The 279,494-nt window shown below is 43.3% G+C and overlaps 7 protein-coding genes and 2 long non-coding RNA genes across 16 annotated transcripts in view; 5 read left to right on the top strand and 4 right to left on the bottom strand.

The window, feature by feature from the left end:
- Positions 1-43,708: 43,708 nt before the first annotated feature.
- LOC138768966 (myelin protein zero-like protein 2) lies at positions 43,709-62,977 on the top strand. Its single transcript, XM_069947073.1, has 6 exons — positions 43,709-43,905; positions 45,747-45,901; positions 54,465-54,675; positions 56,466-56,607; positions 59,032-59,111; positions 62,072-62,977. The coding sequence occupies exons 1-5, from the start codon at positions 43,851-43,853 to the stop codon at positions 59,078-59,080; spliced, it is 612 nt and encodes a 203-aa protein (XP_069803174.1). The 5' UTR covers positions 43,709-43,850; the 3' UTR covers positions 59,081-59,111; positions 62,072-62,977.
- Positions 62,978-71,562: 8,585 nt separating this feature from the next.
- LOC138768962 (myelin protein zero-like protein 3) lies at positions 71,563-82,193 on the top strand. 3 transcript variants are annotated; one of them, XM_069947063.1, is made up of 6 exons: positions 71,563-71,639; positions 73,501-73,667; positions 76,642-76,852; positions 78,462-78,624; positions 79,296-79,353; positions 80,144-82,193. In XM_069947063.1, the coding sequence occupies exons 1-6, from the start codon at positions 71,588-71,590 to the stop codon at positions 80,186-80,188; spliced, it is 696 nt and encodes a 231-aa protein (XP_069803164.1). In that variant the 5' UTR covers positions 71,563-71,587; the 3' UTR covers positions 80,189-82,193. The 3 variants fall into 3 exon arrangements, with proteins under 3 accessions (XP_069803164.1, XP_069803163.1, XP_069803165.1); XM_069947062.1 differs by having other exon boundaries at positions 79,254-79,353; XM_069947064.1 differs by lacking the exon at positions 79,296-79,353.
- Positions 82,194-94,460: 12,267 nt separating this feature from the next.
- Positions 94,461-103,941, bottom strand: LOC138768970 (uncharacterized). The gene is made up of 2 exons (XR_011359192.1): positions 103,833-103,941; positions 94,461-96,406 (listed from the first exon to the last, which is right to left on the bottom strand). It is a non-coding gene; the product is annotated as an uncharacterized lncRNA (long non-coding RNA).
- Positions 103,942-104,110: 169 nt separating this feature from the next.
- Positions 104,111-136,066, top strand: SCN2B (sodium voltage-gated channel beta subunit 2). Of its 2 annotated transcripts, none has more exons than XM_069947071.1 (5): positions 104,111-104,299; positions 112,876-113,039; positions 130,698-130,908; positions 131,095-131,291; positions 134,498-136,066. In XM_069947071.1, exons 1-5 carry the CDS (start codon positions 104,233-104,235, stop codon positions 134,519-134,521), a joined length of 663 nt encoding a protein of 220 aa, XP_069803172.1. In that variant the 5' UTR covers positions 104,111-104,232; the 3' UTR covers positions 134,522-136,066. The 2 variants fall into 2 exon arrangements, with proteins under 2 accessions (XP_069803172.1, XP_069803173.1); XM_069947072.1 differs by having other exon boundaries at positions 131,095-131,331.
- Positions 107,473-144,356, bottom strand: LOC138768969 (uncharacterized). Of its 3 annotated transcripts, none has more exons than XR_011359190.1 (3): positions 144,201-144,356; positions 131,074-131,183; positions 107,473-107,714 (listed from the first exon to the last, which is right to left on the bottom strand). It is a non-coding gene; the product is annotated as an uncharacterized lncRNA (long non-coding RNA). The 3 variants fall into 3 exon arrangements; XR_011359191.1 differs by lacking the exon at positions 107,473-107,714 and adding an exon at positions 114,833-114,914; XR_011359189.1 differs by lacking the exon at positions 107,473-107,714 and adding an exon at positions 117,328-117,437.
- An 866-nt stretch (positions 144,357-145,222) lies between these two features.
- SCN4B (sodium voltage-gated channel beta subunit 4) lies at positions 145,223-195,429 on the top strand. Of its 2 annotated transcripts, none has more exons than XM_069947065.1 (6): positions 145,223-145,348; positions 145,647-145,784; positions 185,374-185,555; positions 191,793-192,036; positions 192,370-192,499; positions 193,494-195,429. In XM_069947065.1, the coding sequence occupies exons 2-6, from the start codon at positions 145,712-145,714 to the stop codon at positions 193,576-193,578; spliced, it is 714 nt and encodes a 237-aa protein (XP_069803166.1). In that variant the 5' UTR covers positions 145,223-145,348; positions 145,647-145,711; the 3' UTR covers positions 193,579-195,429. The 2 variants fall into 2 exon arrangements, with proteins under 2 accessions (XP_069803166.1, XP_069803167.1); XM_069947066.1 differs by lacking the exon at positions 145,223-145,348 and adding an exon at positions 145,371-145,445.
- A 1,331-nt stretch (positions 195,430-196,760) lies between these two features.
- LOC138768702 (transmembrane protease serine 4-like) lies at positions 196,761-239,341 on the bottom strand. The gene is made up of 13 exons (XM_069946655.1): positions 239,201-239,341; positions 210,990-211,032; positions 209,342-209,782; positions 208,785-208,937; positions 207,041-207,164; positions 204,935-205,033; positions 203,979-204,019; positions 203,009-203,171; positions 202,737-202,903; positions 202,028-202,126; positions 200,281-200,417; positions 200,040-200,192; positions 196,761-197,585 (listed from the first exon to the last, which is right to left on the bottom strand). Exons 1-13 carry the CDS (start codon positions 239,339-239,341, stop codon positions 197,574-197,576), a joined length of 1,773 nt encoding a protein of 590 aa, XP_069802756.1. The 3' UTR covers positions 196,761-197,573.
- SMIM35 (small integral membrane protein 35) lies at positions 213,924-258,672 on the top strand. Its single transcript, XM_069947077.1, has 4 exons — positions 213,924-214,083; positions 255,038-255,148; positions 256,746-256,779; positions 257,881-258,672. The coding sequence occupies exons 2-4, from the start codon at positions 255,040-255,042 to the stop codon at positions 257,996-257,998; spliced, it is 261 nt and encodes an 86-aa protein (XP_069803178.1). The 5' UTR covers positions 213,924-214,083; positions 255,038-255,039; the 3' UTR covers positions 257,999-258,672.
- A 17,468-nt stretch (positions 258,673-276,140) lies between these two features.
- Positions 276,141-279,494, bottom strand: part of IL10RA (interleukin 10 receptor subunit alpha) — a 10,700-nt gene continuing 7,346 nt past the window's right edge. Inside the window, exons 5-7 of one of the 2 annotated variants that reach the window (XM_069947058.1) lie at positions 278,405-278,552; positions 277,868-277,992; positions 276,141-277,622 (exon numbers count right to left, since the gene is read on the bottom strand). In XM_069947058.1, coding sequence (XP_069803159.1) covers positions 276,891-277,622; positions 277,868-277,992; positions 278,405-278,552 — 1,005 coding nt within the window. In that variant the 3' untranslated portion in view covers positions 276,141-276,890. The remainder of the gene's footprint in view (positions 277,623-277,867; positions 277,993-278,404; positions 278,553-279,494) is intronic. The other variant, XM_069947059.1, reaches the window with a different exon arrangement.

Raw genomic sequence — 279,494 nt, 5'->3', positions numbered from 1 at the left:
CCTCCAAAATCCAAATGGCGCTCCTTCCCTTCGGAGGCTTGCCCTGCGCCCACATGGCGCTTTATGTCCACATGTGGGGTATTCACGCCACATTGTTCCACATTGGGGGCCGTCACCAGTGGGGTCCATATGCTCACTACACCCCTTGTTACATTCCCTGAGGGGTGTAGTTTCCATAATGGGGTCACTTGTGGGGGGTTCAACTGTCTTGGCAACACAGAGGACTTTTAAATGCAACAAGGCCCTTGAAATTCATTCCAGCCAAATCCAGCCCCCAAAAGCCAAATGGCGCTCCTTCCCTTTGGAGCCTTACCCTGCACCCGCATGGCGCTTTATGTCCACATGTGGGGTATTTCCGTACTCAGGGGAAATTGCTCTACACATTTTTTTTTTTTTATCTTTTAACCCCTTGTGAAAATGAAAAAATCAAGACAAGATCAATGATCTATTTTAACTCTTATTTTATTATGATCTTGTGTAAAAATGAAACATTTTTAACACTAAATGTTGGTCTAGCCTTGATTTTTCCACAAGGGGTTAAAAAATAAAATGGAAGCAAAACGTCTAGGGTAATTTCCCCTGAGTACGAAAATACCCCACATGTGGACATAATGTGCCATATGGGCACAGGGCAAGCCACCAAAGGGACAGAGCGCCATTTAGAGGCTGGAATGAAGGATGGAGGCCATGTCGCATTTAGAAAGCTCCTGTGCTGCCAGGACAGTAGAAACCCCCCACAAGTGACCTCATTATGGAAACTACACCCCATAAGGAATCTAACAAGGGGTACAGTGAGCATATGGACCCCACTGGTGACTGGCACATATGTAGAACATGTGGTGTAAAAATAAAAGATGCAATTTTTTTCATTTTCACAGCACAAATGTGGCCGTCACCAGGGGGCCATATCCCGGCTGCCCCCCTTGTTAGATTCCTTATAGGGTGTAGTTTCCAGAATGGGGTCACTTGTGGGGGGTTTCTACTGTCCTGGTAGCACAAGGGCTTTGTAATTGCATCATGGCAAGTCCCCATACCTATTTAGCTGGGGAAAAGGGACAATTCTGATTTATTTGGGGGTATTAGGCCAATTATTAGTTTATAAGGTTGAAAGTGACAGGTGTCCATCAAATTCAACCTGTGTTGATCCAGAGGAAGGCAAAAAAACCCTCATCAGGCAGACGACAGTAGCCTCATCACAGGGAAAAAATTCCTTCCCGACTCCATAATGGCGATCAGAATAATCCTCGGATCAACGTGACCCCTGAAATAGGAATAAGGGGAAGAATTTAGAAAATGTAGAACCCCAATGACATTAAGGCCTTAAGGCGATCCTGTATGCAGAGGCCGGGGGGATCAGGACAGGTGTCACACTGGAAAATGGTGTCCTTTCTGATCCCCCTGTTATGCCACACTCTGCACTTCTTCTGGGGTCTCCTGTTTTGCAGTGTGGGGGACGGTTTCCCTGGTGCGATACGGGGTCCTTTATATCCAAAAGCGCTGGGTCCGCTCCATGGCTGCTAAATATTAGGGCCCTAATTACTGCTTCTGATATTTTCGGATCGTGTCGCAAGCTACAGTAGCTCGGGCAGTGAGGGACCAGAAGAGGGGGTGCTGGTATAAAAGTTATCCCCGTACAGGTGGTAACCTTTATCCAGCAGTGGGAAGATCAGTTCCCGAACAATCTTCCCACTAACTCTAAGGATTGGGGGGGCATCTGGGGGCTGGATTCGGGTGTCCCTTCCTTCATACACTCTAAGGGTACCTGCACACTGCGGAATGGCGTAGGATAACCCTTTGTGCATTCCGCAGCTGGCACCCGCCAGCGGACTGATGCGGGCGTGTGTCTCCACTCGTGTCACACTCCATTCTATGCACGGGCGGATTCCACCCTCTGTCCAAAGAATGAACGTGTTCGGGTGCCAGCTGCGTAATGCACAAAGGGTTATCCTTCGCCATTCCACACTGTGCACGTACCCTAGATCTGTAAGTGTACCCTGAGGTACTCTCACAGAGTTTGGAGAATTTCACGCCATACCGTCATCTCTTATTGGGACGGTACTGGCAGAAAAGACGTGTCTGGGGGGCAGCGTGCGCTATGCTACCCCCAGACACGTCACTGGATGATGAGGATGAGGATAAATGGAGGAAAAAAGGATCCCCCCATTCATCCTCACTGGCTGTTTCGGTGTGGGAGGCAATAATAACGTACGTCTCCGCCACCGAAAACACCCTGGGGGCCATCTTTACATAGGGATAGGTATATGGGATATGTAAATGTGTAGTGGTGTAGTGTAAAACTTCATTTCATGTAGTGTGGTGTAATGTAGTGTTTTTTACGTTTTTTTGACAGTAAGAAAAAATATACCTACGCCAAGAAAGGAGTTGCTGATAAATGCCGCACTTATGTGCGGAACTTATCAGCAGACAGTGGCGGTAGGATATAGGTGAAAAAACGCCCCTACGCCAAAAAGGAGGAGTTGCTGATCAGCTGCGCACTTACGTGCGATGCTGATCAGCACTCAGCAGCAATAGGGCGCATAAAAAGTAAAAAAAAAAAAAAATTTAACCTAAAGGAACTGATCAGTGAATGATATTCACTGATCAGCCGCTAGGGGGCAGTATAGCGAAGCTGACGAAGACTGTCCAAGATAGGGGCGATGGGAAAGCCCGGAGAGCCAGAAATTGCCGACGGGACCCGACCAAAAACGACCGAACCCGGAAGTCAACTGAAGAGGACGTGCGGACCGCGGATCTTCGCTCCGGATGCCCAGATCAGGTGAGTATAGTGCACCTACGCTATACACACCTGTTCTGCACCCCTCAGCTACCTAGCGATCGTGGGGGTGGCATCGGCGCCATCTTTTCCCCGGACACTAATGGCGATTGGTGCTGTCTCGAACAGCACCGATCGCCATTGCTTTTCGGGTCACCGATGACCCGGAAAGCTGTATTCAGCTGCTATCGGCTGATCTGTATTGATCAGCCTATAGCAGCGATCGTCAGCATGGGGGGGGGGGGGGTTTAATCACCCCCCGTGCCGACGAGCAGAGATGGCCTGCTATACATTATACACACAGCGATCGGGGAAACATCAGGTGTAAGTGTACGCCCGTTTGCGTTAAAGCCCACTCTGCGGGGGCGTACACTTACACCCAATGTCGTTAAGGGGTTAAAAAAAAGAAAACATTTTATCTATATTTTGAATTTGTTTTATTATGTATTCGTTTACTTTTACAAAACTACACACACACAAACACACACATTCATATATTTATTATTGATTTATTTTTCTTTTTAACTAAAAAATCAAATAAAGGTTAGTGTTTTAAACAAATATCCCAACAATCAGTGAGACTATGAAAAAATCTGGGATTAATACAGCAGTGTACACCTATATTGCTGGTCATTGTATATGTATGCAGCTAGTAGAAAACAAGTTGCTCCTTGCAGCATAAAATAACATATAAAATTATGAAAGCTCAGACAATAAGCCGATTGGGCAGTACCAGACCTGGTGTCTGACGTCTGACTTTAAGCTTTACATGAGTGTACAGAAGGGGTGTGAAACATTTCTAATGGAATTTTACAGAATAATGTGTGTTTTATGGTTGTACAAGTCCAATAGCATGGTAGCATTGGACTTGTATCATGTTGTCCCTATATGACACAGGGACAGGTAACTATTGCATCTAACCTTTTGTTTTTTGCATATTTTGTTGCATACTACTTTTAAAGACCGGAGGGTCTTTGTGGGGAATTGCTATAGTTTCTTCCTTTTTGCACATTTTTTATGGTTGTACGTGAATAAAATGTACTCAATATATAAATGACAAGCTATATAGCAGAGTTTTTCATGGGTCACATGTCACACTATAAGCGTTCCACTAGACTACCACCATACTGTACAAGATATATACCAGATTGTATTATCATACTGCCGGCCTCTGCGTAAGGTAAGATAAAGCTAAAATATAGCTGTGAGCAAAGCAGCAAAGCAACACCTAAAGTTATCACAATTATAGTCAGCCAGTGAAGGGTCTTTACTTTCCATCATATTGAATCTGGCAGATGCTCTGATACACATGCTATGTACCACACAACAATACACTAGACCAGTGATTCTCAATCTGAGTTATATGCTCCCTAAGGGGTAAATGCATCATCACACATGTAGTGATAAGCAGACTCGGGGGTATTTGGGCTTTTAATCCCTATACCCACGGGACCTGAATCCAGTCCCCATTTAAATTAATGGGTACCCAAATTCTTGGGCCTCAAATGTTAACACCCCTGGGGCCAGACTGTGCTTTCCTGTGTGTGTTTGTGTGGGGGGAAGGGTTAAACTTCCTGTCTTGTGGGCTCTTCTATCTTCTTCCTTCTGCAATCAGTCAGCCAATAAGAGGCTAAGGTGAAACACCGCTGCAGCCGCTGTTTGGCTGAGCAGAGACTCCTGATTGGCTCAGCGGACATAGCAGGAGCCAGAGCCCAGCACTCATCAAACTCAATATGCTGGGTCTGGTGAAAACTTTGGATGGTGAGTATAAAGACAACCCCCCTGCACTGCACCTATGCCAGCAAGGAAAGAGGTCACTGAACCCCTTTCCTTGTTGGCACGTGTGTAGTGCAAGATCAGTATGGTACCCAAGGGGTTAAATGGGGATAACATGCATCCTCACTTAACCCCCTGCAGGCCAGGTTGTAAGCAGCTATCTGTACAGATGCTGCATACGGTAAGGAGAAGAACACTTGTCAAAATGAGAGGTGTTCTGCTCCTGCCTTTTTTTTGTTGTGTCTCTCTTTTTTGTTTTTCAGATCTCTGTATTCTGAGGATCATGTCAAAATTGGTGGACTGTGTCGATAACCAGGATATAAATTTTTTTTAATACAAGCAATGGTCAAAGAAGGGTGTTGGGTATTTTTATTTCAATAGAAATATTTTTCAACTGTGTATTGTCTTCTTTTCTTTATTTTACAGACAAAGTAGTGGAAGCGTCTGATAGACAGCATCCATTACTAAGCCGGGCTTAGTGTTAGCAGGTAAAATAGCTAACAGTAACCCCCATATTATTACCCCAGTAGCCACTGCTGCAGGGTACTAGAAGTCCTGAAGCATCAAAAATGGGGCTGGAAGGTGGCAGGCTGGTATTATTAGGCTGAGGAGGACCAAAATAAATGGCTCTTTCCACCCTGGTACTACTAGGCTGCTGCTGTTTTTATTTTTATTTTTTTTAGCTCAGTGGAAATGAGGGGAACACTACATTTTTTAAATAAATAAATAAATAAATAATAATTAAAAAACAAAGTGTGTAGGGTTCCCCACTTTTCCATAACCAGCCAGCAGAAGCTCAGTAGTACTAGGGTGGGAAGAACCATTTATCTAGGCCCTCCCCAGCCTAATAATACCAGCCTGCCATTGTCCATTCCAGGAGCGCCATTTATTGACGTTTCTGGACTATGGGTACGCGGTTCTCATGGGCCCTGGTGCAAGAGGTCAATTTGGGCCTTCCCCCACACAATGTCCCGCCACTCCAACAGTGCAACCCCACCCCCCACATAGAAATGTGATCATTTAGTATGGACAATTCTGTACATAAACAATTAAAAAAAAATATTAGGAAAATTGAAGGTTGTGTGCTAGAAGTTGTCGTGTAGAGAGGTCGGACTGCATGAGAAGAAATAGAGAGAGCCCCCACTCCCTTGCCCCTCCTGATGCTGTAGTCTGGTATTTCTATACAGACAGCAAGACTGATTTGTTTCAGTTTATTTCAGTGGCAGTCCCATCTGTATGACATGCTGAGCCTTGTAGTCCTCTGTAAAGGACATACTGAGCCTTGTAGTCTGTATAACAAACTGAGCCTTGTAGTCCCCTGTATATGACATGCTTAGCCTTGTAGTCCCCTGTATATGACATGCTTAGCCTTGTAGTCCCCACTATCCCTCCATCCTGTAGCACAGATCTTGTGGTTTTCCAGCCACACGTAGGTGCCAAGCCCACCCTCAGCCCCTTGCACAGGTGGATCACAGAGCCCTTCAGGCCACACACATAGGTCCAGAGGGATCGATGGAGGCGGCAGAGATCTAGTACCAGGTAACACACCAGCTGTTCTGGGCACCTGCTGCTGACATCGGCCGGCAGGGCCGTACTGGCAATTCTGGCAAATGCCAGAGGGGCCGGTCCCGACTACTTTGTTCCCCAAGGTAAGGGTTGCATGGCCGCTCAATTGGCTGTGCAGCACCATGAATAAATAACTCAGCAGGCGTTTACTTATCTGGAACGTTCCGCTCTGTCTATAGGCCGCCTGCTGTCAGGGTGACGTGCAGCTGCTCTTTTTAGTCTCTGATGTCACCACCCACACCTCTGCTCTCCCTCCCTCTCTCCCCCATCACTATGTAGCAGCACAGGGAGGTGAGGTCTCTTCTCCCCCGTCACTATGAGGCAGCACAGTGAGGAGATGTCTCTGCTTCTGCCGCTAGAGGCTGCTCTGTTATCTGGCCTCACTGGGGATGGATGACCTCTGACCCCCCTTACCCTCTCCTACAGGTGCTATGCCCTGGCCCCTAGGGGCCACTCCGCAGTATAGATGGTGCTAACAGGCAGGAACCGGGGCAGCTGTAGGATAATGTGGTCACGGTGTAGGCACGAGGGTGATACAGCTGGAAACCGGGCTCCTGACCATGCGGGAATACTGGGCAAGCGATTCTTCGTTGTCCTTAGTCAGGGCACCAATTATCACACCAATTCCAAGGTTCAGAAACAACGGTAGTTGTATATTTATTGTAACGGTGGTAACTAGTAGCAACAGTCTCTCCGGAGGCAACCGGGAATAAGGCAATCTTGAATAAAGCAGAGTAATGGGTGATGCTGCAATAGGCTGTGATAGTAGCGTACTGAATGATGGGAGTAGTAGTGAAACTGAAGTTGAGATGCTGGGTGGAGTGAGACTTGAAAGAAATACTTGCTGTTGATGATTAGAGAAGATGATGATGAGAGGAACTGAAGAATGACTGAAGAATCGACACCCAGATGAGAATCTTGAGACTTGAGACAGGAACACAGCCAGTGGACTGGAGCAGCAGAGCACACGCAGGCCTCTCTCTTAGCAGGGAGAGAGGACAAACACACAACCTATTCCCTATGGGATAGGAGATAGAGTGAGGTAGAACAGGAAGTCACATGGTAACCCCAGCCAAAACTCGATGACCATTGGTGTTACCATGGAAGCAGGGCACAGTCACGTGCATCATCACAGCCATTGCATCATCACACCATTAGGCATTTACAGAGAAATATACATGAGAAGTACCATACTTGAACACTAGGAGGCGACATAATACCATTAGGCACTGATACCTGAATATACATGCAATAAATGAATGAAATAGCAGACCTGAATACTGCAGGGGTGACACAATACACTCAGTTTGCAGTGGACCATAGCTTTCCAGAACAGAACTGGTTATAATAAAAGTATGAGCATAAGAAGGGCTGTTCTGGGACACTGCACAGGGACCTAAGTGACGGCTCCTGAGTAAGGGTACTATTACACGGGCTGATGGGGGCTCAATAATAACTGTAAACGAGCGCCGATCTGCTAGATCGGCGCTCGTTTACTGGGCCTATTACACGGCCCGATAATCGTTTAACAAGGGCTGCATGGACATCGTTACCGTTGTCCTTTTAGCCCTTGCTTAAACTCTATACATTACCTATCCATGCTGCAGGGCTCCTCTTGCGGTCTGCTTCTCATCAGGTCCCACACACTGCAGCTCCAGAGGCAGCCAGTGATTGGCTGAGCGGCCTGTCAGCTCAGACAGGCCGCTCTGAAGCTGCAGCAGGCGGGACTCGGGGAGAAGCAGAGCGCAAGAGGAGCCCTGCAGCATGGATAGGTAATGTATAGAGTTTTGAAATCGTCACCCGCCGGCCGTGCATCCCTTTTACACATAGCGATGTGGTCAGCGACCGACAATTATAGGTCCAAACCTATGTCAACGATCAACCAATGATTGTTGTCACTGGCTGATCGTTGTGTTTATTACATGGAGCGATAAACGGCTGGATGGGGCCAATTATCTTTCCTATTACAATAGGGCCCTAAGTCTATGCGGCACACTATCACAGACACAACTACTTCCATCAGCAAAAGGAAGTGGTTTAGTCCTACAGGAGATGTGATAATATAGGACTACAACTCCCAATGTGGTCTGGCTGCTGTCTGTGCCCCCCTCCTCCCAAGAATCAGAGTTGAAGGGGACAAAGGCTGCAAAGACAGACCCAGGGCCGCGATCAGGGCAGTACTGGCGGTACAGGTGTCAGGGGCCCAGGCCCATACTAGAATCAGGGGGGCCCGACCTCCCTGCATAGAAGCTGGTAACTGCTATACCAAACACACTGCACCAGATACAAGCAGGGCCCCCTCCTCACTACCCTCCGCCCCTGCCCCACCCATTCATTACTTTCTCTGCCATCTTCCTGCTCTCTCTGATGTCGGGACAGGAGGGGCCCGGAGCGGCTGTGAGGAGAAGAGCTGAAGCTGCGACCTGCACAACATGGATCCCCTGTAGCTTCCCTGCCTTCGGAGTAACTATACTGTGGAGTGCATATGTTAGTACAGGGGTAGGGTACCTTTGCTCTCCAGCTGTTGCAAAACTACAACACCCATCATGCCTTGGCAGCATTTGGCTCTCCAGACATGAAGGGAGTTGTAGTTTTGCAACAGCTGGAGAGCAAAGGTTCCCTACCCCTGCGTTAGTATTAGGGATCATGGATAATAATATTTAATGTGCATCAGTGCATATCTGTATGTAAAGTGTGACTGTATGTAATGTATACAGTATGTGTGTGTGTGTATGATGGATGTGTAGTATACATGTATATGTGTGTTGTGTGTGTATGATGGATGTATAGTATACATGTGTATGTGTGTGTATGATGGATGTATAGTATACATGTGTATGTCTGTTGTGTGTATGATGGATGTATAGAATACGTGTGTGTGTGTATGATGGATGTATAGTATACATGTTTATGTTTGTGTGTATGATGGATGTATAGTATACATGTGTATGTGTGTTGTGTGTGTATGATGGATGTATAGTATACATGTGTATGTCTGTTGTGTGTATGATGGATGTATAGAATACGTGTGTGTGTGTATGATGGATGTATAGTATACATGTTTATGTTTGTGTGTGTGTGTATGATGGATGTATAGTATACATGTGTATGTGTGTTGTGTGTATGATGGATGTATAGTATACATGTGTATGTGTGTTGTGTGTGTATGATGGATGTATGATATACAGTATGTGTGTATGATGGATGTATAGTATACATGTGTATGTGTGTTGTGTGTGTATGATGGATGTATGGTATACATGTGTTTGTGTGTGTATGATGGATGTATAGCATACATGTGTATGTGTGTTGTGTGTGTATGATGGATGTATAGTATACATGTGTATGTGTGTTGTGTGTATGATGGATGTATGATATACAGTATGTGTGTATGATGGATGTATAGTATACATGTGTATGTGTGTTGTGTGTGTATGATGGATGTATGGTATACATGTGTTTATGTGTGTATGATGGATGTATAGCATACATGTGTATGTGTGTTGTGTGTGTATGATGGATGTATAGTATACATGTGTATGTGTGCTCTGTGTGTATGAGGGATGTATAGTATACATGTGTATGTGTGTTGTGTGTGTATGATGGATGTATAGTATACATGTGTATGTGTGTTGTGTGTATGATGGATGTATGATATACAGTATGTGTGTATGATGGATGTATAGTATACATGTGTATGTGTGTTGTGTGTGTATGATGGATGTGTAGTATACATGTAGCGGTCCTTGGCACCAAGCACCCCAAGCAATCGCTTGGGGCCCCCACCATCCAGGGGGGCCCCCACGCCCCGCTCTTCTCTTGTGCTCAAGACCGCTAGACAGCGCCGCTGCCCTGCTCGCTGCTGTGATCTGAACTGTAACTATGAGCACTCGTAATGAGCGCTCACAGTTACATGCAGCAGCAGCACTGACAGGGCGGGAGCCATTGGCTCCCTTCCTGTCAGTCACTCTTGTTGCCGCAGGAAGGGTTTTCACTGCGGTCACAAGTGGCCGCTCTGTCCTTGTGGTGCCGGTGCTCCAGTGACATCATTGGAGCATCGACGTCAGGACAAGGGGAGCGCGGCCTCTTGTGACCGCAGGGAAAACCCTTGCGGCCACAAGAGTGAAGAGAAGAGGAGACGGGGAGCACACAGGGGGTCTATATATAACTGGGGGAGCACACAGACGGTCTATATATAACTGGGGGCAGCACACAGTGGGTCTATATACTACTGGGGGAGCACACAGGGATCTATATAATACTGGTGGAGCACACAGGGGGTCTATATACTACTGGGGGAACCACACAAGGGGTTTATATACTACTGGAGGAGCACACAGGGGTCTATATCCAAGTGGGGGAGCACACAGGGGTCTATATCCAAGTGGGGGAGCACACAGGAGATCTATATCCAAGTGGGGGAGCAAACAGGGGGGCTATATACCACTGAGGGAGCACACAGGGGAGCTATATACATGTGGGGGAGCACACAGGGGGTCTATATACTAGTGGGGGAGCACACAGAGGGTATATGTAACTAGGGGCAGCACACGGTATATATGACTGGGGGCAGCACACAGGGGGTCTATATACTTTTGGGGGAGCACATGGGGGGCTATATATAACTAGGGGAACATACAGGCGTCTATACACTACTGGGAGAAGCACACAAGGGGTATATACTACTGAGGGGAAGCACACAAGGGATATATACTACTGGTGGCTGCTCACAAGTGGTATATACTACTGGTGGCAGCACACAGCGGTCTATTGTTTGAAGTGCGTGTCGAGGGGGCGGGCCAGACATAACTTTGCTTGGGGCCCCAGAAATGCCAAGACCGCCCCTGCATGTATATGTGTGTTGTGTGTGTATGATGGATGTATAGTATACATGTGTATGTGTTTTGTCTGTGTATGATGGATGTATGATATACAGTATGTGTATACACAAACAGGAGCAAAGTGGTGTGTTATACAAAGAATACACATCCAAGCAGTGTAAAAATGTATTTATTATACCTACAAAAAGACACCAGCAAAAGCATGATACATGGTCCCATCATGAGAAAATGAAATGTACTGTGTCCTACTAAAACATTTAAAACCAAATGAAATGAACCCAATGGCCTAATCCTGCATCCAGAAAAACACTCGCACTCACTGAGCAAAATGTCCCTTAGCCCCGCACTGACCCAAGGTACCTGTCACAATGTTGCTGTCTTTGGAGTGGTGTGCAGATGCATATGCGGCTACCGCTCCGGAGACATCGGTCTAACAGATTTCCAGCATAGTAGTCAGCCCTCCCCAATAGTCTCATAGTAGTCAGTCCTCCCCTGTAGTCTCATATAGTAGTCAGCCCTCCCAAATAGTCTCATATAGTAGTCAGCCCTCCCCAATAGTCTCATAGTAGCCAGTCCTCCCCTGTAGTCTCATATAGTAGTCAGCCCTCCCCAATAGTCTCATAGTAGTCAACCCTCCCCTTTAGTCTCATATAGTAGTCAGCCCTCCCCAATAGTCTCATAGTAGTCAGCCCTCCCCTGTAGTCTCATATAGCAGCCAGCCCTCCCCTGTAGTCTCATATAGTAGCCAGCCCTCCCAAATAGTCAAATATAGTAGCCAGTCCTTCCCATATTCTCTTATAAAGTAGCCAGCCCTCCCCAATAGTCTAATATAGCAGTCAGCCCTCCCCAATAGTCTCATATAGTAGTTAGCCATCCCTAATAATCTCATATAGTAGCCAGCCCTCCCCAATAGTCTCATATAGCAGTCAGCCCTCCCCAATAGTCTCATATAGTAGCCAGCCCTCCCCAATAGTCTCATATAGTAGCCAGCCCTCCCCAATAGTCTCATATAGTAGTCTCTTATATAGTATCCAGCCCTCCCCAATAGTCTCATATAGTAGCTAGCCCTCTGCAGTAGTCTCTTATATAGTATCCAGCCCTCCCTCTGGACAAAAGTTCCAGCGCTACCCCTATAACCAACCAAGTATTTGTGTAGCAAACAAAATAGCACTTTATTTTAAAAAGTTTTAGCACGAAGTTGACATGTTTCGGGAGAAACTCTCCCTTCCTCAGAACAAATGTGCAGAGCTGGTGACCACATACCGCCGCTCCGATCCCCAGGTATCCTCAAGAGTCAAGATCCAGGTCTCCGCTCAGACCAGGAAGCGGCTGGGGACACGGAGACTGGAGCGGCAGTATGCGACCACCGGCACCGGAGCAAGGGAGGTCAGAGCATGTTATTTCTTTTATCCTGCCTCCCCCATCTTTTAGTGTAGGAGATATGGGTCATGAGCTGCCTGAGCTTTCTGCTGCACAATTCACATGGCATACTCCCACTACATGATTGTACTTCTGATTTTTATTGTACTGTTTTTCTAAATCAACCAACAAAACACAGTAATCACTGAACTCAAGGAGAACAGCGAATAAAATTCCAATGAAGTACTCAATCAAGAGTCTCCACTGATGCCCCCAAAAATTTAAATATGCAAAACAAGAGTCCGTGGAGCCTCAGTTACGAGTCTCAAAACACGGGATAGCCAGATATCTCTAGCCTGTTGCCAACGGGGTGCCTCCATGATGGGGAGAGCACCACACCACCCTGATAAATAACCCCTTAAGTCCCACTCGGTTGCGAGTATTGGAACATAGACAGGGAAACAACAGGGTGGCCCCTTTTGTCAATGTCTAACTCAAGGTGCGAGTATAGCGATCATGACAAGGGCTTGCAAAGGCAGGCTTCCACCCACAGACAGCCGTTTCGGACTCCTGTTTTTCTAAATGTAATTTTTTTTTTACTAAATCCAAAACAAACAAATAACCCCATCTTATACTGTTGAGGATGGCACTCAATCCGTACCTGACAGTTGTCTGTCTGCTCCAAATTAGGTATGCTTTTATATATATATATATATATATATATATTGTAAGGGATTAGGTAGCGGGGTAGTCGTCTCCTGAGTAGACGGGGCACACTCTGGCAGGCACAGATAGAACACTGGAGTTCGTACAACTGACCTCAGCCAGTTTTATTTAGAGATAGTGGTACAGAAATAAATCAACACAAACAAAATCCTATGCCTGTCCGGCACTAACTAAACAGCAGGATACCTCACTAACAAGGTGCCAGCCTAATACCAGTCACCACACATAACAGAAGTTGTACGTACCACTTGTATGGCTCTCACAGGTTCTTAGCAGATGACCTGTTCCCAGGCTGAGAGCCAAGGTGTGTCTGCACTCCTGGCCTTTTATAAGACTTGCACACCTGAGGACTGACTGATTAACCAGACAGCCCAAGAGCCGGACTGTCTGTATGGAGTGGGGCCCACCCTCACTCCCCACTCCAGCAACACAGGCCCTGATAATTAGTTTTGTTCAAACCTGATCTGCAGAAGCCACAGATCACTGGACACTATTTTCCTGGTTGCTTTTTTTTTATATCACAGACATGATAAATCTTGGGCATATATACACCCCATCTACAATTTCTCCAGACACTCTGTCACATATCCTCCCCCCCTGTTTCAGACCCGGGGCTGGAACACATCTGGACACAAGACAATGTACACGGGACAAGGCGTCAGCATTTCCCATTTGTGTTCCTGGCCTATGCTTTACAGTAAATCTGTACTCCTGTAAAGCCAAGAACCACCTTGTGACCCTCCTATTCTTTTCCTTATTCTCACACATCCATTTGAGGGGAGCATGATCAGTAATTAATACAAAGTGCCGCCCAAGCAGGTAGTAGCGGAGCGCTTCCAGGGCCCATTTAATAGCGAGGCACTCTTTTTCCACAATCGCATACTTTTTCTCGTGGTCATTAAGTTTTCTACTTAAATACAGTACAGGGTGTTCTTCCCCATCCCGCACCTGTGACAGTACAGCCCCTAGTCCCACATCAGATGCATCAGTTTGAAGTACAAACTCTTTTTCAAAGTCTGGGGTTATCAGCACTGGCTGAGCACACAGAAGGTTTTTAAGGGTCTGAAAGGCTTTCTCGGCCTCTGGTGTCCATCTAACCATGACCGAGTCTTTACCTTTTGTCAGGTCAGTCAAAGGGGCTGCAAGAGAAGCAAAGTTTGGAATAAACCTTCTGTAGTAGCCGGTAATCCCCAAGAAAGCACGAACTTGCTTCTTATTTATGGGCTGAGGCCAACTTTGTATGGCTTGAATTTTATTTAATTGGGGCTTTACAAGACCACGGCCTATAGTGTAACCTAGGTATCTGGCCTCCTCCAGACCAATGGCACACTTTTTTGGATTGGCTGTGAATCCTGCCTCACACAGAGAATCTATAACAGCTTGCACCCTAGGTAGATGGGATTCCCAATCCAGACTTTGGATGATAATGTCATCTAGATAGGCTGCTGCGTACCGTTTATGAGGTCTTAAAATCTTATCCATCACCCTCTGAAAAGTTGCGGGGGCTCCATGCAAACCAAAAGGCAAAACAACATAATGGAATAGCCCATCAGGGGTGGCAAAGGCAGTTTTCTCTTTGGCCTCATCTGTTAGTGGTATCTGCCAATACCCTTTGGTCAGATCTAGGGTGGTGATGTAACGTGCCTTTCCTAGCCTGTCAATGAGCTCATCCACACGGGGCATCGGGTAAGCATCAAACTTAGATATGGAATTTAGTTTACGAAAGTCATTGCAGAACCTCCAGCTGCCGTCTGGCTTGGGGATCAGAACTATGGGGCTAGACCATTGGCTATGGGACTCTTCAATTACCCCTAGTTCCAGCATTTTCCTCACCTCTTTGGATATAACCCCTCTCCTGGCCTCTGGTATTCTGTAGGGCCTAAGCTTAACCTTTTCCCCTGGTTCAGTAATTATATCATGTTTGATAAGAGAGGTGCGACCTGGGATATCAGAGAAAAAATGTCTGTTCCTAAAGAGGAAATCATGTACCTCGACCTTCTGTGCATTTGCCAGAGAGTCAGGTACTGTTACCTCTGGTATCAATGGCTTCTCGGAGCAAAGCTGCCCTGGTGGTAATGAGGTGTCTGCGGCAAGTGATAGTCTATCTTTCCACGGTTTAATAAGATTGACGTGGTACACTTGCTCAGGCTTCCTCTTACCTGGCTGGCGGATTTTGTAGTTCACCTCATTTACTTTTTCTAATACCTCAAAAGGGCCTTGCCACTTAGCTAGAAATTTACTTTCTACGGTAGGGATCAACACTAGAACCCTGTCACCTGGGGAAAAAGTACGTATTCTGGCACTGCGGTTATACACTCTCTGTTGTGCCTCCTGGGCCTGGGCCATATGTTCACGTACAATAGGCATTACTGCTGAGATCCTGTCTTGCATTTGTGCAATGTGTTCAATTACACTTCTATAGGGTGTAGCTTCCTCTTCCCAAGTTTCTTTTGCTATGTCTAGAAGACCCCTTGGGTGACGGCCATAAAGCAACTCAAAGGGAGAATACCCTGTGGATGACTGTGGGACCTCACGGATGGCAAACATGAGATAGGAAAGAAGGAAAATCCCAATTTTTCCCATCTTTGTCCACCACTTTCTTTAGCATGGCTTTTAGGGTCTTATTAAATCTCTCTACCAGTCCATCAGTCTGCGGGTGGTAGACAGAGGTACGCAGCTGTTTAACCTGGAACAATTTACACAACTCTTTCATGACTCGTGACATAAATGGGGTACCCTGATCTGTAAGGATTTCTTTTGGTATTCCCACACGACTAAACACCTGCACCAACTCTTTGGCTATGGCCCTGGATGATGTGTTACGCAAGGGTATAGCTTCAGGGTAGCGAGTAGCATAATCCATAATAACAAGAATATGCTGGTGACCTCGAGCAGATTTTACAACAGGCCCCACCAGATCCATCGCTATTCTCTCAAATGGCTCCTCAATGATAGGTAGGGGTACCAGGGGACTACGATAGTGGGGTCTGGGAGCTGAAACCTGGCACTCTGGACAGGAGTCACAATAATCTCTCACATCTTTGTGAACTCCTGGCCAGAAGAACCTTTGGAGGACTCTATCTGTAGTTTTCTCAACTCCCAAATGTCCCCCCATAATGTGACTGTGGGCCAGATCTAGCACAGTTCTGCGATATGCTTTAGGGACCACTAACTGCTCCACCAAATCATCTCCCCTTTTCACCACTTGGTACAGTAAGTCATGTTTTACAGCCATGTATGGAAAGGCAAGTCTGGTGTCCGGTTCCACCAGGTTATCATCAATCATTTTCACATTTTCCCTGGCTCTGATAAGGGTGGGGTCTTTTAACTGCTCTGCACCAAACTTATCTTTCCTCACTTCAAGATCAGGCATATTGTCACTAGGGAGGTCTGGACTGCTCTCACCCTCTGGGGACACAACATCACGGGGTTCAGCTTCCTCACTATCCCCAGCCATAACAGTGAAGGGGAAAGTTTCCTCCTCACCTAGAGCCCCCCTCTCAGGCAGTGTATTGGAGACTCTCTGTTCCCATAACCTCCAGAAATGTGGGAAATCCCGCCCCATGATGACATCATGCATTAATGATGGAACTATCCCCACCATAAATTTTACAGCACCAAACTGAGTATGTATGTCCACTAGGGCAGTGTTGTAATGGCAGGTGTCCCCATGTATGCATGTCACCCCAATGGTTTTCACCCTGCGTTTTCTGGGATCTACCCAATCAGCTTTTACCAGGGTGACTAGACTGCCTGAGTCTAACAATGCATTTACATCTTTACCTTCTACAGTAATAGCGCACATTTGTTTCTCGCCCCCAGCATTTGGTAATGCAGCACACACAATCTGAGCATACAGGGATAAACGACGGTTTATACAAGAAGCATCACATTGCATGGGTTCATCATACATTGGGCAATTGGCAACAACATGACCTGGCATATGACATCTGAAACATTTTACTAAGTCTTTATTTAGTCTCTTATAAGCCACAGACCTCTCTGGCATGGCTTGCCAGCTTCTAGAGCCTGGGCCTTCAGTCTCTCCCCTTGCACGCACAACCATATTAGATCTGCCAGCCCCCTCTTCCCTTGGAACAGTCTTACCAGAATGTCCTGGCGTTCTCCGCTGTGGGGCTAGGGGGCGCTGCGGCAGACTCATCAGCTCCTCCGCTGCTGTGTACCTCTCCACCATCTCCACCATCTGGTCAGCATTTTTGGGATCTCCATGACTCACCCACTTGCGCAAGGTAACAGGGAGGGATCTTAAGTACTGATCCATTACCACCCGTTCAACCATCTGTGGCCCTGACAGGATCTCTGGCTGCAACCACTTCTTGGTCAGGTGAATGAGGTCGTGCATCTGAGAGCGTGGAGGTTTGTCTGTGCTGTAGGTCCAGTTGTGCACTCGCTGTGCGCGGACAGAAACCGTGACTCCAAGGCGTGTTAGAATCTCCTTTTTCAGCTTGTCATAGTCTATAGCATCATGATTTTCCAGGTCAAAATATGCCTTTTGGGGTTCCCCAGAAAGGAAAGGTGCCAAAAGTCCCGCCCACTGCTCCTTTGGCCAACTTTCTCGCTCCGCAGTTCTTTCAAAAGTTGACAGGTAGGCTTCCACGTCATCAGCTGATGTCATCTTTTGTAGAAAATGGCTAGCCCTTATGGAGGTGGGGGCAGCATCTGCAACACCTGGGACCTGTCCAGCGACAGTGGTTAGTTGCTGCACCACAGTTTTTAAGGTCTCCCGGTCATTTCTTTGCTCCTCCTGGGCAGCTTCTAGTTGGGCTGTCAACCTGCGGGTTGTTTCTTCGAGCACCCTTTGCTGCACCCTGGTAGCCTCTTGTTGCACTCGGGTAGCCTCCTGCTGAGATGCAACAGCACTCAAAATAGCTTTTACTACATCCTCCATTTTGTCAGATGTAGAGACACAGTCTTTAAACCAGTGCAATAGGAGTGACACTGGCCCTTTAAATTTTTCTTGTGCCAAGATTTGTGCCTAAAGCCTCCTCCACCAATTGTAAGGGATTAGGTAGCGGGGTAGTCGTCTCCTGAGTAGACGGGGCACACTCTGGCAGGCACAGATAGAACACTGGAGTTCGTACAACTGACCTCAGCCAGTTTTATTTAGAGATAGTGGTACAGAAATAAATCAACACAAACAAAATCCTATGCCTGTCCGGCACTAACTAAACAGCAGGATACCTCACTAACAAGGTGCCAGCCTAATACCAGTCACCACACATAACAGAAGTTGTACGTACCACTTGTATGGCTCTCACAGGTTCTTAGCAGATGACCTGTTCCCAGGCTGAGAGCCAAGGTGTGTCTGCACTCCTGGCCTTTTATAAGACTTGCACACCTGAGGACTGACTGATTAACCAGACAGCCCAAGAGCCGGACTGTCTGTATGGAGTGGGGCCCACCCTCACTCCCCACTCCAGCAACACAGGCCCTGATAATTAGTTTTGTTCAAACCTGATCTGCAGAAGCCACAGATCACTGGACACTATTTTCCTGGTTGCTTTTTTTTTATATCACAGACATGATAAATCTTGGGCATATATACACCCCATCTACAATTTCTCCAGACACTCTGTCACAATATATATATATATATATATATATATATATATACACTCACCGGCCACTTTATTAGGTACACCTGTCCAACTGCACGTTACCACTTAATTTCTAATCAGCCAATCACATGGCGGCAACTCAGTGCATTTAGGCATGTAGACATGGTCAAGACAATCTCCTGCAGTTCACACCGAGCATCAGTATGGGGAAGAAAGGGGATTTGAGTGCCTTTGAACGTGGCATGGTTGTTGGTGCCAGAAGGGCTGGTCTGAGTATTTCAGAAACTGCTGATCTACTGGGATTTTCACGCACAACCATCTCTAGGGTTTACAGAGAATGGTCCGAAAAAGAAAAAACATCCAGTGAGCGGCAGTTCTGTGGGCGGAAATGCCTTGTTGATGCCAGAGGTCAGAGGAGAATGGGCTGACTGGTTCGAGCAACAGTGACTCAAATAACCAACCGTTACAACCAAGGTAGGCAGAAGAGCATCTCTGAACGCACAGTACGTCCAACTTTGAGGCAGATGGGCTACAGCAGCAGAAGACCACACCGGGTGCCACTCCTTTCAGCTAAGAACAGGAAACTGAGGCTACAATTTGCACAAGCTCATCGAAATTGGACAGTAGAAGATTGGAAAAACGTTGCCTGGTCTGATGAGTCTCGATTTATGCTGCGACATTCGGATGGCAGGGTCAGAATTTGGCGTCAATAACATGAAAGCATGGATCTATCCTGCCTTGTATCAACGGTTTAGGCTGGTGGTGGTGGTGTCATGGTGTGGGGAATATTTTCTTGGCACTCTTTGGGCCTCTTGGTACCAATTGAGCATCGTTGCAACGCCACAGCCTACCTGAGTATATTTGCTGACCATGTCCATCCCTTTATGACCACAATGTACCCAACATCTGATGGCTACTTTCAGCAGGATAATGCGCCATGTCATAAAGCTAGAATCATCTCAGACTGGTTTCTTGAACATGACAATAAGTTCACTGTACTCAAATGGCCTCCACAGTCACCAGATCTCAATCCAATAGAGCATCTTTGGGATGTGGTGGAACGGAGATTCGCATCATGGATGTGCAGCCGACAAATCTGCGGCAACTGTGTGATGCCATCATGTCAATATGGACCAAAATCTCTGAGGAATGCTTCCAGCACCTTGTTGAATCTATGCCACGAAGAATTGAGGCAGTTTTGAAGGCAAAAGGGGGTACAACCCGTTACTAGCATGGTGTACCTAATAAAGTGGCCGGTGAGTGTATATATACAGTGGGGAAAAAAAGTATTTAGTCACCAATAGTGCAAGTTCCACCACTTGCAAATTATGGTGGAAAATAAGTATTTGGTCAGTAACGAAATTTCATCTCAATACTTTGTTATATATGCTTTGTTGGCAATGACAGAGGTCAAACTTTTTCTGTAAGTCTTCACAAGGTTGGCACACACTGTTGTTGGTATGTTGGCCCATTCCTCCATGCAGATCTCCTCTAGAGCAGTGATGTTTTGGGGCTGTCGCTTGGCAACACGGACTTTAAACTCCCTCCAAAGGTTTTCTATAGGGCTGAGATCTGGAGACCGGCTAGGCCACTCCAGGACCTTGAAATGCTTCTTACGAAGCCACTCCTTCGTTGCCCTGGCGGTGTGCTTTGGATCATTGCCATGTTGAAAGACCCAGCCACTTTTCATCTTCAATGCCCTTGCTGATGGAAGGAGGTTTGCACTCAAAATCTCACAATACATGGCCCCATTCATTCTTTCATCTACCCGGATCAGTCGTCCTGGCCCCTTTGCAGAGAAACAGCCCCAAAGCATGATGTTTCCACCCCAATGCTTTACAGTAGGTATGGTGTTTGATGGATGCAACTCAGTATTCTTTCTCCTCCAAAGATGACAAGTTGTGTTTCTACCAAACAGTTCCACTTTGGTTTCATCAGACCATAGGACATTCTCCCAATACTCTTCTGGATCATCCAAATGCTCTCTAGCAAACTTCAGACGGGCCCGGACATGTACTGGCTTAAGCAGTGGGACATGTCTGGCACTGCAGGATCTGGCGGCATAGTGTGTTACTGATGGTAGGCTTTGTTACATTGGTCCCAGCTCTCTGCAGTTCATTCACTAGGTCCCCCCGCGTGGTTCTGGGATTTTTGCTCACCGCTCTTGTGATCATTTTGACCCCACGGGGTGAGATTTTGCGTGGAGCCCCAGACCGAGGGAGATTATCAGTGGTCTTGTATGTCTTCCATTTTCTAATTTTTTCTCCCACAGTTGATTTCTTCACTCCAAGCTGGTTGCCTATTGCAGATTCAGTCTTCCCAGCCTGGTGCAGGGCTACAATTTTGTTTCTGGTGTCCTTTGACAGCTCTTTGGTCTTCACCATAGTGGAGTTTGGAGTCTGACTGAGGGTGTGCACAGGTGTCTTTTTATACTGATAACAAGTTTAAACAGGTGCCATTACTACAGGTAATGAGTGGAGGAAAGAGGAGACTCTCAAAGAAGAAGTTACAGGTCTTTGAGAGCCAGAAATCTTGATTGCTCGTAGGTGACCAAATACTTATTTTCCACCATAATTTGCAAATAAATTCTTCCAAAATCAGACAATGTGATTTTCGGGATTTGTTCTCTCATTTTGTCTCTCATAGTTGAGGTCTACCTATGATGTAAATTACAGACGCTTCTCATCTTTTTAAGTGGGAGAACTTGCATTATTGGTGACTGACTAAATACTTTTTTTCCCCACTGTATATATATATATATATATATACTGTATATATGTGTATATATATATATATATATATATATATATATATATTTATATATTTGTTTATATATATATATTTGTTTGTTTATATTTATTTATTTGTTTTAGGGTATATTCACACAGGCGGGCTCGCAGCGAGATTCTCGCTGCGAGCCCGGCAGGTCCTGGCAGTTCCCATAAACTACATACTTGCTGCGGTCTAAACGACCGCAGCGAGTATGTAATTATACCGCGCTTAACCCCTTCTACTCCCGCCGGCTCCCCCGCTGTAAGCAGCATACATTACCTGTCCTTGCTGCACGGGTCCGGCGTCCTGCTCTCCCGCCCGGCCAATCAGTGGCTGCAGCTGGGCAACACACTAATTGGCCGGACGGGAGAGCAGGACGCCGGACCCGTGCAGCAAGGACAGGTAATGTATGCTGCTTACAGCGGAGGAGCCGGCGGGAGTAGAAGGGGTTAAGCGCGGTATAATTACATACTCGCTGCGGTCGTTTAGACCGCAGCAAGTATGTAGTTTATGGGAACTGCCAGGACCTGCCGGGCTCGCAGCGAGAATCTCGCTGCGAGCCCGCCCATGTGAATATACCCTTAATCACTTTTGGAATTAATTTTCCCATACATGAATAACCAATAGTATTGCTTTGTTCACTTGATCACTCCCATTTTGTACACGTCACTTATTGGCTCATTAATGAATGTATAAAACACTTGTGTTACATGTGTGTATTCACTGGCTTGAGAAAGCTCCTATCGGAGGAGCGAAACGTCGCTGTTTTTCCTTGTGTATCGTTTATGGAATAAATTTTTACTATTTTCACTTTCAAGTCTGGATGTGCTGCAAGTCGATTTTTTTGTTTGTCTATATATTTATATATATATATATATATATATATATATATATATATATGCGTATGAATAAGCACTCTGACGCCATGTCAAGGTAGACCTTGTTTATTATAAGCGTTACAGAAGGTTATATAGCAGCAAAAAGTGCGAACAAAGAGGTGAGTTAGGCTGGGTTTACACTACGTTTTTGCTATTAGTTTTTTTCATTCGTTTTTTTTTTTTTTTTTGCAAAAAACGGATGAAGAAAATGGACGCATTTGTGAGCATCCGTTTTGATCCATTTTTTGATGGACTTCCATTGTAAAAAAAAAAACGGTCCGTTTTTTTTAACCCCTTGAGGACCAAGCCCAAAATGACCCAGTGGACCAGGCCAAATTTTGTGAATTTAACCTGTTTCAATTTATCCATTAATAATTTCTAGATGCTTTTACATATCCTAATGATTCTGAGATTGTTTTCTGACGACATATTCTACTTTATATTACTGGTAAATTTGAGTGGATATTTATAGCGAATCCTTATGAAAAATCACAAAATAATGTGAAAAATTGTGAAAATTTTCATTTTTCTAACTTTGAAATATTCTGCCTGTAAGGAAAATAGTTATACCACATAAATTAGACACTAAATAACATAAGCAATATGTCTACTTTATGTTGGTAGCATTTTTTAAACTTGCTTTCAATTTTTTAAGACACTAGAAAGCTTAAAATTTAGCAACAATTTCCCAAATTTTCGAGAAAATTTCAAAATCAGATTTTGTTAGGGACCAGTTGAGGTTTGAAGTGAATTTAGGGGGATTGTATGTAATAACCCCCCACAAATCACCCCATTTCAGAAACTGCGCCCCCTAAACTGTTCAAAATCACTCCCAAAAAGTTTTTTAAACTCTTTAGTTGAGTCACAGAAACAAAAGCTAAATGTGTAAGAAAATTGAAAATTTCAATTTTCTGTGCACAAATTATATTGTAATCCAATTTCTCTCATAATAGAAAACCTATTACTAGAGAAATGCACCACAAAATTTATTGCCCTGTTTCTGCAGTTTAGAAAAATACCCCATATGTGGACATAAAGTGCCAAGCGGGCGCTAGAAGAGCCTCCAAAGGGAAGGAGCGCCGTTTGGATTTTGGAAGCTGGGTGTAGTGAGCATATTGACCCCACTGGTGGCAGGCACAATGTGCTAAGAAAATGAAAAATTACTTTTTTTTTACCAAAAAGTTAGGGTAGCCTCGATTTTTTTCATTTTCACAAGGGGTTAAAAAAGAAAAAAACCTGCTAGACATGTAGAGCAATTCCCCACGAGTACGGAAATACCCCACATGTGGACGTTAATTGCCAAGTGGGCGCTAGGAGAGCCTCCAAAGGGAAGAAGCGCTGTTTGGATTTTGGAAGCTGGATTTGGCCAGATTAGAGGACGGAGGCCATGTCGGGTTCGCAGAGCCCCCGTGCTGCCAAAACATTGTAAACCCCCCCACAAGTGACCCCATTATGGAAACTACACCCCTCAAGGAATGTAACAAGGGGTATAGTGAGCACATGGACCCCACTAGTGGCAGGCATAATGTGGAAAAATTTGTTGTGAAAAAGAAAAAAAATTATTTTTCATTTTCACAGCACATTGTTCCACCTATGTGCCTTCCACCAGTGGGGTCCATATGCTTACTATACCCCTTGTTAGATTCCTTGAGGGGTGTACTTTCCATAATGGGGTCACTTGTGGGTAGTTTCCACTGTTTTGGCAGCACGGGCCCCTTGTAAAATCAACATGGCCTCCATCCTCTATTCTAGCCAAATCCAGCTTTCAAAACGGTGCTCCTTCCCTTTGGAGGCTTTCCTTGTGCCTGCTTGGCACTTTAAGTCCACATGTGGGGTATTTCCATACTCAGGGGCAAATCCTCTACATGTTTAGTGGGTATTTTTTTCTTCTAACCCCTTGTGAAAATGAAAGATTTCATACTAGACCAACATTTTCGTCTAAAAAAAAGTGGACATACATTACTACGTGGACACAGGAGAAGCCTCCAAAAGGACAGAGTGACCTCTTGAGGCCGGAATGGATGATGGAAGCCATGTTAAATTAACAAAGCCCCCAGGCTACCAGGACAGTAGATAAGCCCCACAAGTGACCCCATTATGGAAACTACACCCCTCAAGGAATTTAACAAGGGAATGCCCTTTTGAGCCCTCATGCTACACGGACCTCACTGGTGACAGGCACATAGGTAGGGTTAAAAGAGAAAAATAAATTAGACATGCACGGAGTTGGCTGACAGTTGCAGACATTCTCAGGAAAATAAATAGAAAAATGCCCAAGAAATTACAAAAACTACACCACCCAAGAAATGTATTTAGGAGGTGTAGGGTGCATGAGCATTTCAAAAATTTATTTTCCTGGACTGAATGTGCTGCAGTGGTTGAAAATTAGAAATGCCAATTTTCACACTGCTCAACTGTTAGGCCAGTATGACTCTCCACGTCGGTATTTGATGCCGTCATGGAAAGTCTGCCCTCCACTAAAGGGCCAGTTCACACTGAGTAAACACGGTGTAATCCCGCCGTGCTCAGTGTGCTGTTGTAAGTGAATGAGAGGGCGCGCGTTCGTCAGCTTCCTCTCCTCTCCTTTCCGCTCAAAAAAGTAACATGTTACTCCTTTGAGCGTAGAGCGGCGGCAGCGGACTAGCGTGCGCCCTCTCATTCACTTACTGCAGCACACTGAGCACGGCGGGATTCCGCAGCGGAATTACGGTGTGTTTACTCAGTGTGAACTGGCCCTAAGGGTGCGTTCACACCGAGCAAAATCCGTGGAATTCCGCTGCGTAGTCTCCACCATGGAATTCCACCTGCCCCAGTGTAAACCAGTGTGTCTATGGGAGGGCTTGCAGGCCTCCGCTCAAAGAACTGACATGTAAATTCTTTGAGCGGCGGCCTCCCATACACACACTGTTTGACATTGAGGCAGGTGGAGCTCCGCTTTGGAATTTCCCTGATTTTACTCAGTGTGAACATGCCCTAATTGTAAGCCTGCAAATATAATGGGCCTTGGGAGCCAGAGTAAGCGCCATGTGTATTTGAGGTCTAAATTAGGAGATAGGCACGGCATTGGCTGACAGTTGAAAAATAGAAGCTCAACTGTCAGGCCAGTATGACTTTCCACATCGGCATGTGATGCCGACATGGAAAGTCTGCCCTCCACTAATTATGCCGTGTATGGGTTCATTTACACAGAAAGATTATCTACCAAAGATTTGGAGCCAAAACCAGTAATGGATTTAAAAAGAGGAGAAATCTCCGGCTCTCCTTTATGACCTGATCTCCTCTTTTCAAATCTCATTCCTGGCTTTGGCTTCAAATCTTTGGTAGATAATCTTTCTGTGTAAATGGACCCTATGTCCCCTATATAAAAAAATAAAATAAAAAATAAACCCTACAGTGACCAGAAGCGGAAAGGACCATGTGCACTGCTAACTTCTTGTACCAGATGTTTGTTTTCTGCAGAGCACAATATGGCTTGAGGACCTGATCTGAAAGATCAACTCCCATATACCGATTGTAGTCCAAAATACAATCGGGTTTGAGTGCTAATGCAGTGGTCCGCGGACAGGGACAGGGGTCGTGCCAGCACCATGGATAGTAGTCAAAATAAGGACATCGCGTTTGTCCCTATATTTGACTAATACCAGGTTGTCGCTACAATGGGCCTTAAAGACGCCCCGTCGCAGGACTTCTGCCACAGGAGAACTCGGGAGGCCTCTCTGGTTTTTCCTTACAGAGTTTCCCCTTCATAAACTCTAAATCTGTGAGTGTACCCTGAGGTACTCTCACAGAGTTTGTAGAGTTTGATGCCGTACCTTGCCCTCTTACTTGGCAGGTACTGGCGAAATTGGACACTCCCCTTGAAGCTGACAAGGGATTCGTCAATGGAGATATATTTCCCTGGGATATATGCCTCCGAAAATTTGGCCGCGAGATGATCAATGACCGGCCTAACTTTGTATAGGCAGTCGTAAGGGATCATCTCGGGGGGGGGGGGGGGCACCTTGCATTATCGTTGTAATGCAGGAATTTAAGGATGGCCTCAAAGCGATGCCTTGTCATGGCCATCCGGTGTATTGGAGTGTTATATAAAATATCCACACTCCAATACTGCCTAATTTGGCGTTTTTAAACTAGCCCCATGTGCAGCAGAAGACCCCAAAACGTGGTAATTTCTGCTGCATCAACTGGGGTCAGCTGTGGGATCCCGAAAAGAAAGAGGAGATGGGGTTCTGAGCCAGAAACTGCTGGGCGTACAGATTAGTTTGCACGACCATCAGACTTATCAGTTCTTCACTGAAAAAAAACTTTAAAAAGTCTATTTCAGTGAAGCCTGCAGGGTCAAATTGGATTCACGATTGTCCCACAAAATCGGGAATCTGTGGCTCAAAATTGGGGGGGACTGGGGTCCAGATGGGCTCACTTGTATGGGGGGCTGGGGTGGAGATGGGGTCACTGGGGTGGAGATCGTGGGAGGCTGCCCGAGGCGTTTTCCCTTGGACGCCTTCGGCGCCTTGGGGGTTCATCATTGCTAAATGATGAAGAGGAGGAGGAAGAGGTCGAAAAGAGGAAAGTAGGATCTTCCTTTTCTCCCTCACTAGCTGTATCGGTGTCAGAGGCAATAAGAGCATATGCCTCTTCAGCTGAATACAGACGATGGGCCATTTTTTTAAGATTTAGATATGGGGGGTTATGTAAATCAGTAAACTTTATTTATGTGTAGTGTGTGTTTTTTACACTTACACTTTTCAGGGGGAAAAAAACTGGGCCCACTTGTTGCTGATCAGTGAATAGTCACTGATCAGAACAAGAGATACAGGGGGGATGAGTCACTGTCTGAGTGGGCAAAGCGAGTCAGGGGGAGAGGCTGGCACAGTGGTGGGCAGGTGAGGTGGGCAGGTGAGGGGGACGGTGGCAGAGGAACGGTCTGCGTGGGCAAAGAGACTCAGGGGGGAGAGGCTGGCACAGGGGTGGGTAGGTGAGCTGGGCAGGTGAGGTCTGTGGGGGCAAAGAGAGGCAGAGGGACTGGACAGCACGGACGCAAAAAAAGGGAAAAACGTATTTGTTAGAGAAAAAAAGGGGCACACTTATTGCTGATCAGTGATTAGTCACTGATCAGAACAAGAGAAACAGGGGGGGGGGGGGGGTGGAGGAACAAAGAGGCAAGGGTGGAGGATGGCACAGGGGTGGGCAGGTGAGGTGGGGGAAACTGTCTGAGGGGGCAAAGAGGGGCGGGGAGAGAGGATGGCACAGGGGTGGGCAGGTGGAGGAACGGTCTGAGGGGTCAAAAAGAGGCAGGGGAGGATGGCACAGGGGTGGGCAGGTGAGGCTGGTGGAGGAACGGTCTGAGGGGTCAAAAAGAGGCAGGGGGAGGATGGCACAGGGGTGGAAAAGTGAGGTGGGCAGGTGAGGGGGTGGCGCGGAGGAACGGTCTGAGAGGGGCAAAGAGAGGCAGGGGGACCGCTAGCAGCACAGAGGATGCTGCTAGCAGGATCTCCCTGCACACGCTAGGCCACCGACGGACGCGACAGCACGGAGCGGCGCAGGGGGAATCAAAACAAGGAAAAAAAACTATTTTTATTTTTTACAAAAAAAAAACTAAAACTTGTGCCCACTTGTTGCCGATCAGTGATGAGTCACTGATCAGAACAAGAGAGACAGGAGCAGCAGCAGCAGCAGTAGAACTACTGCTGCTGCTGCTGCTGCTGCACAGTCACAAATTTCAGGGGATCAGCCAGGCAGCACACAGAGGGCACTGCTGGCTGATCACCCTGCACTATGCCACCAACGAGGCTGGCACAGATGGGGGGGGGAGCACAAAAACAGTGGGAGGGCACAGGGGAGAAAGAGAGGATGACAGGGGGGAGAAGAGGAGGAAGACAGGGGGGGAGAAGAGGAGGAAGACAGGGGAGGAAGGGGGGGCAGAGGCTGATGGAGGATGAAGGAGGGAAGATGGCACAAGGGGCGGATGGCACAGGTGGGCGGATGGCACAGGGGGCGATGGCACAGGGGTGAAGGGCGGATGGCACAGGGGAGGAGGTGGGGGCAGATGACACAAGGGAGTGGGCGGGGGCGGAGGCGGATTACAAGCAGGGGGACGGCTAGCAGCACAGAGTGTGCTGCTAACACGATCTCCCTGCTAAGGACAACAGGGTAGCAGTGGGGCACAACGGGGCAGCAGCGGGGCACAACTGGGCAGCAGGGGGCAACTCACATACACCCTCTCTGCTCGCCGATCCTGATGAAAAGGAGGGCGAGCAGGGAGTGATCAATATTTTGAAACGCCCGCCTCGCCCGTGATTGGCCAGTTACTGGCAAACGGCCAATCCAGGCGATCGGGGGCGGGGGTCACGTGGCACACAGCCCCAGGCATAACCGTGATTGGTGCTGTCTCTGACATCACCAATCACGGTTTATAAACGTCATACCGCCCCACAATGCACCGGTATCGCTGTGATTGGCTGCCCTTAATTGAGAGGATCAGCAGCCATCTTTACTTTATATGTTATTATTAACCCCCTGCAGCCGCGGAATGCCCTGGACGTAGAGTTACGTCCAAGCTCGTCTGGGTACAGACTTCCATGACGTAACTCTACGTCCAGGGTCGTCTAGGGGTTAAGGTTACTATCTGGCCAGTAGACCACAGTCCCAGTCGGTGGTCACATTATGAAACCAATCCTGGTAGTTTTTCATTGCCATGAGTATTTGCCGATGCTTCATGCCCCAGGATCTTCGGTTCTGGAGACACTTGATCAATTGTTAATAGTTTGAGATAATAAAGAAAAGAAGACTGCAGTATCCTATCCCTGTCTTTTGCTACGGCTACTGGAGTAATAGGTCCCCCCAGAGAACTGGGTCAGTAACTGAATATATTGGTGTTTTTATTTTCAGTGTTTGTGTTCATGGGATGTAAATTAGCTGGTTAAAGGGATATACAGGTTTAACTGTATTAGTTGTAATGGGACTATCCCTTTAAAGAGCTAGAAAACCCCTATATAGTAATTATGTATTAATCCAGCCTTCAAACTCCCTACTGAATTACTGGTGGAGCAGGTGACAGTGCTGGCTGACATTATTCATGTATCTCTATTATTGTCGCTTTCGAGTCTGCAGGAATGTTGAAGGTATTTTAGCCTATGTAGAGTATGAATATTATCTTAATCCCTGAAAGTGTTTAAAGGGGGCATTGATACTCCCAACAATTTCATCTATATATTGATTTGCCAATTATGTTAAAAGTTGTAAACCCACATAAACAGGATCAGTTATTACAGTTTGAGAGACCGGAATTTCCATATTAACCAGAGGTACCCTTTAAGGAGCTCGCTGTGTACCAAATCATATTCATATGGTATAGGCACATAATGCATGCACTAAGAAACTCAGTGACACATTAGTGTTATAAAGATTAATATGATGCAATTTGGCTCTTTAGACAACAAGGAATCCTGCACATAACAGAAAGAGGTCCTGCAGACAACATGCGGGGCATGCTGCTGGGAGCACTGAGAATTCTGCAGCTGTAGAGCTGTGCATGCTGCTTATAACAGAAAGGGCATGCTGTACATAACAGGCTGGGTGTACTGCAGAGAATAGACTGTGCATGCTGCATTTAACAGGCTGGGTGTACTGCAGAGAATAGACTGTGCATGCTGCATATAACAGGCTGGATGTACTGCAGAGAATAGACTGTGCATGCTGCATATAACAGGCTGGGTGTACTGCAGAGAATAGACTGTGCATGCTGCATATAACAGGCTGGGTGTACTGCAGGGAATAGACTGTGCATGCTGCATATAACAGGCTGGATGTACTGCAGAGAATAGACTGTGCATGCTACATTAAACAGAGGACATACCCTAGAGAATAGACTGCGTATGCTGCAGCTAACAGACTGAGCATGCTGTATAGAATAGACTATGTGCTGCATATAGCTGAAAGGGCATACTGTATAGAATAGACTGCATGCTGCATTTAACAGGCTGGGTATGCTGCAGAGAATAGGCTGCAGGCTGCATATAACAGGCTGGGTATGCTGAACAGAATAGACTGCATGTTGCATATAACAGGCTGGGTATGCCACAGTGAATAGACTGCATATAACAGGCTGGGTGTGCTGTAGAGAATAGACTGCGTGCTGCATATAACAGGTTGGGTGTGTAGCAGAGAATAGACTGCATGCTGCATATAACAGGCTGGGTGTGCTGCAGTGAATAGACTGCATATAACAGGCTGGGTGTGCTGTAGAGAATAGACTGCATGCTGCATATTACAGGTTGGGTGTGTAGCAGAGAAAAGACTGCATGCTGCATATAACAGGCTGGGTATGCTGCAGAGAATAGACTGCATGCTGCATATAACAGGCTGGGTATGCCACAGTGAATAGACTGCATATAACAGGCTGGGTGTGCTGTAGAGAATAGACTGCATGCTGCATATAACAGGTTGGGTGTGTAGCAGAGAATAGACTGCATGCTGCATATAACAGGCTGGGTCTGCTGCAGTGAATAGACTGCATATAACAGGCTGGGTGTGTAGCAGAGAAAATACTGCATGCTGCATATAACAGGCTGGGTGTGCTGCAGTGAATAGACTGCATGCTGCATATAACAGGCTGGGTGTGCTGCAGTAAATAGACTGCATGCTGCAGATAACAGGCTGAGTGTGCTGCAGAGAATAGACTGCATGCTGCATATAACAGGCTGGGTGTGCTGCAGTGAATAGACTGCATGCTGCATATAACAGGCTGGGTGTGCTGCAGTGAATAGACTGCATGCTGCAGATAACAGGCTGGGTGTGCTGCAGTGAATAGACTGCATGCTGCAGATAACAGGCTGGGTTTGCTACAGTAAATAGACTGCATGCTGCAGATAACAGGCAGGGTGTGCTGCAGAGAATAGACTGCATGCTGCATATAACAGGCTGGGTGTGCTGCAGAGAATAGACTGCATGCTGCATATAACAGGCTGAGTGTGCTGCAGTGAATAGACTGCATGCTGCAGATAACAGGCTGAGTGTGCTGCAGAGAATAGACTGCATGCTGCATATAACAGGCTGGGTGTGCTGCAGAGAATAGACTGCATGCTGCGTATAACAGGCTGGGTGGGCTGCAGTGAATAGACTGGATGCTGCATATAACAGGCTGGGTGTGCTGCAGAGAATAGACTGCATGCTGCATATAACAGGCTGGGTGTGCTGCAGTGAATAGACTGCATGCTGCATATAACAGGCTGGGTGTGCTGCAGAGAATAGACTGCATGCTGCATATAACAGGCTGGGTGTGCTGCAGTAAATAGACTGCATGCTGCAGATAACAGGCTGGGTGTGCTGCAGATACCATAAAAATGCATGCTACAAAGCACTCTGTTATAAGACCAGATCGAGATGCTGCACATTTGATGTGGATCTGCAGTACCACAATTTTTTACAGTACAGGATGGAGTAGATTGTTTTTTTTAAATCCTATTTACATTCATTAGATTTTAACCTAAATTAAAATCTTCAAAAAGTGATTTTGCCATAGAGGCATTACGGATGTGCTGCTTTTATACATTTTTCATGCCTTTTTTTCCATGTAATTTTATTTTTTCTATATTATGGCCCAGATTTATCAAACTGACAGAAACTCACACTGTCTGATTTTTCCCTTAGCAACCAATCACAACTCAGGTTTCATTTAACAAAAGATTTGTAATGCTTTGTCTCTTGTTTTCTGGAAAAACTGCAGTTTTTGTGCCAAAACCAGAAGTGGATTCAAATGGAATAGAAAATATGGAAAATATGGGATGGAAAAAAAGGAAGGACTTTTATGTTATTTTTACAGCATGGTAAAAGGAGTGTGAAAAAAATGCACCCACCTCCCCCAAACTGCATTTTTAACCCCTTTGTGACAGAGTTTGTATGTTTTCCTTCTTGTTTTCTAAGAGCCTAACTTTTTTTCTATACTGTATACAGAGCCATGTTAGGGCTTGCTTATTACGGAAGTATTTACTCATTATTCCTTTCATTTTTCTGTAAAATGTATAGCAAAACTGAAAAACAATTACTTGTAGGGTGAAAAGAGAAAACTAATGTAATTTAGCAAATTTAGAGGGGATTTTGTTTTTATACCATGCAAGTGTTCTTTGTATTCTGTGGGTCAGTGTGATTACAGCGATATATAATTTAATTTTGTAGAAAAAAGAGAAGCACGCTTCATAGTGTATTACTGTGGATCGCAGGATTGGTGAGGGGTCTATATTGGGACCACTCACCTGGTCAGGTTGTGCTAGGAATAGGCACAATTCTATGGTAGACTTTAAAGAGGATGTACCACCGACGGATCGAACGCATAGAACGCGCCGTTCTATGCACCAGAAGCAGCCGGTGCTCAAGCACTGGAGGCCGGCCGAGCCGCCCCCAGTGGGAGGGAATTCCCTCCCCTCTATGACGCAGCTCCAATTATTCTAATGAAGCCACTTCATACAGGGGAGGGAATTCCCTCCCACTGGGGGCGGCCCGGCCTACCTCCAGTGCTTGAGCATCGGGCGGTTCCGGTGCATAGAACGGCGCCGTGCACAGGAACTGGGCCGCGGTCCGAAAAACGGACCGTGGCAGCGGCTTCCCCATGACGGCGCCGTTCGATCCGTTGGTTCAGATTAAAGAGGATGTTCCTGGTGGGACATCCTCTTTAAGGTATCTACACCGCAGCCAGCACGGGAACACCAACAGAGAGGTGTATGGAAATGTAGCAGAACGATTTGACAGGACCGATGGACCCAGGAATTCCTTCAGAAGTCGGTGCAGATGTGGAGTAAGGATCGGGTGTTAGCATGTATACGTCCTCTTTCTGTTAAGGTTTCACACTAAAAACATTGCATTTCAGCCTGCCCATTAAACAAGCAGGCCTTTCTCAAGCAACAATTTAATTTTAGTACTTCGTGCTTTTGTTTAAAAAATGAATATGCTTAAAATTGCTCTGTTCTACACCCTATAACTTTTTTATTTTTCTATCTATGGGGCTATATTAGGGCTTATTTTTTTGCCCTGTGATCCATAGTTTTTATCAGTACCATTTTGCACTCTTATTTTTTCTAATGTATGATATTACCATATAACCATATAATGTATGATATTTGCAGAACAAGCATTTGTAAATAAATGTATGCACAGGTGGGCTCTCTGCACCAGAAAATGGCAGATGCAACACATAATGAATGTCCCCCTTTAAGTTTAATGTTTTTTCAGTGCATTTTAGCATGTTTTTGCTCTTTGACAAAATCGCAGCATGCCCTGTGTTCTGCATTTTTTTAAAGAATTTTTTTCCTGCTTAGAGCGGAAATGTCTACATGCACATTAACGTTTTTTTTTATCATCACTTATATATATAAAAAAAAAAGCAGGGGATAAAACACCAGAAAAAAACCAATACTAATATACACACGATTGTAAGAAATACCAGAAAAACTGTCATAAAGCAGTAAAATGTACTGGAGTTTTTTGTGGTGTTTTGTTCAGCCTTAAAAACACACTATACAAAATTACGTGTAAGGAAGCCTCAATGAGATTTATGAGATTTATAGTTTGTGTTTAAAAACAATGCCTATTATAGGGTTTGTATTATTTCTGCACCACAGTAATTGTGCCTTTACACTGACAGATTTATCTGACAGATTTTGGAAGCCAAAGCCAGGAACAGACTATTAACAGAGAACTGGTAATAAAGGAAAGACTGAGATTTCTCCTGTTATCAAATCCATTCCTGGCTTTGGCTTAAAAAATCTGTCAGATAAATCTCTCTGTCTAAAGGTACCCTAAGAGTTAAAGAGGGTTATCCAGTTAGGTAAAATATATGTTGACGCATCCTCCACTCCTAAAGACTAACAATTCATTTTATACACTGACTTCATTGACTTTTCTGTCTCCTTCCCCCAGTTCTGAGCTGCTTCTTTCTGCTTAAGACACAAAAACCTGTCTGTGAGCTGTTCTCTCCCTTCCGAGATGGCTGATGTAAACAAGTCTCTATCTGCAACTTTGTAGCAACTTTGAGTATGACATGGACAGTGAGTTCATCAGCAACTTAACCTCAGATTAACCCTCCCGACATAAGGGCCCTATTACACCAAAAGATGTCTGACAGATTTTCTCAGCCAAAGTCAGGAACGGACTATAAACAGAGATTAGGTCATAAAGGAAAGACTGAGATTTTTCCCCTTTTTAAATCCATTCCTGGTTTTGGCTAAAAAAAAAAGTAAGATAATCTGTCACACATCTTTTGGTGTAATAGGGCCTTAAAGGGGTAGTGCGGCGGTAAACAATTATTCACAGAATAACACACATTACAAAGTTATACAACTTTGTAATGTATTTTATGTCTGTGAATCGCCCCCCTTCCCGTGTCCCACCACCCCCGCACGTGTATCTGGAAGTGTGGTGCATTATACATACCTGATCCGTGTCGCGCATGTCCGCCATCTTGTGCCAAGACGTCATCTTCGGACAGACGGCGGAACCGTTCCGACCATCCCTAGTGCCGGCCGCCTTCTGCAGCGTCATCAGATGCTCAGCCGCGATTGGCTGAGCATAACGGTGCTTAGCCAATCGCAGCTGAGCACAGTTATGACGCGGCAGAGGGGGTCCGGCATCAGGGACGCCGGCAGCGATTCGGCCAGCCTCCCGAAGATGACATCTTGGCACAAGGTGGCGGACATGCGCAGCGGATCAGGTATGTATAATGCACCACACTTCCGGGTACACGTGCGGGGGTGGTGGGACACGGGAAGGGGGCGATTCACAGACATAACATACATTACAAAGTTGTATAAATTTGTAATGTGTGTTATTCTGTGAATAAATGTTTACCGACGCACTACCCCTTTAACAAAGAAGCTACAATGTGTAAAAAGTGTATTGGGACCTTTAATCCAAGTGAACAAAACTGAAGATCTCAGGATCATTATATAATATAGAAGGTGACGTGGGAAATTTAGAGATCACCAAAAATTCTGCCATGTTCATAAGCTCCCAGGTTACATTCAATAAAACAAATTACACAAATGAGGCATTCAGTATTTTTAATTTACAATAATCCTGCATCTTTCTGGATGGTAGGATTGCATCTCCGAGCTTGGGATCTTCTTCCATCACACTTGGCCAAACAACCACGTCTGACAGGACGGTCATGGGTGCGTGGTAATCCAAGCTCCAGATACTGCTCAACCATCCTCCGCTTTAAATTTACTGTAAGAAACATAGAAGATTGTCAGCTAAAGAAGACCACCTAGTCGATCTAGTCTACCCTTCTATTATTTCCTTCATTATTATCCAGGGATAGCTACATTTGTATCCCCGGCAGGTTTACATGCAGTACATTTACTAACCACATCTGCTCGGAGCATCTACTAACCTTTCAAGTAATATTTTTGTAATTGCTTCTGATCTTTCCCCAACTGATCTCAGATTGTCACCCCTTGTTCTTGTCTTCAATTTGTTATTAAGTGCCACAGTCTCGGGAACGGCACAGAATCTTTTAGTAGTCCTCTGTATCCTCCGGAGCGCAGTTTCTTTCTTCAGCTCACCATGAAAGAGAATCATTAAAAGATAATTCGATCTTTCAATAGCACACACAACAAAGGTTACACAGATAGCCAAATCTACACTGTACTGCCTGATATATGACATCACCTTGTATAAAACACCCCGCACTCATACATACAGTATGTATAAAAGGCAGGCACTGGTAAGAAAAGATAGGCACGGTAACAGCCTTCACCTCTAGCTGATATTTTGCCCATAGAGGACATTCACTTACCCCAGATATTTTGTGTTAACATATTTTTTATTCTTTAAATACATCATTACAAAAAAGAATACCAAAGCTACCTCTATAACATGACCCCACACATCAGCCACACAATGGCTGATGGCAACAGTCTTCATCTTTAGTTCTTTAGTCGGTTTCTTGCCCAATGTCACGGCCGCGGCGGCTTCCCGCGTTCCGGGTCGCCGCCGCGACCGCCTCCTGTCCCATGCAGCCGCGGGGGTCCTTGTGTAGGGACCCGGCGCTGCTGCTAGTTCGGCCCCTGGGGCGCCTCACCTCTCCTCCGTTCCTGTCTCGGTCTGTGCCGGCCGGCGCGCGCGTCCCCGCCTCCTAGGGCGCGTGCGCGCCGGCTGTCTCAGATTTAAAGGGCCAGTCCGCCCTTAATTGGTTAGTTGCACCAATCACTCCCCTATAAATCCCAGCATGCCCTGTCCCTTGTGTTGGAGCCTCTACATGCTTCCCATAGCGTTTGGCCCAGCTCCCTGTTGTTCCTGACCTTAGTCCTTGTCCCTGGTTCCTGTCCTTAGTCCTTGTCCCAATCCTTGCCCGCTGCCTTCCCATTGTTCCTGAGTCCTGTCCGCCACCTGCGAGCACGCCTTCTGTCCTCTGCCTGCACGATCTCCTGCCTACTGCTCCTGCCACGCCTCGCCTGCCGTCACCAGCAACCAAGCCAGGGGTAGCGACCTGGGGGTCGCCTGCCGCAGCAAGTCCATCCCGCCTTGCGGCGGGCTCTGGTGAAAACCAGCGGCCCCTTAGACTCCGCTCCCTGGTGAGGTTAGTGCCATCGCTGGTGACGGTCCAGCGGATCCACTACTCCAGGCGTTACACCCAATGAGGGAAGTAATCTGTTTCAGGTTTTCTTTTTTTCTTTAATCTTCTCTCTGATCACGGCATCGTCTTGCAGAAGGAAATGCACAGTTTCTTCTAGCACACGATCACAACTATCATACAGCGTACAACATTCACGTGCGCAATATTTGAAAGATAGCCTGTGGTGAGAAATAATGGGTATGATAACATAACCTTCTTCATCTTTAGCTGGTGTCTTGCACAAGGAGGGTACTCATCTGTCCTAGGTCTTCTTTGTTGGTCAAATTTCTTTCTGGCCATTGTATCTTCTTGCGGAAAGGAAACCACAGCTACCTTTAGCACATGATGACAGACATACACCACAACTATCATACAGCATACAACATTCGCATGCGCAATCTTTGGAAGATAGCCTGTGGTGGGAGATGATGGGTACAAAAACATACCCATCTTTCTCTTTGGCTGGCTTCTTGCCCATTAAGGGTAGTCCTCTGTCCCAGGTCTCCTTGTTCTATCTTCATACTGGCCACAGCATCTTCTTGCAGAACAGAATCCACAGCTACTTCTAGCACATGATCACAGACATAAGCCACGACTATCATACAGCATACAACATTCACATGCGCAATATCTGGAAGATAGCCTGTGGTGGGAAATGATGGGTATGATAACATACCCATCTTTCCTGTTCAATACCATCTTTCATCTTTAGTTGGCTTCTTGGCTGTGGAGGGTTGTTCTCTTTCTTAGGTCTCCTTGTTAAATCTTCTTTCTGGCCACAGTCTTCTTATAAAATGGAATCCACAGCTAGTTCTAGCACATGATCACAGACATAGGCCACAACTATCATACAACATACAACACTCACATGTGCATTATTTGGAACATAGCCGGTGGTGAGAAATGAGGAGTATGAAAACATACTCATCTTCATCTTTAGCTGGCTTTTTGGCCATGGAGGGTAGTCATCTGTCCCAGATCATCTTGGTCTATCTTCTTTTTGGTCAATGCTTTTTCTTGCAGAACAGAATCCACAGTTACTTCTAGCACATGATCACAGACATAGATCACAACTATCATACAGCATAAAACATTCACATGCACAATATCTGGAAGATAGTCTGTGGTGACAAATGATGGGTATGATCACCTACCCATCTTCATCTTTAGCTGGCTTCTTGCCCGTGAAGGGTAGTCCTCTGTCCCAGGTCTTCTTGTTCAATCTTCTTTCTGGTCACTGCATTTTCTTGCAGAAAGGAAACCACAGCTACTTCTAGCACATGATCACAGACATAGGCCACACCTATCATACATCGACCAACATTCATATGCGCAATATTTGGAAGCCTGTGGTGAGAATTGATGGGTATGATAACATACCCATCTTTCTCTGTAGCTGGCTTCTTTACCATGGAGGGTAGTCATCTATCCAAGGTCTTCTTTTTTGGTCAGTTTTCTATCTTGCCACTGTATCTTCTTGCAGATTGGAATCCGTGGCTTCTTCTAGCACATGATCACAGACATAAGCCACAACTATCATACATCATGCAACATTCACATGCACAATATTTGGAAGATAGCCTATGGTGAGAGATGAAGAGTATGATAACATAACCATCTTCATCTTTAGCTGGCTTCTTGCCCATGGAGGGTAGTCATCTGTCCAAGATCTTCTTGTTCCATCTTCCTTCTGGCCACTGCATCTTCTTATAGAGCAGGATCCACAGCTACTTCTAGCACATGGTCACAGACATAGGCCACAACTATCATACAGCGTACAACATTCACATGCGCAATATTTGGAAGATAGCCTGTGGTGGAAAATGATGGGTATGATAACATAACCATTTTAATTTTTAACTGGCTCTTGGAAAAGTAGGGTAGTCCTCTGTCCCAGGTCTTCTTTGTTGGTTAATTTTCTTGCCACTGTATCTTCTTGCAGAACGGAATCCACAGCTACTTCTAGCACATGATCACAGACATAAGCCACGACTATCATACATCATGCAACATTCAAATGTGCAGTATTTGGAAGCCTGTGGTGGAAAATGATGGGTCCGGGCTTCATGCCCATGGAGGATTGTCATCTGTCCCAGGTCTTCTTTGGGGCCACCTTATCTTCTTGCAGAATTAAATCTACAGCTACTTCTAACACATGATCACAGACATAGACCACAGCTATCATACAGCATACAACATTCACATGCACAGTACTTGGAAGATAGCCTGTGGTGAGAAATTACAGGTATGAAAACAGTCTTTATCTATCTTCTTCTCCCATGAATGTAGTCTTCTCTTCCAAGTCTTCTTCCTTTTTCAATGATGAGTACTGTAACAGTAAGAGCCTGTATCCCTAGCTGGCATATTGCCCTTTTTGGATAATCCCTTGTCCCAGGACACTTATTAGATTTTCATTCCCACCAATACAGTGTTTTACATATAGAAATCCTAGATCGTGTCCTATGTTTCGTTATGGTTTTCTTTTTCCAAATGATGTACTGATTGGAATTTTTTTTCTCTTGCCCAACACATTTTAAAAAAATAATAGTATGGCTTCCCCAGTACATGACCACAGCTAGTATTTTATCTATCCTTCATGAATAATATTGATAATACATTAGGCTATGTTCACACACACTGTTTATTATTGTTGATTGGCTTTGTTTTGCAGCAAATTGCGAAATGTACGTCAAATTAATGCAGAATTTCCCAGTCCCCCCTCTAGTAGTGTTAGATAGACATCACCTGTAGTCTTTGCCCAAGGATCGTTCTCTCTCTCTAGTGTTCGGCATCTATAAAAGAAAGAAAAAAAACATTTGTATCAAAACTGTTTAACTTTTTTAATTTTAATTTTTAATTTTCATTCCCATAGCGACCAATCAGAGCCCAGCCTTCATTTTATAACATTGTTATTTCCAGCAACCATTATCATTGAAAGTCTAGTTTATTTCAGTGACTACTACATGTGTGTAACATGGATACAAGAATAAGGGTTATAATGGATGTGCCCATAACTATACCTGGTGGGGTCCCAGTACAGCCATATCCAGCCACTGTGCAGAGCCATAGCATTTCATCCCTTTAGGGTAAATTCACATGGTCGGATCCGCCAGGGGTCTCATGCACGAAATCCGCAGCTAATCCACAATACACGTATTATTTTTATTATTATTAATCCGTGTATTGCGGATTAGCTGCGGATTTCATGCGTGAGACACCCGGCGGATCCGCTCCTTGTGAATTTGTTGTAATATTACACATGCCCCTCCCCCATTGTCTTTATCACTCATCCCCACCACATATTGCACACAGTCGGACCCACTTGTATTGTAGTTCAGCGGGCCTCTATCCTGTGGCGCTTACAGAGCATACACATGGAGGACGTTGTTCCAGTCATGTCCCAGGAGGAGATGACTTTGTGTCAGAAGTATCTCCATGTATCTGATCCTTGATTCTTTGTTCCTTGAGATGTTGTTATGTCAACCAGAGGCATGGTGACATCACTTTGTTTGTACTACTACCGTGGCAGCCAATCAGATTAGTGCTTATAGATAGGTTTAACAGTTGAAGCAATTATCTGATTGGTTGCTAGGGTCAATGACTGTGGCAGCCAATCAGATTAGTGCTTATAGGTTTAACAATTATAGTAATGATCTGATTGGTTGATATGGTCAATTATGATACTTTTCTGTCCTAGTCCCTATAACAAGAGCTGTCATCATATGATGTCCTATGGGGGGAAGGGTTCCTTGGCAATGCAATGTAAATAGAAACAATGATGAAGTAATGGTATATTAGTGACAGTGTATCTTTCTGTGTACGGCCTCAGGTATCCAATGTGGCTACTGACAGCACATGATGGAGCAGGGGAGACTTCTCACTAATGGGGAGACCTTTAATAACTGTCTACTAGTAAATCTGTGTTTTTTTTCTCCCATAGAAACCAACTAGAGCCGAGCTTTCATCTTAACTAGCTCTGACTGGTTTCTATGGGTAATGGTGCGTTTACACAAAGAGATTTATCTGACAGAGTTTTGAAGCCGAAACCAGATCCAGACTATATACAGAGAACAGGTCATTTTTTCACATCCATTCCTTGCTTTGGCTTAAAAAATCTGTCAGGTAAATCTCTCTGTGTAAACGCACTATTACAAACACAGATGTGCTACTAGATAGAGTATGATCCCATCTCATAATGTGTTAAAATATCTGTCACCTGTTATAACCACATTGCAATAACCACACAAAGTCGCAGCAATTTAAGGTAAAGACGCATCAGGCTGTGTGGTGTGGTTTTGTACTTGACTTTCAGTTTACGATAAAAACAAAGAAAAGAAATATCACGGTGTGTTCCCAGTCTGATGCCCCATTTATCTTTAATGGGATCCAAAGAGGGGAAAAAATGATGGTAAAATAAATCGTGCCTGTACAGTCTAAGGCTATGTTCACACAATGTATTTGTTCAATTAATAATTGCAACACCGGCCGTTATTAATTGAACAAATACATTGCATTAACTTTTATAGAATCCCGGCGGAGTATATACACTGTATATACAAGTGAATGCGCTCGCATCTCAATTAAAAAGAAATAAAGTTCATCTGGCCGATACTGCAGTACCGGGATGAACTTTACTGACATCGACCGTTCTGTGACACGGCCATGCCACAGAATGTCTGGTGTCATACATAGTGTGAACCCGGCCTAAAAGTTTGTTTCATGTGCAGCGGTGGTTTTACATCTGTGCCCTATACACGTCAATTCTTTGAATGGAGGCGTGCAAGAGATCACATTGAGACAATGAGTCAGATAGAATTCCAAGCAGAGACAGGTTCCGTTCGGAATTTCCGCCTGTTTTGCTCAGTGTGAACGGGCCCTTATACTGAATCTTTTACCATAATGATATATATCAATTAGCTCCTTCTGCTCTATAAGGGTATGTGCACATTGAGGAAAAGGCGAGGAATTAGGTGAGGAATTTTAGCTTGAAATTCTTCCCATAAAATATGTACAGAGCAAAGTCCCATTGTGTTCAATGGGTTTTCTGCTCTGTTGTTCACACAGCAGAATTTCCGAGCAGAATTTTCTGCTGTAGATCTGCTAGAGGAATCCTATAGAAGTCAACGGGGGGCTTAAATTCTGCTTGAATTCTGCCTGAAAACTTTCTGCTTTAATTCCTCGAGAATTGCTCAGTGTGCATATACCCAAAGGGCCTGTGCACACAAAGCAAAAGAGATGGAAACGCTCCACAGACGCTGCCTGAAAATCTGCCTGTCCCATTGGTTCAATGGGATTTCTCGTGCGCCTTTGCTCTCCCCTCAAAGAAGTGACATGCAGAGGCGCACAAGCAATCCACTTTAATCAATGTAACAGGCAAAATTTGGAATAGCGTTTGCAGTGCGTGCTCTGCTTAAAAATTCTGCCTCTTTTGCTATGTGTGCACGAGCCCAAACATGATGCCGATAGCTTTTTCATGGTGACGGTTCCCTTTAAGCTACTTACAGAATGGCATTGCATCTAGCCCCGATTTTTAATTGACAACTGACACATCATACTACAATTCCACCCACATCTAGTTTCATCTAGCCCCAGGACAATAGAAAGGATCGCTTTACCTGTTCAGTATCTGCTTTGTTATGTCCAGTCTCTGATTGTCCAGCAGCACTATTGTTCTGTGAAGATTTGCACCATTCAGAACAGGGGTCTTCACCAGAGCCCTACATGAATCCACGCTGCTTGACTCAGGCTGTATGTCCACATTCAGGGCCCTTGCACACTACAAAAATCACGTGGATAACTTGCTGCTGATTCCGTGTGCGCTCCGCTTGACTCTCCTCCCATCCCACAGACTCTATCCCTAGGCGGATTCAGCCGTCTGCCCAAAGAATTGACATATCAATTCTTTGGGTGGACGGCGGAATCCGCCTAACCATAGAATGGAGCCTATGGGACTGGCAGAACTTCAAGTGAAAGTGCGGGGAAGGTATCTGCGTGATTTCTGTTGTGCCCAAGGGTGCTCATGTTCGGAATGCGTTCCAAACGCAGTCAAAGCCGTGTCTCCGTTTAGTCCCCAAAAGCTGTGCAATGATACTGGGATTAGCAGCCATGTTTTTTTTTTTTTTTTGACGGTGTTCACAACGCATTCCGAATGTACATGTGGAAACATAAGTCAAAATTAGAGATGACCAACCTACAGTATGTAAATTCCCAGTGGCTGGAGAAGATGGATGCAGCCCTAGGACTGCCTGGAAAACATGGATACAGCCATCTGTAAGTTCAATCTGTTGTCAAAACACATATGGTTGCGTTTCCACATGTGTGTCCCTAATACGTTCTGAAATCAGCCAAACCCCCCCCCCCCCACTTAACCAATAGCCATGCAATGTTGCCAGGATTATTGGCGCAGAAATTGCAGCACTTATATTCAGGTCTGTTAATAGGATTCGTATCTACGACACAGCATTCACAAGCAATAGAGCTAAGATGGATTTCATGTAACTGACTGTGGCGGTTGAAGTCTGCCTTTAGCTGTAGTGCGATACGGTGATTTTTGGTCACACGTCCTCTGTCACGGCTTAAATTGCTGTGTAGCCCTATATAACCTCATGAATGAGGATATACACCAAAATTTAGTTAGTGTAAGCCATATTTACATATATTCACTCTAAATACAAATACATAACCAATGACACTTTATATGAGCAGTCAGCCTATAAGTGCAAGGAGACATAGTAGTGACCCAATAGAGAACTATGTGGTCAGGATTAGGTCACATCCTCGTGACAATCTATTTCCCTCATTCTATTCAGTCTTGAATGTGACCGTCACTCCTCTGTTTGACTGTAAGAGATTCCATGTAAGTAGTAACTCCTCCCAATGTAACTGGAGCCACCACTACAGGTGGGAACACCACTCCCCTGAACCTGTACAGGCATTCCTCTGGAGGGACAGGCTTCCAAACTCACAGCTACAACCATGACTGCTCTCAGCTCCTTTGGTCTAGCCGTCCGGATAGTCCTATTTGCTGCAGGTAAGTCTATTCATGTTACTTATTCTGCACGATGGGATCTATGAAAAGCAATGAAATATTCCAACCTACATTTGGGGTTATTAACCCTATCATTACACTGTAACACAGTACTCTACAATGTGACTCATTGCAGGAAGGGGTTGAACTCTGACCACTGAGTGTACAGATAATGGCTATCTGACCAGTCAGCCAGGGCACTGCTGCTGCAACCTCTCCTAATGTTTATTCTCTGTAAAGTCTATCTGCAGATTTGTCTTGTCTAGTCTATAGACTATACAAGCCTAACAGCTGCTACGTCAAAGTTGCTGTGCATCATAGACTATGAAGTAATCCTGTTATACAACGCTGTGGCTTTAAAGGGGAGCTCCAGTTTGTTTCTCTTTATTACATGCAGAGGCTACACTGTGTTCAATGTTACAGTGCTGGGGCTATAACAGGAGGCTATAGGTAGAGGGGCTGGTCTAAGGTCTCTTTTCACTAGTCACAATATATATATATCCTAGGAAAATTGATTTCACATGCATTTCCATGGAAATTGTTCCGACTCATGGTCTGATATATGCTGTATTAGAAGTTCCCAGATAATACAACTCCCTAATATAATATGTAAAGTGACTGCAAAGTTGTACCTCACTATAAACCCACACTGGAAAGTGTGAACTCTGACCAGCGGATGGGTCAGCGCTGATGTTGGTTAATTTGTGACTCAGCCTTTTCATTGAATATTGCAGATATAACGCTATGACCAGTCACACATTATCAAGATGTGTATCTGTTTCGCGCTACACCTAGTTTCTCCACCATATTTAGAATAACATGCAATTTTTGTAGTCTAAGCCAGGAGTGGGTGTTAAGGAAAAGTAAAGTATAAGATGGGTTCACACGTAAGAGATCCGCAGCAGATTTCACGCTTAAAGTTCACTGCGAAATCCACTGCGGATCCCTTTACTGTCACTTTCAATACGATTACATACTCGCAGCGGAATTGTCATCCCGCTGCAAGTAAGTAAAAGGCAGACCCCTTAACCCCCGTGGCCTGTTGCATAAGTTACCGGGTCAGCGCTCCGACTAGCTTTGTGGGCTCCCGGTGTCTGGATATCCCGCTCAGCCAACCAGTGCACTGCCCTATATCGTATTGAATTTAAAGTGAGAGTGAAGGGATCCACAGTGGATTTCGCTGTGAACTCACAGCGTTAAATCCGCTGCGGATCTGTTGTGCGTGAACCCTTCCTTAAGATAGCTTCACACATACTGGATTCACAGCGGATTTCACGCAGCGAGTTTGCAGCAAAATCCGCTGTGAATCCTGGTACAGTGAAGTTGAATGGGATTACATACCCGCAGCAGAATTTTTATTCTGATACCAGTATGTGACCCGGCCCCTTTAACCCTCCGCCGCCCTGATTACTGCCCCCTCAATCTCATCTTTACAGATGACCCATGTCCCTCCAGGCTCATAGTCACATCCTCCAAGGCTGATTTACACTTTTTAAAGTAATGTTTCCACCCATGTGACAATTCCAGGACAAGTGCACATAGTCAGCCAAATAAAACAATCCCTCTACCTCAGAAACAAGGGCATAACAACCACATAAAAACAGTGTTGGGCACCCAAGGCTACAAACTTTATTATTTTTCTACACTCACCACAGGTCCACTTTAAGAAGATAAGTTCAACTTAAATATTGTGAATGTGAGAACTGTTGCTCACAGATATGCTACTAGCATGGACATTGTGGAGCGCGACCTTATAGCGCCTCTTTGAGGCATCATATTCTTCCATAAGGTGCTATAGTTTATCATCATTGTGGATTCTCATGTATCATTTCTTTCTCGCTCAGTCTCCTCAATGGAAGTATATACCTCACGGGAGATCCAGGCTAAGAATGGAACAGATACCCGCCTAAAGTGTACTTTCAGCTCCTCTGAACCAGTGGGTGATGAAGTGACCGTGTCCTGGACTTTCCGGCCTCTATCGGGGGGCAGTGATGAGTCTGTAAGTGCACAAGCATTTTTCTACTGGCTTATTTGTGTATTATAATGATGCATTGCAGAAGGTTAGATGTAAACCAGTCCAGCTTGTCGTGATTAGATTTATTTTTCCCTTCCCTGCATGTGAGTACATGTGTCACTCAGCTCTGTTGCAATAAACACTTACTTATTCTGCAAAGGGAGACGCCACAACAGATTGCCAATTAAAATAAGGTTTGTGCCGATTCCCTGCAGAAACTAATATAAAATCCAAGACACAAATCTGTATTTGCCAAGTGCTAGAAAAACATGACAAGTACAAATCCTTTCCTCTCCTTTAGTTATTTAAAAATGCGCTCTTTTAGCCTTAAAAAAACAGGGCTGTTTTCTTCCTGAAACAGCACAACTCTTGTCCTCAGTTTGGATGGGGTTTACTTGCATTGAAGTGAATGGGGCTTAATTGCAATACCACACACAACCTGGGGAGAGGGTTGGTGCTGTTTTTGCAAGAAAACTAGCTGTGCTTTTTCAAATCTTGGATAATCCCTTTAAGAGGTAAACCTGCCCATAAATGTGTGATTCATGGCTTAAAAACTGAACTCAATAGAAAAATGGCTGTATATTCCCATCCGGTTAAATTTTACAGCCATAGAATTAGAAAAAAAAATTTTTTGTGGCCATTTAGGACACATTTATTGGTCTGTTTTTGCCCCCCAAAAACAGCTCTTTTGCCAATTGATAACTATATTTGCTGGAGCAAAGAAAACCTACAAAAAGGTTTCAATCATTTACAAATGCGGGGAAACACATCTGAATAGATCCAAAAATAGGTCAAAAATGGCCTAAAACTTACTGAAAAAATGGATAGAAAATAATGTCTTTTGGTCTAGTTTTTCAGCATTTTTTTTTATTTTATTTCTTTTTGGGTTGTATTTTTGAGGATCAGCGTTCGCTTGCTCCTTGTTCCCTGCTCACTGCTGGCGCTATTACACGCACAGACACCTCCCTGGACGATCTTCAAAGGGAACACATAGGACAAAGCGCTGGTCTGCCAGAGTGACGGCCAGCAGACCGTCATTATCGTTGGAGAATTTTTCAACATATTGAAACACAGGAATCAGCCGACATCGTGCAATTCTAGCTATTTTACCAAGCAATTAGCAGACGGTAATATGACCGGTAATCGCTGGGTGCAATAGGACCTATATCCTCACGTGTAATTTATGAAAAGGTACTGAATAATATGTCTCCTAAGGTGACATTTAAATGAGTTACTTGCTCAGGACAAACCTTCCCTGTGCCCTATTATGACATCACAGCGGCAAGTTTACATTTCCTTTATTGTGTCTGCGCCCCAAACCACTTGTACCGTCAGATAGCTGCTTTTAATCCAAGATCTGTCCTGGGGTCCGTTTGGCAGGTGATGCAGTTATTCTCCTAAAAAAACAACTTTTAAACAATCCTATTTTTTCTCAATGCGGATTGTGTGAATGAGGCTTAAGGGCCCTATTACACGGGACGAATATCGTATGAAAATCGTTAGATCGTTCTGATTTGAACGATAATCGTTTAGTGTAATAGCAGAAAACGATTAAACGACCAACGAGAAATAGAATGTGGACCTATTTTTTTCTTTGATTGTTTGCAAATCGTTTGCATGGAATAAGACGTCGTTCAGTCATTCGCAGCAGCGAGGAACGCAATTGCGACGACAAGACGACCGCAAGAACGATCATAAGAAACGATCAGCGTTCCATGTAATTGTGGGGGAACAATTTCAGGTCGTTTGAGATCGTTTATCGTTAATCGTTTATCGTTGAAAAATTGCTTTGTGTAATAGTACCCTAAGATTTGACAGTGCAGGGTGACAGTGATAGCAGTAATGGTGTCAGGAAGGCTTACTTAGGTGAGATGAAGTTATCGGATGGACCAGACTGGTTTAACTATTTACACTTGGTAATGTGTATGGCCTTATGGTCAGATGTTCTTTGTATAGAGTTTACTGTTTGTTATAGAGTTTAGTGTTTGAGGTTGTTGTCTTTTTAAATACATTAGAGGATAAGATAGAAACAAAAGCCTATTACCAAGCTGTACAGTGCAGGACAATACAGATGAGGCCTTTATATCTAGCAACCTCAAGGCTTTTGTCAACTTTATCAGATACAAAAAGATAGGTTAACATTCCTTGTTGAACTTGTGTCTTTTTTTCAGTCATACTAAGGGCCCTATTCCCCCGGACGATTATCGTTCAGATTATTGTTAAATCGTTCGAATCTAAACGATAATCGTTCGGTTGAATAGCAGTTAACGTCTAACGACCGAACGAGAAATCGTTGATCGTTTAATAAGACCTGGACCTATTTTTATCGTTGCTCGTTCGCATTGAATAAAAAGTCGTTCGCAGTAGTGACGAATGCAATAGCGACGACAAGACGACCACAAGAACAATTATCTTTCCACGTAAATGAACGATTTCATCGGTCGTTTGGATCATTTATCGTTAACGATTATGCGAACGATGATCGTCCCGTGGAATAGGGCCCTAACTATGGATTGAACAGGGTGGATTTTTGTCCTGATCTAATCCTATCCTGTATTCTGGAGGGTGCTGTCACTATAGGCATCATGGTCTGTAATGCTTTATTGTTTGACTTGTGTATAATGTGTGCAGGAATGTTAGTGTAGCATGAGGTGTGATGTATAATGTAGGGAAACCTGGTGCTCCATGTTATATGTGTGCTGCTACTTAGCCCGCGCTGTGTCACAGTCCATTATATGTATATTCATCACTATATGTTGTAAATTATTTTTAATTAAAACATTTGGTGATTGTCAATTATGTCCCAATGTTATGATAAAATGGCATACTCCTTTATCCAAACTACCTGTGCATGTTAAAACTAAAGTAACCAAAAGATGATTTGCTAAAAGGGGTTACCCAGCAAAAATATTTTTCTCTTTCGAATCAATCGGTTTCAGAAAGTTATGTAGATTTGTAATTTACTTCTATTTGAAAATCTCAAGTTTTCCCATACTTATCAGCTACTGAATGTCCTGCATGAAATGGTGTTTTCTTTTCAGTCTGACACAGTGCTCTCTGCTGCCAGAGACTGTCCAGAGCAGCAGCAAATTCCCATAGAAACCTCCTGTCTGGGACAGATGGTAGCAGAGAGCACTGTGTAACACTGAAAAAAACTGATATACAGTAGCTGATAAGTTTAAGAAAACTCATGATTTTTAAATAGAAGTAAATTACAAATTTACATAACTTTCTGAAACCAGCTGATTTGAAAGAAAAATATTTTCGCTGGACAACCCTTTTAACAGTGGTCATATAGTTATGGCTACCATTGCAACTGCAGTATTGTCAATAGTGTTGCATGAAAGACTGCCACAGTGGTTACTCCCTGACTGCCTATCCCTGTTGGTGACATGGTATTCAACAGTAAAACACAAAACATGTTGGTGGCAGTAACACTTTTTTGGGCTGTGTTACAAAGTTATAAAGCAAAAAGCCTGTATGCCTCCAGTTGAAAGCAGTTATTGCCTTACATCCCAGTGGGATACTGTATAGATAGTAATGTACCTGCAGCAATGCATATCTTATTTGAGAAGCAGAAACTAACTTTCTCAAAAGGAGATGTTTATGTAAGGTGCCTGTCCTATAGTGTGATTTAATACCATTATATTAAATTATTGCACGTCTCTATAATCGTTTAGCAAGGGTTTCACGGACATTGTTAGCAATATCGGTGCAACCCTTGCCCCTAAATTGTGTACAGTACCTCTCCATGGCCGCAGATTTTCTTCTACCCTCTGCTAGCTTCCCAGAGCCGCCACTGTAGCTTCAGAGCGGTCTCTGAACTGACAGGCCGTGTAGCCAATTAGTGGCCAGGACCGCTGTGGCCATTGATTGGTCATCAGCCATCGGCCGTGCATCGCTATTACACTGTTAACCTTTTGCCTGTCTTTATGAAGCCAGACACTCCCCAGGATAGGATGGTTCCCAATTAGAGTTAGCAGCTGCAGTTCTGCTTACAACTAAATATCACAGACACAGACAACTGATGTACGTATCAGTAACGAAAGTTTGGAAAGCGCCCCCTTTATTGTTTTGTGTTAACTTGGGGTGGTATTACTCATGCGCAGTGTATTCACATGAAATATAAACTTTCAATATAGGAGGGGTTTCAAGTCACAAGACTCTGATAGGTCAATCCATAGATGGTCAGCTGTTTCCTATCCTGCATAGTCAGGCTGGTAAAACATATTGTTTACCATATATTGTTAATATAACAATGTCTCTTCCTCCTTTCCCAGAACCCTGTGTACCAGACAGTCAGTTAGGCCTTCAACTGATAAAAAAGTCTCTGAGAAACAGTTCATGAAGCAAAACATTTCTTGTTGTGTCCATGTATTCAAAGTAAAGAAATAACCAAGAAATTTGAATCATCCAGGTTAACCCTATCAACACGTAGCGATATGAGCGTGACAGACGATGATTTTAGGTCAGATCAGCTGATGATCATTGTTGTCTGTATTACACAGAGCGATAATCGGCCGATTATTGCCTTGTGTGTTAGGGCCCCAATGGTGTATCCTCTGCTGATCATCTGTTTGGAAGGGTCATAGTGCTAGTAAAAGCTCTATAGCCTCTCTATTGTTTATAGTGGAACAGTGCTTGCATTGGTTGAACTGTATGTAGCAGCAACTATAGTACAGCAAGTGAACTGGACAAGGCTGATAAGTAATGAAAACACAATTGAAATCAAGGTCTTTGGAAAAAAAAATGTCACGAGTCCCTTGTAATAACACACAAAAAGTGTACACATAAGGACACACCACTTAATAGTGAGTTAACAGCCGGGTAGAGTACAAACAGGTGGCTGAAAAGACAGATATGTAAATCAGTCAAAAGTGAATAGACATCTTTACTGCAGGGATTACACATTTGTGTACAATTCCTCGTAATAAAAAGGAGACTGGAATTACCTGGCGTCTACACATACAACACAATGTAACTTTATTTGTCCGTGTTACTGTGAAAAAAAGAAGTCTGTAAAGGACAAAGATAATTTGATTAGTCCGGATCTAGCAGCCTTGCAAGGTTCAGAAATAGATAACAATAAGAACTGTGTTTAAAAGGAAACTTATTGTCTGTTCAGAAATAAATGCAATTGAATGTGTTACCATGTTACATGTTACAAATACAACAGTTCCAGCATGCCTACGGGTAATGTACCATATACATAATGAATTACCATACCTGGGATGTATAGAAAAGAAATACCGAAAACGTTGTACAGAGATTATGGATGCTGGGCTGAAGAATAATTCTGTTTCTTATTTAAGTACATATGCTTGTTAGGATGCCAGCTCACTGTGTGACCCTTTAGAAAGCCTTAAAACATGACTTGGGATTATCATTCAATCAAAACTCCTCTAAACATAGGGCTATATCCAAGCTGCAGGTAGGTGGCACTAACGAGTAAAGCTATTTTGCATCATTTCTTCCCAGGAGCCACTGCAAATTGCCAAAAAAGTCTCAAGTTTTTTTAAGTGATTGTGTATGAGCTTCCCCTCACAGAATTACACACACACACACACACACACACACACACACACACACACACACACACACACTAAAAGACATCCAAACATTTTTGTATATCTATGTTGAAGTTCCTTATTTATGTTCTTACAGCCGTCACACTTTCCTAAAATTGGTTTATGTTTAGCAAATGGTATAATGGTAAAATCATGTATGAACCTGTCAGACGAGTCTCTGGGTTCCTGTATGAAAACAAGGGCAAACAATGGCAGAGTTGCTCAGAGAAACCATTCTGATGCTATCTATTGCCTGGAGCAGGTTAGCTAGTGAGAAAGATATTTATGACGAAAAGCATCTCTGGGTTTCTGTGGACATACAATGCATGTGGTCTTCAGTCCCTTTCACTTTTCTTATTTTTTCCCCCTTTATTCTGCACCCAATGCCCCATCATGACAAAGAGAAAACAGAATGTCGGAAATCATTGCTAATGTTAAAAAAGGGAAATGAAAATCTTGCTTTGCCATAAGCATCCAAACCATTGACCCAGTATTCACTTAAAGGAATTCCAGCCTCCAGTCTTGCACACTGGTATTTGGGGGCATTTTTCTTTTAGGGCTCGAGGCGCGCGCTGGGCTCCTGGCTCTGGGGAAGCATGCGACAGGGCTTGTAGATGTAGCTCCGGCTGATCGGCATAAGGTGTTTGATATATGTGTTGATTGACTGACAGCTAACACACCAGTCAGCTGTCAGCACCTGGGCCGGACCTGGAGCCTCAGACCCAAACACTTCTGGGGTTCGGACTCTAGGTTCCATAAGTATCTTTCCCTCTGCCTCAGTCCTTGCCTGCCATAGTGCCTAGTTTACTAGTTTATCTAGACCTAGCGTTATTACCTGCATTGCTTTTGTAATTATCTGACTTCCGACTGTTCGACTATCCTCTTGGATTCTGTATTGTACTGCGTTGCTTGTTATTGACCCGGACCTCTGACATTTCCTTATTGTGTGTGTTTGTCTTGTTTTGTTCTGTCTTGCACCTAGCTGAGTACAGGGTTTGCTGTCCAGTTGTCCATTGCTGTTTAGGGCTTCTGAGGCAAGTAGGTAGGGACAGTGGGGTGGGTGCCAGTTTTAGGGCTCGCTTGTCCTTGTGTCATCCTGTCCCTATCGTAACATCTTCTTTGCAGATATCCTCAAGCATACAGCACTGTACACAAAGAATGTGTCCCCTAGATTAGAGTCAGATACTAAAACTTGTTCTTTTATTCTAATTTGTTTCTATTTTTTGATTGTAACTTTTTTAATTTCACTTTTTGTGCATTGTTATGGGCTGCCATCTTGCCTGAGCTGTTTTTAACAGCCTTTAGTGACGTGCTTTACAGCAAGCCTTATGGACATAGACTACAATAGACAAAGTCTGTCCCCTTGAGACGAATGTGAAACATCATTGAGTGTACTTAGTTTTTGATTGTACTCAACAAGGGAACAGCGGAGGCACTCAGCAGTATTAGCAAAATACTAATTTCTTTTATTCCTTCATGTGGCAACAAACATGAGTAGCAGATGAGCAATAGGCAACAGCTGTTTCGCACATCACAGCGTGCTTTGTCACAGCCCTAATGTCATCACGCCTAAGGCCCTATTCACACATCCTGTTCCTGTCCACAATTGCGGATCGGCAGAAAAATAGGACCAATGTATTTCAATGGACCCATACACACATCCGTGTTGTGTACTGGGCTGCAATCCGTTCCGCAAAAAAAAAAAGGACAGGCCCTAGTACGGACAGTAACTGACACACCCAATACAACTCTATAGGGTCCGTATTTACGGATGCAACGTAAATGCAATACGGATAAAAAATTGCGGATTGCTTACGGATTCAAAATTGCGGATTGGAAAATATACTGACGTGTGAATAGACCCTTACTGTCTTTTTATACAAAAGTGATACATACTAATTAACATAGTTAAAAAGACACAACATACATACATATATTATCTGCAATTCAGCAAGAAATTACTAGAAACTAGAAAGACGTAAAAGTCAAAGCACAGAGCAATATAAGGAAATGAACATATATACATCCAAACTGGAAGAGAATCATCAACATGTACCGTTAATCGTGTAGTTTTTGCCCCCTTAGTTTTTAGTGAACGAAAACTGCCAGATTTCAGGATTATTTTATAATATAGATAAAAAAAATAGAAAAAACATCACCAAAAAGTATTCAAAAATATGTTTAACATAAAAACATTATTTAAACAATAAGTCATTTTCTGATGACACATTACCTTTGAGGTCTCCCCAGAGATTGGTTCATTCACAGATTTGTCCCTAAGCCACTTCTGTGTTGTCTTGGCTGCTTAGGGCCTTTTTTTTTTGTTGGAAGGTAAATCTTAGTCCCAGTACTTTCCTCCATTGAGCCCTCAACCCTGATCAGTCTCCCTGTCCGAGCCGCTGAAAACACTCCTAGAGCATGATGCTAACATATGCTTTACTGTAGGGAATGTATTGGGCAGGTGATGGTAGTGCCTGGTTTTCTCGATATGCCACTTAGAAGTAAGGCCAAAGTAATTAGTCTTGGTTTCATTAGACAAGAGAATCCTGCCCAGTTCACACTACAGAATTAGCGCCAAGATTCCGTGCGGAAACTTCCTAACCGGAATCCTGCCTTTAATCTCTTTGAATGGGAGGGTTTGCACGCCTCCGCTCTCCGCATGTCAATTCTTTGAGCGGAGGCGAGAGAGCCCTCCCATTCAAACACACTAGAGGCAGGATTCCGCAGTGTGTACTGGGCCTTAGGCTGCTTTCACATGTTTCATAGTGATGTACGTGATCATGGACAAACTATGGACCTATCAGTTTGAATGGCCACATTCATCCTTCCGTATGTGTAGGTTAACATCATGTTTTTGGCCCCATGTCTGGAATCTATGAAAAGAGAATGCTGAAGTAAGCTTTGCTTCGCTTTGTTTAAATCTGTGATTCCTTCTAGTAGCAGCTCATCCATTTTTTGTTATCCTGTCTTTACCCCATTAGGTGTTTTACTACCATAGAGAGCCCTATCCTCCAAATAAAGGCCGTTTCCAAAATCGAGCACTCTGGGATGGAAACACTAATCGTGGCGACGCATCTATCGTTATCAGAGACATTCAGCAGAAAGATAATGGAACCTACTTATGCCAAGTAAAGAATCCACCAGATGTTCATGGGGAAATGGGAGAGATTATGGTGAGCGTTGTTGAACAAGGCAAGTAGTCACTAGAACATCCATGTAATTTAAAGATGACGCCATGTTTAATTTTAGTTCATTCATTTTCCATTTAGAATATTAATCACTGATACGTAGAGTAGGTTATATGTGATCTCTGGGACATCTATGGTCACTAAAATGGGGGTCTCGAGGTTGAATGGAACAGCACTGAGGCATATGTACTGACCTACCTTGCAAAGTCTATGGAACTGACAGAGAACAAAAGTTCTTAACCCGGCCATATCTTCTCACAAACAAAAGGATTGTGCAGTTATAACATGCCTGATCGTATTTTTTCTTGACGTCTGCCCTTGGGGAAAAGTCTGGAGGCCACCATACACATGGACGGCCAACCCTGCCAAAATCATTAGGTTCAACCAACACTTTTGGCATGTTCATGGCCAGCCTTAGTGACCAACCTGGTGGATCCACTAGTGCACCTATAGACAATGAATGTAATGGCGGTGCTCGTGCACAGGAGACTTAAGACCCTCTTTCTAAATGTCAAGTCTTTCCATACTTATCAGCTGCTGTATGTCCTGCAGAAAGTAGTGTTTTATTTTCAGTCTGACACAGTGCTCTCTGCTGCCACCCCTATCTGAGACAGGAATGTCCAGAGCAGGAGAGTTTTTTTTTTTATTGGGATTCGCTGCTGCTTGGACAAAGATGTCAGCAGAGAGCACTGTGTCAAAAAAAGAAAACACCATTTTCTGCAGGACATACAGCAGCTAATAAGTATGGGAAGACTTGAGATTTTTAAATAGAAGTAAATTACAAATCTATATAACTTTGCGAAACCAGTTGATTTGAAAGAAAAAGATTTTCGCCACAGTACCTAGACTGACAAGGAAATGAAAGTTTATTTTTGGCAAAAGAAAGCCTGTTAGTTCTGACATGTCTGTTGTTGTATATAATAGAATTCTGCATTGGTCCATTACTCTGCAATTTCTTCTGTAAGGCCATGTGCAGACTACTTATGAGACCGGCCGTCCCGTGACCCGGCTGGATCACGGAACGCCGGTCTCAGAAAAGATCATTCTGAATAGCGCCGCTTAGTTCTGATGCTGGCGCATCCGTGCACCCACATCAGAACTCCTCACTGCACATTATAGAGCGTGCGGCCAGAACCGCTTGCTCCGTAGTGTGCGCTGACAGGGTTTTCTGTGGCCGCAGAAAACTGACATGTCAGTTTTCTACGGTGCCGCTAGGGATCCTGGTCGGAGTGTAAATTATGTGTATACATTCTGGCCATGATTCCCTCAGAAGGCAGCACTACTACGTAAGTTCAGTGGGAATCACGGACGTTGTCACAACGTCCATGGTTGCCACGGAACTTACGTTGTGTAATGTGCTGGAAATTCTCATTCTTTATGTTGAGGATGTATCCTTCTATAGTCTGTCAATGCCAAAACTGACTGCTGGGAGCATCTGTGGATATGTTTTATTGACAAGAGGAAAGGTAACACCCAGTTGTCAATTTATGCATAGATTTCCTTAAAGAATAAGAGTGGAACTACATAACAAAGAGTTCTAGGAAAAGATGCTTTAGCCTTGTTTTTTATCCTCGTAAATACTAAAGCGTATATATCAGAAAACCTGGACCTGAAAACCTGGACCATGGTGGCTTTATTTTACAAAAAAGTGGTATCAGTTGACTTCCCAGCAGGCTACTTCTTTCTCGGAATAACAATGCTAGCTTTGTGAGTGCCGGCCCTTCTATGAACTGCTGTACTGTACATCTGTTTTGGGCTCTCAGTAACCTGGCATTGCCCTCCTTGTCTTCACAGTGAAGTTCTCAGAGATCACGTTGCTGGCGCTGATAATCGGGGTTGGCAGTGTTGTAATAATTTTCATAGTAATAGCCGTGGTATTGTGTCGCTATTATCGCAAGCAGAGGACTCACAGCACTGCTGTATCGGTAATGGAATGGTAAGTGAGCGGCTTTGTCAAAGTTTTAGAAGGAGAATGTAAGGTTAAAGTATAGTCTTACCGACAAGCACATACTAGAGCATTGCTAAACAGCAGCTCTCAAATCTACTGTTATTATTGTAGTCAGTGCTATTAGCCAGGAAAGTAATCGGATAACAACATGGAGGGTTATGGAGAGTCCAAACACTTCACTGTTTCCATGCTGGTTTCTATGCAGACAGAAGTGTATAGTGTTGAATGTGGATTGTACTGCATGGGATGTCCAGGAATTCTTAAAGGGGGGGGGGGGATATATATATATATATATTTTATGCAATTAAAAAGCACTTTTCATTTTCAAGAGATTTTAAAGGAGAACCACCTAACCTGCTGATAGTCCCCTATAGCGCCAAGGACACTGAGGAGGAAGGTATTTGTCTTACCTTCCTCCTTGGCGCTGGTCCCATGCTGTTAGTTGGGGTAAACTCCACTCTGGAGCACCATTAGGAGCACTGCCGCGTCATCCAGCCCACCCCTTCTAATGATTATCAATGAAGGGGGAGGGCCGGATGACGTGGCAGTGCTCCTAATGGTGCTCTGGAGCAGAGTTTACCATAACCTCATGGGGCATACCTTCCTCCTCAGCGTTCCTGGTGCTATACATTAGTTCCTCTTTAAGTGATGATATAATGTTATGAAGGAAATGAGAGTTAAAGCTGACCACATACATTGGCCCTTATTTATCTATCTGTTTTTGTCTCAGACACACAGCACCAATCACAGTTTTGTTAAACAAAGGCTAAACTTTGATTGGTTGCTTGATGCATAAATCCGGGCCATTAGATTGGCCAACAGATATCTCTACCCTCTCTATGTCCTCATACATACTCGGAGATCAGCTGATGCTACCAGGTCCATTGTACAAGAGATTGTTCATTGTAAAAATAAAGACACAATCTATTAGGGCTCGTTCCCACTGAGGAAAGGTAGCGGAATTCCGCGACGGAATTGTCCGCCGCGGAATGCCGTTAGCCTCCCGCTCATAATGGGAGTCTATGGGAGGCGCGCGCTCCTGCCCTGTCCGCGCTGAAGAATGAACATGTTCATTCTTCAGCGCGGACAGGGCAGGAGCGTGCGCCTCCCATAGACTCCCATTATGAGCGGGAGGCTAACGGCATTCCGCGGCGGACAATTCCGTCGCGGAATTCCGCTACCTTTCCTCAGTGGGAACGAGCCCTTAGGAGGAGAAATGATAACACACAGTTTTTTATTCATACATACATTTCCAGGAGGAATAACCAAATGAACAGCAACATAGAAAATTCTAAGACCCTGTTCACTCAGTACAATAGATATGAGCCATGACAAACTCCATAGTATACTATTAACAGTGATAAAAACCTCAAATAAGAGAGTGTGTGTGTGTATATATATATATATATATATATATATATATATATATATATATATATATATATATATATAAAATATACACACACAGTGGTGCCTTGGTTTAAGGGTGCGTTTACATTACGGAATTCCACGTATGACATGTCAATTCTTTCGGCGGAATCCGCCCGTGCATAGAATAGTGTCTATGGCACGGGCAGAGATGCACACGCCGCGTGCGGGTACGAGCGACTGATTCCGCCATGGGTCATACGCGGGAATTCCATAGTGTGCACGCACCCTAAGAGTAACTTGGATTGAGAGCGTTTTGCAAGAAGAGCTCACAGTTTTTCAAAATTGTAACTTGGTTTAAGAGCTCCCTGTATTGGGTGGGAGGTGGAGTGGAGGAGGGACATGGTCTGTATAGCGGGGTCTACAGCACTGTACTCTGACCCAGGAAGTCTCCCTCACCTTACAAATCATAGCAGATCCACTTCAGGCTGGGGCTTGCATCAGGGGACAGGACTGTGGGGGTAATCTCTCCATAGTTGTAACCCCTCTCTCCCCGGACAGAGAGTGCTGCATGTATGTGCTCACATCTGCCCTGCTCATTCCTCCATGCTCCCTGCAGTCTCTGTCTGCCCTTGTGTTTCCCAATCCTCTCCATTACTGTAAAGTAACTTATATTATCACATATTCTGCTGTTTTTAAATGTTTGTTTCATTTGTTTTACATGTTATTCTGAATAATAAATCATTATTTTGGGGTGTAGAATAATTTTTCTGCATTTCAATTATTTCTTATGGGAAAATTTGCTTTGCTTTAAGAGTGGATTTGGATTACAAGCACGGTCCCGGAACTAATTATGCTAGTAATCTAAGGCATTACTGTGTGTATATACAGTGTGTATGTGTATATATATATATATATATATACACAGACACATACTATATATATATATATATATATATATATATATATATATATATATATGACACATACAGTATATTCATGTTAAGATTTGCTACTAACATATTACTTATTTTTCCTTTTTAGCAGAGAAAAGTTAAATGACAAATCGCATGATCTGTCTGCCAATGCATGACTCCAGGAGAAGCCATCTATACATCTATAAGGTCAGTGGTTAGCAACCATAGGAAGAAGTAATAACACTTTAGGGAAAATGTCTCACCCATATTTTTTTTTTTATTAAACCATTTATACTGAAATAGATTCCCCAATTGGCCTATGTAAGGGTGTGTTAGCCAGGTTTTTAATTGCAATTATTACAGCCAAAGCCAGGAGCAGATTATAAATGGAGGACAAGGTCATCAAGGAAAGACTAAAAGGGAGATTTATCAAACATGGTGTAAAGTAGAACTGGCTCAGTTGCCCCTAGCAACTAGGGATGGTCCGAACCTGCCAAGGTTCAGGTTCGTATGAACCTGAACTCTCGGCATCTGATTCCAGCTGTCTGCCAGCTCCGTGCAGCAGGTGGATACAGCGGGAGGATCGCCTGGAAAACTGGGATACAGCCTATGGCTATGGCTGTATCCCAGTTTTCCAGGCGGTCCTCACACTGTATCCACCCTCTTCACCGAGGTGGAAGACAGCGGGAATCATAACCTCGGCAGGTTCGGACCATCCCTTCTAGCAACCATCAGATTCCACTTCCTCACAGACTCTTTGGAAAATGAAAAGTGGAATCTGATTGGTTGCTAGGGGCAACTGAGCCAGTTTCATTTTACAAAATGTTTTAAAAATCGTAATAATTAGCCTGACTTCATTCAGGGGCGCGCCGTGCACCACGTCGGTGCACCCTCGTTCTTACTAAGCCGCGCATGTGCAGTACAGCGGTTCCGGATCTGCGCTGTACTGGCCAGTTGCAGAATACCCTTAAACTCATTGCTGGATCGTTGGCAATGAGTTAGAGGCTATTCTGCACCTGTGCAGTACAGCGCGGATCCGGACCGCTGTACTGCGCATGCACGGTGCGCCCCTGAATGATGTCAGGTTTATTATTTCATTTGAATCACACCCCTGGGCGTGAAGAACGTGCAGGATCGTCCAGGGGACCGTGACTAGATGCCGACGGCTCACCGCCAGGATAACTACTTGCGGCGGATTTGCATACAGGACGCCAAGAATATAAAGTAAATTTCAAAAGCGTTATAGCAGTGTTTTAGGTGATTGGTTCGCTTTAATTTTAATTAAAAACCTAAACGTGTGACAGTAGAAAGGCCAGCAATCAGCCAATGAACGGGCAAACGCTCAATTGTACTGTCTTGGCCAAGATCTCATACTAGCATATTTGCAAAATGTAGGATTAAATTGTTCTGCATAGGTTATACAGCATACCTAAAACAGTGTCCAATAAAATTTGGTCGGGAAACAAAATACAGCTCAAGCATTCTACTCCCTGGCACAAACTTCCCGTATTTCCGCATTTCAGACGTATACCTTCCGGCATATGGGAAAACAGGTAGTTAGCATTGGGAAACAAATCGCTCAAAGGGGTTATCCAGCTAAAATCTTTTTCTTTCTAATCAACAGATTTCAAAAAGTTAGATTTGTAATTTACTTCTACTTAAAAATCTCAAAACTTCCCATATTTATCAGCTGGAAGTGGTCTATTCTTTCCAGTCTGACACAGTGTTGTCACCTGCCACCTCTCTCCATGACAGGAACTGTCCAGAGCAGGAGAGGTTTTCTATGGGGATTTGCTACTGCTCTGGACAGGTCCTGTCTCGGACAGAGATGTCAGCAGAGAGCACTGTGTCAGACTGGAAAGAATACACCACTTCCTGTAGGACATACAGCGGCTGATAAGTACTGGAAGACTTAAGATTAAATAGAAGTAAATTACAAATCTATATAACTTTCTGAAACCAGTTGATTTGAAAGTGAGAGACTTTCGCTGGATAACCTCTTTAAGTCATCTTCTCCCTCACGCCTAACCCCTTTAAATTCTATTGGGCAATGTTTTAAGCATGCTGTATAACCTATGCAGATTATTTAACTCCTATATTTTGCATATATGTTTTTGGTGGATACAGTATGCCAAACAGATCTTGGTGGATACAGTATGCCAAACAGATCTTGGTGGATACAGTATGCCAAACGCAAGTCTAAAAATAAAGGAGAGAAGGTTGTAAGAAGGATTGCTCTCACCTCAATGTCTCTGTATTGACTGAAGCCAAGATGGGAGGAGTTCTCAGACATGGCCACTGGCTAAAGTGATAAAACTTCACAGGAAATGTCAAGACAGATAAAATACTGCACTTCCTTCTTCTGTGATACAAGAATTCCTTTAATCCAAAAGCATGTTAACATATGTTTTTTACTTGTGTACTGGACATAATTTAAGATGTTTTTGGAACAAAGAAATTATTGTATTGGAAAAGAAGGAAATACTAGATTTTCTCTGTCTTGAAGTTTTCTAGAAAGAAGATTGTAGCCTGCAAATATGGGGTGTGATTTAAGTTGATGGTGGAAAACAGGGAAGGGGAACCTGTAGCCCTCCAGCTGTTGAAAAACTACAATCCCCATCATGCCTGGACAGCTAGAGTCAAAGCTTTGACTGTCAAAACATGATGAGAACTGTAGTTTGCAACAGCTGGTGAGCTGCGGGTTCCCCTTCCCTGGTGAAAAAAAAAAGTGTTTGGTGCCCCTAAGAGAATATGTATATTTTTGGTGTTTAACTGTGTACTTTGCAGGACTTGGTATATTTAAAGGGGTTATCCAGCGCTACAAAAACATGGCCACTTTTGCCCCACTCTTGTCTCCAGTTCAGGTGTGGTTTGCAATTAAGCTCCATTTACTTCAATGGAACTGAGTTTCAAACCCCACCCAATCTGGAGACAAGAGTGGTGCAAAAGTGGCCACGTTTTTGTTACACTGGATAAACCCTTAGAGTTGTGTAGTCATGTGTTGCTGTAGCCACTAGATGGCTCTGCTGCAACAAAATGATGCAATAAACTACTGATTAGTTTGAGTCTGAAGGTGTTTAGCAGCAAAGGGGAGAAGTAGTAGTGATGGTTGTGATTGATCTACTTTTTTTTTTGTTTAGTTCACTATTTGTCTATGTTTTTTGCAGGTCATTTCAGAAATTTGGATGCCTCTTCTTAATCCTGCTCTGCTGCCAATGATATCTGTGAAGCCAGACTCATAGTATAAAGAAGCTTCCATTATTGGCAGATTATTGTCTACTTTTGAAGAGTCAAGGCATCCTTCCAATGTACTGCTGTGCCTTCTTGGATCACCTGCATTATTAGCCTCATGTAATATTGTTAGCGAAGAAGTTGGCTAACCACTTAGCTAAGTGTTTACATGGTTGTATTTGTGTTCCTCTTAATCCTGCAAAATGGAAAGAAGATGGAAAACATTTCCCAGCACACCTCCCTTTTTTCTCTACAGGGCAAAATAAATGGACATTCTTCAAATATTGCCCTGTAAATGTTTGTACGTGTAGTTTTACTTGAATAGGACATTGCTTGTATTTGCGTGATCACTGTATAAGTAGGAAGAGCTTTTGTTTGTGCTGACAGTGCCACATATTTAGGGAAATGGATAAATAATAACATTAATGAGTTTGAGCTGGTGGAAATGATGCCAGATTACTAAAAACAGCATGTATAGCATATGTATCTATCATACACTATGCTATGGTTCCAACACATATGCCAACAAAAAATTCAATGTCTTTAAAACAGTGGAATTTCTGTAATTGCTGACATAAGGAGCTTTATATTTTATACTCTCCAATTTATGTTTTTATATGTGTCGCGTGTGTACATTCTGTTTCCAATGTTTTTTCTATTTGGGTTTAACTGCTAGTTTTAGTATACTGCTTGTATACTTCTCTATGCTGCTATGCTACACTCACTGTTACATAGATTTTGCTATTGATTTGTTATACTGCCCTTAATTTATAAAAATTATGAATTAAGGATGTTATCGGCAGCATTTGCATTTGTAAGATAAAATATATTGTGTAAACAAAGTACTCAGTGTTTTATGTGCTAGAATGTATTGTTTGAACTGATAGAAGCTATGTGCCGTCAAATCTATTTCAAATTCAGCAGAACAACTAGCTATGTAAAAAAGTTGCACAGACTCTACATCAACAAAGTGGTAGGAAATTTTAATGGTGACTATTTTTCATTTATATTGTAAAAAGATGTACATAGCCTTTATAAGTGGCTATGTTTTTCTAATGCTGGATAACCCCTTTAAAAACTGCCATAGCTACAGCATGTCCCATTTTGGAAATATTGCCACTGACCAAAAAAAGTGAAAGAAAATCCAAAGTAAAAAGCAATGTAGATTTTGTGTTTTATATTTTGATATTGACTTCTAGCTCACATATGGTTGCAATGTTTTAAGTTTTCAATGAAAATTACACAAAATTTTGTGTAATTTCCCCCCAGAATAACAGTGTGTAAAACCACCCTAAAGCTGATCATAGATATGAGATTTAAAGGGGACCAGTAGTCACCCCCCCCCCCCAAAAAAAAAGGGTGCCCAGATCACACTTTTTTAACAATTTCTTAAGACATCCTCCTATTCCGTAGATGTGTGGATTTATCCTTTTTCTCACAATTCAGTTAATAGTCAGACGGGGCATAAACTTAATTTTTTATAAAAGGTATGTATCAGGTGATACCGTAGATGTGATTGTAAAGTAAAGGGGTATGAAATAAACATACTGTACATTCCCCTCAATGTAAAACACTCACACCCCCTAGCTGTATAATCACACCCACCCCCTGATATTCACTTCCATTCCATCATTTTAATTAAGTTCACACCCATCTGACTATTAACTAAATTGTCAGGCAAACTTATCGCTTCCTGCAGGTAGTGGTGTATTCTCTTTACTTTGACACAGTGCTCTCTGCTGACATCTCTGTCTGTGACAGGAACTGTTCAGATCAGTAGCAAATTCCCATGGAAAACTGGGCTTTGAATAGTTTTTGTCACGTACAGAGGTGGCAGCAGAAAATACCTAGTTAGACTGGAAAGAATACACCACACTTCCTGCTGAACATACAGTAGCTGATAAGTACTTTAATACTTCAGAAGTAATCATTAGCAGTGTTAAGCACCATGCACCCCCGCTCTGGTGCCTAAGACTGCTGGACAGGGGTGCTGCCCCCCTCGCCTGTTGCGCTCTGAATTGTCACTATGAGCGCTCCTAAAGAGCGCTCATAGTTACATGCAGTAGCAGCACTCTCTTTGTCAGACACTCTTGTGGTTGCAGGCAGTATCTTGCCCACAGTCACAAGAGGCCACTCTCTTCCTGTGTCGCTGGCGCACGAGTGACATCACTGGAGCGCTGGGACCCCAAAGGGAGAGTGGCCTCTTGTGACCACAGGGGGGCTAAATATAACTAGTGGAACACACAGGGGGTCTATATACTACTGGGGGAACACACAGGGGCTATATACAAGTGGGAGAGCACACTGGGGCTATATACAAGTGGGGGAGCACACAGGGTATATACAACTGGGGGCAGCACCCAGGGGGTCTATATACGACCGGGGGCAGCACACAGGGGGTCTATTTACTACTGAGGGAGAACACAGGGGGTCTATATACAACTGGGGGCAGCACACAAGGGGTATATACTACTAAGGGCAGCACATAGCGGTCTATACTACTGGGAGCAACACACAGGGGTCTATACTACATTGGGGCTGTGCAGAGGGGTCTGATACTATATGAAGGCTGCACAGAGGTGCCTATATACCATACTACTATGCTGGGGCACAGAGCATACCTAATTAGGTGGGGGCACAGGGACACCTTAAAACTATAGGGGCACAGAGGGGTGTAACTACTGTATGTGTTGGAGCCTAAAATGTTTCTCTTGCAGATTCTGGAGAGAGGAGTCATGGCCAAAAGACTTCAAGATGACCCATGCTGGATGGAGAGAAAAAAAAACAAAAACGTAAAAGACGCTGATCAGAGAGGAGACCCCTGTGAGTCATTGGATGTAACTGCACTCTGTAATAGGGTTGTAGTGATAGGGGTCATGGTGTGGCGGTATTGTGAAATGGTATGATTGGTAATATCTTTCTGTTTTGTTCAGAGCAGTTTTGAGGCAATTTGTAATCACTGTATGGTGGTATCACTGGCTGATTTGAAAAAAATAAATAACTAGAAATAAAAAATAAAAATAATAAAATAAACATATTTGATATGGCCCCATGCGGAATCACCCAAACTAATAAATTATTGCATTTCTGATCTTGCATGGTAAATCGTGCATGCGCAAAAACAGCCTAAGTGCAAAATTGCCGAAAAAATTAAAAGCTAAATGATTATTAGGCCGTGTAATAGGCCCAGTAAATGAGCACGGGTCCAGCAGATCGGCACTCGTTTACAATATTGAGTTGCCATTGACCCGTGTAATAGGACCCTTGCAGATGCTTTCAAATACAATCCATAATTACAGTTAACCTTAGTGGTAGAGTTTAAGGCCCTTTACATGAGCCGATTATTGCTAACAAGTGTTCCTAGAAGCGCTTATTCTACCAATAATTGGCCTGTGTAAATGTGCCAGAGATCAGCGGACGAGGAAGCAAATGCTTATTTTTATCGCTTGCACCCCTCTCTGTCTAAACAAGAGAAGTGCGGACGATAACAATGAATATTAAAGGGAACCAATCACCTACCTGAGGGACTGTAACCAGCTCTCCGATGCCGTTCTCAGCAGACTCTGATAGGGTGGCAATTTCAAAATATTGATGTTAAATCCTCTGCCCCAGCGCCGGTAATTAGGCATGGGGGGTGGAGCCCCAGTGGCATGTAGTCACGCTACCTCACCCCTTTCCCAGCCACTCACTTTTGATTGCTACTCAATAGAGATGAGCAGACCGGGTTCGGGTTCGAGTCGTTCCGAACCCGAACGTTCGGCATTTGATTAGCGGTGGCTGCTGAAGTTGGATAAAGCTCTAAGGTTGTCTGGAAAACATGGATATAGTCAATGACTATATCCATGATTTCCACATAGCCTTAGGGCTTTATCCAACTTCAGCAGCCACCGCTAATCAAATGCCGAAAGTTCGGGTTCGGATGGACTGGAGCATGCTCCAGGTTCACTCATCTCTACTAATCAACCATCAGTGGCTGGGAGGAGAGCAGATCATTGAATAAGCCCCACAATATATAGTGCACGAAGATTGCCCCCGTTTGCATCCTTACACAGCCCCATATCATCCTCGTCTAAAAGGAGCCTTAAGGCCCTATTACATCAAGTGATTATCATCTCATGTAATAGAAGACAATGGTATGCCGACATGCACAATGATTTTTCAAAATGTTGAAAACCAATGATCTAGATAGAAGCGATATGCTGCTGTCGCCCCGAGTAATAGGAGCGGCCGCAGCAGAGTGCCACTATCTTCTATGGGCTGCACGAACGATGCAGGGATCACCTGGGTAGCCCCTCCGGCTCTTACTTGCTCCCTGCCGACCGTGCAATAGTGCCGGCAGCGAGCGGGGAACAAGTGAGCGTTGCGCTGAGAGGTCGGCCCTGGCTTGCTCCTCTGAATAAGAGCTTTAGTTTCTTCTGTATATGTACAGAAAAATGAAGATACTCATAACCCTTTCTAATGACAAAAGGAAAATCACTGGAGTTATTAGAGGCCATCCCAGGAAATGGAGTAAGAAGCTTACGGCTATTGCTGCATTACCAGTGTCCTAGCGCATTTATGACACATGACACATTATGGAGTGTAAGACACTGACACGTGTGCCCTAATATATCCTAAAACCATCCAGCGTTACATAATGCAGTGACTTCCTCTCCCATGGCAAACAGGTCTCACAAGTTTCCACTATTCAATGAATGATATTTCACTATGAACTATATGAGACTGTAGATGCAGGACTCAGGTGATGTTTGTGATTTTCAACTTGTCCTCATAGTGGAAATAATACGCAATTGATGCAATTGTACGCTGGGTCTGGGTCAGGTGGATATAAAAAGGGAATGTGAATAACTCCAATTAGAGAAGACGCCTCCTGTAGTCTGTGGAGGCATCTAATAGACTGTAATCACTTCAGGCCCTATTATATAGTTAGTACGGTTGAAAAAAGACACATGTCCATCAAGTTCAACCAAGGAGTGAATGGATACAGGGAAAGGGGACGGATGATGATAGGTTCTATATATATGCATTTATGCTAAGAACTTGTCTAAGGCCCCGTTCCCACTGAGCAAAGCTAGCAGAATTCCGCGACGGAATTGTCCGCCGCGGAATGCCGTTAGCCTCCAATGCCGTTAGCCTCCCGCTCATAATGGGAGTCTATGGGAGGCGCGCGCTGCTGCTCTGTACGCGCTGAAGAATAAACATGTTCATTCTTCAGCGCGGACAGGGCAGGAGCGCACGCCTCCCATAGACTCCCATTATGAGCGGGAGGCTAACGGCATTCCGCGGCGGACAATTCCGTCGCGGAATTCCGCTACCTTTGCTCAGTGGGAACGGGGCCTAAGCATGTAGTAAATCCCTCCACTGTTTTCGCTGTGACCAGATCCTGAGGTGACTGTTCGGCCGGGTAATGTTAAAAGGCAACGATCAACCTACAAGCACGATGTTGGCTGATCGTTGTCTTTCAATATCTTGAATTAAAACGGTGATAGCATAGATAGCGAGCGGGCAAGTAATAAGTAATGTGTAATATGGCCCTTACAAGGTGTGCAGGGCCTGTGTAGTACAGTATAAGCCTTTACACTTGTAAACATATATTGCCCAGGTCTTCATTGTAACCCCTCCCCACCACCCCCGAACCTCTAGTAATGTCTCTGCCTAATGGTATTCAAGGGGAACACATCAGTCGGTTCAAATGTAATTAAAGGGGTATTCCAGATAACAGAATCTTGTAAATGTTGCTGGGGACATACTGGAAATAAAAAATAGCCCATTCCCACCTACCTCGCTCCCTTTGGGCTCCTCCTGTGATATCTTCCAGGTCCCTGCTGAATGCTCTGGCTGCTACTTCTGTTTTGAACTTCTCTCCGCAGTTACAGCCCGATCAATCACCAGCTGCAAAACAACATTTTTAAGGTACTAAGGAGGTGGCTGAGGGAACTGACGTCCACTCACCTCCCCGGTTCCAGCGGCGGGTCCCGTATTTCGGTGTTCCGGTGCCCGACCGCTTCCTGGTGTCTGACGTGGGCTCGAGACGTGACGTCTCAAGTCCGCTCAGCCAGTCAGTGACAGAGGCAGGATCCGTTTCAAGTCCGCTCAGATCCCGCCTCTGTTACTGACTGGCTGAGCGGACTTGAGACGTCACATCTCGAGCCCGCGTCAGACACCAGGAAGCGGCCGGGCATCGGGGACCAGAGCGCCGCGGTATGGGACCCACCGCTGGAACCGGGGAAGTGAGTGGACGTTGTTTCCCTCAGCCACCTCCTCCCCGGCCAGATCCCAAAATAGCCCCCCCCGCCGGAGTACCCCTTTAAGTCCTTGGCCTGCAGCAATTTCTATGTAGGCAGATTCATGATAAGTCTATGGCGGCTGCCAGAGATAATTGACAGCTAGATGTGCAGTGCTGCATACTGCTCCCTGTTGTTCTCTCTTTGGTATGTCAAAAGTCTTTTCTGATAACAGGTAATCTTTAAAGGGTTAAAAACCTGGATTTCGCTGTAATTCCGCAGCGTGAAATCTGCTGCGGATCCGGTAGGTGTGAAGGCACCCTAAGAGAAAATTCCTGTCATGTGTCCCTCTTTACACTCATCAAAAGTTGTGAGGTGTGTACGGAGCTCTGTGGTGTCCAGACTTCAGTCATAAGGAGGTAATTTCACACCAGTTAGTAGTGTCTGTCAGCATATACGCCAGGGGGAGCCCTGATATATACATCTGATGGATAACAATGATGGATATATACATGCTATCATGTGTGATACTGTCTGCTAAGCCTGTATCTGTTCTCTGATATGTAATGTACACACGTCTTGTCACTTATAATAAATTGTCATATAAATACAATAAAATGTAACATGTGGAAATTTCTAAGCTAAGAAAATATACTATTTATTCTGCTTGGTATACGCCAGAAATAGAATAGGTTTGTTCTGCAATGCTTTCCCTCAGCTGTTCATCACAGTCCTCAGGCCTTGCAGCAGCTGCTTCTGGCTGGTGAGAGATGGTGAATCACTCAGGGGATTGGGGTCCAGCCAAGCCTCCTGTGACATCACACCCTGCCCCCTGTCTGCATCATCAGCCTGTGCTCAGCAAACACACACAATGTGAGACAGAAGCATGGAATATTTGTCCCCTAAGGTGGGAGAGCAGTGTGAGCAGGAGACAATGTGAATTGGCACATAGGACATTTTCACTTCCTGGATTTCTATCAGCTACCAGTGTGGCAGAACCGCACAGATATGGTAATACACTGTATAGACACATCTATATAAATTTTAATGTACTTTTAATAAAAACTAATTTTTCTTATGTGGAGTTGCCCTTTAAGTCTGGCGTTCTGTGGCGCTGAATGGACTCCCAAGGAGGCTATAAACTGAGATCCAGTGGCATTCAAAACCGAGCCTCATGTGCTTCTGAAGATGAGAAAGTAAAAATGTCATGAAACTCAAAGTTGAGTAGAAAAATAAATCTTAAAGAAAAACTTTTAGCAGGTTTAAACCTGCAGATAGGTCCCAGCAGCCCGGCTCATGCCTCTAACAGTGCTCTGGAGGGGTGGGCAATGCCCAGTGCTACTAAAGAGTTAAATTGCGTATTTTTATAAGATTGAATTACACACAAACACTTAAAAGTAGAGATGAGCTAATTTACATTACAAATGAAATGAAGCATTTTGTATGCTTTGCAGTTGGCTTATATGCCTTTGATCTCCATCCCGGGTGCCTGGAAAAGCTGGATCCAGTCCTGGGAAACTTCTTCTACTTTCCCAGGACTGGATCCAACTTTTCCAGGGTGGAGCGGCACAGAAATCAAAGGCAGCCCGCGTATTAGCCAACTGCCGAGCATAGCAAGCGCTTCACTTCCTTTGTAATGTAAATTTGCTCATCTCTACAGTGGTGCTTTGGATTGCGAGCATAATTCGTTCCGGGACCGAGCTTGTAATCCAAATACACTCTTAAAGTGACTGTACCACCAGGCCCAGGCTGAAGCACTGGAGGCGGACGGACCCACCCTTAGTGGGAAGAAACTCCAGCCCCTCCATGACGTGACTCCATTAGAATCAATGCAACCCTATCATAGAGGGGCGGGGGTTTCCTCCCAATAAGGGTGGGTCGGCCCGTCTCTAGTGCTTCAGCCTGGGCCTGGTGGTACAGTCACTTTAAACCAAAGCTAATTTTCCCATATGGAATCATAGAAATGCAGACAATTGGTTCCACACCCCAAAAATAATGATTTATTGTTCTGAATAACATGTAAAACAGATGAAACAAAGATTCAGAAGCAGCAGAATATGTGATATTATAAGTTACTGTAAAGTAATGGAGAGGATGGGAAACACAAGGGCGGACAGAGACTGCAGGGAGCATGAAGGAATAAGCAGGACATATGTGGGCACATACATACAGCACTCTCTGTCCGGGGAGAGAGAGGTTACAGATATGGAGAGATTACCTCCACAGTCCTGTCCCCTGATGTAGGCCCCAGCCTGAGGTGGATCTGTCATGATTTGGAAGGTGAGGGAGACCTCCTGGGTCAGAGTACAGGGCTGTAGACCCCGCTGTGCAGACCATGTCCCTCCCCCACTCGCACACCCACCCAGTGCAGGGAGCTCTTAAACCAAAGCAATGCTCTTAAACCAAGTCAACATTTTGAAAGACTGTGAGCTTAAACCAAAACGCTCTTAAACCAAGTTACTCTCAAACCAAGGTACCACTTGTACTTACAAGCATCAGGACACCAGTACCAGGGAGAGGCTATCAGCAGTCAATATGCATGAACCTGCCAACTGGTGAGGAGGGTAATGTGTAATGTGAATGTGCGGTGTCATTGTATTTGCCAGGATGAATAAGGAACAATATGTGCTGCAGGGGAGGGAAGTGTACGGGAAGAGAAAAGGGGAATCTATTCTGCGACACTGAGTATACCTGTATGTTGCCTATATAGCAATGAGGCCTAATACCTGTGCACCATATCATGTAATAATACACACATCAGGGTCTAATGCAGTTAGGAACCAGATCACTTCTCACTTCAAGAATAGGGAATGTCCCTCCAAAACACATGGTATGTAGCGCGATATGATAAAGAAGTAATTCCATAAACAAAGCTGTGTTCACATATGGCGTTTTTGTTGCGATGTTTCCACTAAAATCGCTGCGACAAAACCGCACCAAAAACATCGCGCGTAAACACTGTGGCCACACACAGAGGTGTCCCTGCTGTGAGATCTCTTATCTGACAGTCTAGAAAAACCGCAGCAGCTGTTTGTATAGTGATGACGGTGCTGGGCAGGACTGTGTGACTGTGCTCTGTGGGTGACTACACGCTGTGTGCTGTGAATCACCTGTGTGACTCTGTGCTCCGCCGGGCGGATTGGCTGCAGGTGCGGCGGCTCCTCACTTCCGGTTGTCACTCACTGGTTTCACCTGCCGGACCGGAGCAGGGAGAGGGGCGAGAGAGAAATGGAGGAGCGGCGGGGGAGGACGGGGGCCCGGGGCTGGCTGCTGCTGCTGGGTGAGTGCATGTATCCCCGCTACATACACATACCTGTATACACCCGACACTTCCTGCTGACCCTAGTCTTCTGCCAGTCTTGTTTATTCCCGACAGGAGCTCTGTGCTGTGTACGAGAGGGGTGGTAGGCGCTTCCATAGAACGTCTGTACGTCTGTGTGTTATGTATGTACTTGTTTATGTATGTATTTGTGTATGTGTGTGTTTATGTATGTTTGTGTGCGCTGATCTTACAATAGTTCTTTATCTGCCTTTACCGAGCTGAGTTCACACAATGTAGTTTAGTTGTTTTTTTCCTGCACGATTCTCCCTTTGTATTGCCCTGCATCTTGTGCTGTGGTTCTTGTCATCTCCAGGTGCAGCCCATAGCCCCCTGCTACATCTATATACATTATGCTTCTTGCAGATTGGGTATTCTCCCATGATTGTAATCTTTGCTCTGATGACCAGAACGTTTATCCTGACTATAAATATTGTGGCGATGGCTTCTGTCACCAGGAAGTACAGGACAAACAATTGTGTTGTCACATAGATACCTTATTGTTCCCAAAACCGCTCCTGCCAATACGGAAAATCTGCCCGGTTCCCAGTCACATGTTCAGGATTTGATGAGTATTTTTGCCGCCTGTAAATACACATGGGGTTTCCCCATAGGGAAGTCTGTGATATGGGAACCTGCTGCTTCTTGGATGTTTTACCTTTCTGCACAACCCCAGCAACTACAGTGACCGCAGGAATGTCTGATTGCAGCCGTATTCTAGAGGTAACCTGGCACGTTGTCATCACCCCTCATGTCTGTTCTATTGTTTCTTCTGGTGATGGAAATGTTACAGGTTGTTCAGGATACAATGTCTCAGCTTCACATATAGAATGGGCTACATTCACATGTCAGTATATTTAGCGGATCTGTATTTTATAGTGGTGCCTGCAAAAAGAAAATACAAATCCTGTAAACTGTTGTTGTGTCTGTGCTGCAATTAGAGTCTGATCTAGGACATGTCGGGTGTTTTTTTTTTTTTTTTTTTTTATGCCACACGGATCCACAAAAATTGCAGATGTGTGAATAGGTACTTAGAAATGCAGTTATGGACTTAATAAGCGTATATATCAAACTTCTTGAAAGAGGTTTTCCTATATCAGGCATTTATGGCATATCCCCTGGAAATGCCATAAATGTGTGATAGATGAGGGCCCACTGGCTCCTTGCAGCCGAAGTCTCACAAACATTTATGAGTATTATAAACCGCATAGGACTGTGAGCAAGTATCACTTCTAGTTATGCCCACACTTACCCTTCTATCAACAACATTGTATAATTATATATGCTGTAGCTGTATATTTACCAGCCAGACCACTGCTTTTAAAGGAGAGCGGTGGTTGGTAACCTAGACAACACACTTTAAGCGAGTTTCAATAGCCCCCTGATGACGCATGCGCCATTTTTGTATGTGTCCTCTGCTGTCATATGAATTGTGTTACTGGAAGTGCTGTTATATATATAATATTTTATATCGCAGGATAAAAAAAAATTTTTTGGTTGGAAATTGATCCCATTGCAGCTTTCTTCATTTATGACTGAGCTGATACTATATTGGTTGCTATAGGACATACCGATTCATGTATTTTTTAAGTGTGGCCTATCGGTGACTAGTCTGTGCCCATCAGCGTCATGGCTTCTGTCTTGAGTAGCAGGGATAGATTTACTATGATCCATCTTGATCCCATTGACTCTTTTATAGTAGGTGTGTCAGGCTTCCATATGATTTTTATTGGATGGAATAGCACAGCAGACTATGTGAACTGTGATGTATGTAATGGCCCTCATATTAAAATCATAATTTCTTTTTTTTTTTTTTTTTAAGGTTTCATCAGTGTGGACTGTATAGACATCCGAATGGACTCTGAAGTATATGGTGTTGTTGGAGAATCAGCTAAACTATGGTGTGGTTTCTCCTCAAGTGATGCAACTTCTGAATTGGTAACTGTGGACTGGAGCTACCGTCCTCTTGCAGGAGGTGCCACTGTCACTGTGAGTAGTAAGAGACTAAGCACAACAAACAGTGTAATAATTCCTAAATCATTGATCTAAAGAACTTTATGACAATGTCAGTTTTACCTAAAGCAGACCAGTCAGCAATTGTGAACTTGGAAACGGCAGACAGTCCTATATAGTGGTTGCAGAAGGAGTCAAACCATACTTAATGATGTTTAAAGTGCCTGGGAGGTGGGATCTACCACTTAGGAGTCCAAAGCGTATTGTTTGTACAGCATTCCCAGCCCAGCTGTGACCAATAGCTCTGGTGTCCAGTCAGTCCGAGCAGGAAGTAGGGGCTGAGAAGTACAGAGAACTCTGGGCACCTCCTCAGTAGAACCTGCCTCCTGGACTCCTGAGGCAGCGGTGAGCTTCAGTTTTCTCGGCGACTATGTTGACTACCCTTCTCAATCTCTGTACCGACCTGTTAGCGGTTTTGATTATTTTAATGCTGATCTGTCAGTAGTTTAAAGCTATTGGTTCCAGTGGTAAAAACAGAAGGCTGCTGCATTGGACCCAGTATGGTACCTATCATATATAAACACTCAGACCTGGACTGATCAAAACTTTTGACATGTCAACAGTTTTTACAAATGACAGGTACACTTTAAGGTCCCCATACATCTTCAATAACTGATGGCCGATAGTTCAGCAATCAGTTGGTTCTCCCACCCGTCCTTCCAATGCGCAGGAACATTTGGCACAGCTGTGTGTTTCTGTGTCCTCCTATGGATTTTTTTTTTTTTTTTTATGGTTAATTGAACCCGCTGTGAGTGATGGCTACGTCCAACCAAAGTTTAAAGTGTCCTTTGCTGTCGCTGTGTGGATAAGATAATCATTCTTTGGCAAATGTTGCATTAAGACTCGTATTAAGCATTGTATGCTGGAGAGGCATTGTTCTCAATCAAACTTGTTAAGCTCTGTACGTATACATAGATAATGCTTGTTATACCAAGAGGTTCCATCTAGTTGAGCAGTGTTTGTATAGTGATCACCAAACAATGCCAGATCCCAAACTGATTACTTAATCCCCTTACCCACTTCCCATTATTGGCCATTCTCTCCTAAATGATTACCCCTAATCCCACCATTACATTAGAGGCGTGAGACGAGACAATAGGGCATTGGGTTAGAGAAGACAAAACAGCAGATCCTCTCCTCTGTCAGAACTTTCTAGGTATAACTAACGCCCTTCATGACCTTAACAATACAATGATCACACATACGCCAGCATCATGGAGACAATCTACTTGCACGGTAGACATTTACATATAACATTGTTAGCTGAGTCAATTATTATTTTGTACATTTTCACTGAGCAATTATCCTGATCAAATGAAATTATGTTAATTGTTAGATGCCTTGAGGTGTATTCACTTACATGGTAGAGTGTTAAGAGAGTACATGTTGTTTTAGCTGTTGGCTCACTAATGGCTAATGTAGGTATATTTAAGGGGTATTCCTATTTTATAAAGTATCACTATGCCATCAGTGGAGTCTGACCTCTGAGACTCCCACTGATCCCAAGAAGAAAGGGGCCATAACATGAATTCTTAGTTTCAAGCTTGTAGTCTAAAATATGCTGGACGTGAAGTCTTTGTGTCCAGGGAGCTCCATTTGCTTGTTCACACAGCATCGTTTTTAGGTGTAAAAAAAAAGTCTGTTTCGTGATGACGTCCATTAATAATGTTCATGATCATTATTTATGGCCACCGTTCTAAAGGAACGACCATTATTTTAACTAATATGGCCTTAAGGGGTTTTCCTATTTTATAAGCACATGCTGGCCAGCAGTGATGACACCATTAGAGTTGCTGGCCTGAACTGTCAATCAAAAATGAATGTCCCACCCTGCAGAAGTATTGTGCTGGAAAGAGCTTAAAAAGGAGAGGTTGGAGAACCCCTTTAACTGTATTTGTCATTTTGTGCAGGTTAAAGAATTATTAAGAATAAAGGGGAACTATAAGCAAGGTAGAAAATTTAACCTACTGATAGCTCCCTTTTGTACATAGGGTGCTGAGGATGAAGGTATGTCTCTTACCTTCATCCTCGGCGCTGTACCATGCAGTTTTAATGTACTGCTGTGTCCAGTGGGGCCTTTTGGCGCTCTGGGAGCGGGGCAATGCTCCAATCTTTCCTCACCTGGCCTGCCCCTTCTAATGGCTATCAGTGTAATGTGCTGGATTGGTGCTCGGGGGTGGGGGGGTTAGTGCTGCAAACGGCCTTAAGGCGACTCTGTACCCACAATCTGTCACCCCCCAAAAGCACTTGAACCTTCGGATAGCTGCTTTTAATCCAAGATCTGTCTCGCGGTCCGTTCAGCAGGTGATGCAGATATTGTCCTAAAGAAATACTCCCGTTTGGCACAGGCTGCAAGTTTAAAAGTATCTGTGCCCTAACTTTGCACCACCTCTCCATCATTAGGAATGCCACTGGAACATTTTCTCCATGCTGAACATTGCACAGGTCCTTAACGATCCAGCCCATGTGCTGGGCTGCCACAGGTGGGGAATAGGAGGCAATCTGCCTGGAGCATTCCTAATGATGAAGAGGATGGGGAGGAGGGACAGAGAGGTTGTGCAAAGTTAGGGCACAGATACTCCTGTTTGGCACAGGGCTTCAAGTTTAAAAGTATTTTTTAGGACAATAACTGGATCACCTGCCGAACGGACCACAGGACAGATCTTTGATTAAAAGCAGCTATCCGCAGGTACAAGTGGTTTGGGGGGGAAAGATTCTGGGTACAGAGTTGCTTTAATGGACAGAGGACTACAATAAAACTACATGCAATGTGGCACCGAGTTTGAAGGTTAGAGACTTGCCCTCATCTTCAGCCCTTGTGCGCAATAGGGAGCTGTTGGCAAGTTAGATTTGCCTAACCTGCTGATAGTTTCCCTTTAAATATGAGTTCTTATGGTAAGCTCGCCAAACACCCACAAATCTTCTAGGATCTGTTCTTTTTCTTTCTCAGATCATGCATTATCAATCAAAACCATATCCCACATTAGGAGGACCTTTCAAGGATCGTGTAAAGTGGGAAGGGAACATTGGACACGGAGATGCTTCCATTTTGTTGGAGGATCTGAAGCTTACAGACAATGGCACATTCACTTGTGTGGTCAGAAATCCACCAGATGTCCACGGGAAAGTGCCCCAAACAAAACTAACAGTAACTTTGCAAAGTAAGAGAAAAGTGTGCTGCTGAAGTTCGTATTATAATGTTGGCTGAGTTTTAGAGTACAAGGTATAGAGTACATGAGTACAAACCTTCTTATGGTATGTTTATCTGACAGATTTTTGAAGCCAAAGCCAGGATTGGATATGAAAAAAAGGAGACATCTGTCTTTTATGACCTGTTCTCTATTTATAATCTGTTCCTGGCTTTGGTTTCAAAACTCTGTCAGATAAATCTCTGTGTAAACGCACCATTGGAACAGGAGTGAGAATTTGAATTGATGCAGGCATGGCCTTGGCCTTTTTGCTGCCTGGTTAGGGTACTATTACACGGAACGATGATCCGTTGCATTTATTACACGGAGCGATAATCGGCCGAATCGGGCCAATTCGGCCGATTATCGCTCCGTGTAATAAATGCAACGATCAGCCGATGACAACAATCATCGGCTGATCGTTGATATAGGTTAGACCCTATTTTCGTCGGGCGCCGACCGCGCACCGCTGCGTGTAATAGCGGTGCGTGGACGGCGACTAACGATATACATTACCAATCCACGTTCCAGGGCTGCTCCTGCCGTCTGCTTCTCCCGGGGTCCCGTGCGCGCTCTAGCTTCACAGAGGCCTGTCAACTGGTAGGACGCTCAGCCAATCACAGGCCGCGGCGGTCCCGGCCTGTGATTGGCTGAGCGGCCTACCAGTTGACAGGCCGCTGTGAAGCTAGAGCGCGCACGGGACCCGGGGTGAAGCGGACGGCAGGAGCAGCCCTGGAACGTGGATGGGTAATGTATGGCAGTTTAGAAAGGGCTGCAAGGACATTGACAAGAGCTGCAAGGACATCGTTACCGAACGATTATCGGGCCGTGTAATAGGCCCAGTAAACGAGCAACGATCTAGCAGATCGCTGCTCGATTACAGGTATTATCGGGCCCTGCTCGGCCTGTGTAATACCACCCTTAGTCAGGGATTAGTAATAATTCTCTGTGAGACCCTTGAGTTGTCTGTTTCCTTTAGACAAGTATTTTTTTTTAAGGGTGGGTTCACAAATTCCATCGCTCTTCCCCGTTACATCGGTGCGCACGCCTGTCCCATAGACTCTATTTTATGGTTGGGTGGATTCCACCTTTGCATAGAATAAAGCTATGGCACAGGTGAAGATGTGCGCTATGATCGGGGATGAGCGACGCACTCTGCAGGAACTTCTCCACGCAGATTTCTCAGTGTGAACCCACCCATAAAGGGAAATGTCCTTTATATCAGCAGATCCTTGATTTTTAAGCTGTTTTAGAGATTTTCTTTATACTAGTGAAAGTGTCTCCCATCAGAGGTATACGTCAGAAGGACTCCATGGGGGAGATTTATCAAACATGGCGTAAAGTGAAACTGGCTCAGTTGCCCCTAGCAACCAATCAGATTCTTTTTTTTTTTTTTGGGGGGTCAAAAAGAAACTCAGTAAATAACATAACTATCCATAGTCAATAGCAATAACCCCAGCCACACTCCTAATGATGGCACCTGTCATGTCCTACCAGATAATGAATATTTGCTCTTTCTATATAATTATTGTAAATATATTATGTTGGATCGGTCTCATCTCTTTTCTACCATTCTCTTCAGGTGTCACCTTTAAATTCAACACGGTCATTTTGCTGTCTTCTCTGGTGTTCATCCCTTCTGCCTTGGTCTTCATAATACTGTTGATAAGGATGAAAAAAGCCATCAAGAGAGACCGGACCAGAAGCCAAAAACTTAAAAAGTCTCCTATTGAAGAATCCCAAGAGTGAGTGCGGCTTATTTGTAGTTTTTTATCTACCAACGAACCATATCCTGTGCTGCCATAAGTGGGATTTTTTATTGGGTGTTTCCTTACCTGTTGGTGCCGGTGGCAGAGATAGCAACATGAACTCCACATCATACTCTACCAACTTTCTATATGCAATGCCTCACATCTTTTATGGAGAGGTTAAAATCTAATATCTGGTAGTCTGGGGTTGGGGAGATTTAATGGTAGGCTTAATTCTCTAAGAACATAGCCAAATGCTGTACTCTGTGCCAAAATAATTTCAAGCAGTCAGATGCCCACCCATCAGCTGGCTGAACCTATGGATGGGGAACTTGGGATAACCCATTTCCAAAAGTTTAGACAAGAGTATGGATCCTACCCTAGGAAACTTCTCCCAGTTTCCCAGGACTGAATCCATCTTTTTTCTAGCCCCTGGGGAGGAGCGGCATGGAGCGGAGCAGAGTTCAAAGCCCTGCAGCCAAAAAAGCAGAATGGCAGTAGGAACGAAGCAATTCACTTACTGTAAATTCGCTCATCCCTACTTATAGCCTACATATATGCAGTATAACTTCTTGTTTTCTGCATGTCTGCTGCTGTAAATATACATTGGTTTGCTTTTCCCTTAGTTGTGTGTATGATGAAAATGACACGACCCCTCTTCATCGCAGTGCATCTACAGAGAAGAAACCCGGCTGTCTGATGCGGATGTGCCTGCATTGTTTAGATGTAAGCTAAAAGTCTAATAGGGCTTGTATTAGAGGGGCGTTACATAACTAAGAGATTCTGCAAGTTTGGATTATACTTTCCTCTCAAAAGATAGTATCTGTACCTAGAAGGAGATGAAGCTGCGTGTGATGTTGTAGATGCTTTTCTCTATAGCCATGCTATGAACCTCGCATTTCAGCTTGCAACACTCACCCACCCCCCTGTATACTTCCAAGATGAGCGGATAAAGGAAGGGCAGTGCCAGGGGCAGAGCTGTTGAGAAATTAAATATGTACTGGCAGCTTTTCCCACAGATAACAGCTGATCAGTTAGTTTTTAGTTATCATGCTGTAAAACAAAGCTATTCCTCTCAGAAATCCAGGTCCAGTCTCCTAAAGGCAGATTATTAGTCTTGTGCTGGTTGAAAAAAAAAAAGAGACTAAACACATTAAGCAGTGACTCTCTGTACTGTCTGAACTTTGTGTCCATCAATCACATGACTGCCTTCTCTGTGGCTTGGGAAACACGGGACTTCCTGTGTTTTAGTCTCTTTCAGAACATAGGAAGTGCTGTGTTTTCCATGATAACTACAAAAAAATTACTGTGAATTGCTAATTTGCTTTATATGACATCTACTGATTTTGAAAGTTATAACAACAGTGACACTTTGAGGTATCAGTCTAACAAGTAATGATCAGAGAGGGTCTTTAATACCTGTGTAATAAAGTAATGTCAGTACTTTACCATTTTGCAAATATATTAAGAATTCCTGGCATATCTTCTAGTTAATTATTTCTGATTTCATTTCCAGGATTATGATGATGACTACGGAGGAGACGTGAAGAGTCAGGTGTGAATGGACACCTGTGGATGAAACATGAAGATGGCATCCAAGCTTTAGCAATATGAAGGAGGTTATGGACTGTAGAGGATTATGGAATTTTATCATTTCCTGAATTAAGTGTCTTTTTAGTATTAATTATTTAATATATGCAGAATTTTAATGTATATTTTACATGAAACCAGAGACTTTCTAAAGTATTTGAATGTTGGTGTGACATGAAGTAATCAGTCTAAAAGTAGCACCCAGACATTGCGATTATACCAGAAGTATTCTCGGGCTGGGCCACTTCAATTATTGTTACTTGATGCTTTAGGAAAAAGCATTAAATCCATTAATTAGAACTGGAGGCTTGAATGAGACACAGTCTGAATAGGCCCCAGTATGCTTGTACTGTCTGAAACTTGAGTAATCGGCATATCCAGGGTAGTTCTTTCTTCTCTAGAAGATATTGCAAAGAAATACTAGCAGATGGGTGGGGAAAAATCTTCTGTCTGTTTTATCTGCAACCCCACCTGTGATACCATATGTCTGTATCATACGACAAAAAACAAATGGTTATTGACTGGCATATAGTGGACTGGTTGGTGTCAAAAGTGATAATTTTCAGCAGGTCTATACATGGAAGCCATAAACTTTGATATCCCTACACTCCAGGGCTAAAAAAAATGCCCAAATGATTTTTCTACTGCCTTAAGTTACACCTGTCACATACAACAGTTGGCAGCAAATGCTATATACAGTGTGTGTGTTTCTTTACAGATACATTATGAATTTATTTAACCAGAAACTGGCAAAAATATTGTCTAGAAATGTTACATAGCCATGTCAGAAGTTTTGAGAAAATGACTTATTATTTAAATCATGTTTTATGTTATACATAACTTTGTCAATTTTGGTGTATTTTTTTTTTTTTTTCTCCCTATTCTGCTATGTTCTTAATATATCATGAAATCTTGCAGTTTTTATTCTGGCTACTAGGCTTAAAACAAAAGTAAGACTTCCTGTTCTGTATGTGATAAGTATGGGGCCACTGGAAAGTAATTTTTTTAATGGAATTACAGTTAAAGGTGACACTAGTAGATAGCAAAGACAGTGGCAGCTTAGCCTCCTTCTCCTCCCTGTGAAATTACTTTTGCGCAAACCACAGAGCGTGCTTACAAAGGTGTCTTCATAAGGTTTGCTATAAAGCAGTAATAGGAAACCTTTGGCCCCTCAGCTTTTGCAAAACTACAATTTCCGTCTCTGCTCGTCCAGGCATCATGAACGTTTTAGTTTTGCAACAGGTAGATGACCAAAGGTTTCCCATCCCTGCCATAAAGCATATCACTAAATGCTGTTAACAACAGTTTGGGCAAGATCACTGGCCCCCATAATGTACTAAAAAAATGTACAATCAGAATCAAAATAGAAACAGATTAGTAAAAAATAGAATAATTCATTATCTGGATCTAATGAGAAGAAATAAATCTTGGCGATACATTCCCCTTAAATGACAGTAACGCTTTAAAGAGTTAAGGTAGGTCACCTAGAGCTGATAGCTCAGTTAAATGATAGCAATTGGAGAGAATTTTTGAGTGTTTATTCTTTGTCTCCTTCCTCCTCAGGGACATTACCACTCTTTCTCATGGGTTGTCAGGTATTGCAGCTCATCCAGCATGACCCAGAATGCACTTCACCTGCTATACAGCTAAAAAGGGTGTACTGCAATACCAGACACAACCCATAGGTAAAAGTGGTGCTGTTCTTGGAAGAACAAACCATTTATCCTAATGCTGATCAAAATAAATGTGGTTTACTTTTCTGTTCCCTGTTGTCTCCTCTCTCCTATTGTACGTCCGACCTGAAGTAGAAATCTTCATTTAAGTTGAACAAAAGTGTCATTTTGCTAAATGTTATCAGATGTAGAATTTTATTTATCTTGATATTTTAACTTGTTTCTGCTGCTTTGGTGTATATAACATGAAATTCTGTTCTTTTTATCGGTTTGTCTCTATGCGGATGAATGTTCTCTAAATGAAAGGTTTTTATATTAAAAGTCTAAAAAATAAACTGCATTCTCTGCTGGTTCCGTTATTTTATGTATTTATTTTTTTTTTAATAATTGCAAGTCCATATAACTCTCACTTTAGAGCGGAGAATGGAGTTTGCTGTAGGGTCCTGCGGCCTAGTGACCTGATACTGTATTTACCCTGTAATATAACTTTATAGCTGTCTAATTTAGATTAGTTTAGATTAAGATTAAGAGAGATTCCAGGCTCCAAAGTTTATTTTGAGTGTTGGTGTTTGGCTGCGGGGGACTGAGGTTGGTATCATAAATGTTTTGTTTTAACCAGCCCCAAAGCAACATGGAGTGTACCTTTCAAAGCTTTTGGTTTAAAGAGGACCTGTCACCCCCCGTGCCGGGGTGACAGGCTCCCGACCCCCTGTTAGATCCCCCTATACTTACGTGATCCCGCCGGGTCCCGCTTCCTGAGCCGGTCGGGTCACAGAGATTTCAGCGACCGAAGCCCGGCGCGTGCGCTGAGAGATGAGTCCGATGCCCATAGAGAATGACGGAGCATCAGACTCCCTATTCATTCTCTATGGGCATCTGACTCTGCTGTCAGTGCGCCGGGCTTCGGGCGCTGAAATCTCCGTGACCCAACCGGCTCAGGAAGCGGGACCCGGCGGGATGACGTAAGTATAGGGGGATCTAACAGGGGGTCGGGAGCCTGTCACCCCGGCACGGGGGCTGACAGGTGTCCTTTAAGTTTGTGTACTTTTATATATATATATATATATTTTTTCTCCCCTTCCTGGTAAACCTGTAGACCTTGGGCAATCTGAACAATATGTACCTACTGTGTAATTGAGAGGAATATGAAATTCTGAGAAGTGTAAGGTAAGACCTGTTGGAACTTGTAGAAGTGTTAGCGTGTTATAACACGACTAGTATCGGGTCACCTGTTTAACTACTTCCAGTTTGTAGCAGAATATGTATGGACCTAAGAGGAACATTTAGTAGGTTAACTTTTTATTTTTTTCTCTTTTGTTGAAAAACAAAAACAAACAAAACCTCTATAAGGGTGCCTTCACACGTACCGTATTGCTGCATGTTTGGTGCGATTTTTACATGCGAGTTTTGATTTTCACATGATTTTCATGTAAAAATCAAAACTAATGTAAAAATCGCACCAAACTTGCAGCGATAAAAATGCAGCGTTAAATACGCAGCAATATAGTACGTGTGAAGCTACCCTAAAGGTAAATACCACATGAAATACTTACAACTATTCCACAATCTACCATTGATGTAAACTTGAAAGGGTTTTCCCAGACAAATGTCTCATTTAACCTTACACCTTCCTGTGTAAAAGATAAGAAAATATCACATACTCCTCCCATTACGATGTCTGCTGATCTTTCTAGTCATTTGTCTTTCAACATGTTGAAAGAAAAGCGACTCGTACATAGCAGCGATCTGCTGCTGTCGCTCTGTGGAACAGGAGCGGCGGCAGCAGACCGCTGCTATATGCTATGGGCTGCCCGGACAACCTAGCGAACACTCGGGCGCACCCCCCTTCCCCGGCTCTTACCTGCTCGCTGCCGCCGCGTGTAATGGCGGCTGCAGCGAGTGGGTAACGGGCAAACGAGCGATGACTGCACTCGTTTGCTTCACAGTCGCCCCGTGTAATAGGGGCTTACGTTTTAGCCAAGGCTGTTCTGTATATAGGGTACGTTGTATGGTCCACTAGGAAGTCTGGGAGGAAAGGATATGCAAAGTAGCTCTGACATGACCTTTTCAAAGTAGCTTCCCTTTCAAGTCAGTGTTTTACTCCACTTAAGAAAATTACAACATGGCGGAGGATATAGGACAAGCCAGTAATCTCTGCAGATGGAAAGGGCTATTCCCCTTGTCAGTACTGAGCAGGGTATTATTTCCTGCTTGTGAAATTTTTACTTTGGCATATATCCCCAGTTATGTCCTAACAGTCTGACATTGAAGGGAAAGCCACATTGAAGAGGTATTGTGAGAGCTTGATACACACACACAGTACACATCCTTAGTCACTTTCAGTGCTGAATGCTATCCCTTAATCCCTCCTGAATTTCTATAATGCCAGAAGTTTCTTTGTAGCAATCTCATCCAAGAGCTTTTGACCAAGGGTGTGCTGTTAATTGGAAATCTTCAAGGAAAAGACTTAAGGCTGATGTATATAGTATATTCAATTTATGTCTCTATGCATAAAATACCATCCTATTGGATTAGGAAAGCTTTTCCTAAACCAAGCCTTAACAGGATGGGAACCTGAACCTTCAGACTGTAGACACTAGGTATGACTGAATGTATCTATTTCACCATCATTGAGGTTACAGAGATCAGACTCCATTTATCATAGTTTTATGACCTGTCTAATAAGGCTGGGTTTGTATACATATAATGGATGGAGCTGTATGCCATACAGTGTAAATTGTTTTGCATTGGCTTTTCAAAGGCATTTTTAAAGACAAATGATCAAGGCCCCATTTACACATTATTACAAAATAGCAGGTTTTTGCTAGTATGGTGTCCTTATCTATACGTTCCGTTTTTCACGGACATATCAGTCATGGAAGGCCTGACTTGGAGCCACCCCCCCTTGTCTTTGACAGTGACCTAGAACAGGGGTACTCAACAACTTTTAGTGAAGGTCCACTTACCGGGGTCTATTGTCAGGTTAAGGTCCGAGCTGAACATCAGTAGGAAACGTGTTTTGTTACTTTGTCACAAACGTTCAACTATTTATATACAGAATTGCTGCTTATTAGCGGGAAAACTGGCATTTTTTTCCTCTCTCACCAGGCCTTTGATATTAGGTACAAAGGGGGTGACTGCCCTGGTAGTATATAGCCCCCCTGTTGCTCCCCCAGTAGTGTATAGCCCCCCCTGTGCGCTCTCCCTTAGTAGTATATAGCCCCCTGTTGCTCCCCCAGTAGTATATAGCCCCCCTGTACGCTCTCCCCCTGTAGTATATAGCCCCCTGTGAGCTCCCCCCAGTAGTATATAGCCTCCCCGTGCGCTCTCCCCCTGTAGAATATAGCCCTCTGTGAGCTCCCCCCAGTAGTATATAGCCCCCCTGTGCGCTCTCCCCCTGTAGTATATAGCCCCCTGTGCGCTGTCCCCCAGTAGTATATAGCCCCCTGTGAGCTCCCCACAGTAGTATATAGCCCCCCCTGTGCTCTCCCCCTGTAGTATATAGCCCCCTGTGAGCTCCCCCAAGTAGTATATAGCCCCCGTGAGCTCCCCCCAAGTAGTATATAGCCCACCTGTGAGCTCCCCCCTGTAGTATATAGCCCCCTGTGAGCTCCCCTGTAGTATATAGCCCCCCCGTGCGCTGTCCCCCTGTAGTATATAGCCCCCCTGTGCGCTGTTCCCCTGTAGTATATAGCCCCCTGTGAGCTCCCCCCAGTAGTATATAGCGCCCCTGTGCTCTCCCCCCAGTAGTATATAGCCCCCTGTGAGGTCCCCCCCAGTAGTATATAGCCCCCCTTGTGCTTTCCCCCTGTAGTATATAGCCCCTGTGAGGTCCCCCCTGTAGTATATAACCCCCTGTGCGCTCCCCCCAGTTGTATATAGCCCCCTGTGAGGTCCCCCCTGTAGTATATATCCCCCTGTGCGCTCCCCCCAGTAGTATATAGCCCCCTCAGTAGTATATAGCCCCCTGTGAGGTCCCCCCTGTAGTATATAGTCCACCTGTGCGCTCTCCCCTTGTAGATGCCCCCGAGACAGAAAAAAAAAATAACAAAAACAACTCGCCTAGCACCTCGTTCCCCGCTGCGGCTGTCTTCTTCTCTTCCCGTCGGTCCGGCCCCTGGCTGATACGCGCTCTGTAGGGATGTCCCGGGGATTCCCTTAGCAGAGCGCGCATCAGTGACCTCAGCGTACGCTGCCGGCCTGTCCTTCCCGGAAGTGCAGGCCGGCAGCGTACACTGAGGTCTGTGGTGCGCGCTCTGCTGGGGAATCCCCGGGACATCCCCAGAGAGCGCGTATCAGCTGGGGGCCGGACCGACACTGCCCCCAGCCCCACAGGCGTACTGACATCTAAGGACAGTACGCCTATGGGGCGGGAGGCAGTGCGGTGGGGAGCGGGACGGACCGGATCCGGGGCGGTTAGGAGGTCTGACCAGGGGTCCGGACAGCTGGCCTCCGCGGTCCGGGTTCGGACCGCGGTCCGTGAGTTGAGGGCCCCTGACCTAGAACCTTCTTGCAGCTAAGATCAGCTTTAGCATCCAAAAAATAGAGGGTAAAAACCCAGTAGGTGCTTTAAAGGGGTTCTTCTGTGGGTGAAAAAGGTCTTTCAAATCAACTGATGTCAAAGTGCCTGAGATTTGTAGTTTTACTTCTATTTAAAAGGGAACCGTTCACCCTGTGGCCCCCGGCAGAAACTGATATACAGTGACATAAAGGTCAATATACTTACCACATCGCTCCCGATCCCGGATCCTGTTGTTGACACGGAGAAATTGCAGATTCTTCTTCTCCCGCCCATAATGGTAATGAGCTGAGATGAGTCCAACGTCCATAGGAAACGACGGACGAGTCCAACTTATTCATGAGGTCCTCTTCTCGTCACCGCCCATCCACGCCTCCTGGAACTTGATTGACGTCTTTAGTCTTCTGACGAATTCCCGCGCAGGTGCCGTTGCGATGGTCTCGTCACCTCTTCTGCGCCTCTGCGGTAAACATGATACGTGCTCGAGACAATCGGTGCACGCGCAGTAAACAGTGAAGCTGCGGAGCGGCTTCAATTGTGAACTGCGCATGCGCCGAAAACGACTGTCACGGCGCCTGCGCGGGATCCGGCGAGAAGAAAGAAGACGAGGAGGAAGAAGACCCGCCGTCAATCAAGTGTCGGAGGTGGGGAGAAGGCTGGACTTCGGGCCCGGCGGCGCTCATTACCATAATGGGCGCGAGAAGAAGAATCGGCGATTTCTCTGTGTCAACAACGGGATCCGGGACGGGACCGGGAGCGATGTGGTAAGTATATTGACCTTTATGTCACTGTATGTTAGTTTCTGCCGGGGCCACAGGGTGAATGATTCCCTTTAAAAATCTCCAGTCTTCCAGTACTTATCAGCTGCTCTATGTCCTGCAGGAAGTGGTGCTCTCTGCTGCCATCTCTGTGGAAAAATACACTGGAAAAAATACACCACTTCCTGCAGGACACAAAGCAGCTGATAAGTACTGGAAGACGAGAGTATTTTTTTAAAGACGTAAATTACAAGTTTCTGGCACCAGTTGATTTGAAAGAAATTATTTTTGCGGAAGTACCCTTTAAAATTCTAATTCAGAATGTGGCTCAAAATGTCTGGCGGCACAGCAAGTCTGCATCTGTTGCATCTTACATCTCTATTAGGGGTTATTTGTCTATTTGTCCTCGATTTCTCCCCCCCCCCACCCCACACACACACACAAAGATTTGGTTGGAAGACACAATTTTCGACTTGCAATGTTCATCCTGGAACTGAATCATATTGTAACTTGAGGGACCACTGTAATTTGAGCCATCCAGACATTTTAATATTTATATATTTGCATATACAAAAGCTCTACTGTGTTGCCATCTATTGGTAAAAAATAATGTATTATTCTCCTTAGCTCACCAAATAAATGAACTAACCATATGTACATTTGGAAGCTGTACTGTGCTGCCATCTATTGGTGAAAAGTGATTGTCTTCTCCTTAGCTCAGCAGAAAAACTACTTAAAAAACCTGTTAGAATAAGTATGTGGTTTAACTAGAACCATTGCTTTGCCATAGATAGCAAAAAGGACATTTTTTTTTTTTTTTTTTGTGGAGAAATTGTTTTTTTTATTTACAATGAATTGGTTTCTAATTGAAAAAAATGGATTAGTCTAAATCTGATTTTATGTGCTTCTGATGAATCTGTACAGAAGCCGGGAACACTGTCCTTACTAAATAATACAGTTATACCATATACTGATAGCAAGGGGATTTTAGTGGAAAGGTGTCTGTTTTCCAGTAAAACGTGGAGTTAACATTCAACTTAAATTGTATTCCAAAGACTTTCTATAGGATCCATGAAATAGTCCGAGAGAGAGAAGAAAGACAGAAGCACTTTAGCCGAGTGATTCTCCTAGCTTGTTCTACTGATCAGTGGGGGAGTCTGAACAACCAGGTCCCGACCAATCAAGATGTTTGATATGTCGCTAGGAAATGGCAAAAGTTTAAATGATAACTCTTTTAAGACCAGCATGTAGATCAGGCATGGCCCGTGGCGTGGATATCAATAGATTTCCTTAAACTTGCTGGGGAAAGGGGGTGTTTGTGGGGGCACTAATGGCAGGGAATTACCTTTTGTAGGGAACTATAGAAGGAATATGTGGGAAAGTCTAAGGTGAAATTATATATATATATATATATATATATATATATATATATATTTATTTTATTTTTTTGGTAGCATGTAGGGCAATTTCTGCAAATAGCCTGGGGCCCAGGGTACAGTTAATACGCCACTGGCATCCACAGTACTGCCCATGATGCTGGATGCTTCCTTTCATAGAGGAGCCAGCATACTAGGCTGCAGCTCACCCATCCCCATAGGATGGCAGTACATGTGTTATGGCACTATTACACCATTGTAAGGTGCCCTGTGTCTCCTTTATCCTGTGCTGCTGATTCCAGACTTTAGATGAATCCGTTCAATCGATTTATTAAATGGGGACACCACAGCCCACACCACCTGTGCTATGTTTTTGCAAGCCCCTTTTGATGCATCTCCTACACAGTATAAACTACGTAATACACGTCACAGACTGCTACGCAAGTATATTTGCACCATTTTTTCGTCACCCTATTGTCACCGCTTTATGTAAATTATTTTTATCAATGAGCTACAATGTGTAGTGACCCACTAGTGGCCAGAAATACATCCACCATGGACTTCTGGTTGCAGTTACTGCCACTTATGGGTCACAATGCAGCCCCGTTTACTCTTATTATCTGCAGTGCGGCATGGCGATCATTCTGCTGCAGCCAAAGTCACCTTGAAATCCAAGCCTAGCACAGTAATATAGCGCAGTTAGACACGTTTCCCCTAGCCTAGGTTTTGTTAAGGGCTTGCTGTGCTGGAGTTGGCATTTCAGGTCATCTAATAGATTAATGAAGCCTGGGTTCTTGATTGACTGGGATCAGCAATAGCCTGCTCTTCCTACAATTTATGGGATGTTTCATGCTAATATATCTCCACTCACTCATATTATACCAATGACAATATATAGATGATAATATATATTGTGTGCCTTGAGGCTGGGAGTGTTTCATAATTGCTATGGTTGGTGCTAATATATTTGCACTGGAGTCCCCCAAGCATAACATTTTTCAATTTAGTGTCGAAAAAACACAAGGGATTCCTAAATGTGACACTGAACACTTCAGGGGGAAATTAATCATGTAGATTTGTTGTACAACAAAAATCACATATTTTTCCGCAAACCCTGTTTTGCACAAAATATTTCAGACCTTTACACTCCTGTGAGACCACCTCCAATTTTGGGTAAAGTGAGCGGAGTGTACCTCTTCTTAGGCTATGTTCCTCCCACTAAGGGTGCATAGCGGGAAAAAGTGTCCATCCCGTAATATTGATGACCTCTAATAATAACAATGATTGTTACTAGCGGCCGTCAATATTATATGGTGGCCACCTTTTCCTGCTATGTTCTCATAGTGGGAGGAACATAGCCTTAAAGTGTTACGATAACGTCTAAAACATATTTTGACATGTTGGCAAACACATCCAATAGGACTACTTTATCACTACGCAGGTGTATAGAAGCATGCTGCAAATACTGAGATATAAATAACATATCTGTAGGGTCTGTCCTACTGGTCATCATATTGTGGTGGGATGGTACACACTATTTGATCAAATGGAATGCTAAGAACCTCATGTTTTCTATCTTATTATGTCACACATTACAAGAAATTTTGATTAGTCAAGCTCCAAGGGTTCAGAATGAGTTTGGAGATATATATGTACCCAATTTCTATACTTGGACCCTTCTGATTGAAAGTGTATATATCACATCCGTCTTATCCTGAGAGACTAAAATACCTGATTCAGGTGTGTAGCATTGTATGTTAAAAAAGTGCTATATACCCAATTGTTGGCTACTGTTGCACCTGCCTGCCCTCCATGTTGGCTACTGCTGATCCTGCCTGGCCTCCATGTTGACTACTGCTGCTCCTGCCTGGCCTCCATGTTGGCTACTGCTGATCCTGCCTGCCCTCCATGTTGGCTACTGCTGATCCTGCCTGGCCTCCATGTTGACTACTGTTGCTCCTGCCTGGCCTCCATGTTGGCTACTGCTGTTCCTGCCTGGCCTCCATGTTGGCTACTGCTGATCCTGCCTGCCCTCCATGTTGGCTACTGCTGCTCCTGCCTGGCCTCCATGTTGGCTACTGCTGATCCTGCCTGTCCTCCATGTTGGCTACTGCTGCTCCTGTACTGGCTTCAAATGACTACTGCTGCTCCTTCACTGCATTTGTGACCTTTTTCCTGCATGGACCCTGTAATGGTAAATTTCCTGCATAGACCCTGTAATGGTGAATTTCCTGCATAGACCCTGTAATGGTGAATATTGAAGTCTAAAAAAAAACAACTTTGAGATATCAAAAAGATAATGATGTTACTGACATGTAGAGCCCTAAATTCAACCATATACACTACCCCCGTATCATATAGATGCTTTAAACTATGAAATCCGAAGAAATCCGAAATTCGGTCTGACCGAACTTTCCGAAAAAATCCGAAAGTCCGGTCAGACCGAACTTTTGAAAAGTTCGCTCATCTCTACCTATTACACCAACAGATATCTGACAGATTTTTACAGCCAAAGCCAGGAATGGATTTGAAAAGAGGAGAAATCCAGTCTTTTCCTTATGACCTGTTCTCTGCTTATAGTCCAAATCCAGGTTATAAAGGAAAGACTGGATTTCTCCTGTTTTCAAATCCATTCCTGGCTTTGGCTGTAAAAATCAGTCAGATAATCTGTCAGACATCTGTTGGTGTAATAGGGCCCTTAGGAGGTTTCCTTTCATTGACCACATAAAAAACAAACAAACCACAATGCGCCAAACGTGGCATTTTTAGAGACGTTTATTCTGAAAAGGTCTACTCTAGGTCCAACCCATGAAATCTCCTGCAGTGATGGAGAACACAGTGGTTGGGAGGGGCACCGCTCAGCTTTGCTCTTCTCTCAACTCATTTTAGTAATTGGTGGGGATCTGAAGACCTGATTCTGATCTTTGTGACATGTCAGTTTTTTGTTTTTTTTTTCCAATGATTGAAGGACTTTAACCCCCTCCCTCCCCCTGCACTTTTTTGTCCTTCTTTTGTTTAAAAGGCCATAGTGCATTTTGCATTTTTTCATCTACAGACCCACATGAGCCCTTATTTTTGCAACACCAATTGTACTTTGCAATGACAGACTTCATATTTCCATAAAATTTGCTGTGAAACCATAAAAAAAAAACGAGTGTTCTTTTTTACGCTGTTGACTCTGCAGTAAAACTGACATGCTATCTATGTTACTCAAGTCACTACAATTACATTGATAGGCATCTTTTTGCACTTTGGCATTTTTTGTGCTTACGCTGTTTAGCGCGTGGGATCAGGAATGTGATAATTTAATAGTTTGGGTGATTCCTCATGCGCTGATAGCAAGTCTATTTATTTATTTTTATATATAAAGAGGAAAAGGGGGTGATTTCAACTTTTCATATGGGAAGGGTTTTGTTTTGTAAAAAAAAAACTTTTATTATTTTTTTAACAGTAATATGTAGTCCCCCTAGGGCACTTCTATAAAGAATGCATTGATTGCTCAATGCAGTACATACAGCATGTACTGCATTGATCTTCTGCAATCAGTGTGCCATAACTAAGGGCGATTCCACCACTAGGGATGGTTTTTTAAAGCCATTGAAATGCTTGTAGCTTGTATTAGTTTAGACAACAGCATTTAAATTTTTAAATGCCGCTGCACTGACTAATAGCTGGGGTTGTAAGCCCTCTCTGAACTCCCTTAACCCATGATGACATAGCCTAATGGTGCGTTTACACAGAGATTTATCTGATAGATTTTGGAAGCCAAAGCCAGGAATGGATTTGAAAAGAGGAGAAATTTCAATCTTTCCTTTTTGACCTGTTCTGTTTATAGTCTCTTTGTCTTCAAAAATCTGTCAAATATATCTCTCTGTGTAAACGCACCATAACATTAAAATGGGTTAAGGGGTTATACAGGATTAGAAAAAGCACAGATACTTTCTTGCAAAAATAGCACCACCTCAGCTCTATTTACTTCAGTGTAACAGAGTTGCAAAACCACACTCAAACTGAGGATAGGAGAGGTGTTGTCTCCGGAAAAAAAGCAGCCAAGTTTTACTAAGGGCCCTATTACACGGGACGAATATTATGCAAATTATCGTTACAGCATTCAAATTTAAATGATGATTATTTTGTGTAAATGAAGCCAACGATCAAACTACAAACGAGAAATCGGTTATTGGTCGTTTGGTGCTGACACCAAAATCATTGTTAATCTTTGGTGTAATTCCACATTTGTTCCTTGTAATTGCGCATTTGTTCACTAATCGTTCAGTGTAATTCCACGTTGTAATTCCACGTCATTCTGTTCAGCCGTTCTCCTAATATGCAGCAGAATAGGATTCTTGCCACACCCCTCCCCCCACCATCCAGCTGCTGATTACTCAGCATGAATAGATAACTGCCAATCAGCAGCTGGTGGGTAGAGTTTATTGGTTCATTTGAATATTGAGGACTACTGGGCGCAATATAAGTGTTTTTCTTCTATAGACTCAAGAGTTTTCCTGCCTGAAAAAATGCATGTTTAATTGTCCATGTTATTCAGGAGCATACATGTATAGCTAGATCAGCTGCACAGAACAATGTAAGTGACACATGATTCTGTTCAGCGTCTCTGTCACTAGTTTATGCTACCCTGAGATAGGACTGCGCAAACCTGCTGACAGAGTCTCTTTAAGTTTGGCACATAAAATGCTGGTTTTGATAAATTCACCTTTTTATGTGTTTACATCAGAGGTCACTGAACTGATGTGAGACAATATTTCTGGCACCACTTTTTTGCTACATATATGGCAGATAAGAAGAATGGTGTCCCAGAGAGAGAGCTTACCTTGACTTCTGTACAGCAAGGTTATAACTAGAGACGAGCGAACCTCGAGCATGCTTGAGTCGATCCGAACCCGAACTTTCGGCATTTGATTAGTGGTGGCTGCTGAAGTTGGATAAAGCCCTAAGGCTATGTGGAAATCATGGATATAGTCATTGGCTGTATCCATGTTTTCCAGACAACCTTAGAGCTTTATCCAAGTTCAGCAGCCCCCGATAATCAAATGCCGAACGTTCGGGTTCAGGTGGACTCAAACCCAAACCCGGTTCACTCATCTCTATAACAAAAAACAGTTCATCTAATGTGTCCTGTCCATATGCCCATAGACTTTTAGTTGCCAGATGTATACCAAAAGTGATTCTGGGCTATACCATTTTATAATATTGGATTTCAGATACTATAAGGAAAACATACTCACCTGCTCCAGCACCTACTGCTAGGTCCCAGTTGTTCTTGGCTGTTCGCCTCCTCTTATCACAGTTTTTTGGTGCAGAATATGCCCACTCCAGTAATTACCTGCCAAGGTGGGTGACCATAGCAGGCAATAGGGTCAGGGTTATTTATCTACGTGACAGACTAAAGTACAACCTGTGGATCTTTTATGTTACTTTTTGCAATGCTGTAATAAAAAACAAAACAAATAAAACATGCCATATGAATAGTCAGATGTCTTAATACCTGCATGCTTAGAACTAATAGATCTCTAATAGTTTATCGTCTATAGTTTAGTTCACATACTTCTGCCTGGCTGTGGACTGTGGTGTGTTCTTTCCGTTATTTATAGCCGCCTGTATTGTATCTCTTTATGTTTAAGGTCCCCGCCCTGACAGATTTTTTCCGCTCTTCCCTCTGACGTCTCACAGGGTACCAGGCTAAAGGTCAGTTCAGTTCTTTCACTTTTAGGACAATGCTATTGTTTAGGGCTGTGGAGTCTTTTTGTGGTTTGTTTTTCATTTGATTGAGCCAACATTGTAACTAAATGACACAATGATTGAATGCAAACTCTTGTTTGTAGCCATAGCAACGCAGTTTTGTGCAGATAAGTCAATGTTTAGACTCACAAACAATGAGATAAAATACACTGACATCTCGTATGAGTGCTATAGCTTTATTTGATGTTTTATCAGATTTTGTTATAACTGGTACAAAGTAGGCGACTTAACATTGCATGTATTATCCTAGATTTAAAAAAAAACACATCCAGAAGTTTTTTTTTCCAGAAAAAAAACTTTTTCCCTTTTTTGAGCCGTGCTCTAAGTGCTTTTCTCTTATAGACTCAAAAGAGTTTTCCTGTCTGAAAAATGGATGTGTAAAAGTATGCTTTAAAAAGTCATATATTTATATTTGTAATAAGAAAATGGCCAGAGAAAAAAAGCTACAAAAAAATGCATGTACTAAAATACACTATTTTGGAAAAACATGAGGAAAAATGCATCAAACAATGCATGAAGCGATTTTTAACTCCTTACTGATAGTCTAAAAAAAACATGTAACAAGTGCAGCAATCTTTTTTTTTTTTTTTACTTGCATTGGTAGATTAAAGGGGTATTCTCAGCTGCCAAACGTACCCCTCTTCATGCTCCTGGTGGGCAGCACTGTGATCCTCTGCTCTGCATTCTGCTGTTCTGTTGAGCTCTGCTATTTTAGAACTCTCTTGACAGCTTCACGGGCTAGGGGCTGTCATTGTGAAGATGGATTACCCCTCATAAGGTGGCCATGTGTGCTCTGAGATACCCAACAGCCACTCCCTTCAGAGCAGAATAGTAAGAGACTGAGTCATCAGCCCGGCCACTGCTGATAATACAGAGAGGTGGTCAGTAAACTAGACTACTAGCTGTAAACATTATTTTGGGATATTGGTAGGTCATTTCATATGCTGAGACATTTTGGTGCACTGGGGTGGGGCTACCATCCTCAGTGCATCAATCTGCACCTGCTGAAAAATATAAGCAGAGGGCCACCCCAATATTCACTAGGAGGAGCAAGCTGGCCAGGCCAGACCAACATCCTGGCGTTGGTTTTTAAATGTAGCCGAGTGGCATTAGTGTCAGCCATAGGTGTGAGGTGCAGAAGCCCCTTTCTCTCCTTGTCCGTGTTTTACTTTTCTCCCTTTTCTGAGTGCTAGCACTCCCCTTGTAAGACCCATGTGACCCCAATTAGCAGGAAGCACCTGTTCACACAAGTACCTCCTATTCCTCCCATTCTACCTCAGGTGCAGTGGCGAGTGGTAAGACCTTGTTGCTTGGCGGCAGCTTTCTCCACCGGTGGTGCCTGCTGGGTTTGGGGGGGCCCTTGGGGTTTGGTCCTGTGACAGTGGGGCCTCCCTTCCCTGCTTGCGCTCGCTTTGCGGAGTTAGCGGTCGCTGACCGACACAGTGTTGATTTAGTGTAGGGACTCAACCAGGGGACCTGCGCGTGATACATGAGGCAATATGATTTGATCAAATTATATACCAACATCCTGGTGTTGGTTTTTAAATGTAGCCGAGAGGCATTAGTGTCAGCCATAGGTGTGAGGTGCAGCAGCTCCTTTCTCTCCATGTCCGTATTATTTGGATAATGTATACTGTAATTTGGGCATATGGAGGTATTATGTAGATATTGTATGTAGCATTATTTGGCATTGTAAGAAGGATATATATATATATTCCATTATGGGAGTATTTTTAAACACTAGTATTGAACAAATGTGTATGACTCTTCATTGTCTACAGTTCTTTAGGTGCACATAGAACAATAATAAAACACCAGGCAGAGGAGCATAAAAGAAATCCAAACAGGTGTTCTTCATGTGTCTGGGACACCCAGAGCCTGCACTTGGTGATAAAACCTACAAAGAGGCGGCTGTACAGGAAGCCATTGTGTTCTCGAATGTATTCAATGTGCAATGATATCTGGGAAATATATAGCGTAGGTGGGATTGTGTAGGTGTTTGTACAAGGTACCACTGTCTATAGCATATAGTACACTATAAGAAGGGTGACAACAGAATGTACTATATAGGATAATACCCAACTCTTGCCAGTCCTGGGGAATCTAAAAGTTGAAGAAAAGATATTGTTATGTAGACTGTATTCAACACACAAACACTATACAATAAGAAATGAAAATTTACACAAATTACACAATACACAATAATGGTGTATACAAATAACATTTATTTCTTTTATGCCTAGCTTCCGGGAGTTGGGACTGAGCATAAAACATGGATTTTTTTTAAGTTGCCACTAGAGATGAGCGAACCTCGAGCATGGTCAAGTCCATCCGAACCTGAACTTTCGGCATTTGATTAGCGGTGGCTGCTGAAGTTGGATAAAGCCCTAAGGCTATGTGGAAAACATTGATTTAGTCATTGGCTGTATCCATGTTTTCCAGACAACCTTAGAGCTTTATCCAACTTCAGCAGCCCCCCGCTAATCAAATACCGAACGTTCGGGGTCGGATCGACTCGAACCTGAACCCGATTCGCTCATCTCTAGTTGCCACCCTACCAGAGACTGCCAGGCACAGCATCACAGAGCATTGCCCGGCAGCTATAAGGTACTGGGGCCATCTTACTCTCCCTAAGGGTGCGTTCACACGTACAGGATCTGCAGCAGATTTGATGGCCCAGAGTTACTTTGCATTGAATCTGCAACTTCAAATCTGCTGCAGATCCTGTACGTGTGAACGCACCCTAAGGGAGGTGATCGTTTCCCTGTAAATCCCACCACAAGTGTATTTTTCTTGCTAATCTCCTGGATGGAGCTGTGACCATGAGTAAGTGATGACAGGCACACAACTTTATTAGCATTTTCTTTAGATTTTTTGGGCTGTTTAACTGTGAGGTCTCTGTGGACTATGCACAGGCACTTACTCGTCCCTTGTGGTTTACTCACATTATGTTTGGAAAGAAATGAAATATCCACTTGTCTGAACAAGCCCCAGGACTGCAGTATTTAGGAAGCTGTTAATTAACTCTAAAAACACAAAATACTCCCCATTATCTAGTTGTGTCTGGTTAGTAAAACCTACGGAATGCAACACATTTATCATCCATCGTATGTTGGAAAAGTATTGTAACTGTGTCAGAATACAAGCAGGACAATGAGGCCCCATGTTAGTAAGGCAAAGACTGCACACTGTGAGAGTGTAATGGGCACAAAGCACACCCGTGTCTCTAGGGAAATCGTAACACCCAATTTATGCAAAGGAACAGCAAGATGGAGAGGTATAAAACAGGACCATCTAAAATAGTTGTTTCATGGGGCATTCAAGCCGACAGTCCTCCACAATCAGACACTAAAGGCTCTATTACATGAAACGATTATCGGACATATTTGGCCGATATCCTCCATTACAGCCAATAGTCATCTGGTGTAATGCTGCATTTACTCGAAGCGATAATTTGCCCAATCGATCGTTTAACAATTTTGAAGCAACAATTTGGTTTTTATAACGATCAGCGTTTAGATGAATAAATCGTTAGAAAAATCGTTAGAAAAATCGTTATTGCAATAGTTTTTAAGATCGTTTTTAAGATGTTTACATGAAGCAATCTGCAAATTTTTTGCGAACGATGAACGACGATTTCAGAACATGTTAAAAGATCAAAATGAACGATTTTTTGCTCGTCGCTTGATCGTTTGCTGTGTTTACACGGAACGATTATCGCTCAAATGTGATCGTTACTGCGAAAATTCGAGCGATAATCGTTCCGTGTAAACGCAGCATAATAGAAGACAATGATCAGCCGGCATGAACGATGTCGGCTGATCGTTGTCTATTGTTGTCTTTCAACATGTTGAAAGACAAACGACTATGATAGCAGCGATCTGCTACCGTCGCTCCCTGTAATAGGAGTGGCGGCAGCAGACCGCTGCTATCCTCTATGGGTTGCCTGGACAATCCAGCAATCGCCCAGGCAGCCCCCCTGGCTCTTACCCGCTCGCTGCCAATGCATGCAATAGCGGCGGCAGCAAGCAGGGATCGAGGAGCAGGCAAGCAAGTGCTGACAGCGCTCATTTGCAGATTATTAAAGCCAAAGCCAGACACAGACTATTTAGATAATACAGGTCATAAAGGAAAGACTGAGATGTCTCCTTTTTTTTCAAAGCCATTCCTGGCTTTGGCTTCAATAATCTGCCAGATAAATCTGGCTGTGTAAGCACCATTATTCTCTAATCTGTGGACAGGTGAATCCAGAGCATATGCCATCGATGTCTGTTCAGCTTGGTGCCAACACCCAGCACACTCATTGACAAGCTGTTTGGCAGAGCTACGAAACAGTGAACAGAGGTTCAGTAACCTAGCACAGCCAGTACCCAACAAGCAGAGTTTTCTGCCTTTTACTCTGTTCACTGTATAGTATGTGTGCCACGGCTCTATGGAACAGCAGTTTTGTTCCCAGTCTGACACAGTGCTCTATGCTGCCACCTCTGTCCGTGACAGGAACTGTCCAGAGCAGGACCATATCCCCATGGAAAACCTCTCCTACTCTAGACAGTTCCTTACACAGACTAGAGGTGGCAGCACAGAGCAGTGGTAGATTGGAAAGAAAACTCCACCTCCTGCAGGACATACAGCAGCTGATAAGTACTTAAAGACTTTAGTTTTTTTTTTTTTTTTTTAAGTAGAAATTACTTACAAATCAGTATAACTTTCTGACACCAATTGATTTAATTTTTTTTCCATCTCCGGAGTACCCCTTTAAAGGTAAATTGGGCAATATCATATAAAACCAACATTTACAGAAGCTGGTGTTCTTTATCAAATGGACGATCAATTTAGTAGATATACACAATGAGTGAAAATCACTTTGTACAGACTTGATATTGTATACATCAGCAAAAAATGGAAACATGGTTAAAACACGGTGTCATCTTCTGATTGTAAATTCCCCTTAAAAACATATGTTCCGGAATGTAAATCATTAAGATATTGTACACCAGTCTAGACTGCAGTCCTCTCCATGTCACAGCCCATTGATTAGTTACATTTCTTGCTAATCCAGCACAGTGCTGAACCCATTTTCATTATTGTTCCCAAGAGAGCCTACAAACCAACATGCCCGTGTCTCCAGAGAGGACGTTCATTTCCTACTGTCTCCTATGCAATGCTCTTCCCTGTCTTGCCACTGTTATAACCCATAGTTATCCACCACTGATAGGAGGAATGGGCCCATAACCTATAATCATAACCTGGAGGGTCTAGTTATCAGAAAATACATAAGAACAAATAGAAAGACACAATGTAATAACTATTTTATACATTAAAGAATCGCATTATGTCTCCCTGTCATTTGTAAGGTATACTTCCAAGACAAGGAGGTCAGGTACTATTTCACAATCATCACATGCGGGTGAAACCTGTATAGGGTGTCAAGTGCTTGCACAATGTTAAACATCAGGTAATCCCTTTAACCAGGCACCTCCTCTGTGTCACTGGTGACTGCCATTAGTAAGACACCAATAGATCATTTTCAAGACCAACAAGGAGGCACATGGTGTTGGCAAAAGGGGAGTATGACTTAAAGGCCCCATACACCCTATAATATACTTGGCTATACCCTGACACTAACGGAGGATCTGTAGGTGCATGAGGCTCTCCCAAATGGAAATAGAGGTGGGGTGTGATGAAAAATCCCCGCCCAACCGCTTTGTTCTAGGAGACATAAGCTGCAGCCAGAGCCCTCCACATAGAGAGCACAGGATCGCTCGGTTGTGCCATATGTACCTGTGTATAGGGAGGACAGGAGAGATAACTGATGGCTGAACAATCGTTTGACTGTCAGTTATTGAAGTTGTATGGGGACCTTTAAAGGGGTTATCCAGCGTGGGGGCTATTTTTAGATGTGGGATCCCGCCTCCTTCACTGAGTGGCTGAGCGGACCTGAGGTGAGTGGACCGGGGAAGTGAGTGGACGTCCTTTCTTTCAGCCACCCCCTCCCGGCCACATCTAAAAATAGCCCCCACGCTGGATAACCCCTTTAAGGGGAACTCCACATAAGGAAAGCTGTGGGGTTCTGCCACACTGGTAGCTGATTGAAATCCAGGAAGTGAAGAAAACTGTCCTCTGTGCCAATCCACATTGTTTTCTGCTCCCTCTGCTCTCCCACCTTAAGAGACAAATATTCCATGCCTCTGTCCCACATTGTGTGTGTTTGCTGAGCACAGGCTGATGATGCAGACAGGGGGCAGGGTGTGATGTCACAGGAGGCTTGGCTGGATCCCCCAATCCCCTGAGTGATTCACCATCTCTGACCGGCCAGAAGCAGCTGCTGTAACTTCACTTGATTGTGCAAAACTCTGCAGTGAAATTAGGGCTGTACTCACACATGTCTTCACAAAAATGATGCAGTAACACAAGTAAATGATGCTGAATGGCAGAGAGCATGAGAGCCGGCACTGCCAATCCCACAAAAATTGAGGCATAAACAGTATATACCATGTATGATAATATAGGATAAAGTCCTAATTGTGGGTCTCAACCGCAAAGATAAAATATGCTTGATCATAATATGTGCGTGGAGATGAAAAACAAGAAAAATTTTACTAAGAAAGTTCTTTACTTTATTCCTATATTATCGTTATAGGTAGTAACAGTGCACTTGGTGGTGTTACAGATAGAAAATGACAGGTAGAGACATGCTGTGTGGGTGGGAACACAATGACATGATAAAGTACTGCAAATTATTTAGTAACACAATGAAACTGCAATGTGTGAACACAGCTTAGATGTAGCATTGCATTCTGGAATCGGTAGTATTGTGTACAACTGCTCAACCAGGAAGTACAGAAACACAATACAGAACAAAAACTGCCAGTAGTTTCAAAACTGGGTTAGACAGATAAGCAATGCTATATGCTACTGCAGCTAGTTTATTTATTTATTTATTGAAAGTGGAGGTGAGATTGTCTCGGCAGAATACCAGAGACTTGTAAAAGGACACCGGAGGAGCTTTTTAATGTTTTATATACACTTGCAACAACATAGATAATGTTTTCTCTATCTGGATAACCCCTTTAAGCCAATAAATTTTTGGTTTAAACCTAGACTATACAGTATAATTCAAGGCTATATTTACACAATATATATTTTTTACAAGAACAGCCATTGTTTTCAATTAAAACAATGGCCGTTCCTGTCATAGAAAAAATGGGTTGCAGTAAAGTCAATGCAAACAACAGCTGTTGTTCACACAGTGTATTGAACAATGGCCGTTGTTCGCTACAGCCATGGAAGTAATTGAAATGTCAATTATTTCCGCCCATTGTACATTGATTTCAATACAATTTTCAGTGCAACAACAGCTGTTGTTTGACACTCACTACAATGGTCGTTGGTTTTAAATGCCAAACAATGGCCATTGTTCTTACATTGTGTGAATATAGCCTAAAGCTATGTTCTTACACTGTAAAAATTTTATAATGGCTGTTATTTTAACCATGTGTAAACATAGCCTTAACCTGTAAAACAGTGCATGCATGCTCCTTATCGCATTCAAGTTGTACTTCATAAATACAATGGCAAAGAAAAGCACAGAGATTATCACCCAAAAAAAAATATGCCCCAAAGCAATGATAAATGTTCACCAAAGTTTACCCTATAGATATGTGCGTATGGCAAACGCACACCTTTGGTGTTTTTTTTTCATTGGAGTCTTTCTCTACTCTCTGGCATTTGTTTGGCTCTGTGGCAGTTTTCCAAAATGCAGCTTGCTTTGGTTTTGACGTTTTTTTTTTCTGCAAATTGGGGCGTTTCTCTCCCTAAAGTTCAATGGAATTTGTTCTGTCCGTCTCAAAAACGCTAAAGGCCAAAAAAAGTCTAAAAATGCCAGAAAAAAAACCAAGATAATCTTAAGCTGTATGTGAGCTGAGAAAAATTGCCAAAAATATCATGTAAGTAACGTGGAATTTTATACCTCCCTATTGCCTCCCAGCTAACATCTGGCTACAGTGTTGTTGTTGTTTTTTTAGCTAGAAAAATGCCATGCTTTAGAAGGTGTTTATTGATGTTTTTTTGCATCCAGCCAAGAGCAGCACATTTCTTAAATAGTCCTTATGCTAAGAAATAAAATAGAAAAAATAACGCCAAAAAAAAGCTGCCTGCAGTATTTCCTGCTCTTTGGTATTTTTTTCTAGCTTCTTCTAATTTTAGAATAAATTTCTATAGGCACTTTTATATCTGGTATTTTATCCCCCGCATTTTTTTTTTCAATATTATGCTGGTTTCACACATGGCGTTTTTTTGGAAACCTGTCACTGAAGTTTTTTTGCCAAAACCAGAAGTGGATCAAACAGAAAAGAGAAGTACAAGTTCTCCTTTTATATTTTCCATCCCACTTGAATCCACTTCTGGCTTTGGCACAAAAACGGCAGTGGTATTTTTCCAGAAACCTACCATTTGTGAAACCAGTCATGTGATATCAGGATTTCTTTTAACTATCTATTACTGCCAATATGCATTTAGGCATGGCAATTTCAGAAAACTGCAAACACACTGAAGAAGACCAAGCACAAAAACTTCTCCATTGACTCCTAACCAACAACTGGCCACAGCATTTTTATTTTCTATTATATATTGGTTAATAGTCAATTTTATTAATCGGAGTGATGGTCAACATTACACAGCCATGGGGGGCCAAATAGATACCCCTTCACTATATAATCACTCCCACCATCTAAAAATTCACCTTCTTTACATAAACTATAAGTAATATTACAGTTACAAAGTTGTAATACCACCCACAACCTGAGAACACGGGTGGTGCTGTTTTTAAGTTTCCATCCAGAATTCTGGTAAAACAGAGTGAGTGGCCCATATGGGAGCTATAGGAAACCTTGTCGCTTCTTATCCTGGTTTTACTTGAATTTTTTAACACCTCTAAGGAACAGGAGGACTCAAGGTCTAGGGGGTACATATCTTTACAATGTGTATAAGGGATGTGCCTGTTTTGAAAAAACGATGACCACACTTTTTCCTAAATGCATTACATTTGTGAAAACGCTCCGTTTGCAGTTCAGCTAAATAGAATTAATATTTCATGAACCTCAAACTGATAATTGATCCCTGGCCTTTCCAGGTATCCTGTGTATCACATAATCCACCAAGTACTAAAGAGACATTATAAATATAAAATTAAATAATAATTTATGTATGCTATGTGTAACATATATATATATATATATATATATATATATATATATATATAAAACAAGTATAACTATAAAAAAAAATCACTTTTTGGGAACATTTTTTGTCATGCCTAAGAATAACTAATGTGTATATAAATATATATATATTTTTTTTTTACATATTTATTATCCTCTGCCTTACTGGTAGATAACTTGCTGATCAGAATACTGGGAAAGCTGGGTGATCTGCTTTTTCATAGGTCTGCATACATCAGTCATTAGTAATGCGGTTAGCCTATGGAGTTACTAAATGATGCATAGGATGGTTTCAGAAAGACGATCCTCACCTAATATTACGACACAGTATAAGGATCTTGAGAGGTTTTACAAAAAACTCCTGCAAAATAGATGCAGAAGAGGAGAATTACTCACATACATTCATATACATTGCAGAGATTTGGTATATCCGTCTAATAAAAAGAGTAAATGGAAGTAAATTGAAAAGAAAGTAATTTTTTTTTTCTTTCCACCCTCCTGCATCATTCCAGGAAATCCAGCAACCATAAAAACAAGTGTTCCCACCACCCACCACCCCCAACCCTCCTGCATCTCTGCTGCAGCCAGAGATCCGGCCATATTGAGTTTACAGTTCTGTCAGAGCTGCACCATCGAGGGAAAATTACATTATATAAATAGATATATTCCAGGACACCAGCAGCCGGAGACCCCCCACACCCCTCCCAGGCCATGGGCAGGAGAGAGCGCCCAACACCCCCAGGGCTAAGCTTGGTAACACTGGCATTCAGCCTCCTGGGTAAGTTGTATGGCCAGTTCTGCATGCACAGCTGGGTATACATCTGCCGCAATGCACTTCCACCCTTCACACACTCCACGTTAACCCTTTCACTGCCACTTGGGGTAAATGACACCTATGTTTATAGCAGATAAATAAAAGCAAGCAAAAACATCATCACGATTACAAATGGCAAAAGGAATAAAAAATGCATCGGAATTGAGTGCACTGTATACTGTCACTTAGGGGGTGATAGGAAGATCCTCCTATAAAGAAATGCATATACTGTAGGATATTTACCAGTATGCATACGTCCCAAACCCTCATTATATGTCTGACCTAATTGTAGCAATAAGGATGCTAAAAATGATCGCTGCTTAGAGTATGGAGCTGAGGGAAGCAGAAGGGATTCCAGGGAGGATTAGTACAGACTGACAATAAATGAAGGCTGATGGGGAAAATATGGGCTAGAGACGGGAGAATTCTGCTTACCTGATGCAATTTCCTGGCACAAGTAGCATGGCTGTGAATACTAGAGGCTGTATACTGTATATATATAAGGTGCATTGGATCAAGGCCTATTGATATGAAGTGATTATTCATAACCAAATGTGAATGATGATAATAAGGAATCGCAATGATAACTGGATTGTGTAAAATATTGTACATCAAAATGTTGTTTAAGCTAAGAAAACGAACTGTCCTTAGCTAATATATACTCTACTGAACCGGTTATATCAGGCCACTTTAAGATTACAACATCCCAGTATATTTAGTAAGTGATCATACTGGGATCATATTGCTGTTGCAAACATGGTGATCACATATCGGCAATCGTACTGAATAAGTAAGTCCATTTGCTAGGACGGTATATACCAGGGGTAGGGAACCTTGGCTCTCTAGCTGTTGCAAAACTACAACTCCCATCATGCCCAGACAGCCAAAGCTTTAGCTGTCCGGGGATGATGGGAGTTGTAGTTTTGCAACAGCTGGAGAACCAAGGTTCCCTACCCCTGGTATATACAATATAGCATAACATTATAGTATTAGGTATAGACTAAGTACAGTACAAATAGGGTCTGATAGTAACAAGTTTCCCCTTCAGTGTATGCATATGACATACATGATGCCTAGTCCCATTACATCAGCATCTAAAAGAGACAACATGCTGCATCCAGTAAAACTATTCAACCCACCTTCTACCTTAATGCAGCCTGCCCCCACCCTCCCCCTGTTAACTTGACTCAGCAGAGTAGATATTGATCATATAATAATGGAGCACTGTGCAAGTTACCCTTGCCATTCCGATGTACAGAAGCGACTGCAGCACCGCAAGTCTCCACTAGGGGCCCCTTAACCCCCTCTTATACCGTTCACTCCGCAATGTGACCTACACAGTGCACCAGATGCTGGTCCAGGATATACCCGCAGTGCAGCAATCATAGAGGAGACAGAAGGGAGGGGTGGGAAAGGGGATACCTGCAAGAGAGGGTGAAAGAGTTGTTAGAGATACATGCAAGGCTGGGCAAAAGTTTCTGTATACATTTAGACCTATACATTTAGGTTGCTTCATAAAGATTATCGTTTCATTGGTAATTACAAATTTAGTACCTCCCGTATTCAATGTTATACAATGTCAGATGTTTTGCAGTTGTCGGAAATAGAATGAGAATGTTCTTATATATAAGCCTTATATACAGTCATTTTCAGTGACCGTACTGACATGAACTCCGATCTCAGATGCTAACAGTTCACATTCAATGCTAGCAAACCACATTAAAGGGATTTTCCATTTTTATATTAGTTAAGACTAATCACTATATAAATGAAAAGCTCTACAACTTTCCTATGTATCATAAGTGAAATGTAGTATTATGTTTTCCTTCTACTAGTACCCAGAGAGTAGTTTTAACTTACAAAAATAAATTGGAATATATGTTTGCTAGAAGTGAGTGAGAACACTGTTGTTGTAACCTAAAGAAGCCTCTATATAGTTAGTCCTCCTAGTGGATTCAAGTGAAGGGGATTCAACCATATCAGGTTTAGGCAATGCTTTGTGAGTGAAACAGCCTGGAAATTGCCAGACAGATTTGTGCGGCTACTGCTACAGTATGTATATACAGATGTCATTTAAACTTGATTAACATGTTAACTGATATTAACAATAAACTAATATTTAACAATAATTAAAAAAATATATATATATTTTTGGGGTCTCAGTTTTGTTTATAGGTGGCAAGAGATCAGAGGGGAACCTTGAGTTACCTTTCAGGCACAGAATGGATCCCCTGGGAGAGTTGACAGGCTCAGTTTTCATTCACAAAGTGTAGGCTCTCTTCTACACATAGTACTGGCTAAAATTCAGCCCTACTTCCTGTGCTCAGTCTTGTCTCTATTCCTAAAGACAGACAGAGCATAACAACAGACAGTGAACTGCAAATACAATGGAAGTAAGACCCCAAGTGACTTAGCTTAAAGGGGTAGTCCAAGAAAAAACAACTTGTCCCTTGTCCCCTATCCACAGGATAGGGGGCAAGTAAGAGATCATGGGGGTCCAACCTCCGAACCCCCCAGCGATCTCCGTATCGGCCCTTGGCTTCTGTGTTATGAATAGAGCCACGGATACAGCACGTGACCTATGGCTCTATTCATTCCTATGGAGGTGCCAGAGAGAGATGAGTAAGCACTCTTCCGGCTTACTCGGCTCTTTCCGGCGGCTATATTCATTCCTATGGAAGTGTTGAAGAGAGCCGAGTAAGCAGTCTTCCGGCACTTTTTAACTAACTTTTTAAAGACTATAAATTAGAAATTTTCTTGTGAGCCCTGCTGCTATTAGATGAGCATAAATTGTGTGAAAAGTTCATTTAAGTTAAAATTTCCTGCCTCATGGTTTGAGACAAGTCAAATGTTTAGTTGCCTAAACCAGGTAAAACTGTAACTGCTTCTCAGCTAAGAGCAGGACTAGCCATGTACATAGCCATATACAGAGGGCGCAACCTTTGAATATACACATAGGAGGAGATTTATCAAACATGGTGTACAGTGAAACTGGCTCAGTTGCCCCTAGCAACCAATCAGATTCCACATTTCATTCCTCACAGACTCCTTGAAAAATGAAAGGTGGAATCTGATTGGTTGCTAGCGGCAACTGAGCCAGTTTCACTGTACACCATGTTTGATAAATCTCCCCCATAGAGTATATTGTTGTAGCTTTTCATTTGTACAGTGATACAATGTTCGCTAAAACTTCTAATGCATTGACAATATTACTCCACAGACATTACATTACTTATCTTGTACTGTACTGCTTGTCATAAAGTCTGTCACGGCATTCACCTGCTGCAGACTTCCAGAGCTGACATCTCCCAGCATCTCTTGCTGGCTTTCTGTCTGCACAGAGTTTTTTTTCTCTTGGGAAGCTGAAGGCTATAGACACCTTTGACATAGAAAAAACATGTTAGTGGTAACGTTGAGTTAAAAAAGTGTTGCACTAAGTTTCAGCCTGCAATCTTCATTCCTTCATTTATTTTCAGAGCCGCTGATCTGCAGTTTTTAGACAGCTCCTAGTTTCACACTTTTCTCATGAGGATGTGTCCCTTCCAGTAATACATGCTGGATAAGGGATCTTTTTTCCCCTCTGTGCTGACAGACACTTATGCTGAGGAGTGTGTGATTTATCTATGGATGCTATGTGTACTCCGATGTACTGTACAGCCTATATCAGGGGTGGCAAACTGAAATACATCGTGGGCCAAAATAAAAAAATTAGACAAAGTCGTGGGCCAACCTTGATATGATATGATTAAACCCCTACCCACTTAATAGCCCCCCTCCCCCAATATTGTCCTATGTGGTAGCCAACCCAACCAAAATTGCCCCATATATTATCCAGCCCTCCCAATAGCGCCCAAATAGTAGCCAGCCCCCCAAGTGTCCCATATATTAGCCAGCCCTCCCCCATCATCTCTTTTATAGTAGCCAGCCCTCCCCTGTAGTCTCATATAGTAGCCAGCCATCCCCATAGTCTCTTTTATAGTAGCCAGCTCTCCCCTGTAGTCTCATATAGTAGCCAGCCCTCCCCATAGTCTCTTATATAGTAGCCAGTCCTCCCCATAGTCTTTTATATAGTATCCAGCCCTCCCCATAGTCTCTTATATAGTAGCCAGTCCTCCCCATAGTCTCTTTTATAGTAGCCAGCCCTCCGCTGTAGTCTCATATAGTAGCCAGCCCTCCCCTTAGTCTCTTATATAGTAGCCAGCCCTCCGCTGTAGTCTCATATAGTAGCCAGCCCTCCCCATAGTCTCTTATATAGTAGCCAGTCCTCCCTATAGTCTCTTTTATAGTAGCCAGCCCTCCCCTATAGTCTATAGGGGAGGGCTGGCTACTATATGAGACTCTTTTATATAGGATTCAGCCCTCCTCAATAGACTCTTATATAGCCAGCCCATAGAACAGTTGTTAAAGGGAACCTGTCACCTGTGGACAGTCCACTGAACTCACCCTACCCCTGGATACAGCTCCCCATACTTACCCCATCCCAACGGTCCCGCTCCTGATGTCGGTCCCGCCGCGGAGATACGGCTGCCCACTCCTCTTCTCATGTAAGTATGGGTGCCTTATCCAGGGGTAGGGTGGGTTCGGGGGGCTGTCCAGGGGTGACAGGTTGTCCCATTAGCTTGTACTTTTTTCTGTGGCACCAGAGGCCGGGGGAGGCACCCAGCATGTGTGTGATGATGTCACTACGCTGCAGACATCAGGACACTGTAAACATACTCCTAGGCAACAGAGTAAAAACTGCCTGTAGCCTACAAGATTATAGTATGGGCGGCCCGAGTAGCTGTCCAGACTACCCATATTATAATCTAATGCGATGGAGGGCCAGATGTAATTCAAACCCCTAATTGCCTGGTGGGCCAAAAAATAATGGCACCACGGGCCAGATTTGGCCCGTGGGCCAGAGTTTGACATGACTGGCCTATATAGTCCACCCTTTCCAACCTACAGAATGCCATGTGTAGTATGTCCCTCCATATCTACATTGTGATAAAGAATGACTTGAGTGATCTTTATTTTGCTGCTATCGCTACAGGCCCTATTACACGAAACGATTATCATCCGTACTCGGACGATATTGGCCAATAATCGTCTAGTTGATAGAAGGTAACGATCAGCCAACAAGAATAGCAGCGATATGCTGCCGTCACTCCGTGGAAGAGGAGCGGCAGCAGCAGGCCGCGGCTGTCCTCTATGGGCTGCCCCTGACGATCTAGTGATCACCCGGGCAGCCCCCCTGCACCTCGTTTGCTCCTCAATATCGCCCCGTGTAATAGGGGCTTAAGACAGAGAGATGGGAAGAGCTGTGAAATAGCCAGAAAATGTGTGCTGACAGCTGTCAGAAGTAGCAGGACAGCCAGTATGTAAAGGAGTTACACAGGATCTACAACACCTGTAGTTAAAGGCTACTATCAAAGTTGCTAAGTTTTGCATTTAGGAAAGAAGTTGTCAACAACAAAAAATGCCCCAAATTTATCAGGCTGCCGAACCCCACGCTGTCTGTTTTTTCCCACAACAACCAATCACAGCTTAGGTTTCATAGCTAAATGAGCTCTTGTAAAATGAAACCTCAGTGATTGGTTGTTGTGGGAAAAAACAGACATTGTAGGTTTCAGGGACCTTGCTTAATTTGAGCCATTAACTCCTTAAGGACTGGGCCTAAAATGGCCTTAAGGACCTGGCCAATTGTCACTTTTGCATTTTAGTTTTTTCCTCCTCGCCTTCTAAGACCCATAACTCTTTTATTTTTTCACCTACATGGCCATATGAGGGCTTGTTCTTTTCAGAAACAGGTGTACTTTGTAATGGTATCTTTCAATCTGCCATAAAAAATGAATGACAGAAACCCCAAAATATCATGTATGTGGTGATTTCGCAAATCTTGGGGGAGTTCCATGTTTACGTAATGCACTTGATGGTAAAACGTAGGTTTTCTAACAATTTACTATTTTTATTAGCAGTAAAACTTTTTTTTTTGCAAATAGGTATATTTAACCCCTTAGCAACCCATGACGTATCGGATACGTCATGGTGCCGCTCGGGGTGTTCAGAGCGGGGTCCTGCCGGGACCCCGCTCTGAACGGCGCTGATCCCGGCTGACACGTGCAGCCGGGCAGTGCCTCTATTAGCCGGCGTGGGTCCCGTTGCCGCGCCTGCTAATTAAGCCTCTAAGTGCAGCTGTCAAACCTGACAGCTGCACTTAGAGGCTTAGGTAAACACATCCCTGGTGTCTAGTGGGACGGATCTCCCCCCCGCGATGCGATCGCGGGGGGGAGATCCGTTCTTCTGCCCGTGCCGGGCCTCAGCGTCGGAATGACGCTGATCCCGGCTCGGCAATAGATTGCTATGGCCTGCAACAGGCCATAGTAATCTATGACCGATCTAATCGATCTTTGCTGTGTATATACACAGCATTGATCTCTATGAGAGATCAGTGCTGTCTATATACAAGTCCCCCAGGGGGGCTTCTAGTTACAGTAAAAAAAAAAAAGTAAAAAAGTGTTTTTATTAATAAAAAATCCCCTCCCCTAATAAAAGTCCAAATCACCCCCCTTTTCCCATTTTATAAATATAAATTAATAAATAAATAAATAAACATATTTAGTATCGCCGCGCGCGTAATCGCCTGAACTATTAATTAATCACATTCCTGATCTCGCACGGTAAACGGCGTCAGCGCAAAAAATTCCAAAGTGCAAAATTGCGCATTTTTGGTCGCATCAAATCCAGAAAAAATGTAATAAAAAACGATCAAAAAGTCGTATATGCGCAATCAAGGTACCGATAGAAAGAACACATCATGGCGCAAAAACTGACACCTCACACAGACCCATAGACCAAAGGATAAAAGCGCTATAAGCCTGGGAATGGAGCGATTTTAAGGAACGTATATTTGTTAACAATGGTTTGAATTTTTTACAGGCCATCCTATACAATATAAGTTATACATGTTATATATCATAGTAATCGTAACGACTTGAGGAACATGCATAACAAGTCAGTTTTACCACAGGACGGACGGCGTAAATGCAAAACTCCCCGAAATCAAAACAAATTCGTTTTTTTTTCAATTTGACAGCGCAAATGATTTTTTTCCGGTTTCGCAGCATATGTTATGGAAAAATAATGCCTGTCATTGCAAAGTACAATTGGTTTCGCAAAAAATAAGCGCTCATATACGTCTCTAGGTGAAAAAATGCAAGCGCTATGGACTTTTAAACTTAAAATGGAATAAGCAAAAGCGCAAAAACGAAAATAGGCTTTGACCTTAAGGGGTTAAAATGGCCCTATTGTGACTCATATAACACTTCTATTTTTTCACCTCCGGGGTCATATGGGGCATAATTTTTTGCGCCATGATCTCTAGTTTTTATTAGTAACATTTTTTGTAGATCAGATAAAAAATTTTATACAAAAAATGTAATTTAAAAAAAGCAATCTCTGCGTTTTTTTTACCGCTTTTTGTTCACACTGTTCACCGTGCGAGAGCAATATTGTTTTATTTTAATAGATCGGGCGATTACGCACGCTACGGTGTATTATATGTTAATTAACTTGATTACTTTTATCTGTTTTATTTGTAAAATGGGAAGGGGTAATTTTTTTCTACACTGTTTGGGTATGTTCACACTCAGGAAAACAGGCGGAATTCCGCGACGGAAAGTTGATCCCGCCTGTCTCAGTGTCCCATAGCCTGTCTATGGGAGAGCATGCGCTCCTCTGCAGCCTCCGCTCTCTGCTCAAAAAAGTGACTGAGCATGGCGGGATTCTGCTGCGGATCTCTCCGAATTCCGCCATATTTGCTCAGTGTGAACATACTCTTAGGGGACTTTTACATTATTACATCAGTGTAATCTGTGATCCCTTCTGATAGAGCCTGCCTGTGGCCTGTGGCAGATGATAAGGAGGAGGCTGTTGGGAATGCATGTCTATTGAATTAAACTAAAAGAAAGGTGACACCAGTAGATAGAGAAGACAATAGATGAGGCTCACAGCTCAGCACTTTTGGTACAATTTTTTAATGTTGAGGACAAGTTCCTGCTTGCAGATAGTAAATCACTGATTAGTCATAAGAAACTTCACAAACTGCATCACTAAACTCTCCAAAGGTTTTAAGGTTTAACTCTGTATGGGTAAATTTACATAAGGCAGAATTCAGACGGGTGCAAATATTTCTGCAACAAATCTGCTGTGTGTGAACATACCATAATATCACGTTTTTACACATTGAGAATCCGGTCAGTCAACTATCATTCTTGAACACTTTAACCAGAAGTCTATATGCATGTTATTTCCCAACAAATACAAGACCAGCCCAGTAAACCCACAAGGACATGAGTGTTGCATCCATTGTTCCTCCCAAACACATGGCTGTACCATGATTTTTCTGAAATGGCTTTGTCCAGGAAATTCTAGACTCTAAAATACTATTTGGCTTTATAAGCCTTCATAGGACCTAGTAGACTATATGTCACCCATCCTGTTCTAACTGTAATGACTTCCAGTGATATATTGATATGACACTAATGGTTGTATGTGCTCAGTTTGTGCATCCGGGATGGAGATCACTGTGCCTGCGATTATTTATGCTCTTAATGGCTCCGACATACGACTGCCCTGCAACTTCAACTCATGCTACAAGATGGACACCAAGCAGTTCTCCATGAACTGGACGTATCGGGAATGTGACAACTGTACTGAAGAGACGGTGAGAGATGGTGTGGATCACTGTGAATTTACTGGGTCATCTGTGTAAAATGCGTCTGTGCCAATCCATTGTCCTCCAGTATGTCCTCATTCTTATGTGTCACCAGTATGTATCAGGATTCACACATGTCTCTATGGAGTACAAACCATCTGTGAGAGCCATAAACACACCATGTGCACAACCACAACGGTATTTTGTGTATTTCTATGTCATTCCTGTAACTGTCTTATTTTTTTTTTCTATCAAAAAGTTTTCCTATAGTTTAAAGTTTGCATGTATTGCATACATACTATTGGCTAATGCTATTATGCCCAAGCCTAGATTTAAAGGGGTAGTCTCACTTTAGCAAGTCACCATCTATCCACAGAACAGCAGATGGGTGGGCACCCTTAGCACTGAGACCCTCGCCAATCTTGAGATTTTTGGTGAACTACGTCCCCAAATGAATGGAGTGGGACACTGATACCTCGTCTTTAATAGTCAGTACTGGTCTATAAAGATTATTTATGGGGACTTGACAGTCCTATCATTTAACAGAATATATATATATATATATTCACCCTTAGGCTATGTTCACACAACGTAAGTTGTGTATTAATCAACGGTATACATGGTATACACTCCGGCCGGGATCGCTAGAGGCGCCACAAAAAAACTGACATGTCAGCTTTCTGCGGCCGCTATTCATTAAATAGGGGCCATAGAGAACCTGTCAGTGCACACAATGAAGCATGGCGCTAAATGCGCATGTGGGCGCGTTCTGTGACCTGGACAGAATGGCCGGTGTTTCACACCATGTGAACATGGCCTTAAAGCGTACCTCCAATTGTGAATCACTTTGTATAAATGCATACAATACAAGCTCACTTTGTAGTATATCTTATTAGAGGCAAATGCTTCCTTCTCCGCTTCATTCATTGATAAATCCCTAAGGGGAATTCATAGAGCAGAAAAAGGTGGACTTTCAGCTTCACTAAGAGATCAGGTTATACTGCCCACAGAAGTCTATGAAAAGAGGAGGGGTGACAGCGAGGATGAAGTAAGTGCAGTGATGGGACAGAAACACAGACCAAGACACTGCAGGCTTACTGTCTCACCCCAGTGCTGGATTTACAGTTTACACTGCTCAATACTGCTCTATAATGTCCTCAATCTGACTCAATCTGATTCTAATCCCCAAAGAATTTCTTGCTTAAAAATACTTAGAAATATGCCCTTGTGTAACCACTTACAAGCTATGTCTGAGCTAAAATGATCCCCTGCATGGGCACCATTATAGTGTGCCGTGCTCACCCCCGGACACAGGGGCAGCAGACCTTTAGTAGAACTAGTGTAAGGTGCAGGGTGCGGTGAGTCCCACTTAAACAATGCTTAACTTTACTTGAAAATATCTTCAGTGCAATACAAAAAATATAAGTGCTTGGTACTTAGTGCAATTAATAGTAGTAGATATCACAACAGTAGCCTGAGGGGAAGTAAAGTATAGGAATCTGTAGCAGTAAATAGGGGCCAGGTAGGAGGCCCTTGCCTAATTAGTCTTGTTGTCTGCCGAGATGTGTGTGAAGGTAAATCAGAGGAACTCCTCGTACTCACGTTGAGATAACTCTTTTTTATCTCACCCCCTTCTGCCTCTCAATTTTGGTGACCGCCCTGATAGGTAGTATAAGTCCCAGGCCTCTGTCTCTGGGTGAAGCTAACTAGTAGAAGCGTTCCTACGTAGTCATGCATAGTCAGTAGAGAGCGACTTACTTGCATCTGTGCTCTACTGCAGATCAACCTTACTCAAGGGGGTGAATGTCCTGAAGTGGGAATCCATGGCGTTGGCAAGGGGGTTACTCCTGTAACTCCAGTTACCCCAGGGTTGGGTTCATGACACTGGAAAAACTGAAACGTGTTATCTCTTCCTCAGCTAGACCACAACTCAACACACCTCCTCACTGGCCTAGAGCCTAGAGCTAGAACTGACTAACTGAGCTACACAGGAAGTGGACTGAGAGTGTGTGTAGCAAGCTAAACCTTCTTTCCTAAACTGCAGCTGTGCACAGGGGAAGTGAGACACCTAGTGGCTGGAGTAGGGCACAGAAGCTACTGTGGCACCTGACAGAACTAGTTTTACCTGGGTGTGCAAAGACAGAAGACCCAACCGTAGTGGGACACTACATAGTGTCCAGAAGATTGGTAGATGAGCTTTCTAAAGATTCATATAATGTTAAATTTAAAAAACAATGTAAACCATAGATGACAATCGTACAGATACTGTAATGACAAACATTTGTAGTTGTCACTCATGAAGGTGATCAAATATTACAAGTAGCTGATTAGAATGTAACAAATTAGAGACAAGCCTATTACCAATAGCAATACCAAAAACAGGAATATGAGTACTTACATATATAACCTCTCTACAAGGTACTACTTATGTCTATGATTTGTTTGTACCCATTGGTGCCCTTTTTGGTCTCCAGACAACAGCAACAGTCATTGTGCAACCTGGGACAATAGTAAAGGCCCTTTTACACAGATTGATCGCTGGGCACAAGCACATGTGAATTCCTAGAATTGCTCATTAATGACAATTGGCCCATGTAAAGAGAACAGCTGATTGATCCCATTCAGCTCATCGTTGTCAGACGCACATCCCCCTGTGTAAACAGGTGATGAACAGTAGACAATGATGTGCTGAGTGAGTTGCACAAACAATGCATTTATTAATTAATCAGATCGTGTGGACCCAACAAAAGAGCAAAAGTATCAGAGAGCCTTAAAGGGGTAGTTCAGCACAAGTGTTGCCAGAAAGTGAAAGATTTGTAAAATACTCTTATTAAAGGATAACTCCCGCGCTAAGGAAAAAAAACCAAAAACCTGTGTACCTTCTGATTTCTAGTCTTGTTCTTCATTTCTTCCTTGCTTCCTGGTTTCAGCTTCCCATGATGCACTTTGGCTGCTGTGACAAGCTAGCCCCCTGCTGTGACACAGCAAGTGCCTGCCCCTCCATTCACTACAACTCCCATCATACACTAAACATGACCCCCTCTCTCGCTCTCCTCAGTCAGGCTGCTATATACACACACTGAAGCTGCACACACATACTGTCACCTCACTGTAGTGTACATTACATTCTGCAGGATGGCCGTCCCTAATTAGGTCAGGGCAGCAGGGGAGAGATAAGACGGGGTCTGGGTAGCTGACATGCCGGGAGTGAGGAGAAAGATAAGCAAGTGACATGACTCACTCACTCACTGAGTCCACTCGGCAGCAGAAGGGAGTATGGGGGAGGGGGTCAGTCAAGAGTCATTATTGAGTTGCAGAATGTCAGATGGCTTATAGTTGCTCAACCAATGGGAGCTGAGCAAGCCGAGTCACCTGACCAGGCAGGGGAGGGGGAGGCTGGTGTAACAGGACCTAGACCAGCCCTCCTGCTGATGACACATCGTCACTAGAAGGAGCTGATAGAGGAGCCTGGTGACGACAGTAATTAGGTATGAAGGAGTTTCTTACACTTCCTGGGGGGGGGGGGTTGAGGGGGGAAAAGATAGGGAAGGAGGACAGACAGACAGTATATTACAGTGTTATATAACTTTGTAAAGTGCTTCAATTACTGGAAAAAAGTTTTTCATGGGAGTTGTCCTTTAAAACACCAAGTTTTCCTGCATGAAGTGATGTATTCTTTCCAGTCTGGGGAGCAGGAGAGGATTTGTGTGGGGATTTGCTACCTCTCTGGATAGTTCCTGTCAGGGACAGAGGTGGCAGCAGAGAACGCTGTGTCAGACTGGAGAGAATACACCACTTCCTGCATGACATACAGCAGCTGATAAGTACTGGAAGACTGGAGATTTAAAAAGATTTTTTATTTTTTTTGCTGAATTACCCCTTTAAGAAAGAATTGATAGAGATTCTAAAGTTTTCCAAGCACATTAGTTAAATGTTATCTGAACCCAATAGTTTTACTGGAACTGACTGATTTTCTAATATGTACAGTTGAAACTAGAAGTTAACATACACTATATAAAAAATACCTATGCGTGAGAGAGAGAGAGATTTTTATTACTTTCTGCAAAAGATTTTTATTACTTTCTGCAAAAGATTACATACACTAAGATTACAATTTGGGACAGCCCATGTGATGATGTCATGCCTTTGGAAACTTTGCTAACATCTAAGTTAATAAGAGACACATCATCAGTAGGTTCCAAAGACATGACATCATCATATGGGCTGTCCCAAATTGTTTAAAGCGACTCTGTACCCACAATCTGACCCCCCCCCCCAAAACCACTTGTACCTTCGGATAGCTGCTTTTAATTCAAGATCTGTCCTGGGGTCCGTTTGGCGTTAAAAATTTTCTCTCGTTATTCTGCCATTTGGCGAATATAAATGATGTTGGTAATCCTAATTGACCTAAAACAGGAAAGGTTTATTCTGATTTCATGTATAAGTGTCTTTTTTATATAATGTATGTAAACTTCTGGTTTCAACTCTACGTGGGTATCCTGGCTTTCCTTTAAAGTCAGAAAACATTTCAATGCACCTGATTCATTGCCCTCACAGGAAATAAGTTTTCGATAAGGTCTGGTTGTGGCATATAACCTTCTCTCTTTTAAGAACACATGCATGAATATTGGGGGGGGGGGGGGGGGTCTTTTTTCAACTTTCCTTAATCTTGAATGAACAAAAATGCTAGTGCTTACTATTCTCCCATCAAGCTATCATCTATGGCTTAGGCATGTGCAACCTTCCCTGGGACCTCCCATCTAACACTCTTTGCCTCTCCCCTCCTTTAACTGATTGCTTGCCAAATTTAAGCTATTACCAATCCCATACAAGCCTACCCATAACTAGAGATAAGCGAACTTATCAAAAGTTCGTTCCGACCGGACTTCCGGATTTTTAAAATTATTTTTGGTTTGACCGGATTTCTTCGGATTTCATCGTTTAAAGCATCTATATGATACGGGGGTAGTGTATTTGGTTGAATTTAGGGCTCTACATGTCAGTAACATCATTATCTTTTCAATATCTCAAAGTCTCAATTTTTTTTTAGACTTCAATATTCACCATTACAGGGTCTATGCAGGAAAAAGATCACAAATGCAGTGAAGGAGCAGCAGTAGTCATTGGAGGCCAGTGGATGTCCAGCAATAGTCATTCGAGGCCAGTACAGGAGCAGCAGTAGTGAACATGGAGGCCGCTCCTCTTAAAGCAATACCGACGTGACACAGGGGGTGGGCTAGTGCAACATCCCTGCTGATTGGAAGTGTTCCGGGCATCAGAGGAAAGAGCTTTTCCCGCCCGGAACACTTCCTGCTTTCTAAAATGGCGTTTAAAATGCCATTTTAGAGAGCAAGAAAAAAAAATGTAAAAAATTCAGAGCGGACTTCCAAAAATCCGAATCCGACCAGACTTGGACTTTTGGGAAAATCCGACCCGGATCCCATACCGGCCGAACCGGTTCGCTCATCTCTACCCATAACCTGTCTCCTCACCTGGCACCACCCCATACATAATCCCTGATGCTCACAAGACCTCCTTCTGTGGTTTCCGCTTGTCCACTCCTCACACAACCGTCCAAGATTTCTCATGTGCATTTATCATATACTCTATCCCTTTTTAAAATCTATCTCTTTATAAAAGCAACTTCTTCATTTACTTACTGTCTCCTTCCCCCTTCCATTGTAGATTGTAAGCCTTTAAGGGCAGGGTCCTGAGACCATCAGTACTTTTAGATCATGTTTATTCTACTTGTTTTTTTCTTATTATTTTATATCTACATCACTCAAACTAAAAAGGGCTTTAAGATAAATAATAAAATTAAAGCCTATGTACATTAGTCATCTTTAGGCAAATGCCTATAAGTAATATTGTCCCGGTAATTTAATACTCTGGTTGTGCATAGTGAATGGAACAATAAGCCTTCATGAATGTATTAGTGTGGTCTAGTATAAGGGCCCCCATACACCTTATACTTCTGGTGGCCGTGCCCTCTGCTTGCAGTGGTTCTGGCTGCTGGTATGTGGTATATGGGGCTTTCCCTGCGACCACCGAAAGATGATCTGTTGGTGGAAATAGGGGTTGCGTAATGGAAAATATTTTGGCTCTCTGGCAGAGATGAGTCCCCATAACCTTATACTTCTTTTGGCTGTGACCACTGCTTGCGGTGGGTTTGGCTGCTGGTATGAGGTGTATGGGGCTTTTCCTGCAAACACCAACAGATCAGTCGGTGGAGATAGAGGTTGCGTAATGGAAATTTTTTTGGCCCTCTGGGAGAGATGAGCTGCAGTCAGAGCTGTATGGCAGCAGCTTACCCCTCCCCATAGAGAACACAGGATCACTTGGCCATGCCAAATGTTCCTGTGTGTGGGAAAGATGCTGGCGGGATGGGAAAGATAACTGATGGATGAACACTTCAGAAATTAAAGGAACATCACAGCAAGGAAAAGGTTACACTAAGCATTGAGCTGCTACTGTTAGTACTGACAAGATAATGGGAGGAGGAAATTTTCCTGAAGTAGAATGTACCCTGGTATTTGCAACTGCCCTGAGCTTTATTAGTGATTAAAAATGACAGGAAAGCCTTTATATGTATTTATTTACAAAGCACATGATTAGCCCTATCCCTGCTTCCTGTAATTTGTCCTGATCTAGCTATTACTAGAGACAGAGTTTCCCTGACAACAGGCATCTGATAACAGGCAGCAGAGAAGAAAGGCCCTATTCCACTGGGCGATTATCATTCAGATTATCGTTAAATTGTTTGAATCTAAACGATCATCGTTCGGTTGAATAGCAGTTAACGACTAACGACCGAATGAGAAATCATTGATGGTTTAAAAAGACCTGGACCTATTTTTATTGTTGCTCGTACAGCAATGATAAGAGACTGTGCCAAGTGCCAAGTTGAGCAACACCTCCACATTTTTCTTACATATTTTTTTGCAATGTCATAAAGCTTGAAGCTTGGTGCAATTTACTTTGATTGTTGGGTCACTGGGTCTGGGAATGGTGTATTTCAAAAGAGCACCATTATAGCTTTAGGCTTCCTTGCCCAGATGAGAAAGGAGGAAGAAAAAGTAAGAGAAAGGAGATGAAAAGTAAAAAAAAAAAAAAAAAGATTTTTCTGGAAACAAAACTTGAAAAAATTTTTAAATGGTTTATTGTAGTAAGAAAGCAATCACTAATGGAAGTATAACAATTTCTCAGTGACTAGAACCCACCATGCTATTGAAAGTGGGTTGGAGGGTCCCACTGAGAGTGTATAAAAGTGTGGGAAGCTGTGGAATAGGAACATAGCATGAAGCCAAAAACAGAAAAGAAGCAATGTGTATTGGATTAGTCAGGTAAAGAGGCTTGTATATACGTACATAGGCCTGAACACCGGGGAGGAAATATGTAGTGCTACACGTGAATATGGAGCGTGTGGGTGAAATCTCCTCCTCAGGCAATAAGCACAACAGGTGCCGGAGCGAGGGAGGCGGCTGTGGAAAAGGACATGTGAACCACAGAATAAATAAGAGAGTTCTGGAAAACTAAACAAAAAACCTAGATGATAATAGAGTGCAGAATAGAAGGGCCTGCAGGGAGAGTGGCATTAGTGGGGATAGAGATGATGAGGTCAATGTAACTTTATATTCACGTTACAAGGTTTTCACCTCTAAGACCATTAGCTTCTCTTCATCATTAGGCGATGTTATTATACTGTCCAATAATTTTGACAGTTTCTGAACAAAGCCTTAGACTAAATCAGTATAGATGGTGATAAGTAAGGATAAAAACCACTAACATGTGAGAAATATTAATATCCCCTTAGTACACATTCTAGCTTCTTCCATACAGTATTTTTTAAGTGGTTATCCAGCACTCCAGTCTCCAGTTTGGGTGGGGATTAAAACTCAGTTCCATTGAAGTAAATAAAGCTTAAAGTGAATGTACCACCAGGCCCAGGCTGAAGCACTGGAGGGGGCCGACCCACCCCCAGCGGGAAGAAACTCCAGCCCCTCCATGACGTGACTCCATTAGAATCAATGGAACCCTACCATAGAGGGTCTAGGGTTTCCTCCCACTAAGGGTGGGTCGGCCCGCCTCTAGTGCTTCAGCCTGGGCCTGGTGGTACAGTCACTTTAATTGCAAACCACACCTGAACTGGAGACAAGAGTGGTGCAAAAGTGGCAATGTTTTTGTAAGGCTGGATAACCCCTTCAAATAGAAGTTGCTACTAATATACTATAGATAAAATGCCAGAAAACCATAAACCACCATAAACACAAAGCTCAGTCACAGAAAAACATTTTATATGTAGTGAAAATGTGTTTTGGTAAGTAAAAAGAAAGCAATGATTTGTCCCGAAAATCTGCATCTAAAACTGCACTGGTATTTTTCAAAAAAATGCCGTACAGTGAAATTAATGTAAGGCTATGTTCACACAAAGTATTTTGGTTAGTCTTTTGGTCAGCATTTTTCAACCAAATCCAGGAGGTTGAAAAAAAAGACTGACAGAAATACTGTGTATGAACATAGCTTAACCCTTAGACGATCCTGGACGTAAATGTACGTCATGGAAGTCTCTGGACATACATTTACGTTCTTGGTCTCTAGGGAGCACGCTTCATAACAGGTGGGATCACCCTCACCGTTAATAAACCACCATTTAATAAAAAGTGATCAAAACATCCGATCCACACAAATATAGTATTATTAAAAAGTAGAGATAATGGCGCAAAAAATGACACCCCATACAGCCCTGTAGGTGAAAAACTAAAACTGTAGGTGAAAAACTAAAAAATAAAAAAGAATAAATAATCAGAAAATCTGTGTAAACCTGCATATGGTTGTGTTGGCACTGACCTATAGAATAATGGCATTATGTCACTTTTACCATATAGTGCATTATGTAGACACAGGAACCCCCCAAAAGTTACCATATTGCATTGTTTTTCCAATTTCACGAACTAAAATTTTAATAAATGTATTTTTGGGGTTCCATCATACATGTTATGGTAAAATGAAAGACGCCATTACATAGTACAGCTATTTCTGAAAAAACAAGCACTTACATGACCCTGTAGATAAAAATATGAAAGTGCTAGAGCTCTTAGAATGGGAGGAGGAAAAAACAAAACCGCAAAAATGAAAATTGGCGCGGTCCACTGGGTCATTTTGGGCCTGGTCCTCAAAGGGTTAAAACCAAACCTTTCTGGGTGGATGTCACGAGGTAATGGGGCTTTATAAACAAATGCTACCATGCAGCACCCATATTATCTTTTCTGCAGCACCAAATACCACCATGTAGTGCCCATATTACTCCAGAAGTGACAACCATATCCTCACCAGTACCAAGTACTAGAGTGCAGAATGATCATTTGGCCGTTAGTAATTAAAGATGTTCCCCAATGCTCGATCAAGCGCCATACTTGAACATTTAACATGGCTCCCCACCAGTACCAAATACCAGAATGCAGCACAATAGAGCTCCCCACCAGTACCAAATACTAGAGTGCAGCACGACACAGCTCCCCACCAGTACCAAATATTATAGTGTAGCACAACATAGCTCCCCGCCAGTACAAAATACCAGAATGCAGCACAACATAGCTCCTCACAGTACCGAATATTATAGTGTAGCACAACATAGCTCCCCACCAGTACCAAATACCAGAGTGTAACACAACATAGCTCCCCACCAGTACCAAATACCAGAGTGCAACACAACATAGCTCCCCATCAGTACCAAATACCAGAGTATAGTCCAACATAGCTCCCCACCAGTACCAAATACCAGAATGCAGCACAACATAGCTCCCCATCAGTACCAAATACCAGAGTATAGTCCAACATAGCTCCCCACCAGTACCAAATACCAGAGTGCAACACAACATAGCTCCCCATCAGTACCAAATGCCAGAGTGCAGCACGACACAGCTCCACACCAGTACCAAATACCAGAGTATAGTCCAACATAGCTCCCCACCAGTACCAAATACCAGAATGCAGCACAACATAGCTCCCTACCAGTACCAAATACCAGAATGCAGCACAACATAGCTCCCTACCAGTACCAAATACTAGAGTGTAACACAACATAGCTCCCCATCAGTACCAAATACCAGAATGCAGCATAACATAGCTCCCTACCAGTACCAAATACTAGAGTGTAGCACAACATAGCTCCCCACCAGTACCAAATACTAGAGTGTAACACAACATAGCTCCCTACCAGTACCAAATACTAGAGTGTAGCACAACATAGCTCCCCACCAGTACCAAATACTAGAGTGCAGCACAACAGAGCTCCCCACCAGTACCAAATACCAGAATGCAGCACAACAGAGCTCCCCACCAGTACCAAATACTAGAGTACAGCACGACACAGCTCCACACCAGTACCAAATATTATAGTGTAACATAACATAGGTCCCCACCAGTACCAAATACCAGAATTCAGCACAACAGAGCTCCTCACCAGTACCAAATACTACACTACATAGCTCCCTAAGAGCAGTGGCGGATTATATTGTGAGCGGTTTAGGCAGCCGCCCGGGGCCTGAGGCTACGGGGGGCCCATGCCATGCCGCGCACATTATAATCCGCCACTGCACTCTCTTGTGACCGCATTGTTTTGCTTGCGGTCACAAGAGTCCGGCTGTCCCTGGCTGATGTGCGGCTGCCAGGGCTGTCCAGTCCTATCCCCGGCAGCGTGTGCGCATCAGAGAGCTCCCTGTGCGCCTGTGGCTGTGACTTCCGGCATACGGGGAGCTCTCTGATGCGCGCGCTGCTGGGGATAGGACGTGCACATCAGCCGGGGACAGACAGGAGGCGCGAGGCTCGACGGGGAACGGATGGCAGGTGAGTTGTGTTTTTTTTTGTGTGTTATCTGCTGTGCACAGGGGGGAAGAGGGAAGAGGGGGACCATCTATGAGGTGGCCAGCTATGAGGGGGGAAGAGGGGGACCATCTATAAGGGGGGAGAGGGAAGAGGGGGACATCTATGAGGGGGGAAGAGGGGGACCATCTATAAGGGGGAAGAGAGGGGGACCATTTTTAAGAGGGGGCCATCTATAAGAGGGGGCCAGCTGACATCCTCTGTGCTGCTGTGACCTCCCCTATAGATCAGCACCCTCCTCTCCTGACATCCTCTGTGCTACTGGGACCCTGCGACCTCCCGTATAAGATCAGCACCCTCCTCTCCTGACATCCTCTGTGCTACTGGGACCCTGCGACCTCCCGTATAAGATCAGCACCCTCCTCTCCTGACATCCTCTGTGCTACTGGGACCCTGCGACCTCCCGTATAAGATCAGCACCCTCCTCTCCTGACATCCTCTGTGCTGCTGGGACCCTGTGACTTCCCCTATAAGATCAGCACCCTCCTCTCCTGACATCCTCTGTGCTGCTGTGACCCTGAGACCCTGAGGTTGGGTCGACAGCCTGGGGCCCAGGGTACATTTAATCCGCCACTGCCTAACAGTACCAAATACTAGAGTGTACCACAACACAGCTCCCCACACACTATGGGAAATCACTTGGGAAACCACTAACATACACAAACACACTTTACTAACACAGACACTGACTGACAGACTGACTTTAACTGACACATGTTAACTGACTGACACAGACATTGACTAACAGACTGACTCTGACACACTCAGACACTGAAACACACAACACTTACAGCCAGGGGGGTAGCTAATGTCTCCTGGGCCCTGATGCGAGAGGTCAACTTGCGCCCCCCCCCCCCCTTTCACAACCAATTGATGCTACTGGTATGTATATATATATATATATATATATATATATATATATATATATATATATATACACCCCCCAAGACAGATATTACCAATAACACCAGCATAAAGGAAGAGAAATTATTATCACCATACATATTACCTCCATACTGTTACTAACAAAATCCTGTATACTGAGACCAATATTGCCAATATTACCAGTATATAAGAAGGAAATATTACCGCCACACCACTACCATCACCACCATATTGTTACTGACCAAATCCTGTATACTGAGACCAATAAAACACAGTACCAGATAACAAGTAACAAATAGTATCACCACACACTAACACCACCACTGCTACTGAATAACATCCACTGTACACAGATCACCATCACCTCATCCAGTCATATAGAGGTGGCCCCAGCTCTACACAGGTTCTGTACACCATATACATTACAGTGCTGTTATATCAGGTGACTCACAGGGGACGTCTTCTCTGATCGGAGTTCTTCCCTTTTCATTTTCTTCTTCTGTCCTGGGCCATTATGAGAAGTTCTCCGAGCCACGAATCCACAGAATCTGCCAGACAAACATTTTAGGCTCCTCACACTGACACCATCCTCATCACTATACACACTGCACATCTGTAATGGCCGCTTTGCACCCTCATTTAGTGGGTAGGCTGACTGTGTTGTCCCCCTTATAAATGGCCCCCTCTCCCCCTCCCTTATAGATGGCCCCCTCCCCCCTATAGATGCCACTCCCCTTAAAGATGGCGTCTTCTCCCCCCTTATAGATGGCCCCCTCTCCCCCCTATAGATGCCACTCACCTTAAAGATGGCCCCTTCTCCCCTCCCCCCTTATAGATGGCCCTTCCCCCCCCCCCTTATAGATGGCCCCTCCCCCCTATAGATGGCCCCCTCTCTCCCCTTCCTTATAGATGGCCCCCTCTCTCCCCTCCCTTATAGATGGCCCCCTCTCCCCCCTCCCTTACAGATGGCTACCTCTTCCTCTCCCTTATAGATGGCCCCCTCTCCCCCCTCCCTTATAGATGGCCCCCTCTCCCCCCTCCCTTATAGATGGCCCCCTCTCCCCCCTTATAAATGGCCCCCTCTCCCCCCCTTATAGATGGCCCCCTCTCCCTTATAGATGGCCCCCTCTCCCCGCCCTTATAGATGGGCCCCTCTCCCCCCCTTATAGATAGCCCCCTCTCCTCTCCCTTATAGATGGCCCCCTCTCCCCCCTATAGATGGCCCCCTTTCCCCTCTCTCTTATAGATGGCCCCCTCTCCCCCCCTCCCTTATAGATGACCCCCTCTCCCCCCTCCCTCCCTTCCTTATAGATGGCCCCCTCCCTTATAAATGCCCCCCTCTCACTCTCTCCCTTATGGATGGCTGCTTCTCCCCCCTTATAGATGCCCTCTCCCGTTATAGATGTCCCCTTCTCCCCCCTTATAGATACCCTCTGCCCTTATAGATGGCTCCCCTTCTTCCCTCCGTGAAAATCAGATAAAAAAAATAAACCCCCCCCCCCACACAACTCACCTGCCACCCACTCCCCTGTCGATCCTCTCTCTTCATGGTCTAGCCACCCGGCTGATGTGCGGCTGCCGAGTGTGTCCCGTCCTATCCCCGGCAGCGCACGCATCAGAGAGCTCCCTGTGCGCCAGGGCTGGGACTTCCGGTACAGAGAGCGTCTCTTACGTGCGCTCTCTGTAACGGAAGTCCTGGGCCATAGGCGCAAAGTGAGTTCACTGATGTGCACGCTGCCGGGGATAGGATGGGACACACTCGGCAGCCGCACATCAGCCGGGACCAGCGCGCGCTTGCTCTTGTGACCGCAAGCAAAACAATGCTTGCGGTCACAAGAGTGATTTATGGGGGAACAGTGTAGTGGCCTCGTGGCGGGCCGGGTCGCAGCGGCGACCGCTGCGACCCTGGTAGCTATGCCACTGCTTACAGCTCAGTCTTCTCCACGTTCCTTTCTGTCAGGCTGCTCTCCACACTGTCATTAGGTTCTTCAGATCATGTGATCAGGTCCTTCACCCTTTTCTCTCTCTGCAGGTCCTGCTCCGTCTCTTGTGTCTTCTGATGTTCATATGTTCATCCCCTCCCTCTGCACTATAGGGAGAGGGCTGAACATAAGAACACCAGGCTCCTCTCCCTCTCTGGGCCCCAGCACTTGCCCTTGCCCTTGCACTTGCCTAGGTAAGCCCTGTGCTGATGCCAGCCCTGTCCCCACCAATATCAAATACCAGAGTATAATACAACATATCTCCCCACCAGTACCAAATAACAGAGTGCTGCACATTATTGTTCCCAACCATTACCAAATACCAGAGTGCAGCACAACAGAGCTCCCCACCAGCACAAAATACCAGAGTGTAACACAACATAGCTCCCTACCAGTACCAAATACCAGAGTACAGTACAACATACCTACCCACCAGTACCAAATACCAGAGTATAATACAGCATAGCTCCCCGCCAATATCAAATAACAGTGTGTAATAAAACATAGCTTCCCACCAGTACCAAATACCTGAGTGCAGTTCAACATAGCTCCCGACCAGTGCCAAATACCTGAGTGCAATTCAACATAGCTCCCCACCAGTACCGAATACCAGAGTATAGTCCAACATAGCTCCCCGCCAGTACCAAATACCAGAGCACAACATAGGACCCAACCGGTATCAAATACCAGAGTGTATACCCCTACGAAAATTTCCTTAAAGAGCACCACATACCACAAAGCAGCACATAGTACAAGCCAGGAATGGCAACTATAAAAAGTAAAGCAGCCCAGCCTAACCAATACAACCCAGTTTTTTCTTTTTTGACAGCTCCATAAGACATCAGTCGATGAGGCATACTGATCTCTGATCTTACTTCAGGAGACCAGGGCAAGCTATCTTATTGGCCTACCATGGTCTCTATCATAGTCACCAACTAATAGGTAGCACCACTCATATAAACTGTACTTCTCAGCATATATAGAACTGTGGAGTGTGTAGAAATGTTTACAAGTCTTAATGGATCAGTTGGTAATTAACCACTGTCAGCGATCTCTTTCTCTCTCTCGGATTTTAAATTGTGGTTTGTATTTCCTGAATCGATTTATAGACAGTGTACATTATTCTAGGTCTCTGCAATTGCAACTCCTAGAATTACAAACCCAAATGTGACCATTGCCAAGCTTATACATTTTGGTGCAAAATCATCAGTTAAATGGAAAACAATCACTTTATTATCATTTATGGTTTAGAATTTATCAGTAATAGATAAATCATTTTCATGTGCAAAGAAAAGCAATGGAAAGATGGCAGAAAACTATTTCTCAGCCTTGAATTTTCTTAAGATCCTTGATGAACCGGTAGATATGGTCCACTGCAGGCTCGGACTGGCCCACAGGGGAGCAGGGGAATCCCCCGGTGGGCCCTAGCCCTTAGTGGACCCCCGAGACAAGAGGTGGGCCTCTCTGTTTAGCAGCTCTAGGATGACATATAATTCCCCAGGATTGATGCATGTGCCTCTGAATTATGTGCACTTATTTCCAATTATGTAAATCTGCTGACATATTACTAACAGTGAGCTAGCATCGCTGGTCACATACTCAGCTCTGTGCAAATTCGATATAATAATGTGTGCTGGTTGTGACTGGTGTATGTAGGGTGGGCCCCTAAAATCAAATTCCCTGGTGGGCCCAAGGTACTCCAGTCCGACACTGGTCCACTGCCTGGTGTCCTGTGATTTAAGGGAGATTCCTACCAGACTATTTAAAGGGGTACACACAATACTATTATAGCTCTAGGACATGCCATGAAGTGAGGATCATCACGATGCTAAAAACTAGGGAACCAAAGTAATGGCGTTGTGCTGCAGTTTTCTGTACGCTATGTAGAAGGGAGTGCAGGAGAAGCTTGTAATGGAGCTTCAGTGTTTATAGGGCAGTGGAGCCATTGTTCTGCAGAGCAGTATGCCATTGTATTTATTTGAGGGGAACTCAGTTAATATCTAGACCGTTTGGTTAATGAGTCCCTTGAGCTTGGTGTGTATTGTTAGTCATCTATCCATGCTATTCATTGGGTTATTATCCACTCCCTTGTATTTAGTGATTTATTGCTCCCTAGTCCCTGGTGGTTGGTTGCCATTCACCTATTCATCTGTAAAAAAAAATATATTTTTCTCCAGGTAGTAACATAAAGAAGGGTATAGACTGCGGAGGTCCTTCCTTTGCCTCTTCTGTCCTGCTGTACTGCAGCAAGTTACAACAGCTGGAAATATTTATCAGCTGGTATAACCTAATTCGGACAGCAGCTCTGTCAGGTGGAGAGAAGGGGCAAGGAGTGCACCAAGCAGCTTATATAGTAGGCTTATATCTACCAGTATATATTTTTAGCTATAGACCCCTTTTGTTTTGTTCTTTTAAACTGTCTTCTTCTAAAATATAGATAGGTGATAAATAGATAGACTGAATCTTTGCATCGAGTGAAGAAAAGCCTAACTTATGCTCCAGCTTCCCCTCATAAGAGGGGACAACTACCACCCTTTCTCTAGTTGATGTTGGCACCCCTCTGGTATGTAAATTTTATAACTCAGAACTCCTCTTTGCTTGTCTCCATCCAGGCCCGCTTCTGCCATGAGGCGGAATGAGTATTCCGCCTCAGGCGGCAGATTTTGCGGTCCTGCAGGGGGCGGCATGCCCGGCTGATAATCTGGCGGACCGGGCAATTGCCCACTGGGCCGCCCAGATTATCAGTTGTAGGGCCGCCTGCCGGGCCCCTCCAGAACATACACTACCGCCCCCACCTCCCTGGAACACCCAGGGGATGCGGCCGCCGAAGCTCTTCAAGGCGGATCTGCCCCTTTAAAAGCAGGGGGCTCCGCTACCACTAGCTGTTCTAACCAGTCCATTGAGCTTCCGGGACAGGTAACCTGATGCACGCCGGCCCCGTAAGCTCACAGCTCCAGCCGCGTGCGCCGCACCTCTCCCGCGGTCCTGTGCGGTCAGCTGTTACATGTATGCCACTGAGCAGGAGACTAGAGAGGTGCGGCGCGCGGGGCTGGAGCTGTGAGCTTACGGGGCCGGCGTGCATCAGGTGACCTGTCCCGGAAGCTCAATGGACTGGTTAGAACAGGTAGTGGTAGCGTAGTCCCCTACTTTTAAAGGGGCAGATCCGCCTTGAAGAGGTCCGGCGGCCGCGGCCCCTGGCTGTTCCAGTGAGGTGGGGGCGGTAGTGTATGTTGGTGATGGGCTTGCCGCGGGCCCGCGCGCGCGGGGGGGGGGGGTTGGGGGCGGGGGTGGTTCGAGTGCCAGTGAGGGGGGCGGCAGCCTGAGGTTTGCCTCAGGCGGCACAGACCCCAGAATCGGCCCTGTCTCCATCCCTCTAGAATGGGTCTACAACTCCATGCCATACACATATTGATTTTTTTACATATTTTAGTGTGTCCCAATCTGTTACATCTCTCTGTTAAGGTCTTAAAGCGAATGTACCGTCAGCACATTCACTTTAAGTTTTTCACATGGATAGAAGGGTGCTGGCGTGGGAAAGCTGGTGTCGCTGTCCTATTTTTCTATTTTTAAACCGCAGCCCAGTTCCTGCGTACGCTGCAATATTATTCCCGGACACTGGCCTGGGGTGAAGCAATTGAGCCGCATCATAGAGGGGTGGGGGTTTCATCCCACTGGGGGCAGGCCGGACCGCCTTCAGTGCTTCACCCTTGGACGTTGCCCGGAAATAGAATGGCACCGTACGCAGGAACCGGGCTGTGGTTTAAAGAAAGGACCGAGGCCCTGGCTTCCCTGCTCCGACGCCGTTTTATACATGTGAAATACTTTAAGCAATTGTACTGCTGGTACATTCGCTTTAATCCTTTCACATTAGCACAATTTTCAGAAGTAGCATTTGACTACCCTATGTTTACACCTACAGTTTATCCAATACGATAAGAAGATCATCAACCAGCGCCTCGATCGTTTCCAGAACCGTGTGGAATTTACGGGAAATCCCATTAAAAATGATTTGGCAGTGACAATTCATGATGTTCAGTTGCAAGATCAAGGAGAATACCATTGTTATGTGCTTAACCCTCCAGACCGTCATAAGGGCACTGGGAAAATTCGCTTAGAGGTCCTTACAGAAGGTATTACATGGTCACCATGAAAGTAATAGTTTCATCAAAATCTATTACCTGTTATCTAGGAGGGGCTTCATTTAATGCTAAAGGAAGATATTTTTCAATAGGTTTGGTGGATTAAAATATACTATATGTGTATAGTGCGACTATATACGTTTATTGACCGTTCACCTGTGTTCTGTGTTCTTCTAGTTCCTCCGGAAAGGGACTCCACGGTGGCAGTTTTGGTTGGAGCATCGGTTGGTGGTTTCTTGGCTGTTGTTATTCTTTGCCTTGTCATCCTTAAATGCGTCAGAAGAAAAAAAATGCAAAACCTTAACTCAGAGGATCAGAAAACTGAGGAAGAAGTAAAGACTGATGGAGAAGGCAACCCTGAAGGAGAACTGAAAGTATGTGAACAATAAGGAGCTTAGGGAGAGATGGGAGAGGGTGAGTAAGGTGGAGGGGTTCACCTATAGTCATTCAGATAAAGAAGTAGGAGCATAGTTGGAGGGGAGCTGGTGGATCATGTGCTCTTGATATCGGGTGTACAACGAGTCTTGGCCTGGGTATTTTGACACAGTACTAGGGCAGCATAGGAAAGACAAGCTAATGCTATGAATTTTTAATAGCTAAATATTCACAGTTTTGTAACCTTAAACTCAATGTCTAGCATGGCTGACTATGGATTACACATAAGAGAGCTAGGTATACCTAACATGATAAGAAATTAATCTCTAATCAAAAAAAACTTGGATCATGTGTTGTTTCCCCCAAATCTGTGCCATATGCCATACGGCATCCGGACTGGTGTGAACTAGAGAAAAACTTCTGTGATATCTCTGGGCTATTGATATTCAGCAACTGCTGAAATACCCCCCCCCCTCCTTTTTTTAACTGTTGCAGCAATATTTAAAGGGTTAATCCAACATGTTGGTCCAACTCCCTGCAATCTCACACTAATCCCAGACTAATTAAAGTTAGTCTGAATACCCCTTTAGGCCTAGTTCACACAACGTAAATATAAGGGCAACATACGGCTGTATGTATGAAATATTGTAATTATCCAAATACGGCCATATTTTGCCCTTATTTTTACGTTGTGTGAACATGGCCTTAAAGAGGATATACCACCCGGTACATCCTCTTTAACCTGAACCGACGGATCGATCGGCGCCGGCACGGGGACTGGGTTCCCGTGCACTGCGCCGTTCGATCCAGCGGTACCAGGCCGATGCTCAAGCACTGGAGGTAGGCCGGGCCGCCCCCAGTGGGAGGGAATTCCCTCGCCTGTATGACGTGGCTCGCTTAGAATGAATGGAGCCGCGTCATACAGGGGAGGGAATTCCCTCCCACTGGGGGCGGGCCGGCCAACCTCCAGTGCTTCAGCACCGGCCGGTACCGCTGGATTGAACGGCGCCGCGGTACCGGCTTCGCTGTGCTGGCGCCGATCGATCTGTGGGTTCAGGTTAAAGAGGATGTACCGGGTGGTACATCCTCTTTAAGGTAAAAATATAGTAATACATGAGGACTACCTGAATCCATATGTCCTATAAAGGCATATGAATGTCATGGAGTAGTCAGAAAATTTGATAATAAATATATATATATATATATATATATATATATATATATATATATATACTGTATATATATAAATATTTAAACTTGTGTACTGAACAATCTTCTATCATATAATGTCAACTATGAGCAGCAACAATTAGGGAAATTTCCACTCCATAAATAAATGTAAGATGTGTAACCCTAGGCATGTACCTACTGCTTGGCAAAAAATCATTAGAAACCTTTACCATTTGTTCGAGACACAAGTGTCCTTCAGAACATGTAGAGCTGGTTCATATTGCTCACTTCCAAGAGAACAATGTGTCCCAAGAGGGATTTAGGTTTCCATCTTACTAAACCAGAGGAAAAAGAACGATGCCGAACAGTTAAGACTTTGGATGCACAATCCAGATACATTTGTCAAATATGGGAGGTTGCTTCCTATATATATATATATATATATATATATATATATATATATATATATATATAATATTGCTTGTATGTATAATGCTTCTTATTACTAAAATCTAAATTAAATGATACAGTTTGTATTTGATCTGGCTGGAGAGCATAAACTCAACTGAAACCAGTGGGCATACAGTATGGAGAAGAGGCCACACTGGACAACTAGAAGAGAGGCGATGCTTTCGGGCATTTTGCAGACCTTCGGTATCTGTTAGTCTTACCAGGAAGCAATAACAACGTAAGATGCTACATGGTCTAAATGTAGTAGTAACATTCGGTTAGAGGGTTCTCCGCTCACAGTTGGTTGGGTATTAGTAAAATTTTACCTGTTTTAGGTCTTCATTATTTGCAGTTAAGAGTCGGGGATGTAGGATAGTGAAGGAAAGCAGAAGTTAACCAAGAAGAGAAGCTAATAAAGCCTGAAACATTGGAGAGACAGATGAAGATGAAATAAAGTGGGTCAACACCTTCTCGTGTAAGTTAATAAGGGCAGGAAAGAAGTTAGGCAGAAGAGCTTTGAAGGTGAGGAAGACAAGGGTTTATCAATATGGATCTTGTTGATATATGCAGATGTTTCACGGGATGAGAAATCTTTCAAGAAACAGAGTGTATGATGTGCAAAACAGAGGACAGCATTATTTAGATGAGGCAGCCTTTAAAAACGTAGAATAGTTTGAGGATAGACTGGAAATTTCACCTCAAATTTGCATTGTGGAGACATAAATATTCTGGTTCCCAGGTCAAGAATTTTTTAAAATAAGGATAAAATACACTTGCAACTTCACTAACTCTGCACTATGTGAACACTGCACATTGTATTGGGAGATTTGTTCTTATGTTTTCTCAAAAAGAGGAATTGATCACTGCATACAGAATATTATATATTAGAGAATATTTTCTCTTTTCCTTGTGCCAATATCTGGCTGTCTTTTTGTTAAAAAAAAAAAAAAAAAAAGATATATGAAAGAGCAGAACTTCCGATGTGATATACAAGGAGAAAAGAGTCAATGGGGCCAAGGCAGCTCTACACAGAGCGTTGGATGTATAATACATGTCCAAATCTGTGTCAGACCTTCATCTCATTTTATATCTCATTAAACACTAAAGTCTATTATCCAGGTCTATTCTCAACCTTCGCATTGGTTTATGTTGCTAGGATGCATGCAAGAAAAATTTCAAATACTATTTGCATATATAAAGAGATGCAGACATGTAGTGCATTAAACGCACCATTATTACTGGTTGGGGTTGTCATTGGTTAATGCTGAGACTACAGATAGAAAACAAATATGTAAAAATCACTCAGACGACAAAGTTTTTACATACAATTGCAATGTTGTCTCTATAGCCATAGTAATTATAGCCATAGCTGCCTAGGTGTCTGCCATGGGACTGCAAGGGATAGTTGCCAAGATATGCATAACATTCCCAGGGCGGTGCAACTGAATATATCATGAGCAGTGCAGCTGCATAGGACTGGCTCCTTTCTGCATCCAGACGAAATGCCGTATATTTGTGCAAATTCCAATGTGATTATGTATATCCTATTCTTGATCTGTGTTTTTTTTAATCATGTCTCCAACAGGCAGCCATCCCTGAGGTTCTATGACCTGCCTCTTACATATACAGTTTCAAGTGGATTCCCAGGGAGAAGGAGACAGCATTGTCCTTAGAATTTATTACCAATACTCTGATATTCATTTTGAACATTAATCCGCTCCTGGGCATGAAGATTATGTGACACAAACTGTGTATAATCCCAAGAGACTGAGAGAACCCTTCTCCTGTGTATGATCCTGACATATTGAAGGAAACATCCGGGCATCCCTTAGGAGACACGTTGAATCTTCTCTCGTATGTGATCCTGATACACCATGTGCGATTATCCATTATGTAAGGTTCAATAGCTTTGAGTGTGGGTGTTCTGGTCTATGAATGAACCAAGGTCTCCTTTTATGTATGGATCACTCACATAACGAAGGGACGTTTTGTTGGCACTGCTCTTGTTCACGTTGCATCCATGCTTGTGTATCTCAATGCCTTGTCCCTTGCTCACACTTAAGCACTCCCATTCAATGCAATAGAGTTCCATCTCATTGTATATGATAACGCCTAGATGGCTGTACCAGGTAACGCCTAAATGGCTGTACCAGGTAATTAACATGGTACAAGACGCCATGTTCTTTAATTATTTCAATGTCATGCTAACAATACAGAGTAATCTAGACTATAAAATGCATCCTGTGGATCAGGGTCCCAAGTAACTTGGTTTCTGAACCTCACTGATCTTCTCATTTTCCTTGCTATCCAAAACTATAAAACAAAGACACAACTACAAACAAAACAGATGAGCACTGCCAGTGTCCGAAAAGAACCAAAAGTATTGGGCATCATTGCAGAATATTTTATAAATGTACAATTGTCATTACTATTTCTTTGTATTCTTTCTATAAAACTTAGCAGGGAACTTTCAATTTGGTAGGGACATATCAATTTTATAAAGAAAAAACATATCGACTAACAGAATGACCTACTCAGCACTGCTGATACACTGCCAATTGCGTCAATGTAGGTATTTTCACTCCTATTATTGTAGCAATGTTATCTCCACTCATTCAATTTCTTTGCTGGTGTTGTGCCAATGTCTCTACCTAAGATGACACTAAAGGTAGAAAGATTGTAATGGCCCCCGATTCATTCAGTGTGGTAACAACAGACTGGACGTATCACTGCTCAGCAACGTAACACTGTACTCTTGTACAAACATTAGCCTACTACTGCATGTAGAACACCAGCACACGTGAAGACCCTACTCTGCAAACTCCTACCCTAATGTTAACACATATTAAAGCCAAGCAATGTTTATGATGAAGCCATTATACATAGCAGAAGGGTCCCCCTGCTTAATGCATTTCAGTGTTTATGGGTCCTGCATGCCTAGATTAGGGGTAAAAGCAAACATGCACTGTGTATTCATTCTAAAGCCACAGGATGTTTTATTGATGGCTGCTATAATACAGGACAATGAAACATTGACTCTGAAGGCATAAGCTTTTTTTCCCAAGATGGTCAAGCTCGACACTGTTTGATACAGTACTCAGCTATTCACTTTGTCCTTCATTGTTTCAGGGATAATAAAAATTATAAAATGTCATGGTGTCCTATTGTGTATCTACATTTGAAGGCCTATATCTGGTCTTCTATTATCCACAAAGCTGTACAAGGGCCTTTAGAGGTAACACCTATGCTACTAGCTTTAACGAATCCAAGGTGGATAGGCTACACCTCCTGTTTTCCAAGAATAAAAAGATTAAAGATAGGCCATCAATCACTGATCGGCAGGGTGCTACTGCACTACACCGTGAACGGTACAGGAAGCACTGTGGCCAGACCTGGTTACTGCAGCTGCTATTCCCTTAAATGGATGCTGAGCGGCAGTTACAGGTTGCTACTGCTACACAGTAAATGGAGGCAACTGCTTTGTTGTGTAGTGCAGGCACTAAAAGGAGTGATGGAGTGCTAAGTCCTAAGCCCAGCATTAAAGGGGAACTATCATCAGGTTAGACGAATCTAACCTGCTGATAGCTCCCTATTGTGCACGGGTTACTGAGAATGAAGGTATGTCTCTTACTTTCATCCTCTGCACCATTCTCACACAGTTTTTAGTGTAATCTTTTAGTGTAATCTAAGGCTGTTTGGAGCACTGGGGGCACTGATCCATCCCCCGGCCCTGACCTGCCCGCCCCTTCTAATGATTATCATTGGACCGGGCTATCCAGGGGCTCTGGGGGTGGTAGCTCCACCCCAGTGCTCCAAACAACCTTACTGGACACAGGATTACACTAATAACTGCACAGAAATGGCACTGAGGATGAAGGTGAGAGACAAACCTTCATCCTCAGTGCCCCATGCGCAGTAGGGCACTATCAGTAAATCATATTTTTCTAACCTGCTTTTAGTTCCCAAATCATACTGAATCTTTGACAACAATATAATATATTATTATGTTCTGCTCCTTCCACTCTGTCCACAGACTTTCACTGTAATAAGATCTCCTGCAATACTTACTTAGTCTTTGCTCTGTTCAGACCTCAACCCGTCGGTGGTAAAGACCTTCCTGTTCTTCAGATCTGTATAATGCATTCTATTCTGTTCCACACTGTAGAACATTTTCCATCTCCAGATGAACAAAATCAGCAGGAAGAGCAAAGTGACTTATAATTTTCTATATGTGCCTTAAAGTAAAATGTTAACACTTTTCCCAGCCTGAGAAAAAATATAAGTATATACAGTTCCTCAAGACGCTAAAAATGATGTCCTTTCAGTCTATAAACTGCTCTATATTAGAAATCACAGCGAATTATTCTTGTTTGGCTCCACATTCTGCATGTAATGTGAACACCATGAGAGAAGGTCATAAATCACCATGATTGCATAAAAAACTGAAAATGACAAGGAAAGTAGACTCCTCTCTACCTAGGACTCCTGTAGGACTCCTGCAGTCATAATCTGCACTGGCAGCAGGGAAGGTTTTGTAGCTCCAATTTCCCAGAGCAATAGGGAACATGAGTGACCTATAAGACTCTACTTGCCTTTATGGTGCTCTCCTCAAGGAGAATCATTACCCCTTTGTTCCTACAACAATACGTCTATCTAGCCGGCAGCCTGCTCTGTACTAATGAGGGGCAACAACCCTGAAACAGCTGTCTGCAGATGAGTAATCTCCCTGAGTTTTTTCTGGCTTGGCCTAATAAATGCCCACTCACATTATGTTCGTTGTAGGTTAATAAATGCCCAGTCATGTTCTAAGGCTTCTCAATAGAGTACAACACTGACACTGACGAGGAGAAAGATGAGAGATGTTTTACATATCCTTCTTCCCAGAGGATTGTGTTAAAACTGAAAAGTTAAAGAGGTATTCTCATCTGGGATGTTCAGCTGGCTTAGCTGTTTCCAACTTCCTGACTACTTCTGATGGCTGCAAGCGGGCTGTAGGCGCTCCGAAGAGATTTTAGAAAGAGATGTTGGTCAAAGAGGTGGAACCCACACCTATGGGACATTTATGGGATTCACACATATGTCCCAGTTCTAAGAATTGTCCAGGAAAAATACTTATGGCCCTAAAGGTAGTAAGAAAAGTAATCCTGTTGTTCCAACTCCAATCCAAGTACAAAGACAGAACTTTTAGTGAAGAACCTGTGATGTTTAATTCACACAGGACGCAACGTTTCGGCTACCACCAGCCTTTCTCAAGCATATTGGTAGCCAAAACCCTGCATCCTGGGTGAATTAAATATCACAAAGTCTTCACCAAAGACTGCATGGATGTGCATGAATTAATTTACATAGACTGGATTCAGATGTAGCGCCAATGTTGGCAACATCATATGGCTATTGGTCACTGGATGCAAGTGTGGTTTTGCCCACATATGATAATCATGATGCACAATTCCCCCTTCTTCCAAGATTGCTGATCAGACCCCCAAATAACGCTACATGTCTACATACAATAAATAGATAGATACTCTCATTGGCCAGTCTGCTGTAGTATTTTTCATAAACTTTACAAAAATACAATTTTAGTCCTATGAGTTTCGTTTCAATGTTGTTCAACTTCAGTATATTTAAATGCATAGCTAGACAGATAAAGAGCTGTTAAAATTTCACGTCCTAATAGCTTTGCCATATGGGCATTTAAAATAATTATAATTCTGCCTTGTCCTGGTTATCATGAAACCTGATCATATTCTCATGTCAGTTTTACTAATACATGACATTGATTTATTCCTTCCAACCATATTTGCAATTTCCTCTTGAAACCTTATATTCCACAGACGCACAAACTACTACTATTACACCCTGGCAGTAAATATCTCCATGAAATATCTGCACTGTAGCATATTAGCATGTCAAACAACATGTTTTAGTGGAAAGGGTACCCTCTGTAGAAAACGTTTCTTACTTTCAGTCTTCTGATGTCAAAACTGACAATGACATAAAAGCGTAAAAATAAATAAATATTTAATCCCCACAAAATTTAAATCGCCTTCTTTTCCAAATAAAAAAAGTAAACCAAAAAAAACCATAAATAAATGTGAAAATTAAAAAAATACCAGAATCACATCACTCCATACAGCTTTGTAGACAGAAAAGTAAAGACAGTTATGGGGCTCATAAAATGGCGATACAAAATACGTTTTACATGACAGAAGCTCTCCAAGCTAAGTGTCGTAATCGTGTCAACCTGAGGAAAATAGATAATAATGAATGGCGTAAAAGTTTTTCGTCTCACCAATCATTATTTTCCATTTTGCTGTATAGTTTATGGTAATATAAAGGTTGAAATTTTCAAAGTATAGTTGGTCATACAAAAAGCAAAGCCCTTCCATGGCTCTGTGGATACGACTCTTAGCGGGAGAGGAGGATGAAATGAAAACTTAATTTTTTTTATTTCCATTGTCATTAAGGGGTTAAAGGGATTATGCTAAAATGGTTTAGTGGGAGGGGGCATGGCCTCCTGACTGGTAGATTTATTATAACAAGCTGAAAACTGGCATCCATCACACTTAAAGTAATTACCAGTTCACAGCTGGATTTCCGTCAGATGGCATACAGACGGCCAAAGATGCACCAAAGGCGAACACCTCTTAATGCATCTAGTGCGTCTTACACCAGTGTTCTTTCATGTAAGACCAATGTGTGATATGCTAACCACATTACCGACCAAACTTTTCATGGAAAAACCCCTTTAACCTCTCAATGCTGGTAAGAGTGGTGGGGCGGTATGAAGCGAGCTAAGAAGTTGACCTTGCACAAGTACAGGCTGTACTTTTTTCGTGCTAAAATGGATCAAATATTTTCAATATATTATTCAAGGTTGATTTTAGTATTATTTAGTGGTTACAACTGTCAATAACTAAGCGGTTAAATCTCCTTATTTCATGATTCCCTGTTGGAGGACAGGACGTTACGTTGCTTATTATTTGTATTATGTGACCTCTAAGAGGTGTGACACAGATGACCGTCTTGGTGACAGATTGGCTCTGGTCCCACCTCCCCAGGTGCCCTGATAAGGCTGTGCTAAAGGACTAGCATGTGGCTGGGCAGAATTCCCAGATTGTCACCTCCACAGGATATAGTCTCCCTCGCACTAGTATATCAACTGCACACAGGAAGCTTAGACACCTTAATATAACTCTGACTGGATATCACCATAACAGATACGACTTTCACAGCGTGAAAACTGAACAGATGGTCGTAAACTCTGTGTCACCAAACGGAGAATTTAAGAAATAGCTATCACCTGATTTATACATTTACAGTATATGACATGAAAATAAATACACTGATAAATATAAAAAAATAGTAATAATAATAATATATATATATATATATATATATATATATATATATATATATATATATGCACTTAAAGGGAATGTACCATCAGGTACATTCACTTTAAGTGTAGCATATAATGGTGCGTTTACACAGACAGATTTACCTGACAGATGTTTAAAGCCAAAGCCAGGAACAGACACTAAACAGGGATCAGGTCATAAAGGAAAGACTGAGATTTCTCCTCTTTTCAAATCCATTCCTGGCTTTGGCTTCCAAAATCTGTCAGATAAATCTTTCTGTGTAAACGCACCCTAAATCATATCAATAGAACAACACCTATGTGGGGAAACCGGTGCCAGGTCTATTACCGGGCACCGGCGCAGGCTTAAGCACTGGAGTTGAGCCGGCCCGCCCCCGCTGGGAGAAAAAAAACCCTGCTCCTTTGTGACACAGTTTCTCTAGAATCAATGGTACATTCTCTTTAAAGTAAAATGGATTATTGCTGGCAGCAAGTGAATAGTCAGTTCTTTAATAATGTTCCTCAACAATAAGGGGGAAGCATGACGATCTGTTCTTTGTGTATTTTAGCTGTATTTTTGTATTCCTTGTTTCCCTTCTATTAATTCTGATGTTTGTAGATCTGGTTCTGCACTCTGAGAACCATGTTTCTGTTGTCGTGCATCAGCCTTATAGTTATACCTCAACATGTTTGTGCAGAAATCAATTATTCCAAGTACTGGATGATGCTGTTGGGGTGATGCAATAAAAAAACTGACTTGTTCCAAGTGCTAAAAATAATACAAAACTTTTGTCCAACAGTTAGCCTACTAGGCCCTTAATTTGGCAAGTCCACATAGGGTTACACACATCACAGCCCTGGATGTTTTTAGACCTCCTCCGTCTGCCATGGCAACCTATTCGCACCGTAATAAGGGTACAAACACACACACCGTATACACAGCAAATACGCAGCAGATTTGATGGTGCAGATTTGACGCTGTGTTCAGTTATTTAGATCTAATCTGCTGCGTATCTGCTGCGTATTGCAGCAGTAAATACGCTGCATATACGGTGTGTGTGTTTGTACCCTAAGAGTTATATATTATTATTATTTTATTTTTTTTTTATATACAAATCGGCTTTACTTGAACGATCACTGGGCATTCCAGATGATAATCGTTTGGTGTAATAGCTCATGTTGAAAGGCAACGATCAGCCGACATGCCCCATATCAGATGATTGTTGTCTTTCATCATGTTCTAAAATCACGATGATGATAACAATGGTCTGCTTCCCATTGTCCCATCTAATAGGAGTGGAGGCAGACCGCCACTGTCCTCTATGGGCCACCAGGATAACCTAATGATCATCTCCTGCAGCTCCCCTAGCCCCCCTGCTCCCCGCTTGATGTCTGTGTGTGTAATAGCAAAGACATTGAGTGGGGAACAAGGAGGAAGCAAGCACTGATCTGACAGGTCGGTGCTCATTTCCTTCTGTAGATAGGACCATATAATAGAGTCCCTAGATTACAATGCCTTGCGGCAATTGGATGATAGAGGCTGTCCTCCACCCTCCACCTAATGGGGACAACAGGCAGTAAAACTTTTATCTAACTAGCCTACTGTGCCAATAGCAATCTGCTCCAAACAATTGCATGTGTAATGTGTTTTAATCACCTTTAAGACAATTTTGTTCTGCACAACAAGGGTATGACTTATTGGGAAAGGGACGAGGAACTGGATGGACGTCACCCAAGCTTAAACCAATAAGGACGCTTCTACATGACCCGACAGACTCCAAATAACAAGTCATTTCCCGTGACCATCAATTGTCTATAGACAATCTATAGAGTCTTTAAAAGGCTGGGGGATTCAGGTGTCATAGTGTGTGTGTGTGTGTGGGGGGGGGTGTCAGGTGGGGTATGTAGTGTGTGTGTGTGGGAGAGTCAGGTGGGGTAGGTAGTGTGTGGGGGGTGTCAGGTGGAGTAGGTATTGTGTATGTGAGGGGGTCAGGTGGGGTAGTGTGTGAGTGGGGTCAGGTATGGGTGGGGTAGTGTGTGTGTGTGTGTGTGAGGGGGGATCAGTTGGTGTAGCGTGTGGGGGGTCAGGTGGGGTAGTGTGTATGCCCTTGGGGGAGTCAGGTGGAGTAAAGTGTATGTGTGGGGAGATCAGCTGGGGTAGTGTGTGTGTGAGGGGAGATCAGGTGGGGTAGTGTGTGTGAGGGGGGTAGTGTGGGGTAGTGTGGGGGTCAGGTGGGTTGGTATGTATGTGTGTGGGGCTAAGGTGGGGTAGTGTGTGGGTGATCAGGTGGGGTAGTGTTGGGAGGGTGGTCAGGTGGGGTAGTGTTTGTGTGTGGGGGGTCAGGTGGGGTAGTGTGTGGGGAGCAGGTGGGGTAGTGTGTGTGCAGGGTCAGTTGGGGTAGTATGTATGGAGGGGTCAGGTGCGGTAGTGTGTGTATGTTGGGGGGGTCAGGTGGGGTAGTGGGTGTGGGGGGTTAGGTGGGGTAGTGGGTGTGTGGGGGGTCAGGTGGGGTAGTGGGTGTGGTGGGGGGTCAGGTGGGGTAGTGGGTGTGGGGGGGTCAGGTGGGGTAGTGTGTGTATGGGGGGTCAGGTGGGGTAGCGTTGTGGGGGGTCAGGTAGGGTAATTGTGTGTTGGGGGGTCAGTTGGGCTTGTGTGTGTGCAGGGGTCAGGTGGGATAGTGTGTGTGTGTGTGGGGGGGGTCAGGTGGGGTAGTGTGTATGTGTGTGGGGGTGAGGTGGGGTAGTGTGTGTGTATGTGTGTGGGGGTCAGGTGAGGTAGTGTGTGTATGGGGGGTGAGGTGGGGTAGTGTGGGTTTGGGGGTCAGGTGGGGCACTGTGTGTAAGGGGTCAGGTGGGGTAGTGTTTGTGTACCAGAGGGTAAGGTGGTGTAGTGTGTGTTTTGGGGGGGTAAGGTGGGGTAGTGTGTGTGTGGGTCAGGTGGGGTGGTGTGTGTGGGGGAGTCAGGTGGGACGGTGTGTGTTGGGGGGTCAGATGGGGTACTGTGTGTGTGGAGGGGTCAGGTGGGGTACTGTGTGTGTTGGGGGGGTCAGGTGGGGTAGTGTGTGTGGGGGGTCAGGTGGGGTAGTGTGTGTGGGATGGTGTGTGTGTGTGGGGGGGGGTCAGGTGGGGTTCTGTGTGTGTGTGGAGGGGTCAGGTGGGGGTAGTGTGTGTGTGTGTGTGTGTGTAAAGGGGGAGGTAAGGTGGAATATGTGGGGGACTACAAAGCCATCAGCAACACCCAGCAGCACCAGAAGTCACATTAATGGTAGGAAGTACTTTATTCTTCATTGGTAGTAGCAGCATGACAACGGTATTAAAAAGAATTCTGAGACTTATTGTACTTTATAAGTGTTGGTCTTACATAAAATGCGGACATTTACTTTTAACTTAGTTATATTCAGATTGTATGGCTTTTGCAGAGTTACATTTTAAAACATTTAGCGTTCATGGCTCTCCCAGCCAAAAAGGTTCCTACCCCGGCTCTACACAGTTCTTTCAGACTGCTGGGTTACAGAAATACTATCACTCAGCCTTAAACCCTACGAGCAAATGCATGCAAAAAAAAGATGGGTATGACTGGGTCATTTTAAGACTTTATCACAGACATTTTTAGAAAACCCCTACCTTTAAATACACAGCTTCTATTATAGGCTGCTATTGGTGCCACATCCTATAAATGTAACCAGAGGTGGTCTTCTTGACTTTCTCTTAGTAATCCAGTTGAAAGACACTCTAATCATAATTTCTACAACCTGCTTACAGGGAACAATGGTCAACCAGAGCAAACGTAGAAAGCATCGACTTAATGGCAACATATAACCTTAGTATGCACATGGGAATTCACATGGTTCAGTAAAACTATAGTAAGCATGCTCTCCTAATATTGTTAATGCCTGATCTCTATGTCCCAAGAAGTGACTGTACTTACCTCTGGACTGTGATCTAGCAGCTTCTGTTTAAGGACTTGTCTTCAGGGCATCACACATGTATTTCTAAGTCCAATACCCCCTACTAGTGCCAAGCCAACTCTTCATCCAGCTTTATTCCTCCAGCCTGTCCTGACTTCACTCCATAAGGACGTTCCCTGCTTCTTCTCTCCCTGTCATTTCTTTCAAATCTGCCTACAGGACTTTTCTCCCTGTCCCTCCCCCCCCCTCCTTTCCCTGTCCCATGTGCTACTTACCCTTCCTCCCTCCCTCTGTCCTTTACATCTACTGTATACTGTCATTGCCTGGTCTTTAGTATTACATTACATGCACCCTTATTTATATATAATAGGCTCTAAAGCTAAACTTAGAGGATGCACCAAAAATAATAGCACAGAAGTCTAGAAGGATTCTGGATTCCTTTAATAGTTTTGCAGCAAGCTGCTTGCAGTCTGTGCATTCTGCATTGGACCGCTAGAGCTGAATGCTGTCATTTAACTCTTGGGGAATGCATTGTTTGTCTATGGAGATATCTCTGTACCTTAGATCTATCTGCAGCGCTATGTAAATCCACAGCTGGGATATAATGGAAAACGGGAGTTTTTTTTTTTTCAATGACAAACTCAGTTTTGCTGCATCTGGCAATGTCAGCTCAACTACATCTGTATTACTTGTCTAACACTCGGTGTTATGTATATGGTAATGTTGATACGAAAGTATGTATCTCATATATATATATATATATATATATATATTTGTAAATATAGGAAATTGGGATACAGAAAGTATTATAAATAGAGGAATCCTGTGTGACGGAATTATCAGGGCTGCACTGTCCTAGTGAAATAATATACGACTGGCATAGTGCAGCACTTTTCCATAGACTGTGTGTTGCCTGCATTGAAGTCACTGCATTGTATAGTGATGGAGAGTATCTCCTACTCTGATACAGAAGAATCTGCAGACAGGGGCAGAGGCAGGGCTTAGTACTCTCTCCTCCCCCATTAAAACTGCAGAGATGAGAAGTCAGCAGTAGTGTATCTGCACATGGGAAGCAGTCCAGGGAAAGAGAGGAGGAGAGGTGACAGGAGAGAAGAGGGGCGAAGGTGGGGGGAGCCACAGACACCCTACACCTTACTAACACAAGCAGGTAAGTGGGCACTGTGCTGATCACATGAAGTGAGGGTAACAGGGGGCATTCAGGGTATACAGTTACTATACACACCACTGACTTCACTTACTACCAGGTTGGGATATATACATTTATTGCACTTTATACTTATTTGCATGCCTTATAAAATTCTAAGAGAAGGGTATATTACCTGCTGTGCATTGGCACTGCTAATTCTCTTCATTATATGAGGGCATGTAGTGGCACATAGGTGGATACAAGGTGCTGACAAGATGAATAGTATTCATGTTATTCCACGCTCTTCTATCTCCTTAAGCTCCTCATCATCACGGCTCTTCCTTGGCATTTCGTTTCTCAACTACTTTACTCCCCTGATAGAAAATGCCCGTGGGACCCCCGTGGGATCGTGAATTATTCCCCTATATACGTCAGTCATGGCTCATTGTGACCCTGGGTAAGTGTCATCATTCCTTATAATAAGATGTATGGTCTGCTAACTTATTCCACTGCTTAGCAACATTGTCTCCCTAGGATGTGCTGTAGGATAAGAGAAAAGTTACATTGCATGTAGATTCCCATTACTGCTGGGATCATGTGCCTGGGCAGAGCGTGCTGCCAGGCTGTGTCTGTGCCTCTTATCTCTCCATGTCTCGGAATACATCTGAGTATCTTAAGTGTATCCTGATGTGATCTTCACCTCACTACATACTATACACACTTAATACCAGACAGGGACTGCAGGGGGACTGCAGAAATTAGGAACTACACAAGGGTGTGGTGTGGGTTACTTGGGTTGCATTGGTATAATGCAGGGCTGACATTTTTGCCCGGCTTGCAAAATTCTGTACAAATCTGGGACATTTTCAGGGGGGGGGAAATAAGTGAACACACTATTTGTGTCCTCTGTCAATGATTCAGCACCAAGCGCCAAAAACTGCAGGCTGAGTCAGCAATAAACCAATGCTGTCACTTGTCATAGGAGTCCGCTACCTGCCGACTGTCTCCAAGTCCCTGGACTCAAATACTTCAGCTTGTTGTATTATTGACTATTAGATTTATGCAGCGTTCTCTCTCTAGACTTATTGGTACAGATCTATTCTTTACCAACACCCCAAGACTGAAGTAGGGAGCACTTTAATCTTTTGCAGAATTCAAGAGGTGTTCTGTGATGCATAAGTTAATCCACCGGTCATGAGATATGTACATAGAGAATAATGTAGCAGAATAATGGACGAGACAACCTTACTTTTTTACCGAAGGTCACCGCTTAAGAATCCAACTTTAACGTGGAAAATGAAAAGAGCTCTATGGCGTCAAGTCTTCAATAAACGAGCCATTATCAGTCATGCTATGTGATTTTTCATGTTTCTGTAAACCATTTCATTTAAAAACAATTACTCCTTACCCCAGAAGAACAGCTCCAATGTTTTGGCCACTAGATGTCTTTCTTCCCTGCAATCTGCTGTTCACTGCCTGTTGTTGGGGAAATCTGTCTCTAGTAACAGACACAGCAAAACATCACAGCAAATGTGTGTGTGTGTGTGTGTGTGTGTAGGGAGGGGGTTGCCTACCTATTACTCTGTACAGGAAAAAGGGAGAAGCAAAAAGATGTGTACCTGCAAAGGTGTTTGTTCTCCAGGGGATTTCTCTTGTCTCTGAAATGTAAATCAAGGCTTCCCTCTCATCTCAGCAGCAACCTCAGTGCTTAGTGTAACCCTTCCCTTACTCTTCTGCTGCTATATGCACTTAGTCCTGCCTCTTGTATCCAGTCCCCACCCACCTTTACACCTTTAGGCTATGTTCACACTACGTATATTTGAGGCTGTATGTTTGAGGCTGTATAGCAACCAAAACAAGGAGTGGATTGAAAACACAGAAAGGCTCTGTTCACATAATGTTGTAATTGAGTGGATGGCCGTCATTTAATGGCAAATATGTGCTGTTATTTTAAAACAACGGCTGTTGTATTGAAATAATGAAAGTTATTTACCGTTATATGGTGGCCATCCACTCAATTTCAACATTGTGTGGACAGAGCCTTTCTGTGTTTTCAATCCACTCCTGGTTTTGGTTGCTATGAGGACCTGACATGAGGACCAAATACAGCCTCAAATATACATAGTGTGAACCCAGCCATAGGCTGGGTTCACACTACGTATATTTCAGTCAGTATTGTGGTCCTCATATTGCAACCAAAACCAGGAGTGGATTAAAAACACAGAAAGGATCTGTTCACACAATGTTAAAATTGAGTGGATGGCCGCCATATAACAGTAAATAACTGCCATTATTTCAATATAACGGCCGTTGTTTTAAAATATTTGCCATTAAATGGCGGCCATCCACTCAATTTCAACATTGTGTGAACAGAGCCTTTCTGTGTTTTCAATCCACACTTGGTTTTGGTTGCAATATGAGGACCACAATACTGACTGAAATATGCGTAGTGTGAACCCAGCATTAGTCTGCAGCAATTGTACAGTGCTTAGTGTAACTTCTTCCTTGCTGTGCTGCTGCTGTTTTTATACCTTCTGGATTCCTGTATTTTGCAACTTAGCCCTGTGCCAGCCTGTTTAGTTACTTTGCAAGACTCAAAAAGTGTAAGCCCCATGAACTATAAGTATACAAGCAGGAAGTATGCTAAGTATAGTCACTAGTAGACATGTTTAGTGCATTGGGCCTGTCAGATATGTCAGCATGAATTGTTGCCAGTATCCTGACATATTCCAGTGACATGCGGCCCCTATGTGGTGTGAGCCCAGCCTAATGGTGAAATATGCAAACTGCCCCTCAGCCACCTCAAGGGTCATCATACTGACTATAAATATGTGCTATGATGGGAATTCTGTGTAAAGTCACCTAACACAGTCTATTTGAAGCAAGAAGAAGTATATGGCATTTCCAGTGGTATAGATAACAAATCAATAATGTGACACGTGTTCTTCCCTGATGTCACTAGTGTTTTACTGGAATGTATGAGTATCATTGTTTATGAGCCGCATTGTCTTAACTTACATCACAAGCCAATACTGATAATAAAAAATAATGGCAGCATACAGAATGAGTTATACACATATGGCCAAAAAATCTTTGTCTAAAACACATCAGAAGTCACCAATGTCTATTATTGGTGAAGCGTTGATTTGGATACCATATTACAAGGTATTCTCCCCTAGAAAGGCTGCTCACTTGCTGACCTTAAACTCCTAGTATGTTTAGTTCATCTGAACCTGAACTCTCAGCATTTGATTACTGTGTCTGAAGCAGTTGGATGCAGCCCTAAGGATGCCTGGAGAACATGGATACAGCCATAGGTCATATGCTGTATCCATGTTTTCCAGGGCTCCCTAGGGCTCCCTGGGTCAATTGTCCTGTGAGTGAACAGAGCAGCAGCCCACATGCTTTACCCTTCTCCTATTGATTCTCTATGTGACTTCCAAACACTGCTGACTGCTGAACTTGGCTATGCTCTCGCCAAGCATGTGTGCTGACACCCTATTCACTTGGGGGACAATTTACCTTTATTCTGGGAAAATCTCAGCAGGAGGACACGCACAGTTTAGTTAGTAACTTTTAATATTGGGATAACCACCTCAATTCAATGTACCGCCATATGGGGTCTGTGCACATGACTGTGCCTAGTTAAGGAGGGATAATTTTCTAATATTTATCCCTAGCCCCATTCCACTGGTTTTAACCTTACATAGTTACATAGTTAATACGGTTGAAAAAAGACACATGTCCATCAAGTTCAACCAAGGAGGGGATGGATACAGGGAAGGGGGAGGGGTGATATGTTCTATACATATGCATCTATATTATTTTGCTCTAAGAACTTGTCTAGCCCTGTTTTGAAGCCCTCTACTGTTTTTGCTGTGACCAGATCCTGTGGTAGACTGTTCCACAGATTCACAGTTCTCATGGTAAAGAAGACTTGTCGCCTACGGAGATTGAACCTTTTTTTCTCCAGGCGGAGGCAGTGCCATATCTCTTGTAGGGGCCATTTATATATTTAAATAAGTTAATCATATCTCCCCTTAAACGTCTCTTCTCCAGACTAAACAAATGTAATTCTTTTAATCTCTCCTCATAACTAAGATGCTCCATTCCCCTTATTAGTTTAGTTGCCCGTCTTTGTACCCTCTCCAGCTCTAGAACATCCTTTTTATGAATCGGGTTCCAAAACTGGACGGCATACTCCAGATGAGGCCGCACCAAAGCTTTATAAAGCGGTAATATTATATCCCTGTCCCGTGAGTCCATGCCTGTTTTAATGCATGACAATATCCTACTGGCCTTAGAAGCAGCTGACTGACATTGTGTGCTATTCTGTAGTCTATTATCTACAAGTACACCCAGATCCTTCTCTATCAGTGACTCTCCCAGAGTAACTCCCCCCAGGACATATGATGCATGCGGGTTATTAGTACCCAGGTGCATAACTTTACATTTATCCACATTGAACCTCATTTGCCAAGTGGACGCCCAAACACTCAGTGTATCTAAGTCATCCTGTAACATCTGCACATCCTCCTTAGACTGTACTGTACTACAAAGCTTGGTGTCATCTGCAAAGATAGAAACATTGCTGTTAATTCCATTCTCAATATCATTAATAAACAAGTTAAACAGAAGAGGGCCCAGTACTGACCCTTGGGGTACACCACTTATTACCGGGGACCATTCGGAGTAGGAATCATTGACCACCACTCTCTGGGTACGATTATTAAGCCAGTTTTCAATCCAGTTACACATTAAATTTTCCAAACCAATAGACTTTAAAGGACAACTCCGGCGAAAATTTTTTTTGGCTTATTTAACACACATTACAAAGTTATATAACTTTGTAATGTGGTTAAATACCCGGTCTGGCCCCCTTCCCCCACTTTCCGACCCCCGACCCCCCACCCCGGAAGTTAAAGAATGTATACATTACCTATTACAGTCGTCACGGTCCTCTTCTCTGGTGTCGGGTGACGTCAGAGCTGGGGGGCGGTCCGGGTCTTCTTCCTCTTCGGCGTCTTCATTGAGAGTGAATGGGAGAGAAAAGGCTGCTGGTGCACATGCGCACCAGCAGCCTTTTCATTGGCTGGAGCGCATCACAGGGCTTCCAGCTTGCTCAGCCCTGATTGGCTGAGCTTGCTGGAAGCCATGTGATGCGCTCCAGCTAATGAAAAGGCTGCCGGTGCGCAAGCGCACTGGCAGCCTTTTCTCTTTCATGGACCCGGAAGCAAGAGACATCGCTGGACGGCGGAGGCAGGTGACGGTGAGGCGGACGGCGGGCGAATGGAGTGGCGATCGTCACCGGAGGGATGGTGAGTATGGTGTCTGTGTGTGTCTGTGTTTTTTTTTTTGGGGGGGGGTCCCGCCGGAGTTGTCCTTTAACTTACCCATCAGACGTCCATGAGGAACTGTGTCAAACGCTTTTGCAAAATCCAGGTACACTATATCCACAGCCGCGCCGCCATCCAGGCTTCTACTTACCTCTTCATAGAAACATATTAGGTTGGTTTGACAGCTTCTGTCCTTAGTAAAACCATGCTGGTTATCACTTATAATACTATTAGCCACTACATATTCCTGGATGTAGTCCCTTATAAGCCCCTCAAATAGTTTCCCCACAATGGACGTTAAGCTTACAGGTCTGTAGTTACCTGGGGAAGTTCGAGAGCCCTTTTTGAAGATCGGCATTACATTTGCCTTACGCCAGTCCCTCGGCACAATACCAGTAAGCAAAGAATCACGGAATATTTCATACAAGGGTAGTGAAATTACAGAACTGAGTTCCCTAAGAACTCTGGGGTGCAATCCATCAGGCCCTGGAGCTTTGGTTACATTGAGTTTGTTTAATTTATCTTGGACCATATCTATAGTAAACCAGTTCAGTACATTACATGTGTTAGCAGCACTGGCCCCACCCACCTCAGTACTGGCCCCACCCACCACAGCTCCATCCTCTTTTGTATATACAGAACTGAAGAACCCATTAAGTAACTCAGCTTTCTCCTGATCCCCAGTTATTAATTCCCCGTCACCATTATTTAGGGGTCCTACATGCTCTGACCTTGGTTTTTTTGCATTAATATATTTGAAGAATTTTTGGGGGTTTCTTTTGCTTTCTATAGCTACCTGCCTTTCATTGTGAATTTTTGCTGCTTTTATTACATTTTTACAGGTTTTGTTGACTTCTTTGTAATGTTTAAATGCTACAGCTGACCCCTCTGATTTATATTTTTTGAATGCCCCTTTTTTCTCATTTATAGCCCTTCTAACCTCGGTTGTAAGCCATGTGGGATTGGATTTTAACCGTTTATATTTGTTACCCATAGGAATATATTTGGCAGTACAGTTATTTAATGTGGATTTGAAGATTTCCCATTTATTAGCTGTATCCGTATGTGACAGCAGCCGCTCCCAGTCTATGCCCTGAAGTTCTGCCCTTAACCTAGGAAAATTGGCCCTTTTAAAACCTTGATAAAACATAATAATTAAAGTAGAAGTCTGGCGGAGGGGGGCAAAAGTCATTACAGCCAGGGGGTGGGGGGGTGGGGGGAATTAAAAAGACACTAAGCTCACCTGCCTGTGTTGTGCCACATGACCGGTCTCCCATATCCTGCCGGGTGTTATCTTCTCCCTGGTTCTGGGTATGTCACAACCCGGCTGAAATGTGACAAGCGGGTAGGATTTAGCCTGATCAGCCAATCAGTGACTGCAGCTGTGTCCCGCCCCAGTCACTGACTGGCTGAGCGGGGCATGCGCAGCCAGAGGGGAGCTGAGAAGACAGCCAGCTGGGGTCCAGGAGCGGAACGCTGCACTGTGCAGACGGCGGAAAATGTGAATATAACCTCTTTTTATTGTTCCCCCACAACTGGCCCGAAATAATTTTCTTGCCTCCCCTGGACTTCTCCTTTAAGTATACGTGAGGCTGTATAGGCTACGTACGCACATTTTCAGTTTTGTCGCGTTTCTCCTCTACAATTTCGTCCAAATTCCCTGTCTGAGCTTTATCATGTGATCAGCGTTACCAGGCTTCATTGCAGGTGTTTTTCATGTAATAAGCGCTAGGATTAAGCCTGGTAATGCTGATCACATGACAAAGGCTAGAAAGTCAATTTGGACAAAGTTATAGCGCCCATATAATCAGTTAGGCTCTAGTTATGTCCAATAAGCACAACAAAACTGCAAATGTGTGAACACAGCCTTACAATAGTTTCCTGGGATTATATTCCCAGATTTTGGCTGTTTAGGAAACAAGGCCTGGTGCTTCTTTCCGCTCTGAACCCTTACCGTGACTCTCGAGCAATTTTCTCTTCCGATTGTTTGTATACAGTGCAGATCTTTTATGAAGGAGAGTCCTGTACAGGTGATGAAAGCAACCAGAGCTAGGCTGCCTCACTATAACAGCCTTATGGCAGCTATATGGTAATACATTATACCATACGTTATAGCTGTACACATTTGCCATAGTGACAAGGCAGTAGATCATGTCATGGAGTCATTTAGCTTTGCACCTTGCCTGATTTCCAAAACTACATGTATATAGCACCTTAACCACTTACATTAATGAAATCGTCAACTACAACATTCTAAGCAAACTGGTATTGATCTGACTGGTACTTTGCTTACACTGTGGTGTCAGAGCTTTCCAGTGATTGAAATTTCCGACCATTTACTTGGAGATAAGATAAGTCTGTCAAATGGGCTTTCTGCTGCCTCAGTGTTAGAGATTGCAGTAGGGAGATGGAAAGGGTTACATGCCAGTTCAGGTAGTAGACAGGGGGGAGAGAAACCCTGGAGAACAGCTCACACAGGCTGGAGAGAGAATGGGCAAGAGAATCAAAGAATCATAGACTGTATACAAGTATAGAAAAAACAAGAGCTTATGCAGCACATAGTAAAGGCTATACAAGCAAAAGTAAGGAACATTTTTTAATAAAGACCCAAGTAGAAAATGTTTTCTGCGCCATAACAAGTACACAGCAAGTATAATAGTTTTTTTTTCGTGGCCGACCATTGCTTTTATGAATATTTATGCAGTTTTTTTGTGTGTTTATTTTTTTTGTTACACATTAACTAATAAGAACTAGTATATGGAATATGGTATGGTGTATATATTGTACAGCATTATGTGGTATAAGAAAAAGGAGATTGTAAACAATATGGCTGGGACATTCAAGGACAAGAAGGTGGAAGCAGTATCCTTGATATGGACTGAATCTAGTATACAAGGTGACACAATGCATGCTGGTAATATCAAAGGGAATTAGAAGCTGTAAACATGAGCATGCTAAAAGGAATATCAAAGGGATAGGGATACTGCTGGTCAGTCCTTGAATAACATTGAGAGGGAATTTTAATCGGGGGGTCAGTCCGTCTGTACTGGGCTGTGATGGGTGAAGCTAGGATTTCTTCGCACAAGGGCTACTGGAGATGGGTTGTTCTTTTTGCAATTTTAGATAGCATAGAGAAATATTCCACATAACAGAGATGTGCAGAGATAGGGTCAGTACAAGAACAAAGAGGGGAGTAAATTGGTGTTTAATTTCTGAAATGCCGAATGAAAGTTTATAAGAATAGAATAGAGCAGAAGTGTCATTTATGGAAGTGAAGACAAGAGCACTTCTTCCTGTAATATCTATTGTTCTATAACAACTTTTATAACATGGACTCAAAATCAAAAGGATAAAACTATAATTCATTGCTATTTTACTTGACTGCAAACCCCATATGAGATTGGGGCAGATACAGTGAGTTCCTATGCAAGAACACTGTCTATTACTCTTGGTAGCTACTGTAATTTGTTCTTTTATAGTAGGACTCAATATACTGAGAAGCTTCTATGATAAGCTTCTAAAACTGTATCCAGTTACTGAATCTCTTTTCCATTAGCCTCATCATCATGTGTTTCATATAGTTCCTATAATCTCTTTCATAGAGTACGTACCATGAGGCAGTCACTTGACGTTCATCTTGTTGCCCAGCATGTTATGTATCTGATGGTTATTGGTGCATTTTACGTTGGCTGCATGGTGGCGGATGAACTACTGTATATAGTATCTGGTCTGTAGCATCAGAAAAAAGATCACTGTCTGTGATGTCAGTAATGCATTTAACATTTTCAACCTTGTAAACTTGTTGTGTTGAGGTGTGTGGGTTTGTAATAACTGAAAATATATTGTATTGTTCCTAATCCAATTGTGGAAGGTTTATAATCCCTTGTGGTCTAGTGGGATGAGATGGTTTGTAATCCGCATAGTCTAGTTGGGGTATAAGGGGGTTAATCTGTTTTAGATAGCATTTTCTTTTTGTGTTTTCCACTTTAGGAACTCTGGTCTCCATACTACTTTATTTGTCAGCCCTGTGGTAAATAAGCAGATCTTATGTCTTATTGTCTTTGTTCCGTTCCAGTTGAAAAAAGTTCAGAATTGGGCTGATTCTTACAATATAAATTCTTCTGTTACTATATTTGTGTGTAATGCCTTTTTAGGGTAGCTTCACACGTACTGGATCCGCAGCGGATTTCATAGCGAGTTTGCAGCAAAATCTGCTGCGTATCCTGGTAGTGTAAAGGTCTATAGTGTTACATATCCGCAGCGGAATCATTCCACTGCGGATATGTAACCCGGTCCCTTTAAGCCCCCATCGCCCGCAGCCCCCGGCCTGGAGCATACGTTACCTGCTTGGCACCGTGGCTGTGTGTGAGGCTCCCAGCTCCCGTCGGTCCGCATCAGCCAATCAGTGCTGCCATTCCACTGCGGATATGTAACCCCATAGACCTTCACACTACCTGGATCCACAGCAGATTTCATGAGATCCGGTACATGTGAAGCCCTTAATCTTCTGCTTCCTTTAGCTAACATTTTCATAGTTACACAGTCTATTAGAAATATTAGCTGTCCCATTGCAGTAAATTGGGGTTGCTAGGTATTGTTATCAGTGGGCTAGGTGTAGGGGTACCAACTAGGTACTTGTCGCAGTGGCCAGGAGTGGTATGTCCACCCCGGGTAGACTAACATTTGGCTTTGTAGAGGTAGAACCAGTGTAGGTGCAGTAGTGGGTGCAGAGTAACCACAAAGTCTATCATTTACCCAAGAACAGTTTGTACAATCCTGGAGAACACAGAAATGGCTTCACATCTCAGCCATGTTTAATACTAAAGCTTCTCAGCTACATCAAAAACCAACATCAGAAGTTAGCATATCATTTGATCAAACAATATTGCCTCATGTACCACGTGCAGGTCTTCTGATATACATGATAAAATCTTTAGTGCAATACAATATATGCTCAGGCAATAAGGTGCAAAAATATACACTCCTTTCTCTTGATGGACAACACAGAGCTGTTAGCCTGGGTACTTCAGGTATCTTAATATAGTGGTAGAACAGTGTGCTTGGCTTGTAATTAAAGTTAGGTCTTGTGTAGGAAGGCTAAAGGGACTGCTAAGGGGCCTTGTCTAATAGTACAGAACTCTGCCAGGGCAACTTAGACTCTATAGGTGACTTGGTAGGAGAAGCTCGTACCCACGGTTTTGACTATTCTTCCTCTTGCCAGGCCAGAAGAGTGCCAGGTTTGGTAGTACGAGTCCCTTGCACAACTGGGTGTAACTAGCCATTCAAGGTTTCCTGAGTAGGCTGAGTAGATATCAATAAAGTACGTTGGCTTTACTTGCACTTTGCCCTGCTGCAGATAAATCCCTTGTAAGCTTATGAATTGTCCTGACTTTGTTAGGAAGATGTTATGTCTGACATAAATAGTGGGTTGAGGATAGTGTCTCAGTAAAATCAATAGCATCTAACCCATATCAGGGCACCTGGCCTCCAGGCCAGGCCCAGGTGCGAACCTCTGCAGGAAACTCTGTCTCAGTACGCCAACTAGAAGACCATCAGAAGGCCTTAGCTAGTGATGGCCAGGACAAAGCGCTCATTGGTGGGGGAACTACTGGAAGGAACAGAAAGTGTGTGATACGCTGTATAGTGTGAAACACACAGGCTAATGATTGGACAACAGAACATAGTACACACAGTTAAGAATAGGAGGAGTTAGACACCAAGTAGACACCAAGAAGCAGCAAAAAGCAGCCTTCAGCCCACAGTGTGACACACAACAGAGATACCTGTCAACAGGTGGTACCAAGACATAGTGGAAAACCTGTTCATGGAAACTACACCATGACCTGAAGCCTATCGCTATATCCATGGGAAAATGCAGCCTTAGGGCTGAATCCAACTGCATCCACCAGTAGTCAAATGCATTCAAGTTTGGAGAAACCTGAGTGTGTTTGAGGTTTCGCTCATCTTTAGTGATCTTACTTCATGACAGTTTACATACTGTAAATGATTGGGGGTCATGTTGTGACCCACAAACAGGGCCATCTTAACATCATTATGGGCTCCTGGCCAGAGGTGTGAACTGGGCCTCCCACTGACCAAACCCCCCCAACATTGTAACCCTCCATCACCTCCGCCATCCTCAGTCCTCTCCCTTCACATTACTCCTCCTCCATCTTCCTCTCGCCCCCTGGCATCACCTTTCTTCTTCCTACTTCCCGCTTTTCCGCTGTTAGTTCCCTGTTTCTTTATCTCTTCTCCCATCTGTCATATTGTTTTTACTGCCGCCAGCACTCGGAAGATTCTCTCTTGTCTCTAGGCAACTACAGAGCGACACTTTTGCTTCTGTCCGCCTTGTCCAATCAGGAACAAGCAATTCTTGGCCCATGGAGGCTGCTGGGAGTTACAGTAGGATCAAAGATGTCCCCGGCCATCTCGTAATCATTGTAAACAGTGTGCGGTTTTCTGGAATTTGTAGTTCTGTATTAAGTGAAAATCCTTTGTCAGTGTATTACAGTTCATCCAGAGGCAGAGGGGCCTCTATGAGTCATGGGCCCCCGTTCAGCCGCCAATCCTGCCCAATTGGAAAGACGGCTTTGCCCACCAGTGGCCTTGACTGTGACCTGATAGTCTCAAGAAATCATTCTCAGATTGTATGCAACCGTTAGGTGATGGTCCTGGCCACTTGTGGGTCACAACATGACCCCATCCACGTACCTAAGCTTCCAAGCAGCAGGGGAGTTTTTAGGTATAAGCTTGTGGCTGGGCGAGCCTGCAGGTCACAAACTCTGAAGCTGCCACACAGTGGGGACGGAGTGATATAATACTAGTGGCAGCGCAGGAAATAAATGTTGGTTATAGTTTTTAATCCTCCCTTCCCAGAGCATATATCTAAAAACTCCCCTGCCCATTAAACCCCATTAAAAGGAGAATGCCTCATCTTTTGTCTGCCCCATATGTACATAAATTACTATTAGTCAGAGTATTTTCCTGTAAATCTCCCACATGACCCAGCCTGCAGAATTGTGTCTACTGTGTGCTGCAGAGAGCTTAATGTGTTTGGTGCAGTGTTATGCTGAGTTAGTACTTACTCGGGCCGATCAATATCACAGATGACCTAAGCGGAAGCCTCTGTCAATATAACTTAATACATTAATAGGGTGAAAAGTTAATTGCATAAAATAATATGACATAAGACTATCTTAATAGGTGTATTGTTCTATATTTGTAAGGCCTCTTCTGTTTATAGCCTTTGCGGGTGCATGTGGACTCATTGTAGACAGTGTCTAAAGGGCTGCTTTCATATTTTTATATAAAGTACATAGTGAATGTGTGGTGTCCCACCACGGGTGTTGCTATTGGTTACACCCTTCGTAAAAGCCTGTACTTTTAAGTGTAAGGGGTGATGTAGTAGTACCAGAGTTTCGCCACAAGATGTCTATATTGCAAGTATATATACACAGTTATTGCACATCTGTAGTACTCAAAGGGTTATTGTTTATGTGTGTGTCACATGGATCTGTACTCCAATTAGAGTACTTTCTTCTTCTCACCTATCATCTCTCTTTTTACTTCTCACATACGCAGTCCTCACCCACTCACAGCTCTCCTTACATGTGCTTTAGGAAGGAAGTCACATGGGTAGAGGAAGTGTAGGGTCTTTTGTCTTTAGACTCTCTGGAGGAAGGACACTAGCCAGAACGCTCTCTACAGCGGTCCAGTTGGGCCCTGGCCCCTTATTTATGTTATGCTAAAGAGACTCTGTGATCCTTCACTAAGCACCAACACAGTACATACTCCTTGGGTCATCTCCCCTTTCTGTGGGTGGCAGTGCCAATAGTCCGGGTGGGTCACTACTCCACTCCGGACCACCGTGATAAGTACCCAAGGGACCCTGCAACACCTCGGGAACACAGGGGAACAGTGTATAGCCAGCCCATTAAACTAAAAGCAGGTGTGCCACCATACCTGTGTACCCAACCGGCACTGGCGTCACAACAAATTACCATCACTGGGCAAGGCTATATCTCGGCCAACCACCATAGAACTGGCGTCACACCTAACCATCTGGCAAGTGACCGGCCATACCTCCTCCACACCGTGGGTGGTCACCACAGAGGTATCATGACAATACGACCTGTTGTTTAAATTAAGTTTTTTCAAACATCCTTTTTTAATATAATTTTTTTTACATTTTTTAACCCTTAGGGGACACAGCTAGTTTTGGTGTTTATGACACGGTCAAATTTTTCAAATATGACATGCGTCACTTTATATATTAACTCTGGAATGCTTTTACCGATCCTTGTGGTTCCAAGATTGTTTTTTCGTGACATGTTCCACTTTATGTTAGTGGTGCATTTCGGCCGATACCTTTAACTTTTTTTTTAGAGAAACTCCAAAATGATGTGAAAAATTGAAAAAAATTGCATCTTTTGCAACTTTTTTAGGATTTTAGAGGCCGTAATTGTTTAGTAGCAATTTTCTAAATTTTTGTGAAAATTTTAACATAGAATTTTTTAGGGTCCAGTTCAGTGTTGGAGCATATTCTAGGGGCCTGGATATTAGAAACCCCCATAATTCACCCCATTTTGAACTCTTCACCCTTTGAAGTATTCAAATTGACATTTAAAACAGTTTTTAACCCTTTAGCCATTTTAGAGGAATAACTGTAAAGTAAGTGTGAAAAGTAAAAATTTCCATTTTCTTTGCAGACATTCCAATTCAATTCTATTTCTTTCATACCGCACAGCTATAAAAAGTGAAATGCAATAAAACATTTATTCCTCTGAATCTGCAGCTTTTATCAATACCCCATTTGTGGACGTTAAGTGTTGTGCGGGCGCACAACACGGCTCAGAAGAGAAGGAGCACCCTTTAAATTTTGGAGTGTGGATTTGGCTGGAATAAATGTAGGAGACCATGTTACAGTTACAAAGCCCCCCCCTAGTGCCGAGACCCCCCACAAGTGACCCCATTTTGAAAACTACACCCCTTCAGGAATGTAACAAGGGGTACAGTGGGCATTTGGACCCTACAGATTTTTCACAGTTTTTTGCAAAAGTGGGCCGTGAAAATGAAAAATCACATTTTTCACACTTATACATTGGTGAAACCCAACATTTTTCAAATTTCAAAAAGCTTAGAGTAAAAAAAAACCCCCAATATTTGTAAAGCAATTTCTCCTGAGCACAGAAATACCCCATTTGTGAACATAAAGTATTGCACGGGCTCACAACAGGGCTCAGAAGAGAAGGAGCACCTATGTCTGTGTGTGCACAGAAGTTTACTGACACTGACTGACTCTTACTAAGTGACACTGACTGACACTGACGCTTACTAATGGACACAGACTGACACTGATGCTTACTAACAGACGCTGACTGTTGCTTACTAACGAACGCTGACTGACGCTTACTAACGGACGCTGACTGACGCTTACTAACGCTTACTAACTGACGCTGACTGACACTAACGAACGCTGACTGGCGCTTACTAACGGACACGGACTGACGGACACTAAGATCTCCCTTATTACTGGGAGATCACAGGGGAGGGGGTACTTTTTATTATGTGTATATATGTGTGTGTGTTTTACAGTATATTGATGCAGGCTCTGATCTCCTCACAAAGTGAGGGGTCAGAGCCTGCATCCATGCTCTGTCACGATCAGATACTGTGATTGGCAGCTCTGATCACAGAGCTGCCAATCACAGTATATAGCAGCATGTGCCATGCTGCTGCAGCAGGAGGGGGTCACAGCAGAGATCGCTCCTTCCCCCTCCTCCTCGCAGCATTGGCTCCCCGGTCCTGGAACTCACTCTGAGCTACGGGATCCGGGGAGCCAGTTCTGCGAGGAGGAGGGGGAAGGAGAGACATCTGCTGTGACCCTCCGGCACAGCGGCAGCGGCGGTGGAAGCAACGGTATTGGCGGCAACGGGGGGGGGGGGGCGAATCAGTGGGGCGGCAGCAAGATCAGAGGACACCACAGCGGGGGAACACTGCAGCGGGGGACTGAGGATCTTCAGGGGACACATCAGCGGGGGAACACGGCAGCGGAGGATCGGGGATCAGGGGACACATCAGCGGGGGAACAAGGATTGGGGGACGAGCAGCTGGGGGGGAAACACAAGGATTGTCAGACATGGCATCGGGGGGCGGGACGGCACGGCAGCAGCTTCCCCCGGATCCCGGAACTAGGCAGAGACCGGGACCCGGGGGTTTACTGCTTGCTTCACCGGTATTGGTGGATCGTTACCGATCCACTGATCCCGGTGATCGCCTGTGCTGGACCCCTTCAGGGGGTCCTGCAGCAGCTACACTAAACTGTCAGCTATCAGCTGACAGTTTAGTCGCGGCTCCCGGTCACTGTTTACATAAACAGTGAGCACCGGGAGCCGGGAAGTTATTGTACGTCCTGGTGCGGAAAGTAACCTCCTGCCAGGACGTACAATAACGCCCTGGTGCGGCTAGGGGTTAAGGCACTATATACAATAAAAATAATGCTAGTGATGAGCGAATACTGTTCGATCGAATAGATATTTGATCGAATAGTAAGTTATAAGATCTATCGAATATTATCGAATAGTTCGCAGAATATTCGATAAATATTCAATAAGCGTTCAAATCCCCCAGCTTCCGGTTTTTACCTCCAAGTGGTCGAATAAATGTTTTTCAATAATCGAATACTTGTTCTCATAGACTTTAATGTGATTGAATATTCGAATATTCGGGAGATATTCGTACGAATATCGAATATTCAAATATTTTACTATTCGCTCATCACTAATGCTGAAACCTTGCAGTTTTCACAAACACCTCTGAAGCCCTATATTAGGCTATTTTAAATTCGAGGTAACAATGAAGGCCTCTCCACTCTAAACAGGCTATCATTGTCCGCATCACTTCAGGTAGCAGTCTAATACCCCACCAGGAGTGCACTGCAAGGCAGGATGGACTTTGACAATAGGGACCCAGTGGACTAGTAAAAACTGGTAGCAGAAGGTGCGAGATTGATGACTGCAAACAAAACTAGAAAACATTTGTTGGGCTACAAAAAAGCTGACCAGTTGATATCAGGGTTGTAACTATAGGGTGTGTACAGTTAGTAGTTGTTTGAGGGGCCCCAAGACACCTTTTACCCCTAAGAAGACACCAGTACTATAAATGGCACATGGTTAACATAGGATCCTGTTACAGAAACTACAAGTTGCGTCCTGAGTAATACGTAGTAACAGGGGCGTAGCTAAAGGCTGATGGGCTCATGATGACATACAGTCAGCTTCATAAATACTTATACAGGGACAGAGACACACAAACACACACACATACACACACGCTGTACACAGGCACACACATACATCCAGCCACATATACACTCATACAAGAACACACACTGTACACAGAGGCATACACTTACAGCCAGCCACATATACACTCATACAGGGACACACACACACACATACATACATACATACATACATACATACATACACACACATACAGCCAGCCACATAAACACTCATACAGGGACATACACACACTGTACACACAGGCATACACATACAGACAGCCACATATACACTCATACAGGGACACACACACACATACATACATACACACACATACAGCCAGCCACATATACACTCATAAAGGGACATACACACACTGTACACACAGGCATACACATACAGACAGCCACATATACACTCATACAGGGACATACACACGCTGTACACAGAGGCATACACATACAGCCAGCCACATATACACTCATACAGGGACATACACACGCTGTACACAGGGGCATACACATACAGCCAGCCACATATACACTCATACAGGGACATACACACGCTGTACACAGGGGCATACACATACAGCCAGCCACATATACACTCATACAGGGACACACACACTGTACACAGGCACACACATACAGCCAGCCACATATACACTCATACAGGGACACACACACTGTACACACAGGCACACACATACAGCCAGCCACATATACACTCATAAAGGGACACACACTGTACACAGAGGCATACACATACAGCCAGCCACATATATACTCATACAGGGACACACACACTGTACACAGGCACACACATACAGCCAGTCACATATACACTCATACAGGGACACACGCTGTACACAGAGGCATACACATACAGCCAGCCACATATACACTCATACAGGGACACACACACTGTACACAGACACACACATACAGCCAGCCACATATACACTCATACAGGGACATACACACGCTGTACACAGACACACACATACAGCCAGCCACATATACACTCATACAGGGACATACACACGCTGTACACAGAGGCATACACATACAGCCAGCCACATATACACTCATACAGGGACATACACACGCTGTACACAGGGGCATACACATACAGCCAGCCACATAAACACTCATACAGGGACACACACACTGTACACAGGCACACACATACAGCCAGCCACATATACACTCATACAGGGACATACACACACTGTACACAGAGGCATACACATACAGCCAACCACATATATACTCATACAGGGACACACACACACGCTGTACACAGGCACACACATACAGCCAGCCACATATACACTCATACAGGGACACACACACACATACATACATACATACATACATACATACATACACAGCCACATATACACTCATACAGGGACACACACACATGCTGTACACACAGGCACCCATACAGCCAGTCACATATACACTTATACAGGGACACACGCTGTACACAGGCACACACATACAGCCAGCCACATATACACTCATACAGGGACATACACACGCTGTACACAGAGGCATACACATACAGCCAGCCACATATACACTCATACAGGGACACACACACTGTACACAGGCACACACATACAGCCAGCCACATATACACTCATACAGGGACACACACACTGTACACACAGGCACACACATACAGCCAGCCACATATACACTCATAAAGGGACACACACTGTACACAGAGGCATACACATACAGCCAGCCACATATATACTCATACAGGGACACACACACTGTACACAGGCACACACATACAGCCAGCCACATATACACTCATACAGGGACATACACACGCTGTACACAGAGGCATACACATACAGCCAGCCACATATATACTCATACAGGGACACAGACACTGTACACAGGCACACACATACAGCCAGACACATATACACTCATACAGGGACACACACACACATGCTGTACACAGGCACACACATACAGCCAGCCACATATATACTCATACAGGGACACACACACACGCTGTACACAAGCACACACATACAGCCAGCCACATATACACTCATACAGGGACATACACACGCTGTACACAGAGGCATACACATACAGCCAGCCACATATACACTCATACAGGGACACACACACTGTACACAGGCACACACATACAGCCAGCCACATATACACTCATACAGGGACATACACACGCTGTACACAGGCACACACATACAGCCAGCCACATATACACTCATACAGGGACATGCACACGCTGTACACAGAGGCATACACATACAGCCAGCCACATATACACTCATACAGGGACATACACACGCTGTACACAGAGGCATACACATACAGCCAGCCACATATACACTCATACAGGGACATACACACGCTGTACACAGGGGCATACACATACAGCCAGCCACATATACACTCATACAGGGACATACACACGCTGTACACAGGCACACACATACAGCCAGCCACATATACACTCATACAGGGACATGCACACGCTGTACACAGAGGCATACACATACAGCCAGCCACATATACACTCATAAAGGGGCACACACACACACGCTGTACACAGGCACACACATACAGCCAGACACATATACACTCATACAGGGACATGCACACACGCTGTACACAGAGGCATACACATACAGCCAGCCACATATACACTCATACAGGGACACACACGCTGTACACAGGCACACACATACAGCCAGCCACATATACACTCATACAGGGACACACACACACATACATACATACATACATACACACACACACACAGCCAGCCACATATACACTCATACAGGGACACACACACACATACATACATACATACATACACACACACACACACACACACACACACAGCCACATATACACTCATACAGGGACACACACACACACACATACATACATACACACACACACACACACACACACACATACAGCCAGCCACATATACACTCATACAGGGACACACACACACACATACATACATACATACATACACACACACACACACAGCCACATATACACTCATACAGGGACACATACACACATACATACATACACACACACATACACACACACACACATACAGCCAGCCACATATACACTCATACAGGGACACACACACACAGTTCTGTACACTGAGGCACTTACATAGTCCTCCTCTCCTCTCCTGGATTTTCGGCATTGAGTGGGCGGAGCTTCCTCTGCAGGGGGTCGGGACTGCCCTGTAACCCCCTGTATGCTGTTTCTTGTCATCTTCCCCACTGATCAGAAGCAGATCTCCCTCCTCCTCCTCCTCTTCCTCCTCCTGGAGCATGGAATAGGGTCGGGCCGTCAGCGCTGAGAGAGGCCTGCTGCTGCTGCTGCACAGAGTGAGTGGAAGTGTCTGTCAGGGCCCTCAGCATCTTCTGTAGAAAGCGGAGGCCTGGGAGGGAGGGTGTCCGCTGCACTGCCTGTGCCTTTTGTAATATGCTGCCTGCTTAGTGCAGTTCACCCTGTGCTGTCAATATCACAGCCGACTGGAGTGAACTGCAGTGACAGAAAGTGGTGAGAGGGGGGGCAGGAGTCGGCGGGCCCCCCCTAGCTTGGGCCCAGTCGCCACGGCGACCCTTATAGCCACGCCACTGCGTAGTAACTAGAGATGAGCGAACCTCGAACATGCTCGAGTCGATCCGAACCCCAACTTTCGGCATTTGATTAGCGGTGGCTGCTGAAGTTGGATAAAGCCCTGAGGCTATGTGGAAAACATGGATATAGTCATTGGCTGTGTCCATGTTTTCCAGACAACCTTAGAGCTTTATCCAAGTTCAGCAGCCCCAGCTAATCAAATACCGAACATTTGGGTTCAGATCTTCTCGAACCCGAACCCGGTTCGCTCATCTCTAGTAGTAAGTCACAATGCACAGAGATTCAAAGAGGCACATAAGGGGAATCACAGGCACTAAACCTGAGGAAGCCTCTGAAGACTGGACAAGTAGATCTGATTGAGATGACATCCCACACTACTGATTGGCCAAACAGCCTTACCCAAAATTTGGCAGAGATAATCTGGGTGAGTAGACGTACACAGGAAGAATACGGACCAACTTCCTAACACTGACATATCTTGTTCTGTAGGGATCACCTTTCTGAAGTCATCTTATTCTCATCATTACAATGGCTGATGACACCTTTATTATAAAGTAGTAGGCAGATAAGACCTTTGCCAAAAAGTGATGGTTGTAGCTCACCCACTTCTGCCTGCCCACAAACCACAGAGCATGCCCACTACACTCTACAATAAAAGGCAGTTCAGTTCTTGTCATACAAAAATGTGTTGCATTAAAGTTGCAAACAGTGGCCGTTCAATGTATTGAACAATGGCCGTGGAAATAATTGACATGTCAATTCTTTCCGGCCGTTGAAATCAATGCAATTGTCGCTGCAACAACAGCAAATGTTTGACACTCACAACAACGTCCGTTGTTTTTGAGTGCTGAACAACGACTGTTGTTTGTACACTGTGTGGACATAGCCTTAGACTGTATACACATGATGTGGATCTTCCTTAAAAATCCACTGCATTTTCTGCATTTAATTCCACAGCAAGAATGAAGAGATGTAGGATATGTAGCATGTGGGTAGTTGTTTCCTCAATGGCCTATTGGTTTTGATACTGAATTCACAGGGTAGTGCATACATTGCAACAATAATCTTTGCAACAGCCCAAACAATTTTTTTTTTGTGTGAAGATGACTTGTGAAAACATGATTTATGAGAAACATGACAGCTAGCTGTCATATTAATAAATGGGCAAATGCAGATTGTGCTCTCCCACTGCAAACGCCCAATTTCTGAAATAATTCTTATGGCTGTATTATGAACAGCACAGTGGATTTTCCTGGCTCGGCAGTAAGTATTTCTGGTGGATGTGATTGCATTTTCATGCAGGGAAGAAACATGGTATTCATTACCCTTGAAAGCTTAGCCTCTGTTTACTAGTGTCTTCAGAAATGTTGAAGGTGATTGCGGGAAAGGGAAAATATTGAACCTGCTAAACATAGAATAGATTACAAGAACACATTTGAAAATAACAGAAAATGTAGCCATGGAATGTATTGTATTGATTAGAGTGGAGTGAATGGAGAGATCATTTATCTATACAATGCACATTACACTTTTTTGGCAGTGTTTTTGGTTACTTTGTAGTTTACATGAACAGAACAATGGGAAAAGACTACATAGAAAGCGTTTTTATCGAATACAATGTTGTACTGTGTTCTGACAAAATAAAAAAGACTATTGACTCTGTATTTTTGTTTTTTATTAACATATGTATAAAAGGTATGGGTGAACATAAGGCAAGTAGAGTACTTTTTGTTGATGCCAGCTCCACTATGATACAGAGTCTATAGTACCTTGCCAGTGTCCACTAACTAAGGGCCAGTTCACACTGAACAAGATCGTCGGAATTCCGAATGGAGAGGGCGCGCGCATGTCAGCTGCCGCCGCTCTCCACTCAGGGGACTAACATGTTAGTTCTTTGAGTGGAGAGGGAGCGGACGAGCGCGCCCTCCCATTCACTTACAGCAGCACACTGAGCACGACGGGATTCCTACGATCTTGCTCAGTGTGAACTGGCCCTAAAGCCCCTATTCCACGGGCCGTCTAGAGGAGCAAGCGAGCGCTCTCAGCGCTCGTTTGCTCCTCTTTCTCCACTCGCTGCAGCCGCGTTGAATAGCAGCGGCAGCGAGCGGGGAACGAGGAGCGGGAGGGAGGGGCGGCGGGGAGCTGCCCGGGTGATCGCTGATCAACCGGGCAGCCCATAGGATACAGCAGTGTCTGCTGCCGATCCTCCTATTCAACGGAGCGACGGCAGCAGGTCGCTGCTATATTAGTTGCTTGTTTTTCAACATGTTGAAAAACAAGCGACTGCAACGATCAGCCGACATGAACTATGGCGGCTGATCGTTGCACTCTATTCCACTGGACGATTATCGTTCGTAGCGGCCGATATCGGCCGAATACGGCAGATATTCGTTCCGTGGAATAGGGCCTTTATACAGAGGAAATGCTGACCAAAACACTATAGAGGGAACTACAAAGGGTACACCATTGTTGTACGCCAGGAAGAAGGTGCAGATTTGCCCCTTCTCCCTGGCATACGCCTCCCGTGCGCCCCGCTCGCCCGATGGGCAGGCTGGCGGAGCTTGAGGGGGCGTGATGAGGCGGGGAGAAGGCGTGGCCTCCCCCCGCGTCTCATTTATCATGATTTATGCCTGCTCGCAGGTGTAAATCATGACGCAAATCTACACCTGCCGGCGTACGCCTCTTAGTGAATCCTGCTGCGGAAAAAGGGGTGGGGCTTGTACTTGTACGCCGGTCTATATAAATCACCCACTATGAGTGGACCCAGCCTAAATGTTAGAACAAAGCTTACCAGGCTGTGTTCACACATTGCAGTGAAAACGCTGCAGTACTGTAACAGGACTAAAATATAAAAACTGCAACATGTGAACACAGTGCTTTAAATCAGTAAATGCATTCAATTGGATTCTATAGTTTATTACATTCACCCAATGGCTTGGTATTTGCTTTCTGATTTAAACAAATGTACCACCGGTACATTGCTTTTCTGATATTTACATGGATAGAGTGGGGGATGCGTGGGGGGGCATGACGCACTAGAGGCAGGCCAGCCTGCCCCCAGTTGGAATAAACCCCTGCCCCTCTATGATGCGGCTCCATTGATTCTAATGGAGCCACGTCACAGGGAGCGGGGGTTTCCTCCCACTTGGGGCGTGCCGACCCTCCCCCAGTGCTTCTTTCCGGGCCAGTGTCCGGGAATAGAATGGTGCTGAATTGGGCCGCTGTTCAAAAAAAGGGTTGTGGCACTGGCATCTCTGTGCGGGCGGTGCTCTACCCATGTCAATAGCAGAAAGGCAATGTACCAATGGTACATTCGCTTTATAGGGGTTTTTCAGGCTTAGAAAAACATGGCTGCTTACTACTAGAAACAGCATGACTCTTGCCTCCAGTTTTGGTGGGATTTCCAGCTCAGTTCCATTGATGTCAATGAGGGAGCTTCCCTGCAATAACACACACAACCCCTGGATAGAGGTGGCGATATTTTTTCAAGAATGTGGCTGTGCTTTTTTTATAATCCAGGATGACCCCTTGAACGTACTAGAAAACTTTAGATGAAATGTGTTAAGACCAGCCTTTCATGCCACTGTGGTCTTGAGTAAGATGCACCAAATTAGTAAAAAAATGTTTTAAAAGTGCAGCCCCTTTGACTGTTCATGTGCCACACTGTGACTTTTTGGCATAAAGTAAAGTAAATATAGGCACAGCTAATATATTTCCATATGCCGTGTGTAGAAGAAAATGGGCAGGACATGACCTCTAATTTTGGTTGGTGTTGCTTAGACACTAGAGACATGCAGAACTCTCATACACTGCTTCTGGCCTAACATAGTTGTTTCTGGTGATTGTACTTTTTCCTGATGAGGAATCACTGGGTACCCTGTAATCAGCCCAGCAGCTGCTCATAATAGGGAACTGGATTGTGTATCATTAGAAATGATGTGGTGGGTGGTGCTGTAGCCTTATAATTAAAAGCTGTGCCTGGTATATGGGATCTGTGAAGCCAAGATTAATGGCAGATCTGGGGGATTAGCTATGACAAAGCTTTTAATGATCTTGAAACAAAATGATGATATGTAAAAGCACAGCTTTTGGCTACAACATCATAAAAGGAAGTTGTAAATGTACAGTATTTGTCCTACTGTATGTGAAGCTTTTAGCTAGCAGTTCTATGGATCACCTTACTATAGTGAGAATTCTAAGTGCTGTTTTCTGTACAGTCATGAAATTGAACATAAAGTCAGACAAAGGGGGTGTGGAGCAACTTTTTTTTTTTTTGGGGGGGGGGGGGGCTTGAAATGCTGCACCATGTACTAAAACTGCACCAACCAATAAGTATTATAAAGTAAGACAGCAGTGTCAAATAGGTGTCAAACTAATCACTGGGATACATTTGTCAAATTTTTATATTGCCTGGTCTAGGTCTACGCTCTGAAGTTATAAAGTTGGCCATGCACTTAAGGTCATGTGTAGGACAAACCCACCACCTAGACCACCTAATGTGTATAAATGCTTCACATTAAAGGGGTACTCTGTCCGGGTCCCTTTTTTCAGCAATGCCTGGGAAGGGGATGGGTGAAAACAAAAACATCCACTTACCTCCCTGGCTCCAGCACTGCCACCTGCATTCCACAGCTCCAGTCCCCCCCCCCCCCCCTAATGTCCAGCTGATTTTTTCTTTTTCTTTCAATTCTTTATTTTTCATTTAACATCTGTTTACATACATGCACAGACATTTTCTTTAAAGTCAATAAAGTGCTTAAGGGCCTGTTCACACTACGGATTCAGTGTGGCGATTCCGTCGGGAACCTCCGTCTGCGAAACCCTCCTGCTATGTCTTTGAATGGGAGGGCTCGCATGCCATCGTTCGCTGCTAAAAGAATTGACATGGCAATTCTTTGAGCGGAAAGGTGCGGAGAGCGAAGGTGCAAGAGCCCTCCCATTCAAAGACATAGCAGGAGGAATTTGGCGCAGAGTCCACTGGATATGTGCCAGCGTGCCTATCTCCTGTTGGCATCTCCAGCATAAGTCTGAGTCAGACAGTCCCATGCAGTGCACATACTCTCTTTTTTTGTACCAATGGGTTAATAATTTATAATGATTCTCCCTAACCCTTATACATTTAGAGAAACCAGATTCTTCCTAGTCTTGAGACTTGACATGGAAGGTCTGTTCAGCCATTCAGCAGCACAGACGTCCCACATCTGAATGGCTGAGCGGTGTCTCAAATCAAATCTCAAGACCAGGAAGCGGCCTCACACCGGGGACAGGAGTGGCGGAATGTGGGCAACAGCACTGGAGCTGGCAAAGTAAGTGTATGTTATGGTCTTTACCCACTCTCTCCCTGGGCATTGCCGAAAAAGGGGACCAGGCTGGAGCACCTCTTTAAGTAAACTGAAGAGTATCTAAAAAATATCAACTTCTTTATAACCTTATAGCAATTCATCTACGCTCTTAAATACAGTATGTATTTTGTTGAGTCTTTCCACCAAGACAACAGAATCTTAAAGTGTACCTGTTGTTATAACTTTCAAAATCTAAATCTACAGTAAATGTGAAATAAAGCAATTTTTCAATATACATTTATTATTTTTGTTATCATGCTGTAAAACAAAGCTGAACTTACCAGAAATCCAGGTCCAGTCTCCTGAAGGCAGATTTTCTGACTTGTGCTGGTTGAAAAAAAAAAAACAGAATAAACACAGGATTTCCCGCCAGTACAGAGAGTCACCGCTCAATGAGTCTATCAGTCACATGACTGCCTTCTCTCAGTGAGTGCTCAGATGGCCTGGGATACACTGGACTTCCTGTTTTCTGACTCTTTGAGAAAAAAAAACAGGAAGTGCTGCGTTTTCCGTGATAACTAAAAAAAAATAAAGAATGTAAATTGCAAACTTGCTTTATATCACATCTACTGTTGATTTAGATTTTGAAAGTTATAACGGCAGGGACACTTTTACAATTTACAATGTGGAACCACTGCAAAGTAAGAAAATGCTAAGAGGATATGAGTAAAAGAGAAATCTCCTCTTGACAATTTTGAATATTTCAATGTCAGCACAAATGTGAAGCATTCTATTCTGTAGGCACTTAGGGCCTATAGTAAATGATTAATAAGTAGTAGTGTAGGTGGTGGTAGTGCATCAGCTTCACAGCTGGATCTTGTTTCACAGCAATCCGTTCATATAATTGTTTGTACTTAATCTACTTTTTTAAAGATATACAAATAAAAAATACAGGGCTGGACTGAGACAAAAAGGCAGGCCTGGTAAAATAACCACACCAACCCACATATAATATCCTCCTACCATATCAAGAAACAGCAGCGCCCAATGTGCAAAAGGGTTTTCCTAACTGGCAAGTTATTTCCTTGGTGGGGTCTGACCGCTGGGGCCCATCTGAGGGCTCAAGAATGGGGATCTGAGTCTTCTGACTCAGAATACGGTGCCTCTGCATGCCACAGCTCCATTGATTTCCTATGGCAGCTATGGAGACAGTCGAACACTGTACACAGCCATCTCCCGCACTACACTAAGGGAGGCTGTGTCTACAGCTTTGCATCAATAGCACTGTGGATCAGGGGGGACCAAGGCTTTGGCAGCCGTGCATTTCCTTACTTGGACAGTGGTGGCAGCAAAGAGCAGTGGTTGTCGCCTTCTATTGATACCACTCAACATATAATAGCATTTAAATAAAAAATAATGGATTTATCAAACTGTGTAAAATTTTAACTGTTAAGCACTACATATAGCACCCAATCTCAGCTCAGGTTTTTACCAGAGCTGTGATTGGTTGCTGTGAGAGGTTTACACCATTTTCTGTCATACACTCTCCACGCCATTATTGAATTTTACATAATACGTTTATTTTAATTGTTATATTACAAAGTCACAATTCCTCCTAGTCGGAGGTCAGGGGGCCAATAACGACCAACAACAATGAAATAGACTGTGAGGCCTGGGGTGGCTCTTAGGGACCTGACTTTTATTCTATTGGTTAAATGATATTATTGACAAAAACAAAATATATAAAAACATAATAACAAAAAAAAAAAATTTAAAACACATATTCCTGCGCTCATGTGCTCATACAGAGTACATGTGCGATTTGTAATACATCAGTTGACATCACTAGTGATATGACAAAGTAAAAAAACTTATTAGCTTTTCCAGGCACCTGGGAATTAGTGGCACGGAGCAGCACTGAGTTAAAAGGCAGCAGGCTGATAAGTCGACTGCCGAGCTAATAAGGCCATTCGCTTCGTTATTACTGTATATTTGCTTATCTCTACTAGAAACATAAGATTCTTGGCAGAAAAAGACCATCTGGTCCATCTAGCCTGCCCTTATACTGTTTGCTTTACTATATTCTTTTATCCCAGGCAGGTTTAAATTCTGTTATTGTAGATTTACTAACCACCTCTGCTGGAAGTTTGTTCCAAGCATCTACTACTTTAAAGTAATATTTTCTCATGTTTCTTCTGATGTTTCACCCACCTAAGCTCTCACTGTGTGCCCTTGTGCTTATGTTCAGTTTCTCATTAACAAACACTTCCCTCTTGAACCTTATTTAGCCCTTCAACAAATTTAAAGGTATTTTTTTATTAATGCCCCCCTTTTCCCTTCTTTTCCAGGCTATACAGATTTAGATCCTTAACATGTCACTGTAATTTAAAAAATATCTTTCATGTTTTGGTTGGTCTGGATCTTAGTTTTCAGACCCATGTGTCACATGATAAGTCCGGGAAGCGGAACATGGTGCAGCGCAGTCCTCTCCCCACTTGTTCTCATGATTGGGTCAGACCCAAACTGATGACAATGATGTGTCAAGTTTTTTTTTTTTTTTTTTTTTTTTTAATGACAGGTACACTTTAAGTCTTTTCTGAAATGTTTTATGCTTCAGATCGCCCAGTATTTTTGTAGTTTATTTTTGGACCTGTTCTATTTTATCAATATCTTTTATGGGTGAGGTCTCCAGAACTAGACACAGTATTCCAGATGTGGTCTCACTAGACCTCTATACAGATCACAATCTCCCTCTTCCTACTGGTTATACCTCTAGCTATCCAGCCCAGCATACCATTTGTTTTCCATTCTTGGCTTATCTTCTGCTAACACAGAATTGCCAATACGATACTTTGATACAGGATTTCTCCTCCCTGTGTGCATTATTTTACATTTGGAAATACTGAACTACAGTTTCCATTGTGTTGACCACTTATCTAATAAAGCTCAATCATTTTCCATATTACAGACACCAATAGGGAATTCCAACCCTATGGCACACCTTTGTGTCATTAGGAAAACTGGGTAGGAAACATAAAAATGGGCTACAAAGGTGAGGTTGTGGAAGTTTCATGTCACATGTAATGCTCCACGGCAAAACTGAGCATAGCAGCACGACACAAGGTAAAAATATTGCATTAGCGAGGCCTCTCCTATTAAAAGAGTTCAAAGCAGACCTGGGTTTTAAGATGTGCTCTTCAAACTTATTTAAAGAAGCAGAAAAAAACAAGCATTAAAGGGGTTATCCAGCACTACAAAAACATGGCCACTTCTTCACCTACTGTTGTCTCCAGTTCAGGTGTGGTTTGCAATTAAGCTCTATTTACTTAAATGGAACTGAGTTTCAAAACCCCACCCAATCTGGAGACAACAGTAGGGGGAAAGTGGCCATGTTTTTGTAGCGCTGGATAACCCCTTTAATAAAGCAGTGAATGCAATGCTTGGCTAAGGAAACTCTGACCGAAAGGGTGCAAGGTGGTATAACAACGAGTGTCTGCAGCAACAGTGATACATGGTGGAGGTTCCTTGTAGGTTTGGAGCTGCGTATCAGCAAATGTATTTAGGGGGATTGATCAGGACTAAAGGTGTCTTCAAAGGGGAGACATACAGGTAGATATTAATCAATCACACAATACCATCAGGTAGGTGTTTGATTGGTTCCAATGTTATTGAGAACTATCTCCTGCACCAAGAAGAACAAGAAGTTCTGGAAGTGATGATATGGTTGGTCTCCACACAGCCCTGATCTAATATCATCATCCAGTCTGTCTGTATTTACATGGAGAGATACACGATAAAATTATGGGCATAAGTTCTGAATCATTACCAAAAATATTTTATTTACCATGATTGTATTAATAACATGATAAGAACAATATAAAAAACACTTAAAAAAATATATATTTAAAAACAACCAAATCTTAATACAATTCCATATATTACTGACAACAACATAGAATGAATGGATTAACACTGGGTGCCTCACAAGGGATAGTCTAGAAAGAATGCCACTGTATTTGTTACCATGGATTAAATAAAGTGAACTACTATTAAAGCAATATTGTAAAAAAAGACAAACCACAAACCCTTAGTCTTGTCAGCACTCACCCATTCTTACTATGAGGGTCACAGCCGTCCCTACGTACGTTTCGCCTCAACCGGGCTTCCTCAGGGAACTGCCCCCCTAAATCCCCATCTCCCTTATATACATACCGGGCCTCACTATGAGTTAACATCACTTCCGGACTCGTCGGCGCGCCGGACCGGAAGTCGAGGCCGCGTCACTTCCGGGTCAGCGGCTCACCTCACGCACGCACAGCCGTGACGCGGAAAGTGTCACGGACATGCGCACTAGGAGAATTGAGGCCGCCCGGAAGTGACTCCTGCATCAACAACCGGCCGGGCGCGCTCACCCATCCACGATGCACTCCCTCATTAACTCTAACCTTACTGGGACAGCGGTGACTGGATAGATGGTAGTATCGTATACAATAATCATGATACAATGAAACGAGACAACATTACTAATTATAAATCTAAATCAAACAAAATCATGAATAAGCCAAAAAATAATTATGATATAATTAATATCCTAGTGAAATATGAATTGTGACTCATAATTTGCAAAGTGAAAAAGTAAAAAAAAAAAAAAAATGTTGGGAATAAAAAGATAATATGTAAAAAAGTGACAAGTGCATTCATTCAAAAGTGATTAAAGTGCCTAGCAAGTCAAGGGTGGTGTAATACCACCATATACAGTAAAGTGCTCAACAACCGCATAAAAAACGCAAGTGCAAAAAACGCATGTGTGATCAAGTATTAATACTAATTTTTTTATTTTGTATTTTTTATATATTATATTATATTATTTGTTTATACTATATTTTTTATTATCCCATAATTAAATCTTATATTACAATAAATTATGATATATCTTAAAATGTCCTCTTTTCATTGTTATCCTGGAAATCCATAACGCATTATCCCAGTTTCCCGTTTTCTTGAGATCCCGTAACCTAAAATAGAAAGAAAGCCTAGCACCATAATCCAGCGACACTCCTTCTGGGCCAAAATCTTCCTCACATTGCCTCCTCTAATTCTGACCTTGACCTTTTCAATACCCCTGACTTGGAAACTTTTTGGATCACTTCCATGAAAAAGTTTAAAGTGCCGAGGGATAGTTTTTAAAGAATCTATATCATCTATGTCTTTGGCCGCCACTATGCCCCTCACATGTTCTCTTATTCTCACTTTTAATTCACGTGCAGTTAGGCCCACATATATTTTGCCGCAGCCACACGTGGCATAATACACCACATGTGTACTATTACAGGACACATAGTCCCGAATAGTATACTGTCTTGTGCCGTCAGCAGTTTGAAATGTCCCTATCCTAGAGACATTAGGGCACGCCACACAATTTCCACATGGGAAACACCCCTGTTTAGGAGTTATTTGCCCAAATGGATTTTCTACTTTTGCGGCATAGTGGCTCCTCACCAAGAGATCTTTTAGGTTTTTACCCCTTCTAGCTGTCATTGCAGGAGCTGTAGGAAGTTTACAGGCCAACACTGGGTCTGTACCTAAGACCGGCCAGTGTTTCTGCAACACCTTCCTCATGATTTCCCATCTACAATTGTATGTTTAAACAAACCTCACTGTCCCGTCTTCTTTTCTCTTTCTCATTCCTATTTGTAAGGTATCCTCCCTTTTTGTCTGCTTAGCTCGTCTAAACCCTCTCTCTATTACTCTCTTACTATATCCCCTCTCTCTGAAGCGATTTTTCAAATCCTCCGCTTGAGTCTCAAATTTAGACTCAGAGGAGCAAATTCGGCGCATCCTTAGGAACTGTCCTGTTGGGACAGCCCTACTCGTTGCTGATGTATGTGCTGAGGATGCGTGGAGCAAGGAGTTTGTAGAGGTTTTTTTCGGAACACGTCCGTCTGTAACATCCCCAAATCATCACTTTCAATCAAAATATCTAGAAACTCTACCTTCTTTGGATCACTTTTATAGGTGAGTCTGATGTTCAGGTTATTTTGGTTGAGCTCATCCATGAAGCTCCTCAGTTGGGACTCTGACCCCTGCCAAATAAATAAAACATCATCAATGTACCTAAGCCAGCACTGGACATGGGCAGCGGCCTGGGCGCCCCCATTTACATGGAGAGACAGAAGGTCTGAGGAGCAACAACTACAGAAGATATGGGGTTAGTTCTCCAAGATACCTGGAACAAATTCCCTGCTGAGCTCCTTCATACACTCTGTACAAGTCACCTACAAGATCTGTTGCTGTTTTAAAGGCAATTAGATTTCTCTTCTGCTTATTCACTTTGCGTTTTGATATTTGATAGCAATAAACGATTAATATTTCGTTTTTTTTTTATATCACTCGCACATACTGTATGCATTTTTTTATTCATACCTATGAGATTTTAAATATGATTATTACATTGGTATCATTTATTTATTCTGTAGAGATGGATACATCTAAAGTTTTTGTTACCTTATTGACTGTTTATAGTTCTCCACATGTACCATGATGTTAATAATAGGTTATTATACTTACTCTCTTCTTTCCTCCCCTTTTCCTTAGTAACATTGTAAGACATTGACTAATGATACTTAGACAAAGGATAACCATAAGGGAGATGAAAATAGCTTACGCTATACTTCTATACAAAAAGGGACAATCTATTTTTATTACTGAACAGACGTAATTTGACTACAAAACCCCTTCTCTAGATGCAGCATATAAACTGAGCAGTTTTAAATACTAGGCTTTAATGTTATAGAAAGTAATGGAGTTTTGGCAGATCACCAGACTCAAGAGCTACTTCTGTTCAAGGGATATTAAAGGGGTATTTCAGGCTATTGTAAAAAAAAAAGTTGCTGCTGGGTAGGGGATAAATTGAATAAAAACCTCCATTTATCCCCGATCTCTCGCAGAGTTGGGGCAGAGGATGTAGCTCTTGCACCGAGCGCTTGTCTTTGAAACAGTAGGAAGATAGAAGGGGTGGAAAGGGAAGAATGGGAGCTGTAGGGGGCTGGTACTAGGGAGGTGTAGGTTTGTATTCTATTTCCCCCAGTCCAGCAGCATATTATTTTTTTCCCAATAGTCTGGAATACCCTTATAACAAATGGCCACGGCTTTGTTATAGACGCCGACGTCCACTTAGCTACGCGGTTCCAGAGCCGGGTCCCAGATTGCACTGCCTTGTTCTCCTGTCCAGCTGCCGCTTCCTGGTCTGAGCTGCAGCTTGAGACGTGACGTCTCAAGGCAGCTCAGCCATTCAGCGGCCGAGACAGGACCCTGCTACAACCGCTTAATGACTGAGCAGCCTTGAGACGTCTCAAGCTGCAGCTCAGACCAGGAAGCAGCAGCGGGACGGGAGAATGAGGGGGCGCAATCCGGGACCCGGTGCAGCAATCGGGGAGATAAGTGGACAGCGGCGTCTATATCCACCCCTCCCCGGCCATACAGTAAAAATACCCCTAGCCCAGAGTACCTTTTTAATGATAATGAGCTCAGGAGACTGAGATGGCAATTCCAGAACCTTCATTTCGTTCATGACAGGTTGATCCTGACAACCAAAAACATCCAAATGACCCCGATCAAAACTTCACATACCCTAGTGAGTTTGGCCTGATAAAATGCACAGAAGTTGACACAAATTGCCAAAAATTTTGGCCATGAATGCCAGAAAAAATTGTTTGGGATGCAAAGAAAAACCCACAAATAACATCAGCTGAAATACAAGACTCCCTCAAAACTAGCAGTGTGGCTGTTTCAATATGCACAAAAAGGAGGCACTTGAAGAAAAATAGGCTGCATGGTTGAGTTGCCAGAAGAAAGCTATTACTGCGCAAATTCCCCAAAGTAATACGCCAAACAGCACAGAGACAAGCCTCCGAACTTCTGGAACAAGGTCATTTTAAATTAATGAAACCAAAATCAAATTTTTTTGCCATAACCATAAACGTTACATTTGGAAAGGTGTCAACAAGGCCTATGATGAAAAGAACACCATTCCTACTGTAATGCATGAAGGGGGATCACTGATGTTTTGGGGATGTGTGAGCTACAAAGGCACAGGAAACTTTGTCAAAGTTGAAAGAAAGATGAATGCAGCAAATTATAAGCAAATACTGGAGGCAAATTTGGACTCTTAAGCCCAAAAGCTGCGCATGGGACCTACTTAGACGTTCCAACATGACAACGATCCAAAACACAAGGCCAAGTCGTCCTGTCATTGGCTACAGCAAAAAAAAGTGAAGGTTCTAGAGTGGCTATCTGAGTCTCCTGACCTCAATATCATTGAGCCACTCTGGGGAAATCTCAAGCATGCAGTTCATACAAGACAGCCCAGGAATGTACAGGAAAGGGAGGCTTTTTGCCAAGAAGAATGGACGGCTTTAACCCTTAGAGGACCGGGCCAATTAGCATTTTTGCAATTCCGTTTTTTCTCCTTGTGCTTAAAAGGCCATAGAATTTTTTCATAAAGTACACTGCATAACCAGGTAAAAATTAAATGTGTGGTGAAATAAAAAACAAACGCATTTTATTTATTTGGCGGGTATTTGTTTTTACGCCATTCCCCCTGGGGTAAAACTGACGGTATATATGTTCCTCAAGTCGTTACGATTACAATGATATGTAACATGTATAACTTTTCTTTTATCTGATGGCTTTCAATTCAAATTCAAACCATTGTTAACAAATATATGTTCCTTAACCCCTTAGTGACCGCCGATACGGCTTTCTACGGCGGTCACTAATGGTCCTTATTCTGCTGCCATCAGCTTTTTACTGCGATGGCAGAGAATAAGGCTGCGGGGCCGGGAGGTAGCTGAGGGGTTGGGGCAGTGTGTGGGGTCCGTCCCGGCCCCCCCCCTTACCGACGATCGCCGCTATTAACGTTATAGCGGCGACCGTCGGTAAAGGAGATTACCGGTGCCGCCGCCGCCTTTCATCTCCCCCCGCCGTGAATCTACGGCGGGGGGAGATGAAATAAGTGTCCCCCAGACCTCAGATCAGCCCCCCCTAGTGCCCCAATAACTAACCCCCCTCCCCCGGCGGCCATCATTTCCAAGATGGCCGCCGCCATCGCTGTGAACCGACTAATGTCGGTTCACAGCGATGTAAAAGTTAAAATGAATGAAAGCCCCATGCTCTCCGCCACCGGAGGTAGCGGAGAGCATGGGGCAGTCATCGGGGACCCCCCTGTTTGGTCCCGGTACAAGCGATCAGCGGTATATACTATATACCGCTGATCGCTTGTGCCATGTGCATCCAGGCACTTTTTATCCCCTGTCACCATGAATGATTGGTGACAGAGGATAAAAAGTGATGTCCCCCCACCCCCCAAGTCGCCCCCCACCCCCCCTGTCACCCCCATCCCCCAGTCACCCCCCCTTCCCCATATACTCACCGGATCCACGGAGCTCCTTCCTCCTCGACGTCCTGGCTGGTTATGAAGTGCGCATGCGCTTCACAACCAGCCAACTCTGAAAATTTAAAGTGACAGAGACCAATTTGGTCTCTGTCACTGAACTATGATTACTGAGATAGAAAATATCACAGTAATCATAGTAATACAGTGAACATGAATGGATAAAGTACAAAAAGTGACAAACATACAAAAAAATAAAACACACACTTTTTATTATAGTAATAATTGCAGTTTACTCCCAAATTACCCCTAACCCCTCCCCAGATTACCCGTAACCACCGCACGTTGCCCGTAACCACCGCATGTTGCCCGTAACCACCGCACATTGCCCGTAACCACCGCACGTTGCCCTTAACCACCGCACGTTGCCCGTAACCACCGCACGTTGCCCGTAACCACCACAAATTGCCAGTGACCCCCTCCCGATTGCCCGTAACCACCCCAAATTACATGTACCCACCCCAGATTACCTATAAGCACTTCAGTTTATCAGTAACAATCCCAGATTGTCTGTAACCCTTCCAGGTTGCACATAACCCCCCAGGTTCCCCGTAATCATGCCAGATTACATGTAACCCCCCCCCCCCAGATTGCACGTAACCACCGCACGTCGCCTCTGACCACCGCACGTCGCCTCTGACCACCGCACGTCGCCTCTGACCACCGCACGTCGCCTCTGACCACCGCACGTTGCCTCTGACCACCACACGTCGCCTCTGACCACGCCACAGTGCCTCTGACCTCCCCAAATTGCCAATGACCCCCTCCAGATTGCGGTGCCCATGCCAGATAACAGGTATCCACCCCAGATTGCTTATAAGAACTTCAGTTTATCCGTAACCACCCCACATTGCCCGTAACCACCCCACGTTGCCCGTAACCACCCCAGATTGTCAGTAAGCACTGCAGGTTGCCCGTAACCACCCCACGTTGCCCGTAACCACCCCAGATTGTCTGTAAGCACTGCAGGTTGCCCGTAACCACCCCACGTTGCCCGTAACCACCCCAGATTGTCTGTAAGCACTGCAGGTTGCCCGTAACCACCCCACGTTTCCTGTAACCATCCCAGATTGTCTGTAAGCACAGCAGATTTCCCGTAACCAGCTCACGTTGCCTGTAACCAGCCCACGTTGCCTGTAACCAGCCCACGTTGCCTGTAACCACCCCACGTTGCCGTAACCACAGCAGGTTGCCCGTGACCACCACACGTTGCCCATAACCACCCCTCGTTGCCCGTAACCACCCCACGTTGCCTGTAACCACCCCAGGTTGCCGTAACCACAGCAGGTTGCCCGTGATCACCACACGTTGCCCATAACCACCCCTCGTTGCCCGTAACCACCCCACGTTGCCTGTAACCACCCCAGGTTGCCGTAACCACAGCAGGTTGCCCGTGACCACCCCATGTTGTCCGTAACCACCCCAGATTACATGTAACCACCTCAGGTTGCCCATAACCACCCCTGGTTGCCCGTAACCACCCCACATTACCTGTAATCTTATTTTTTTTATTCTATTTTAGTAACTGCGCTATTCTAATAACCATTACTAGCTGCAATTTTGCTCCTGTAAATTGGCGCTCCTTCCCTTCTGAGCCCTGCTGTGTGCCCATACAGTGGTTTATGCCCACATATGGGGTACCGTTTTACTCAGGAGAACCTGCGTTACAGATTTTGGGGTACGTTTTCTCTCCTGTTCCTCGTCAAATTGAGAAATTTCAAACTAAACCAACATATTATTGGAAAAATTAGAGTTTTTCATTTTTACTGGCCAATTTTGAATACTTTCCTCTAATACCTGTGGGGTAAAAATGGTCACCACACCCCAAGATGAATTCTTTGAGGGGTGCACTTTCCAAAATGGGGTGACTTTTGGGGGGAATCTATTCTGCTGACACTACAGGGGCTCTGCAAACGCACCTGGCGCTCAGAAACTTCTTCAGAAAAATCTGCACTGAAAATGCTAATTGGCGCTCCTTCCCTTCTGAGCCCGGCTGTGTGCCCATGCAGTGGTTTATGCCCACATATGGGGTACCGTTCTACTCAGGAGAACCTGCTTTACATATATTGGGGTGACATTTCTCTCCTGTTCCTCGAGAAATTTCAAACTAAAGGAACATATTATTGGAAAAAATCGAGTTTTTCATTTTTACTGTCTACTTTTGAATACTTTCCTCAAACACCTGTGGGGTCAAAATGCTCACCACACCCCAAAATAAATTCTTTGAGGGGTGCACTTTCTAAAATGGGGTGACTTATTTGGAGATTTTACTCTGCGGACACTACATGGGCTCTGCAAACGCACCTGGCGCTCGGAAACTTCTTCAGCAAAATCTGCATTGAAAAAGCTAATTGGCGCTCCTTTCCTTCTGAGCCCTCCTGTGTGCCCATGCAGTGGTTTATGCCCACATATGAGGTTCCTTTTCACTTAGGAGAACCTGCGTTACAAATTTTGGGGTACTTTTTTCCTCTTGTTCCTCGTGAAATTGAGAAATTTCAAACTAAACGAACATATTATTGGAAGAATTCGAGTTTTTCATTTTTACTGTCTTCTTTTGAATACTTTCCTGTAATACCTGTGGGGTCAAAATGGTCACCACACACCAAGATGAATTCTTTGAGGGGTGTACTTTCCAAAATGGGGTGACTTATGGGGGGTTTTCTCTCTGCTGACACTACAGGGGCACTGCAAACGCACCTGGCGCTCAGAAACTTCTTCAGCAAAATTTGCATTGGAAAAGCTAATTGGCGCTCCCTTCCTTCTGAGCCCCGCTGTGTGCCCATGCAGTGGTTTATGCCCACATATGGGGTACCGTTTTACTCAGGAGATCCTGCGTTACAGATCTCAAGGTACTCTTTTCTCTTGTTCCTCGTGAAATTGAGAAATTTCAAACAAAAGGATCATATTATTGGAAAAATTCGAGTTTTTCCATTTTTACTGTCTACTTTTGAATACTTTCCTCTAATACCTGCGGGGTCAAAATGCTCACCACACCCCAAAATGAATTCTTTGAGGGTGTAATTTACAAAATGGGGTGACTTATGGTGAGATTTTACTCCGCTGGCACTACAGGGGCACTGCAAATGCACCTGGTGCTCAGAAACTTCTTCAGCAAAATCTGCATTGAAAAAGCTAATTGGTGCTCCTTTCCTTCTGAGCCCCGCTGTGTGCCCATGCAGTGGTTTATGCCCACATATGAGGTACCTTTTTACTCAGGAGAACCTGCGTTACAAATTTTGGGGTACTGGTCCCTAAAAAAATCAGTTTTGGAAACTTTCATGAAAATGTGGTAATTTGCTGATAAATTTCTAACCCCCGTAACACCCTAAAAAAGTAAAATATGTTTATGAAATGAAGCCAGAATAAAGAGGACATATCGGTAATGTGACTTAGTAACTAATTTATGTGATATGACTTTCTTTTTTTAGAAGCAGAGAATTTCAAAGTTCATAAAATGCAAATTTTTACAATTTTTCATGATATTTTGATGTTTTTCACAAAAAAACACACAAAGTAGTGACCAAATTTTGCCACTAATATAAAGTGCCATATGTGACGAAAAAACAATCTCAGAATTGCTAGCATACGTTAAAGCATCACTGAGCTATAAGCACTTAAAGTGAGACAGGTCAGATTTTGAAAAATGAGCCTGGTCTTTTAGGTGCAAATAGGCTTGGTCTTGAAGGGGTTAAAATCGCCTGGACTATTGAGTTCTGCAAAAAAAAATTTAACGACCGTGACACTTTAAAGTGATCAGGTTTCTTTCAGAAATGAAGCTTGATCTCTTAGAGAACACCCACTGGAACTCCAGGTTACAGCTCAGCATGTATTGAAGTAAGCAGTAATTTAATAGTTATCTGTAAGGTTAAATAATATTATCCCTCTTCCTTTAAGTGGGAACACAGGATACTGTCATTATCCGTTACAGTGATGTAATCCTAATTACTAAAATTGTTATTCAGACCCCACAACCTCTACAAATCCTCTTCTGGTTCCCTGAATTTTATACAATTTCTGAATCAGCTTTTCCAATTTGTAAATGGACTTTGTGACTAATGGTATTAAAGGGTATTCCCATCCTGACATTTATGGGATATCAACAGGACATGCTATAAATGTCTGATGGATGCCGGAACCCGAGAACAGCTGAACAGTCTTACGCACTTTACGTAACTCCCATAGAGGTTATTAAAGGTTGTGTAAAATGCTTAGCACTTCTATGGGAGTTACATAAACTGCATAAAAACAGCCTCATCCAACCTCATCTGGCAATGCAAGCATCAGGGGTCGCTCATACTCAAAGTGTTGGTTCCATGTATAGCAAATCCTATGGAAAAATAAGAGAGGTGGGTGGGTCCGATGCTTGGTTCTATTTGGTCAGTGTATGTATGGCAAAAGATCCCCAATGTCCAGAAAAGAGGGGGTGCTTTTAGGGTGCTACTTTCAGTATAGTGTCCTGGACATCATTTTTAGCACAGTGTAGAATGGACAGCGGACACCAAATAATGTAGAAGAATAAAAACTTTTCTTTATCTGTTTATATGTTTAATATATGTTTTTATTAATTAAGTTTCCTAAAGAAGTCTAAGGATCGTTCACACTACGGAATTGTTACCGAAATTCTGTGCAGAACCCCTACGCACAGACTCTGAATCCTGCCTTCTATCAGTTTGAATGGAAGGGCTTGCATGCCTCCGCTCTCCGCACCTCTCCACTCAAAGAATTGACGTGTGGAGTGGAGAGGCGTGGAGAGTGGAGGTGTGTGAGCCCTAAGCATTCAAAGTAATAGAAGGCAGGATTCGCGTGAGGGTAGGGGGGTGGGGTGGCGGTAATGGGTTCCGCACAGAATCTCGCCGCCGATTCCGTAGTGTGAATGGGGCCTAAGGTACATAGTAAGTATTCCTGATGTTTTACTGATGTGATACTGTTTGATTTTCTAGTATTTAAATGCATTGTATTCACTTTACTAACTGCTTTGTAAAGAAATGAAAATTAACACTTTTCTCTATTTCCAGCTGCGTTACTTGTCCATACCTGCGTCTCTTTAGAAGTCAATGTAGGAAAAACCCCTCAGATCAAAGCTCGGAATGGAACAGATGTTTCCCTGCCCTGCACATTCATGACCTGCATTGGTTTTGAGGATGTTACCTTCTATTGGGAATATAGGACATTCAATCTGTCATCACCTGCAGAATTAGTAAGTATATCATATACAAGTCACTTGTATTTGATAGATTGAAGTCAAGTGGCTGTCAGGGTGATCTATGGATGTGCTTGGTCCTAATGAGCAAGGGACATTCTTTGGAAGTACAGTGTGTGCCTATGGTGAGTGTCATTCTACACGTTCTATTAACTAGCTGGATAATGAATAATAAATTTATCTCAACTTATGGCCCTATTACACGGAGCTATAATAAGGCTGATTGTGTCTTTTGGTCCTCACCTAAAATCATCAGCCGCCGACCACGCATGCTATGTGTAATAGCAATGCGTGGCCGACGACTGACGATTGTTGAAAAAAATAAAATAAACTATATATATTACCTCTACTCAGTCCCAGTGTTCTTCTGGCGTCTGCTCGCTTCCCGAAGTCGCTGCTGTAATTTTAGGGCGGGTCTCTGAACTGACAGGCCACTCAGCCAATCATGGTGGTCCTGGACAGTGATTGGCTGAGCAGCCTGTCAGTTCAATTACTGCTTCTGAAACTACAGTGGCAGCTCCGAGAAGTAAGCAGAAGTAAGACAGCCTCACCATGGACAGGTGATGTACACAGTTGGGCAAGGGCTGTAAGGACATCACTATCAATGCTTACTAAACGACTAGCCCTTGCTAAACGACTAGCAAGCCATTTAAAGGGGTAGTGCGGCGGTAAAGAATTATTGACAGAATAACATGTCACGTGCCGACTCGTCTCTGATCTTCAGTCTGCGATGTCGTCTTCGGAAGGCCGGGCTGAATCCCTCCGAGCGTCCTGAGTGCCGGCTGCCCTGTTCAGCGTCATCGGCTGCTCAACCGCGATTGGCTGAGCATAACTGTGCTCAGCCAATCACGGCTGAGCAGACAATGACGCGGCCGGTACTCAATGACGCTAAAGAGGGCGGCCGGCACTCAGGACGCTCGGAGGGATTCGGCCCAGCCGTCCGAGAAGATCGGAGACGAGTCGGCACGTGACAGGTATGTATAGCGCACCACACTTCCGGGTACACGGGTGGGGGTGGTGGGACACGGGGAAGGGGGCCATTCACAGACATAACATACATTACAAAGTTGTATAACTTTGTAATGTGTGTTATTCTGTCAATAATTCTTTACCGCCGCACTACCCCTTTAATAGGCTCATTAAGCGAGCACCGATCTGCTAGAGGCCATCTAATACGACCCTAAAACCTTTTCTTTTCTTATTAATACAATTTTAAATTAGTGCAAGGGGTATGTTAGTAACCGGACAGCAAGACAAGACAACACAGTGAGCCCTAAGCTCAGCCCCGCCCACTGTCCTCTACCTATTTGCCACAATCCGCCCTAAGATGGCGGCGAGCAACTGGGCGTCAGTCCCTGCACTGGCTAGGTGGGACACAAAGACAAGACAGACAGACAAAACACAATAAAGAATGGTCGACAGTCCGGGTCACAACAATCGGGCAGCAAAAGTACAAAATCACAATCCAAAGGCGAGGTCAATAAACAGGCAATATGGTCAGGGGCAGGCAGCAAGCAGGAATGGTCAGAAATACAAAGCAGAGTCAGAATAAACAGAGCAAGAATAGCAAACACAGAACCAGGCAGAGGCAAGCTCAATATCCGGCAAGGCACAGGCAGAAGCTGAAATCTTAAATAGGACACCAGGAACCAAGTCCAGAAGATGATAGGAGGGACCAGCTGTCAATCACTGAGGCAAAGGCAGGTTAACTGTTACATGACCAGAGCAAACTTAGAAGCACAGACACGGGTGGGGCAGGGAAAACAATTAGCAGACCAGAAGGAATAAGACACAGTTCAGACAGGGTAAAAACAAGGCAAACTAAACACAGAATAAATGGAAGATTATGGCCAAAATCGCAGTCTTTGGCGCAGAGGTCTAATCTTCGCAGCAGAGGGTGGCACTGATGCCTTTTCAGGCGCGATCATGACATTACCCCCCCTTTTATGAGGGGCCTCCGGACCCTCACAAGATGAACCAGACCTAGGAGGGAAAGGACCTCTAACAATACAGGTCTCAACATCGCTAGAGATCTCATCGTCCGTCTCCCATTCATCAGAATCCGACTCCAAGAGATATGTAACCGGTCTGACAGATCTCCCATAACTGCTCAAATCAATACCAGACACAGATCCAAATTCTGCCTTACATGAGGACACAGACCTAGTACCATCACCAGGACATACAGAGCCAATTTCCACCTTACACAAATTAGCAGACATGGTATCCTCGGCGGGACACACAGAGCCAACTTCCATATTGCCCGAACTTACTGACTTGTTATCAGCGGGACAATGCACAACAACTACACCCACCTGGGCACCCAGATGACCCTCCTGGTAGTCATCTGGACGCTGATGATCTGGCCTTGAAGGACGCTTGGCACAAAAACTGATGAAGTGTCCACTTTCACCGCAATAAAAACATAGTCCGTTTAGTCTTCTGTGTTCTTTACGGGCCAGGGATCTTTTAATTTTGCCCAGTTCTGAAGGTTTCTCCATGGTGACCAGAGGATAAGACATAATAGGCAGAGGCTCAGAGGAGACAGAGGAAGGAACATCAATTACACAGGGGGAATTCTGGCTAGATGTATTTTTACGTTCCCTGAGCGTGCGATCAATAGAAATCGCTAGAGAAATTGCCTGTTCAAAGGAGCTAGGGGTGGGGTGACTAAGCCAAGCCTCTTTAAAGGTCAAAAATGTGTTCAGGTCCCCTGAACACTTGTCAGGCTCCTTGAGCGTGACCACTGGGGTGGCAGGAGTGGTAGCTGGTAGCTGCTGGGCCAATAGCCGGACCTGTTTGGCCAGCTCAGAAACAAGGGTAGCAAGATCTTCCACAGTAGCCATGGCACCAGAGGGGGCAGTATATATATTAGGCCGGATATTCTGTTAGTAACCGGACAGCAAGACAAGACAACACAGTGAGCCCTAAGCTCAGCCCCGCCCACTGTCCTCTACCTATTTGCCACAATCCGCCCTAAGATGGCGGCGAGCAACTGGGCGTCAGTCCCTGCACTGGCTAGGTGGGACACAAAGACAAGACAGACAGACAAAACACAATAAAGAATGGTCGACAGTCCGGGTCACAACAATCGGGCAGCAAAAGTACAAAATCACAATCCAAAGGCGAGGTCAATAAACAGGCAATATGGTCAGGGGCAGGCAGCAAGCAGGAATGGTCAGAAATACAAAGCAGAGTCAGAATAAACAGAGCAAGAATAGCAAACACAGAACCAGGCAGAGGCAAGCTCAATATCCGGCAAGGCACAGGCAGAAGCTGAAATCTTAAATAGGACACCAGGAACCAAGTCCAGAAGATGATAGGAGGGACCAGCTGTCAATCACTGAGGCAAAGGCAGGTTAACTGTTACATGACCAGAGCAAACTTAGAAGCACAGACACGGGTGGGGCAGGGAAAACAATTAGCAGACCAGAAGGAATAAGACACAGTTCAGACAGGGTAAAAACAAGGCAAACTAAACACAGAATAAATGGAAGATTATGGCCAAAATCGCAGTCTTTGGCGCAGAGGTCTAATCTTCGCAGCAGAGGGTGGCACTGATGCCTTTTCAGGCGCGATCATGACAGGGTATTCCAAAATAAAACACACCTGGGGTTTGATTGGGGAGGGGGCGGATCTAACCACTGGGACCTTTATAATCTTGAGAACTGAGTCACCTTAATTGGGTGGTAATTTGTGGGTGTATGCCGCCATTGGCTATCTTTGCTCAATAGACAGTAAATTGAGTGGTGGCACGCATGCACATCTTGCTGTTCCATTCCTAAGATAGACTCAGTCCCTCATTTTTTTTAGATTGTAGGGTGTTGCCCCAGTTGGATAAGGATTAAGTGTTTTAAGTTTCAATATCCCTTTAAAGCTAGTAGTTGTAAAAGTCCTAGTATGGGATTTTCAGGTCTGAATAAGGTCATGTTTTGGCTTCTTGAATGGGGTTGTTTTGGAAGCGAGTGTGTGGCTTCCTGCAAGCTCAACCTGAGCTACGTGTGATCCTGGCTACGGGGGGGGGGGGGGGGGGGGGGGGTTCTGTTTTGTGTTGAGATAATTATAAAACAAAACCACTGACATTAAAATTTTTAATGAATTTGAAATTTGAGATGAATAAAAAAACACCCGTTAGAGGTACCTTAACTGACATGGTTGATCCTGCCTGAGAGATTCTTAAAGACAATTTAAATCCTTTAAATCCTCTATGACAGCGCAAGTCTGGCAACTCTGGCAAACCAGGGTATATTTTCTAATCTAAATTAAGTTTGAAATTGAATTTGAAATTCAACTTTGGTGGAAGGATGATGCCTGACGCAAGGAATTTGTTAGTGACCCCCATAAAATTTTGTGCGAGATCCTGGTGTGACCCCCTCAAAAATTGTGGATGAGAGTCTGGTGTGACCCTATAGAAATTGATTTATAATTTGAAATTGAAAATGTAATTTTAATTGAATTTTGAAATTTAATATTGGTGGCAGGATGACACCTCACACTATTGTTAAGATGCCATGGAATTTGGTGTTGACTCCCATACAAATTGTGTGCGAGAGTCTGGTTTGACCCTTTTAAAACCTATTTGAATTATTATAATGTCTGTATAATGAAAATAAGAGATTGTAATGTACTTTTAATCATTTTATTTTTAAATAGAAAACTAAATTTGAATTTAAGGAAAAACTTGAAGTTTAAATTCAACATTGGTTGAAGGGTGATGTCTGACTGCACTAAACGCTGCGCTTTGAGACATTGGTGGACGTGGTAGATGACTGCACAGGTGAATGGGTGTTTGCAAGGTGGAAGCAATTTTGATAAATAACAATACAGTATTTTTAAGAGGCCATGGAATTTGGTGGTGACCCCCATAAAAATTATGATTGGAAGCCAGGTTGTGATCTCTGTAAAAATTGTGGTCTGGAGCCAGGTTGTGACCCCTGCCAAAATTGTGGTCAAGAGCCTTGTGGTGAAACCTGTAAAAAATTTGGGGGAGAGCCAGATGGTGACCCCATAAATATTGTGGTCGAAAGCCAGGTGGTGACCCCTGTAAAAATTGTGGCTGAGAGCCTGGTAGTGATCCTCCTAATTGTGAGTAAAAGCCTGTTAAAAATTGTGAGTGAGTGGCAGGTAGTGACTGTCCGTAAAAATAGTGGTTGAGAGCCTGATGGTGACCCCCATAAAAATTTGAGACTCATATAGAGGAGGAGGAGGAAGAGGAAGATGCTCAGTGGTCCTTTTCTAGATCCATTCCTCACCCAATTCATCCGCCTTACTTCCTGATCTAACAACCACTTCAGTGACCGACAACTCTCATCATCACTGGACCCCGCCTCTCTCCTGCCGCACTAGAACACTGGTTAGACTGGATAACACGTACTATATAAAATGTATGGCAGATGATTTTTTTATTTTTTTTGTCTTTTCTAGTCCTAAAGGGGACTTTTGGATAATAGTGGATATAACTGACCATTACTAGCTATATACCAGTATAGTATTTTGTACAATACTGGTATGTTGTATGGAATTAGCCTACTGACTGACAGACTACTAGTCCTCAAAAGAGCTGTTGGGCGTTTGGTGAACCTATTCCCCTGTCTGCCTAACCACACTAAGCTTACACTATGTCTGTCCTTGCTCCAGCAGCTCTCCCTGTCAGCTAACAGACTGCAAGTTAATTGAGCATCTAGAGACCTGGGTCTATAAACACCCAGATCACCTGATGCAGCCGACCAATCACTGCTGTGCCAGCAACCAACATGGCTACTGCGTACCAGGATCTTCCAGCATCTTTATAGGCTAATTAAAGCCACCAAACATGCAGGAAGCAGACTATCGATTTTAATCGAGCACCACAGGGTATTAGTTGGAGCATAGAGTACTTTAAAGTACCCCAATACTCGAGCGAACAGTGAGTTAGAACCAGCATGTTTGCTCATCTCTACTAGAGACTTAGTCATCTTAACATCTTTTCATTCTAGGCATAGAGGGTAGTATTATTTTGTGATTAACAAATAACTTTATATGACTACTAATGGCAGGCTGTCAATCACAAATTAGGACCACCCACAAAAGTTTAGAATAGAACAGAACAGAATATTTTCCCATAAAACTATATATCGATCTGCTCAGGTCATTCTACTCTATAACATGCTGCCTGCAGCCATCTGCCAAGATCACTGTGCTTTTCATGTGCGTTCTTTTCATCTAATGTTCTTTTTTTCTCTTTCTGATTACCAGCTTTATCACGGTACACTAAAGAACAAGAAATCCTTGCCTAAACCCGTGGATATTCCAAATAAAAGTTATCGGCATGATCGAATAACACTTGTTCCTAGCAATAACACTAAGGATTATAATTTAACATTAGTCCTCAGGGATGTGGAATTTGATGATGCGGGGCGGTACACCTGTATTGTAAAAAATAAAAAGGAGAAGGACGCTAAAAGCAACGCTACGGTCTACCTTACAGTGGTGGACAAATGTGAGTGTCACTGACTTGCTATCTATTCATAATTGTTCATTCTAGTAAAATAAATTAAATTTAAAGGAGTTGCCCACTTTCTTCTTTTTCCACTTTTTTTGAATGCCCTGTGCAGGAATTAAATTACCATCATAAAAATTTTTTGAAAAAAAGCCTGTTTTTCTACGTTAAAAGAGGAAAAAGAAAAGAAAAAAAAATACATACTTTGACCCTTCTCTAGTCTTGATGGGTTTAGAGCAGTAGGTGTCAGATTTGCTTATAGTGTTGTTGCCCTTTGCTTATACCTTTTTTATACGTTTTTGTTCCATGTGCTTATACTATTTTTCTCCACAGTTGAGGTTGTGGATAACACGTTGACCCTGATTATTGTGTCTGTCGTTGGTGGAGTCATTGGGCTTCTTATATTAATACTTATCATAAAGAAGACAATCAGCTTCATTTTAAAGAAAAATCGTGACAAAAAGTGAGTTCCTGTTGCAAAAGAAATTTTGAACACTGTGGTCTAAGTTTGTAATGTGCAAAAAACTTGGAGTTTAGGTTTACTTCTCACAATGCTTTACAGTCTACGTAGCAAAATGTTCTATCAAAGTTGGACAGTCGGCAAAGTTCTGTCACAAAGCCAAAACTGGGCATCAGATGGCAGCAGAGTCAGTTATTGTGTAATGAGTTGAGTTATTGAATAAATTGACTGTAATTTTTAAAAGTCTTCAGGGTATTTGGCGGGTTCCTAGACCCATTATGCCAGTGGGTGCAGTAACAAAAGTAATAGGTTTAACTCCTTCACGTCCACAGTACGTATATATATGTTCCTGAAAGTGATGTGTGCGGGACTGCTACAGTGAAAGTGGCCTCGCACACATCAGTGTGTCCGGGGCTAGAGATAATGACAGGCAGCTGTGATCCCGCAGCTGCCTGTCATTAACCCCTTTAATGTTGTGATCTATAGCGATCGTGGCGTTTAAGGTAATCAGTGACAGGACAAGCACCTGTCACTGACTGATCGGGGGTCCCGATTGCTTGTACCGATAGGCGGGGGTTAGTGACTTACCTCTGTCCTGTCAGAACGCCGTTCTGTCCATAGGGTCTGCTCTCAGACGGGCTCTATGCACAGATGGCCGATAAGACTGATCTATGCTATGCTATGGCATAGCTCAGTACATGCAATCTAATGATTGCATGTTTTACAGTAAATTACACCTCAACCAGCCCTGTAGGTGGAAAAATAAAAGCGTTATGGCCCTTAGAAGGCGGGGAGGAACACTGCGTTACTTTGAGCCGGACATTCTGGCACCAATGACCTTGGTCATGAAGGGGTTAATGATGTGCAAGCTATGATTTGCCATCTGAAGTACCTGTACATAGGGTAGCAGGACATTTGTGGCATGACCTAATGTAAGCAACCGATTGGAGTGATTGACAGGTTTATATTCTCGTGTTTCCCTCTTCTTCATTCTCAGGAAAGACTGCCTTGTTAGTTCTTCAGTCAATGACAACACAGATAATGCCTCAAAGCAGGAAGCCAAAGCTAAACCCAAAGCATGATGTTTGCACTCTTCATGGACAGAAATGGACTGTGGCGTTTGAGCACGGTGCTCTGGTATTGCAGGATCATTTCCCAAGTGGAGAACTTCCTGCAGAATGAGGTTTATTACTTTATCCACTACATATGTTATTCTCTTGCACTGCACAGTTGTTACGTTGCCTCCTCCTATGCCTTAGTTTAGGTACTGTAAATGCCTATGTATAGCACCATGTAATTCATCAATGTGTTGCTGTGAGACAGTAACAATGCCCTTAGATGATCCTTTTTGTCTTTTTCAAGCAAAAAGTTGAGCAGGTGTTTGTGGCGAGGAGGGAAATATTTAACTTTTTTCTATGCATGGGGTGGGGGCTGACAACAAAGTATCACTGCCATTGACTGTCAGTGAATGTACATATATAAGTTTATTTCTATAGAACTATATTATACATATAAATGCCCAAGTTTCATGAATGTAGAAATACTTGATGTTTTTAAACCATTTACAGCTGAGGATGCCTGCCTGCAGCCCATCCTGCCCCGTCCTCTGCTTACCCTGCAATATGTCCTGACTTCTCTGACTTATTTCTCCATATAATGACAAGTTCTCTTCCGGCCCTTCTCAGCCTCCACCATCTATTATTAAATGCTGGCACCAAATAACATGACTGCCAGTCCCCACTGCAGTTGCTGCCTGGGCACTGTTCCTGCTTTCTGGATGAATGTAATAAAACGTATTCTTTAATACAAGTAGTTGTCATTTTGTCATTCCCACATGAGTCAGTATTACGGTACTGCTGAGGCGTTAGAACAAGGTCATGTGGTAAAAGAGACGCTATCACTAATAAATAACGTTTTTATCTGTACAAGACCTTCACAAAAACAGAGCCAGATAAAAAGAAGAAACAGCATAGGACAGTGCCCTTAAAGGAAAGGCCTATCAGTATCGGATTGGTGGAGGTCCAACTAAGGGGAATCCTCTCAACACCAGAATGTTTCCACCAGGGACCAGAAGGGAGAGAATTTTCCCTATTCTCCACTCAAATTTCTGTTACCACCCCCTGCCCAAGGCAGTTCTTCAGCGATCGGCTGAGCAGTGAAGTCCTGTTCCAACATCTTGTCCCAGAAAAGCACCAGAGAACTGCAACAGGAGCCATGGGGGACCAGTATGACATATTATATAATGTTTTGTGGGAGTCTTCTCATATCATGTTAAATATTACAAGTTTTTGTTACTAGATTTCTGGAGATGGGTCATTTATTCTGATTCTCCTAAGAATTTTCCCCTAACAATGGGCAGATGGCATCTTCGTCATAGGTTTTCTTTGTTTTACTCTGGATTAACACAGAAGGATTATATTGTTGATTAATCTTGATGATACTTTGATACTTCAGTAATCATCTATCGTTCCTTTTTTTTGTTACACACAATGCTGTAGAGTTCTGATGGCAAGCCTTTACAGACCAGCGAATGCATGATACTGGGGACCCCATCTGATTTGTCCGAGTCTGGAGGATTGGTGGAGGTTGAGACAGGACCGGATGTATGCAATGCGGCAATGGGCATTTTCAGGAAACACAGTCGCTCTGTGCCCAGCACTCAACAGCTGCCTACAGTTTGCCAATGAATATTGGGGCGGCAGATACTGCAGATACTGTAGGTGGATGAATACTTATTAGAATGGGCAGGCCGGCTGGGGTGGATCTGTACACTGAGGATAGTAGCCCTGTCCCCAGGGCAGGTGTGCTTAACTGCCTAATTTGCACAGGGAATAAACTACAAATTTTGAAAAAATAGTGCCAAGTATTAAGGTAATAAAATTGCCTTGACCCTCCGCACCCCATGAGGTATAGAGACATACAGTATCAGCAGGTTAGATGCTTCTTACTGGAGATGAGCAAATTTACAGTACAAACGAAGCAAATTATTTCGTTAGCTCAGAAATCTGCTTATCAGCCTGCTGCCTTTGAAGTCCATGCTGCTCCGCTCCGGGTGCCGGAAAAAAGCTGGATCCAGTCCTGGGAGAAGTTTCCCAGGACTAGATCCAGCTTTTTCAGGCACCCAGGGTGGAGCAGCTTGGAGCGGCATAGACTTCAAAAGAAGCTTCGATTCACTTTGTTTGTACTGTAAATTTGCTCATCTCTACTTCTAACCTGCTGTTGGTCTCCCTTTAAAGGGAACCATTCACCCTGTGGCCCCAGGCATAAACTGACATACAGTTACATAAAGGTCAATATACTTACCACATTGCTCCCGATCCCGTCCCGGATCCCGTTGTTGACACAGAGAAATCTCTGATTCTTCTTCTCGCGCCCATTATGGTAATGAGCGCCGCCGGGCCCGAAGTCCAGCCTTCTCCCCGCCTCCGACACTTGATTGACGCCGGGTCTTCTTCCTCCTCGTCTTCTTTCTTCTCGCCGGATCCCGCGCAGGCGCCGTGACGGTCGTTTTCAGCGCATGCGCAGTTCACAATTGAAGCCGCTCCGCAGCTTCACTGTTTACTGCGCATGCACCGATTGTCCCGAGCACGTATCCTGTTTACAGCGCAGGCGCAGAAGAGGTTACGATACCATCGCAACGGCGCCTGCGCGGGAATTCGTCAGAAGACTGAAGACGTCAATCAAGTTCCAGGAGGCATGGATGGGCGGCGACGAGAAGAGGACCTCATGAATAAGTTGGACTCGTCCGTCGTTTCCTATGAACGTTGGGACTCATCTCGGCTCATTACCATAATGGGCGGGAGAAGAAGAATCGGCGATTTCTCCGTGTCAACAACAGGATCCGGGACGGGACCGGGAGCGATGTGGTAAGTATATTGGCCTTTATGTCACTGTATGTCAGTTTCTGCCTGGGGCCACGGGGTGAATGGTTCCCTTTAATTCACCAACCCTGAAGTTTTGAAGAAAAGTACATACTCTACTCACATTGATCCTGGTTTATAGACCAACTTTGGTGGTGTGTTTCTCTGTATGTGGAGCTAACAAAATGAATTACTTTCAAGGGTCACATTATCTGTTGGGCTCATAGATCATCAGAGTTAATTTTTACTATGCAATTCAATACACAGCAAAATCTTGCAGCAAATCCACAACATATAGGGCACCAATCATAAAGTGATGGCATATCCTAGAGATTCATTACTGTATAGGATGGGAATGACTCAATGTTCTGTCCCCAGAATGCAGTCCTGAATTATGAGCTCAGTTAAATGGTCAAACATTTTATTGAACACACATAAAAGTTATTTACAACATTTAAGTGGCGCTAAAAATATTATATATACAGTTCACCAGGTTTCTAAATACATTATGTACATAAATTGATGGAACAAAAGTAGTATAAACAGTGTGCTGAAATATACAAGCGTGGCTAAGATTTCCACTGCTTCTCTGGTGCTCTATAGTATAGAAAACACCTGTAGAATACAGTCATTTTCCTATATGATAAAAAGGGAGTGCTTTGTAAGGTGCCACAATGCATCTCTAAATAGTAAACCTCCAGTGACCCCACTGTGGGGTAACATGAGTTAAAATACAGAGTTCTGATGAACTCACCATGGATTTCATATTAATACAAAGAGGAAAGAGTGTAACACAACAAAAATAAAAACAATATAGGTCACAGTATCACGGGGAAGGGCAATGGTCCAAAATGTAAGCTAAGGCACATCATTTACTGCCACTGTAGTAGCCGGAGAGGACATCTATATGATACATACACACTTATAATGAAGCATATAACAATACAATGATTCCATGTGCATTATTGCAATACCCAGCCTGCAAAGAGCGAGAATTGTAATGGAGGTCTACTACAAGGAGATTGACGATGATGATGCAGTCCAGTGTTTTTAGAATCCACATACTCTGGACCTGCAGAGAATAGGGCTGGGTATGAAGGCCTGTCTCGGAGAGACCAACTTGGTAGTCATATCATGTCTTTGACCCGTAGACGTCACCAGGTCCGTAGGAGGTAGAAGTAATAAATAGGACAGGTTCAAGAGAGATGCTAAATGGACTATAATTCCGTCTAAAAAAAAAAAAAGAAAAAGAGATATCTATAAATATGTGGCATCCATTCATATTAATCAAACCATTTTTAATTCTAAAACAAATAATCATTCTGAATAAAATACATTTTAGGTACATGTTCCCACTACAGGATTTTAGTGTGAAAAGTTGACTATCTATTATTAATGATGACTGCAAATAATGATCATGATTATTGTTTGCGGCTGTTTTTATCAATACTCGTCTTTTCTCGCCAAAATCCTGCAGTGGGAACATAGCCTTACTGTGTATACAACCCCTTTAAAAAGTAATGGGGTCACCAGTGGATGTACACCCCCTTTAAGGTTGTAATATAACGGCAAACAGTAAAGGCACAGTAACCCATTTCCTTTGGAAAAAGAAATCTACATACACCAATGCATTGACTCAAGTCCTTTTAGAGTACCTGTCACAAAAAGTAAGACATCTCAAAAGTTATTGAGACCCGCTGTGATGAAAAGACACAGCCAGGGAAAGAGCACGGCAGCAGTGCGATCCACTCCTTGTCCACCTGCTCTGTCTGTCTAGGTAGTCTCATAGACTTCCATTGATGGACTCAGCTGTAACGGAGATATGGCAGAGGGGGTTAATGGCACGGCTGCCGCATCCTCTTCCTGTCCATATATCTCCTGATGACATGTCAGAATTTATTTTTCGGGACAGGTACTCTTTAATCATCATCATAGATAACTAGGGAAATAAAATTGTTTTCACATGTCATCACCACATGTTTTTAAGTTTCAATTGAGTGGCATAAGAGTTCCAGCAGATTTTTCTTGGATTGGTGATTGATCAGTGAATATCACTTTCATCCAATCCTCCATTCTCCATAATCACTCTTCTCTAGCCCATTGTAACCTTGTTTTATTCTATGTTTAAGTGTTAGGGCTTATATTTGGCTTTCTAGATGTAAATCCAGTTAGCTGATCTCCTACAGTGCTTCACCGAATCTTGTCTTTGTTGTGCATTTTCTATTTGCATGGCATATTGCAATGAGATTTCTTTCTGTGGATTACTGGTGTGTTTTTCATTTATAAACCATTTTATAAACTTCCCATACTTTTATACTTGCACTAAGCCCTACACATACCTGACTGGGAATGGGAACAACCAGTCGTGGACATATTACATGGGCAGCTGATTCAGCTGCACAGGGGCTGGGTGGGGGAGGGGCCCGCTCATATTGCAGTACATAACAGACATCAGATCCCCCTGGATAATTCTCTGCTGACTGATCTCTTCTCTGATGTCTGTGCTGTGCATTATTCTTCTGTGTGCAGGGGCCAGTGTCACCTATCTTTCTGCCACAGAACTCAGCACCATCCTGCTTATCTTCAGATCTGGCGGCTTTTCACACAGGTTTTTTTTTTTTTTTAACTGGGGGAGATCTGTACTGTATACTGTACCTAATGGGAGACTTACGTACTCCTCCCCAACAAAAGGAGGGAGACAAAAATGAAAAAACTCATCTCATCAAATTAGACATCTACTTTGAGTCAATCGATGTAACTGCACTGTAATCAGTTATATTGGGGAGAAATTTATGGATATGGTTAGGTTATGGGGGGCCCTAGCATGTTTTTTTGCACAGGGGCCCTCAGCAGTCTGTGTCCGCCCCTGGGAACAACCAACATTTTTTGACAACTGTGTTGAATTTAATAGTAAAAACAGAGACAGAACGGTGACAAAAGGAAAACTGTGTGTGAACTACAAATAAAAAACGTCCGCTGTTTGCAAAAGACGTCCGAAAATAATGATCATATCCATTATTTGACACCCGCGGGAAAAAAGTCCTTTATTCAATACCCTGCGTGCATTGGACGTCTGTCTTCCCATTGACTTCAATGCATTGCAGTCAGTTAAGACTCGGCAAAAACGGACGTTATTTTAAATATGAAAATCGGACGTTGTGTGAACATAGCCTTAAGGTGATTCCCATTAATACAAAAAATAGAGTTCCTAGCAGGTTTTGGAAAGAGGCCATGTGTATATTACATTTTTTGTACTATACTTTATGACTCAAAAAATAAAAAAACATTGGTAACAAATATGTTCACAAAAATATAAAAAAAAATTTCAGCTGTAAAATATATCTATTTATTTTTTTAATTTAGGACATATTTCTGACCCAAAATACTTCTCAATTTATATACCAAGATACAGCTATGTATTTGCATGTAACTGGATGAGTCCTGACACAATGTCGCAGCCTTACCAACTACAACTATAAAGTTATTATGTGTGGGCACTATGTGATTTTTTTCTATAGTCAGTAGGAAAATATCGCCATTTTACAGACATAACAAAAAGAGAGACTGTGCACATAGCCTTAGCTGTAAAGTCATTGTAGGGAACAAAGAGTACAAGTACCAGATCTAATTTCTTTATAAAACTATATATTGAAAGCAAGCAAAATGGCAGCAGAAGGCATTACCCGCATGACTCCGTATATCCATGATAAAAAGGCAGAGACTTCAGTGTATACTCCAACTTTTCCAGGCCGTCCACAGCCATCTCCCCAGCTTACAATACCAACTTGTTCCCAGCTCGTATAACCCATGTACACTAAAGGGCCTCCACTGTCACCCTAAAAAAAAAAAAAGAAGATTATTTTCAGCCTTTCTGTACAAGGTGCAAACAATAGTGTAAAAAAAAAATGTATATTATAGAGGTACCTGGCAAGTGTCAGCACCACCCGAGAGTCGACCAGCACATATCATGGAATCTTGAACTTGACCAAAGTATTCTGCGTTGCATGCACTGTTAGATATTAAGTTAATAAAGACTCTCTGAAGTGTGGAGGCCAAGGAAGCTGTAACAGGCAAAGAGGAGAAGAATAAGACACTGATGAGAGGTAAAAACAAAAAATATACATCCATGCAATAAGACAAATAGATTGAGGCCACACTGCATGCTCGGGGTATTTTTGTAAAAGGCTGCTGTATACTAGTTCTGGTATGTTTTTACTGGTTTGTCTATGTTCACGCAGTGACTATATAAAAAAAAGTTTTGAATATCATGCATGGCAGAAGTAGGGATTTTATTTATTAGATTTTTTGCACAAAGTTATATAGGCAGCCACTTTGCTAGAGCTGTTCTTAATGGGAGACGTGTATGTCAGCTTATTATTAGGCTTAGTGTCATCCGGAATCCCTAGCCATCAAGCTGCTCCAATGGCTTCTCCCTGCCCAACGGCCATGAATGATAGATCTCTTATTGTCAGTCTAGGTGGGTGGGGGAGAAGCTGCTGGGGACTACCCAATGACTTGTGGTTCAGGCATCTTTAAAGACAGGCTCCTTTTAAATATAGATATTGAATTTGAAAACAAACAAAAAAAATATGGAAATACTTGCCCCACCAGCCTTGATTGATACATCTGTTCCTATAACCTAACAGGGAGAGATCTATCAAGGCTCTTGGTGGTTGGTGTTAGAAAGCCACCCGGGACCGCCCTAATGATTCGATGACAGGTTTGAAAAGCATAATGACAGGTTCCCTTTATGTGCATGTGACTAGGGGCCTAATCATCACAAGAGTGAGTTTAAAGTGTAACTATCATTTAATTTTTTTTTTTTTGCAGAAATCAATAGTGCAAGCAATTTTAAGAAACTCTGTAATAGGTTTTAATAGGCAAAAGAGCTTCTTTCTGTACCCTCCCCCCTAAATTCTTATTAGTTCTTTATCAAGGCAAAGTCGTCTACTGTACAAAAAAGCAGCATGAACAGGAGTTTGCCGTGTCCACTTTAGCATATGGATAGGGGAGGGGCCAAGGGGGATGAATGAGCAGGAAGAGAAGAGAACCAAAGTGAATAGACAATGCTGTGTGGACTGTCTGGCCACAGAAAATATTGGATTCATGGGTCAGACGGCTCAGTGCTGGTCTGGGAACTTGGTTAGGTAAGATTGCTAAATGTTGTGCTGTGCTGGCTCCTATACTGCTAACTGCAGGGCTGGTTTTCTCCTCTCTCTCCTCACTCATCTCCCTCAGATCCTCCCCCTCCATACGTTATAATGGACACAGCAAACCCATCTTCACTTTGCTTCTCTGGAACACATAAGAAGTGAGGGGGGGGCAGCGAGCTCTTTTACCTAATAAAACCAATTACAAAGTTTTTTATAATCGTCTGCAGTATTAATTTGTGCAAACTTGCTTGAACTGACAGTTACACTTTGATAAGAGCTTTAGAATGTAGCTAAAGTCAATGGTAGTGGGGTTTTCAAAGCTGAGACTGTGTGGTTCTTGATGTGGAAATCAGCGCAGATTCTATGCCAAACGCCACATGGTGTTAATGTATGAAGTGTGAACATGTCCTAATAATTAATGAACAGGCAAGACATGATTGAAAGGAAATCTATGGAAAAAATAAGAATATAATTTAGAGAAATGTAACACTTAATTATGACATCTAATAGAAACTTACAGCCCCCTTCCACAGTGTGGCCCCAGCCAGTCACCGTCAGTGCTGCATTATCCGGCAAGCTGATATCAAAGCCCGGAAGACAGATGGGTTGGATGGAATCTGGGATGCAAAAAGTAAAAGAAGGGTAATAAATGAAAATAAAGAGGGACATCAACTACAATTAGAAAAGGATTACAATAGGTCTGACTGTCCGCATATGTTGGGAAATGTAGTTTTGCAACAGTCGGTGAGCCACGGGTTGGGGGACACTGATCTCTGGGTAGATGGCATTGAGCTGAAAATCTGACATATAGCATTGTGTGTAGACAACAAGAATGATCCAATAATATCCTGCTCACTGCCTGGAGTGTTACATACAGACTACTACAGCAGGAAGGCACAGGTCAACACCATCAATGTCTTATCTATAAACACCTCAGAGTTATGAGGCCTATGTGAAGAATGCCATCCATGCCACAAACATAACTCACTTATCCCATTCTCCATCTACACTGAGCAACAGCATGGATGACAACAAAGCATTAGTATTAACCAGGAAGCTTCCAGTACATGAACAGCAGCGGCTTCAAAATAAATAAGATAGAAGAAGAAGACAACCACAGCCTGTTGTATCTGTCATAAATGAGGGTTATTATGTTTGAGCACATCCATATTGGCGTGATACATAGGCCTCAATATGACTTTTATAGTAATAATACAGTCTTAATACCTGATAAGCTCAGATCACTCTTGAGTTTCAGTATAGCAATGTCATATGCCTTTAGATCTAGGCTGTACATGGTGTGAATGAAGATCTCATCGACTTGTGAAGCAAAGATGTAGGTAAGACTGGACCGTCCAGCCTGAACACGCCATCTATCCACCTGCTGCTGTTTCCTGGATGGTAGACAAGACTCTATATCATCTGTATGCAAAACCTCGACATCCAACAATGAGTGATATTAATGGTAATGTTACAGTATATGAAGGCCATTGACTTACTCTTGGAAACAATGTGCTGCACATAATATCATACGGGGGGTAAGAATACTTCCTCCACAGGAGTGTTGCCCCATGTACTGCAAGCTGACCTGCCATGGAGAACTCTCTATACTGGTGTCCTGTCCTCCAATGATTCGCTGTTTATTGTGATTAACACCACAGGCTGAAGAGACAAAGGGGAAGATATGAGACTTAGAGAATTTACTATTGAAAATCTTATTATAACCTGATATAATGGGATTAGTACAAAAACACAGAAAGCAGGGCATCATGTACAGGAACACTAGAGGAAAGTGATACTGTGTGTTATGCCAGGTGCAGGGCCCGGAGGGATGGTGCATGGCTTCTCAGTGCTATGCTGTGAATCCTTGCCTCATGCACAGAGAATTCCGGGGTCACTGTCCTCTCAGGAATAAACTTAGTATATCAGTTTTCCTGAAGTGTCTCTTTAAAAACTTATTTTTATGTTTATATCTTCTATAAGACTATAGAAATAATTTTAGAGACCTAATACCTTTCAGCGTTTTAATTTTCTTTTTTTTTTGTCTCCGATTTGCTATGAGAACAGATGAAAGCCTTCAGGCATATATTGACACATATGCCAGGATTTATTAGATCGCTGGGGTTTCAAAATGCCTATATTCTCCCCCCTCCCCTCCCCCACTAAGCTGTCAAGTGCTGATGAGCACTTGCAGTTTTGAAGTTATGACTACACTTGACGGGGACATTTGGAGAACCCGGGAGGCCACCGGGTGCTGCAAATGATGACAGATCAGGGAGCCCAGTGTGTAGCAGGAGCTGGGCACCGAGTCCCCTGATACGGCGGGCCCCATAGCAGCTGCTATGGTTGCTACAGTGGTAGTTATGCCCCTGCAGCCCATCAGATTTTCTAACAGTCTACTTGTTGGAACATGGTCTTTGATGTGCGGCTTTCATATAATGAATCATATGCCAATTTAAAAAAACTTACTTATACATTTCAGAGATACAACGTTGCCAGATGAACAAGTCCTGAAAAGCAGACACATAGCATATAAGTAGAAGAAATAAAGTACATAATAAATAAATCAAGGACCTTCATTAACAAATAGTGAAAGCTGATACAATAATGGAGCTATTCTTAAAGCGGACACTCCCCAGAGGCCAATGGCTGCACAATGCCCTGGGGACGTCCTCAGGAGAGCAGAGTACACATCATTGGTGGTGCTGGACATAAGCAAGCATAAGACAGGAGAGTATGTTGTTATTTTATAAATCTAGCAGCCTATTGTTATATATATTTCTTGGACAACCCCAAGCAGGCCCGCATTAACAGCTGCTGCTGCCCAAGGCACTAAAACTGAAGACGCCCCATCTTCTCTCATGATTATGATTTTCTAGTTTCTAAATAGCTGCAGGCGTTACATTTAACACTGCCACACCAGGCCTGAACAATACCGCCATACAGTGACTGGATAACACCACCACACCAGTCCTGACCAATACCGCCATACTGTTACTGGATAACACCGCCATACCAGACCTGACTAATACCACCATACTGTTACTGGATAACACCGCCAAACCAGACCTGACCAATAACCCCACACTGTGACTGGATAACACTGCCACACCAGTCCTGACCAATACCACCATACTGTGACTGAATAACACCGCCACACCAGACCTGACCAATACCACCACACTGTGACTGGATAACACTGCTATACCAGACCTGACCAATACCACCATACACACACACACACACACCCCTCGTAAAAATACTAGATTTACTGGAAATTCTAAACAGGAGGTGGGAGAGTAAAATAAAATAAAAATTATATTTAAAAAAGTTGTTTCCTTTCCCTTGCATTGGACCACTGATGCCTAGTGGTAAATACGGCCCTGACCCCAAGTATTAATTTTATAGTAATTTTATTTACTCACCCTGTAAAAGGATTCACCTGAATACCATTGTCAACAAGCTGAAGGGTACTGAATGGCCCTTTTAGATCTCTTGCACTTACAAAGGTGAATGTAGGGTCACTGAAATAAAAGGAAAAAAAAGGTTTATTTTCAGCATTTGGTCTAAATAAAATGTTCCCAGTCTATGTGTGTCCCGTATGGTAAAAGGGTATCAGTGCTTTGATATGGACAAACTCATATATTTAAGAAATAGGGGATAACTATAGAGAAATGTTAAGTAAATAATTTTAAGTAATCAAAATAATATTCTATGCATTCTGCATGGATTGCCCTATAGAGGAGAAAATATGTTATTCTATCAATCATCACTAGATGGCAGCAGCTCACTTCATTATAGAAATCCAAAAGAGGCCTGACAATTACCAATACTGATGTGAAATTACTAACAATACCCCCCAAATAATATTACACAATACTGCTTTCTAATCCAAAAATTCTTTAACTCTATTAATTATATATATTGTAAACTAAAATAATTTAAAACCATGGAATGGCTACATAAATAAATAAACCAGAGAAGGAGACAAAATTAGTTCCTGTGAGGTATACAAAGTAATATATTAAAATGCCAAATTCAAATTAGTTTTATATATCATTATTATAAACAAGTGATGATGCTGTGAAATATAGTGAAAGGAATAACAGCACCACCTAGCGGTCACAATTGTGTATAGCAATCACTACCTTTTACACTAGGTAGGGACTGAAATAATAGGAAAAGTAACAAAAAGCACCAATGTACATTGTAGTGGTGCTCAAAGCAGTGCCCAAAAAATTTCAAGGATCTGCTCACATCCCCACACAGAAAACTGGCCCTATTTTGTGGGCCTGTAACCAGCCATATACACACAATTAAGCAGTGATTGCAAAAAACCTCACTAGTATCTTACCCTCCTCCGGTCAGAAACAGCACATTTTGCTTACTTCATCAGAAGCAGGTCCTTTTCTTTTGGACACTGCTTTAGGTGCCAGTACAAATTACTTATCCTATCTTTCCAGTCCCTACCCAGTATAAAAGGTAGTGATTGCCATACACAATTGTGACCACTAGGTGGTGCTGTTATTCCTTTTGCTATATTTCACAGCTTCATCATATCACTTGTTTATAACAATTTGTATATATATATATATATATATATATATATATATATATATATATTTATATATATATATATATATATATATATATATATACACACACACACACACACACACACACACATACACACACACAATAAAATTTGGCATTTAAATTATTATATTACTCTGTATACCACACCGCATCTTATTCTGTCTCCTCCTTTAGTTTGTTCGTTTTTGTAGCCATTCAATGGTTTTAAATTATTTTCGTTTACAATATACAGTATATCGTTAATAAAGATTTAAATAATTTTGGGTTATTGTTTTAAAGCAGTATTGTGTAATTTGGGGTGGGGGGTGGGGGTGGGGTGGTATAACTAACTTATGTACTTCAGTACAAAAAAAATCCCAAAGACCAAAACATTTATGTTCGGTTTGGAAGCAGTGAGCTGTGTATGAAGCATTTGTTTTGGATGTGGTAATCTATGTCCTGGCAACTTGACGTTGTTTCCATGTGGAAATAATTCAAAAAATGACGTGACTGTACATCAAACACTTTTTTCCTGCATACATCCATTAAGGATGGTGGTTTTGGAGTGAAATTTGGGTGTAAACGTAACTCCAAAACTGCAACTGAGCTGCAAGCCTGAGCCAGGTGAACCAAAAAAGCAAGTAAACAGGACTGCTCCACAATATTGACACCCAAAATAACGAAAGTTACAGTAGTACAAACACCACTCTTACCATTCTGGTGTAAGCTTACCTCACTAATACAGAGGGCAGGCCCGGGGCTAGTATTGTTACCAGGGTTTTCCTAAAAAATCTAAGGCTAAATTCAAACAGATTTTTTTTGCTGTTTTTGAGGCTCAAAACTGGGTGTAAAAACCTATGAGAACACGGCCTAATGTTTTTTTTTTCTGGTGATTGTTTGATTTTAGGGGTCAGTAATGTTTATTTCTGTCCAGACTATATATGCACATATTATACCTGGAATATCCCAGCTGGCCACATACAGCTTTAGCTCTGGCAGCATCAAAACCATCAAAACAAACGTAGCTCCACGTTCCAGAAGCGTACATCTGTACAAGGGAGGCGGATTCTGTAAGCCTGACTGTGACAAGAACAAAAAGAGAGCTTCATTATATTATTCTTTCGGTTTAGCCTACTAAATGATGCGTCACTGTCCCTTTAAGCAGCTTGGATACAGTCCCTTGCAAGTATTGACCCTCTTGGTGTTTTTCAGTTTTATTGCAAAACCTAACAAAAGATAGGGCCTACAAAAACTCACCGTACCTATTGATGACGCCATGAGATCAGGTTGCCGTGGAAACATCCCACCCACCGCCAAGTTTTGTGAACAAGCTGTATTCAAATTTGAAAGGGTTCATGCACAAAACACCCTTTAAATGTAGGAGTTTCCAAGGCAACCCAAACTTCCGTTGTCAGCTGGAGGAAGCTCCAAGGACCCACAGTGGAGACGGAAGCATCTGTCCATAGGATATTATAAGGCTAAATTCATACACATTGAATCTGCTGCTGATTTGGTGGATATGACCGTGCAGATTTTAGCTCTTTATTTATATTTGTTAAATCTGCAGCAAATGTGTAAACATCCTAAGATGTACAGAGTCGGGCTTTATGGAGGAAATAAACACAGTGCACAATTTCATTGCAGGGTGCCAATGGTAGCCATGGCAACCAGAGGCCTCGGTACAGCTTCCCATCTCCTGTCTATGGATGCTTATCAAATTGGGGGACATTTATCAAGACTGGCGCACTAGTACACCAGTCTTCAATAAGCCCCCTTTGCCCTGGCCAGATTTATTAAGAGGCACATACCGCTTAGTATGACCGGCCGGCTCTGGTAGGTGTAGATTTTTGCCTGGTTTAAACCTTCATAAATTAGACGTGTGAGGTGGCCATGTTGCCTCCCTGCCTTGTCACCCCTCCCTTCCATCAGACAAGCAGGGAATGCAGCTGACATACACCACGGAAAAGAGGCAATGATAAAAATCCATCTTTAAGTCCAAAGCAGAGTCTGATCTGCAAAGGCCAGGCCTATAAACTTATTACATTATATAACCTGATTGATGGAAAAAAAAAACTTGCCAAAAGTACCAATTGTTCTCAGAACATGGTGATGCACATTTTTTTTAACTCGAAAATACATTTTATGGTATAAATGTAATAAACAATAAAAGTATGTAAATTAGGTATCACCATAAAGAACAGTGTTAAAAAAACTATGTATAAGGATGGCGCCAATGAGGAAAAAAAATTATTTGTCACCCTCTGCATCTTAATATGATGCCTCTCCTAAGTAGAGGGAACCCCAAAATCCACTAGGCGCTCCTTCCTGTCTGGGCCGTGTTTGAGTCACATAGCACTCAAGGGCCACATATAAATATGAAACATAGGATTTCAAATGTAATATCTGCAAAAAGCAAAAACTACATTTTTAAATCCAACCTTCGCTTTGCGGTAGCTCCTGTAAAGCAGATAAAGGGTTAATAAACTTCCCAAATTTCGTTTTGATGTAATTTTCTCAAAATCACTTGGATAACAAATGCATTATCAAGTTTTTACCTTATATTGTTACACATGTCAGATATTAAATATAGGGCTCTGACATTAAAGGGAAACCTGACGGCGACTGCAAGGGGTTAAACAGTTCCCATCAGAATTATTAGACTGTCTGTGTAATACCCATTGTCCATTAGGTAACACTCACCAAGTGAGCCATTGCTGAAATCTACTCGCTGCACACATCGCTGTTCATCTTCATTGCCGCTACAGTCCTGGGTTCCATCACACCATTTATCCAGGGAAATAAATTTGACTGATTTTGTACAGAAAAAGTAGTAATTATCCAGGACCACCTTGACTGTAAAAACAAAGAAACAAATAACATAGGTATAAAGAAAAGCGTAACCAGTTCATATCCAGATGGTTTTCCCATCTTAAGATAGTAAGCTGAAGAGTTTACCAAAAGGTGGAATTAATATTTGATTATATTAATAGACCAGTCTGCAGTTGGCGCCACCTACTGGTGGCAGTAGGCCGAGTCCTATAAGATTACTAGATGCAGGAGGCTTGCAGCTCTATATGAATTATTCAGAAGTAATAACAGAATAGCTCACATAACATATGGACAGACACATGCAGGCATCCCTCAGGCCTGAGAACCATCCACACAACAGATCTCACCAAACCAGATCTTTAATCTTTATCTCTTACCTATGCTTTATATACAATAAAAATATTATATATACACTCCTCTGTACTTACTCAGAATACCTATGACTGCCAATGAAGCCAATATGAGTATTATTGTTGTGACTGGGACACAGTATCTTCTAAGTGCTGAAACTCTTCTGATCTTGTAGGCTAAAGGACTAGTTCCAGGTCTTGTATTAGGCCTTGGGGTGCCCCGAACAGGGCCTGGTGTCCTAGTGGGTCCTACAGGCCTAGAAGCAGGAGTTGCCGTGGGTCCTGGTGGTCTGCTGGCAGCAGCTGGAACTCGAGTTAATGCCGGCTGAGCACGAGGGGTAACAGCAGGGGCGCAAGCTGGTGCTGGCTGAGCACGAGGGGTAACAGCAGGGGCACGAGTTGGTCCTGGTGCAGCTCTATTAGGTCCTGAGGGTTGAGTGGTAGCAGTCCTAGTGGTAGAAGTGACTGGCTGTGATGATACTGGTGGCTGCACTGTATTACTGGCTTCTTCATTTGCACCTGTAAAAGCACAATGGTCAAACCAATATTTTTATTGTACAGTCGGAAAATGCCCCTTAGGGCAAAACGTTTATCGAGTGTTACACGCTGGAAACATGCATGCTGCTACTATACAAGTCCCTTCCGAAAATGTCTGAATCTGAGCTCAGTAGTGTATTATACATACAGTAATATACAGTATTTCTGTGTATAGAAAAGCATTTGGTAATGTTTAAAAAAAACCTCTCAATTTATTTAATCCATAGTGTATGAGATTTTTTCATTAAGAAATTTAAAGTGGTACTCCGGGCTGGAGTAATTTTTAGGGCATGGCTGGGGAAGGGGTGGAAATAGAGGCCGCCGGTCACTTACTTTCCCAGTTCCAGCGCCGGGTCCCGGATCGAGCGGCCCCATTCTCCCGTCCAGCTACCGCTTCCTGGTCTGTGCTGCGGCTTGAGACGTGACGTCTCAAGGCAGCTCAGCTATTGAGCGGCCAAGGCGGGACTCCGCTACGACCGCTGAATGGCTGAGTTGCCTTGAGACGTCACGTCTCAAGCCGCAGCTCAGACCAGGGAGCGGTAGCTGGACGGGAGAACGGGGCGGCGAGATACAGGACCCGGCACTGGAACCGGGGAAGTAAGTGACCGGCGGCCTCTATTTCCACCCTGGAAATACCCTAAAAATAACACCCGTCCGAAGTACCTCTTTAATTCCAATAAATGTATTTTATGTTGCACATATCCTGATTATTTACATGGTGGCAATGAAAGGCCAAATGTTACCATTTTACTACAAGAAATATAGTATTACTTCTTATTATCTGATCTGAACTCCACAGCCCTGGAGTAGTAAAAGTTGAAATTACTAAAACTGCTGGGAAAGTTTTTTTGTTACAAAAAATATTATATTAAAAATGTGTGTGCGCGCGCGTGTGTGCGTATATATATTCATTCAAGAATTTTAGGGAAAAAGTGACATTTGTTCAAATGTGTCCTCGTGAAGACATGGACTTCATAGAATGGTGCTTGTATAAATGTATTTGTGGTTAACCAACAGCTGGCTCTCTGATCAGTAACGTTATACATCACTGAGTTCTAGTTGGGTATGTTTTCATACTGAATAGTCCTATTGTTCTTAACCATATAGCCATAATTAGAGGTATCACACACGCACACACCCTAAAAGAGCTCTGTGGCTTCTACCATAGATAATAACAGGCTGATCTTACCTGTTCTGTTTAGAGGAGATGCAATATCTGCTTCTTCTCTACTCTGTAAAAACAAAAAGAACAAGGTTGAGAAGGGTCATACAGTACTTATATAACCACCTTTATAGCACCAGAAAACATCAATTACTGCACGGCTCCAGCTGATTGTGGGCATCTCATCTGGTTACTTATCCCTTCACTGTTATTTGGGGGGAACCTTTATTTATTACCCAATTTCTATGTGAAAACTCACATGGTGCCCTCTAAAAACTATTGGCATTTGCAGGGGTGTTACTAGAAATGGTTGGGCCCCATAGCAAACTTTTAATTGCCCCCTCCCGCTTCCTGTATGACCGCTAAGCCATCAAGTATTGTCATAACTGCAAGGACTCCTGAGGAGCACTTGCAGTTATGAAGTTATGACTACAATTGACAGGGACATTTGCAGAACCCAGGAGGCCACAGAGTTCTGCAAATGATGACAGCTCAGGGAGCCCAATGTATTGCAGGAGTGGGGCACCGGGCCCCCGAATACAGCGGACCCCATAGCAGCCGCTATGGCTGCTGCAGTGGGAGTTACGTCCTTAAACATTTGTATTACTTCTCCAGACTTCACTTAAATGTGGGGATCATGGGCAACAAATCTTATTATGGCATTTAGCCAACAACCATTTAACTAATATTTTAGCAGAAATTACACGAGTACTATATGAAAAGGGGATGAAAACAAAATAGAAAACACAAAAGACATACTTTAAAAAAAAAAAAAAATTAATGTGCTATGTTTGTGCTCCTGTAAAGTTACACCTAGTTTTAGGTTGTTATTTTAGAACTGGCAACTATCAATAGACATGTTTTTCCAGCTATGAGTATGTAATACCTTGGGGGAATACAAAATCATCACTCAGAGCTGTGCATTCTAGTAGTGTGCAGGTCAGTTTACTGTATACAGGGACTGTCATTCTATCCTAACAGTAAATATTAAATTGCTTTGTGACGTCTGTACTGTATTCTCAATGGTGCTGTAATCTTGTTGTGAGCTGGACTTTAGAATATCCCAATTGCAAGTGTGTTTAAAAACCATCTACATTTTATGTTCGGGAGATATTTGTACTAATATCAAATATTCGAATATTTCACTATTCGCTCATCACTAGAAGCTATATGTAAATTCGCTCATCTCTACTCCCAATGTTTTCCATTGATGATCATTTACAACTAGGAACATAACTAGAGTTCATAGAAAGATTAGCGCACCCCCCCCCCCCCCCCTAAACACACCTAATGACAGAAAACTAAAACAGCAGCAAGGTACAGATAATAGCGGCATGTATCAGAGACCCCACATACGGTATTAGTGCAAGATAGCAGAAAGGCACAGTGTTTTTGCACCAAATTCCCTCATCCTTTGGGCTCCATAGCAGCTGCTATACATAAGGTTACGCCTATGCTTACAACACTACTGAAAACTGAGATATGTAAGGAGAACACGTGACCTATGCAACAATACAATGACGATAGCCAGCAAACAGGTGCTGTAAATACTGTTTGGACCTTTTCCACTTTCCGTGATTTACTAAGTAGCTATCAGCCATGATTCACCAGGTACAACACCTGACAAAGTAGATTTAGCCATTGATTAATCATGCCTGAAACAATGCTTGTGCTGCAATGACTTGTCTTTGGCTTGTCGTAAAACATTTAATTCCATTTTGCAACTGGAACACAGATTTTTTTTTAATCAAATTCATTCTTGTGTGCCAGGAAATGCTGAATAGTGGTTGATGGCGACTGTGATAAATGCTAGATGGGGAAATAGTTGAAAGTGATTGAGAGGGATCAGGTCTGCTGCTGCTGAAAATTGAGCCAAGTAAAAGACAATGGGTGATATTTATTAAAACTAGAGTGAGGAAAAAGTAAAGGAGTAATCTGTAACAATCAATGGGATGTATCAATATTATTAGAAAGTACAACCGGCAATGTCCGCTCTGAACACGGACGTGGAAGGCCTGTAACGGACTCGAACACGGAACGTGTAAATGTGACCTTACTAATAAATATTCATCCTGCATTCTACCATGGCGTAAAGTGACAGCACTGCCAAGGACTGGATGCCTATTATTAATGAATATTCTTCAGGCCTCCTACAGGCTGCTTTCCAGTGCTGACTGCCGGATGAATATCCTTTAGTGGGCATTCTGCAGGAGCAGATAGGTGGGCAGTAGAGACGAGCAGAGCGAATCTGGCGAATCAGGATTTGATACAAATCATGCTGTCAATTCGCTTCGTTCTGCAAAGCAAATGGCCAACGATTCCTTAAGGAAATTTCCTAAAAAACAAAATGGTGGCCTCACATGCCATCTGGAGCATCACTGGGCGGGGGAAAGAAATTAACCATGATCCCTAGCACCTGTCCGAGCAGAGCAGGGAGAGACTAACAGAGTAATATAGTAACAGAGAGGAGAGGAATGGCAGAAATTGGATGATCGACTTTTTTTAAATTGTGATTTTCCAATTTTTGACACTTTTACAACAACATGATTTAACAAATTTGCTGTTCTGTAATGGTCCCAGTATTGTAGCTACTATAGTTTTGACTGTTTTCATTAAATTCAATTTGCAAATCTTAACGAATTTGAAAATTTGCAAAGCTCGTGAAACTAATTTCCGGCTGCTCTCTAGTGGTCAGTTTTATGAAAATCGTACATAGGCAGATACAGGTCACAAAGGGTCCCCAAATATTTGCCTATAACCCAGAAAAGAGGTAGCATTGAAGAGAGGTGCATTATATATAAAATCTACAAATGCTTAAGGGTTAATTTACATGTTGCAGAAAGCATCAAACGTAATGCTGCAAGTCTCTGAGGCAAAGAGCATCATGAGTGGGGACCAGGGAGACAAGGCCTGGGTTGCTAAGAGACAATGGAAACAAATCCCAGAATCCTCAGGACAACAGACTCCTATTTCTCTGCAGATTCGGCTAAGTCTAAGACAATGCAGAAAAGTTTCAGGAGAAAAAGATAACACTTGTCTGCAATGAGGTTGTCTCTGATACTAGCAAACTCCTATTGAGGGCATCAGTGTCAAGATAAAGAGCGTTCTGTGAATAAACCAGGTATGTGGTTGGGATAGAAGTGTCACATATACTGTATACAGGAAATACAGGTGCCCAAGGGTGATAACTGTAGACTGCTGGGATTGTCATTGCACTGTAATACTGAGCTTTATGATTGTATGTTATAAGCTTAGAGAGCAATAGGCTAGAGCCCACCCCATGTATTATGTAGGTGGATTGTATGCATGCAGTTGTAGCATAGTCAGTCAGTCATGTGTTCATAATCATTATATTACTGCATTTTCTTGTTTTATCTCGTTGTATGGAAGACAAAGAATGTTACACAAACCAAACGAGTGTGTGACACTCCACAGAGACACCAAAGAGAGCCAAATGCAGCTTTTGGTTCTCTCTGGTGATTCTATAGAGAATAAATGGAGCTGCAGTCCGCATCTCTGTTCTCCGTGGGTCTCAGTCTCTTAGTTATACCCTATAGGGTGCATACTCTGGACAGGCCATAAATACCCCAGATGGGAATACCCCTTTAAAGGAGGTTTACATTGCTGGCCTATCCAATGTATGATCGGTGATGATCCTAAGGGTTGGATCCTATCAACAGAAACAAAACACAGTAGGCCCTCTGTAATAATTTCATGTGCTGTCTCCAGCAGCTGGCAGTCAAATGCCGAGCATTCAGGCTTGGAGAACATTGCCAAATCTTAATGGGTCGGCAAGTCCACTCAACACTATAAGTAAAAAACTGCTAAATGTGACTGCACAATGGATAGCTCTGTAAATGTAAAAAGATACAAAGGGCAAGGGAATATGCAAAAGAAGATCCCATGGAGCCTCATTGAAGAGTCTCAAAACACAGGACTAGCCAGATATCCCTCCGGGAAGAACCCAGCCAAGGGGTGGCTCCTGTTAGGAAACCACCAAAACCACCATATTAAGTGGCCCTATAAGACAATGTAATGACAAGGGATAAACCAAGGCTAGGTAACCATCCACATAGAGCTGTTTCGGGGTGTTGCCCCTCATCAGTGTGGAGCAGGATTCTGGCTAGGTGGGAGCAAAGCCTAGTAGAGCCATAAGAGAAACAGATTGCAAGTGTCACCTACATTTTCTTTTACTGATTAGAGTCAGATACAAAAACTTGACTGTATTTTTTTTTTTATTTAACTTTTTGGACATTGTTATGGTGGCTGCCGTCCTGCCTGAGTGTTTTTTTAACTGCATTTAGTGACATGCTTTACAGCAAGTCTTAGGCCTTATTACACGGAACGATTATTGTGTGAAAAATCGTTAAATTGTTTGAATTAAAACGATATTTGTTCTGTGTAATTGCAGGCAACGATCGAAAAATCCTTCGTATGCCATTGATTGTTGATATAGATCTGAACCTAAAATAATTGTTAATTGTTCGCTTATCGTTCGCTCGCTCAAGTTCCGCATTTTTTCACTAATCATTCAGTGTAATTGCACATTGTTCATTGTTTTTCTGGGATCAGAAGGAGTAAACGATTATAGTAATGATCGCAATAACGACCGTAGTAATGATCGTAACTAACGATCATCATTCTGTGTAATATGGTGAACGATTTCAGGTTAACGATAAACAATCTCGTTTGCGATCGTTAATCGTTAAAAATCGCTCAGCGTTATAGGACCCTTAGGGTGTTATTACATGGACAATTTTTCAGTGATTAACGACAAACGATCTCAAACAACGGCTATGACAAACAATCTTAAATTGTTTACCCTATTCATTCTTCAGTGCGGATAGAGCATGAGCGTGCGCCTCCCATAGACTCCCATTATGAGCGGGAGGCTAACGGCATTCCGCGGCGGAATTTCGCTAGTTTTGCTCAGTGGGAACGGGGCCTTACACAGGGCAATGTTCATTACTTACAATAATTTTTGCACTCATCCTTTCCTGACTAATAGACCAGTGAATGACTGAACAATGTGTTATTACACTGAACGATGTTCAAACGATTTGTGAACGATCAACGATGAAAGTAGGTCCAGATTCTGTCAAACGATCAACGATTTCATTTCATTTAATCGTCGCTAGCTATAACATGAAAAGATTATCGTTTAAATCTGAATGATCTATCAATTTTTCTAATGATAATCATCCCGTGTAATACGGCCCTTAGTGACTTAGATGACAATAGACAGGGTCTATCCCCATGAGATGAATGTGAAATATTACATTCTCTGCTCAGCATTCTCTGACCTTTGGAGGTCTGCTATTGTCCCCTTTATCTACTGGTGGCACTGGAAACAAGAAAATAATATCATGAAAATTCTTTTAAAAAAATATGTTTAACATAAAAAAAAATTTTTCCACTAAGTTATTTTCTGATGACACATTCCCTTTAACTACATCTAAATGTAGCCCTTATATATGAACAACAATCTCAACATTCCAGCCAGGCAGCAATTGCTGCATTTATCTTTCTGCTTTATGTCCAATGATCAGATACCAGGAAAATCAATTAGTTTCAAACTTCACAGGCAGTTTGCACACCGCAGGGCTGATTTTCTACTGCACAAACTTGCATCACTTTTTTCACTTCATCCAAAAATGAGATGGCCTTAACTTAAAAAAAGCGTGTAGCTTAAAGTGATAATGCCACCTGCCTTACTCTCGCTTCATTTCATCGGTGGACAGTGTCACCTAGGCGGGGCTTCACAACAGTTAGGTTGTGATCAATGCAAAGCCCCACCTAGATGACACTGTCCACTGATGAAATTAAGGGATTTTAGAGCAGAAAGAAGACACAGGCAAGTTATGCACAGGTATATATTGAATGTGCAGCATCTAAGCTTGTGGATGGTGCGGAGAACTGCTCATAGAGTAAGGAGGTTGTAGTATCATTTTAACATATGACACTCTGTGCTAAAATAATAAAATAAATAAATAATATGTGCCAGACTTCTGGTGCAAAACAGTTGGTTTAAAATTAGACTAGACAGTCTAAGAACAAGACTTATGAACCAGCACTTTATATAGTTTGTCATGTGTGGTCCCTGTCCCTATTAATGCTCACAATCTAAATCTGTATGTTTTGGGTCTGGGAGGAAACCCATGCAAGCACGGAGAGGACATACAAACACTTTGCAGATGTTGCCCTTGGTGAGACTGTGACACAGCTGGAGCATTCTCTGCTTAATATAGAATGCTGGAATTTGTAGTCCAAGTCATGTGTGTCACATAACCGCCATGACATCATTACTGCTATACATCCTACATTCCAGCATAGAACTAAAAATGTTATAATTTTTTTCAACATTCAGGTTTTTAGAGGCTAGAGAATGTCAGAAAGATATTGATAAGGCGGGAGAAGAAGCCATGAGCAAATGTTCTTGGCTCCAGATTTATTATTCACTGACACATGTAACAGTATTACATACTTAATGTTACATATGTAACCATCATATCCTGACCCATTCATACAGCACTCACTCATATTTAGCAGCCCCAAGTGACAAGCCGCATTCCTGCTAGATAAATAGAGGAGCACAGATAGATTTGTGAGAGTCCATTATGGAACAGAGATACTCATTACTGGTTGAAAGTGGATAGAATATATAGGCGACATCCCAGAGTTCTTTAAAATCATAACTTCCAGAAATAAAACTTGTGAGTACGGAGATTAGAATGGATTTTCATTGACATCAAAGTCATAAATATGCAAATCAAGTGTGATTCTTTCTAATTAATGCAAATTGCTTTAGAAGGGCTGTTAATCTTTGTAGCTGGAATGTGTTGGCATCATTATGATTTAAGACTAATAATAATGATGGCAGTCTCCTGGCGAGATGAGTAATGAACGCCTTTCCTCTATCTCTGTTCTTGTCACATAAAAAAGTTACAAGCCGGAAAATAAAATCATAAAGTGATGTGGATATATAGTTTATGCAAAGTATTTAAGAACAAACATCTACGATCTTCTAACCCGTGTCTGGGATCCATAGCCGTGGCTGACTTTGCACAGATGGGTCCTAGTACCAAGAAACCATTCTCTGAGCAATATAGGAGAAAAGAAAAATTCTCTATTTTGCCAATAGGGGAGCTCACAAGATTCTCTTTAATTGTGGACCTTAATTCTGGCTGAATATGTCGAGTTGATCCGAACCCGAACGTTCGGCATTTGATTAGCGGTGGCTGCTGAAGTTGGATAAAGCCCTAAGGCTATGTGGAAAACATGGATATAGTCATTGGCTGTATCCATGTTTTCCAGACAACCTCGCTCATCTCTAGTCTCTGTGCATGGGGTCCTGCTAGTGGTAGCAGAATTTTAGGATTTCACTAATTTTTGTGTAAAAAAAAAAAGGGATTTGGAGCTCTGAACCACAGAATTCTAAGCCTATTTCGATTACAAATCAAGAAATTCTATTGGCTCCTTTTCCAACACACTTAGAACCCAGCTTAACTTTAATCCAAACTTCCAAAACTTTATATTTTTGGTACATTTTGCAGGCCAAAAAGCATACAGAGACCTTCAAGCAAGGCCTTTGTTCCTTCATCGGACAAATGTACCAGCATTTTACATCCATCATCAAACAGCTTACATGGCCATACAGTTAAGAACTATGGAAGAGATTTATCAAACATGGTGTAAGGCCCCGTTCCCACTGAGCAAAAGTAGCGGAATTCCGCGACGGAATTGTCCGCCGCGGAATGCCGTTAGCCTCCCGCTCATAATGGGAGTCTATGGGAGGCGCGCGCTCCTGCTCTGTACGCGCTGAAGAATGAACATGCTACTTTTACTCAGTGGGAACGGGGCCTTAAGTGAAACTGGCTCAGTTGTCCCTAGCAACCAATCAGGTTCCACCTTTCATTTTCCAAAGAGTCTGTGAGGAATGAAAGGTGGAATCTGATTGGTTGCTAGGGGCAACTGAGCCAGTTTCACTTTACACCATGTTTGATAAATCTCCCCCTATGAGTGCTCGCTATTCATCCCCTATATTGCATATTAAACAATTTACATGAACACATACAGTTATGAACTATGAGTGCTCGCCAATCATCCATCATATTGCAGAACAGGTTTGAGAATCAGAATAGTCGGGTTATTTTAGTGTATGACATCTTGGCTTGTAGAACAAAGTAGTCACTATGATAGGAGCTACCGTATGCCTGTAAGTGGTAGTTTCCCCTTGTTATGTTCCTCTATGAAGTGAAAGGTGAACCAGCTGGTCTTCGGTATTTACATAGAGGTAACAGATTTGGAATTAAAACACTTTGTTCTCAATAGATCATATCCTGGTTAGTTTATCTTCCATTGATATGGGAAGGTTTCTAGGGTGACTTTTTTTTTTCCTTCTGTAACCAGAGGATTTCACATCAGAAATACAATGAGTGGTGTTTTCCCACTATATTTCCGCAACCATTGTGGTTGAAACATCTGTGTGAAATATAAAAATCCCCGCTACTGTAAGACCAGGGATTTACATGATTAAAATCGCCCCTTGCGCCCTTTTAAACTATATCTGCTACCTCAGGATATGGATATAGTTGACTGCTATGACAGACAAGGAAGCCATCAGCTACCTGCTAAACCGTACTCTCTTGTAGGCAGCAGCAGTTGCCTTCGATGTACTGCTTACATCATAGACTGGAACGCTAAACTGCCCCTCTCATTGTGGGAGCAGGGTAAGGAGGGTATTTTTTTCCAGAGTTACCTTCATTATGTGGAAAAACTTGGGGAAGGTACTTTAACTGTAGGGGGGCACTATCACAAAGATAAGTGGCCACAAGGCATGGGTCGTGCCTTACCTATAAGGACCCAACCTCACCCCTACGGTTTCACACGAGTCGCTGTACTCCATATTTCTTTTTGATTTCTCTTCCTATCTTGGTACTAAAAGGGCACATTTACTGTGTGCGGACACAACAGGTTACTGTTATTGTATAGAAGCACTAAGGGGGCACTATTATTTTCTTAATGCTACTAAAGGCACAATGGGAGGTACTACTACGGTATAGGTAAAGTGTGTTGCGAAAGATAGTTGGTGTCAAATCTGCAGAGATGAATGGTGTCTAGGAGAAATCAAAATGATCTGGGCCTGGGTCAGATAGAGAACAAATAGGAAAGTAAATGACTTTGATCAGACAATGACTTTGATCAGACAGACAAGAAGGCCCATAATCAATTATGCAATCTGCCCGGTGTTTGTGTAGAGGTACACACTCTTAAGGCCCTATTCCACGGAACGAATATCGTCCGTATTCGGCCGATATCGGCCGCTACGGGCGATAATCGTCCCGTGGAATAGAGTGCAACGATCAGCCGGCATCGATCATGTCGGCTGATCGTTGCAGCCGCTTGTTTTTCAACATGTTGAAAAACCAGCGACTGATATAGCAGCGATCTGCTGCCGTCGCTCCGTTGAATAGGAACGTCGGCAGCAGACGCTGCTATATCCTATGGGCTGCCCGGACGATCAGCGATCACCCGGGCAGCTCCCCGCCGCCCCATCCCGCACTCACCCGCTCGCTGCATCTGTGTTGAATAGCGGCGGCAGCGAGCAGGGAACGAGGAGCAAACGAGCGCTCGTTTGCTCCTCTTAACGACCCATGTAATAGGGCCTTTACCTAACACAATATGGCCACCATATGGTGGTAATATTGGTCTCTGTATACTAAATGTTTGCTAACAGTACAACTATATTATTCAGTTGCTATGTAGTGGTTATACATGTCCTGTTGTAGAGACATTGTTTTGTTAACAATATGATTGTGCTATTTAAACACTATGCGAGTTATGTGTCGCTGGTATCTGGTCCATGTATAGTGGTATTATGTGGCTTTATTATTTAGAGGCTGTGAACATTACAGCAGGTGATCTGGCTGCCAGTGTTTAGGGTAAAGGATCCCAGTCTTCTCTCCAGCAGAGGATTCCACCCCCACAATACCTGACTGCCCTGTTCTCTGCTCAGTCTGCTGCTGTAGGAACAATGAGGATGGGTGCAGTGTGCAGAGTACTCAGAGTTCTGCCAAAATGTCTAGATACGACATGAAACAATATTTGCTTAGTAGCATAAGCATTGCTCGAATAAAAGTAGATCCATTTGTAGTGTTAGTGTCAGAAATTTTGATTGGTTGTGGTCCAGGGCTGAGCCCCCCCCCCCCCACGGGTGGGGACGATAGCCGAATGGTTGTTCTGCTATGCTAATTCCAGAGACGGGGAGAGAGGGGGGTGGGGGGGGGGGGGGGTTGGGGTTGTCAGGTTGTAATTTACCTCCATTTAAAAATCTCAAGTCTTTCAGTACTTATCAACTGCTGTATGTCCTGCAGGAAATGTTTTCTTTCCCATCTCATACAGTGCTCTCTGCTGCCATCTCTGTCCAAGACAGGAACTGTCCATAGAGGACAGGAAAGGGATTTGTATGAAATTTGCTGCTGCTCTGGACAATTCCTGCCTCAGACAGAGGTGGCAGCAGAGAGCACTGTGTCAGTCTAAAAAGAAAACACCATTTCCTGCAGGATATACAGCAGCTGATAAGTATGGGAAGACTTGAGATTTTTAAATAGAAGTAAATTACAAATCTATTTAGTTTTCTGAAACCAGTTGTTCTGAAAGAAAAAGATTTTCTCTCGAGTACCCCTTTAACAACACTTTGCCCTTGTGGATGGTGTCCAGAAGCTGTGGTTCCCAGATTGGATTGTTATGCTGTGATTTCTCTAATTCTTGAGCACCCTGTGTTTTTTGCTACAAGATATTAAAGGCGTTGTCCTGTTAAGAAAATTGGGTCTAAACTGATGCATTATGTTAAATTAGGCATGATTCAAATATTTAAACATTTCTGAAAATGTCCTGTTTGAGAGATATAGACTTACTAATGCCCCATGTATCTGCTTTATTTGACAACCTGCAACCCTTCTTTACAACCCAGTAAGAAGGTCAGACATGCTCAGTACAACTGCAGTTTCCTGAAAGCATTTGCATTTGTTCTCCAACTGTGCAGGTAAACCAGGGGCATTGTGGGAAAGTGTGTTCTATGTTGCATGGTCACATGGTCCAAGATCAGAGAAGAAACCTGACAGTCATCAGACCTGAGGGGGAGAAGAACTGTACAGGAATGCAAGTCACTTTAAAGTGTCACTGTTGTTTACATTTTTTTTTCAGAAATGAATAGTACAGGCAATTTTAAGAAACATTGTATTGGGTTTATTAGCCGAAAAATGCATTTTTACCATGAAAAAGCAGTTTCTCCCCCCCGTCTTCATGGTTTTCTATGGAGAGGGGAGGAATAGACGGAGATGAGGCACAAAAATAGGACAACAAAGAGTTAATTTACAGCTACATCACCGGGCTATCTCCTCTGAAGTCAGCACTGACCCCTCTGAATACCAGCTTTCACACAGCTCCCTCTGGGTAATCCTTTGTTCTCTGCTCTCTGCTGGCAACTAATCTCCCTCCTGCCTTCACCCCCCTCGCCCCTCCCCATAGGTTACACAGGGCTCAACTGATGCAAAAGAGTCAAGATTTCCTGATAAGGAGCAGTGGATGAGAGAGAGGAGGGGGGGGGGGGGGGCTGAGGAAAGTCTTTTTGAATGCATATTTTCCTAATAAACCCAATTACAAAGTTTCTTAAAATCGCCTGTACTATTGATTTCTGAAAAAAAGAACAACAACAACAGTGACACTAAGTAACAGCACATTTGTACGCCTTTACACACTATACAAATGACAGTATATATTACTGTTTTTCCCAACTTTGCTTAGTGCTTGCCTAAGAAAGCACTGTAATAACAAAAACTGCGTGATGTGTGTTTTTGTATAGATTGTTTAGACACCTAGGGTCATATGTATCATTCTTTATGTGCCACTACTTTGATGGAAAAGGTGTTTTTTAAGTGTTTTTTTTTACAGAATCCATCAAGCTGTTTGCGCTCACTGCGCAGTTGGAGTGTGGTTTACATTAACTACTCTTTTAGCTAGATTTATCATGTTCAATTTTTTATTTTGCGCAAAAAATATTGTGCAGCAGTACTCCAGCCAGGCACTGATATAGTTATTTAGCCTTTTCTTTAAAGTGAATCTGTCAGCTCCTGGGCCCTACCTGAGATGCTGACAGTGTGCCGTAGCTGGCAGCCCACAGTGAGCATGGCGCCTTTTTGGTAATTTTCCGTGCAGCGAATTATGTACAATCTTATGTCACAGAGCAGTTGTTCGTGCCACACTTGACATGCATCCTCCTCCCTCTTCATGAATAATCAATGCTGCCTGGCCTCCTGCTCGCTCAGCTGTCAGATTGCAGATCAGTCCTGAGTTGGCAGTTTATGTCTGAAAGAAACACTCAGGTATAATTGAATCTCTTCTCCCTAATGTGTTAGAGCTGTGGGCTAGGCTAGTAACTCAAACCAGGAGTAGATTGAGAACACAGAAAGACTATGTTCTCACACTGTTGAAATTGAGCGGATGGCCGTTATTTAATGGCAAATATTGGACGTTGTTTTAAAATAACAGTAATTATTTGCTATTAAATGGCAGCCATCCACTCAATTTCAACAGTGTGTGAACATAGCCTTTCTGTGTTTTCAATCCACTTCCGGTTTTGGTTGCAAAATACTGAGCAAAAATACTGTGTGTGAACATAGCCTTAAAAATGATACAATAATGAAGAAAAAAACAACATCTATTTAATTTCCATCAGGGGATTTGAACCAGAGAATGAACTGCTGGCAGGTCTCTAAACAGGTGAGTTACCCCTAGACCACAGCTCCAACACATTAGGGAGAAGAGATTCAATTATACCTGAGTGTTTATGATCTGCAATCTGACAGCTGAGCGAGCAGGAGGCCGGGCAGCATCGATTATTCATGAAGAGGGAGGAGGATGCATGTTAAGTGTGGCACAAAAAACTGCTCTGTGACATAAGATTGTACATAATCTGCTCCACGGAAAATTACCAAAAAAGGCACCATGCTCACTGTGGGCTGCCAGCTACAGCACACTGTCAGCACCATAGCCCAGTATCTGACAGATTCCCTTTAACCCCCCATAATAGAGAGCACAAAACAAAGCAATATTTATCAAGACCCATGCTCCTATTGATCATTTCTGTCCATTGGCTGCAGTTTTTCTTGCGCAAAGCGCGAAAAGAGAACTAGTATAAAAAAAAAATTGCACTAATGGTACATACTCCACTTAAAGCTTGTTATTCCCAATGTATGTAACAAACTGCTCACTGAGACTTAGTCAGGCCCACAAAAAATGGAATTGCACCATTAACCACGCTCTATTTATTTACCATGGAGCTTCCAAACATTTCTGAGCACTGAAATTGAAAATGTTGAACGGCCCCATGGAGAATTAATGGTACAATGTGTCCACTCACGATACATTTTCAGCACAGCGGCACATGGAGGAAATACTGCCATCTTTAGCCTGAAAGCCGGCCTCTTTTTTGCAACTCTGATAAATTGCTCCTTTACCAATTACAGCAATGAGCAATGTGCGTGTAGACAACCAATCACCTTATATACCCACCAAGTCGGCTCAGGACACGGGACGTTCATCATGAGCTATGTGCTGTTGTCGAAAGTGGGCAGTGGGCAGAATAATGTAAAAATGCTTTCACAACAAGTGGCTCGCACGCAACCCGTCTTTGTTTGCAATGTTGGGAAATGTGACCACAGCAGTGAATCATGGCATCACAATGTGATCACAATGCTTTTTTTTCCGATTGAAATGGTTCTAGGACAAAACAGCTCTAATACCTATGGTGAAGAATGTGAGAGGTGCATTACTGTACTATAGTGCAGTTCTGCCAACAAAGCCTTAGACCAATGGTGTTAGCTAGCACCAGGTATCCAGGGGATGTGCCCAGGATTGTTTGCACAGAGCCAGAATCTATAGGTGGGTACCATAATAAACCATATTGGCATTCTCAGCATAAAGATAAAGTTAATACGTTGGCAAAGTATGAGCCTTGTGAAGGCACTGCAAGCGAGCACCGATCTCACTGATTGGGGCCCATATGTGGTCATACCTGACCGCATATCAGGCCATGTAGGAGGACCCTAAGGGTCCTATTAGACGGAGCAATTTTTACTGATTAGCGACTAACGATAAACAATCGCAAACTAGATTGTTTATCGTTAACCTAAAATCGTTCACCATATTACACAGAACGATGATCGTTAGTTACGATGGTTACTACGATCGTTACTATGATCATTTATTCCTTCTGATCCCAGCAAAACAATGAACACTGTGCAATTACACTAAACGATTAGTGAACAAATGCGGAACTTGAGCGAACGAATGTGGAATTACAGCGAATGATTAGCGAACGATTAACAATAATTTTAGGTTCAGATCTAAGTCAACGATCAACAACATGCAAACTATTTTCCAATTGTGCCCTGCAATTACACAGAACGATTATTGTTTAAATTCGAACGATATAACGATTTTTTGCACAATAATCGTCCCGTGTAATAGAGCCCTAAGGGATGAAGTCAGCCTATTATGTGTATCTGGAGGGGAAAGCAGTTGTGCGCTGTAGATATGGCAAATGTGTGGACTGTAGGGGAATTCATAGCCATGGTGGGCCAGTAGATAACTGCAGTGGGAGATGATAGACTTGTAGACCCGTACAGTAACCTGGATTGCGCAGGTCAGGTTAGGACATACCTGAAAGCAGTGAGCCTGGTAGACAGCGCAAGAGTTTGAAGGTTGTTAAATTGTCAGTACTGTATTATCTGAATTACTGAAAAGTGCCGCATAATGTGACTGTAACCACTAAGCTTTGTGCTGCAGTTGAGATTAGCAAACAACATTACTCTGCCACTTCATGTGAGAAAGTTCTAATCCTCTGAAAGTTCTGTTCCTAATCCTCAAAAAATACTTCCTTTAAAGGAGACGTCCGGCGAAAATTTTTATTAAAGTATTACATTGCCCTCCAAAAGTTATACAAATCACCTATATACACTTATTACGGGAAATGCACATAAAGTGCTTTTTTCCCTGCACTTACTACTGCATCAAGGCTTCACTTCCTGGATAAAATGGTGATGTCACGACCCGACTCCCAGAGCTGTGCGGGCTGTGGCTGCTGGAGAGGATGATGGCAGGGGGACACTGAGGGACACAGCACACTAGAGGGACACTGAGCATCCACCTGCCACCTGCCATCATCCTCTCCAGCAGCCACAGCCTGCACAGCTCTGGGAGTCTCACCATTTTATCCAGGAAGTGAAGCCTTGATGCAGAAGTAAGTGCAGGGGAAAAAACACTTTATGTGCATTTCCCGTAATAAGTGTATTTTGGTGATTTGTATAACTTTGGGGGGGCAATACAATATTATAATAAAAATTTTCACGGACTACTCCTTTAACAGATAATATTTGCAGGCCAGTTTTAGGGGTTGGAGCCAGACAGCCAGCGTTAGGCTATGTTCACACATGTTTTGGGGCTCAAACGGATATCTGTTTTGTATTTTTCTCCCCTTTGTGTTTGCACTGTGTTTTAAATGTAAAAATGCCATTTTAGGGCCCGTTCACACTGAGCAATACAGGCGGTAATTTTGAGGTGAAATCACGTCACAGACTCCACTCGGATTCCCACCTGTTCACACTATGGAACTGATGGCGGGATTCCGGGCGTAACTCGTCTGCGCGCAATCCTGCCTTCTATCAGTTACAATGGGAGGGCACAAAAGCCTCCACTCAAAGAATTGACATGTCAATTCTTTGAGCGGAGAGCGGAGGCGTGCGCACCCTCCCATTGTAACTGATAGAAGGCAGGATTTGGCACCGTTTCCGTAGTGTGAACGGGGTCTTAGGCTGGAATCACACACGCTAGTTTTTTTAGGAAAATTGCCACTGCTGTTTTTGTGCCAAACCAGGAGTGGATTCTAAAGGAATGGAAAATATAAAGGGAGGACTTGTAATTCTTTTTCCTGTAGGATCCACTTCTGGTTTGGGCACAAAACCTGCAGTAGCAGTTTTCTAAAAATCAAACAAACAAACAAACAAACTGCTGTGTGTGATTCCAGCCTCACAGCTAAAAAAAAATAAAAAATTAATCTATGTGTGACCATAGCTTCAGAGCATTAGGATGGGGAGTTTGGGTTGAGACGATAGAGAGAGAAGGATTTGCAGCAAACTCTGCAGAGACAAGTCCTGGCTGGAAAAAGTGCTGATGGCAGTCAGGGCCAGGAACAGAAGGTGAGGTATAGGAATATCTATAGTCAGAGAAGACGTCACCTGTGACTTCGGCTGATCAGTGCTCTTGTATGTTCTGTAGTGATACTTTAAATTTAAAGGGGTAGTGCGGAGCTAAACAATTATTCACTAAATAACACGCATTACAAAGTTATGCAACTTGGTAATGTATGTTATGTATGTGAATGGCCCCCTTCCCCATATTCTACCCACCCACGCTAGACCCGGAAGTGTAGTGCTCTATACTCAGGGGGGGGGGGGGGGGGGGCGGCCCGAGGGACGGTCAGAGCGGTTCGGCCGGCCTCCCAAAGATGACATCATTTTCACCAGATGGTGAACGGGGGTCATTCACTAACATAACATACATTACAAGGCTGGGTTCACACTACGTATATTTCAGTCAGTATTGTGGTCCTCATATTGCAACCAAAACCAGGAGTGGATTGAAAACACAGAAAGGCTCTGTCCACACAATGTTGAAATTGAGTGGATTGCCACCATTTAATGGCAAATATTTGCTGTTATTTTAACACAACAACAGCTGATATATTGAAATAATGGCAGTTAATTACTGTTATATAGCGGCCATCCACTCAATTTCAACATTGTGTGAACAGATCCTTTCTGTGTTTTTAATCCACTCCTGGTTTTGGTTGAAATATGAGGACCACAATACTGACTGAAATATACGTAGTGTGAACCCAGCCCAAAGTTGTATAACTTTGTAATGTGTGTTATTTAGTGAACAATTGTTTAGTGCCGCACTACCCCTTTAAAGGGTTATATCCATCCAGGGACAGCGTACTGCTGGTGACAGCGCTGTCCCATCTCGTTCAGTGATTGGCTAAGCATCCCGTGACTTCACAGGCACTTCAGGCCTTCACGATGTCCATGCAGCCCTTGCCATCTGATAGTCGAGCCCCATAATAGGCTTTGTAATTAAATAATTATTCGGCAAATTGGGCCTTGTAATATGGCCTTTAGGCAGAGGTTACATGGAGATTGAGCAGTAAAATTTAAATCCCTGCATTTTTATGACTAGTTGTCAGTTTGTTCCAAGCATCTACTACTTTTTCAGTAAAGTCATATTTTTTCATATTGCTTTGATTTTTTTCCCCCAACTAACCTCTCCTTGTCTATGTGTTCAGTTACCTATAGAACACACCTCCCTCCTGAACCTGGCAGGTACACAGTTTGCTCCAGAAACTGCCGGAATCAGCGTAGACTGCATTTTAAGTGTATTACTTTGCAGTCTAAAGCGCTTTCAGTAGTTCTGTATACTGCTTACTTTAGGAGCAGACTGTGTACCTGTCAGAGTTTTAAGCAGGTGTCCCGCGGCACAAGGAGGATGGGAGGAACCTTTTAACATATTTAAATATTTAAATCACGTCCCCACTTTCCCTTCTTTTCTCCAGACTATACAGATTTAAGTCCTTAAAGGAGAAGTCAGGCAAAATATTTATTTAAGTATCGCATTGCCCCCCCCCCCCCCGCCCAAGTTATACCAATCACCAATATACACTTATTACGGGAAATGCTTATAAAGCACTTTTTTCCCTGCACTTACTACTGCTTCAAGGCTTCACTTCCTGCATAAAATGGTGATGTCACGACCTGACTCCTAGAGCTGTGCGGGCTGTGGCTGCTGGAGAGGATGATGGCAGAGGGATGCTCAGTGTCCCTTCAGTGCCCAGTGTCCCTCTGCCATCATCCTCTCCAGCAGCCACAGCCCGCACAGCTCTGGGAGTCGGGTGGTGACATCACCATGTTATCCAGGAAGTGACATCACCATGTTATCCAGGAAGGAAGTCTTGATGCAGTAGTAAGTGTAGGGAAAAAAATCACTTTATAAGCATTTCCCGTAATAAATGTATATTGGTGATTTGTATAACTTTTGGGGGCCAATACAATACTTTAATAAAAAACTTCACCAGACTTCTCCTTTAAGTCTTTCTGGATATGTATTGCCTAACACCCTCCACTATTTTTGCCTCCTTTTTTAGATGAGGTCTCCAGACCTGGACACAATATGCCAGATGTGGTCTCACTAGAGCTCTATACAGCGGGATCACACTCTCCCTCTTCCTACTGGTTATACCTCTAGCTATACAGCCCAGCATACAATTATCTTTCCCTACCACTTGGCTGCGCTGGTGACTTATTTTAAGGCTGTCAGAAATCAAATACTGCCCCTAAATCCTTCTAGTCGGAAGTCTCTATTCAAAACCAAGAGTGGAACTGACACAGAGAAACACTAATGGAGAGATCTGGACTTTTTTTCTGTGTTTAACATGCACTCCCTGTTTTGGCTAAATTTTTTTTTTTCAAAATACTATGTGTGACCTAAGTCTAAAGGTGGCAATACATTTTCAATAACGATCCACAAAGAGACAAAGAGCTAGACAAATATTAAGTGCACTCCACCATATAATAAGTACATAAAGATATATGTCCAGAATAATATATATGTAATTTTTATTAGTTGAAAGTACTCATATAAAACACTCACAAAAAACACCACTACACAATACACTTAAAAACATTTAAAAATTCCAATAAGGAACATGCAAGTTCTTGCATGTTCCTTATTGGAATTTTTAAATGTTTTTAAGTGTATTGTGTAGTGGTGTTTTTTGTGAGTGTTTTATATGAGTACTTTCAACTAATAAAAATTACATATATATTATTCTGGACATATATCTTTATGTACTTATTATATGGTGGAGTGCACTTAATATTTGTCTAGCTCTTTGTCTCTTTGTGGGTTAACATTATTGCTATCTAGACATTGAGTGGCACCCCCGTTATTTCACACAGTATTTGGTTGAGCCACCTGTTGTTTCTTATGTTTAATTTTCAATAACGATCGGCTGAACGAACGTTTGGCCAACAGTTGTTTCTCCCGACCTGCCCATGCACATAAAGGTTCGACATGGCTGAAAATTCATGTTGTTTATAGGGAGGAATGAGCTGCAGCTGGATTGCTCTGGTGGTAGTTTATTTCTCCCAGAACAATAGGGTGGGGTAGTTAAAGGGGTTATCCAGCGCTACAAAAACATGGCCACTTTCCCCCCTACTGTTGTCTCCAGTTTGGGTGGGGTTTTGAAACTCAGTTCCATTGAAGTAAATAGAGCTTAATTGCAAACCGCACCTGAACTGGAGACAACAGTAGGGGGGAAAGTGGCCATGTTTTTGTAGCGCTGGATAACCCCTTTAAAAACAACATGCCCAATCCTTCTCTCCCCAGTCATTCTAGGGGAGAGTCAGAAGGTAGTCACACACTTTAAACAGGCAGACAAAACCTGTAGGGTAAGGGGATAATCGTCACCTGCTACTGGTAGACTCAGATTTGTCAGGTGTCAGACAAGAAAACTGTTACATTCAGTGTCAAAATCCATCATCGATATAACAGCCAACAGTATGCACTGCAGTAGGACAGGTCCTAAAAATATCTCTAACGCAGTATAAAGGTTAAAGTCTGACCAATAAAACTGCTACTTGTCAAATTCATATTTATCCATTGATTTATATCACTTGGATCATAAAAACTGTGCAGGTCATTCTAAGGCTAGGTTCACACAACATCTTTTTTTGCCTGTTTGATGGCTGTCTTTTTGGACATCTGCCATTTTGAGAATAAATAACGTCCATGATTTGGCCTCAAAATGACAGGCGTACAAAAAGACAGCCGTCGAAGGGCCAAAAAAAGACGTTGTGAACCTAGCCTAGGAATGAAGTAACTTCAGTAGATTTAGCAGACTACTTTTAGACACAGGAATTTGATTCAAAATAGATCAGAGATGTTAAGGCTTGGATCATGATTGTTAATTTCAGCCGTAGGTAGCAACGACGACCGCTCATGGCGGAATGGCCACTGTTTGTACAGCGTGTGAACATAGCTTTTATGTAGCCTGATACATTCTTTTCATAGTTATAAAAACAACAAAAACTTTTCTTTCAAATGGGTACAAAACGAAGTGTGAACTAAACTTTCTAACACTCTTCTAAATATAAGGCTCTGTGCACACTGTGCTTAAAAACATCATTTTTTTGGGAGCAATTTTTTTTTCTTGCTATATAGCAAGCTTGTTGCAACAAACGCTATTATGCAATTTGCAAGCCAGACTTTTTTTTTTAGCATAAGGGTGGGTTCACACTACGGAATCTGCAGGGATAAGGATTCCGTTGCTTGTACCCACACATCTCCGCCCGTCCCATAGACTCAATTCTATGGGAGGGCAAATTCTACTGTGCGCCAAAAGAATAGACATGTCAATTATTTTGGCGGACGGCGGAATCCGCATTGCTATAGAATGATGTTTACGGAGCACGAGCGACAGAATCCGCCAGAACTTATCCACATGGATTCCGTAGTGTGATCCCATCCTAAGGCAAGAAACACACAGAGGTATCGGCTGCAGGAACTGGCTGAGTGCAGCCCGGCGGCCGGCTGTTTAAACGATGTGTGAACATAGCCAAATGCTAGTTTTATGAACAGCAGCTGTTTTCCATTCTGAGTTTAGTGGAAATTAATCAAAATAATTGCTCTTTTGTGGCTAAAAACTGCACCAACACTCTGCGTGTGAACATAGCCTAAGACTGGTCTGCTGTGGTTTAGGCGATTCACAGCTTTTTAGTGGAATAGATGGTACAAGTGCGGTATAAGAATATATTCCCACACAGTATTTTTCAACCAAAACCAGGAGTGGATTGAAAACACAGAAAGGTAATGTTCACACACTATTGAAATTTATTGGATGACCATCATTTAATGGCCGTTGTTTTGAAATAACGCTAATCATTTTTCATTAAGTGGTGGCGATCCACAAAATTTAAACATTGTGTGAACATAGCCTTTCTGTGTTTTCAATCCACTCCTGGTTTTGGTTGAAAAATGCTGAACAAAATACTGCATGTGAACATAGACTTAATGTATTCATTATTTACAACAAACTAAACCACAGTCCGAAATCTTAACCAAAGCAGTAAAAACATTTGCGACCAATGCTTTATGATTATGGGTCATTTGCTAGTGTCATTGTCCTCTTCATACCTAGTGCCCATAGCAGATTTACAGATGACCCCAGTAGCTTCCTTAAATAACCCTACACCTAATATACTTCCAAAACTAGAACACGGAAAGCCTTGCTATGTTTCTGCTTGGAATGAAGTACACATTCCCTACAATGAAGTTACTGGAGATATCACACACACTTACCATGGTAATACAGGGAGATTCTACAACTTCGTCCTCTTCGCTACTCAAATCACCAATTCCAAAACTTGCAGGACACTATATCTCGTGTTTCCTTCAAAGTCCCGTCTCACGTTTATCTAACTCAGCATGTCAGTTTCCCTTCCTTATCGGCATGTCTGTTTTATGAAAAAAAAGAGCAGAAGAGCATTGAAAGTTGTCAAACAGGAATCCCGGGTTTAGCCCTGCCCTGCACACCTTGGCTACACAGCTCCTTCCGCCCTGACTCACCTGAGCATGTGAGAGGCTGCAGTGACTAGACACTTGGCCGAGCTCCTTACTGGAAGCACCAACAATGGACGTCAAGTTTCTTCCTTCATTGTTAGAAATAAGGAAGTAAATACATCAAGGATATGTTCACTTTCATGTATACCCGCAAGATATTTCTTGTAGTGACAACCAACTTGCTAATAGTCAGAAAAAAAATTATTTCTGCTGCATACTTACCGATAAAAATACCTGTGTCTGGTTTTAGAAAAGAAAAAAAAAAAGTTTCCCATGTTGCAGAGACAGGTATGCATTAACCCCTTGGTGACTGCACATATGTCTTCTTATGGTGGCCAGGTGGTCAATGCTCATGAGCTAAGCCACCTCCATATGGCAGGTCCGATACCCTTTAAAATGCCACAGTCAACACCGATTGCAGCATTTAAAAGGTTAAATGACAGGCACTGTCAGGGCACCCCCACGATGCAAGTTGTGTTAAAATAGCAGCAATTATTTGGCATTAAATGGCGGCCGTTCACTCAATTTCAGCAGTGTGTGAACATAGCCTTTCGGTGTTTTTAATCCACTCCTGGTTTTAGTTGCAAAATACTGAGAAAAAATACTGTGTGGAAACATAGCCTGATTGTGTTTTCTTCCACACATAAGATTTCTATTAATATTTCCGTCAGTCTTTTTTCCACCCAAACCAGGAGGGAATTGAAAACACAGAAACTCTGCAAATCTTTCCATTATAATTTTGCTCTGTCAGTAACACTCCTGGTTTTGGTTGTAAAAAATACTGACCAAAAGATTGACGAAAATATTGCATGTGTGAGCATAGCCTTATAAGGCAAATACGTGGGCTACAGTAACAAACTGGACTATGTATGAGCATGGCCATTTTACATATTTACTACATGGTCTTATAAAACAATCTAAATCTGAATAAAACAATAACTTGGAATATGTATTTCTGCTAACCTTTGGTGTGGCCACGGTCATAAGATTTTCATAAAAGCACAAAAAATCACAGCAGGTGAACCATGTGCCCACAATATGGCCAGCATTACATTGCTACCTTTTGCATTGATTTTAAGGGGGTTGTCCACTGAAAAGCTTTTTCTTTTGAATCAAATAGTTTCAGAAAGTTATATAGATTTGTAATTTACTTCTATTTAAAAATCTCAAGTCTTCCTATACTTATCCTCTGGTAAATGTCCTACAGGAAGTTTTGTTTTATTTTCATTCAGACACTGTGCTCTCTGCTGACATCTCTGGCCGCAACATGAATTGTCCAGAGCAGGAGAGGTTTTCTATGGGGATTTGCTGCTACACTGGACAGTTCCTGCTTCAGACAGAGGTGGCAGCAGAGAGCACTGTGTCAGACTGAAAAGAAACTGCAAATTTGTGAACATAGCCTAAAGTGCACAACTGAACAGTGCACCATATTTAATCCGAAACTAGGAGCAGGTCTAGAACATGGAAGATGTACAGATGTTTCCCTTACAGTTTTTATCTGAGTAAGTTACATTCCTGCTTTTTAGTTTACAAATACTGATTAAAAATACCAACCGACCAATACAGGTACAGTATACCAATGCCAACCAATGCCAGGTATACAATAACGACCAATGCCAGGTACAGTATATTTGGCCTTATAGGTTTTGTGTAGGGTCCACCCCTAGTTTTGAATTATAAATACTGATGAAGAATATGGATTTAGGCTAAGTATACGGCTATTAGTTTGGGTTATCAGTAGTGTTGAGTGGATTTGTTCAGGTTTAGCAGCATTCACTAAACCCAAATTCTCTGCATTTGACTACCGGAGTTGGATGCCACCCCAGGGCTGCTGGGAAAACTTGGATACAGCCATAATAAAATATTAGCCACATTCATAGCCACATAAAACTGACTTGTTAGCATGTATAAATTGTAGTAAATTTGTTGTGCACAAGAGGCCACACCCTTCTGCACCATGCTGCATGCAATTTACACTAAGCCCCACTTATTTGCGACTTTTTAACTCCTGAAAATGGGTATAATGACATATACCTTTATTAGATCCTATAATTGTCCATTATTAACTTTTATTTTTCATTCCATTAGGTAACTAGCCTGTGTGATTGCAGTTCTGTACTGATGATCTGATGAAGATGTGTTAATCACATAGAAATGTGTTGTGCATTTATTTATTTATTATGTTAATAAATCTCAGGTTTCATCGATGTGTATGCATCCAGTGTGGAGCAGCCCCTGAATTGCACTAAGGGTTTTTCTAATCACCTATGGTAAACTTCTTGGCCCTGTGCTCCTGATTGGACATGAAAGGGTTACCCTATGATCAGTGCAGCATCTCCATATACAATCTCTATTCAAGACCCCTCCCTGTGTGAACTGCTACCTAGAGTTCTGCCTACCCTTGAGCACAACTCTTAAAGATGAGTGGATACATTCAAGCTCATTATTATGACCTGAGTTTGTGAGTGTATTGTACTAGCAAAGCCTCTCCTGTGTTTTTGTTTGTTATTGTTTTTTTTTTACAATTGATTAGTAGTGGATGTTTTTTCCCCTTGGGCACTAATATCATGAGATTTTCTAGTGAATGTTTTAATAAATCAGTTGTAAAGGAATAAAAGGTGATGGTTTTGTACTACAATGTCTGCATCAGGCTATGTACATACGCTATACAAACAACGACTGTTCCGTGCGAACGGCCATTGTTTAAGGGTACCTACGGCTGGAATTAATTATCATGATAATTAATTCCGGCTGTAGGTAGTGTTAAACAATGGCCGTTTGTACAGTGTGTGAACATAGCCTTACACTGACAACATAGCATTGCTTCTTTTGAACTACCCTATAAGTCAGCATTTTCCGACCACACATGGGTTAACAGGGGGATTCCTTCTGAAGTGGGAACATAACCATAAATTGTTCTGTGATGCTTAGGGTTTAGATCTCTATTTTCTCATGCTAAGTTTCATTTTAAGGGATACAACCACAGACCATGTGATTGAGACAAACCAGCGTCCCACATTTCTTCACTCATAGTGGCTTGGTGGCTGCAAGAGGCATGGAAGCTTAATGGTTATTTTCATTTAAGATGGCACAGTTTCTGAAACAAATAATAAACCGTAAACAGAGGGACAATGGTGCTCCACTTTGGGGGAATTTATCAGAGGCGCCGATTTTTTTTTGTGCAAATCATCTGGTTTGCGCAAAAATCAGCATATTGTTCCTGACATAAGCCCTGCTGGGCTAAGTGGGGAGGAGGCCTGACAGCAGGCATGGACATACAAATGGGACTAATTATGGGTCCTACACCCAATGATGGGTTAGTTCCAGTGGTCAGTAAAAATCTCAGAAGAATACAGGGTTATTTTAGACCACAGTTAGACTAGAGGTAATTAAAAATATATAACTTTAGGCAGCATGGTGGCTCAGTGGTTAGCACTGTAGCCTTGCAGTGCTGGAGTCCTTAGTTCAAAATCCCACCAAGTGCAACATCTGCAAAGAGTTTGTATGTTCTCTCTATGTTTGCGTGGGTTTCCTCTGGGTACTCCAGTTTCCTCCCACACCCAAAAACATACAGATAGGTGAAGTGCTGCGGAATCTGTGTGTGCTATACAAATAAAAAAAAATAACTTTTATCAGTCAAATTTAAAATGTCATGGTACAGACAAGCTTAAGAGACTGATAATGGACAAAACACAATACATGAACAACCATCAGTGTGAATGTGTAGGTGGTTGGGAAAAAGGAAGGGGTGGAGTACCTTAAGCTAAGCAGCCACATTCTGACCCTGCCTTTTGGGGTAACCCACCTCCTTAGCAGGGTGACCCCAACCGCAAAGGCATTCCCTAAACTCCACTAGGTGCTTGGGAGAAAATGACACATACAGGAATGCTCACAAAGAGCTACAAAACATAGATAGCCAATAGTAGCAGCCCTTTGATAAATGATAAACTGGGGACTCAACAAGGTTTAGATTGTAGAATCATGGCTTAAGATGAGCGAACCGGGTTCGGGTTCGAGTCGATCCGAACCCAAACGTTCGGTATTTGATTAGCGATGGCTGCTGAACTTGGATAAAGCTCTAAGGTTGTCTGGAAAACATGGATACAGCCAATGACTATATCCATGTTTTCCACATAGCCTTAGGGTTTTATCCAACTTCAGCAGCCACCGCTAATCAAATGCCGAAAGTTCGGGTTCGGATGGACTCGAGCATGCTCCAGGTTCGCTCATCTCTAATCATGACAAAATAATTCACTGTTCCAACGTATTTCCCCTGTACAGGTAATTCCAGGTTCATTAGGAAACAAACATGTAAAAAATGGAAACCACATAATAACAACCAAAGTTTTAAAAAAAGAAGAAGCCACAATGATGTCTAACACGATAACATTTCAGCATAACTGTACTACATTGAATAAATAGTAGATTAGTAAGTGCCAGCAGTATCCAAGCTCAGATAGGGCACTGCGGCTACCAACATGACTCCAACCTGGGGAGAACTAAAAGTTTTGGCTTATGCCGATATGTGTATCTGATTTACAGGGGTCTCTGGATCTGGATCTCTTTGTACATGGTTACATCGGCATCTAGAAAATCTGTACTTCAATGCATAGGATGGCCAGATACACCACCACACTTGTGTTCTTAAGTTGTTTTATTTGTTTATTTACTACATTCTGTTGACACATATTCACTTCTTGGAGTGCAGCTACGCTGAAATATTGTCACTGTCGTGTTAGAAATCATTGCAGCTTTTTTTCCTTAAGACTTTGATTATAATCGTATAGTTCTTTTTTTTTACATATTTGTTCCCTGATGAACCTGGAATTCCCTGTACAGGGGAAACGGGTTGGAACAGTGAATTGTTTTGTCTTGATTCTGAAATCTAAGCATTGTTGAGTGCCCAGTTTATCATAGGGCTACTACTATTGGCTATCCATGTTTGTTAGCTCTTTATAAGCATTCATGTATGTGTCACTTTCTCCCGAGCACTTAGTGGAGTGTAGGGAATGCCACTGTGGTTGGGGCCATCCTGGTAAGAAGGTGGATAAAAGAAACGTATTCCAGCAGTCCAAAAAAATCTGGTATTTATTGTGTTAATTCCATAAAATCGTTACATACAAAAAACGTAGAAAAATTCTAGACGCGTTTCGGCCCACTCTGAGGCTTGATCACTTTATTTAAACATTAAAATCCTTAAAACATAACACAGGAAAATACTCCAGCACAAGATCATATAACTTGTATTATGGGTATAAATTATAATCACATCCATAGTGTAAACAGTTTCTCCTACAGAGCAAAATGTAAACCATTTTCAATATCTCAACAGAGAGGGGGATATATCTCACAAAGTAATGGAAGAGACACCCGTAACCCACATCGTACAGTGTATTACCAAGTCCTATCTCTATGTCTATTCCAACCCCACTCACACAGTGAGTAAATGTTTTCACAAATAAATTATATAATGAACTCTGTATTGCACCTTACCCATATTGTAACTGCAAGAAACCCCAAGGGGTATAATTTATTTGTGAAAACATTTACTCACTGTGTGAGTGGGGTTGGAATAGACATAGAGATAGGACTTGGTAATACACTGTACGATGTGGGTTACGGGTGTCTCTTCCATTACTTTGTGAGATATATCCCCCTCTCTGTTGAGATATTGAAAATGGTTTAAATTTGGCTCTGTAGGAGAAACTGTTTACACTATGGATATATGTGATTATAATTTATACCCATAATACAAGTTATATGATCTTGTGCTGGAGTATTTTCCTGTGTTATGTTTTAAGGATTTTAATGTTTAAATAAAGCATATACAGAGTAGCAGCGGAAAAAACTTTTGCTGGTAAGAAGGTGGGTCACCCCAAAAGGCAGGGCCTATATTTTATATATGTTTTAAATTTCAATTACCTCTAGTCTATCTGTGGTCAAACATATGGTAACCCTGTATTCTTCAAGCATAAATCATGCCAAATATCTACACCTGCTCTGGAGTAGGTGTAAATTTTTGCGGCAGACTCGGTTTTGTCGGATTCACTAAGAGGCCTGTGCATTATAGTAAATCCGGCAGAGTGCATTGGGGGAGGGGGGTTATGTTAGACCGGCAAACTGGTTGGCCAGTCTTGATTATTTGCCTCTTTTTATCTAAACTATCTTTCTAGGAGCCTCTTTTCCGCCTCTATTAATATTACTATTACACAGGAGCACACTGCGTTGGTGCTACTCACCTTCTGTCTGACAACTACACCCTATTATCAGTCGCTAACCTTACCGGCACTGACCCAGACATAGTGGGCAATGTGTCATGACTGAGCCAGATGCAGACCCTTCAATAGATCACATATTTTAGCTCAAATGCTCTAATTGTGACAAGATATGCAATTTTTGCTGGGTGTTCACCTGGCTCAGCAGGTGGGTGGCATGCTGCAAAGGTGACACAGGTGACTCTTCTGATCAGCTCTACATGAGCCTGTGTGGCCCCAGCCCCCTACTACCCAGCGCCTTTCTAGGTTCAAGTCCTTCTGTCTCTGTCGTACAGAAGCCCACCAGCGCTCTAATGCACTAGTCCAGGTACACAGGTGGAATGTTAAACCTGTAGGTGTATGCAGGCCGAGAACCATGATACTCAGCGCCATGATTATATCGTTCTTACAGTGATACTAGCAATATACTAAATTGTTTACACAGTGTTGCAATAGAGAAACTAAAGTTCATAATTTATTCATTTTCCCACAGTGACAATCCAGCGTGAGTGACGTATTTTAATGGGGATGTGTCATTTCTATACCATATAACTCTGAGATTGACCTCGTATCACCTCTACATTTAGTAACAGAAAGAAGCGGATAATAAATTTGGAGCATGTGTGTCCGTGCATGTGTCAGGGTGTGTAAGAGTGTGTCAGTGTGTTTCTCTATGTGTTTGTATGTGAAATATATATGGATTATAGGTCAGGATAGATGAAATGCAGGTTACGTGTACCATGAGTGATTGTATAGAAGCTCTTGTAGGACGAGTTTGGTGAGTGACGCATCACCCGACATTCTTTGTCAGACTCAGAGCCCCTCACGTGTCTGTATTATCCTCAGAGTGGAAATAGGTCAGAGGTGGATGTCACTGAGGCAGGTAATGATTGTCGATCGTCTAGTGTAGCCTGATAACAATTCTGAGTATTTACATGCTAATAATCATCCCTGAGCACCAGATCTGCCAATATTTCTTCATCTGCGTGAGTAACGTCTAGGACGTCTACATAGCTGCGATATTACAGAGTTGTGTGCCATGAAATACATTCCACATACCATAGGTTATCATGTATGCAACTGGCATAGCATGGGAGGCTGGAGAGAACTAACATCAGTAGCTTAGGCTCATAATAAGCATCACAATAAAATGCAAGTTTTCTCATTTTCAATTATGTGATCTTTAGGGCTGGGTTTCCACATACACGTATGGAATGCACTAAATGGGTCACTTGAGTGAGTGCCTCTACTCCTGTATTCTGCTATCATGGGTTCCCCCACCTTCACTGATCAGACATTGATTATTACCTAACCCAGTGTTTCCCAACCTGTAGCCTTTTGACCTATTGCAAAACTACAACTCTCATTAGTAGTTTTATGCTGGAGTGGTACCGGTTGGGGGACATTGGCCTAAGTCATAAAATAACAAAAAAAAACCTGTTAGGCTGGCGTCACGCAGACTCAGATTTACTAAAACTGTGTAATTCTTAGACAGTATAAGGGTAGGTTCACACTATGTAAAAATTACAGTTGTCTTTCATAATGATGGCCATCATTACACAAATAAGGTCCATTATTTTTGAACAACAGATGGCATTTGTACAACGATGCCCGTTGTTTTAAAAGGCGGATCTCATTTTTACATAGTGTGAACCTAGCCTAAAACTGTAAAATTAGACTAGACAGTCTTAGGCTATGTTCACACTAAGCCACTAAGTTTAATCTGTCATCCTTACATTCTTCTTGGGCTATGTTCACATATAGTACTTCCACCAGTCTTTTGGTCAACTAAAATCAGGAGTGGAACTGACGGGACAAAATTATGATGGAAAGATTTGTACAGCGTCTGTGTTTTTGACCCACTCTTGGTTTCGGTTGAAACTGACCAAAAGACTGACAGAAATACTATATGTGAACATAGCCCAAGAAGAATGTAAGGATGACAGATTAAACTTAGTGGCTCAGGGTGTCTGATAAATCTGTCTTTTTGTCAGACTGTGTAATATGTAAAGTAGCTTCTCTTCAGAAGGAAATCACTTGCTCTACAATGCCTTACATGAGCTAGCTTCTTTTTAAGTCAACCTTAGTCCTTTAAAGGGCTTTATCATTGTAAATTGTCTGCCAAGTCAGAATCTGTTCCAGAAGGGAAAGTTACCCATGTGCAGAAAGCTATTTTAGGATTCTTACCCCTTGTCAGTACAGAGCAGTATGGAGCCTTATGGAGCCTGACTCTTTTTTTCTAATTCAGAGCAGATAGTGGACCATGCTACAGTGCATCTTCTGCCCACTCGTTCTCCCGATTGGTACTGATCCAAATTTTTGGCATGTCTCTATGACAAGATGACAGTGAGACTTTAAAGGAGAACTCCGGGCAAGACCACTTTTTTCTAAATTCCCAGAGAGGAGGTGGGAGAAAACCTTCCACTTACCTAACTGGTTCCGGCACTGGTGCACGCAGTTCTCCGCTCTGGTCCCCAGCAGCTTCCTTGTCTAGCCACAGGACTTGGGGCGTGACCTTACAGGCCTGCTCAGCCAGTTAGAGGCAGAGGCAGAACACTGCTACCGCCACTGACTGGCCGAGTGGGCCTTGAACATCTTGTCTTTGGTCCCTTCTCACCACCAGAAAGCAGCAAGGTACTGGGAAGCGTCACACTAAGGCTGCATTCCGGAGTACATGTCCGAATGCATGTACCGGAGTCCCCCCGCGCCCGGACAGCATCTGTAATTAGATGCTGGGAGCAGGGGAGACTGTATTTAACAGCGCGGCGCTTATGAATACAGTCTCCCCCGCTCCCAGCATCTAATTACAGATGCTGTCCGGGCACAGGGGGACTCCGGTACATGCATTCCACGTCCGTGATCCGTCACGATCACGGAACGTGGGAATGCAGCCTAAGGGCACCAGCTCTGGAGCCAGGGAGGTAAGTGGATGTTATTTTTTCCACCTACCCCCTCCCCAGACATTTAGAAAAATGGTCCCGTCTGAAGTTATCCTTTAGGGTACCTTCACACGCACAGGATCCGCAGCAGATTTGATGGCCCAGTATTGAAGTTGTAGATTCAAATCCACACTGTCAAATCTGCTGCGGATACTGTACGTGTGAACTGCAATTCTGTCAACTGCAATTCACGTTCCAAACTGCTGGCGTTATTAGATAGCTATTAGGACAAGGATACACCTGGTACCTTTCATATATCTGTCTGTGCCTCCAGAATGTAGAACAATGCTTTTATTTTTTAGAATAAAGAGTCAAAGAGGCGTTCCCGAGCTCCTGAAGTCCAACAAGATGTAAAAAGTCCTTAGTTCCCGTCTCCCCCATACACACACCTACACTCCTGAACCTGCTTGGGACTCCAGTGCTTCCAGGTGTCAATTAAGCAAAGGGAGGGGGAGAGAAAACATTGCAGTTTGCAGTTATTCAGAAACTTGAAAAAGCCTCTTTGACTCTTTATTCACTAAAATAAAAGCATCTTTCTACATCCGGGAAGCACAGACAGATATATAAAAAGGTACCGTGTGTCTCCTTCACCTAACAGCTATCTTACAGTGTCAGCAGTTGGGAATGTGTATTACAGCTGACAGATTCCCTTTAAGGTGTGCCAGAATCTTGTACCAGATTTTATCTTTTATCTTACAAACAGGCTCACCTTAAATTTTATTTAGGCTAATAATACTTTGTGTACATTATATAGGTAACATGTAACATTCACAGTCCAAGTGCCAAGTGGGCATTATTATCTACTTCCATAGTACAGTTGTAAATATAAAAAACAACCTGCTTTACTGGGTGCTGCCAGCAGAGAGCAGTATATCTCTTCTAGAGAGCACATTCTCTGTGCTAATGTGGAGAAGGTAAGTAGATGGTTGGGACAGTGACATCGTTTCACTAGTGGCTGTTCAGACCAAGACTGGAATTAAACTTTTTAGAAACAGGTTCAATATATGTGATGTACAGTAGCAGCTGATAAGTATGGGAAGGCATGAGATCTTGAAATTACAAATCTATATAACTTTCTGACACCAGTTGATTTGAAAGAAAAAGATTTCCGCTGGACAACCCCTTTATCAGTGCAGTAATGTCCAAGGGGCACTGCCCTCAGCTTTCAAAGGGGCTGGACCTAAGTGTCCTCCGTGTTGAGGGCTGAGGAATGGTGACAATGCACAATTCATTTTGATTAACAAAATTTGCAATTTTATTCCAGTAGCTGAACCAACCAAATGTGTAAAAGCTTTTATAATATAGTGTTACAAAGTGGCAACATCAGGGATGGGCATGTCAGGGCGATGCCCGGGCACTTTTTCTACATGATAGGGTGAGGCAATACAAAAGAGTTTAAGATATTATATGAGATGCTGGAACTGAGACGTGGATGGAACTTGAATGAAATGACTCACCATATTAATCAGTCAAATATTCCCAAACCACTTTCTGCACACAGACAGCTGTCAGATGCCACACCATGACATACATTATTCCCATGATAATCTCACAGCTACTGTCAGTGCACCTGTGTGATCGATAGTAGAGATGAGCGAGTACTAAAATGCTCGGGGGCTCAATACTCAAGACGAATATTTCCCGATACTCGGGTGCTCGTTTCAAGTAACAAACCCCATTGAAGTCATTGGGAAACTTGAGCATTTTTGCAGGGGACCAAAGCTCTGCACGTGGAAGGTTGCCTAAAAACCTGGAAACCTCAGAAAATCATGGAAATACCACGGAAATGGACCAGAAACAGCAGGGGCAGCATGTATGGATGCCTCTGGGGCTGGCTAATCGCACCATTACGCCAAGTTATGGGCAACAGCCGGGTGGTGGCCCTCAGTACAATTTTGCTAACTCAGATCAAGATGGGCAAGGCACATTTGCTGGCACATGTTAGGAAAGCACCCAACTAGGTGCAACGAAGCATGGCAGTGACAACAGATCCCAGCCAGCCAAGAGAATGTTAGCAACAGGACAAATTGACTACTGACGGCTGCACTACAAGTCCAAGCCAGCAGCCAAGAGTATAAAAAAAAAATGTTTTTAAAAATTTAAGCCCTTAGAAGGACTGTTGGGTTCTTTGTGTCGGATTCCTGTCTAACTGTACACTAATTCCCTGCCTAACACTCTCCCTGACAGGCAGCAGCTCTTTCCCTATGCTCATCCATCTTGCGTCGGACATGAGCACCGCGGGACCTGATTCTTATCTGCCCAGGTCATCTGATCTGGCCAGCCAATCGCTGCTATCGACATGTAGGGTTTCCATGTGATGCTACAAGCTCCCACAGACTCTCTTGCATGATGATTGGCTGAAAAAAAGCCGCCAAACATGCAGTAAGAGGAACATGCCATTGTCTCCAGTATCGCAAGATGCTCGTCCGAGTAACAAGTACCATCAAGTACCCTAATACTCGAACAAGTACCAAGCTCGGACGAGCATGCTCGCTCATCTGTAATCGATAGCAAGGAGAGGGCAGTACTACACAGCACTGCTCCTGTCACAGAGACACTTTAGAACAGGAAAGATAACTCCGTCAGTGTCAAAGATGAAGTGGGTATTTTCTGCAGGAGTAAGATGTCGCTGGAGGCATCAGATCAGGGCAAGTGAATATGCTTTTATTTTTATTTTGAAAGCTCCTCAAGTCATTTTACACATAATACTTCTTAAAGTGAACATTGCATACAGTAACTGTATGAAGTGCATGGCTATGAATGTAGTATACATCTGGAAGAGTGTGTGTTCTGTCAATCATGGAGCTACATCTGTTTCTCTTTGCCACCAACAGTTGTTTATACACAATAAATGCAAGGGTCATAACTCCAATGTAAGCCTGCACATTTATCATGACTATATAATGCACAGAACATGAGCATTTGGGTTATTACGCTGCTGTCCTAACAATGTATAAGTCTCATGCTGACCCTTATTTTTTGTGCTTAAGTTGTTTAGAAAAGCAGTAATGCCACAGTCGCCTTGCTGTTAATGTATGAAGTTCATTTACTGAGTAAGGACAGAAAAAAGGATCATTATGTTTTTGTACATCACATTTACACATGCAGTTTTTGATGCAGTTTGTTAAGTCTTAATCAGGATTTGAATCAAAGAAACTGTGCAAGGCTATGCTCCCACTCCGGGAACATATCGGGTAATGGCGGCCTTTTTGATCATTATTGGCTGCCGTCTATGTTACAAGACTGACGTCTTCCCAGATATTTTCCAGAAGTGGAAACCTAGCCCATAACTATATAAAAATGGCATGTGTGGTTCTTTACAAGTATATTTGGCCTAAAAATCAGCTTTTAACCCATAGACGCATTAGGACGTTATAGTACGTCCTGGCAGGAGGTTACTATCCGCACCAGGACGTACTATAACTTCCCGGCTCCCGGTGCTCACTGTTTACGTAAACAGTGACCGGGAGCCGAAACTAAACTGTCAGCTGATAGCTGACAGTTTAGTGTAGCTGCTGCTGGAGCCCCTGAAGGGCTCCAGTACAACCAATCACCGGCATCAGAGGATCGGTAACGATCCACGTATGACGGTGAAATAAGCAGTAAACCCCCGGTCCCGGTCTCTGCCGAGTTCCGGGATCCGGGGGAAGCTGCTGCCACGCCGCCCCCGCCCCCGCTGCCGTGTGTTTCTGATCCCCCCCAGGTTGCCGTGTCATGTGTCCTCCGTACCCCCCCTCCCGTGTCCTGTGTCCTCCGTACCCCCCCTCCCGTGTCCTGTGTCCTCCGTACCCCACCACCTCCCGTGATGTTGTGTCCTCCGTCCTCCCCTGATCCGTGTCCTCCGTTCCTCCCCCTCCCTTGATGTATCCTCCCCCGATCCTCCCCCTGCTGCTGTGCCATTCCGCCCCCTATCCATACCACCCACCCACCACCGCCGCCGCTGCTGCTCACCGGAGGTTCACAGCCGTGGTCACTCCATCCCCCTCCTCCTTGCAGCATCACTAGATCGCCGGATCCCGGAGCTCAGAGTGTGTTCCGGGACCGGGGAGCCAGTGCTGCAAGGAGAGGGAAGGAGCGATCTCTGCTGTGACCCCCTCCTGCTGCAGCAGCATGTACCAGCGTCTGTGTAATGACGCTGGTACATGCTGCTATATACTGTGATTGGCAGCTCTGTGATCAGAGCTGCCAATCACAGTATCTGATCATGGATGCAGGCTCTGATCCCTGACTTTGTGAGGAAATCAGAGCCTGCATCCATATATTGTAAAAAACACACACACACACACATATAATAAAAAGTACCCCCTCCCCTGTGATCTCCCAGTAATAAGGGAGATCAGTTAGTTAGTGTCCGTCAGTCAGCGTCCGTTAGTAAGCGTCAGTCAGCGTCCGTTAGTAAGCGTCAGTCAGCGTCCGTTAGTAAGCGTCAGTCAGCATCCGTTAGTAAGCATCAGGCAGCGTCCGTTAGTAAGCACCAGGCAGCGTCCGTTAGTAACCATCAGTCAGCGTCCTTTAGTAAGCGTAAGCGTCAGTAAGCGTCTGTCAGTATCAGTCAACGTCCGTTAGTAAGTGTCGGTGTCAGTAAGTGTCCGTTAGTAAGCGTCAGTATCAGTCAATGTCCGTTAGTAAGAGTCAGTCAGCGTCCATTAGCAGGTGTCAGCAAGCGTCAGTCACCTTCTGTAAGTGTCAGCCAGCGTCCATTAGTAACAGTCTGTCAGTGTCCGTTACTGAGCATCAGTCAGTGTCAGTTAGTTATCGTCAGTCAGCATCCATTAGTAAGTGTAAGTGTCAGTCAGTGTCCGTTAGTAAGTGTGAGTAAACGTCAGTCCGCGTCCGTTAGTAAGTGTCAGTAAATGTCCGTGCATTTACTGCTACAGCAGTAGTGCACACAGACATAGGTGCTCCTTCTCTTCTGAACCCTGTTGTGCACCCGTACAATAATTTACATTCACAAATGGGGTATTTCCGTACTCAGGAAAAATTGCTTTACAAATATTGGGGGGCTTTTTCTCCTCCAAGCTTTTGGAAATTTGAAAAATTTGGGGTTTCACCAATGCATAAGTGTGAAAAATGTGATTTTTCATTTTCACGGTCCACTTTTGCAAAAAACTGTGAAAAACCTGTAGGGTCCAAATGCCCACTGCCCCCCTTGTTACATTCCTTAGGGGGTATAGTTTTCAAAATGGGGTCACTTGTGGGGGGTTCCCACTGTCTCGGCACTAGGGGGGCTCTGTAACTGTAACATGGTCTCCTACATTTATTCCAGCCAAATCCACACTCCAAAATTTAAAGGGTGCTCCCTCTCTTCTGAGCCATGTTGTGTGCTTGTGCAACACTTTATGTCCAAAAATGGGGTATTTATAAAAACTGCAGATTCAGAGGAATAAATGTTTTATTGCATTTTACTTTTTATAGCTGGTTTGGTATGAAAAAAATAGGATTGAATTGCAATGTCTGCAAAGAAAGTGGAAATTTTTACTTTTCACACCTACTTTGCAGTTATTCCTGTGAAATGCCTAAAGGGTTAAAAACTGTTTTAAATTTCAATTTGAATACTTCAAAGGGTGAAGAGTTCAAAATGGGGGGGATTATGGGGGTTTCTAGTATACAGGCCTCTGGAATATGCTTCAAAACTGAACTGGTCCCTAAAAAAATCTGAGTTTAAATTTTCACAAAAATTTAGAAAATTGCTAATAAACTATTACGGCCTCTAAAATCCTAAAAAAGTTAAAGCATGTTCACCAAATGCTGCCAACATAAAGTAGACATGTTATAGATGTGAATTAATCAATAACCTTTGTGGCATAGCTATCTTCCTTATTGGCAGAGACTTTCAAATTTAGAGAAATGCAATTTTTTTCAATTTTTCACAACATTTTGGAGTTTTTCACAAAAAAAGTTAAAGGTATCGGCCCAAATGTACCACTAACATAAAGTAGAACATGTCACGAAAAAACAATCTTGGAACCACAAGGATCGGTAAAAGCATTCCAGAGTTATTAATATATAAAGTGACACATGTCATATTTGAAAAATTTGGCCGTGTCATAAACACCAAAACTAGCTGTGTCCCCTAAGGGTTAATACATTCACTTTGCATTCTATTTATACAATGTAGTAGTATAGACAGAAACATTGTTATTATCGATAGTAAAGTTGTTGTAGAAGTTTCTAAACGCCCATAGTCATGTAACTGCAGCTGTTGGATGTCACCATGATACCAACTGACTTTCCACACTCGGAGACATAACTTATTTTACTGTGTTGAGAGCCCCCTAGTGGATAAAGATAGGAATAGCTAGTAATAGTTATTTCTTGCACTTAGAGACATTTAGGGGGCCTATTTCACGGAGCGATATTTGGCCGATTCAGCCGATTATCGCTCCATGGAATAGAGACAACGATCAGCTGATGATGAACGACTATCAGGTTGTGCAATAGGCTCAGTAAACGAGCGCAGATCTAGCAGATCAGCGCTCGTTTACATTATTGATCGGGCCCTGGTCGGCTCGTGGAATAGCACCCTTACAATGCATTCTTAAAGGGAATCAATGAGCCTAATCGGGCTGATATGGTTCCCTGAACCGCTGTATACAGCTCCTGCTGCAGCTGTGGCACATACTGACCACACCTGCAGAAAGAGCTGTATAACCAGGAAAAAGGACTTTAATCCCCCGTGCGAGAGAGGCGGGGAGGTGGTCATCTGGGCGGTTCCCCGCCCGTATCTAGTCACCGCACTCTGCCTGTCAGCACACTCCAGGGGATGATTGACAGGCAGAGAGGCCAGTAATGGACCTCTCTGCCTGTCATTCATCCTCTCGGAGCCTGCTGCCCTCAGTACCCCATAATGACAAAGTGAAAAGAGAATGTCATTATTGATTAGAATGAAAAGGAAACACTAACGTCTTTGACCTAAGTTTTCAGACTCTTTATTCAGTACTTAGTTGAAGCACCTTTGGCAGTGATTCAAGCATCCAGTCTTCTTAGATATGTTGCCACAAAGTTTGCACAACTGGCTTTTAGGATTTTCTGCCATTCTTCTCTGTAGATTTTCTCAATCTTCGTCAGGTTGGATGGGGGTGATCAGTGGAGCCATTTCTAGTTCTCTTCAGAGATATTTGATTAGGTTTAAGTCAGGGCTCTGTCTGGGCCACTCCAGGACATTCACAGGGCTATGTAGTGTACTGTAGTGTATCGCCTGTGTGCTTAGTGCATTGCACTGGGTGTATTGTCTTGTTAATAAACTTCCAGCTCTGTTTGAGGTCCAGAACATTCTGGATCAGGTTTTGAATTGTGATTTTTATTTTTATAGCTTTACTCATGTATGTACAGAATGCTAAATGTCATGCTATGTCATTCATTTGTATTTGGTCAATCTGAACCTGTCAAACAAGGCAAAAAAAACCTTGAATTCTACAGGTGCACTACACTAGAATTATACTGTAATACTAGTGTATTCATATCAATATCAGGGAGAATTTATCAACTCCGTACATAAATGTTGTACATTTTTACACAAGCCCCTAGTGTTCACAGAAAGTCTCTTTTTTGCCCTTTCATACCGGCTGTGCCAGTTTTTTTTTTTAAGTAAATTGGACTTATTACAAAGGGGACATGGCCTAAGCTTCCGCCCTACTGACATGGCGTCTGCCTCCATGGTTATGGCTGAAATCAAGCTCGGAGCTGGCATAGATTTCAAAGTGCGGCACATAGCACAGCAGCTGAAGAGTGACATTTATTAAGAGGGTGTGTCTCGTAATGAAGCTGTTGAGTAAGAAGCCAGAAGGTTTGATACAGCGGGCTTATACCCCTATTATTTTTCTGTCAAATAAGAAAAACAACACCCTGAAATGCTGCAGATGTAGAGCTGTATAATTACATAGAACAAGGAATTACCATAACAATAGCTATTTTTTTATTATAATTTATCTTATTATTTTTGAGACAAAAAATATAAAAACATCAATACAAATATCCTTTCACCTTTACATCATCCAATTATCCACAAATAACATTTCCCTCCACCTCCCTCCCCCCTTCCCTACCCCCCCTCCCACCCCCCTGCCAAGAGAGTAATACACAACAAAATTATCTCATATAATATTTCTCATATTTTGTCATACATCTTTCTCATTCTTTAATATTTGGAACACCAGGAGCCATCCATCCTCTTGCAATAAGTAATCTAGCATAGAACAACATTCTGATTATTTTTTGTCTTATTTTTCTGTTTGCTTTAACTTCCAAGGTTCCTCCTAGTATACTTATCTTTGGCTCCAGTTCCACTACCACTCCTGTTTGTCTCTGAATATTATCATGAACCTGGAGCCAAAATTTTCTTAACTCTGCACATTCCCACAGCATATGCATAAATCCAGCTTCCTTTTGACCACATTTGGGACACTCATCAGTTTCCCTTTTCTTCATCCTATATAAGAAACTTGGGGTATAGTATAAACGATGAAGGATTTTAAATTGTATTATTTGAAAGTCCATGGACGCTGAAACCATCTTCATATTCTTCAGTATATTATCCCATTGATTTTCCTCAATCCACCCTATATCTTCTTCCCATTTTTTTTTTTACTTTTCTTACTATATTCCTGATCTTGCCTTAAATTATTATACATTATTGTACTATATGTATTATACAATCTGATATATTCAAACCAATCTCCCTTATGTAGATGAAGTCTCCTCTCAGTTCTTCCCAACTTTTAATTTTTCCTCCACTAATTATGTCTTTAATTTGGTTTATACCTGCCTCCCCTAGTCTCTTCAACACTCCTAATTTATAACAATAGCGATTTGGGAAGAAGTACAAAATAAAATATTTAAAATTTCACTTAAAACATTAAAAAAAACATTGTAGGTAAGCAGTCAAAATGTCATATTTAGCTTTAGCTATTGTTCCCTGCTCACTAATGCTGCAGGGTCTTATTTCCCAATGACAAAATATACAAGCCAAAAATGACTACTGTTTCTTACCAACAAAAATGTTGCGATATTTTTGTTCTTACTGTGGAGGTTGGAATGCTGTGAGGTAATGCCACTCCTTCACCACAAAAAGAATAGAGAGATAGCAATGCTTCATTCCCTTATAGGGTATTTACCTTAATATTTGACAATCACCAGAGATGATGTCACTGAAATAATTGCTAGATTGTATTCTTTGTGTCAGTCAGTCTATAGTAGGAATAGGCAGGCTACTATATAGTCAATATAAAAATATCCATATACAGAACACATACACTATGCATGTACTGGGATCTTATGGCACACTTATTATTAGTAAGCTCCTGAGATGAATATGATATCATGAGTTGCTTCTGGATGTAAATGGCAGAGCGCAAAATAACATGGATGCTATTAACTTCAATGTAAGGGGGATGTAACAGACAGCGAGTGGGGACCTGCTGTGCTACTCAAATGGTTTGGTTTCGGGTCAAACCGTCTTTAGGTCTTCACCATTTATCCCCCTCCAGGAGGAATAAGCTGGACTTCTGCAGCTGGAGGGCACCAGGTGGCTCCACAAGTGTGGTCCTTGTGTGAACAGCATATGGTTCCTAAAACCCAGACCGAGTCAGTGCAGGACACCTAGGAACAGGCTGAGTATATGTAGTCAGCAAGCCGGGTTGTCAGTAGGAGAGTCAGCACATTACCTTGGATAAGACTGGTATTGTAGTCAGACAGGCAAAAGGTAAGGGCAGGTGGTTTTAGAGGCAGATCTGACAATTTGAATTGGCAACTGGAGAGGCACACGGTACAGACAGGAATAAGGTAGAAAGTATAATTTAAAGAACAGGCACCGGTCAGGATACACAGAGAATTTATTTTTACTTTGAATGCAGCAATACAATAACACTCAGGCAGGGAAGTGATTCTGGATTGGCAGATGTCAGTAGCAGCCTCTATAAATCCAGAGCAATTGGCTGTATGCACACCATAGTGGCCAGAAGTGTCATTGCAGCAGAAGGAGGGAAAAGTAGCCCGAAGACAAGAGCAGCCCCAGGACGTCAGGACATCGCTGCCACTGATGGGTTCCACCTTGAAGCTGGTGTCCTGGGAGAAGAAAAATTAGTGACCATACTGCCATATGGCATACAGCCAGGAATTATACACGAGTGATGGATATATCCTGAAGTCCAGTTAGGACCTATGTCTGGTGTCTGTTGCGGCTTGAGAACTACTAGACCGTGTGGATCCTCACCCTCCTGTTCTTTGGGTGTTGGGGTGCCTATATTTGTATTTTCCTTGCGTCATATTATCTGGTGCTACCCCTTGACGTGTTTCCCCATTTTATGAAGCGGTAAGGAAGGACTCAATAACTTTTATTGTCTCCTCATCCCTTTGTGTTTATCCCCCTGTCACATTTCTCCTCTCCAGCGTTGACTTGTCTTTACTTTCATAGGGTTTCCCAGGCAGAAGCAGAAAGTTTTTGAAGCGTGATGTGGCAAAGATCTCCTCCTCTATTCTCCATTATCTTTATCTTCTATTATTTTTATCTTTGTGCTGCATTTTAACCTCCATACACCACAGCCATCAGCGTATATATATATTTCATACAGATTGTACCTTGCAGAACAATAGACTACTCAGAAGAAGAGAGGCAGGCAGTGTGGCTGTTCTGAAAGAAATTATCAGTATGAATATACTGTGGTCACACCAGTGCCCCTGAATCAACAAAGTAACCTCCAGTTTCAAAAAAGTCATAAACAGCCATAGCCATAGGCTGTATCCCAGTTTTCCAGGCGGTCCTCAGGCTATATTCACCCTCTTCACGGAGCAGACAGACAGCGGGAATCAAAAGCCGAGAGTTCAGGTTCATACGAACCCGAACCTTGGCCAGTTCGCTCATCCCTACTACTAACCCCCGGTGGGGCACAGATAGGCAAACTACTCTGAGCAGCCCTAGTTGGTTAGCCCACATTCATCTTCCTTCATATCACTCTTCTCACTAATCTTCTTGCTGGTTCACACTAGTAAGTCATGTAGAGCAGCTCACCTACATCCCACACACATCAGTAAAGGCAGCATCATAGTTGGAGCAGGAAGGCAACCGGCTTGGCATAACCTATGCTCAGAACAACCCCAATCTGTGTCGGACTGGCCCACCAGAGTACCAGAGGATCCTCCCGTGGGCCCCCAGCCTCAGAACCTGCAAAAACACTGAGTGACATGTTGTTTCTCACTGGTTCTTCATTGGTGGGCCCCCAGGATCATTTTCCCTGGTGGGCCCCAGACACCCCAGTCCGACACTGACCCCAATACCATACAAGTGCTAAAAAGAAGTGTCAGTGTTTGATAGGTAGAGGAGTGTAAGGCACCCAAGTTACAGATTGGACAAGATAAAGCAGCACAAGAATATAGTTAAACCTTCAATACCTTTAACTGTGTACTGACAGTAGGGGAGAGTGAGACACCAAGTGGTTAAAGTAAAAAATGGCATCCTTCATGCCAGAGTGTGACACCTGACAAAGATATTTTGTGACAGGTGGAATACAGACATAGTGGCACGCCTCTTCTGGAATACTACACATGGTACCCCTAATCTGCCCCTGCCAACCCCCGTACCACATAGAGTAGCCCCAACTACTGTCCTCCTCCAACTAACACACACAGCTGTGAGAGGAATGCTACACTGGTGCTGACTGTCCAATCCCCCAGAATGACAGACTATAGGCCACTGACATGACAGGCCAGACAGAGCAAGGCTTCTCTTAAATCATGAGTGGGTCAAAAAAAATATTATTCTGTATATGTCGGCTTGTTGTAAAATACCTTTTTCAGAGAAGGATTATTCAAGCCTATCGGGGGAGATTTATCAAAGGGTGTAAAATTTAGACTGGTGCAAACTGCCCACAGCAACCAATCACAGCTCAGCTTTAGGCAGTGCTGAAAGGAAAGCTGAGCTGTGATTGGTTGCTGTGGGCAGTTTGCACCAGTCTAAATTTTACACCCTTTGATAAATCTCCCCCACCATATCTAATGTTTTATTTTGTATCTAAGCCTGTCATGATACAGTTTGATACAGTGCCAATGTATCATACATCTTTAATCATGATAATTGACTGTGTGCTGCTAAGACAGTGTGTATTTGTCTACTTGTGTATCTAATCCCATGATAATTCTGGGATTACATATAACAAATAAATTGGTATCAAAACGATAGTTTTTAATTGGACTTTGAAATCCATGCCATGAAATAAATAGAAGTGAGCATCTGTAAGGATTGTGCACTTCCTAGTCTGAACAGGGCAAAACTGCACCCAAAATCGCACTGAAATCTGCAGCATCAAAAGTCACATGAAACCTTGGATATGTTTTTCTGTATTCTTGCTGTGGGTTCCACACTGGATTTTTCCAAAGTAAACATTTTTTGTGTGTCAACCATCTCGAGGATTCCCTAATGTATACCTCCAACAGAGGATTCTGGCACATATAGTGTCGTGGTTGGACTATAGGTTACCATGTTAAAGAAACACATACATAGCAGTATACAGTTTTTTCCTTGCTTTATGCCTGTGTGCAGGTGGAAAAACCTTTCTAACTTGCACTGTTACAGTGACAATAGGGAACTCTACATCATTGGATGAGTAAGGTCTTGGGATACATTCAATATATGGTATATGAACATATTTTACTGTAACTTGTCTGTATCTGGTATTTGGGAACCCAAACTGTTGTGACCATAAGCTGCTCCTGCCAAAATGGGAACTAATTTTATTGCATGAGATGAGTAAAATACATGAGTATTATAAATGGCATATGACAGGTGGGGGCCCTGTTACAGAATTTGCTTTGGAGCCCAGGAGAATTAACGCGAATCAGTGCCAGGATCCTGGTGTCGCTGTCCTTTTTTTTTTTTTTCTTTCTTTTAAACGCCACCCAGTCCGTGATGTGGCTCCTTAAGAATCAATGGAGCCGTGTCACAGAGGGAAGGGTATATGGTCACACTGCATGGCAAAAGAACTTTGCCGAGTGTGGCAACTGGGCAGCCTTTCAAAAAAAAGGACAGCGCCAACGGGATCCTGGCACTGACACCAATTTACTAATAAAAAAAAAAAAAAACAATGTACCTTATGATACATTTGATGTAAGTCTCTCTGGCTATAAATATATTACTTATATTCTCTCCTTTCTCTTGTAGTCATGGTGGATGCTCTTGGTGTAGTTTTGGGCAGTAGTCTGACAGTAATGCTTGGAGCCACAGCCCTGTACATCTTGATTCGCTGGTATCAAAGTGGACGTTGTTGCTATGGTGAGTATTGTCTTTGCTTTGGACTATTGCTTTGTAAAACTTATTAAAGGGGTTATCATGCCAAGATGTTCTAATACTTGGAGCCCTGGTATTAGGCTACTTTCTGTAGGGGCCTGACAGCAAACGTTCAATTTACCAAAAGCCCCTCTATAGGAGAAATAAAACATTACACCATTTCTATAAAATCAATTTCCTCTCTGTGTAATACAAATACAGGCGTTATTCTCCAGACCAAGATACGTGTTTTCTAGGCTCGATAGATGAGGATCCTGGGGATACCTTTATTAACTCGAAATTTTCTAAGGGTATTTTCACACGTGGCATTTCAAGGGTAATATTGAAACTTGTAGTCCTTTATCCAGATAACAAAACAAGTTGCTGTTAACTCATGGCTGCCCGTACGTGTGTACTCACAGGGACAAGAGAGCATCAAGGTATCTACCATTTTCTCCTGGTCTAGGAAAGTCTTTAATGGCATCCTTCACTGTAGCCTAATTGTGATTATGCCATTCCATTTCCTGAATACATGTGTAGGACATAAGAATCTGACAATAAGACAAATGGTATTACAAAGTAGCCTTATAGTGATCAAATGTGCTGTTTATACACAATATATTGGTGGACTAAAGGGGAAGTTATACAATAGCATTTACAGCAATTCCCATGTGGATGTGGTTGACCCGGGTGATTATGAGGAAGCACCTTCCCAATGGTTTCTCTTTTATATTGTTAGCAGATAGACACTTTTATGGACTCAAAGGAAAAATTTAAGCGGTGTCAAACTTAGATGCCTCAGTCATACCATAGGATCCCCCTCTATCTATATAGTATCTGCACACAACCATACCTCACTACATTGTAATACCATATTTGTTAATATTAGTAATCGCTCAGAATGGATTATCAATAAGGTTAAAAAGGGTTTTTTAAAGTTCATCCTATGAGACTTAATGGCAAGTGATTGGCTCCATGGTTAGCTTAAAATGGAAATCTGGAGATTTGGGGTCATTATTGTGTGAGAACCTGGGACCACCAGAAGATGAGCTGGCATTTTGGTGGTCCGCTCTGAACAGTCTGACCTGCTATGTTACCAGTGAGAGTGGCAGTATGGTCTAAAGTAAGGTTTAGATTTCTCTTGCGGTATGCTAGTTTCCTGTCTGTGAGATGCAGGCTCATTGAGATTGAATGGAGTGGCAGTGCACGTAGTCTATTGACTCTAGAGCCAAATTGGGGCAGTCAGGACCACCCTATTTTTGATCAGGGAGGGCTTTAGTCAGCCCCCCTCTGATGAGACACTCATCACCTATCCTGTAGATAGATGAATGGTTTTTAGTATGACAAACCCCTTTATATTTAGGAAACAATGTACAATGAGCGTCTGTATCTTTTTAAAAGATGATATCAGCCAATAGAAACAGTAACAAAGGTAAAGGCAATAACATGGTTATTTTCATGCAAAAATGACCTGCAGAACACTGAGCTTTTGTGGCTTGTATGAGTGATATCATGCGAACATGGTGCCAGTACTGTTGTCCTGCTCAATTATTTAGCAGTTACACAATATTCATGATGATTTCATTTCTGCTTTCATTTATAGAGACAAGTTTTGTCTTCAATCTTTACAACATTCGGTAAGTGAGTCCATGGCCTAAACCTTCTAATATCTGTTCGCTATCAAACGTACCTTGCATGCCACCAATGAGCAGGAAACACAGAGAGCTGGAACCACATATTATGGGAAGCATGCAGAGGCTCCAACAGGGAATGTCACGGGAATGTGGGGCAGGTGATTAGTGCACTAACCAATTAGAGACGTACTGTCTGTTTAAAACGGTGACAGCCGGTGCATGCATCCTAGGGGGCGGGGACGTGTGTACCGGCTGGGACAGCGGGGAGCAGGACCATGGAGCGTTAAGGCACCCCCAGGGGCCAAAGCAGTAGCGCTGGGCCCCTACACGTGGGCTCTAGCGTCTGCTGTAGACAGAGCCCTAACATTGCTCATGCAAGTATGAAACCTCACACTGATTACTAAAATAAAGGCATGAAGGCTGAGCGTGCAGTGTATGTATTGATACACGTTTTATAGTCCTTCTATAAATTCATACACGAATCACTCTGCACTCCAAGAAGAGCCAGGTATTGCTGAGCAGAAAGCAACAGAAACTTGTGATATGACACTGTGACATGCCAGAAATTTAATTAAACAATAGGCATTCTTTAGATTGGAAGAGATAGAAAAGTCCAGGGAAATTGAGTGGGATCAGTGAATGTGCTAAAGCTAATAATGCATTTACTAAAAAACTGGAAAAAAAAACAGTGAAGGAATGAAAATAAAAGATATTAAAGAGATGCTGTAGAACCACAAGTATCAGTAGTATTGTCTATAGCAAAGTAATACCCACAGCTGTGTCCTGCAACAAGCACTGTGCGTGCAATTCCATCTGAGTACTTGTTCTATTACTTCTTAACATGCTAAAAATTAATCTCTTAGCTGGGTAGTTAGGTAAAAGAGACACATGGTACCTTTCATATATCCATCTGTGCTTTTTTATGTTAATTACATATGTTCATATGCTTAGGTTGACGGTCGGTAGTTTGGGAGTGTAATAGCTATTCTATATATTACGTTTAATCTTGGGTGCAGGTGGCCGTTCCCTATCAGCAGCCCCAAGTGATTGTAGTGTTTTCAGCAGCATTAATGTACACTAATATACCTGTCATTTTCACTGCAGACAGCTGAAGTCAATGGACCTGGAGCTGGGACCTCCTTTTACAGTCAGTGGATCAATGCATGCTCATGGACCCATGTCCGGATACTATTACTCTCAATTCCAGGACAGTGAAGTCTAGGAGCAAATGAATAATATGAAGATGAGACTGAGGATAATATGCACCGTTCTCTTTCATGTAATCACTTCATGGAAAAAAGTTCCTGCATTCTCGTAGTAAAAAGTAGAAGTGAACTTCTGCTGGTTAACCAACAATATTCCAAGATCACAAGATTCGTCTGTGCAAACTGATAAAATGAGTTGGATTCGTGTGAGAAAAAGAAGTAGACAGAAAAGCTGAGTAAACAGGCAATACCCTAGATTCAGCAGTTTAGGAGAAGCCCCGACACCCCGGATAACAGTGTCGGATACTGTCTGTGAGGTTTATTACTTTCCATCTCCATTCCACTGACATTTTTTGGAAGCTGCTCTGAATAACTTTGCAGGTTGCATTTAGGCACTGTTCATACCTCATGGTCAGGATAGACGTTTAGCATACCAAACATATGCACTAGGTATATGCAACTGTACATCCATTTACCCCCATTGAAAATATTGTGGCAGACATTTGTTTGAGACCACACTATACTTAATAACAGTTAACTATTAAAGTGTATGGACTTTAAGTGCATCTGATGTATATGCTGAATGAGAACTAAAGAGATGTCATTGTGCTGTGAGCATTGACGTCACTAGTCCCAGGCTGTGCACCCAATGCTCTCTCCGTCCACCTGGCTACAAATGTTTTCTCAATGATGCCGTCTATGTAGTTGTCTCTATCGTATTCATTTATAAGTTTGATGACTTCTGATCAGTCATGGAAACCTCAAAAAATGCTCACACACTACTAAAAATGTTTAAAATACAGCCAAATCTGGCATCTGTAATCTATGAAATAACACAATGATACTTTTTGTGAGATAAAATCCACAGAATTTATTATTGCAGGTTTAGGCTATGTTCAAACAATGTATGTTTTGCCTAAATCACAGCCGCTGTCACGGCCGTTATTTATACAAAGCATACATTGTATTTGAATGAATGGCATGGAAAACTGACATGTCATAGCGTCCGCACAGACGTGTCAGTTCAGGAATTAGGATGCGGTACTGCAGTACCGGCCGGGATGATCTTCTCTGACGCTGGCCGTTCTGTGACTCAGCTGGGTCATAGAATGGCTGGTCTCATACGCTATGTAAACATGGCTTTACAGTGTGCGTGGTAGTAACCAACCAGATACACAGCTGTAGCAATGCACTTGCATCATGTTCATATAACATGGTCACTGACAAAATAAAGAAGCATCCAAAAGACCAAGACATTTTAAAGAAAGCATTCCTTTTATTGGGGTTTGTATGCTTCTTTATTAACATCAATGGAGATTAGTTCAATGAGAGTCAGCATTCTGGCAAATTAAATTATATATACAGGGCCGATTCTGGGGTCTCTGCCGCCTGAGGCAAACCTCAGGCGGCCGCCCCCTCACTAGCAAGCCCAGCCCCCCCGCCGTAACCGAATCACCCGCTCTTGCACCCCCCACCCCCGGCCGGCCCTGCAGCCACTCACCTGTCCTGCAGCGCGGGACAGCGGTGAGCGTTGGCGGCGGGACGGGACAGCTGCGACAGAACAGGTGAGCGGCTGCAGGGCCACTGTCTGCCGCCACCTGCAGGGGCGCAGAATCTGCCGCCTGAGGCGGTTGCTGCTTACAAAGCTCTCTGGTGGCGGCAGGGACTTATTTGTCTCAGATCAAAGGGATTGTGCAACTTAAAGGGGTTATCCAGCGCTACAAAAACATGGCCACTTTTCCCCCTCTCTTGTCTCCAGTTCAGGTGCGGTTTGCAATTAAGCTCCATTTACTTCAATGGAACTGAGTTTGAAACCTCACCCAATCTGGAGAAAAAAGAGGGGGAAAAGTGGCCATGTTTTTGTAGCGCTGGATAAACCCTTTAAATTCAACATGACTGATTCTTCTCTGTTCCCACATCATCTTTCTGGGCTGGGACAGTAAGGGTCCTATTACATGGGGCGGTTATCATGCGGAAAATGGTTATATCGTTCATAGTAACATAGTAATATAGTAAATAAGGTTGAAAGAAGACAAGAGTCCATCAGGTTCAACCTAGGAGAATCCTACTGTGTTGATCCAGGAAGGCGAAAAACCCCTATGGGGCAGAAGACAACCGCCCCACCACAGGGAGAAACTCCCCCCCCCCCCCCCCCCGACTGCAATGGCAACCAGAACAATCCCCGGATCAACGTATCACCAGAAATCTAATGCCCATAACCCGTAATATTATATTGTTCAAGAAAAGTATCAAGGCCTCCCTTGAACTTATTTAATGAATCGGCCATGACAACATCATGTGGCAGAGAGTTCCACAGTCTTACCGCTCGTACAGTAAAGAACCCGCGTTGATGCTGATGATGAAATCTTCTTTCCTCTAGACGTAGAGGATGCCCCAATTCAAATTTAAACGATAATCGTTCCATGACAATGCAGACAACGATTAAAAAATCGTTCATGCGTTGTTGATCGTTGCTTTAGATCTGACCCTAAGGGTCCTATTCCACAGGAGCGATAATCGGCCCCATTCGGCCCCATTCAGCCGATTTTCGCTCCGTGGAATAGAGAGAACGATCAGACGAAGATCGTGTCATCGGCTGATCGTTCATTTAGGTTCAGACCTAAAATCGTCTTTCGCCACCAGCGAATCGCTACGGTCGAATAGTGGTGCGCGGCGGCGACCGACAATTTCAGCAGAACCATACATTACCTGTAAGGGCGCAGGTCTTCTTCTCACGGTCCTGCGCTGCAGCATTGGCTTCGGAGCGGGGCTGTCTGAACTTACAGACCGCTCAGCCAATCACTGGCCGCACATCGGTAACGATGTCCTTGCAGCCCTTGTTTCACGATCATCGGGGCCGTGGAATAGGCCCAGTAAACGAGCGCCGATCTAGCAGATCGGCACTCGTTTACATTGTTGCTCGGCCCGTGGAATAGGGCCCTAAATCCTTGTTAATCTTTCGGTAATCATTGGCTAATTGTTCAGTGTAATTCCACATTGTTTCTTCTTTAGCTGGGATCAGATGGAGTAAATGTTTGGATTAACAACTATCAGGGTCCATTTACACAGAAAGATTATCTAACAGATTATCTGCCAAAGATTTGAAGCCAAAGCCAGAAACAGACTATAAACAGAGATGAGGTCCTAAAGGAAAGCCTGAGATTTCTCCTCTTTTCAAATCCATTCCTGGCTTTGGCTTCAAATCTTTGGCAGATAATCTGTCAGATAATCTTTCTGTGTAAATGGACCCTTATGCTAAGTTTACGCGGAGCGATAATTGGCCCGATCGCACGATTAACGATTTTGAAGTAACTATTTTTTTTTATAAGGATCAGTGTTTAGACGGTACGATATATAGTACGGAAAAAGCGTGTTGCGATCATACGCCCGCAGCCGCTCCAATCGCCCCCGCCGCCCCGGCCACGAGCATACGTTACCTGCTCCGCGTAGCAGGTCTTCAAATCCCTGGCTCCCCTCTTCAGTGCATTGATTGGCTGAAGAGATGAGCCGGGAATTTCAAACGGCTCCTCTTCAGCACTGATTGGCTGAAGAGGAGCCGTTTGAATTTCCCGCCTCCCCTCTTCAGCCAATCAATGCACGGCAGCACTGATTGGCTGAAGAGGAGCCGTTTAAATTTCCCGACTCACCTCTTCAGCCAATCAATGCGCTGAAGAGGGGAGCCGGGGATTTTGAAGACCTGTGACGCGCAGCAGGTAACGTATGTTCTTGGTCGCGGCAGGGGCGATCGGAGCGGCGGCGGACTTTGGGCGGTGGGACTTTCGCGCGACAACTGTTTACACGGAACGATCGGCGTATTTTTTACGAACGACGATTTAAGAACAAGTTAAAAGATCAAAATGTACGATTTCTCGCTCGTCGTGCGATCGTTCGCTGCATTTACACATACGATTATCGTTCGAATTCGATCGTTATCGTGCAGATTCGCACGATAATCGTTCCGTGTAAACCCAGCATTATTCTGTGTAACATAGTGAACAATTTCAGGTTAACAATAAATAATCTTGTTTGCAATCGATTGTCATTAATTGTTCAAAATCATTTAGTCTGATGGCCTTTGGCTTCAAAAATCTGTCAGATCAATCTGCCTGTGTAAACGCACCATAATAGAATCCTTAGCCAACATATGATTTGTCAGTCCTGAAATGGATTCAGCTAACACATGTCTAACGTTTGTGTGGACCATAAATTATGTGCCTGATCTTCCTATATTATCGATTTATCAACCTGGCTATATGCTTTGATGCTGTAGCAGGTATAAGCTAGTTGCATGAAGTGAATGTAAATTTAGACATATAGGGGGAGATTTATTAAACATGGTGTAAAGTGAAACTGGCTCAGTCGCCCCTAGCAACCAATCAGATTCCATCTTTCATTTTCCAAAGAGTCTGTGAGGAATAAAAGTTGGAATCTGATTGGTTGCTAGGGGCAACTGAGCCAGTTTGGTAACTCTCCCCCATAGTCACTGATTGCATTTCTTATATTTAAATTAGATGTCATGGACATTATCCTGAAAATATTTTGTTTTTATAACCTTTAAATAAAAATGTTATTATATTGAATGTCCTGTACATTCAGCTCACAAATTTACTTTCATTCTCGCTTTGCAATTATCGAAACACTTAAGTTTCATTTCCCTTTTAACAGAATGACCGCGCCATCTTCCTCTTCTTTAGTTTGGTGGTGTGCTGTATTACAAGGGGTTACATTAAATTGTTTATTGTCAAAAAAATAACCTCGATTACTTTGGTACATTCTATATACTAGAGAAGAGTGTAAGGTGTCATAGAGCCATATGCATTGTGCATAGTGGCACATGGAGTCTCTATGGTTCTCCATTATTACCGGAGCCGCAGATGTACTGACTGGTGCCTCCATAGGTAACTCTATAGCAGTGCTTATCAAACTATGAGGGTAGCCAGCTCACAGTGTGTCACTGAGTACTTTATATGCGATTGCAGCGTTTAAGGTACTCAGTTACAGGAAAAGCTCTGTCACTGAGTGATTGGGACCCCCACAGCCATACTGCAGGGGTCCCGATTGCTTGTACCGACGGGCGGGGTAATCCACTTATCTCCATCCTGTCAGATGGCTCTCAGGCAGGCTCTATGCATAGATCGGCAATAACACTGATCTATGCTATGCAATCTAATGATTGCATGATTTACTGTAAAGTATGTGTTTTTTAAAAAGTTAAATTAAAAAAGTTTTTAAAAGTATTAAAAAAAAACCTTAAAAAAACCCTCCCAATAAAAGTTTAATATACCTCCTTGCCCATTATAAAAATGAAAATATTAAAAAAAATAAATAAACATATTACATATCATAGCATGCAGAATTGTCCGATCTATTAAAATATAACATTATTGAGGCACCACAATACAGGATGAGGGTTCTAAGGAACACCATAACTGAGGGAACTATTACTGAATGGGGGCATAAAAGAAACACCATTATAGAGTGGGCCAGGATTACTGATTGACTACAGAATAAGAGAGTGGAGGCCACTAAGTTAGTACCAGTGTGTGGGGACATTGTTACTGTGTGGGTTTGTGGTATGCCCCCGCAGAGTTATGGCAGAGGTAAGGCCAGTCAATTGCCAGATAGTAAAGTGTGATGCCTGCTCTATGGTGGTTGGCCGAGATATAGCCGGACCCAGTGATGTTATGTCGTGACGTTATGTCTTTTTCTATGGATAATTCTTAATTGAATTTTCACTTCACACATTGTGAGCAGAGGACTGAAAATTAGAATGTAAAATGGAAATCAATTACATGTGCTTAGCACTGTGACGAAAAAAAGCTGTGAACCAAGGCCAAGGCTGGTTTCACATAAGCATTTTTCAATTTGCTGCAGGTCCCGGACTCACTGTATTTCTGATGACCCGAAATGCCAGCTCTCAGGGCCGGGATCTGCGGCAGTCAGGACCGGACTGGGACTTATAATCAGCCCTGGCAATCAAACCCCAGCAGCCCACACACCATACCATGGATAGCGGTGTGCATCTCCCCATATAGAATAGCCCCCCTGCATCCCCCATATAGATCAGCCCCCCTGTGCATTCCCCCTTATAGAATAGCCCCCCGTGCATCCCCCCCATATAGACTAGCCCCCCCTGCATCCACCCTGTACATCCCCCCATATAGAATAGCCCCCCTGTGCATCCCCCGTATAAATTAGCCCACCTGTGCATCCCCCCCCATATAGAATAGCCCCCCTGTGCATCCTCCATATAGAATAGCGCCCCCTGCATTCCCCAGTATAGAATAGTCCCCCCAGCATCTCCCAATATAGAATAGTCCCCCCGGCATCCCCCCAATATAGAATACCCCCCCTGCATCACCCAATATAGAATAGTCCCCCCTGCATCCCCCCCAGTATAGAATAGCCCCCCCTGCATCCCCCATTATAGAATAGCCCCCCTGCATCCCCCCACATAGAATAGCCCCCCTCTAGAGCCCCAGCCAGCCAGCGGCGCCTCTGCTTGCTCTCCTCCCAGGTCCTCAGTGGCGCGCCAGGGAAGTGACGTCAGCCACTGGGGGCCTGGTGTAGGTGCCTGCAGACGTGCCTGTGCGCGGCACATCTGTGGCCCCGAGCCGGCCCTGACAACTTCCAGCTGCGAAGACCAGACCGGGGGGAACATGCCACAAGAGTGACTGTCAGGGCCGGGGGCCAATGGCTCCCTGGCTCTGTCAGTCAGAGCGCGGCCGCTACAAACTGTGAGCGTTCATCTTGAACGCTCACAGTTAAAGGGCCAGGGCACCGGCCTTCTGCAGAGACTGAATGAATAGCGCAGCGGCCACTGCTGAGGGCCGGTGCACATGGGGGCCAGGACCGGCGGCCCCCGGATTGGTAATCCTGGCAGCCCAGCAGGCATTTGCTCAGCTTTCCAGATTACCAATTCGGGCCGGGCGGCAGTAATACAGACAGATAACTGCAGTCTTTACCAACATTGTGTGTCTTGCAGACCCCCTACTACTAAGGTTACAGAGTCTCCCAGAAACTCAAGGTCCAGTGATACAATAGAACTTCTCCCAGCTGGCCCTGCACTACTACTCCCATCTTCTCACACTAGTAAGTCTGCTCCACAATCTTTCAGTATATATAGTTAATATAGGTGACACATTCCATTTATACAATTGAAGCTGAACTCTAGGACGTTGTAAACACTTGAGGTCAAAGTGTTTTTTCCACAGAATTGGAACCTCTCCACTATCTCCACTATCGTAGATCAGTAGATATTCATGACACATACATGGTGCAGTCCCTGATGCTACATTTACCCATTCATCTCTTTTTCTTTTTTGTCATTTCACAATATCCTTTCAGTTTTGTATAGTAAGTTCATTTTATGTGGTTTTGCGGCTCATTAATATTAGTAGACATATCAGTGGACTGTTCTTATTTTCTGCATGTTTGTCCCATTGTTTGCCCCAGGGATAGTCTATATTATCTGGGGATTCACCATCATACTTGCTAGAATTAGATAAACTGTATATAGACTGTAAAACCTCAGTCACCTTTAACTGATACATGTGATATATTATAGTTACTTTGATGTTTTATGCAATGTGTTTCTCGCCTTCATACTGAAAGGTCTCACATCTTGTGTGGACCAGGGCAATGAAGCAGGTGTGATTCTAAAGTGTGAAGATTCCAGTCTGCACAGGAGGCTGTAGGTTTTGGGGCAAACAATAGAGAGAAATTCTACTATTCATGCCATCCGCCCTGCGCCCAAGAGGCTTCCTCCAAACATACCAGACAGTGCCAACTGGTTGCAGAAATCGACAAATCCTCCACTCCAACTCTGGGTAGAACAATTGGCGCAGGTCCAGATAACTTAAAAACTTTTATCTAAACACAACGCGTTTCGAAGTTGTGCTGACTTCTTTCTCAAGTGTCTAATACAAAATGAATTCATAGATCTTAGAATTCATTTTGTATTAGACACTTGAGAAAGAAGTCAGCACGACTTCGAAATGCGTTGTGTTTTTAATAAAAGTTTTTAAGTTACCTTCTATCTGGACCTGTGCCAATTGTTCTACCCAGATTTGGAGTGGAGGATTTGTCGATTTCTAGTAACCTGTTTGGTCCCTGGGAGTGGCTGCGGTTCAAACACATGCTAATACTGAGTGTTGTGCCTTGCATTTGCACAACACAATCAGGTGAGAGTCCCTCATACACTCTCTTGTACTTCACCCCTTTGTCTCAGATACCACACCATGGAGCGCTGTTCACATTTGTACTAACTGGTTGCAGAGGCAGCCCCTGGTAAGCCTGTTAGGCTAGTTTCACACACGACAGTTTTTTTGGAGCCAAGGCCAGAAGTGGATCCAGTAGGAAGCAGAAGTATTTCCTTTTTATCGCCCATTCCTTTTTAACCCACTTCTGGTTTTGGTATAAAAACTGAAGTGGCAGTTTTCTAAAAAAAAAAAAACTGTGTGTGTGAAACTAGCCTAAGTTATGTTATGTACAGTATATGGTATGTTGTTCATTTAGAGGGGTTGTCCATTTTTATTTTCCAAAGACATCACAACACCTGTTCTCAGGTTGTTTGTTGTTTTACAACTTGGCGCAACTTGGTCTGATGCTAATGTCATGGTGCCTTGATGGGTCTGAGAGGGTGTATTTACACAATTTTAGATAGGAGATTTCAATGGTATGGCTGACTGACATTTGTTTTCAGTGAAACAACAATAATGTATATAAAGAGCAAATGTAGTGCCCTCAGGGCCGGCATCAGCACAGGGCATGCCGGGGCCCAGAGAGGGAGAGGGGCTCACTCACTGTAGTGCAGGGTGAGGCCTTATCATCAGAAGACACAGGAGCAGGACCTGTGAGCACCCTGCAGAGAGAGAGAGAGATAAAGGACCTGATCACATGACCCGCAGGTCCCAGGGGTGATTCTAGCCTCTCTGCTGCCCGAGGCGAACTATAGAATGACGCCCCCCCCCCCCCCCGTCAATCCGCCCACATTATAATCCACTACTGCCCCCCCCACTGCTGTCCCCAATAAACATAATGTTTGGTCCCTTGCTGCACAGAGGATGTCAGGAGAGGAGGGGGCTGACTTTATAGGAGAGGTCCCAGCAGCACAGAGGATGTCAGGAGAGGAGGGGGCTAATCCTATAGGAGAGGTCCCAGCAGCACAGAGGATGTCAGGAGATGAGGGTGCTAATCCTATAGGAGAGGTCCCAGCAGCACAGAGGATGTCAGGAGAGGAGGGTGCTAATCCTATAGGAGAAGTCCCAGCAGCACAGAGGATGTCAGGAGAGGAGGGTGCTGATCTTTTAGGAGATGTTCCCCCTCTTCCCCCCTTATAGATGGTCCCCCTCTTCCCCCCCTTATAGATGGTCCCCCTCCCCCCCTTATACATGGTCCCCCTCTCCCCCTTCCCTTATAGATGGTCCCCCTCTTCCCTCTCCCCCTCCCTTATAGATGGTCACCCTCCCCCCCTTATACATGGTCCCCCTCTTCCCCCCCCTTATAGACGGTCCCCCTCCCTTATAGATGGTCCCCCCCTTATAGATGGTCCCCCTCTTTCCCCCCTCCCTTATAGATGGCCCCCCCTTATAGATGGTCCCCCTCTTTCCCCCCTCCCTTATAGATGGTCCCCCTCTTTCCCCCCTCCCTTATAGATGGTCCCCTTCCCCCCCCCTATAGATGGTCCCCCTCTTCCCTCTCCCCCTCCCTTATAGATGGTCCCCCCCCCTTATAGATGGTCCCCCTCTTTCCCCCCTCCCTTATAGATGGTCCCCTTCCCCCCCCTATAGATAGTCCCCCTCTTCCCTCTCCCCCTCCCTTATAGATGGCCCCCCCCCTTATAGATGGCCCCCCCTTATAGATGGTCCCCCTCTTTCCCCCCTCCCTTATAGATGGCCCCCCCTTATAGATGGTCCCCCTCTTTCCCCCCTCCCTTATAGATGGCCCCCCCTTATAGATGGTCCCCCTCTTTCCCCCCTCCCTTATAGATGGTCCCCCTCTTTCCCCCCTCCCTTATAGATGGTCCCCTTCCCCCCCCCCTATAGATGGTCCCCCTCTTCCCTCTCCCCCTCCCTTATAGATGGTCCCCCTCTTTCCCCCCTCCCTTATAGATGGTCCCCTTCCCCCCCCTATAGATGGTCCCCCTCTTCCCTCTCCCTTATAGATGGTCCCCCCCCCTTATAGATGGTCCCCCTCCCTTATAGATGGTCCCCCTCTTTCCCCCCTCCCTTATAGATGGTCCCCTTCCCCCCCCTATAGATAGTCCCCCTCTTCCCTCTCCCCCTCCCTTATAGATGGTTTCCCCTTATAGATGGTCCCCCTCTTTCCCCCCTCCCTTATAGATGGTCCCCCTCTTTCCCCCCTCCCTTATAGATGGTCCCCCTCTTTCCCCCCTCCCTTATAGATCGTCCCCCTCTTTCCCCCCCCCCTTATAGATGTTCCCCCTCTTTCCCCCCTCCCTTATAGATGTTCCCCCTCTTTCCCCCCTCCCTTATAGATGGTCCCCCTCTTTCCCCCCTCCCTTATAGATGGTCCCCCTCTTTCCCCCCTCCCTTATAGATGGTCCCCCTCTCCCCCCCCCCGCCCACCCCCCCCCCCCTGCACAGCAGATAAAAGAAAAAACAGCACACAACTCACCTGCCCTCCGTTCCCCCGTCGAGCCTCTCTGGTCTTGTCCCGGCTGATGTGCGGCTGCCCGGGGTGTCCCGTCCTGTCCCCGGCAGCGCGCGCATCACAGATCTCCCCATGCGCCTGCGGCTGTGACTTCCGGCGCACGGGGAGCTCTCTGATGCGCGCGCTGCCGGGGACAGGACGGGACACCTCCGGCAGCCGCGCATCACCCGGGGGACTAAAGGCTGCATTCCCACGTTCCGTGATCCTGACGGATCACGGACGTGGAATGCATGTACTGGAGCCCCCCCGCCCCCGGGCAGTATCTGTAATGAGATGCTGGGAGCGGGGGGGACTGTATTCATAAGCGCCGCACTGTAGTATCAGCACCGCGCGGCTGATTTAGTACAGCGCGGCGCTTATGAATACAGTCTCCCCCGCTCACAGCATCTCATTACAGATACTGCCCGGGGGCGGGGGGGCTCCAGTACATGGTACAGTCAGTGGCGGATTATAATGTGGGCGGCCGCCGAACCGCTCATATTATAATCTGCCACTGAATGCCGCCCCCATGGTGACAGCTAGTGGCGCCGCCTGAGGCAGACGATTCAGGTCGCCTCATGATTGCGGCGCCCCTGGCAGGTCCTCAATACTACAGTGTGGAGAGCAGTCGGGCAAAGAGGAAGAGGGAAAGGACTGAGCTGTATTGTGTACAGTGACAGGGTTTTCTTTGGCTGCTATTCATCGAATAGCGGCCGCAGAAAACTGATATGTCAGTTTCTCGTGGCGCCGCGAGAGATCCTGGCCGGAGCGTATACTATGAGGACACGCTCCCGCCGGGATCCCATAGGGGCAATATTGCGTATATTTTCGTAATAATCACGGCCATTGTTGCACTCTGCAACAACAGACGTAGTTTTACGAAAATATACGTAGTGTGAAAATAGCCTAAGCCACATAGTGCCCCCACAAACACAATCTTAGTCTGTGTGCCCTCTGATATACATTGCCTGTCATGCAGTGCCCTCGTAAACACTGTCAGCCACACTAAATGGACAGTGGTTACCAAAGAGTGCATCCCTGGCTAACTGACAACAAGGGCACATAAATATAATATTAGCAAGAGATATACTGACAAAAAGCTCGCCAAATTCTCCCAAATGCACAAACACAAGATTGTATATACAGTGAAGAGCCTCTGTATATAGGGCCCCCTCAAATGTACAAGGCCTTCCAAAAAGTCCCCTTATCTAGAGCTGCCCTCCTCCGCATTCCTGTAACATTTACAAGAAAGTGATCAATCAGCAAGAGAGAGAAATATGGGAAGTTTAAGTTCTTCAGAAACTGAGATCTCTATAACATGCAGAATGGTATGACCCTCAACTGACCACAAGCAAATCTGTTTACTGAGAGCCAATGGCTGGCATCACCAGCAACCACAAAACATGGATCAACAGGAAACTATCATCAGCTTGGTACATACGACCCTCCTCATATGTACCAGTAGTGGCAGAGCTGCTCATTCTGGCAAAGATCTTTCTATTTCTTTCCATGGCGCAGTTTTTGTGTACTTAGATCCCAAGCCAATATGTAAGTGCCTTTGGTGCACTGGGGGCATTCCTCGGCTCCTCACTGCCCCCCAGCTTGTACAGACCCTCCTACTCTCCCCAGGGAGGGAGACATGGCTACTTTAAGTAGGTGTTATACACGCTGACAGGTGGGACAATGCAATGAGGGGCCAATGAACGCCCCCAGTCCATCAAATGGAATCATTTACATTTTGGCTTCGAATCTAACTACTCAAAAACAGCACCAAGGTGGGAAATAAGACCTGCACTGGAATCAGCTACATGTACATATCAGCAGGTTTGTATGTTTCCCTTTAAAGGGGTACTATGGTGAAAATCTTTTTATTTCAAATCAACTGGTTTCAGAAAGTTACATGGATTTGTAATTTACTTCTATTTAAAAATCTCAAATCTTCCCATATTTATCAGCTGCTTTATGTCCTGCAGGAAATGTTGTTTTCAGTCTAACACAGTGCTCTCTGCTGCCACCTCTGTTCATGTCAGGAACTGTCCAGAGCAGGAGAGGTTTTCTATGGGGATTGTCTACTGCTCTGGACAGTTCCTGTCTTGGACAGAGGTGGCAGCAGAGAGCACTGTGTTAGACTGAAAAGAAAACACCACCCCCTGCAAGACATACAGCAGCCGATATGTGCTGGAAGACTGAAGATTTTTAAATAAAAGTAAATTACAGAGCTATATAACTTTCTGAAACCAGTTGATTTGTAAGAAACAATTTTGCCAGAGTATCCATTTAAGGAAGAATGTAAGACCTCATACACACATCTGTATTTTCTGTCCTTATACTGTGTGCAATTACCAGAAGTATTCAGACAGATTAAGGTCTATGTTCCCATGCAAACATCTGTGCATGGGCTGTGGGCAGATGGTCCCCGAGTGATTCCTGAGGCCTGCAGTTGGCCTGAAATGACCATCAGTTGTGCATTCTAGAACTATTGACTGGAAGGATTTTTCATCATACAGGAACCTATGAACTAGAGCACAGTCATGTCAGTGTGTGTTTGGTTGATGCATAGGTATTAGGGATGGTCCGAAACTGCCGAGGTTCGTATGAACCTGAACGCTCGGCATCAGATTCTTGCTGTCTGTCCGCTCCGTGCAGCGGGTGGGTACAGCAGGAGGACCGCTTGGAAAACTGGGATACAGCCTATGGCTATGGCTGTATCCCAGTTTTCCAGGCGGTCCTTCCGCTGTATCCACCCGCTCCACGGAGAGGGCAGACAGCGGGAATCATTACCGAGAGTTCGGGTTCGTACGAACTCGGTTTGGACCATCCCTAATAGGTATGATGTGCCATTGTATTAGTCTAGTCACAGCAACAGATTGGACTCGATTATAGAGGTAGATGTGTAGAGCAACTTTCCTCTTGTTTAATAGTTAACTATTGGTCAACACCTGAGGTTCCTTTAAAACTAAAGGCAGACAAAGTTATAACTAACTAAATAGAGATCACAGCATTTAGAAGAGTGTCTATCACATCTACCACATCACAGCACAAAAAATAAGCCCTCACACAGCTGTGTAAAAAAAAAACCCACAACGTAACTGTAATCTTAGGGTGTTATTACACAGGCCGATGAGGGCCCAATAATAACTGTAAACGAGCTCTGATCTGCTAGATCGGCACTCATTTACTGGGCCTATTACACGGCCCGATAATCGTTTAACAAGGGCTGCATGGACATTGTTACCGATGTCTTTGCAGCCCTTGCTTAACTGGCATACATTACCTATGCATGGTACAGGGCTCCTATTGCGGTCTGCTTCTCCCCGGGTCCCGCACGCTCCAGCTTCAGAGCGGTCTTTCAGCTAAGACAGGCCGCTCTGAAGCTGCAGCGGTAGGACCCGGGGAGAAGCAGGGTGCAGAAGGAGCCCTGGACCATGGATAAGTAATGTGTGCACTTTTCATATCGTCAGCCGCCGGCCTCGCACCGCTAGTACACGCAGCGATGCGCGGTCGGTGCCCGATAATTATAGGTCAAAACCTATATCAACAATCAGCCGATGATCGTTGTCATCGGTGGATCGTTTTGTTTATTACATGGAGCGATAATCGTCCAGATAGGGACGATTCAGCTGATTATCGTTCCGTGTTATAGTGCCCTTTCTGATGCGCAGAATATCAATAACATGTCTGTTTTACCTCACAGTTAAGGCTTCACACGGCAGGGGAAAAGCGAGTTCAGCCATCATGATGCAAATAAAACACCTAAACTACAAAAAAGATTATTCACACGTAAAGTCAAAGACGCCACAAAACAAAAAAAAAAGACGGAAAAAAAGCGCAGAGAGAAAATTAGCATTTTTTCTGCCGTTTTTGTGGACACCAAAAAAATCACCACCCACGCACGAAAAAAAAAAAAACAAGTGTTAGAACACCCTAACAGCATAAAGAAACCCCCAGAAGTTGAAATTTTGCTTTCAATTTCAGCCCACACGTATATTTTCTGGAAAAATTAAGGTAGTTGTTAAAATATACAACTAGCAAAGTGCAAGTCCTCATACAGATCTGAGTGCTGAATAATAAAAAGAGGGTATTGGAAGGCAAGGAGAAATAATAAACTCAAAAATGAAAATTTTCTGTGTCCACAATGGGTTAAGGAAAGAAAGAAAGCAAAGTCTTCTATTCAACCAATACAAAATGTATTGTTGTCTGATAACCACAAACCCCTGTAGGGCAGCTGTACTTTATGAGAAAATGTGTGCTTCTGGTGTGCATCGGACTGGTTTACATCAGGATAACTTTTATATGACAGCGGTAAAATATGTTCGCTGCTATGCTTTTTAAAACAGGAAACCACCAAAAACTGCCATTCCTATTTTAGGACAGACATTGTTCTAATAGATTACTATAGCTATTTAGTGCTATGTCAGTGTCCAAAAATTGAAAAATAAAAATCTTTTTATGGATATTCATTGATGTCAGGCATATAACCAAGGCCATTGTCAGCACCCGGCAAACCCTGGCCACCTGCTCCTGGGGGGGGGGGGGGGGTACTTGTTGGATGCTGTGCCTAGTACTTTAACTGCAAGTGTTCATAATAAGCACATACAGTTAAATGACATGGCACTCTGATTGACAGATAAAAGAGGGCCATTGGCTCCATGCGCTGCATTATGCCTGTGATCCCAAGAGGCCAGTCTCAGCTCCAACGTCCACCGGCAATAATGGTGTTATTTGTGCACTAACAGAGCTGGGAGGAAGAGAGGGCACCAGTGGACTGTGAAAGTGCATATGGATGCTTGTTGTTTTTTATTTATTTAATACGGGGGGTGGGGTGACTACATGAGGGTGGACCTTAACCACGGGGAGGGGGTATTATCTACTGAAGGATTGCCTACATTAGGGGGGTTTATATAAGGAATTGCCAATGGGGAGGGGGGGGGGGGGGGGGGGAGAGTGCTATCTATAGGGGGATTAGAAAAATGGAAAAGAAAAAGAAAATTGAATGACTCAGATCAGTGGATGAAAGTCACTGTTATCATTTGCATAGTTTCCAGAAACCGTGTAAAGCTGGTATCTACGAATTTATTTCACCACACTATGACCACTGCCATTACCAACATATTTTTTCGTATTTATACGGCCGTTGTTGCAATTTGCAACAACGGCAGTATAAATACAAAAAAATACGTTGGCCGGGTGTCTGTGGGATCCCATCCGGAGCGTATACACATAGTATATGCTTCATATGCTGACATGTCAGTGCACACTGTGAAACGAGCGGCTGCGGCCGTTTGCTTCATAGAGTGCAATGAGGAGCTCTGATGCGGGCGCGCGCTGAACTCTGCGGCAGGAAAGATCATCCGTCCAGTACTGCAGTACCGGCCGGGATGATCTTTGCAGAGACCGGCCTCTCCGTGACCCGGCCGGGTCACGGAATAGCCGGTCTCTTACGCCATGTGAACATGGCCTTATACTATACTCAGTTGTATAGGGGGACATTGATCTAAGTATAGTACAAAATTGTATTCAGTATCAGTATAGTGGTAATGGCATTGGTCATGGTCTGATGGAATATTTGTCTTTTGTATACTGGTATTATTGCCCTTGAGACTCATCTTTTTAAGCTCGCTTATAACATTCCCTAAACTTGTTCTCCCTTCTGTTGTCCCCTCTCTCTATATCTCTGACGGTTCCATGCACTTTATACGTTTTACCTGCAATCAGACATTGGCGTTGTTACTGGCTAATCCTGTTCTTTCCGACTATTTACAATGGCTGGACCATGGGCAAATAAAGCACTTGTGCCTGGTGTCGACCCCAGTTGTAGTCTGTAAGTTCCAACGAGCATTTATTGTATACATTTTGTATTTGTATTAATTCTAATTATTTAATTGTGTAATATATAACCTCTGTACTGTATGTATAAAAAAAGCACTGAGGAATCTGTTGGCACTATACAAACTATTATTTTTATTTTTATTATTATTTTTATTATTATTAATAATAATAATAATAATAATACTGGTCTTGGGATACTTGATATGCTCTGCAGGTTTACACCCCAGGAAAACAGACTAGTGCTTTTTACTGACACTGCGTGAGTTGGACTGAAAAGGAACCCCATAGGTTCATTTGCCCAAGAGCTCGCATAAACCTGGAGGCAACCCCGCATGTAACTATGGGATTGTTTTTTGTGATCCCCTCCAATTGCTGGATTGAAATTGTTGCAGTACTAGCAAAGTTTTCCAGGCTTCCAAGTTTTCCAGCCATGAACTATAATGGAAAGCCAGGTAAAGCCAACAGAAGACTAGGTGACACAGAGGTTTCATTCTAGTAATCAGAAATCATATCCCCATCAATTGGCCATTATATCTTAGTAAAACATCTACTGTAATGCCATGTGTATCCTGAGACATCACCTTGTATGAATGTATTGACTCCTTGGTATTTCCGGCATAAATTTACAATTTGTTTAGCTCCGAGCACCATATATGTATAATATAGAAATAGTGGAAGAACAGGGCCTGTGCCACAACATCCATAGAAGATGTTAACTGTATATCACAGATGTCACTGTGCTGTAGTAGTTGGGTTCAGAGATAACACTGATCCCTGACTACAGTATAATGGTGTTTTTCAGATCCTCCTCTTCCCAAAAATGAAGTTAAATTATCTAAAGTTGTATGTACCTTAACATGGTACCAATAGAAAAACAGGGCTCAACTTTTACAAGACAAAGACTGCTGAATAGTCATGGTTCTCAGAATGCAACATTGCAAGTGAAAATTAATTATTATTTGCTGAATAGAATATTCGCACCCTCAAATGGTGCCATAAAAATACAACGTATCCCACTAAAAGGCCCTCATCTGGCTCCATCAATGGAAAAACAAAAAAGTGGTCACTCTCAAAAGAAAGTGGTAAAAAAAGTAAAAAAAAATCACTTGTCCTTGGGGCCCAAACATGTGTGTCCTTAAAGGGCTATTCGCAGCTTGTTATCCCCTATCCATAGTATCATTGGAGCTCTCTATATTTGATGACCTCATAGAGAATGAATGGAGCGCAGGCTGTGTTGGTTGCTCCATCCATTGCGAGGTAATTGCACCCCTGTTCTTGGGATTGGCGGGGGTCCCAAAGGTCAGATCCCCAGTGATAAACTTCAGGCTATGCCCCTTTCTCTGAATAAGGGATCTCTAGCTGAGGTGGGAATACCAATTTAATGTTTTTTCAGCATTTATCCATAGAATATGCCCTCTGATTGGTGCAGTGCCAAAACCTGCCCCCCCCCCCCCCCCCTCTCCCATCCTACTGATCACCTGGTTGGCTGAGCTGTGGCTTCAACACAATAAACAAATGAAGCAGATGGCTATATTCATTGTATAGTTATGGCGTCTAGTTGCAATACCCAGAAAACCCTTTAAGGGGTTAAGATTTCAAGCTTTGAAATAAAAAGTTCAAGCACTAAAATTAATGTGAGTTTTTCAATGTTCTGTCATAATATAGAGAAAACATCAGTAAAGTTTTTGTTCAGTTTATTAATACAAACAAGGGTATAAAAGCCATTGATATCTATACAGTGTGTAAACGTAAGCATGATCAAGAAATGTAAACAATATATACAAATAAATAAATATATACAAACTACTGTGCATACTGATTGTGTATATTGAAATCAGTGACCATCAGGTGTGTTGTCTATAAAGATCTAATATATCAAAGTGCAAATACACACCAATGGATTTATTACCAATATGTCAATATATAATTGCTGAACTAGAAATATCAGGATATATCACATATTACATTGTAAGATTAGATGTCCCTGCACATGTACTCTTTCCCTAGTTCCCTAGAGTTGTCAGTCTCATCTAAAGCCTTCAGATGCCTGATCAATATGCTTATTACATACAGCACTATCATACTGTATCATTTATTAGAAATTCAAGATCTAGGGGCTCCACATCCTTAAGGAAAGTTTCTAGAATGAACTAGTTGAGGCTAGTAACGTTTTTCAGGTTCATGGCCAGCCTATGACTATAATGTGCTAGCCATATGGCCTTCAAAGAAAGACAGGTGAGGCCAACAGGAGACTTAAGTATAATACTGTATGGAGGAGCCATTCCCACATTATTTAGTTGTATAAAACACATGACACTTATCTGTGATGGCCGGGATCAGAGATAACTCAGATCCCCCAGTGTAACCCCTCAGATGCATGGTTAACAAGCTCATTACATAAAGCACCAACACATCTCCTTCAGAAACTTAAGCTCTAGTGTCTAGGAGCTCTACGTCTGTAAGGGATGGTGCGCTGACCCCTAAATCCCACAGTACCCGGCTGAAAGGACTGAAAGCTACTGTATGTGGTATTGGAGTTTGAAATGTCTTTGGGACCTGAATCCATGGTTCTTCAAAAATGTTACAGTCTATTTTGTCCTTGCATAAATTCTCCGGCCTTTGAGAAAGGTAGTCCTTAATTTGTGGTTGCCATGTGTTCTCCAATTCCCCATCCTTAAAGGAGTTTGGTTTCTTTTCTGGGTCTAGTTGTTTCAGGTACCCCAGCATTACATTAACCTCTACCTCCTCCCTGCAGTCATCACAACTCAGTGCATTTCCTCTATAGGGAGTATCAGTATGGCTGCTTGTACGCTTGAGGGTCGGGGAACCTGTTGAAAGACTGATACCGCTGTCCTCTCCTTGGAGACTTCTATTGAGGTCTTCTTCTTGTACAGAAAACTCTTTAAAGCCGGAATTCATCCTTGGCTCACTGGTTTCATGCTCATCTGCACATCTCTCAGGAGACTCCGGAGAAAGTTTTAATAGGTTGTTTATGAAGAATTGACTTCCAAATCCGCTATCTGCACTGCTACGCATGGGAGAGTCTCTTGGCTCGGTCATCAGATGATCTTTCAGGACAGTCTCCCAGGATAGGGTTGTTTCAATAACAGGAGAGGGGGGTTTATCCATCCAGGACCAACTTCTCTGAATGAGAGACTTCTGGAGGTAATACATTACATTAGTTTAATGATGCTTAATAGTAAAGGTGCTGAGTTATGAAAGTGATCGAATATAAATTCTACAGTGTATCTTAACAATGGCATTCTATATTATGGGTGCGTTATATGGTGGCACTAGGTACACTTTGAGTTCCCTGCATTGGTATGACACCATACGGGGTCCATAAACATGGCACTTTGTTATTTGTTCTGTGATTTTATGATAGTTATGTACATTTAACTCACCAGTGTTTTAGGGGTCTTCACAACTCCACGGATATATAAACAGATGAACAAATTGACACAGATCAGTAAGACCAGAAAGCTCAGGATGCAGACTGCTAGTATCAGGAGAGTAGTGCTTGTCAACCCTGAAATGGCATAGGAAGATGTGGATGTCAAATACTGTCACGGCCAAGGGCTGTTATTAAAATTGCAGTCTAATCTGCTCGCCAGGTGTTATAGAACAGGAGAGCTGAGCAGATTGATGTATAGTTTTGTAAAAAAAAAAAAAAAAAGTTCCAGGATACCTTGTCATTATAAACATCTGTTCATTCCAGGCTAAGTAGTCATGTGGGCAGTCAATCACTGGGTAGGACCGCCTACATGACTACTTAGCCCAGATAAATAAGTTATTCTAGAACTTCTTTCATATAACGATACATTTATCTGCTCATCTCCACCTGCTCTATAAAAAGCTGCCTGCAGATTGCACTGCAATGTCTCAGGTTCCCTTTAAAAGTTAGCTACTGTATAGTAAAACCAGAGATCCCACTGTCTTACCATATTCTCCCAGGTAGATGCAGACCTCTGGGGACGGTTCTCCAATGTTCTGACGTGATGCTATTGAAGGCTGAACACTCAGGCAATACTCATTTGATTCAGCAAGGTCAGAAATACTGAAACTTTCAACATTCTTTACATGCTGAAACTAATAAAAATAAGATAGATTAAGAAACTGCAAACCATAGAGTTGTATGTATATTTCAATGCATGCAGTGCTGAAGAAGAATACAAAGAGACAGCATTGGAGTTTGCAATTTTCAGTGGTGTTTTCAGGTTCGTCTTTTCAGGGTGTGGCAATATTTCATGTCAGATTTCCTGTTACTGACAGTACAGCATGGTTTGTATAGACTTTGCACCCATCTATGTGGGCTCGGCCACACTAGCGTTTTTACATGAAACTGACGGATCCATTCATTTTTTGTAAACGGATAGCTAAAGACGGATTTGCTAACGGATGTCAACGGATGCAAACGAATAGCCAAAAATGTTAGTGTATCCGTTTATGTTAGTAAAATTAGCATAAGCTTGTCATCCATTCGTAATTTCGTTCATGTCCGTTTTTCTTTTTTTTTTTTTTTCCAGCTCCTCCCCTTTCTTCCCAGAAGAATTTCCTGTCTTCTCTCCCCTACTGCGCATGCTCCAACTAGAAAACGGAATGGGACGGAAACTTGAACAACGGACGCAAACGGTTTAACCTTCCTTTTGGATCCGTCACCATTGACTATCATTATAAAAAAAAAATATATTGCATCAATCCGTTTAAGTTCCATTTTTGAAAACGGAAAAAAAATACTGCAAACACAATTTTTTTGTCCGTTCAGAAAAACGGAACTTGAACGGATTGCATGCTAACTAAGCACTATTTGGTCAAACGGAGCACAATAAAATATCATTGAAATGTATGGGGATTATAACGGATCCGACAATTTCCGTTTCGCTTTCTCTAAAATGGAAAAAGATGACGGAATGGTGCCGGAAGGACGAACGCTAATGTGAACGTAGCCTTAGGGCTTAGAAAGAGCAGGATTTTTCTCTCTGTTGCATGCTACATCTTTCTGTTTAGACACTAGATCTATATACAGTTTCA

Source organism: Dendropsophus ebraccatus, chromosome 12, assembly GCF_027789765.1.
Source record: "Dendropsophus ebraccatus isolate aDenEbr1 chromosome 12, aDenEbr1.pat, whole genome shotgun sequence".
In the NCBI taxonomy this organism is placed as follows: Eukaryota; Metazoa; Chordata; class Amphibia; order Anura; family Hylidae; genus Dendropsophus; species Dendropsophus ebraccatus.
The sequence above is the reverse complement of the archived record's forward strand: the minus strand, read 5'-3'. Positions and strand labels throughout refer to the sequence as shown.

Coding starts and splice junctions, on each gene's coding strand:
- LOC138768966 (XM_069947073.1), top strand. CDS start 43,851: ATGACTGCTCTCAGCTCCTTTGGTCTAGCCGTCCGGATAGTCCTATTT. Junction 45,902..54,464: donor CGGGGGGCAGTGATGAGTCT/GTAAGTGCACAA, acceptor TTACCCCATTAG/GTGTTTTACTACCATAGAGA. Junction 54,676..56,465: donor GGTGAGCGTTGTTGAACAAG/GCAAGTAGTCAC, acceptor TTGTCTTCACAG/TGAAGTTCTCAGAGATCACG.
- LOC138768962 (XM_069947062.1), top strand. CDS start 71,588: ATGGAGGAGCGGCGGGGGAGGACGGGGGCCCGGGGCTGGCTGCTGCTG. Junction 73,668..76,641: donor CAGGAGGTGCCACTGTCACT/GTGAGTAGTAAG, acceptor TTTCTTTCTCAG/ATCATGCATTATCAATCAAA. Junction 76,853..78,461: donor ACTAACAGTAACTTTGCAAA/GTAAGAGAAAAG, acceptor CATTCTCTTCAG/GTGTCACCTTTAAATTCAAC.
- SCN2B (XM_069947071.1), top strand. CDS start 104,233: ATGGGCAGGAGAGAGCGCCCAACACCCCCAGGGCTAAGCTTGGTAACA. Junction 104,300..112,875: donor ACTGGCATTCAGCCTCCTGG/GTAAGTTGTATG, acceptor GTATGTGCTCAG/TTTGTGCATCCGGGATGGAG. Junction 130,909..131,094: donor CTTAGAGGTCCTTACAGAAG/GTATTACATGGT, acceptor GTGTTCTTCTAG/TTCCTCCGGAAAGGGACTCC.
- SCN4B (XM_069947065.1), top strand. CDS start 145,712: ATGCCCGTGGGACCCCCGTGGGATCGTGAATTATTCCCCTATATACGT. Junction 145,785..185,373: donor ATGGCTCATTGTGACCCTGG/GTAAGTGTCATC, acceptor CTCTATTTCCAG/CTGCGTTACTTGTCCATACC. Junction 192,500..193,493: donor AAGAAAAATCGTGACAAAAA/GTGAGTTCCTGT, acceptor CTTCATTCTCAG/GAAAGACTGCCTTGTTAGTT.
- LOC138768702 (XM_069946655.1), bottom strand. CDS start 239,341: ATGGCGCTGAGTATCATGGTTCTCGGCCTGCATACACCTACAGGTTTA. Junction 208,938..209,341: donor GGCAGTCATAGGTATTCTGA/GTAAGTACAGAG, acceptor TTGTTTTTACAG/TCAAGGTGGTCCTGGATAAT. Junction 203,172..203,978: donor TGTATCTCTGAAATGTATAA/GTAAGTTTTTTT, acceptor TTGTCTCTTCAG/CCTGTGGTGTTAATCACAAT.
- SMIM35 (XM_069947077.1), top strand. CDS start 255,040: ATGGTGGATGCTCTTGGTGTAGTTTTGGGCAGTAGTCTGACAGTAATG. Junction 255,149..256,745: donor AAGTGGACGTTGTTGCTATG/GTGAGTATTGTC, acceptor TTTCATTTATAG/AGACAAGTTTTGTCTTCAAT. Junction 256,780..257,880: donor TTCAATCTTTACAACATTCG/GTAAGTGAGTCC, acceptor TTTTCACTGCAG/ACAGCTGAAGTCAATGGACC.